Source organism: Camellia sinensis, chromosome 12 (genome assembly GCF_055761805.1).
Source record: "Camellia sinensis isolate YWXY chromosome 12, ASM5576180v1, whole genome shotgun sequence".
In the NCBI taxonomy this organism is placed as follows: Eukaryota; Viridiplantae; Streptophyta; class Magnoliopsida; order Ericales; family Theaceae; genus Camellia; species Camellia sinensis.
This window is the reverse complement of record NC_138972.1, coordinates 137138451-137426808: the sequence shown is the minus strand read 5'-3', so window position 1 is coordinate 137426808 and position 288358 is coordinate 137138451. Positions and strand designations below refer to the sequence as shown.

At 39.9% G+C, this 288358-nt stretch overlaps 3 protein-coding genes, 3 long non-coding RNA genes and 3 pseudogenes across 18 annotated transcripts; 7 read left to right on the top strand and 2 right to left on the bottom strand.

The window, feature by feature from the left end:
* Nucleotides 1-53365: 53365 nt before the first annotated feature.
* LOC145788856 (dnaJ protein ERDJ3A pseudogene) lies at nucleotides 53366-55338 on the top strand (annotated as a pseudogene). Its single transcript, XR_014345581.1, has 3 exons — nucleotides 53366-53865; nucleotides 53951-54291; nucleotides 55264-55338. The product of XR_014345581.1 is annotated as a dnaJ protein ERDJ3A pseudogene (transcript).
* Nucleotides 55339-64134: 8796 nt separating this feature from the next.
* Nucleotides 64135-148899, top strand: LOC145789094 (uncharacterized). 9 transcript variants are annotated; one of them, XR_014347294.1, is made up of 5 exons: nucleotides 64260-64500; nucleotides 68615-68685; nucleotides 68816-68992; nucleotides 73257-73365; nucleotides 148190-148899. It is a non-coding gene; the product is annotated as an uncharacterized LOC145789094 (long non-coding RNA). The 9 variants fall into 9 exon arrangements; XR_014347288.1 differs by having other exon boundaries at nucleotides 64261-64500; nucleotides 148563-148899; XR_014347289.1 differs by lacking the exon at nucleotides 64260-64500 and adding an exon at nucleotides 68143-68366 and having other exon boundaries at nucleotides 148563-148899.
* Nucleotides 148900-168270: 19371 nt separating this feature from the next.
* Nucleotides 168271-170461, bottom strand: LOC145804813 (uncharacterized). The gene is made up of 3 exons (XR_014347287.1): nucleotides 169840-170461; nucleotides 168898-169050; nucleotides 168271-168747 (listed from the first exon to the last, which is right to left on the bottom strand). It is a non-coding gene; the product is annotated as an uncharacterized LOC145804813 (long non-coding RNA).
* An 877-nt stretch (nucleotides 170462-171338) lies between these two features.
* Nucleotides 171339-178009, top strand: LOC114322493 (pyruvate decarboxylase 2-like; annotated as a pseudogene). The gene is made up of 7 exons (XR_014347286.1): nucleotides 171339-172275; nucleotides 172788-173438; nucleotides 173524-173641; nucleotides 173884-174071; nucleotides 174163-174389; nucleotides 177187-177260; nucleotides 177873-178009. The product of XR_014347286.1 is annotated as a pyruvate decarboxylase 2-like (transcript).
* Nucleotides 177524-180288, top strand: LOC145788940 (dnaJ protein ERDJ3A-like; annotated as a pseudogene). The gene is made up of 4 exons (XR_014345580.1): nucleotides 177524-178058; nucleotides 178145-178485; nucleotides 178884-179237; nucleotides 179814-180288. The product of XR_014345580.1 is annotated as a dnaJ protein ERDJ3A-like (transcript).
* A 4186-nt stretch (nucleotides 180289-184474) lies between these two features.
* Nucleotides 184475-198278, top strand: LOC114322489 (uncharacterized). 2 transcript variants are annotated; one of them, XR_014347285.1, is made up of 6 exons: nucleotides 184475-185204; nucleotides 185453-188887; nucleotides 189135-189205; nucleotides 189332-189508; nucleotides 194473-194581; nucleotides 197567-198278. It is a non-coding gene; the product is annotated as an uncharacterized LOC114322489 (long non-coding RNA). The 2 variants fall into 2 exon arrangements; XR_003650746.2 differs by lacking the exon at nucleotides 185453-188887.
* Nucleotides 198279-266487: 68209 nt separating this feature from the next.
* On the top strand, nucleotides 266488-270855 carry LOC114310156 (heat shock 70 kDa protein, mitochondrial). Its single transcript, XM_028256065.2, has 6 exons — nucleotides 266488-266748; nucleotides 267584-267660; nucleotides 267743-267821; nucleotides 267905-268471; nucleotides 268554-269174; nucleotides 269931-270855. The coding sequence occupies exons 1-6, from the start codon at nucleotides 266674-266676 to the stop codon at nucleotides 270549-270551; spliced, it is 2040 nt and encodes a 679-aa protein (XP_028111866.1). The 5' UTR covers nucleotides 266488-266673; the 3' UTR covers nucleotides 270552-270855.
* A 2968-nt stretch (nucleotides 270856-273823) lies between these two features.
* Nucleotides 273824-284119, top strand: LOC114310157 (uncharacterized). The gene is made up of 9 exons (XM_028256066.2): nucleotides 273824-274011; nucleotides 274494-275230; nucleotides 276170-276295; nucleotides 276389-276586; nucleotides 278078-278305; nucleotides 278388-279512; nucleotides 280028-280315; nucleotides 280488-280926; nucleotides 282841-284119. Exons 2-9 carry the CDS (start codon nucleotides 274529-274531, stop codon nucleotides 283698-283700), a joined length of 3966 nt encoding a protein of 1321 aa, XP_028111867.2. The 5' UTR covers nucleotides 273824-274011; nucleotides 274494-274528; the 3' UTR covers nucleotides 283701-284119.
* A 915-nt stretch (nucleotides 284120-285034) lies between these two features.
* LOC114310158 (transcription factor GTE7) lies at nucleotides 285035-288076 on the bottom strand. The gene is made up of 3 exons (XM_028256068.2): nucleotides 286197-288076; nucleotides 285912-286119; nucleotides 285035-285823 (listed from the first exon to the last, which is right to left on the bottom strand). Exons 1-3 carry the CDS (start codon nucleotides 287670-287672, stop codon nucleotides 285732-285734), a joined length of 1776 nt encoding a protein of 591 aa, XP_028111869.2. The 5' UTR covers nucleotides 287673-288076; the 3' UTR covers nucleotides 285035-285731.
* Nucleotides 288077-288358: the final 282 nt, after the last annotated feature.

Sequence of the window (288358 nt, the reverse complement as noted above, 5' to 3'; positions counted from 1 at the left end):
ATGACCTATGTCTTGCCCACACAGATGAAGATTGGGGGGGTAACCAACCAGATGATACCTGGTATATCGGCGAAGTCGATCAGATGACTAGGAGTGGATGGTATTTCAAGCCTCCACAGCTAGATCAACCAGAGGCGTCTGGAAAAGATAGGGAGGCAGAGAAGCAAAAAGAAAAGCAACTCGAAGATGAGGCCGTATTGAGATAATTGAAAAAGATACAAGCAGACATCTCCATCTGGGGGCTACTTATGGCTTCTCGAGTACATAGACAGGCTGTCCTTTCAGCCATGGACAAAGCCAAGCATTCTATAGACACCACGCCCGAACAGCTGGTGGGCCTAGTCTTTTCGGGAGGAGCTGCCCCGATGTTGACCTTTTCTAACAAAGAACTGCCACCTGAGGGTGCGAACCATAACAAGCCACTCTACATCTCCGTGGAGTGCAGAGATAAATGGATACCCGTGGTGCTTGTCGACACAGGGTTCGCCATCAACGTCTATCCGGCAAGAACAGCCTACGCGATCGGTTTGAAAATCGCGTACTTTGTGCCGACGGCCCAGGTGATTCGGGCGTATGACAACACAAGCCGGGAAGTAATGGGAACAGTTAAGATTCAAACAAAGGTTGGGCCGGGACAGCATGAGATAGATTTCCATGCCTTGGAGGTTCCTGCAACATTCAACCTGCTTTTGGGGCGGCCGTGGCTGCATCAGGTGAAGGCGGTCTCCTCCACCCTACATCAAGTGGTGAAATACTCCTATGGAAAGGGAGTAGCCATTGTTTTTGAAAACTCATCAATTCACCCGCCGCCGGAGGTATCTACGCCTGTTCTAGAAATCGAGCATGGTATGGAAGATGTGTTCATATCGGGTTTTACCTTGGCTGAGGCTCGGGTTGTACAGGACATCATGGCAGCTAATGAAGGGGTATATGTCAGTGCTCAAGTAGTCTATCTCATGAACAAGCTCCAACACATCCCCGGGACGGGATTGGGAAAGAGCGGCCGGAAGGGCGTCGCAGCATTGGCCGAAGTGCCACACAACCCTCATACCTTTGGATTGGGTTATCTCCCCACCAAAGAGGACTGGGTAAGGAAAGGAAAGGAAAGGAAATGGCCGGAAGAGCTAGAGTGAAACAGATGGGGAAGCCCTTTGACTTAATGCACCGACCTATTCAGGGTACCCTAAACGGACGCTTCGTCCGAGAGGGGGAGGACTTTCCGTTCTGTGGCTTCCCAGAGCCGTGGCTGAACACGGAGAAGAAGCGCGTACTAGGGTTTGAGATTTTCTTTGACCTGCAGCTACCTGAGAATGACATCGCCGAAGGGCAGGCAGATCTATCGGTTGAAGCTGAACAAAGTAAGGAAGTGCAATCTGAGGACGCTAAAAACGAAATGGGGGTAGCACTGGCATGTCTACTTTCAGATCCTCCGATCGAACAAAAGTGCTTGGGGGATAACTCCTCGGTATGCATGATTGGGAATGAAACGGCTGCGGGCCTACCATCGACTATTTTGGATGCATCCATCGCACCCTCTCTCGTCTGGCAATATGAAGAGGGATTTTTATCAAGCCGCACCGGGTCAGGTAGTGAGCCGGAATCTGATTCCACCGAATCTTGTGAGTCGAAATCAGGTTCCAGCTCAACTGAGTCTGAGTCCGGTATTCCTGGGGGTGATAACCCGGATGCCACAGTCCTGTCTAGGTCGTCATTTTCTTTCTCTTTTGAGTCTTTTGTAACAGAAGAATCGGACGGCTTGGAAGTATTTAATGAGAATGATGTGGATGTGGTTTCTGAGTATTTTTCTGTGCCTTTGATTTATTGCTTAAATCAGGATTTTCAAAATTTTGATGAAAACGACGAGGAAGAAATTCCTCCGGTTTTGCAACGATTAATTGATCAAGAGCAGGAAAGATTTGTTAAACCCTTAATGGATGAAATCACTACTGTGAATGTTGGTACTGAGAAGGACCCGTGGCTGGTCCAGATTGGGTCCACGTTGTCTTCGGAGGAACGCGAGCGCTTAGTCGCTTTATTAAAAGATTTCAATGACGTTTTCGCATGGTCCTACGAAGACATGCCTGAAATCGATCCTGAGATTGTACAGCACCGGATCCCTCTTGACCCCGAGGCCCGACCGATCAAACAGAAGCTCAGAAGAATGCGCTCGGACTGGGCCATCAAAATTAAAGAAGAGGTCACCAAGCAAATCGATGCAGGCTTCCTGTTGGTATCTGAATACCCGACTTGGTTGGCCAACATTGTTCCAGTGCCAAAGAAGGACGGCAAGATCCGAGTGTGCGTGGATTTCAGGGATTTGAATAGAGCTAGTCCGAAGGACGACTTTCCCTTGCCACGTATTGATGAGTCGGTGGATTTCACAGCGGGGCATGCTTTGCTCTCATTTATGGATGGTTTCTCAAGCTACAATCAGATAGTGATGGCACCCGAAGACCGGGAGAAGACTGCTTTCACCAGCCCGTGAGGGACATACTGTTACAGAGTAATGCCGTTTGGGTTGAAGAATGCTGGGGCCACATATCAACGGGCTGCAACCACAATATTGCACGACATGATCCACAAAGAGGTTGAGGTGTATGTGGACGACATGATTGTCAAGTCCAAAGAAAGAGAGGGCCACTACACCGCCTTGCAAAAGTTCTTCCAAAGGATCAGGGAATTCTGGTTACGACTGAATCCTCAGAAGTGTACGTTCGGTGTTACAGCAGGAAAAATGCTGGGATTTCTAATTACACAAAGGGGCATCGAGGTCGACCCTTCAAAAATCAAGGCCATCTTAGAAATGCCACCACCAAGGACTAAAAAGGAGGTGCGAGGCTTTCTAGGTAAAGTGCAATTCATAAGACGGTTTATCTCAAAACTAACCTTGACTTGTGAACCACTCTTTGGTCTCCTGAAGAAAGGAAAGAAATTCCAATGGGACGGCCGATGTCAAGCAGCCTTCGAACAGATCAAAGAATATTTGCAGAACCCGCCCGTGTTGTCACCACCAGAGCAGGGGAGACTGTTGATATTGTACCTTTCAGTAACTGAGACTACCATGGGCTGCATGCTCGCACAAGAGTCAGAGGACAAAGTGGAAAGGGCCATCTACTATCTGAGCAAGAAGATGCTGGATTACGAGACCCGCTACACTCCGCTGGAGAAGGCTTGTTTGGCCTTGGTATGGGCTACCAGGAAACTGCGGCACTACCTGTTAGCTCACTCTGTAATGTTGGTTTCACGCTTGGATCCCATCAAATATCTTTTCGAGAAATCGGCACTTACAGGTAGGCTAGCTCGATGGCTGCTGTTGCTTTCTGAATTTGATCTGAAGTATGTGACATGCAAGTCAGTAAAAGGAAGAGCGGTAGCGGAGTTCCTTGCCGACCACTCGGTTGAAGGGGATGAGGCGGTTGAGTACCTATTCCCAGATGAAGCCATTCTGCATGTCGAAGATGAAACTTGGACGATGTACTTTGACGGAGCGTCAAACCAGTACGGGTACGGGATAGGAGTGTTGTTGATAGCGCCTGACGATTCCCGTATCCCTTTAGTGTTCAAGCTCCGATTCAAAGTCTCGAACAATGAAGCGGAATATGAGGCATGTATTGCCGGCCTAGAAGCAGCCCTAGAACTAGGGGCAAGGCGGTTGGACGTCATTGGGGACTCGAACCTTGTTGTGTCTCAAGCAAAAGGAGACTGGAAAGTCAAAGAAGAAAAAATGATAATTTACCACCAGACCTTGGATTTGTTAATTCCTCGGTTTGAGAAGCTAACTTTCACTCATCTAGTAAGAGAGAACAACAGGTTCGCAGATTCACTAGCAACTCTATCTTCCATGATAGACATCCCGTCCGGAGTCCGGATGCGTCCAGTCATCATTGATTAGAAGTTTGTGCCGGCGTATGAATCAATCGCTGCCATAGATGAAGTTCAGGACAAAAACCCCTGGTATTACGACATTTGGAACTTCCTGGAGAAGGAAGCATATCCACCAGGGGTAAATGCCAAGGATAAAAGGGCAATCAGAAGAATGGTCATTCAGTTCATCATCTGTGGGGGTAAGCTGTATAAGAGGGGCCATTTGGGAATGCATAAGCTATGTGTCGAAGCCGAAGAATCGAAGCGCCTGATAGAGGCCATCCATGGAGGGGAGTACGGTGCGCACATGAACGGAGTAATGCTAGCACGGAAGATCCTCCGACAGGGTTACTACTGGTTCACCATGGAGGAGGATTGTATCAGTTTTGTTCGGCGATGCCACAAGTGTCAGATCCATGCGAACCGCATGAACATGCCGCCGTCAAAACTGTATAACATGACTTCACCATGGCCATTTTCAGTTTGGGGAATTGATGTGATCGGGGCTGTCACTCCGAAGGGATCGAATGGGCATGAGTTCATCCTAGTCGCGATAGATTACTTTACAAAGTGGGTCGAGGCCCAATCATATGCCGTGTTGAAGGCGTCGCACGTTGCAAAATTCATTAGAAAAAACATCATCTGCCGTTATGGGGTCCCAAACGAGGTCATTTCGGATAATGGTTCCCACTTTAAGAAGGAAGTAATTGACTTGTTGGAGAAATATAACGTGGCTTTTCATAAGTCATCCACATACCGGCCGCAAACCAACAGAGCAGTTGAGGCCGCCAACAAGAACATCAAGCATATACTGCGGAAGATGGAGAAACCTACCGGGATTGGCCAGATAAGTTTCCGTTTGCTCTATGGGGCTACAGGACTTCAATTAGAACTTATACCGGAGCGACTCCGTATTCATTGGTTTATGGGATGGAGGCCGTTCTACCTATCGAAATTGAGGTTCCGTCATTACGAGTATTGGCTGAGTGTCAAATAGCCGAAGCAGATTGGCAGCAGAGCAGGTTTGAGGAACTCATGCTCTTTGATGAGAGAAGACTGAAAGCACTGTACCATGTTCAAGGTTATCAGCGCAAAATTGCCCGGGCTTTCGACAAGAAAGTTAAATCCAGGAATCTAAAGGAAGGAGATTTGGTGCTTAAGGACAACCGAGCTCCCATCCACGACCCAAGGGGCAAGTTCAGACCTAATTGGACTGGTCCCTACATCATCAAAGCTATCTGGTCAGGTGGAGCTATGGTTCTGATGGACCTAGATGGCCTGGAATTTTCCCAACCGATCAACATGGACAAGTTGAAGAAATATTACCCTTGAGAGTCTCGCTAGGCCGAAAACCCGAAAGGGGCGACCTAGGCAAAAGTTAGAGCATAGAAAATTGGAAAATATAAAAACTGAGCTCGCTAGGCCGAAAACTCGAAAGGGCGACCTTGGCAAAAGTTAGAGCGTAAAAGGAGCGTGAAAATACTCGAGTGAACCTAAACCCTGAACTACATAAGGCTTGATTCCCATCTTTGGAATACGTAGGCAACTTCATCCTGGAGTTCAGCCATAACCCTTTTCCCCGATCAACTTTGTCCATTTGATCATCTCGGTCATCTTTGTCTATTCAGCATTCAAGGGTTCGATTATGATCTCCGGTGCAATGCTCTTCAGACTAGGGGAAACTTTCCGTTGCTGCGCAGTGCCGTGGTACTCTTCAGACTAGGGGCAACTTTCCAGTTGCAGAAATTCGGGGTTGTGCATCCCAGTGACAGATCTCAGACATGTCCAGTTCTGATCCACGTCGAAAATGTTTTTGAAAAGTTTTAATAAAAGCTGACTTTGTTCAAATTAATCTTTTTACGACTAAGACCATTTTTGGACCAAAGCGGAAAATTTTCAGTGCCACAACCTTCAATTTCATTGATTTCAAAACAGAGTCCTCATGCTCTTGCATACAATCGAAGTCGCTTTTTATTACATTCATAAAGAAAACTTGAAAGTACTAATAAAGCAATAAATCCGGGGCATAGTCAAGTCAGGTGCTCCTGCGCCCCCTCCCAGAGCTGGTTGAAGCCTCTGATGCCAAAATGGGCCCGACCTGTGCCTCCTCATTAAGCCAATCCAAGCACTCGTCAGACAAAGTGCAACTGAAAGTAGGAGCGGGGGCCAGGAGTTCTCTCGTCCTCCACGCGGTGGCCTGCCAAGCAAGTTGTGCGCCTCGGGCTGGGAATGCAGCAGGATACTCTATCCCTTCTGGCAGGCAAGTCTGATCATGGCCGAATTGGCGTCGAATCCGAAATGGGAAGTAGAATACGCAGTGAGTGAGACCAATCAATTGAATCCCAGTCTGCCGGGGCATATTGTAACTCATTGCCGGAAGGCTCAGCCAAGGGCACCGCCAAGCGATACGGTCTGCAGACAAGTGGCACATCCAATTGAACCACCATCCCTCATCCAGGGCGTTGACTAGACGGTGCCGGAAGAAGTAGCCGCGAATACGCTGGGCAAGAGTCCACAACCTGCAGTTTGTCCATCAACCATACCTGGGAAGGGATAAAAAATGAGAGAATAAAGGATAGAGAGATGTTCGAGGAGAGAAAAGTGAGAATAGGGTTTTGTGAGAAAAGACCGAGCTTGAGGGCCGAGCGATGTGAGCAATGCAAATGTGAGATTGAGTGGGAAACATTACCTGTAGTAATAGTGGACTCCCTGCTAATCTGGTCGTCTCATGACGATAAAAGGCGTCTAAGCCCATCAACGTCTCAGCCAGAGTCATAGCAATACAGCTCTTGCCCTCCTTCAAGCCTTGGGCAACCTCGGTCAGCCGGACACTAGACCCTCCGGAGCCTGAGACAAATAGAAAATGAGATAACATGCACAAACAGAGGGCGTGTCGCCGGAAGCCTTGCCAGTGATGGTTGTTGCGATCACCAGCATCAGAAAACCGATCGGCCAAACTCGGAATGTCCAACATCCCGTCACAAATCAGAGACCGAGCGTCACGCATACTGAGTCCACACATTCGCCCTAGGGATTGGGCGTGGCTAAAATTAAGTTGGGGCAGGAGCTCCTCGTCGCGCTCGGACTCCATTAAGGCTCGGAAATCCTCAAAGGTAGGACATATCTCTTGCCCAGCAAAGCTAAAGACATGCGTCACCGGATTCCAAAACCTTACCGCGGCATGAAGAAACGGGAGGTGCAATGGGGTACGACCCAGAGTGAATAGTGCATTTATGCCGAAACCCCAGAAATTCAACTTTTCCGAGCCGTCCAAGCTAGCAACCCAAGCTGTGAGATTTTGAGCAAGAAACTCTTCCATTAGAGCAAATCAGTGTGGAATTGAGAAAAGCTACGAAGCTGGGGTCTTTTGTAGGAGATAAGGTTGGGTAGAGGACAGGTGTCAACATTCTGGTGATTCTCTCATTCATAGCCGGCCGACCAAATATTCTGCCGACCGGCCATCATCTTTTGCCGACCGAACAAATTTATGGCCGATGGCAATTCCTTGCGGCCGATGGCCTCTACCCCTGGCCGATGGGCTTCCTCCTGGTTCCCTGAGCTGTTTATGCTAGGCATTGGGGAACTCCACCACCTCCGATCCCTCCCCCGGTGATCGATTCTTGCGGAGTCGCACCTGTCTGCTTATCAAGTTATTGTACATTTGCTTATCGAGTTGTATTTCACTCGCTTTGAGCTTTTGATTTGTTTATCGAGTTGTACTCACCCTTGTTTGGTTATATCATGCCTTTGTTTTGCTTATCGAGTTGTAAGTCGGTTCACTACCTGATTATTACGATACAAATATTCAGTGTTCAAAATAGGTTCAATTTCATTCACATTGTGGTGTGATACCTTGCAATGCGATGCATAGAAAGTCTACAAATGCAACATCTTTTGAACAAAATGGTTGTTTCATTCCCGTCACATGTTTTGCAAAACTTGTAATTTTGAAAAAAAAAAAAATTTGAGCCTGCCCGAGGCAGTGCAATGATGCTTAAACTACCAGTAAAAAGGAAAGTAAAGCATAGAATGGCAGGGTAGCAAAGTGTCGGAATTGATACCAGTAAAACTCCCCTTGCGGTCAACGCACCTTCCGCACCTTTGTTCGGGTTAACTACATGGTTTGGCGACTTCATCACTCGAGACAATGCGGGAAAGCACACTTTTGAAACGTGAACCTTCGAGTTGACCTCAGGCCACAACTTCTGCGAGCGATGCTCGATACGTACGAAGAACGTCCCGTCCAGTATCCTTTTCATGTCTTGTGAATTCCACAAATCGTTTCAATTACGCTGTGTTACAGTACTTTACATTCCAGTATCGTGAATGACATGTTTTTACTTACATGTGTACATTCAAATTCTTCTCATACACACTACTCGCGTAGACCGCATGTTTGTAATCAATTTCATTACTTGCGTAGACCGCATGTTTTGCTTGCGTAGACCGCATGATTATTCAATTTCATTACTTGCGTAGACCGCATGATTATTCAATTTCATTACTTGCGTAGACCGCATGTTTTGATTGCGTAGACCGCATGTTTATTCAAATTCATTACCTGCGCGGACCGCATGTTTTGAGTGCGTAGACCGCATGTTTTGATTGCGTAGACCGCATGTTTGTTCAATTTCATTACTTGCATAGACCGCATGTTGTTACTTGCATAGACCGCATGTTTGTTCAATTTCATTACCTGCGTAGACCGCATGTTGTGATTGCGTAGACCGCATGTTTGTTCAAATTCATTACCTGCGTAGACCGCATGTTGTGATTGCGTAGACCGCATGTTTGTTCAATTTCATTACCTACGTAGACCGCATGTTGTGATTGCGTAGACCGCATGTTTGTTCAATTGCATTACTTGCGTAGACCGCATGTTTTGCTTGCGTAGACCGCATGTTTGCATTCAATTTCATTACTTGCGTAGACCGCATGTTTATGATCAATTTCGTTGCCTGCGTAGACCGCGCGCTCCACTTACATATCTATGCTTTCACAGCATTGTTATGGCTTCCCACTTGCTTTGCGTTGTTACGCATTTTCAAATACATTAATATGCATTGTACCTGTTAAGTTTGTTTTCTTTTCAGGCACGATATTGTATGTACGGTTCATTTGAGGTTGGTGCAACCAGACGAACCGTACAGGTATTGTATCCTCCGAGTGAGACGTATTAAGAATTGCATAATTCTCTTACACCCTCTCCGCATTGTAGTATAGTTTGGCCTATGCTAGCTTAAAACTGTCGCATGTTATGCTTCATTACAGTTTTCTTTGCATGATCATAAGTTCTGTCCGGCTCTGTGCATTGTCTTGCATTTTTGCCCCTGCCTTCGGGCACATATCTTGTTTGTCATGCATGTTTGTCTGAGTCTTCAGCCTTGTCAAAAATGGGTCGTCTCTGGGCTTTGACATTCACTCCCGTCATTGTTATGACTTTCGAGTTCTGTCAAAGAGGGGCAACTGTAGACACCCCATTTTTTACCGTCCTCAAGACTTGGACGTCACCGTTTGAACACCCGGTGATCATCCATGTTTGTGTTCGTTTGGAGTTCCCGGAGGTCTCGGCTACGCGCCTTGCCTCAGGAGCTCCGAACTTGACTGTTTAGTGTCTGGTTTTGCACCAAACACTTGTGTTTTGCATTGGAGGGGCAGGGAATGCCTTGTGAGGCATCCCCACACATCACCGGCCATGGCCGTAGGCCACCGGCTGGTGTTTTGTTTCCATCGGCAATATTTATTGTCGGTCGGCATTCTTGGTTGCCGGTCGGCACTCCATTTTGCCAAAATGGCAATTTTGAGCAGCCGACTACTATGCATCTACTTTTTGTAGACAGCTGTGATAGCTGGCACCCACTCGGTTTCCCTCCATACACGTGTATGGAGGGATTTCCCTCTAAGCAAGCTTGTTTGATAAGCTTTGCAAAGGGGACTTCTATAAGAGGAGAGGTCTTCTCCTTGTTCTAGGTTGGCAAGTTTGAAGGAAAAACCAGAGCTTACACATATAGATACACCATCTCTCTATATTTCCCTCTCTCTCCTTCCTTAATGTGTGTTTGGTAGCCCAAAAGTGTATTTTTACCTTACTTTTGCACTAATACACACACCATTACACCTTACTCCGAGATTGAGTCACTTTGAGGGTTGATTCTTGAGTTTTTGGACTGGTTTTGATCAAAAGAAGAGGGCTGGACCAACTGTTCTTCAAAGGTTCTTCAAGGGTAATCACTTTGCTTTAGTTTCCCCAAACTTGCACTAGTTTTTTACCTATCTTGCTTGCTGATTTAAGTTTTGTGCATAACATAAAAAAAGCTTATATTTTCATGCTTAAGAACTTTCATTGAGGGTGTTTTGTGGTTTGAGTACAAACTCACCCTCTTAGGCCTTATTTGGCCTTTTTTGGTGCTTCCTTTATAAGGCTTTGTTTGCTTGTGTGTTTTGGTCTTCTCACCACTGAAAAACAGTGGATTTTCAGTGGTGAGGAAGGTAGTTTGAAGTCTTGTATAGGGGAGGGACACCCCTCTTCCTTCATTGCCTCATTTCCTTGCCTTTTGGCTTAAAGGGTAACATGCATGCTTGATTGATTTTGGCCCTATTTCGGAGTTTTTTTGGTGTCTCTGGGTCACATGTTATCTCTGTTTTTGGTCGGATTTGTGCCCTTTCACATGCTTAACATACTTGCTTTACATTCCTCTATTTGGCCTAGAAATGCATCTTGTGTTTAGGTCATGATTCTTGCAGGTGTTAGCCTAATTTCATGAAGGTATTGGCATTACTTTACCATGTTTAAGGTCTGTTGGCCATTTGTTTTAGTCATGCTTGCCATGTTTGGTGTCCTCTCTTTGTGTTTTGGCTTGTAAGCCTTGAGCATATTGACCTCTAGGATGCGTAGCTTAAGACCATCCTCATGATTTGGCATCATTTAGGATCATATTTCAGTGCTTGCATATGTGACCTCTTTCATGCTTTGAGGGTGTGCCCTTTTATGCCTAGAAATGAGTTTTGGTGCATGCATCTCATTGGGGCCACTTAAGCTGCCATATTAGTGGGTTTTGGAGTCCATTTTTGCATGCTAAAATTCTGTTTTTACTTGTCTAATTCATGCCATGAATGGTCATATTGGTGGAAGTAAAGTGCCCCTTTTTGTGCCTTAGCCTTAGGTCCATTGGCTTGCGTGTTGGCATGAGTGTTAGTCCATCATTTTGGGCACTTTTGGCCACTGTTTTGGGGTGGATTGAGGTCTGCCCCTTTATGGTTTAAGTCCACCATTGCATGCTTATCATATGCTTGTTGTTTATTTGGTTCATTAATGTGTTGTCCCATGCTAGCCTTATGGCATATTGGTCCATATTTGCATTGCATTTGCATCTTGCATGCCTAGCATTGCATACTTGCCATGGTAGTTGCATAGGCATTTGGCATGCCTTGCATATTAATCTCATGTTGTATCTTTGAGTTCATGTTCGCATAACAAGCATTGCATTACTTGGTTTGGGGTGTCAACCTAAGTGTGAGGGTTAAGGAGCATTCATACTATAAGTGATGTAATGCGTCTTAACTCTCGGTCACCGAGGCCCTTGACTCCGACATGATAGGGTCTTGGTCCTCATTTGTGTGTTGCATGCATTTCTACATCAAATGGCAAGCTTGATCTCTTAGGCTATCATGCACAATTGATGGCTCGAGGATCGAGGGCCATGCTTCCCTGAGTTCAATACATGATGGGAAACATGACCATGCTCACATGTGCCTGAAATCCCATGCCATATACTGTCTGCCCTCTGTTGCTGTCAAAACTGTCTTCTGCAGGAAGTTTCTGCCGACCGGCAGCATTCAGTGCCGACCAGCCATTGGTGAATGGCCGATAACTCCATCAGCAGCCGATGGAACTTACATATTGCCGGTGAGAATTTCCTCCTTCCGATGGTATTCTACAGTGTGCAAGGAACCTGTCCCAAAACTTTGGCATTTTTCAGAGAAGCCAGGCAGTGAAAACAGAGGGAGCAATGGTATGGTACGGACTTTCGGGGCGAGACGGGTTCGAGCATGCATCATTCGCGCATCCCAAGGCGGGGGCTGTGGCCACCTTTCCTTTTGCTTTCATTCTGTTAAGTAAATTAGAAATTCTGTAATAATTTATTTGTTTATTATCCAGACTGTAATATTTATTCGGACCCTCCCAGTGAGGGCAATTGTGTAATAAGTGTGCGTGAGTGTGTGTATGTCTTCCAACCCCACGTCTTTCTTCCCTTTTATTTACCTGCTTATGATGGTAGACTAGGGCATATTTAAATCAGCATACCTTATGCTATGCATGCGTGCATCCATACATTTGTCTTGCATGCACCGGGCTCGGCGCATCATTCTAACTGCATCTGTATTTCAATTCCAAATTGAATACGTGTTAATTGCAGCATTTCACATGCCATGTTTAGGATAGCCGAGCCTGCTTGGATTGCATCTTTGCATGTGTTGCATTAGCCATTTCAAATATGAACTAGGATCATGCATGTGATTACTAACTAGTTCCTGTCTTGGCTTGGAGTACTCTGTAAGTTCTTTTGCTTTAGCATCCTTGCATGCATGTGAGTGTTGCCATGACAGCATGCTTACCATGTGGCTAGATGCTTATGTGATAAACCGTTTGAATGCCTGTGGGTGAAGGTTGGATTGTCTGAGTTGGAAAAATTCGTTGAAATCTGTATTTTAGCCTACTTGCGAGTAGCAAATTCCAAAATGTTTTTTTAAGACAAACGGATATGCAATGCTTATTTCCAAATTAGGCAATCTAGTCTATACTTGTGTGCTGTGCGCATAACATAGTAATTCTAGGCTAATAAATGGAATAAGAACACATAATGTTTTCAAAACAAGATATCACGGTTAGTAGAGGCCGATCTTCGGATCGGGGGAGAGGGGGTGCTCATAGCTGACCTTCCCCAATCGTACCCAAGCTCCCGAGCCGAGGCAACTTTGGTGATGACGGACACGTGGCCTTTGGCACCGAGTCAGGGTTTCCTAAATTTCCCAAAATAAAATATTTAGGTGGCGACTCTGTATCTAGCAAAGCAGTCCATGTTTGGCACTTCTTTTCTAAAAATTTGTTTTCTTAAAACGATTTGCCGGATTTGGACTCTTTGGTTCAGATTTAGAACTGTGACAATTTGAGAGTCCTGAACCGTAGCGAGCCTAATAACGAACAGAACGGGACTCGTCCTCCCGGGGCGTTCGGGGACGTCTACAAGGCCGTTCACGATCTAGTTGACCAGGCAGGGTTCAGACCCTTCTGTACAGGGATATCACGTTATCCAACGAGCAAGACCTTGATGGGCGCCCTCGTAGAGAGATGGTGGGACACCACCAACTCCTTCCATTTCTTAGCTACCGGGGACATGACGATGACCCCGTTCGACTTTGCCGTGCTGACAGGCCTTGACGTAGGAGGCTGGCCGATCCCCTATGACGAGGATATGGGTGAGTGGGAGGCTGCTTGGATTTATCTGTTGGGAGCTCGCCCACCGGTTGACAAATCTTCGGGCCGCGTCTGGTACACTTGGTTTTCCGCACAGTTCAGGGAGACTGTGCCCGAGTCTCCTGAGGAGATAGCACAGTACACTCGGGGATTTTTGATGTTCCTTTTCGAGACCACTCTGTTCTCCGATAGGGGGAACACCGTTGGACTCTATCTGCTGAGTGCTCTGGTAGACCTATCACAGGTCAGCCGATATGACTGGGGTGGCACCGGCCTGGCTACCCTCTACTGCTACATGAGTGCGACCTCCCGTGGACGGGGGAACATAGTTCGCGGCTATTGGAGAGCCTGGGAGGTACTTTCTGCCCTCTTGATTTACATTTTTGCTTTTCATTACCTGTACACTACACACGCGGTACATTTTACATTCTGTACTTTGCATTCTACTGTCAGCATTCTGCGTTCTCTGTACATTCTGCATTCACATTCTGCACTTGGCATTCTGTATTCTGATGGATATTGCCCTGTTTTCCACAGTCATGGGTTTTCGCGTACTTTCCGAAGCTAGCCCCGGAGCTTGAGGTGGAGGTGCCTCTCACGATTCCTTGCTCGCTCGTATTCGAGGGCCAGTACCAGCCGAGGGCCCGGGAGACTTTGCTCTACCTGCGGTAGTTTTTTGACACAGTGCGGACGACCGAGATAATTCAGAACTCTCAGTTCCCCATGTTTTCATCTTTGATTCATCTTGCACATTTATGATTTCTAATCAGCTCATGCATTGCTTATCCGCAGATCACATGGCAGCCCTAGGCGCCCTTGGGTGGAGATACCCGACTTCAGTTTGCTGGGAGATAGGCCGCTTCTCGGTATAGGATCCTATTTGAGGGGCCCGTTGGTAGGGCCTGGTTTCTGGGGGACCGCTTCATGCGCCAGACTATGGGCTACCCCGAGCAGAGTGTCCCCGCAGCACCTCCGAACGACATGCGGTCTACTGAGGGGCTTACTCCCCAGGATGTCGATAGGGCCATGTTGGGTACCAACGTACTTCTACATTTGGAGGAGGGGGAGTATGCGACTTACCGTCATACATACTTGATGCCTTCATTGACAGGTGTCCGTACTCCCACGAGAAGGTCTGCTGGCATGCTATCATCGAGTCGGGCCCAGGCTGTAGATATTCCTTCGACTAGCAGGGCCGGCACATCGAGAGGTGGGGCAGGACTGGACCCCCCGATTCCCCCGACTTATCATCACGCCGGATGGCCAGATATCCCGGCTGAGTTGACAAGATGGCGATACGAGACTTCCTACCCGATTCCGATAGAGTCCTCTATGCCCGATCACTGATACATCAGTGATCCTGACTCACCACCGGAATGTTCCACTGCTTTTCATTTACCACTCAGATACTTAGGCATTCATTTACTCATTGGTGACTTGAGCTTGTATCTGCAGCCATCCAGGGAGTATACAGAAGGGTTACTCGAGTTAGTAGCCTTACTCGAGGGCATGGTCCTGCGGAGAGAGACGCAGTTGTCCATCGTCGGTGTCCCGGTACACTTTAGTTTTCTTGCATTTATCATTCTTCTGATGACATGCTGAACTTGAACATTTCACTGCATTGATTGACTGTATGTGTAGAGCACATTTGACACACACCACATTCATGTACTGTATCTGCATACACCCACTCTATGTAGTTTTCTTGCATCTGCATTTGATATACATACTTTTGCTAATGTATTCAAATTGCGCTCTTTCTTTTTAGATACCTCCGCTACATACTGAGCCACAGGCCGGGTCATCCAGGCCTTCTCGGAGAGCTGGGAGAGGGGGTTCGACTCACGGCCGAGGTGGACGCAGAGCACCTGTCATAGAGGAGGAGTCTAGCGAGGAGGAGGAGCCTGCACATCCCCAGTCAGAGACATCTGCTAGCAGAGAGGATGACTCTGGTTCCGGTTCCGGTTCCGGTAGTGGAGATGATGCTGAGGAGGATTCCGAGGGTGGCGACTCTGATTCTGATGATAATGATGGTGCAGAGGTTGTTCCGCAGAAGAGGACGAAGAGGGCCTTTTATTCTTGTGCTTGATAGCACTGATGCAGCTGTTCCTGCTTTATTTCCTTTTTTTACTAGTAGTTGTAGCACATTGTACATTATTAGGCAGTTTTATTTTCTGTAAAGCTTGTACCCTTGTTGTAAAATGTTGTAACAAATGAAGCATGATAGAATGAAACAGCTTTTTGAAAAAGTGTTGCATTTTATGTTCTTACATCGCATCACATCATTTCGCACAAAAATGAGATCGAATGAAAATTGAATAATAAATATTGCCAAGTCAGGTAGTGAACCGACACAACAAACTAAACAACTCAACTCACTAAGAAACAACAAAATCTTAGCAACTTTACAACTCGATAAGCAAGACACAACAACATTGGGTAAACAAAGAGTAACAACTCGATATACAAAACATCGACAACTCGACAAAACCTAACGAATCGATAAGCAAAACAACTCGGTAAGCAAAACAACAACTCAATAAGCAAAAAAAAACAACTCGATAAGCAGGACTTAACAACAACTCGATAAACAAATGCATTTCGGACGATCTGGGTGACGGAACGTATCCGAAACTGAGGTAAACTTGAACCTTCAACACTCCCGACGCATGGAAATACTAGGAACTCTCTTCTAGAAGCTAGGACAAGACCAAAGCTCTGTTTCTCTCTATGGCCGACCACCTAAGGAAGCTGGCCGACCAGCTTTTTTTCATTGGAGACCAAGGGGTGGTCGGCCTACCAGAAAAGGTGGTCGGCCGACCACCTGGTTTGGTAACCACCAGTTTTTCGACACGTGTCCCCCGCACAGTGCCTTATCCTCTTTAAAAGTTCTAGCTTCGTGGTTCATTCATTTCATCTCAGTTTTGCGTCAAAATGGAGGCGTTCCTCATCCAAAATCTCACAGCTTCGATTGCCTCTCTGGATGGCTCGGAAAAGTTGAACTTCCGGGGCTTCGGCTTGAATGCACTATTCACGCTGGGCTGTACTCCACTGCATCTTCCTTTCCTCCATGCTGCGGCAAGGTTTTGGAATCCGGTAACACACGTTTTTAGCTTTAGCGGGCAAGAGATGTGTCCTACTTTCGAAGATTTCCAAGCTTTGATGGAATCTGAGCGCAATGAGGAAATCGTGCCTCAACTTCGATTTGGCCACGTCCAAGCCCTAGGATGAATGTGCGGCCTCACTTTGCATGACGCTCGATCATTGATTCACGACGGGAGCTGGACATCCCAAGCTTGGTGCGCTGGTTTTCTGATGCCGATGACCACGGCGACCATCATTGGCAGGGCTATCGGCGACACGCGCTTTGCCTATGCTTGCTATCTCATTTCTTGCTTGCCTCGGGCTCCGGTGGATTCAATGTCCGGTTGATCGAGGTTGCCCAAGGTTTGAAGGAGGGCAAGAGCTGCATCGCCATGACATTGGCTGAGACATTGATGGGCTTAGACACTTTTCATCGCCGGGAGACGACTACGCTTTTGTGGGGAGCCCACTACTATTGCAGGTAATATTTCCCACCCAATCTCACATATGTATAGCTCACATCACTTGGCCCTCAGGCTCTGTTTTTCTCACAAAACCTTTTTCTTTCTTTTCTCTCATCGTACATCTCTCTATTCTTTATTCTCTCATTTTTCATCCCTCCCCAGGTGTGGTTGATGGACAAGTTACAGATTGTGGAGTCTTACCCAGCATACTCAGCTCGCGGCTACTTTTTTCGACAACGCCTGGTCGATGCCCTGGATGAGGGGTGGTGGTACAATTGGATGTGCAGTTTGTCTGCAAACCGCATCGCTCGGCGCTGCCTTTGGCTCAATCTACCGGCAATGAGTTACAACATGACCCGTCAACCTGGGATTCAATTGATTGGCATGACACACTGTGTCTTTTATTTTCCGCTCCAGTTCCGACGCCAGTTCGGGCATGATCAGACTTGCCCGCCATAGGGGATAGAGTACCCTGCTACATTCCCAGCCCGAGGCACACAGCTTGCCCTGTATGCTACAGTATGGAGGACTAGAGAGCTCCTGGCCCCTACTCCCACTTTCAATTGCACTTTGTCTGATGAGTGCTTGGATTGGCTCAATGAAGAGACACAGGAAGGGCCCACTTTGGCATCTGAGGCTTCGACCAGCTCTGGGAGGGGGCGCAGGAACACCTGACTTATCTATGCCCCGGATTTATTGCTTTATTAGTACTTTCGAGTTTTCTTTATGAATGTAATAAAAAGCAACTTCAATTTGTATGCAAGAGCAGGAGAACTCTGTATTCAAATCAATGAAATTGAAGGTTGTGGGTACTGAAAATTTTCCGCTTTGGTCCAAAAATGGTCTAAGTTGTAAAAAGATTAATTTTGAACAAAGTCAACTTTTATTAAAACTTTTCAAAACCATTTTCGATATGGATCAGAACTGGACACACCTGAAATCTGTCACTGAGATGCACAACCTCGGATCCTAGTAACTGGAAAGTTGCCCCTAGTCTAAATAGTACTGCGGTACTGCACAGCAACGGAAAGTTGCCCCTAGTCTGAAAAGCACTGCACCGGAGATCATAACCGAACTTTTGAATGCTGAATAGACAAAGATGGCCGAGATGATCAAATGTACAAAGTTGATCGGGGAAAAGTTTATGGCTGAACTTCAGGATGAAGTTGCCTACGTATCCCAAAGATGGGAATCAAGCCTTACGTAGTTCAGGCTCGGGTTCACTCGAGTATTTTCACTCTCCTTTTACGCTCTAACTTTTTCCAAAGCCACCCTTTGCGGGTTTTCAACCTTGCGAGCTCAGTTTTTATAATTTCAAATTTTTTGTGCTCTGACTTTTGCCTAGGTCGCCCTCACGGGTTTTCGGCCTAGCGAGCCTCTCAGGGGTAATATTTCTTCAACTTGTCCATGTTGATCGGCTGTGAGAACTCTAGGCCATCTAGGTCCATCAGAACCATAGCTCCACCTGACCAGATAGACTTGATGATGTAAGGGCCAGTCCAATTGGGTCTGAACTTACCCCTAGGGTCGTGGATGGGAGCTCGGTTGTCCTTGAGCACCAAATCTCCTTCTTTCAAATTCCTAGACTTAACTTTCTTGTTGAAAGCCCTGGCAATTCTACGCTGATAACCTTGAACATGGTACAGTGCTTTCAGTCTTCTCTCATCAAAAAGCATGAGTTCTTCAAATCTGCTCTACTGCCAATCTGCTTCGGCTATTTGATACTCAGCCAACACTTGTAAAGACGGAACCTCAATCTCGATAGGTAGAACGGCCTCCATTCCATAAACTAATAAATACGGAGTTGCCCCAGTAGAAGTTCAAATTGACGTTCGGTAACCCCACAGAGCAAACGGCAGCTTATCTGGCTAATCCCGGTAGGTTTCCACCATCTTCTGCAGTATGCGTTTGATGTTCTTGTTGGCGGCCTCAACTGCTCCATTGGTTTGCGGCCGGTTTGTGGATGACTTATGAAAAGCCATGTTGTATTTCTCCAACAAGTCAATCACTTCCTTCTTGAAGTGGGAACCATTATCTGAAATGACCTCGTTTGGGACCCCATAACAACAGATGATGTTGTTTCTGATAATCTTTACAACATGCGATGCCTTCAACACCGCATAAGATTGGGCCTCAACCCACTTCGTGAAATAATCTATCGCGACTAGGATGAACTCATGCCCATTCGACCCCTTTGGACCCGATCACATCGATTCCCCAAACTGAAAATGGCCATGGCGAAGTCATACTGTACAGCTTCGACGGCGGAATGTTTATGCGGTTTGCATGGATCTGACACTTGTGGCATCGCCGAACAAAGCCGATACAATCCTCCTCCATGGTGGACCAATAATAACCTTGTCTGAGGATCTTTCGCGCTAGCATTACCCCGTTCGTATGCACACCGCATTCCTCTCCATGGATGGCCTCCATCAGGCGTTTTGATTCTTCAACTTCAACTCACAGCTTATGCATTTCCAGATGACCTCTCTTATACAATTTACCTCCGCAGATGATGAACTGAACGGCCATTCTTCTGATTGCCCTTTTATCCTTGGCATTTACCCCTGGTGGATATGCTTCCTTCTCCAAGAAATTCCAAATATCGTAATACTAGGGGTTCTCATATTAAACCTCATCTATAGCAGCAATCGACTCGTAAGCCGGCACAAATTTCTAGTCAATAATGACTGGACGCATCCGGACTCCAAACGGGATGTCTATCATGGAAGATAGAGTTGCTAGTGAATCTGTGAACCTGTTGTTTTCTCTTAGTAGATGAGTGAAGTTTAGCTTCTCAAACCGAGGAATCAGCAGGTCCAAGGTCTGGTGGTACATTATCATCTTTTCTTCTTTGACCTTCCAATCCCCCTTAGCTTGGGATACAACAAGATTCAAGTCCCCAATGACGTCCAACCGTCTTGCCCCTAGTTCCAGGGCCGCTTCTAGACCGGTAATGCATGCCTCATATTCTACTTCGTTGTTCGAGACTTTGAATTAGAGTTTGAATGCTAGAGGGATACGGGAATTGTCAGGTGCTCTCAATAACACCCCTATTCCATACCCGTACTGGTTTGACGCTCCGTCAAAGTACATCGTCCAAGTTTCATCGTCGATATGCAAAATGGCCTCATCTAGGAATAAGTACTCAACTGCTTCGCCCCCTTCAAATGGATGGTTGGCTAAGAATTCTGCTACTGCTCTTTCTTTGACTGACTTGCGCGTCATATATTTTAGATCGAATTCGGAAAGCAACAGCAACCAACGAGCTAGCCTACCCGTAAGTGCTGGTTTCTCGAAAAGATATTTGATGGGATCGAGTCGTGAAACCAACATTATGGAGTGAGCTAATAGGTAGTGCCGCAGCTTTCTGGTAGCCCATACCAAAGCTAAGCAAGCCTTTTCCAACGGTGTGTAGCGAGTCTCATACTCTAGAATCTTCTTGCTCAGATAGTAGATGGCTCTCTCCACTTTGTCCTCTGATTCTTGCGCGAGCATGCAACCCATTGTAGTCTCAGTTACTGAAAGATACAAAATCAACGCCTTTCCTGGCTCAGGTGGTGACAGCACAGGTGGGTTCTGTAAGTATTCCTTGATTTTCTCGAAAGCAGCTTGGCATCGGCCGTCCCATTAGAACTTCTTTCCTTTCTTCAGGAGGCCAAAAAGTGGTTCACAAGTCAAGGTTAATTTTGATATAAACCATCTTATGAATTGTACTTTACCCAGAAAGCCTCGCACCTCCTTTTTAGTCCTTGGTGGTGGCATTTCTAGGATGGCCTTGATTTTGGAAGGGTCGACTTCGATACCTCTCTGTGTAATCAGAAACCCCAGCATTTTTCCTGTTGTAACACCAAACGTACATTGCTGAGAATTCATCCACAACCGAAATTCTCTAATCATTTGAAAGAACTTTTGCAAGGCGGTGTAGTGGCCCTCTCTTTCTTTGGACTTGACAACAATGTCGTCCACATACACCTCAACCTCTTTGTGGATCATGCCGTGCAATATTGTGGTCGTGGCCCATTGATATGTAGCTCCAGCGTTCTTCAGCCCAAATGGCATTACCCTGTAGCAATAGGTCCCCCACGGGGTGGTGAATGCAGTCTTTTCTCAGTCTTTAGGTGCCATCACTATCTGGTTGTAGCCCGAAAAACCATCCATGAACGAAAGCAAAGCATGCTCCGCTGTGAAGTCCACTAACTCATCGATATACGGCAAGGGGAAGTCGTCCTTCGGACTAGCTCTATTCAAATCCCTGAAATCCACGCATACCCAGATCCTACCATCCTTCTTCGGCACCGGAATGATGTTGGCCAACCATGTTGGCCAACCAAATTTGCTTGGTGACCTCTTCCTTAATCTTGAGAGCCCAGTCCGGGCGGATCCTTTTGAGTTTTTGTTTAACGGGTCGGGCCTCGGGGTCAAGAGGGATCCGGTGCTATACAATCTCAGGATCGATTCCAGGCATGTCTTCGTAGGACCACGCAAAAACATCTTTGAAATCTTTTAATAAAGAGACTAAGCGCTCGCGTTCCTCTGAAGACAACGCAGACCCGATCTGGACCAGCCACGGGTCCTCCTCAGTACCAATATTCACAGTAGTGATTTCATCCATTAAGGGTTTAACAAATCTTTCCTACTCTTGTTCAATTAAGCGTTGCAAAACTGGAGGAATTTCTTCCTCATCGTTTTCATTAAAATTTTGAAAGTCTGAGTTAATGCAATAAATCAAGGGCGCAGAAAAGTACTCAGAAACCACAGCCACATCATTCTCATTAAGCACATCCAAATCGTCCGATTCTTCGGTTACAACAGACTCAAAAGAGAAAGAAAAAGATGACATGGGCAGGACTGTGGTATTCGGGTTATCACCCCCTGGAATACCGGACTTAGACTCAGTCGAGCTGGAACCTGATTCCGACTCAACAGGCTTGGTGGAATCAGATTCCGGCTCACTACCTGACCCGGCGCTGCTTGACAAAAATCCCTCTTCATACTGCCAAATGAGAGAAGGTGCGATAGATACATCCCAAATGTTTGCTGGTACGCCCGCAGCCGTTTCATTCCCGATCACGCATACCGAGAAGTTATCCCCCAAGCACTTCTATTCGATCGGAGGATCTGAAAGTAGACACGCCAGCGCTACTCCCATTTCACTTTCGGCGTCCTTAGACTCCACTTTCTTGCTCTGCTCAGCCTCAGCTAATGGGTCCATCTGCTTTTCGGCAACGTCATCCCTGGATAACTGTAGGTCAAAGAAAATCTCAAACCCTGGCACACGGCGCTTCTCTTTGTTTATCCACGGCTCTGGGAAGCCACAAAATGGAAAGTCCTCCCCCTCCTGGACAAAGCGTCCGTTTAGGGTACCCTGGATGGGTCGGTGCATTAGCTCAAAAGGCTTCCCCGCCTGCTTCGCTTTGGCTCTCCCAGCCATCTCCTTACCTTTCCTTATCCAATCCTCTTTGGTGGGCAGATAACCCAAGCCAAAGGTGTGTGGGTTGTGTGGCACTTCGGCCAACGCTGCAACGCCCTTCCGGCCGCTCTTTCCCAATCCCATCCCGGGGATGTGTTGAAGCTTGTTCATGAGGTATACTGATTATGCGTTAACATACACCCCCTCATTAACAGCTAAGATGTTCTGCACGACCCGAGCCTCAGCCAGGGTAAAACCCGACATGAACATATCCTCCATACCGTGCTCAATTTTCAAAACTGGCGTAGATACTTCTGGCGGTGGATAGATCGACGAATTTCCAAAAACGATGGCTACTCCCTTCCCATGGGGGTATTTCACCATCTAATGCAAGGTGGATGAAACAGCCTTTACTTGGTGCAACCATGGCCGCCCCAAAAGTAGATTGAAGGCCGCAGGAACTTCTAAGACGTGAAAGTCTACCTCATGATGCCCCGGCCCAACCTTGGTCTGAATTTTCACTGTCCCCATTACTTCTCTGCTTGTGTTATCATATGCCCGAATCACCTGGGCTGTCGGCACAAAGTCCGTGGTCTTTAAACCGATTGCATATGCAGTCCTTGTTGGGCACACATTGATGGCGGACCCTGTGTTGACAAGGACCACAGGTATCCATTTGTTTCTACACTCCACAGAGATGTAGAGTGGCTTGTTATGGTTCGTACCCTCAGGTGGCAATTCTTTGTCGGAGAAAGTCAACATCGGGGTAGCCCCTCCCGAAAAAACTAAGCCCACCAGCTGTTCGGGCGTGGTGTCTATTGAGAGCTTGGCCTTGTCCATGGCCGACAAGACAGCTTGTCGATGCACTCACGATGCCATAAGCAGTCCCCAGATGGAGATGTCTACCTGTATCTTTTTCAACTGCTTCAGTACAGCCTCTTCTTCGAGTTGCTTCTCTTTCTGTTTCTCCGCCTCCTTATCTTTCCCAGACACCTCTAGCTGATCTAGATGTGGGGGCTTGAAATACCGCCCGCTCCTAGTCATATGATCGACTTCGCCGATGTACCAGGTATCGTCTGGCTAGTTGCTCCCCCAATCCTCATCCGTGTGGGCAAGACATAGATCATCGTCCTCCCACCACATTCCATCGGCAGCCAACAGACACCTGTCCGGCTATGATTCCACTGTCCTTGTACTCGCAGTACCTTCTGTCCACATGCTCGCAGCATTCTCTATTCTCGTGCACACAGCACTTTCAGTCCCCTCAGAGGCCTTAGCTTTCCTGATTCTCTCAGAATCCCCGAACCTTTCTTGTTCCAACTCCGTTAGTACAGTTGGTTGTTCAACACTTCCCGCATTCACAATGCCCAAGTCCTGAGCGAAATTCTTAGCGCCAGCGCTCTCCGGCGATGCATTCTGATTTTTGGCCCTTCCAGCCACAACTGATGTTCTTGCCCCTGCCGTGCCCCGTTCCAATTGAGTTTCGTCGACAACATCTGGTAGGTCATCAAGCCACCCGGTGACCTCCGTTGACTCCTCAAAATCTGACCAGTTGCCTACCATGCCCTCTGGATCTTGTTCATTGAAAAATTGGAGGTTAGCAAAGTCCCCTTCCACAGCTGCCAAGTCATCTATCCTCTGACCAGATCCATCCCCCTGTATCACACAAAGCTCTGCCCCTGCCGGCAATTCCACATTTGGCCCAACCTGGCCTACTGATAGAATGTAGTCACTCGGATTGTATACCTCCTCAGCAAAACTCCCAAATTCCTCAGATTCTGACTCAACAATCCCATTCTCCCCTGAAATCTCCCCTGTTCCGTCTTTGACAGTCACCACCATTGGTTCGGGTTGGGTTCTAGAGATGTCCAACATGCACAAGTCAGTGCAGTCAGGAAGGAGCACCTCCGGCTTGGGTAGGTGGGACAGGGTAATATATATGCTAGGATCGTAAGACACGACCCCAGTCTGGATAAAGTTGATGCATTTGGGAGGTGGAGCTTGGTTGTACGGTGGGAGAGGTTTGGTTGTGACGTTGGGTTTCTCTAGAGGCACAATCACCCTGTTGTCAACGAGATCCTGAATCTCGTGACGCAATCTAAAACATTGGTCGGTGTCATGACCGTGTTGTTGGTGATATGCACAGTATTTTGCCAGGTTATGAGAGGGTGGGAGTGGATTTGGCAATGGCCTCAGCTCCAGGGGCTTTAAGTGCCCTTTCCTGATTAATACCCCCAGAGCCTTGGACAGGGGCATATATAATAAGGTGAAGGTTCTCTGGCCTCGAGGTTGGTATTTGGTGGTTTGTGTGTTGCTTCTGAACGCGTCGGAAAAAGGTGTAGCTGCCATGGGTCTTAGAGGGGGAATGGTGGTGACCATGCTTACTTCTGAAGCTCTAGCATTTGCGGCATTGCTGGTGCTTGTATTGTTGTTGCGGTTGAAGGTTCTTCTAGGTTGCTCTCTGTCAATATCAATCAAACCCTGCTTCAAGGCATCCTCAATCTATACTCCCATCTAATGCAAATCTAAAAAGGTAAGGAAAGGGAGCATGATCATTTTCTGCATCAGCTTAGGCTGGAGATTGCGCACAATCGTCCGAATTTGATCTTTATCAGTAGGCCTTAGGGTCATCATTGAGGCCTTCGCCCTCCACCTGGCCACGAACTCCAAAAAGCTCTCCTTAGGCTCCTGGCTTGTTGTCTCAAGATCACAGGTTATAATCTCGATTTGCGTGTTATAGGAGTACTGTGCAATGAAAGCCTCAGTCATCTCATCCCAATTTCGCTTAACATCGTCTTCTAATTTTGCGTACCAGATAGCGGCCACACCTGACAAGGTCCGGCCGAATAACGAAAGCTTCTGCGGTCTGGTGAGGCCCATCGACCGTAGTATATCTGAGAACAACCGAAGATGCACCATGGGATCCCCAGATCCGTCAAAGCGATCGATTTGTGGCATTTTGAACCTATCTGGCAGCGTCACAGCCACGTCAGTGTACCCGTCCTCAATGTCTGGGATAGACTTTACCCCTTGGGATTTCTTGAACAACTTCTCAAGCTTGCTCAATTTCAATGTTGTAGGGTCGATCTCGAATTCGAAGGGAGAGTCCGGTAGGTTGGTAGGTGTTTTGGACAGCTGGGGTAAGATTGGGGGTGGAGCTGGCCCTATCAGAATGTCCGTACCCTCCTGGACATTTGGTGTTTCCCCGGGTGTCTGAACCCCTGGTGGTGAAGGAGCTTGATACGAAGTAGATGCTTCGTTTTGCTATTGAAACTTGGTGATTAGCTCGGCCTGCTGGGCCATGATCGCAGCCTGCTGCTTGGCAAATTCCGCTTGGCGGACGGCGTCCTGCTGCATAAGTTTCATACTTTCTTGGAGTTAACGCATCATTGCCTCCATCCCTGATGTGTTCTGCTGATCCATTTGACCGACTGGTATATCTATCTCTATGGCAACAATTGAGACCTCAGCCCGACTGTCCACTGATGGGGTAGACCACTGCTCTGGCAACCTCTGCTCAGATACACTGCGTTTTCTCGGCCTCCGTCTGATAACCGGGGGTAGAGAGTGGAACACTGGTTGTCCGCCGACCAGATCCTCAAATCGATTGAGTTGGCGACCTCTTGTCCAGAGTGCTTGGGGAATATCTGCGTGGTCTGAAGCAATTGTGATAAACTACCTAGCAAAAAGATAAATAAAGCAATAATAAGGAAATAAACAACCAGACAAACGGACAGCATAACGGCTTTAAATAAATACACAACACACAGTCGATAAGCTAAAAATACTGTTCTCAAACACTGATCATTATCCCCAAATCACTGCCCCAAAAAATTGAATCTGATACCCGCAGATAACTGATTCCCAAAATACTAAACAGGTGCCCGCAGGCCTGATGCCCAAACTTGCAAACTGATACATGCATTCCTGTAGAGACGCACTCTAAAAGCACATAACAAGCAAGTGAGAGCCAAAACACCCCTATGTTGGGGTAGGGTTTCCCTGTCCTATTTTGTCAGGAGCTAAGGTTTCACTATGCACGCAGCGGTTTCAAACAACCTATAATCGGGTAAGTAACCTGTCCTAGCTTGGAATGGTCACTATGGATTCCGAATATGCACTAGGTCGAATGGTCAAAGAGGGTGCCCCGGTAAAACTGGGGTTTGTGTTCCCGTCGTGGCAGAGCCCGCAACCGGTCAGCCTTATGGCACACTTCTCAAAGCAAGCCTCCGGCAAACCATTCAAGAATAGCATACGGCAAATACGGTGTCCTAGGCGCACCAATGCAAATGCAATGCAAAGAAACACACAAGTGTAGTCAAAACCAGATATCACGAGTTCGAGTCAAGTTCTCTAAGTCCCCAGCGGAGTCGCCAGAAACTGTAGACATCCTTGAATGTCCCGGGAGAAATCCCCCCGTTTTGTTCGTTGGGCTCACTACAGTTCGGACTCAAAAGTCACGGTCTTGTATCTAATCTCGCAGAGTGCAATGCAAGACCGATGAATCATCAAAGAGTCCAAATCCGGCAAATCATTTTTGAAAACAGATTTTTTTTAAAGAAGTGCCAAACATGGACTGCTTTGCCAGATACAAAGTAGCCACCTAAATATTTTATTTCGGGAGAATTTAGGAAACCCTGACTCGTGCCTAGGGCCACGTATCCGTCATCACCAAAGTTACCTCGGCTCGGGAACTTGGGTACGATTGGGGAAGGTCACTTCGTGAGCACCCCCGCTCGCCCGATCAAAGATTGACCTCTACTAACCATGATATCGGGTTTTGAAAACATTATGCATTCTTATTCCGGTTATTAGCCTAGATTTACTATGTGATGCGCACAACATACAAGTATTGACTGGATTGCCTAAGTTGGAACAAAGCATCGCACATCCGATTGTTTTGAAAATGGATCGAAGTTTGGTACTCGCATGTAGGCTAAAACGCGGGTTTCGACGAATTATCCCAACTCAAGCAACCCAACCTTCACCCATAGGCATTCAGGCAAGTATATCACATAAGCACATAGCCTCATGGTAAGCATACTATCATGGCAGTCACTCACACACATGCAAGGATGCTAAAGCATAAACACTTACCGAGTACTTCGAGCCAAAGAAAGAAGCTAACTAGAAATCATGCATGAGTCCTAACGATGTGTGGACGCGCCCCGCGTGAGGGCCTCACCCCACAGTTCATACTCGATTTGTCACGGTTCTTAATCTGAACCAAAGAGTCCAAATCCGGCAAATCATTTTTTTTTAAAAAATAGATTTTTAGAAAAGAAGCGCCAAACATGGACTGCTTTGCCAGATAAAAAGTCGCCACCTAAATATTTTTTATGGGAGAATTTAGGAAACCCTGACTCAGTGCCAAAGGCCACGTATCCGTCATCACCAAAGTTGCCTCGGCTCGGGAGCTTGGGTACAATTGGGGAAGGTCAGCTATGAGCACCCCCTCTCGCCCGATCCGAAGATCGGCCTCTACTAACCGTGATATCCGTTTTTGAAAACGTTATGTGTTCTTATTCCGATTATTAGCCTAGAATTACTATGTTATGCGCACAGCAAACAAGTATAGACCAAATCGCCTAAATTGGAACAAAACATTTCATGCTTGTTTTGAAAATGGTTTGCTACTCGCAAGTAGGCTAAAAAATGTAGATTTCGCCACCCTCAAGTGGGCTTTAGAAAATATGGTTTTGCCACTATCTAGTGGGCTTAAAACTCACAGTTTTAATGCATTATTCCAATTTAGGTAATTCGACCTCCACCCACAGGCACTCAAGCAGTTATATCACATAAGCAGCTAGCCTCATGGTAATCATGCTATTATGGCAACACTCACACGCATGCGGTATGCTAAAGCATAAATGCTTACCTAGTACTCCGAGCCAAAACAAAAGCTAGTTAGTAATCAATGCATGACCCTAGCACATGTTAAGATGGCTAATGCAACACATACAAGATGCAACTACAATAGGCTCGGCTATTCTAAGATGGCATGTGATGATGCTACAACTAACATGTATTCAACTTTGGAATTGAAATACAAATGCAGTTAGTATGATGCGCCGAGCCCGGTGCATGTAAGACAAATGTATGGATGCACGCATGCTATTATACTATATGTTAATCGAAACATGCCCTAGGCTAACCATCGAAAGCTAGTAAATAAAAAGGAAGAAAGACGTGGGGTTGGGAGATATACACACACTCACGCACGCTTATTATACAATTGCCCTCGCTCGGAGGGTCCGAATAAATATTACAGTCCGAATAAATAATATCAAATTAACTATTACAAAACTTCTAATTAATTAACAAATTAAATGCAGAAAGAAGGTGGCCACAGCCCCGCCTCAGGATGCGTGAATGATGCATGCTTGACTCGTCTCACCCAAAAACTCGCTGCCATAGCACTACTGCCTCTGTTAACACTGCCTTGCTCCTCTGAGGACTGCCAAAGTCCAAGGGTATGCTCTTTGGATACTGGAGGATACCACCGACCAAGTAAAAACACCACCGGCCGAAGGGGATGATCACCGGCCACTGAATAAGCTATCGGCCACAAATTCCTGGCCGGTCGGCACTGTATTTAGCCGACCGGCCAAAACTTCCTGCAGAACCTGCAGTTGACAGCAGCAGAGGGCAAGCAGTGTATGACATGGAATTTTTAGGCAAAGGTATGCATGGACACATTCCCTGTCATGTAATGGACTCAAGGGAGCATGGCCCTCGACCCTCGGGCCATCAATTATGCATTTTGATGCATGATGGCCTAAGAGGCCAAGTTAACAACTTAATGCAAATGCATGCAAACAAAACACATGAATGCCAACACCCTATCATGTTGAGGTCAAGGGGGGTCGGCGACCGAGGATCGAGGCGCGTTACGTCACTTTGAGTACGAACGCATCTCAATTCTCATGTTTGGTTTGACACGCCAAACCAAACAATGCAATATATGTATGCAAATGTGGCTCAACTATGCAACATGAGGCTAAGTTACTAGGTATGCCAAATGCAAATGTAATGTACTAAGCATGCGAGATGCAATGAAATACAACCTAAAATGTAATGTAAACATGGCACAATGCAAGCATGCAACTAAAGGTAACAAGTCAAGCATGCAACCATATACAAGAGTGGACTTAGGCTGAAATGGGAGGCCCCAGCCACACCCCAAAACAGTGGCCAAAGATGCCAAAATGATGGACAACAAGCATACCAAACAAGCAAATCAAAGGGGCCTAAAGCTAAGGCATGGAGGGCTATTCTCAAGAGCACCCAAAGGTGAGGTACATGGATACCAAACACTCATGTTAGACTCTAAAATGCATGCAAAAGATGGCACCAAAACATGCTAGGAAATGGACACAAAAGAGGAAGCATCCAAGACCACTAAAGAGAGTATCCTACTACAACCACCCCAACCACTCATGGCATGCACTTTTCAATACAAATCAGAGTTTCAATATGTAAAATGAGCCCCCAAAATCCACTGGTATGGCAGCCTAAGTGACTTAAACAAAATGCATGCACCAAAGCTCATTTCTAGGCATAAAAGGACACATCCTCAAAACATGAAAGAGGTGATGAATGCAAGCATACAACCATGGTTTGAGGACTGAAATGACATATAAAATGACTCCAAATTACTGAAATAGACTCAACAAAACATGCTCATGCCTCACACACTTAAAGCTCATAATGTCAAGATGCAAGGAGGTCATACCAAACATGGCAAACATGATTAAATCAGTACCCCACAGACCTTAAACATGGCAAAATATGACCAAGGACTTCACAAAGCAAGGCCAAAATATGAGAGCATGGTGGTCTAATGGTATGATGCACTTTTAGACAACATGGAGGAATGTAAAGCAAGTATAATATGCATGCAATGGGTCATTAATCCGACCAAGACAGAGGCAACATATGACCTAAACAACACCCAAAACATCTTATATGGAATCAAAAACAAACCAAACATGCACGTTACCCTTATGAGCCAAAACATGAACAAAATGAGAGACCAAGGGAGAGGGGTGTCCCTCCCCTATGCAAGACCTCAAACCCCCTTCTTCACCACTGAAAATCCACTGGATTTCAGTGGTGAGAAGGCTAATACACCAAAGAAATCAAAACTTAATAAAGGAAGCACAAAAAGGGGCCAAACAAGGCCTAAGAGGGGGAGGTCGACCCCCAATGCCAAAACAACCTTAATGAGATATCTTAAGCATGCAAATACAAGACTTTTTTCAGTTATACACAAAGTTTAAAACAATGAGCAAGATAGGCAAAAGTCTAGTGCAAGATTGGGGAATCTAAAGTAAAAGAGTTACCCTTGAAGAACCCTTGATGAACAGCAAGTGCAGCCTTCTTCTTTTGATCAAAACCTCAAGAACAAACCCTCAAAGCCTCTCAACTTCGAAGTATGGTTTAGTAGTGTGTGTTTGTGTGCAAAACTAAGGATAAAATACACCTTAAGGCCCTCAAACACACACAAATGATGAGAGAGAGGGAGATATAGAGAGAGAAGGTATATCTCAGATGTATATATGTATATCCCTCTAGTTTTGCTCCACCCACCAACAATGGAGAAGGGGGGCTCTATATATAGACAAAACAAAGGTTTGAAGCTTCTCAAAGAAGCTAAAAAAAAGAGGGGTCAAAGGGGGCAAGGCTTCCTGAGGAAGCTAGGACAGCTGGCAAGCTTCTTGAGGAAGCTTTGACAAAGGGTCAAGCTTCCTCAAGAAGCTTTGACCAAATGGGTGCAAAAAGGGCAAAACAGCCACATGTATGCCCCGAGGCAGGTTTGGTGCATTCCAGCTGGCACAACTGGCATGCACCATGCCTGAAAAAGATAAAAAGGTGCTACCGGCCAGAAAAGGAGGTCACCGGCCATATTGAGTGCCGTCCGGCCAATGGTATAATTCACCAATGGCCGGTGGATTCAAACCAAGGCCGGTGGGTGTTAAAGGTAGCTAACAAGCTACTTTCTACCCTCAGAAGCAAAAACACAAGTGTTTGGTGCAAAACCAAACACAGAACAGTCAAGTTGAGAAATCCTGAGGCAAGGCGCGTAGCCAAGACCTCCGGGAACTCAAAACGAAACACAAACATGAGTAATCACCGAGTGTTCGAGCGGTGACGTCCAAGTCTTGAGGACGGTCAAAAATGGGGTGTCTACAGTTGCCCCTCTTTGACAGAACTCGAAAGTCATAACAATGACGGGAGTGATTGTCAAAGCCCAGAGACGACCCATTTTTGATCAGGCCGAAGACTTAGACAAGGCATACAAGCTGCAGATGAAGATATGTGCCCGAGGGCAGGGGCAGAATGCAAGACAATGCACCAAGCCGAGCATAACTTATGATCATGCAAAGAAAGCTGTAACAAAGCATAACATGCGACAGTTTTAAGCTAGCATACACCAAACTACACTACAATGCAGAAAGGATGCAATTCTCGAGACGTCTTACTCGGAGAATGCAGTACATGTCCGGTTCGTCTGGTTGCACCAGCCTCAAATGAACCGTAGATACAATATCGTGCCTGCAAAGAAAGCAAACTTAACAGCTACAATATTGTTAGCAACATGCCTAATAATGCAATCGAAAGTGCGTGACAACGCAAGTCGAGTGGGGCGCATAACAATGCTGTGAAGGCACAAACACATGTAAGTAAAGAACACGTGACAACGTGCACAATGTGTATAAAGAAATTTGAACACATGTAAGTAAAGTATGCGTGTTTACGCAAGCAATGTGTATAGAAAGGGACTTGAAATTGGACACATGTAAGTAAAGCGTGCGGTCTACGCAAGCAAGTGTATAGAAAGGAACTTGAACACATGTAAGTAAAGCATGCGGTCTACGCAAGCAATGTATATAAAAAGGAACTTGAACACATGTAAGTAAAGCATGTGGTCTACGCAAGCAATGTGTATAAAAAGGAACTTGAAATTGGACACATGTAAGTAAAGCGTGCGGTCTACGCAAGCAATGTGTATAAAAAGGAACTTGAAATTGGACACATGTAAGTAAAGCGTGCGGTCTACGCAAGCAATGTGTATAAAAAGGAACTTGAAATTGAACACATGTAAGTAAAGCAATGCACGTATGCACGCAATGTGTATAGGAACTTGAAATTGAACACATGTAAGTAAAGCAATGCACGTATGCACGCAATGTGTATAGGAACTTGAAATTGAACACATGTAAGTAAAGCAATGCACGTATGCACGCAATGTGTATAGGAACTTGAAATTGAACACATGTAAGTAAAGCAATGCACGTATGCACGCAATGTGTATAGAAACTTGAAATTGAACACATGTAAGTAAAGCAATGCACGTACGCACGCAATGTGTATAGAAACTTGAAATTGAACAAAGACAAGCTATTCATGATGCTGAAATGCAAAGTACTACAACACAGTATGATTGAAAGGATTCGTGAAGTTCACAAGATACATAAAGGATACGGGAAGGGATGTTTCTCGTATGTACAGAGCATCGTTCATAGAAAACACAACTTGAGGTCAACTCGGAGATCTATGAATGTTTCAAAGGCGTACTTCCTTGCACTGCCTCGAGAAATGAAGGTGCCGAACCATACAATTGATCCAAACAAGGGCACGAGAGATGTATTGACCACAAGCGAGGGGTTACCGGCATCAATCCTGAAACTTTGCTGCCTTGCTCCTTCTTTTTGCTTTACTTTCCTTTTTACTAGTAGTCTAAGCACATTGCACTGCCTCAGGCAGGTTTTACTTTTTCTCAAAACTGCATATTTTTGCAAAGCATGTGATGGGAATGAAACTGCTATTTTGTTAAAAAAGGTGTTGCATTTGTACATTCTATGCATTGCATCGCATGGCATCACATAACAATGTGAATGAGATTCGTTTTGAAAATAGAGCATTTGGGTCGTAATAATCAGGTAGTGAGCCCATTTACAACTCGATAAGCAAAACAGAGAGACTTGATATAACCAACCAAGCGTGAGTACAACTCGATAAGCAAATTAAAGACTTGAAGAGGGTGACATACAACTCAATAAGCAAATGTATAACAACTCGATAAGCAAATAGGCGTGACTCCGTAAGAATCGATCACCGGAGGGCATTGGAGGTGGTGGAGTTCCCCAATCCTCAGCATAAACAGCTCAGAGAACAAGGAGGAAGACCACCGGCCAGAGATAAAGGCCATCGGCCGTGAGAAATGGCCATCGGCTAGAAACTTTGATCAATCGGCCAAAAGTGGTGGCCGGTCGGCACTATATTAGGCCAGCCGGCCATGAATTGTCAGAATCAGCAAAATGCTGACATCTGTCCTTCACTCAACCTTATCTTTTACAAAAAGGCCTCAACTTCGTGGTTCTTCCCAATTCAACACTAATTTGCCCCAAATGGAAGCGCTTCTTGCCCAAAATCTCACAACTTGGATTAACAACTTGGATGGCTCGGAAAAGCTGAATTTCCGGGGTTTCGGCATAAACGCACTATTCACTCTGGGTCGTACCCTGTTACACCTCCCGTTTCCCCATACGGCGGCAAGGTTTTGGAATCCGGTGACACATGTCTTTAGCTTTAGCGGGCAAGAAGTGTGTCCTACCTTTGAAGATTTTCGAGTTTTACTGGAATCTGAGCGTGACGAGGAGATCCTGCCCCATCTTAATTTTGGCCATGCCCAAACCTTAGGGCGAATGTGTGGACTCACTATGCGTGACGCTCGGTCTCTGATTTATAACGGAATGCTGGACATTCCCAGTTTGATCTATCGGTTTTTCAATGCCGGCGATCGCAACAACCATCATTGGCAAGGCTTCTGGCGACATGCCCTCTGTTTGTGCATGCTATCTCATTTTCTGTTTGCCTCAGGCTCCGTTCGATTGATCAAGGTTACCCAGGGCTTGAAAGAGGGCAAGAGTTGCGTTGTCATGACTCTGGCTGAGACGTTGATGGGGTTAGACGCGTTTTATCGTCGAGAGACGAGTAGATTTGCAGGGAGTCCATTATTGCTGCAGGTAAAGTTTCCCACCCAATCTCACATGTGTACTACTCACGCCGCTCGGCCCTCAAGCTCGTTTTCTCACAAAACCCTTTTCTCACTTTTTTTTTTCTCATCGTACGTCTCTCTATTCTTTATTCTCTCATTTTTCATCCCTTCCCAGGTATGGTTGATGGACAAGTTGCAGGTATTGGACTCTTGCCCAGCATACTTAGCTCGCGGCTATTTCTTAAGGCAACGTCTGGTTAATGCCCTTGATGAGGGTTGGTGGTTCGACTGGATGTGCAATTTATCTGCCAATGTCATTGCTTGGCGGTGCTCTTGGCTCAATCTACCGGCAATGGGCTACAGCATGTCCCGACAGATTGGGATTCAGTTGATTGGCTTTACTCACTGTGTGTTCTATTTCCCATTCCGGTTCCGACGCTAGTTCGGCCATGACCAGATTTGCCCCACAGAGGGGATAGAATATCCTGCTGCCTTTCCGTTTCGAGGTGCGCAGCTTGTTCGGCAGGCCATAGCATGGAGGACAAGAGAACTCCTGGCCCCCGCTCCTACTTTCAGTTGTACTTTGTCTGATGAGTGCATATATTGGCTTAATGAGAAGGCATAGATCGGGCCCAGCTTGGCACCGGGGGCTTCGACCAGCTCTGGGAGGGGGCGCAGGAACACCTGACTTGACTATGCCCCGGATTTATTGCTTTATTAGTACTTTAAGGTTTTCCTTATGAATGTAATAAAAAGCAACTTCAATTTGTATGCAAGAGCAGGAGGACTCTGTACTGAAATCAATGAACTTGAAGGTTCTGGTACTAAAAATTTCCCATTTTGGTCCAGAGATGGTCTTAGTTGTAAAAAGATTAATTTGAACAAAGTCAACTTTTATGAAAACTTTTCAAAACTATTTTTGATATGGATCAGAACTGGACACGCCTGAGATCCGTCACTAAGATGCACAAACCCCGGATCCCAGCAACTGGAAAGTTGCCCCTAGTCTGCCAAGCACTGCACCGGAGATCATAACTGAGCTCTTGGATGCTGAATAGACAAAGATGGCTCAAGACGATCAAATGGACAAAGTTGATCGGGGAAGTGTTTATGGCTGAACTTCAGGATGAAGCTGCCTACGTATCCCAAAGATGGGAATCAAGCCTTACGTAGTTCAGGCTTGGGTTCACTCGAGTATTTTCACTCTCCTTTTGCGCTCTAACTTTTGCCAAAGCCGCCCTTTGTGGGTTTTCAACCTTGCGAGCTTAGTTTTTATACTTTCTAATCTTTCCTGCTCTAACTTTTGCCTAGGTCGCCCTTTTGGGTTTTTGGCCTAGCAAGCCTCTCAGGGGTAATATTTCTTCAATTTGACCATGTTGATCGGTTGGTAGAACTCTAGGCCATCTAGGTCCATCAGAACGACAGCTCTACCCGACCAAATAGACTTAATGATGTAGGGACCAGTCCAATTGGGTCTGAACTTGCCCCTTGGGTCATGGATGGGAGCTCAGTTATCCTTGAGTACCAAATCTCCTTCTTTCAAATTCCTAGACTTAACCTTCTTGTTGAAAACCCGGGCAATTCTGCGCTGATAACCTTGAACATGGTACAATGCTTTCAGTCTTCTTTCATCAAAGAGCATGAGTTCCTCAAATCTGCTCTACTGCCAATCTGCTTCGGCTATTTGACACTCAGCCAATACTCGCAATGACGGAACCTCAATTTCGATAGGTAGAACGGCCTCCATCCCATAGACTAATGAATACGGAGTCGCCCCAGTAGAAGTTCTAATTGAAGTCCGATAGCCCCACAAAGCAAACGGCAACTTATCTGGCCAATCCCGATAGGTTTCCACCATCTTTTGCAATATGTACTTGATGTTCTTGTTGGCGGCCTCAACTGCTCCGTTGGTCTGCGGCCGGTATATGGACAACTTATGAAACGCCACATTGTATTTCTTTAACAAATCAATCTCCTCCTTCTTGAAATGGGAACCATTGTCTGAAACAATCTCGTTTGGGACCCGATAGCGGCAGATGATGTTGTTTCTGATGAATTTCGCAACATGTGCAGCCTTCAACACCGCATAAGATTGGGCCTCGACCCACTTCGTAAAGTAATCTCTCGCGACCAGGATGAACTCATGCCCATTCGACCCCTTCGGAGTGACAGCCCCGATCACATCCATTCCCCAAACTGAAAATGGCCATGGCGATGTCATATTGTACAGCTTCGACAGCGGAATGTTCATGCGATTTGCATGGATCTGACATTTGTGGCATCGCCAAACAAAGCCGATGCAGTCTTCCTCCATGGTGGACCAGTAGTAACCCTGTCTGAGGATTTTCCGTGTCAGCATTACCCCGTTCATATGTGCTCCACATTCTCCTCCATGGATGGCCTCCATCAGGCGTTTTGATTCTTCAGCATCAATGCATAGCTTATGCATTCCCAGATGACCTCTCTTGTATAATTTACATCCACAGATGATGAATTGAACGGCCATTCTTCTGATTGCCCTTTTATCCTTGGCATTCGCCCCTGGTGGATACGCCTCTTTCTCCAAGAAGTTCCAAATTTCGTGATACCAGGGGTTTTCGTCCTGAACCTCATCTATGGCGGCGATCGACTCGTAGGCTGGCGCAAATTTCTGGTCAATGATGACTGGACGCATCCGGACTCTAAACGGGATGTCTATCATGGAAGATAGAGTTGCTAGTGAATCTACGAACCTGTTGTTCTCTCTTAGCAGATGAGCGAAATTTAACTTCTCAAACCGAGGAATCAATATATCCAAGGCTTGATGATACATCATCATCTTTTCTTCTTTGACTTTCCAGTCTCCTTTTGCTTGAGACACAACAAGGTTCGAGTCCCCGATGACGTCCAACCGTCTTGCCCCTAATTCCAGGGCTGCAATACATGCCTCATATTCTGCTTCGTTGTTCGAGACTTTGAATCAGAGTTTGAATGCTAGAGGGATACGGGAATTGTCGGGTGCTATCAGTAACACCCCTATTCAATACCCGTACTGGTTTGACGCTCCGTCAAAGTACATCGTCCAAGTTTCATTGTCGATATGCAAAATGGCCTCATCTGGGAATAAGTACTCAACTGCTTCGCCCCCTTCAACTGGATGGTCGGCTAAGAATTCTGCTACTGCTCTTCCTTTGATTGACTTGCGCGTCACATATTTCAGATCGAATTCAGAAAGCAACAGCAACCAACGAGCTAGCCTACCTGTAAGTGCCGATTTCTCGAAAAGATATTTGATGGGATCGAGTCGTGAAACCAACATTACGGAGTGAGCTAACAGGTAGTGCCACAGCTTCCTGGTAGCCCATACCAAAGCTAAGCAAGCCTTCTCCAACGGTGTGTAGCGAGTCTCATACTCTAGCATCTTCTTGCTCAGATAGTAGATGGCTCTCTCCACTTTGTCCTCTGATTCTTGCGCGAGCATGCAGCCTATTGTGGTCTCGGTTACCGAAAGATACAATATCAACGGTCTCCCCGGCTCTGGCAGTGACAACACGGGTGGGTTCTGTAAGTATTCCTTGATCTATTCAAAAGCAGCTTGGTATCGGCCGTCCCATTGGAATTTCTTTCCTTTCTTCAGGAGACCAAAAAGTGGTTCACAAGTCAAGGTTAATTTTGAGATAAACCGTCTTATGAATTGCACTTTACCCAGAAAGCCTCGCACCTCCTTTTCAGTCCTTGGTGGTCGCATTTCTAGGATGGACTTGATTTTGGAAGGGTCGACTTCGATACCTCTCTGTGTAATAAGAAACCCCAGCATTTTCCCTGTTGTAACACCAAATGTACACTTCTGAGGATTCAAACGCAATCGGAATTCTCTGATCCTTTGAAAGAACTTTTGCAATGCAGTGTAGTGGCCCTCTCTTTCTTTGGACTTGACAATCTTGTCGTCCACGTACACCTCAACCCCTTTGTGGATCATGTCATGCAATATTGTGGTCGCGGCCCGTTGATATGTAGCTCCAGCATTCTTCAACCCAAACGGCATCACTCTGTAGCAGTATGTCCCCCACGGGGTGGTGAAAGCAGTCTTTTCCCGATCTTCAGGTGCCATCACTATCTGATTGTAACCTGAGAAGCCATCCATAAACGAAAGCAAAGCATGCCCTGCTGTGAAATCCACCAACTCATCAATATGTAGCAAAGGGAAGTCGTCCTTTGGACTAGCTCTGTTCAAATCCCTGAAATCCACGCATACTGGGATTCTGCCATCTTTCTTCGGAACTGGAACAATGTTGGCCAACCAAGTCGGGTATTTGGATACCAGTAGGAAACCTGCATCGATTTGCTTGGTGACGTCTTCCTTAATCTTGATGGCCCAGTCAGGGCGGATTCTTCTAAGTTTTTGCTTGACGGGTCGGGCCTCGGGGTCAAGAGGGATCCGGTGCTGTATAATCTCAAGATCGATTCCAGGCATGTCTTCGTAGGACCATGTGAAAACATCTTTGAAATCTTTTAATAAAGCGACTAAGCGCTCGCGTTCCTCCGAAGACAACGTGGACCCGATCTGGACCAGCCGCGGGTCCTTCTCAGAACCAATATTCACAGTAGTGATTTCATCAACCAAAGGTTTAACAAATCTTTCCTGCTCTTGATCAATTAATTGTTGCAAAATCGGAGGAATTTCTCCCTCGTTGTTTTCGTCAAAATTTTGAAAGTCCTGATTTAAGCAATATATCAAAGGCACAGAAAAGTACTCGGAAACCACATCCACCTTATTCTCATTAAGTACTTCCAAACCGTCCGATTCTTCTGTTACAACAGACTCAAAGGAGAAAGAAAAAGACGACCTGAACAAGACTGTGGCATCCGGGTTATCACCCCCAGGAATACTGGACTTAGACTCAATTGAGCTGGAACCTGATTCCGACTCACAAGACTCGGTGGAATCAGATTCCGGCTCACTACCTGACCCGGCGCTGTTCGACAAAAATCCCTCTTCGTATTGCCAAACGAGAGAGGGTGCGATGGATGCATCCAAAATGGTTGATGGTAGGCCCGCAGCCGTTTCATTCCCGATCATAGACACCGAGAAGTTATCCCCCAAGCACTTCCGTTCGATCGAAGGATCTGAAAGTAGACATGCTAGTGCTACCCCCATTTCAAGTTCGGTGTCCTCAGACTCCATTTCCCCACTATGCTCAGCCTCGACTGTCGGGTCTGTCTGCTCTTCGGCAACATCGTCCCCAGATAATTTTAGGTCAAAGAAAATCTCAAACCCCGGTACACGCTTCCTCTCCGTGTTCAGCCACGGCTCCGGAAAACCACAGAATGGAAAATCTTCCCCCTCCCAGAAGAAGCGTCCGTTTAGGGTACCCTGGATGGGCCGGTGCATCAACTCAAAAGGCTTCCCCATCCGTTTCGCTCTGGCTCTTCCTGCCATTTCCTTTCCTTTCCTTACCCAATCCTCCTTGGTGGGCAGGTAACCCAAGCCAAAGGTATGAGGGTTATGTGGCACTTCGGCTAACACTGCGATGCACTTCTGGCCGCTCCTTCCTAACCCCATCCCGGGGATGTGTTGGAGTTTGTTCATGAGGTATACCGCTTGAGCACTGACATATATCCCCTCGTTAGCAGCCGTGATGTTTTGTACAACCCGAGCCTTAGCAAGGGTGAAACCTGATATAAATACGTCCTCCATGCCGTGCTCAATTTCTAAGACTGGTGTAGATACCTCTGGAGGTGGGTAGATCGATGAATTTCTGAAAACAATGGCTACTCCCTTTCCATAGGGGTATTTCACCATTTGATGCAAGGTAGAAGAAACTGCCTTCACTTGATGCAGCCACGGCCGCCCCAAAAGCAGGTTGAAAGTTGCCGGAACTTTTAAGACATGGAAATCTATCTCATGCTGTCCTGGCCCAACTTTAGTCTGAATTTTCACCGTCCCCATGACCTCTCTACTTGTGTTATCGTATGCCCGAATTACTTGGGCTGTTGGTAAAAAGTCCGCAGTTTTCAAGCCGATCGCATACGCTGTCCTTGCCGGGCAGACGTTGATGGCGGATCCGGTATCAACAAGAACCACCGGTATCCATTTATTCTTACACTCCACAGAGATGTAGAGTGGTTTGTTATGGTTTGCCCCCTCAGGCAGCAGTTCCTTGTCGGAGAAAGTCAGCGTCGGGGTAGCCCCTCTCGGAAAAACTAATCCTACTAGCTGTTCTGGCGTGGTTTCTATCGAAAGCTTTGCCTTGTCCATGGCTGATAAGACAGCCTGTCAGTGCACTCGTGATGCCATAAGCAGTCCCCAGATGGAGATGTCTGCTTGTATCTTTTTTAACTGTTTGAGCACAGCCTCCTCTTCAAGTTGTTTTTCTTTCTGCTTCTCTGCCTCCTTATCTTTCCCAGATGCCTCTGGCTGATCTAGATGTGGGGGCTTGAAATACCACCCACTCCTAGTCATATGATCGACTTCGCCGATGTACCAGGTATCATATGGTTGGTTATTCCCCCAATCTTCGTCCGTATGGGCAAGACATAAATCCTCATCTTCCCACCACATTCCATCAGCAGCCGACAGACACCTGTCCGGCTCTGGTACGACTGTTCTCGTACTCGCGGTACCTTCCATCCCTATGCTCGCAGCATTCTCTGTTCCTATGCACACAGCAGTTTCAGTCCCCACATGGGCCTTTGCCTTTCTGATTCTCACGGGAACTTCAAATCTTTCCTGTTCCGACCGTATCAACATAGCTTGCTGCTCAATAATTCCTGTATTCAGAATACTCCAATCCCGAGTGAAATTCTTAACACCGGCGCTCCCCGGTGATGCGTTCTGATTTCTGACTCTCTCGACTGTCACCGACATTCGTGCCCCTGCCGGACCCTGTCCTGGTTGGAACTCTTCCACCACATCCGGTTGATCATCCAACCACCCAGTAGCCTCTGCAGATTTCTCATAATCAAACCTGTTGACTGTTGCGCCCCCTGGATCTTGGTCACTGTAAAACTGGAGATTGGCAAGGTCCTCTTCCACAGCCCTTAAATCATCTGTTCCCTGTCCCAGACTATCCTTTGGATCACACACAGTTCTCCCCCTGTTGGCAATTTCACATCTGGCCCATCCTGGCCTATTGATGAAATGTAGTCACCCGGACCATATGTCTTCTCAACACGACTCCCAGATTCTGCAGACTCTGACTCAACAACCTTCTTCTTCTTTGGGATCTCCTCTCTCCTATCCTCGATAGTCACCACCGTTGGCTTAGGTCGGGTCATGGAGATGTCCATCATGCACAAGTCGGTGCAGTCGGGAAGGAATACCTCCGGCTTAGGCAGGTGGGAAGGAGTTATATAGATGCTAGGATCGTAAGGCACGACCCCAGTTTGGATGAAGTTGATCCTTTTAGGCGGTGGAGCTTGGTTATGTGTGGGAAGAGGGTTTGTTGTAACATTGGGTTTCTCGGGAGGCAGAATCACCCCGTTATCGATGAGATCTTGAATCTCATGACGTAATCGGAAGCACAAATCGGTGTCATGACCGTGCTATTGGTGAAATGCGCAATATTTGGCTGGGTTGTGGGTAGGGGGATGTCTTTCTGGTAAGGGCTGCGATTCTAGGGGCTTTAGATGCCCTTTTTCTGATTAAAACCCCCAGAGCTTTGGATAGGGGCATATATAGTGGAGCGAAGGTTCTTGTGTTTTTGGGTGGGTATTTGGCTGTTTGGGTATGGCTCCCGGACACGCCGGAGAATGGCGTAGCTGCCATGGTTCTTGGTGGGGGGTTGGTGGTGACCATGCTCACTTCGGAGGCTCTTGTAGTTATAGTACCGCTCGGTCCTGCATTAGTGTTGCGGTTGAAAGTTCTTCGGGGTTGCTCCCGGTCATTATCAATTAAGCCTTGCTTTAAGGCATCCTTAATCTGCACCCGCATTTCATGTAGATTAGAAAAGGTAGGGAAGGGGAGTACAATCATCTTTTGCATCAACTTCGGCTGAAGATTGCGCACAATCATCCGAATCTGGTCTTTGTCTGTAGGCCTTAAGGTCATCATCGAAGCCTTGGCCCTCTATCTGGTCACGAATTCTGAGAAACTCTCTTTAGGCTCTTGCCTTGTTGTCTCCAGATCACGGGTTGTAATCTCGATTTGTGTATTGTATGAGTATTGCGTAATGAAGGCCTCGGCCATCTCGTCCCAGTTTCTCTTGACACCATCTTCTAATTTGGCATACCATATGGTCGCCACACCCGACAGGGTTCGGCCGAACAGAGACAGCTTCTGAAGTCTGCTGAGGCCCATTGGCCTTAAGATGTCTGAAAACAGTCTCAGGTGCACCATGGGGTCCCCGGACCCATCAAATCGATCAATGTGCGGCATTTTGAATCTGTCAGGCGGCATCACAGCTACATCGATATATCCATCTTCGATGTCAGGGATGGTCTTGACTCCTTGGGATCTCTTGAACAGCTTTTCGAGCTTGCTCAGCTTCAATGCTGTGGGGTCTGTCTCGAACTCAAAGGGAGAGTCCGATAGGTTGGGTGTTTTGGATAATTGGGGTTGGATTTGGGGTAGGATCGGGGGTAGAGGTGGTCCCGTGGGAATGTCCGTATCATTCTGAACATTAGCTGTCTCCCCGGGGGTTGGAATTCCTGGCGGGGGAGGAGCTTGCTGCGAAGCAGATGCTCCGGTTTGCTGCTGTAACATCACGATTAACTTTGCTTGTTCATTCATAACCATGGCCTGCTGCTTGGCGAACTCTGCCTGTCGGACAGCATCCTGCTACATCATTTTCATACTCTCTTGGAGCTGGCGCACCATCTTCTCTAAATTGGCCATATTGTTCTGCTCTGACTGAATTATCGGTATATGTTCCCTTTCTGTAGGAGAAGCAGAATCTTGATCCCTACTGTACACAGGTGGGGTAGACAAAGCCCTCTGTACTGACTGTTGAACTGATGCCCTCTGCCTAGCTGTCCTCCGTCTAGTAACGGGGGGTAGAGAGTGGTACACTGGTTGTCCGTCTACCAGATCCTCAGATCAATGGAGTCGACGACCTCTAGTCCAGAGTGCTTGGGGAATATCTACTGGGTCAGAAGCAATTATGTTCGACTACCTAGTAAAAAGATAAATAAAGCGTATAAATAAACAGACAATTGGACAGTGTAACAACGTAAAATAAGCACAACACACAGCTGGGTATCACAACAAATTGCCAACAAGCTGAATGCACTGTTCCTTAATCACTGATCACTGTTTCCAAATCGTTGCCCCTAAGTCTGAATCTGATACCCGTAGATGACTGATTCCCAAAAACACCGATGCCCGCAGGCCTGACACTCAGACTTGCGAACTGATATGTGTGTTCCCTGCATAGATACACTCTAAAAACACATAGCAAGTAAAAAGAGCCAAAACACCCCTATGCTGGGGTAGGGTTTCCCTATCCTATTTTGTCGGGAGCTAGGGTTTCACTACGCATGTGGCGGTTTCAAACAACCTAACATCGGGTAAGCAACCTGTCCTAGTTTGGAATAGTCATTATGGATTTCGATATGCACTAGGTCGAATAGTCGAAAAGGGTGCCCCGGTAAAACCGGGGTTTGTGTTCCCATACTGTCAGAGCCCACAACCGGTCAGCCTTATGGCATGCTTTGACAAAGTCAAGCCTCCGACAAACTGTTTAGGAATGGCAGATGGCAAACACGGTTCTTAATCTGAACCAAAGAGTCCAAATCCGACAAATCATTTTTTTAAAAAAAACAGATTTTTAGAAAAGAAGTGCCAAACTTGGACTGCTTTGCCAGATACAGAGTCGCCACCTAAATATTTTTTATGGGGGAATTTAGGAAACCCTGACTCGGTGCCAAAGGCCACGTATCCGTCATCACCAAAGTTGCCTCGGCTCGAGAGCTTGGGTACGATTGGGGAAGGTCAGCTATGAGCACCCCCTCTCGCCCGATCCGAAGATCGGCCTCTACTAACCGTGATATCCGTTTTTGAAAACGTTATGTGTTCATATTCCGGTTATTAGCCTAGAATTACTATGTTATGCGCACAGCAAACAAGTATAGACCAAATCGCCTAAATTGGAACAAAACATTTCATGCTTGTTTTGAAAATGGTTTGCTACTCGTAAGTAGGCTAAAAAATGTAGATTTCGCCACCCTCAAGTGGGCTTTAGAAATGATGGTTTTGCCACTATCTAGTGGGCTTAAAACTCACAGTTTTAATGCATTATTCCAATTTAGGTAATTTGACCTCCACCCACAGGCACTCAAGCAGTTATATCACATAAGCAGCTAGCCTCATGGTAATCATGCTATTATGGCAACACTCACACGCATGCGGTATGCTAAAGCATAAATGCTTACCTAGTACTCCGAGCCAAAACAAAAGCTAGTTAATAATCAATGCATGATCCTAGCTCATGTTAAGATGGCTAATGCAACACATACAAGATGCAACTACAATAGGCTCGGCTATTCTAAGATGGCATATGATGATGCTACAACTAACATGTATTCAACTTTGGAATTGAAACACAAATGCAGTTAGTATGATGCGCCGAGCCCGGTGCATGTTAGACAAATGTATGGATGCATACATGCTATCATACTATATGCTAATTGAAACATGCCCTAGGCTAACCATCGAAAGCTAGTAAATAAAAGGGAAGAAAGACGTGGGGTTGGGAGATATACACACACTCACGCACGCTTATTATACAATTGCCTTCGCTCGGAGGGTCCGAATAAATATTACAGTCCGAATAAATAATATCAAATTAACTATTACAAAACTTCTAATTAATTAACAAATTAAATGCAGAAAGAAGGTGGCCACAACCCCGCCTCAGGATGTGTGAATGATGCATGCTTGACTCGTCTCGCCCGAAAACTCGCTACCATAGCACTACTGCCTCTGTTAACACTGCCTTGCTCCTCTAAGGACTGCCAAAGTCCAAGGGTATGCTCTTTGGATGCTGGGGGATACCACCGACCAAGTAGAAACACCACCGGCCGAAGGGGATGATCACCGGCCACTGAATAAGATATCGGCCACAAATTCCTGGCCGGTCGGCACTGTATTTAGCCAACTGGCCAAAACTTCCTACAGAACCTGCAGTTGATAACAACAGAGGGCAAGCAGTGTATGGCATGGAATTTTTAGGCAAATGTATGCATGGACACACTCCCTATCATGTAACGGACTCAAGGGAGCATGGCCCCCGACCCTCAGGCCATCAATTATGCATTTTGATGCATGATAGCCTAAGAGGCCAAGTTAGCAAGTTAATGCAAATGCATGCAAACAAAACACATGAATGCCAACACCCTATCATGTTGAGGTCAAGGGGGGTCGGCGACCGAGGATCGAGGCGCGTTACGTCACTTTGAGTACGAACGCATCTCAATTCTCATGTTTGGTTTGACACCCCAAACCAAACAATGCAATATATGTATGCAAATGTGGCTCAACTATGCAACATGAGGCTAAGTTACAAGGTATGCCAAATGCAAGGTAACCTAAACATGCAAATGTAATGTACTAAGCATGCGAGGTGCAATGCAATGCAACCTAAAATGTAATGTAAACATGGCACAATGCAAGCATGCAACTAAAGTAACAAGTCAAGCATGCAGCCATATACAAGAGTGGACTTAGGCTGAAATGGGAGGCCCCAGCCACACCCCAAAATAGTGGCCAAAGATGCCAAAATGATGGACAACAAGCATACCAAACAAGCAAATCAAAGGGGCCTAAAGCTAAGGCATGGAGGGCTATTCTCAAGAGCACCCAAAGGTGAGGTACATGGATACCAAACACTCATGTTAGACTCTAAAATGCATGCAAAAGATGGCACCAAAACATGCTAGGAAATGGATACAAAAGAGGAAGCATTCAAGGCCACTAAAGAGAGTATCCTACTATAACCACCCCAACCACTCATGGCATGCACTTTTCAATACAAATCAAAGTTTCAATATGTAAAATGAGCCCCCAAAATCCACTGGTATGGTAGCCTAAGTGACTTAAACAAAATGCATGCACCAAAGCTCATTTCTAGGCATAAAAGGACACATCCTCAAAACACGAAAGAGGTGATGAATGCAAGCATACAAGCATGGTTTGAGGACTGAAATGACATATAAAATGACTCCAAATTACTAAAATAGACTCAACAAAACATGCTCATGCCTCACACACTTAAAGCTCATAATGTCAAGATGCAAGGAGGTCATACCAAACATGGAAAACATGATTAAATCAGTACCCCACAGACCTTAAACATGGCAAAATATGACCAAGGACTTCACAAAACAAGGCCAAAATATGAGAGCATGGTGGTCTAATGGTATGATGCACTTTTAGACAACATGGAGGAATGTAAAGCAAGTATAATATGCATGCAATGGGTCATTAATCCGACCAAGACAGAGGCAACATATGACCTAAACAACACCCAAAACATCTGATATGGAACCAAAAACAAACCAAACATGCATGTTACCCTTATGAGCCAAAACATGAACAAAATGAGAGACCAAGGGAGAGGGGTGTCCCTCCCCTATGCAAGACCTCAAACCCCTTTCTTCACCACTGAAAATCCATTGGATTTCAGTGGTGAGAAGACTAATACACCAAAGAAATCAAAACTTAATAAATGAAGCACAAAAAGGGGCCAAACAAGGCCTAAGAGGGGGAGGTCGACCCCCAATGCCAAAACAACCTTAATGAGATATCTTAAGCATGCAAATACAAGACTTTTTTCAATTATACACAAAGTTTAAAACAATGAGCAAGATAGGCAAAAGTCTAGTGCAAGATTGGGGAATCTAAAGTAAAAGAGTTACCCTTGAAGAACCCTTGATGAACAGCAAGTGCAGCCTTCTTCTTTTGATCAAAACCAGTCCAAAACCTCAAGAACAAACCCTCAAAGCCTCTCAACTTCGAAGTATGGTGTAGTAGTGTGTGTTTGTGTGCAAAAATAAGGATAAAATACACCTTAAGGCCCTCAAACACACACAAATGATGAGAGAGAGGGAGATATAGAGAGAGAAGGTATATCTCAGATGTATATATGTATATCCCTCTGGTTTTTTTGCTCCACCCACCAACAATGGAGGAGGGGGGCTCTATATATAGACAAAACAAAGGTTTGAAGCTTCTCAAAGAAGCTAAAAAAAAGAGGGGTCAAAGGGGGCAAGGCTTCCTGAGGAAGCTAGGACAGCTGGCAAGCTTCTTGAGGAAGCTTTGACAAAGGGTCAAGCTTCCTCAAGAAGCTTTGACCAAAAGGGTGCAAAAAGGGTAAAACAGCCACATGTATGCCCCGGGGCAGGTTTGGTGCATTCCAGCTGGCACAGCTGGCATGCACCATGCCTGAAAAAGATAAAAAGGTGCTACCGGCCAGAAAAGGAGGTCACCAGCCAAGCAGATGGCCGGCCAGCCATACTGAGTGCCAACCAACCAATGGTATAATTCACCAATGGCCGGTAGTCTCAAAACATGGCCGGTGGCCTCAAACCAAGGCCGGTGGGTGTTAGGGGTAGCTAACAAGCTACTTTCTACCCTCAGAAGCAAAAACACAAGTGTTTGGTGCAAAACAAAACACAGAACAGTCGAGTTGAGAGATCATGAGGCAAGGCTCGTAGCCGAGACCTCCGGGAACTCAAAACGAAACACAAACATGAGTAATCACCGAGTGTTCGAGCGGTGACGTCCAAGTCTTGAGGACGGTCAAAAATGGGGTGTCTACACTATGTTAAGAATACCTAATGCAACACATGCAAAAAATGCAACTATAATAGGCTCGGGTATTCTAAGATGGCATATGAGATGTAACAATCGATACATGTATTCAACTTGGAATTGAAATACAATGCAGTTAGCATGATGCGCCGAGCCCGGTGCATGCAATACAGATGAATGAATGCAAACATGCGAACATATAGATGCTAATTGAAACATGCCCTAATCTAACCATCATAAGTTCGTAAATAAAAGGGATAAAGACGTGGAGTTGGAAGACATACATCACACACACACACACTTATTACAATTGTGCCCTCACTCGGGGGGTCCGAATGAATAGTACAAACCATCTAGCTAATCTAAGCTAAATAACAAATTATAGCTAATTATTACACAACATTAATTAATCAACAAATTAACTAACTAAGCAATAAACTAGCATGCAAACGAAATACAATGGACTGCCTCAGCTCTGTTTCGGATGGCGAAGGGTGTATGCATGCTCGAGTCACCTTGTCGGTAAATTCCATCGCGATGCCTCACCTCGCCCTTGTTTGCAATTGATCTCAGAAACTTGCACAAAGCTCCAGAAGGGTGAAACTCCACCTTGGGAAGGCCACTAACCAGTTATTAGCATGGGAGACCACCTGCCGACCACCCTTTGTGGTGGAGACCAAAGAGGGTGGTCGACCTGCCAGAAAATCTGGTCGACCGACCAGTTTCCACCTCTGGTTTCTGGTTTTTCTACAACAAAGGCAAGAGAGAGAAAAGGCAATGTGTTTTCAACAAATGTGTGCATGACCACTCTCTCCGTCCTTGCACAAGCTCAAAGGAGTGTAGTCCTTGATCCTCGTGCCACCAATCACACATCTCGATGCATGATGGCCGAGAAGTCGAATTGCACAACTCGATGTGAAATGAATGTACATATAAGCAAGTAAAGCCAACAACTCTATCATGGACAGTCAAGAGTGTCGGCGACCGAGAATAGAGGCACGTTTCGTCACTTGGAGTACGAAACATCCCTCATTTCCCGTGTTCGGACTAAACTCTACTCCAAACACAAAGCTATGAGATGGCATACACAATGCGACTAACATGCAACCTAGCATATGCAATGCTATGGGCTAAAATGGCATATACAATGCACGTGACATAACATGGCATACACAATGCACTTACAAAGACTATCATGCGCACATGAACTCAATGGCATATACAAATGCAAGATGGACTTACACCAATATGAGTGGACCTCAGCCACACTCACATCAGTGGCCATACGATGAAAATGAGACAACCGAAATACATGCAAACATGCACGAATGCAATGGACCGATCCTAAGGCACAACATGCAACTCTAACTAAGCATAGCAAAGGATGAAATATGGCATATAATGACACAAATTCCAGCTCTAAAATAGCATATAAGATGGTCCCGAAACATGCAAACGACTCACACAATGCATGCTAGATGGCCCGGATACCGAAACTAGTGATGTGCTTGATACTAGAGGTACACAAAGCAATGCACAAATGGAAAAACCACCTACAAATAGACCTTAGGCAGGTCTGAACCAGTGGGAAAATGACCCAAAATGATGGTTCAAAGTGCATGGAAATGAAGCTCATTCAATGGTCCGAAAACAAGGCATTCATGCACTACTCTCAAGCACACTTAAAGAGGAGAAAATATGAGGATATGGGATTCACATAGGCTCTGAAATATGATGCAAAATGACCCCAAAGCATGAAAACACCTCAGTATATGCATGCAATAGACCTCAAATCTCAAAGCTAGGCAAGTGTATTGAACTACAAGCATGCAAAACAAGTATCATTCGACCATGAGACCCAAAAAAAGAGCTAGGGTAGTCCAAAATATGCACAAAATCAGTTTAAGGCAAGGCCAAAAAGTGCTAAAATCAAGGGTCAACAAAGCATGCAAAAATAAGCTAGTGAACCATGATTTGCACTACAACTATATGAAGCAAATGAGAGCTCACCAAACCAGCCAAAAATAGAAGTATTGCATGCCAAATAATTCCCAAAAACCCACTGAAACTCAGTCAATGCATGCAAGAATGATGTGTCCCTTTGAAAGGCCAATAAGAGGGTTGTTCTACACATGCAAGATAGACATACAAAATGGCAAAACCACCTCTAGACAGAGGTTATGATGGCCCTAAAACTCACTAAAAAGGGCCTGAAATTAGTCTAGGAAGCATGCAAGTGAAGGCCCCTTTGAAAGGCCTTGAAGAAGATTACTCTACACATGCATAATGGACACTTAATATGGAAAAACCACCTCTATACAGAGGTCATGCAGGTCACAAAACTCATCAAAAATGGCCTGGAGCATGGCTTTGAAACATGCAAATAGGGGCTCCTTTGTAAGGCCAACAAAGCTAGTAAAGAGAACAAGGGGTGAGAGGGTCACCCCTCTTTGATTTTGAAGCTCAAAGACACATGTTAGCCACTGAAAATCCACTAGATTTCAGTGGCTAAAAGTCCAAACCATGGCCAACACAAATGCTCTAATGCATAGCTTAAAACATGAAGAAATGAAGCATGCAAGGTAGATGACCCCCAACAGAAAAAAGGTCTTAAACAAACATGTTTAGAAGGTCAAAATAAGACTTTTTTCAGTTTATGACAAAGCCCAAAAATGCTTGAAAATAGAGCTAAGATATGAAGCAAAATAATGTCAAAAAGAGGGAAATGGAGTGTTACCCTTGTAGAGAAGAGGGCCAGCAGACTCTGGACCAATGTAGCAAGCTTTCAACCTCTGAAAATCAGCTCCAAGGTTTTTAGAGTGGTAGTGGAGGTGTTGTGCTTGGTGATGTAGGGCAATGGGGCCAAGAACTTCAACCTTTGAAGCTAAATGAGAGAGATACAAAGAGATGTGTATGCATAAGCCTTAAACAAAATTCTAAACCCTAGCAATGGAAGAGGGCCCTTCCCTTTATAGAGGAGAAGGTCTAAAGCTTCTCAAAGAAGCTTAAAAGCTAGGCCAAACATCCTTCATACATGTGTATGGAGGATGCACCAAATGCCTCCCAGCTGGCACAGCTGGAACGCACTCAGAGAGAGGAAAAAACAGATGGCTGGCCGACCAGTTCAGGTGGTCGGCCGACCATGTCTCCTAGTCGGCCGACCAGGGGTCAAAAGGGTCAAGCTCAAAAGGTGGGCGGCCAGCCCATATTGGTGGTCTCCCAGGTGAATGCAACTCAATGGTGGTATGGGAGACCAGAAAATGTGGCTCAAAAGTGAGGGAGACCACCTACCTGTCAAGAAAACTGGCCGATTGGGGAAAGGTGATCTCCCACCCTACTACCACCTTCCTAACCATGAAACTAGGGTCCATGACAAAAATGAACCCACACCGATGCAAAACGAAGGTTCGAGGGCCAAAACGCGCAGCCGGATACCCCGGAAACTGACTATTAAGCACTGAAAGTGGCGTGCGACCACGAAGATGGTCTCCCGGGCCACAGTGTCCCTCTGGGGAGAGGAAACAAGGTGTGTACCAAAAACCGGAGCAAACGGAGGTAGTTAAGCGATCCCAAACCGAGGCGCGCGCGGCCGACGGCTGTGAAAATCGAAAACTGGTCTCCAAGCGGGAAAAGTGGCCTATGACCACGAAACGTAGCCTACGGCCACTGAGAGATGGTCTACGAGACCTCTCCCTCCCTTCGGGAAGAGAAAACGGAGAAAACAGGACTTGGTTCGCAAACTGAGGCGAAGCACAAAAGAGCCCCAAAGTCCGGAGGCAAGGCTCTCAGCCGAGACTCCGAAACCTGAAAACGAGCACAACATGCGTCATCACCGAGCGCTTAATCGATGACATCTGAGTCTTAAGGTCGGTCAAAAATGGGGTGTCTACAGTTCACTCTCTCTCTCTCTCTCTTCGTCTCTATGTTTTGATTGATAATATATAATATCTATAATAAATATAATTTATCATATTTAATATATATAATAAAATTTATAAATTATAATTTTTATCATATATAATAAAATGTCTAATTATTATTTTTTAAAATATCATATATAATAATAATTTTTGTAAATTATTATTTCTTAACTTTTTAAAATATAATAAATAAATAAATCATCTAATTATTTAAAAGAAATCTAATTAAATCATATATAATAAAAAATTATAAAATAGAATATCTAACATAATTTATTATTCCTTATTTATTATAATTTTTTATTTATAATATATATATATATATATATATCAATTAAAAATAAAAATAAATAAATTAACAATAACATATTATTTAAAAAATATAATAAATAAATAAAATAATTAATATGTATTTATATATATATATATTACCGCTTCCCGAGGCCCTCCCAACCTAAGAAACTTCTATCAGCTCACGCTTCCTCACTCCCGTTCCCGCCCCCGCTTCCGCTTCGTGCAACTAAGGTCTATCCTTAGTCTTAATCTCAAAGAAGGCCTAGCTTTGAGCACAATGGTCAGTGTGATGGCTAGGTTCAGCTTTGAAAATATGCTCTAGCCAAGTTGTAACAAACTCAACACTGGTCAAATAGATCATATTTAAACCCATAAATGTATGTTACTATCTCGACATATATTGTAAATGGATAAATGATTTAGAATTGATTTTACACTAATAGTAGGAAGCATTGTGAGGAAGTATTTTAATTTTCAGTATTCGCATTGGTTTGATATTTAGATAAGAAAAAAGTTCAGGCCCAATCCTATTATCAGTCAGCAAGATTGCCCAATCCTATCATTTTAATCCTATTTCTGATGTGAGATGATATGTTTGCCATTTTTATTTTTTTTTCTCTTTCTTTCTTTTTCCACTTTTTAATACTGGGAACTTTGCTCCCCAGATGCTATTTTGAATAGCTCTTGGTTTCTTTGCATTTACAATATCTCATAAATTCATGCTTTGTGCCATTTTCTTTTGTAGGCTCTCTCTCCAATATCATCCCGACAAGAACAAAAATAAGGGTGCTCAGGAGAAGTTTGCTGAGATTAATAATGGTATGGTGCATTATTTGTATTTTCTTGAACGCTATGTATATTAATACTATCATGGCTGCATTTAAAATTGTTGGATGTGGAAAAGACTTTTGGTTTTATATTGTCAGCTTTCTCCCCTAGGTTTTGTTTTAAGAGTAGTTAAAATGTTTAATTGACTTGATTTTTGAAAGTTTGAGAATGGATGATTAGGACCTCAGTGCATACTTCTCTTCCTGAGGACATTTTGTGTTTGCTCTTTTATTTCTTGCTTTAAGTGATGAATTGTATCCCTTTGTTTGCCTTTTTCAACATGTGATATTTTATCTGATGAAGAAAAGAGAAAAAATTATGATCTATACAGGGATGAGAAAGGTAGTCCTGGGTTTGATGCTGGCAATGCTGGCGACCAAGGAGGATATACATACTTCACAAGTGGACCAAGACAAAATGGGTTTAACTTCAGGCCAAATGAATGGCAAAATATGGGTGGGGGACATGGAAGTTCAAAATCATTCTCATTTTCTTTTGGTGGCCCTGGTGGCCATAGCTCATTTGGCTTCGGTTTAGAAGATATTTTTTCCAACTTCTTTGGGGGTGGTGGGGGTTAGTCTGAAAGTTTCAGTGGTTTGACCAGGTCCGAATCCAAGTCTAGCAGTGCCCCTAAGAGCATCCGTGCTGTAAATGTCCAGACTTATAAGAAGGAAATAATTGATAAAGTAATGACTTGGCTTCTGTTATCTTGTACTTCCACATTGAAGGGGCCTCAGTCTTATGAATCTGTTATACAGAGGTAGCTAACTCATTGGAAGGAGCATTAAAGGTATGTTGCATCCTGTATATGTTCTTTTCATTAGGTATCTACTGAATATCGTATATTCATTCATTGTTATGCCTTTCTCTTTTAGGTTGGAAGCATAAATTGTGAACCGAGTCGTCCTTTTGTAAGGATCTAGGTGTATATCCTCGCAGAACACCCAGGGTGTTTGTTTATTCATACAGAGTAAGTGACAGTGGTTCCTTGGTAGAGTATAATGGTGATCTGGCGGTGAAACGTTTGAAAACATTTTGTCAAGAACATCTCCCAAGGTTTTCAAAACGTGTTGGACTTGAATCATTTGGAGTTCTCTTCTATGACTGGAGAGACATTACCTAAAGTGTTGCTTCTCTCGGCAAAGAAAGATACCCTGTTATTTGGCATGTTCTTAGTGGCTTGTATCGCAAACGTTTTGTTTTCTATGATGCAGAGGTAAGCTATATCTGCTCATTGGCCAATTTTATTTTTTCATACATATGTTAATCAAATGCTTCTGGTGGTCTGGCATGCCCGTGAAATTATTTGGCGAAATTGCATTTCAGTGCATGTTTCCAAAAAAATTTCAAATAAGTGGTAAAGTTTACCGATTTTAATAATTGAAGTGATAAACTTTTCCATGACTTTGTAGTTTGTATTTGGTCTTATAACTGATTTGCAATTTCCCCAAATTATTTTATCATTAAGGCCTCGTTTGGGAACAGTCTTTTTTAGTAACTTTTTGGCATTTTGGGTAAAATGTGATGTAAAAAAAACTAATATATTTGGGATGACTTTTTAACTTTTTACGAAAAGATGTGCAAAAAGTAGAGAGAAAAGGGAATCTTTGACTTTTTGGTATGGGGTGTTGGCTTTTTGGTTTTTTTAGTGACTTTTTGGCTAAAAAAGCCACTTACCAAACGAGGCCTAAGCTCTATAATGAGGATTAATCGAACTTCATTGGAATAATTTTTTTTTTTTTTTTTTTTTTTTGATCGGCAAAGATAAATCTTTATTGATGAAACATACAAAGAGCAATATTACATCAATAAAGAGGAGCTTGGTGCTAAAAAGCACCAAGCGCCAGCTGGTGAGGAACCAACAAGAGAGAACAAGAAAAGAAGCAAGATAACAGAAAGACTAAACTAGAAGGAACAAAGAACACCAAAGCAGAATACCAAAAAAACAAAACAACACAGAGCTGCAGCCTTCCATCTGCAACCTACCCAGTCCAACCCAAACCAGATTCAAGGTGAATTAGCCCCCAGGAACACACTCTACTGCACAGACCAAGAACATGCTCCACTGCACAGACCACCCTCCTCTATACAGATCAAGAAATCAGTCCTCTGTACATACTGCTGAATGTCCTCTGGATCATCCTCCCCTGTTAATTCTGAGAGCATACCATGACCTGTTTGAATGAAGGCAGAGTTCAGACCAAATGCCCAGCAGATAAAATCAGACTACACCTCTTGCCATCAGCAGACTATGCTAAACTGAGCAGAAACCAGACCATCCAATGGATCACCCACCTCTTACCATGACCTGTTACAGCAGTCCCATTTAGCTCATACTATACCAGCTTAAATCCAACAGGTCAGAGGCCTCCTGAACACATAGCCATCTCCTCAACAGATCCAGGACTCATACACAGCACTTATTCAAAACCTTCTACAGCAGAGCAGACAAAACTATCAACACTTAACAACTCAAACACAGCACTTATGCAACACCATCACTTAACTACACACCATACAGACTTGACTCAGATTGTATATAATGTCATGCATCGAATAATTAACCCCCTTTAAAGCTGAGGAAGTCCACAACGCTACTCTCACCTTTATTAGCTCTGCCAAAGCAGTCCAATCCGGTTGCACCTTGTTAAATACACAGTCGTTTCTGCTTCTCCACACTGACCACATTACTGCTACCGGCAGTGTTTTCCAAACTATTAGCATCTTCTTCTTCATTTTTATCTCTGGCCATGACAGCAATAAACCCTCCACTGATCCAGGGCTAACCCATTTGTAGTTCCACCAGTTCACCAAGTTGGCCCACAATTTCCAAGTGAAATGGCAGTGAATAAACACATGATTAACAGTCTCCACCTCAGATTTACAAAACACACAGAGAGAAGAAGCGTTTGGGCTCAACACTCCAACTTTTTGCAACAATTCATAACACTTTACCCTTCCTCTCCACGCTAGCCAACTCAAGAATTGAGCTTTAGGAGGGGCTAAATTGATCCAAATACACCTAGTTACTGCAATATCTACCCCTTGACTTGCTTCCATCCACTTCCACACTGATGCCACGGTGAACTCTTCAGACGGGTGAGCTACCCAGGAACAAGAATCTACCATCTCTTCATTGATCCTAGGCGCATTTTGCAGGAAATCATTTAGTTTCTGCACTTCCTCCTCTTCCCATGCTAGGAGGGGACGTCTGAAGACCAGGTTCCAATCTGAGTCTGACACTCTTCTATGAACAAAATCTACCAGCTTTCCATCTTTCTCAACTGATAATGCGAATAATCTGGGAAAAGACACACTCAGATTTTGATTGAGGCACCACTTATCAAACCAAAAATGTATCCTTCTGCCGTTTCCAACAACTAGCCTAAAATTTTGCCAAAAAAATTCCCGCAGAGCAATGTTAACTTCAGCCACTGATATTATGCCTCTCCACGTATACGACAATCCCACTGGACTAATAAAAAAGGGGCACCACCTGCCACCCACACCGCCATACTTACTACAAATCACTTTTTTCCACAAGGCTGCCTCCTCCTTTCCATACCTCCACCACCATTTAACTAACAGACACTCATTAACCTGGCCTAGGTTTCTTACCCCTAGCCCACCCTTATTTTTGTTTACGCATATCTCTTTCCAGCTGATTAGGTGTAGTTTCCTCCTAGTTTCCGACCCTCCCCAAAGAAAGTTAGCTTGAATTTTGTGGAGTACTTTTGCAATGCCCACCGGCAACTTGAAGATGGATAAGAAATAAACTGGCAAGCTTGACAAAACGGACTTGATCAACGTTAATCTCCCAGCGAACGATAGATACCTCCTCTTCCAAGCAGCTAACTTGCTCTTAAACTTGTCTATTACAGGTTTCCAAGCAGCCTTTCTCCTTGGGTTTGTTCCTAATGGCAACCCCAGATAACTCATTGGCAACTTTTGACTTAGGCAATTTAGTTTCTTTGCGAAGACCTGGACAATGTCATCCTGAACGCCTACCCCACACACCTTGCTTTTGTGGAAATTTATTTTGAGCCCAGACATCACCTCAAAGCACCTTAGAATTCTTTTCACGACTACAACTTCCTCCCACTCAGCTTCACAAAAAATGATGGTGTCATCGGCAAACTGCAGATGCGTAATTTTCAACTCAGTTGGGCCTGCAGACACTCCTCTTATCAATCCCACTTCCTTAGCTCTTTCTAAAAGAATGTTCAAACCCTCCGCTACAATATTGAAAAGGAACGGAGAAAGCGGATCTCCTTGCCTAAGGCCTTTCATGGGGGAGAACTCAGAAGTAGGTGACCCATTAACTAGCACTGAAATTCGAGCTGTGGATATGCAGGTCTTTATCCACCCCACCCATTTCTCTCCAAACCCGAAATTTTTCATCATCGAGTACAAGAACTCCCAATTTACAGAGTCATATGCTTTTTCAAAATCCAACTTTAGGATTAGCCCTTTCTTCTTCGACCTTTTCCACCAATCCACCACTTCATTGGCAATCAGAACCCCATCTATAATATGTCTACCTCTCAAAAAGGCAGTTTGCACTTCACTAATAATGTTGGGCATCACTCTCCTAAGCCTTTTTGACAAGATTTTAGCGACAATTTTGTATATGGAGCTAATCAAACTTATGGGCCTATAGTCTCCCAACCCCACAGGGTTTTCCTTCTTAGGAATCAAAGTAATGAACGAGCTATTTATTCCTTTGGCTAGCTTCCCGTTAGCATGAAACTCCTTCATCAATTGCACAAACTCACCTTTCATGATGTTCCAACACTTTTGAATACATTGTAGATTAAAGCCATCTGGCCCCGGCGCTTTATTCCCATCACAACCTTTTATTGCTTCCCAGATTTCATCTTCCAAAAATTCTGCCTCTAATAGCTCAGCTGAGTCAGTTGAATTGATTGAGGCAAAAAAACCTGACAGCTTTGGTCTATTCTTCCATTCCTCATTGAAAAGGAGCTTGAAATGCCTTACCACTGCCCGTTTAATCATCCCAGGCTCATCCTGAATGACCCCATTCACATTAACTGAGTCTAGCAAGTTTTTCCTCTGCCTTTTGGTTGCCATTAAGTGGAAAAATCTGGTATTTCTATCCCCGTTTTCAGCCCATACCCTTCTAGATTTTTGAAGCCACAGCCAATCTTTCTTCTTGCCAAGATCCCAAACTAATTTCCTAACCTCTACCCTTCTTCTTAACTCAGCATCCAGTAAATTCCTTTCTTCAGCTATCAGATCCCACTCGTGCAGTTCCTCCTCAGCTTTTTTCAGATTCTCCTCAATGTTGCCAAAGACTTCACTATTCCACCTCTTCAGATGGACTTTCAGATGACCCAGCTTTTTCAAAAATCTGAAACTAGCCCAACCACTTACCTGGTGTCCTTCCCAACAGTTCTTCACTTCTACTTTGAATTTGGGATGCAAACACCATGCATTTATAAATCGAAACGGTTTTGGGCCCCAATCCCTCTCATCCTCCATAAGAAGTATGGGGCAGTGATCAGAGATGCACCTAGGCAGTCCCCATTGTTTAAACTTGAACTCTTCCAGCCACCTGGGGTCGATTAAGAATCTATCTATTCTACTCCATCTATTCCCATCCATCGCATTACACCAAGTATACTGCCTACCTAGCATTTGCATATCTACCAGCTCCAATTTATCAATAAAATCATTAAAATCCTTCATCCCTCTTTCCCTTCTAGAGCACCCTTTTCTTTCACTCCTAAATCTGATTTCATTGAAGTCACCTCCTATGCACCAAGGGCTTAGGTAGGACTGATGCAGTGTTGTTAGAGCCTCCCAAAGTTTCCTTCTTTTGATTACATCATTAGGTGCATACACATTAATAATAGTACAATTAAAAGTATGATGGGCCATACCTGCTAAGATCACAAAGCTCCTAGCACTACAGCACTCCTTGAGTTCAAAAATCTGTGGATTCCACAAGCATAGCAACCCACCTGCACTTCCATCTGCACCCACCTCCATGTACTCCAGCTCCTCCCACGGCCATAAGGACTTCGCAAAATTTTCATCTACTGAGCTTCTCTTAGTTTCCTGAATCAGCAGGACGTCTACCTTCCTCACCCGAACTATACTATTGGAATAATTGATTTGTCTTGCTAAGTTCATTTTCATATCTGTAGTGAATTCGATCGTCCCTTCTTTTATTGTTTGTGTCAAATGGTTTATTGACTTCCATTTCCACGTCTATCTAGGTTCGTGATGTTTCATATCCAGCAGTGAGAAAGTTGGGAGTTGATGCACTTCCAGCTGTGTTGGTTGGCTTTCTAATGGGGAGAAGCATACTTTGAAAACACGAATTTCTGTGAAAGATAAAATCTGCAGTTGAAGATCTTACTGCTTTACTTGATGGTTTTGAGAAAAGAAATAAGAAAGAAGCTTCAAGTCAGGCTAAAAAACCACACTGTGAAGTAGGGGATAAATAGATACCTCTACTTTTACAATTTAATTTTGATGCTGCTTGTGGAGACACCACTCCCGTTTGCATTATTGGTGCTTTCAGGTCATCCAAAGCTAGAGGCAAACTGGAAGCCATTCTATCGTCGATTAGTAACATTTCACAAATTTAGATAACTTATTTTGTTTTTATAGAATGTCTGAAAGTACGCTGTGCTGAATCTTTGCATTTAGCAAATATTCCTTGAAATTGGATATTGCAACTATGTATTGTATGCTTATTACAAATGCAAGAAAATATCTAATGAAAAAACATAGGGTAGTTGCGAGAGCAATACAACTCATCCAAGTTGAAAATTTGTAGAGAAAAATGCATCAGCACTAGTTTCCCAATCATATGAAAGTGTAATTGTCGTGATATTATGCTTTCATAAACCAGTAATAAAAATATTAAATCAATTAGTTCCCATTAACCTCAATCTGGAAAAGGAGCCAATTTGATCTCCAAAAATCAGTCAGACAACATTTAAATTATGAAGGCAGTTATTTGAAGGATTATAATTTTAGGTAGTCTTAGAAATGATATCGTGCTATGAATGCAAATAGTCTCTCAAAGTAATTACAACAATATTATATATGTTTTCACCTTTCAAAAAACAAAATATCTTCATCAACTTGGAAGAAAACTGTATATTACATTTGATTTCTTCATTGCTGCATGATTTGTGCTTCTAGGTCTCAAAACTTGCTAGTGTAATTTAACAGTAATTATCGGCATTTATGTAGCCTGTTTAATTTCATCATTGCTTTTCCTTTTTTTGCTTGTATCTTATTGTCCATATTATTTTCCCTAGTAAAAAATTACTAAAATAAAAATGTACAAATCTATTCTGCCACTAAAAATGTATATATTTCTTTAACAATTATGAAGCACACCAGTTTTTTATATAAGCATTTTTGTGTGTTGTGATTTACTGGTAGGCAACACAAATGAAAATGCTTATATAAATTAACAAATTTTATAAAAAAATTTACTAGTAAATGTGTGTTGCATAAGAATAATACCTGTCGTATATCAGGAAAATTTTTTTAAAATTTTGTTAGTTTATACAACATTATTCTAACATAAAAGGTTTGAACTTTGAGCTCCTTTGGGGAGGGAGCGCTTGTAAGAGCAACTTCATAAGTTTTGTGTTTTGCTTGAACACTCTACTTTCTTTGTATTTCAACAATATATTTTACTTTTAAAATTGATTTGCTTGTATTTCAATAATATTTTCTACTTTCAAAATTTGCTTAGTTTGTGATACTCTCAAAATGTCGTTAGTTAATGAAGGATGAAACAAAATGCTTACCATATTATCCATTCCGTTCAAACTCTATTTTATGATGAGATTAGACAAAATATCTAAAATACTTTAAATATCTCCAATATTGAAAATGCTCTAAATCAAATTATTATTTTTTTAATTAAATAAGTCAAAAAGGCCATTTTATCAAAAAGTTTAACTTATTTCCTATAAACAATAATAATAATAAACCTTGTCGTCAAAAGTTTAAAAAGAAAAATTAACAAAATGAGTTAGTTAGCAAACACAAAAAATCAAAACAAAATAACATCGCTTTATTTGTTAACTTATAAGCTCCCACCACTATTTTGTATTATATTTGATTCTCACTTGTGGTCCAAGTACTCCTTCACCAAATTGGTACTAGTAAAAGATGCTCTGATTATTATTATTATTATTTGGTTTATATAAAACTTAAATAATATAATGGTACATTGTCTATACTGCCCTTAAAATATTTATTAATAATGTTAGGAGGATCAATGATTCTCATGAAAGAAAAGTACAATATTGTAATTTCATATATTATGTGCATAAAAGATATGAGATAGAGCAATTATAGCATTAGCCTCAGTTGTCTTTTTGTCTAATCTTAGGTCAAACAATGAAAGTCTTAAGTGTCTTTTGTCACTCACATGGTTTACAACAAATCCAACCTATCCTCCGGTTGGAACTTGGTATCCTTTTTGAAGTTTTATTATATTATATTTTTTGTTTAAAAATAAAATAATAAAATGTTCAAATATGCTATTCACTTTGTTTGGTTTAATTTCCTTTTTTTAAAATTAATTTTTTTTATTTTTTGTTTTTATTGAATTTTTAAAATATTTTACATAATTTTTAATTTTTTAGACACACCTAACTTAGATATATTTAAAAAGTATAATAATTGTAATTTTTTAAAAAAAAATTATCAAATACAAAAAATAAAAATAAAAACAAATAAAATTTAGTACATTTTTGTATTTTGATGTATTAAATGAATTTTTTTTTTAAATTTGTATAAATTTTATACTTTTTAAGTATATTTAGATTAAATGGATCTAAAAAGTTAAAAAAAATGATTAAAATATTTTAAAAAATCACTAAAAATATAAAAATATGAATTCATAATTCAAAAAAAAAAAATTTAAAAATTTCAAACTAAACAAAGTGATTTTTTTTTTGTATTATTTTAATTTTCTTGTAAAAAGCAATTTTTATGAGTCCCAAAACAATTTAAAATAATTTTCTAAAAATAAAATGTGCTCAAATTTTTTTAAGTAAATAATTTTCCAAAAAGCAATCATATAAAATTTATTTTTTATTTTTTAAAAAATAATGATTTTAGAAAAACAAAATACCTAAGCACATCAATGGGATCAATAAAAGACAAACCTCAAATCTCAACACAAAACAAAAAATGCATATCATCAATATTGGTTCTAGATCTATTATATTCATAAATTTTACAATACATTAATTTAATTTCAACTATATATATTCACATTCTCGAAACATATTCTAATTAGATGAGCAATCGTATTATGTGTAATTGTTTTTTAGGCGTCTAGCATTTACAAATCGAAGGAGTTTGGTTGAGTAAAAAGATAGTTAAATATTATAGTTTTTATTCACACAATTAGCAAAATATTATTGAAAAATTAGTTAAATTGTATTTAAATTAAAATTTAATGAAAATTCAATATAATTATGTCAAATTTAATAAAATTTAATAATTTTTAAATCTTAAAAAAATTTATTCTAACTTTTTTTATAAATAATTTAATATGAAATATTACATCCACCCAACATCAGTTAGTTTTACCCACCTAAAAAAATCTGTTAATTCAAAAAAAAAAACGAAAAAAGTCACACCATATCACTGATTTTACCTTGACTCTGGTTTGGATTAGAATACCACTTTGAGGTATGGTAATACACGGCTCCCCCCCCCCCCCCCCCCCCCCCCCCCCCCCCTCTTTCGTTTTCTCTAATACACTCCTCCTTCCCCCTCCCCTCGTTTTCTCTCACAGATAACCCCCCACCGCACAAACAAATGAACTCCCCTTCTTGATTACTTTGATAGCATTTGGTACCATTTACCTTTTTTTTATTTATATTTATAAAAAATTTATAAATTAGTTTTTGTTTATTTTTAAGAAAAACATAAACTACATACGTGTTTGGTTTAAATAAAATGTTTGAAAAATTTTAAAAATATAAACTAAAAAATATGTTTATTCATGCCTAAAATATTTATATTTATTTTTTATTTTTTATGATAATGGGATCATACACATTATAATTGAAAAAAAATAATTAAAAAAATAATTGAAAAAAAAATTAATTAAAAAAAAATTGTTAGTCAAATTTTTAAATTTTTGTTTAAAAACTTTTTTAAGTTACATTTTTTTTTTCAAATTTACAAATTGAGACTATCATTTATAAACTAAAAAAATTATCAAATAAATTTTTATGATAATTTTTAAAAATTTTATAAATATAAACTAAAAATAAAATGATTACTAAACAGGCCTTTCCATTTTTGTATGCATTCATTAACTCCCGTTGCTTGATTACTTTTTGTTTTTGTATGCATTTATTTTCTCTACCATATAATCTCTCCCTCCATGGTCTCTCTTCTTGCCTCTTTATTTGTTGGGTTATTGAGCTTATTTTTTGGCTCAATTTCGATGATTCGAATCGTTTATATTTTAAGATTTGTTAAGTATATCATACCTGTAAAAAATTAAGTTGATTGAATATCAGAAATTATGTGTTTAGATCATCGAACTAAAAATCATTTTTAAAAAAAAAATTAATAAACAGTTTTTTGAACATATAATTTATGATATCCGATAACTTGATTTATTACAAATATAATATACTTAATAAATTTTAAAATATGAACAATTCGAATTATCAAAATTGAACTTAAAAATAGGCTCAATAACCTAGCAAATAAAGAGGCAAGAAGAGACCATGGAGGGAGAGATTATATGGGAGAGAAAATGAATACATACAAAAACGGAAAAGTAATCAAGGAACTGGGAGTTAATGAATATAACTTTTATGATAGTTTTATGAGGGCTTAATCTTGGGCAGTTTTTTACTTCAATTCAAGTTTAGGGGTGTTTGGGAAGTTAGTTTTTAGGTTTTTTTTTTTTTTTCACTAAAAGATAAATTAGTTACAAAATAAAAAAAAAAATTCAAACAAAATATCATATTAAATCCTACAATCATTTCATTTTTTCTCTCACAAACATCATATTCAATCACAAAAAAATCCAACTATCTTCTCAAATATCAAAAAAAAATTCTCAAATAATATCCTACAACGAAAAAGACCTATATAAAAAAAAAATTATTTCCCAAACACCCACTGCTAGAATGCTCTACCTCTCTCCACTTGCTTATGAGCTGTTTCTTTTTAAACATTTTTTCTTATCTCTTCTAATGAAACCCTTTCTTGTTATCCTATATATGTTGTAACCCTCTTATGTTGTTGTCCTCTTTAGTTTGTCCCTTTCTTTAACGGAAAAGTAATCAATGAACGGGATGCATACCAAAACGGAAAGGCCTGAGAACTGAGTTGAATCTGGCTTCTCTCTCACTAATCTCACCAAAACATCTCAGATCTACCGATGATGGTTTCTTTCTCGCTCTTTCTCTCTCCATATTCTTTTCTTTTTCTCTTCTTTCCCCCCGTTTATTTAAAGAGTTTAGTAGTATCAGTATCAGAGACCAACCCAATCAGTATAAGAGACCAACCCCCCACCCCCATCAGTATAAGAGACCAACCCTGCAGTTTGATAAAATATGAACCCTTATTATCCTTTGAATATCGCTCTTTCTCGCTCTTTCTCTCTCCATATTAAATCTGTTATATACCACCTGCAGGCTTTTACTTGATGATATATGCTAGGGAATTTGCAAGGACTCTCAAGTATGCCAAAATATGATTAAATCTGCAATTTTTGTGTCTTGTACTGAATGATATGTTATTGAATTTGCAGGGACTCCCAAGTTTGATAAAATATGAACCCTTATTACCTTTGAATATCGTTTGATAAAATAAGTCATAATCAACATTACGATAAATCATACCAAGGGTAATAACCAAATATCATATTTGAGGCATATAACTAAAGAACTCTTCAATCATAATCAAAATTAAAATTACAAGAGGTTATAATTAGGTTTTGATTTCTCTCAAATGGTCATCCCAACTTGAGAAAGTGTTTAGACTTGGTAGGCCCATTTTGGAATTGATTTTCATAATTTAAACAATTTATTTTTTTGAATTCATTGAGTAGAATATTAATGCAAAAAATCAATATAATTGGACATCAGTAACTATATATTTGAATCATATTTGTTTTAAAAAAAATGGACGACAAATATAATTTCAAGAATAATTATCAATTTTTTGTAATATAAATTTAATTCTAACATATAACTACCTATGTTCGATTATTTTAATTTTTTATAGGAATATTTTACTCAACGAGTTTTAAAAAGTGAATGGTTCGGATCATCGAAACGGAACCCATGGTTGAGATGCAAATATAAGAGAAGCTCAACCCTTACAACTAAAGTACAACTAGTATAACAATGTGTCATAATCAAATCTTAATAAATAACACAAATGAGTTATAATCAAAGACTACAAAGATCATAATTGGACATATGATACATATTTAAAACAGAAAGTGTATTATAGAATTTTCATGCAAACACAAAAATAAAGATGAATATATTATATATATATTTCAATATTAAATAATTAACATTATTCTTTATTTATACAATTGGCAAAATATTATTGTAAAATTAGTTAAACTGTATTTAAATTAAAATTTAATGAAAATTCAATATAATTTAATAATTTTTAAATCTTAAAAAAATTATTCTAACTTTTTTATAAATAATTTAATGTGAAATATTACATCCACCCAACATAGTTTTACCCACCTAAAAAAATCTGTTAATTCAAAAAAAAAAAAAAAAAAAAAAATCGCACCATATCACCGATTTTACCTTGACTCCGGTTTGGATTAGAATACCACTTTGAGGTATGGTAATACACGACTCACCCCCTTTCGTTTTCTCTAAGAATAATACTTGGGACCCCCTTTTGGGGGTCACCCCCTCACCCCTTTGCCACGTGGCGGGTGGTGATTGGGGGAGCAGGAAAAAAAAGAAAAAGAAAAAGAAAAGGTAACCAATGAGAGAGAGAGGGGGTCAAAGGGGGTGGGAGGAAAAGGGGGATGAATCATTGTTGTTTCTCTAATACATGACTCCCCCGACTTTTCGTTTTCTCTCCTAGATAACCCCCCATCCCACAAATGAACTCCCTTTCTTGATTACTTTGATAGCGTTCGGTAACATTTATGTTTTTTAATTTATATTTATAAAAATTTTATAAATTAGTTTTTGTTTATTTTCAAGAAAAACATAAACTATATACGTGTTTGGTTGAAATAAAATGTTTGAAAATTTTTTAAAATATGAACTAAAAAATATGTTTGTTCATGCCTAAAATATTTATATTTATTTTTTATTATTTATGACAATGGGATCATGCACATTATAATTGGAAAAAAAAATTTTGTTAGTCAAAATTTTAAATTTCTATTTAAAAACTTTTTTAAGTTACGTTTTGCGAAAATTATTTATAAGTTCTATAAGGAAGACTTATACTGCATATGGTCCTACTAAAAAACTGATGTTCCTATAAGTCCTGTGAGAAGTTTGTTGACACATTTACGCTCAATATTAGTTATTAATATCATAAATAATAGTAAAACCATATATAGGAAATTGAATGTTACAATAGATCATATCTATATAAACGTAACGTAATGTAACGTGACACCTATACATAAACGTAACGTGACACCTATAGGAAATTGCATGTTACCATAGATTATATCTGCATAAACGTAACGTAACGTGACACCTACATAAACGTAATTGAATGTTGTTATAAATCATATCTACATAAACGTAACGTAACGTGACACCTACATAAACGTAACGTGACACCTATGATCGATGGAAACATTCAATTTCCTATATCATACATCATATTTATATGAAACGTAACGTGACACCAACATAAACCAGCAACATTTTCACATTCAATTTAAAAAAATAAAAACTCATTAAGTTTGCAAAACGTAACGTGACATGTTACGTTACGTTACGTTTATGTAGGTGTCACGTTACATTACGTATATATAGGTGTCACGTTACGCTACGTTTATGTAAGTATCACGTCACGTTACGTTTATGTAGGATCTTGTAGAATACATTCTTATCTAAATAGGACTTGAGACTCTATAAGAAATTATACAGGACTTAGCCTACCATAAGTGTTTAAAAAATGACTTATAAATAAATCTCCCATACGTTTTTTCCTCAAATTTACAAATTGAAACAATCATTTATAAACCAAAAAAATTATAAAATAAGTTTTTATGATAATTTTTAAAATTTTTGTAAATATAAACTAAAAATGAAATGATTACCAACAGGCGCTTTCCGTTTTTGTATGCATTCATTAACTTCCGTTCATTGATTACTTTTCGTTTTTGTATGCATTCATTTTCTGCACCATATAATCTCTCCCTCCATGGTCTCTCTTCTTGCCTCTTTATTTGCTAGGTTATTGAGCCTATTTTTGGGATCAATATCGATGACTTGAATCGTTCACATTTTAAGATTTGTTAAGTATATCGTACTTGTAAAAAATCAAATTAATCAAATATCAGAAATTATGTGTTTAGATCATCGAACAAAAAACCATTTTTAAAAAAAAATTAATGAACAGTTTTTTGAGCATATGATTTCTGATATTCAATCAATTTGATGTTTTACAAATATAATATACTTAGTAAATTTTAAAATATGAACAGTTCGAATTATCGAATTTGAGCCCAAAAATAGGCCCAATAACCTAGCAAATAAAGAGGCAAGAAGAGAGACCATGGAGGGAGAGATTATATGGGAGAGAAAATGAATGCATACAACAATGGAAAAGTAATCAAGGAACAGGAGTTAATGAATGCATACAAAAACGGAAAGGCCTAAGAACTGTGTTGAATCTGTCTTCTCCCTCACAAATCTCACCAAAACATCTCAGATCTACCAATGATGGTTTCTTTCTTGCTCTTTCCCTCTCCATATTCTTTCTTTTTCTCTTCTTTTCCCCATTTCTTTAAATAGTTTAGTAGTATCAGTACAAGAGACCAAGCCAATCAGTATAAGAGACCAACCCCCCCAATCAGTATAAGAGACCAGCCCCCCCCCCCCCACCCTCGTATTAATTATGATGGTTAATGGTTAAAATACCACCGCCGGAGGCAAGCTCACCACCGTTGGATTCCGATGGCCCTCATCAGGAACACCACCGATCTGGTACCTCTTCCGCCGAGGCTGAAACTGAGAACTGTGTTGAATCTGGCTTCTCTCTCACTAATCTCACTGAAACGTCTCAGAGCTACCGATGATGGTTTCTTTCTCGCTCTTTCCCTCTCTATGTTCTTTCTTTTTCTCTTCTTTCTCTCTAATCTCTCAAAAGCATTTCCAGATCTGAGTTAAATCTGCTCTCTGATCTCCATAATCAGGTTTTTATTTGATAGAAATTGTATGATTAAATCTTTTATATATCCCCTGCAGTTTTTGTGGCTTTTACTTGATGATATATGCTAGGGAATGATAGAAATGTGTATGATTAAATCTGTTATATACCACCTGCAGTTTTTGTGGCTTTTACTTGATGATATAAGCTAGGGAATTTGCAAGGACTCTCAAGTTTGCCTCTCACTCCGGTAAACAAACATGGCCTTTGTTTCCTCTATCCTATTCCTCACAACCTTTTCATCCTTTGCATATATATATATATATATATATCATGGTCATGAACCTCCGTCTGACCCTTTTCCATGTACATATATCCAGGTCATCCACCACTGCCGTATTCCTTTGTATGTATATATATCCTAGTCATCAACCATTGTCGGATTCCAATGGTCTTTGTCAGGAACACCGCCAATCCGAGGCTGAAACCGACGATTGTATTGAATCGGGCTTCTCCTTCACTATTCTCACCCAAACATCGCAGATCTACCGATGATGGTGATGTTTCTCGCTCTTTCGCTCTCCGTATTCTTTCTTTTTCTCTTCTTTCTCTCTAATCTTTCAAAAGAATATCAAGTTCGAGTTGAATCTGCTCTCTGACCTCCAAAATTTGGTTTTTATTTGATAGAAACTTGTATGATTGAATCTGTTATATACAACCTGCAGTTTTTGTGGCTTTTAGTTGATGATGTATGTTAGGGAATTTGCAAGGACTCAAGTTTGCCAAAATATGATTAAATCTGCAACTTTTGTGTCTTGTACAGGATGATGTGTTATTGAATTTCCAGGGACTCCCAAGTTTGATAGAATATGAACCCTTATTATCCTTTGAATATATTTTTTTTCTTTTTCTTTTTTTGTGCAAATGCTAACATGCAAACACTTTTTTTTTTCTTCTTCTTTTTGTTTTTAATGATATATATTTTATTTTTAGTGAAGATTTTTGGGTCTTTGCTAGCTAGCGTGTGCCGGGTAGGCTTAGGTATTGAAAATGCTTCTGGGCCAGGTTTTGGAATGGTCAAATTGGGCCTGAATATGAGTTGTGCTGGGCCCATATCACATTTGGCGCTGAGTGGGCCAACTGGGTTTTGAATATCCTTTTAGGGGCTCTGTTTGGAATCGTCAAATTGATTCTAACGATGAACTAGGCTAGGCCCATCTCAGTTCTAATACCACATCTTAACCCAAGGCTTGTAGCGCACTTGGTAAAGGCCTGGGGGTTAAGACCCCAAGTCTCAAGTTCGAAACTCTTTGGGCCAACCTCTTGGGCGTAGCACAGTTGGTTAGAAGGTTAGTCTCAAATTGTTACTACCACAACACTTGCTCCCCCACAGTTAGTTACACTATATTTTCATCATTTTGTTTCGTTTATTTTTATTCTTCATCTACCTCATTAACAATAGATGGGCAAAAGGTGACATTGCAGCCTATGTTACATGGACTCGGCACTTTGGGGCGAAGTACCCTTGTCGACGCGACACGACATGGATGCAGGTGTGGGATCTGTGTCGGATTCGCCTCTCCTCTCTCGGACATGACTAATCAAAAAGGCAGAAGAAGGTTGAGATACGTACATTGATGTATGGATTCAAGATCTTGATCGTGTCTTTTAATCTTCCTCTCTTTCTCGATCTCCTTCTCTCTCTCTAGCATGATCTCCTTCTCTCCCTCGGTATCTCTCTCAATCGTGCTGTGCGTGTGTGAGAGAAGAGAAGAGAAGAGATAGACCCATCGTGTTGCTGTGCGTGTGAGAGAGAAGCGAAGAGAAGACAGACGTGTTGTTGTTGTGCATGTGAGACAGACATGTCAAAGTTGCTGCTGTTGTTTGTATCAAACCCTAATGGCTGGACCTAATAAATAAATAAAAGGCTTGTGGGCTGGACCTAATAAATAAATAAAAGGCTTGGGATATTGGCTTGTTAATATTATAAATCTTAATGGGCTGGACCCAAATAAATAAATAAAAAGTTTGGGCACTGGTTTGTATCATAATAATTAATATTATAAACTATAATGGGTTGGACCCAAAAAAATTTACACCTATTGGCTTGTTTGCATCATAATAAATCTTAATGGGTTGGATCCAAATAAAAAAATAAAATATTTGGGCCTGTTAATAAACTTTTCAACAATAACATGGGTTATTATATGACTTATCCATATGTTTGATTCTATTTATAAAAAAAAAATTATTGGGTCAACTTTTTTTAACTCATCTTCATATAATAAATATATTTAAAAAATAACTATTTAACTCATTTTTATATAATAAATATATTTTTAAAATAACTATTTAACGTATCACTGTACCCGTATCCACATTTGGATCCGTATCCACGTATCCTTAATTTTTAATTTTGAAGTGTCCGACCCCCAAATATGCACCCGTACCCGCACCCGCACCCGAGTCCGTGTAACATAGATTACAGCTTGAGTTAAAACGGTTAGGGGTTAACTAACTTAATGAATTGAAAGTAAAGGGAGCAAAGTGAGATTATGACGAAAATGCAAGGGTGCTAAGTGTAATTAACCCAATATCTCAACTTGCAGAGATACTTTTAGGTTTTAGGTTTTAGTGAATCTTGTGATTAGATCTCTTCTTCTCTTGGACGAACGTGGGAGTTTGGAAGGCCAGTTGATTAAACTCATCTTGACTTGCCGAGGTGAGTTTAAACAACTCTTCTTTCTAATCTCACCAAAACATCTCAGATCTACCGATGATGGTTTCTTTCTTCCTCTTTCCCTCTCCATATTCTTTCTTTTTCTCTTCTTTCTCTGTAATGTCTCAAAAGCATTTCCAGATCTAAGTTGAATCTGCTCTCTGATCTCCAAAATCAGGTTTTTATTTGATAGAAATTTGTATGATTAAATCTGTCATATAACCACCTGCAGTTTTTGTGGCTTTTACTTGAAGATATATGCTAGGGAATGATAGAAATTTGTATGATTAAATATGTTATATACCGCCTACAATTTTTGTGGCTTTTACTTTGAAGATATATGCTAGGGAATTTGCAAGGACTCTCAAGTTTGCCAAAATATGATTAAATCTGCAATTTTTGTGTCTTGTACAGGATGATGTGTTATTGAATTTGCAGGGACTCCCAAGTTTGATAAAATATGAACCCTTATTATCCTTTGAATATTTTTTTTTCTTTTTTTTTTCGTGCAAATGCTAACATCCAAACACTTTTTTTTTTCTTCTTCTTTTTGTTTTTAATAGTATATATTTTATTTTTAGTGAAGATGTTTGGGTCTTTGCTAGCTAGCGTGTGCCGGGTAGGCTTAGGTGTTGAAAATGCTTCTAGGCCAGGGTTTGGAATGGTCAAATTGGGCCTGAATATGAGCTGTGTTGGGCCCAGATCACATTTGACGCTGAGTGGGTCAACTGGGTTTTGAATATCCTTTTAGGACCGTGTTTGGAATTATCAAATTGATTATAATGATGAGCCAGGCTAGGCCCATCTCAGCTCTAATACCACATCTTAACCCAAGGCTTGTATCGCACTTGGTAAAGGCCTAGGGGTTAAGACCCCAAGTCTAAAGTTTGAAACTCTTTGGGCCAACCTCTTGGGCGTAGCACAGTTGGTTAGAAGGTTAGCCTCAAGTTGTTGCTACCATAGCACTTGGTGTGGGTTCAATACCCCCGCAGTTAGTTACACTATATTTTCATCTAAATCTCACATTAGTTGTTGTACTTTTATCAAAATCTCACTTTGTTTTTCATCTAAATCTCACATTAGATGTTGTACTTTTATCAAAATTTCCTTTTGTTTCGTTTATTTTTATTCTTCGTCAACCTCATTAACAATAGATGGGTGAAAGGTGACATTGTTAAAGCGTTTAGGGGTTAACTGTCTCAATGAATTGAAAGTAAAGGGATCAAAGTCAAGTTATGGCGAAAATGCAAGGGTGCTAAGTGTAATTAACCCAATCTCTCAACATGCTATGTTATGTTATATCTAGGTTTTAGGGTTTAGTCAATCTATTTAGCAGATCTCCTCTCCCCTGGACAAACGTGCGACTTTGGAGGCTGTGGGAGCCGTGTTCAAGCAACCCAATACCATTAGGCCCAATTGCAGGTTGGCCCATTTGGCCTCATCCATCAGGCCCATTTAGAGCTCAATAAAATGGGCTACAGAGAAGGGCCAAGTAACAGGTCTTGGTTCTGGTAGCAGAAGCCAAATAGTCCATGCAAGCATCTTGGCCAGTTTCTGATTCCTCTCCATAGAGTGGTGGGGGAGTGAGTCATCAAGGTGTGTAGTAGGCTATGAAGCACGGGTACTCAAAAAATAGTGCCGTACACGTACCGATATGGCTGCATGAGTACCAGGTACGGCAAAAAGGACTCTGGTACGTTTGGTTTAATCGGGTACGGATTGGGTACGGCATGGGTACATCTTTAGTGCGTTTCGGGAACGTCAGGGGCAGAAATCAAATTTCTAGGAGAATTGAGGGGTACCGGAGCAATATTAAGAAAATTTTCAGAAAAAAAAAAAAAGAAATAAGAAATATACACGAATGATGTTTGTTTTGCCCTAATCTCATCACTTCAGCAACACAGCAGCAAAAGGCGACCCAGCAACAAAGAGGCGACCCATCCATTCCCTTCGAAGGCCTCCCGCGACGGCGACGCAAGGAGAGTTCCGGTGAGTGCACTTCATCTTCTTCTTCTTCTTCTCCTTCTTCTTCTTTGTCTACATCTTCCACCCACGTCTTCTTCGTTTCTTCTTCTTCGTCTCATATATTTTTTGTTTTGCAGATCAGCAAGCATCTGGTTTTGTCCCTTCTTGCATCTCTTCGTCTTCCCTCCGATGAGAAACTGGTCAGAATTTTTGGGTGCGGGCATATCAGCAAACAGCAAGCAACTGGTCAGATTTTGTTTCATCTCCTTGTTTCTTCTTCTCTTTGTCTTCATCTTTATTTTTTTTGTTTTTTTTTTCTTGTTTCTTCTTTCTTCTTAAGAGAGGTAGAACCGGGTCAAAGAGGTAGAACCAGAAAAAAATTAGAGAGGTAGAACCAAGTTATTCAATCATATTTAGAACAAAAAAAAATTAGAACAAAAAAATTAATAAATTAGAACAAAAAAATGAACCTGGTTAGAGAGGTAGAACCAAAAAAAAATTAGAGAGGTAGAACCAAGTTATTCAATCATATTTAGAACAAAAAAATTAATAAATTAGAACAAAAAAATTAACCTGGTCAGAGAAGTAGAACCAAAAAAAAATTAGAGAAGTAGAACCAAGTTATTCAATCATATTTAGAACAAAAAAATTAATAAATTAGAACAAAAAAATTAATAATCAATCATAATGTTAATAATCAAAAAATTTAATTAGAACAAAGTTATTCCTCAACAAAATATTAATAATCACAAATATTATTTTTAATAATCACAAATATTATTTTTTATGCTTATAGAAGGTTGGATCCTTTAACCATAATTATAAAAAATAAAAAAATTATCGGCGTACTGCAGCCGTACCCGTATCATACTTTTTTGGGGTTTTGTCGTATCGGCGTACCCGCACTCATACCCGTACCCGTCCCGTACTCATACCCGCACCCGTGTTTCCTAGGTAGTAGGGGATAAAAACCCAAAGGAAAGGAGAAGCTTTAAAGAGCTGTGTAGCAGGGGATAAAAACCCAAATGAAAGGAGAAGCTTTAAAGGTGTGTAGCATGGGATAAAATTCCAAAGGAAAGGAGAAGGGTTTAGTGCGAAGGAGGATGACTGGAGCTCTAATTCTGATTTAGCATTAGGTTATCAAAGATTTGTTATTCCAAAGATTTGTTATTCGGCCAATTGAAAATGAACGCCAATTCGGAGCATTCGAGGTTAGTGAATCAACTTTCTTTCTGTCGTTTTTGGTCATCTCTTTCCGACTATCAATCAATACCCTGAATGGCACTAGATAACACCATTGTTCATTCCTCCTGTATGTGATTACCCCTTCACTACATTACCACCTCCATTGCTCTATAGCAATCCCATACTACCATATATGGCCACCACACTGCTATACCAGCAGCACATCACCACCAGGCCACCATCATATGGCTACTCTAATAGTGGGTTGCTTGGGCACTAGGCCAAAGGTTTCATTATAATCAATCTCTTCTTGTTGCAAAAAATCTTTGGCAACCAACCTAGCTTTATGCCTGGCAATAATGCCATCAGAATTTCTTTTGACTTTGAAAACCCATTTACATCCAATTGGTGTTTTAGAGGGAGGAGGAGGGACAAGAGACCGAGTCCCTTGTTTCATAAGGGCTTGATATTTTTCTTGCATAGTAGCAGTCCAAACAGGACTTTGAAGAGCCAGCTTATAACTGGCAGGTTCTGAATCAGAAGAAACATCAGTGTGTGAAGAAGAAATAAGGCAATGAGACTTAGATCTTGTTGTCATGGGATGTGTGTTAAGAGAAGTAGGAATAGGAGGAGGAAGAGGCAACTCAATAGAAATAGATTCAATAGGAGTGGGAACAGTAGATACAGGTGTAACAAGAGGGCTAGAAGCAACAGGCGAAAAAGGGGTCTAGAAGGAGAAGAAATAGAGGAATCTAGAGAAGAAAATGTTGGAGTTGAACTAGAAGGAGAAACAGAAGAAGACCAGAAAAATGAAGTGAATATGAGATAGAGAAAAAGCAAATTGAGCGTGTTGAGAGTGAAAGGGAAAACATCTTCATGAAATATAACATGTCTAGAGAGATAGACTTTCCCCAAGAGAGGATCCAAACATTGATAGCCTTTAACGGATGGATGATATCCTAAAAAGACGCAAGCAATTGATTTGGGCTGAAGTTTATGAGTGACGTAGGGCTTGAGCCAAGGATAACAAAGACAACCAAAAACTTTCATGGAGTCATAAGGAGGTTGATGAAACAATAACTCATAAGGAGACTTGTGATGAAGTTTGGGAACTAGGCATTCTATTAATGAGATATGTAGAGACAGAAATAGCATCAAACAAGTGTTGGAGAGGAACAGAAGAATGATGAAGGGCTATAGCTGTTTCGGTGATGTGTCTATGTTTTCTCTCTGAAACACCATTTTGAGGAGCTGTAGGATGGGGTTTGATGAAGAATACCATGTTCTAGTGGCCTTGTTAACAAATTCGGTGCCTCCATCTGTTCTCAGCACTTGTAAAGTTGTAGAAAATTGATTCTCAACAAATGCTTTAAACTCTAGGAATTTAGAAAAAACCTCACTTTTATAGCACAAAGGATAAAGCCATGTAAACTTAATAAATTCATCAACAAACAACACATAGTATTTAAAAGTAGACGCAGAAGAGGTAAATGGCCCCCACACATCACTATGTATAAGAGAAAATGGTCTTTGTACAATTGAATTAGAAAGTGAAAATGGAAGCCTATGACTTTTTGAAACACAACAATCATGACAAGGCTGAGATATACCCTTGGTTTTATTAATAAAAGAAAGAAAATGCTTCTTCATACGAGCAAACTTAGAAGAAGAAGGGTGACCTAGTCGTTTATGCCAAATGGACTCTGAAGTAGACACATTAGTAGGACTGAAAAATGCAGTAGCAGCATGTGACAATGAATAAGAATGATAGGATTGAACAGGAGAAAAATGGTAGAGGCCATGAGAATTAAGGCCCTTGTGTAAAATGGCCTTGGGGTTGTTGTCCTGAATAACAAAAGAGGAATCAGTAAATGTAATATTGCAATTATTCTCTTTAGTGAGCTTATGCACAGATACCAAATTAGATGAGATAGGAGCGTGCAACACCTTATTGAGTTGGAATGAATGATGAGGAGTGGGAAGAATACCCTTACCAGTATGCATGATAGGTAATGTTTGGCCATTTCCAACAGTAATTTGCTCAGATCCTTGATAAGGTCATAAACTTGAAGATGACTCAAATCATTAGTCATGTGATCTGTTGCAATTGAGTCCAGATACCATGGAGTGGAGTCAAATGAGGCAGATGGTGTAGAAGCAATATAAGCTCTTTTAAGGAAAACTAGATGAGTGTGGTTGTGTAATGGAAGAATGAGAGATCTGATGTTGTGGCTGATAAGCTTGATCAAGCCTTTGCCAACAATTAAGGGCAGAGTGATTGTTTTTTCCACAAATTTGACAGATTAAATTTGTGCTTCTATGAGAAAACCTTCCACCTCTGGAACCACCTCTGAAATTACCTCTATTCACTCGAGCAGAGAAATGACCTCTACTATAATTGGAACTTGAATTTTTAGAAGCAACATAGGCAACAGTAGGCTCTTGTGTTTGTAATTTCCTTTTCTTGGACTCTATGTGAATTGAGCTCTTCCATGGAGATAGATTTGGATCTGGCCCTAATGGTGGTTTTTAAAGCATCAAACTCATCAGGTTGACCATTTAAAGTGAGCAACACCAAATCTTCTTCATCAATAGCAGCTGAGGCTAATGCTAATTGATCCAAGTACTGAAAAGGCTAAGCTAGCAACAGCTGCAGCAACAGAGGCTAAGCTACAGCTACAGCCACAGCTCAGGTTGTAGTCATTCCAAATAAAACAGAGGAAGTTTAGTGTGCATAAATTGTATAGGTGTGTATGTACTAAGCATGTGTGAGTTGGTTACATTGTAACAATATTTTAGTTAGTTAATAGTTAGTGATATATGGTTAGGCTGTTAGGTGGATTGGTGGACAGATGGCGGGTTGGAAGTTCCCCAGTTGCAACTGAACCGCGAACACCCCTATTAGTTAGTGATATATGGTTAGGTTGTTAGGTGAGGTTAGTAAAGTTAGTTAGGAATCAAGATTGTATCGTGTATATAAACTCAAGAGTGTAATAGCTTTTGATCAATGGAAAAAATATCAGTTCTAGAAATTCATTAGTTAGGGAAATGAATTTCATAATGAATCAAATTGCTCTAATTTTGTTAAAGATAATTATATATCAACAAATATTGCTTAAATGATTATGAAGGTTGAATTATACTTGAACTAACCTACTTTTTGAGGGGGAAATTATTTTCAGTAGAACTTATTTGGAATTTCAATTTGTGCTATGTTTTTCCAATATGAAATGTTCACCAATCAAATGTTTACCGTTCAAGGATATCATATGTTTATTATGCTTGATGTATAAAGATGCCACATATGGTTTTGATACCAAGCCCAACAACCTAAGAAGCTGATGTGAACATGTCGGACACTTTTAAATTGTTACAATGATCAAACCTTAGGTTTTTTTTGTTTGGTGTGTAATTTCTTCTAAAACTTAGGACACATCTGTAATGATGTTGACAAGACAATTTTAGGTTACAATTTACTCTTTTTAGATCAATATTTAAAACATTTTCCTCCCTATGTACTACAGCCTGCCTTCCATTTATCCTCTCTTTTTCTCAACCATTTTTGCCTTCTCTCTGTAGCTATCAATGCGTGGAATGGCACCAAATACCACCATTATTCGTTTCTCCTAGCCCACAAGTTACCTCCACTACATTTCCACCTCCATTACACCCTAGCAATGCCATACTACTACATATGACCACTGCATGTCCATACCAAGCACATCACCACCGGTCCACCATCTCATGGTTGCCGGCTACCACACCACTCTAGTGCACAAGGTACTTTGGGTACGACGGGTATGCAAAAGTACTATGCCCAGTGTGGGTACGACATGTTTATCGAAGTATCCATGCTTTTATAATAGCTTTAATTAAGAAATCTTACTTTTTTAATTTTAAGAATTATACATGTTTGTTTTTTTAGATTGTTTAGATGATGTTATTGGTTAGGATTTGGTAACTTTCCTTTTGGGGTTTTGTATTCTTTGCATAATCTTGATACTCTTTTATTAAAGTCCGATTATTTATTTATCCCAAAAAACATATATATGTTTTGTTCACTCAAAATCTTTGTTTTTTTTGCTACTATTGTATTTTTTTGTCTATATTCAAAGATGTTAAAAATAGTGGGTAGTCCCTATACTATGAATAGTGCGCATTATTGGTATTCTTATTAATAGTACGAGATGCACTAGTCTTTTTCTTTATTAGAGTCGGGGATTACAACTACTACTTTGACTAGTTCCTTGCCTTGTACGGGAATGGAGGCAAGGCCTTTCATTAAGAAGTGTTAGTCCGGGATCTTTAAGTTAAGGCAAGGCAAGGCCCTCAGGGGCCAGTCAAGTATCCTTCAATCTAGGCAGGGATCATTTGAGGATAAGTTTGGTAGTAGCTATTCTCTACACTGACCTAATAAGTCAAGGCGAGGGGTAACTCTAGACCCTGCACCCTCCAAGCGAGAGCCTTACTATCTCTTCCTTAGGCTAGAGACCCCCCTGAAACCGTAAGCCTGGACCTTAAACCAGCACCTTAAACAAGAGAGGAGTAGAATTCATTAATAAGTCAATAAGGGTTCATAGGAGATTTTTGAGATTAGTATTATCTTTATTTATTTCTTTAGCAATTGATTCATTATAGGAGGTACTTCCCCTTTATAGATAGAGCTTTCCCCACCTGGAGAGAGAATTTCTTTCTAGCAAGGAAAGAGAACGTGGAATGGCCTCCCCGATATGAGACACCTGGAGTTGCCTTTTTATGCGATTATGGGCATTGGTGATGCGATTATGCTAGCCAGCCAGGTATGTACTTGACCTTATAGAAAGAAAGACAGCAACCAACAAACTTGTTAAACTCACTCTGCTATGTAACACGTCCACGGGGGACCTCATGCTACAGTTCGGACTCGATTTGGTTTCACGATTCTTAATCTGAACCAAAGAGTCCAAATCCGGCAAATCGTTTTGAGAAACAGATTTTTGAAAGAAGTGCCAAACATGGACTGCTTTGCCAGATACAGAGTCGCCACCTAAATATTTTAATGGGGAAATTTAGGAAACCCTGACTCGGTGCCGAAGGCCACATGTCCGTCATCACCGGAGTTGTCTCGGCTCGGGAGCTTGGGTACGATTGGGGAAGGTCAGCTATGAGCACCCCCTCTCGCCTGGTCTGAAGACCGGCCTCTACTAACCGTGATATCTAGTTTTGAAAACTTTATGCGCTCTTATTCCGGTTATTAGCCTAGAATTACTATGTTATGCACACAGCAAACAAGTATAGACTAGATTGCCTAATTTGGAAATAAGCATTGCATATCCGTTTGTTTTGAAAAGTGCTTTGGAATTTGCTACTCGCGAGTAGGCTAAAACACGGATTTCAACAAATTTTTCCAATTCAAACAATCCAACCTTCACCCACAGGCATTCAAACAGTTTATCTCACGTAAGCATTTAGCCATATGGTAAGCATGCCGTCATGATAGCATTCACACTCATGCGAGATGCTAAAGCGAAAATACTTACATTGTACTCCGTGCCAAAACAATAAACTAGTTAGCAAACATGCATGTCCTAGCTCATGTTAAATTGCCTAATGCAACACACACAGGGTGCAATCAAAGTAGGCTCGGCTAACCTGAACATGGCATATGAAATGCGATCAATTTGATACACGTATTCAATTTTGAATTGAAGTACAAATGCAGTTAGCGTGATGTACCGAGCCTAATGCATGCAATACAAATGCATGAATGCACACATGCATAGCAGAAGGTATGCTAATTTTAAAAAAATGCCTTAGTCTACCACCATAAGCAGGTAAATAAAAGGGAAGAAAGACGTGAGGTTGGAAGACATACACACACTCACGCACACTTATTACATAATTGCCCTCGCTCGGAGGGACCAAATAAATATTACAATCCGAATAATAAACAAATAAATTATTACAGAATTTCTAATTAATTAATAGAAAGAATGCAAAAAAAGAAGAGGGTGGCCGCAGCCTCTGCCTCGGGATGCGCGAATGATGCATGCTCGGAACCCGGCCCGCCTGGAAAACCCGTACCATATCACTGCCACCTCTGTTTATACTGCCCTGTCTCTCTGAAAATTGCCAAAGCCCTAGGACAGGTTCCTTGTATACTGCAGAGTACCACCGGCTAGGGGAAATTCCCACCGGCAGTGTGTAATTTCCACCGGCTGTCCCTGGATTTATCGGCCATTCAAAAAGTGTCGGTCGGCACTAAATTCTGCCGGTCGGCAGAAGCTCCCTACAGAAGACAGTTTCGACAGCAACAGAGAATAGACAGTATATGGCATGGGATTTCAGGCACATGTGAGCATGGTCATGCTTCCCATCATGCTTTGAACTCAGGGAAGCATGGCCCTCGATCCTCGAGCCATCAATGGTGCATGATAGCCCAAGGGATCAAGTTTGCCACTTGATGTAAAGATGCATGCAACCACACAAATGAGGATCAAGACCCTATCATGCCGAAGTCAAGGGTCCCGGTGACCGAGAATTAAGGCACGTTACATCACTTATGGTATGAACGCCCCCTTAACCCTCACACTTGGTTTGACACCCCAAACCAAGTAATGCAATGCATGTTATGCAAACATTGTTCAAAATGCAACATGACAACAAGATGCAAGGCATGCCAAGGGTCATGCAACTAGTATGACAAGCATGCAATGTTAGGCATACAAGATGCAAATGCAATGTAAATATAGACACTTTAAGCAATAGGATCAACGCAATACCACATTCGATGAGACAATCATGCAATGGACATAAGGCAAGCATGCAAGAGAGCCTTATACCACAAAGGGGCAGGCCTTGGTCCACCCCAAAACAGTGGCTAAATAGTGTCTAAAAGGTGGACCAATACTCATGCTAACAAGCAAACTAATGGTCCTAAGTTTAAGGCACAAAAGGGAGGCACTTCACTCCTACCAACAAGACCACTCATGGCATGATTAAGACAAGTGAAAACAGAATTTTTACAGGCAAAATAGGACTTCAAACCCTCCTAATATGGCAGCTTAAATGGCTCCAAAGGGATGCATGCACCAAAGCTCATATCTAGGCATAAAAGAACACACCCTCAAGGCATGAAAGAGGTCACACATGCACACATATAAACATGATTCATGGGCTGGAATAGGGTCCTAAATGATGCCAAATCATGAGGATGGCCATAGCTACACATGTTAGAGGTCAAAATGCTCAAAGCTTACAAGCCAAAACACAAAGAGATGACACCAACCAAGACAAGTATGACTGAAATGAATGGCCAACAGACCTTAAACATGGTAAAATAGTGCCAACACCTTCATGGAACTAAACCAACCCATGCAAGAATCATGGCCTAAACATGAGATACATTTCTAGGCCAAATAGGGGGATATAAAGCAAGTATATTAAGCATGCAAATGGGTACAAATCCGGCCAAAAAAGAGAGATCACATATGAACTAAAAACACCCAAAAACCTCTGAAAAAGGGCTAAAACCAATCAAGCATGCATGTTACCCTTTTAGGCCAAAATGCAAGGAAACAAGACAATGAAGGGAGAGGGGTGTCCCTCTCCTATGCAAGACTTCAAACCACCTTCCTCACCACTGAAAATCCACTGGTTTTCAGTGGTGAGAAGACCAAAACACTTAAGCAAACAAAGCCTTACCAAAGAGGCAACAAGAAGGCCAAATAAGGCCTAAGAGGGTGAGTTTAAACTCAAACCACCAAGGACCCTTAATGAAAGTTCTTAAGCATGAAAATACAAGCCTTTTTTATGTTATGCACAAAAAATAAATCAGCAAGTAAGATAGGTAAAAGACTAGTGTAAGTTTGGGGAAACTAAAGTAAAATGCTCACCCTTGAAGCACACTTCAAGAACAGCCAAGGCAGCCCCCTTCTTTTGATCAAAAACAGTCCAAAAACTCAAGAATCAACCCTCAAAGTTCTCAATCTCGGAGCAAGGTGTAATAGTGTGTGTATTGGTGCAAAAGTAAGGTAAAATCACACTTTTAGGCCAAGAAACACACACAAGGGAGGAGAGAGAGAGAAATATAGAGAGAGAGTGTATCTATATATGTGAGCTCTGGTTTTTGCCTTCAAAGTCTCTAACCTAGAACAAGGAGAAGGTTCCTCCTCTTATAGGAGTCCCTCTTGCAAAGCTTATTCAACAAGCTTGCTGAGAGGGAGATTTATGGAGGGAAGCAGAGTTGGTGCTAGCTATCACAGCTGGCACAAAATATCTCCATAAAGTAGATGAACAGTGGTCGGCTGCCCAAAAATGCCATTTTGGCAAAAAAGAGTGCCGACCGGCAGAAAGTAGTGTCGACCGGCAATATTTAGTGCCGGTGGAGACAAAAACCAGCCGGTGACCTCTAGCTGCTGCCGGTGGTGTGTGGGGATGCCTCACAAGGCATTCCCTGCCCCTTCAAGGCAAGATGCAAGTGTTTGGTGCAAAACCAGACACTTAACGGTCGAGTTCGGAGATCCTGAGGCAAGGCGCGTAGCCGAGACCTCCGAGAACTCCAAACGAACACAAACAAGGATGATCACCGGGTGTTCAAACGGTGACGTCCAAGTCTTAAGAACTGTCAAAAATGGGGTGTCTACAGTTGCCCCTCTTTGACAGAACTCGAAAGTCATAATAATGACGGAAGTGAATGTCATAGCCTAGAGACGACCCATTTTTGACAAGGCCGAAGACTTAGACAAACATGCTAGACAAATAAGGTATGCGCCTGAAGGCAAGGGCAAAATGCAAGACAATGCACGAAGCCGATCATAACTTATGATCATGCAAAGAAAGCTGTAATGAAGCATACATGCGACAGTTTTATGCTAGCATACACCAAACTACACTACAATGCAGAAAGGATGTAAGAGAATTATGTAATTCTCGATACTTCTCACTCGGAGGACATAATACCTGTGCGGTTCGTCTGGTTGCACCAACCTAAAATGAACCGTACCTACAATATCGTGCCTGAAAAGAAAACAAACTTAACAGGTACAATATTGTTAACAACATGCATAAAAGTGTACTCGAAATGCGTGACAGCGCAAAGCAAGTGGGGAGCATAACAATGCTGTGAAAATACAGACATGAAAGTGGAGCATGCGGTCTACGCAGGCAACAAAATTGATCATAAGCATGCGGTCTACGCAAGCAATACATGCGGTCTACGCAGGTAAGGAAATTGAACAATAATGCGGTCTACGCAAACAAAACATGCGGTCTATGCAGGTAATAAAATTGAACAATTATGCGGTCTACGCAAGCAATACATGCGGTCTACGCAGGTAAGGAAATTGAACAATAATGCGGTCTACGCAAACAAAACATGCGGTTTACGCAAGTAATGAAATTGAACAATTATGCGGTCTACGCAAACAAAACATGCGGTCTACGCAGGTAAGGAAATTGAACAATAATGCGGTCTACGCAAACAAAACATGCGGTCTACGCAAGTAATGAAATTGAACAATTATGCAGTCTACGCAAAGAAAACATGCGGTCTACGCAGGTAATGAAATTGAACAATTATGCGGTCTACGCAAGCAAAACATGCGGTCTACGCAAGTAATGAAATTGAACAATTATGCGGTCTACGCAAACAAAACATGCGGTCTACGCAGGTAATGAAATTGAACAATTATGCGGTCTACGCAAGCAAAACATGCGGTCTACGCAGGTAATGAAATTGAACAATTATGCGGTCTACGCAAGCAAAACATGCGGTCTACGCAAGTAATGAAATTGAACAATTATGCGGTCTACGCAAACAAAACATGCGGTCTACGCAGGTAATGAAATTGAACAATTATGCGGTCTACGCAAGCAATACATGCGGTCTACGCAAGTAATGAAATTGATTACAAACATGCGGTCTACGCAAGTAATGTAATTAACATGCGGTCTACGCAAGTAATTAAATTGATTACAAACATGCGGTCTACGCAGGTAATGTAATTAACATGCGGTCTACGCAAGTAATTAAATTGATTACAAACATGCGGTCTATGCAAGTAATAAAATTAATTACAAACATGCGGTCTACGCAAGTAATAAAATTAATTACAAACATGCGGTCTACTCAGGTAATGTAATTAGCATGCGGTCTACGCAAGTAATAAAATTAATTACAAACATGCGGTCTACGTAGGTAATGTAATTAGCATGCGGTCTACGCAAGTAATAAAATTAATTACAAACATGCGGTCTACGCAGGTAATGTAATTAGCATGCAGTCTACGCAAGTAATAAAATTAATTACAAACATGCGGTCTACGCAGGTAATGTAATTAACATGCGGTCTACGCAAGTAATGGAATTAATTGCAAACATGCGGTCTACGCAGGTAATGTAATTAGCATGCGGTCTACGCAAGTAATGAAATGGATTACAAACATGCGGTCTACGCAGGTAATGTAATTAACAAGAGTTGAATGTACACATGCAAGCAAAACATGTTATTCATGATGCTGGAATGTAAAGTGTTGTAACACCACATAATCGAAACGGTTTTGTGGGATTCACAAGATATGAAAAGGATACGGGACGGGACGTCCTCCGTATGAATCGAGCATCACCCGCAGAGGTTGTGGCCTGAGGTCAACTCGAAGGTCGATGTTTCAAAAGTGTGCGTTCCCGTATTGTGAAGGCGTCAAACCATGTGGTCGACCCGAACAAAGGTACGGAAGGTGTGTTGACCGCAAGGGGGAGTTTTATCGGTATCAATTCTGATACTTTGCTACCCTGCCATCCTATGCTTTACTTTCCTTTTTTACTGGTAGTTTAAGCACACTGCACTGCCTCGGGCAGGTTTTATTTTTTTCAAAATTACACATTTTGCAAGCGCGTGATGGGAATGAAACAACCATTTTGTTCAAAAGATGTTGCATTTGTAAACTTTCGGTGCATCGCATCAGAAGGTATCACACCACAATGTGAACGAAATTGAACTCATTTTGAACACTGAAAATTTGCATCGTAATAATCAGGTAGTGAACCGACTTACAACTCGATAAGCAAGATAAAAACGTGATATAACCAAACAAGTGTGAGTACAACTCGATAAACAAATCAAGAGCCCAAAGAGAGTGAAATACAACTCGATAAGCAAATGTACAATAACTTGGCAAGCAGACAGGTGTGACTCCGCAAGAATCAATCGCCGGGGGAAGAATCAGAGGTGGTGAAGTTCCCCAATCCTTAGCATAAACAGCTCAGGGAACCAGGAGGAGGCTCACCGGCCAGGGGTGGAGGCCACCGGCTGCTAGGAATGGCCATCGGCCATAGGTTTGTTCGGTCGGCAAAATATGATGGCCGGTCGGCAGAATGTTTGGCCGGCCGGCTATTAATGAGGGAATCACCAGAATGTTGACACCTGTCCTCCACCCAACCTTATCTCCTACAAAAGACCACAGCTTCGTGGTTTTTCTCAATTCCACACTGATTTGCTCCAATGAAAGAGTTTCTTGCTCAAAATCTCACAGCTTGGATTGCTAGCTTGGATGGCTCAGAAAAATTGAATTTCCGGGGTTTCGGCCTAAACGCACTATTCACTTTGGGTCGTACCTCATTGCACCTCCCGTTTCTTCATGCCGCGGCAAGGTTTTGGAATCCGGTGACGCATGTCTTTAGCTTCGCTGGGCAGGAGGTATGTCCTACCTTTGAAGATTTCCAAGCCTTAATGGAGTCCGAGCGCGACGAGGAGCTCCTACCCCAACTCAATTTTGGCCATGCCCAATCCTTAGGGCGAATGTGTGGACTCAGTATGCGTGATGCTCGGTCTCTGATTTGTGACGGGATGCTGGATATTCCGAGTTTGATCGATCGGTTTTCTGATGCCGGCGATCGCAACAACCATCACTGGCAAGGCTTCCGGCGACACGCCCTCTGTTTGTGCATGCTATCTCACTTTCTATTTGTCTCAGGCTCCGGAGGGTCTAGTGTCCGGCTGACCGAGGTTGCCCAAGGCTTGAAGGAGGGCAAGAGCTGTATTGCCATGATTCTGGCTGAGATGTTGATGGGCTTAGACACCTTTTATCGTCATGAGACGACCAGATTAGCAGGGAGTCCACTACTACTATAGGTAATGTTTCCCACCCAACCTCACATATATGCATTGCTCACATCACTCGGCCCTCAAGCTCGGTCTTTTCTCACAAAACCCTATTCTCACTTTTCTCTCCTCGTACATCTCTCCATTCTTTATTCTCTCATGTTTCATCCCTCCCCAGGTATGGTTGATGGACAAACTGCAGGTTGTGGACTCTTGCCCAGCATATTCGGCTCGCGGCTACTTCTTCCGGCACCATCTAGTCAATGCCCTGGATGAAGGATGGTGGTTCGCTTGGATGTGCCGCCTGTCCGCAGACCGTATTGCTTGGCGGTGCCCTTGGCTGAGCCTTCCAGCAATGAGTTACAATATGCCCCGGCAGACTGGGATTCAATTGATTGGCCTCACTCGCTGTGTATTCTACTTCCCATTTCGGTTTCGACATCAATTTGGCCATGATCAGACCTGCCCGCCAGAGGGGATAGAATATCCTGCTGCATTCCCAGCCCGAGGCGCACAGCTTGCTTGGCAGGCCACCGCGTGGAGGATGAGAGAACTCCTGGCCCCCGCTCCCGCTTTCGGTTGCACTTTGTCTGATGAGTGCTTGGATTGGCTTAATGAAGAGGCACAGGTCGGGCCCACCTTGGCATCAGAGGCTTCGACCAGCTCTGGGAGGGGGCGCAGGAACACCTGACTTGACTATGCCCCAGATTTATTGCTTTATTAGTACTTTCAAGTTTTCTTCATGAATGTAATAAAAAGCAACTTTGATTGTATGCAAGAGCAGGAGAACTCTGTTTTGAAATCAATGAAATTGAAAGTTGTGGCACTGAAATTTTTCCGCTTTGGTCCAAAAAATGGTCTTTGTCGTAAAAAGATTAATTTGAACAAAGTCAGCTTTTATTAAAACTTTTCAAAGACATTTTCGATGTGGATCAGAACTGGACACGCTCGAGATCTGTCACTAAGATGCACAACCCCGGATCCCTGCAACTGGAAAGTTGCCCCTAGTCTGAATAGTACCGTGGCACTGCATGGCAACAGAAAGTTGCCCCTAGTCTGAAGAGCACTGCACCGGAGATCAGAACCGAACCCTTGGATACTGAATAGACAAAGATGGCCGAGACGATCAAATGGACAAAGTTGATCGAGGAAAAGAGTCATAGCTGAACTTCAAGATGAAGTTGCCTACGTATCCCATAGATGGGAATCAAGCCTTACGTAGTTCAGGCTTAGGTTCACTCGAGTATTTTCACTCTCCTTTTACGCTCTAACTTTTGCCAAGGTCGCCCTTTGCGGGTTTTCAACCTTGCGAGCTCAGTTTTTATATTTTCCAATTTTTTATGCTCTAACTTTTGCCTAGGTCGCCCTTTCGGGTTTTCGGCCTAGCGAGCCTCTCAAGGGTAATATTTCTTCAACTTGTCCATGTTGATCGGTTGGGAAAATTCCAGGCCATCTAGGTCCATCAGAACCACAGCTCCACCTGACCAGATAGCTTTGATGATGTAGGGACCAGTCCAATTGGGTCTGAACTTGCCCCTTGGGTCGTGGATGGGAGCTCGGTTGTCCTTGAGCACCAAATCTTCTTCCTTTAAATTTCTGGACTTAACCTTCTTGTTGAAAGCCCGGGCAATTCTGCGCTGATAACTTTGAACGTGGTACAGTGCTTTCAATCTTCTTTCATCAAAGAGCATGAGTTCCTCGAACCTGCACTGCTGCCAATCTGCTTCGGCTATTTGACACTCAGCCAATACTCGTAATGACGGAACCTCAATTTCGATAGGTAGAACGGCCTCCATCCCATAAACCAATGAATACGGAGTCGCTCCGGTAGAAGTTCTAATTGAAGTTCTGTAGCCCCACAGAGCAAACGGCAACTTATCTGGCCAGTCCCGGTAGGTTTCCACCATCTTCCGCAGTATATGCTTGATGTTCTTGTTGGCAGCCTCAACTGCTCCGTTGGTTTGCGGCCGGTACGTGGATGACTTATGAAAAGCCACATTATATTTCCCCAACAAGTCAATTACTTCCTTCTTAAAGTGGGAACCATTATCCGAAATAATCTCGTTTGGGACTCCGTAGCGGCAGATGATGTTGTTTCTGATAAACTTTGCAACGTGCGACGCCTTCAACACGGCATATGATTGGGCCTCAACCCACTTTGTAAATTAGTCTATCGCGACTAAAATAAACTCATGCCCATTCGATCCCTTCGGAGTAACAGCCCCGATCACATCAATTCCCCACACCGAAAATGGCCATGGCGAAGTCATGTTATATAATTTTGATGGTGGGATGTTCATGCGGTTTGCATGGATCTGGCATTTGTGGCATCGCCGAACAAAATTGATACAGTCCTCTTCCATTGTAGACCAGTAGTAGTCCTGTCTGAGGATCTTCCTGGCCAGCATTACTCCATTCATGTGTGCACCGCACTCTCCTCCATGGATGGCCTCCATCAGGCGCTTCGATTCTTCAGCTTCTACATAGAGCTTATGCATTCCCAGATGACCTCTCTTGTACAGCTTACCCCCGCAGATGACGAACTGAACAGCCATCCTTCTGATTACCCTTTTATCCTTGGCATTTGCCCCTGGTGGATACGTCTCCTTTTCCAAGAAGTTCCAAATGTCGTAATACCAGGGGTTGTCGTCCTGAGCCTCATCTATGGCGGAAATCGACTCATATGCTGGCCCAAACTTCTGGTCAATAATAACCGGACGCATCCGGACTCCGGACGGGATGTCTATCATGGAAGATAGAGTTGCTAGTGAATCGGCAAACTTGTTGTTTTCTCTTACTAGGTGGGTGAAATTTAGTTTCTCAAATCGAGGAATTAACAAATCCAAGGTTTGGTGGTAAATTATCATCCTTTCCTCTTTGACCTTCCAGTCTCCTTTTGCTTGAGATACAACAAGGTTTGAGTCCCCAATAATGTCCAACCGCCTTGCCCCTAGTTCTACGGCTGCTTCTAGGCCAGCGATACATGCCTCATATTCTGCTTCATTGTTCGAGACTTTGAACCGGAGCTTGAATGCTAAAGGGATACGGGAATCGTTAGGCGCTATCAGCAACACTCCTATCCCATACCCGTATTGGTTTGACGCTCCGTCAAAGTACATCGTCCAAGTTTCATCTTCGATATGCAGAATGGCTTCATCTGGGAATAGGTACTCAACCGCTTCATCCCCTTCAACCGGGTGGTCGGCAAGGAACTCCGCTACTGCTCTTCCTTTTACTGACTTGCATGTTACATACTTCAAATCAAACTCAGAAAGCAACAACAGCCAGCGAGCTAGCCTACCCGTAAGTGCCGATTTCTCGAAAAGATATTTGATGGGATCCAAGCGTGAAACCAACATTACAGAGTGAGCTAACAGGTAGTGCCGCAGCTTCCTGGTAGCCCATACCAAGGCCAAGCAAGCCTTCTCAAGCGGAGTGCAGCGGGTTTCGTAATCCAGCATCTTCTTGCTTAGATAGTAGATGGCCCTCTCCACCTTATCCTCTGACTCTTGTGCGAGCATGCAGCCCATGGTAGTCTCAGTTACTGAGAGGTACAATATCAGCGGTCTCCCCGGTTCTGGTGGTGACAACACGGGCGAGGTCTGTAAATATTCTTTGATCTGCTCAAAAGCTGCTTGACAGTGGCCGTCCCACTGGAATTTCTTTCCTTTCTTCAGGAGACCAAAGAGTGGTTCACAAGTCAAGGTTAATTTTGAGATAAACCGTCTTATGAATTGCACTTTACCTAGAAAGCCTCGCACCTCCTTTTCAGTCCTTGGTGGTCGCATTTCTAAGATGGCCCTGATTTTGGAAGGGTCGACTTCGATGCCCCTCTGTGTAATCAGAAACCCCAGCATTTTCCCTGCTGTAACACCGAATGTACACTTCTGGGGATTCAACCGCAGCCGAAACTCTCTAGTCCTTTGAAAAAACTTTTGTAAGGCGGTGTAGTGGCCCTCTCTTTCTTAGGACTTGACAATCATGTCATCCACGTACACCTCAACCTCCTTGTGGATCATATCGTGCAATATTGTGGTTGCAGCCCGTTGATATGTGGCTCCAGCATTCTTCAGCCCAAACGGCATCACTCTGTAGCAATATGTCCCCCACGGGGTGGTGAAAGCAGTCTTCTCCCGGTCTTCGGGTGCCACCACTATCTGGTTGTATCCTGAGAAGCCATCCATGAACGAAAGCAAAGCATGCCCCGCTGTGAAATCTACAAACTCATCAATGTGCGGCAGGGGAAAGTCGTCCTTCGGACTAGCTCTATTCAAATCCCTGAAATCCACACATACTCGGATCTTACCATCCTTCTTCGGCACTGGAACAATGTTAGCCAACCAAGTCGGGTATTCGGATACCAGTAGGAAGCCTGCATCAATTTGCTTGGTGACTTCTTCCTTGATTTTAATGGCCCAATCGGGACAGATCCTTCTGAGTTTCTGCTTGACAGGTTGGGCCTCGGGATCAAGAGGGATCCGGTGCTGTACAATCTCAGGATCGATTCCAGGCATGTCTTCGTAGGACCACGTGAAAACATCTTTGAAATCTTTCAATAAAGCGACTACGCGCTCGCGTTCCTCCGAAGACAACGTGGACCCAATCTGGACCAGCCGCGGGTCCTTCTCAGTACCAACATTCACAGTAGTGATTTCATCCATTAAGGGTTTAACGAATCTTTCCTGCTCTTGATCAATTAATCGTTGCAAAACCAGAGGAATTTCTTCCTCGTCGTTTTCATCAAAATTTTGAAAATCCTGATTTAAGCAATAAATCAAAGGCACAGAAAAATACTCAGAAACCACATCCACATCATTCTCATTAAATACTTCCAAGCCGTCCGATTCTTCTGTTACAACAGACTCATAAGAGAAAGAAAACGACGACCTAGACAGGACTGTGGCTCTGGGTTATCACCCCCAGGAATACCGGACTCAGACTCAGTTAAGTTGGAACCTGATTCCGACTCACAAGACTCGGTGGAATCAGATTCCGGCTCACTACCTGACCCGGTGTTGCTGGACAAAAATCCTTCTTCATATTGCCAGATAAGAGAAGGTGCGATGGATGCATCCAAAATAGTTGCTGGTAGGCTCGTAGCCGTTTCATTCCCGATCATGCATACCGAGGAGTTATCCCCCAAGCACTTATGTTCGATCGGAGGATCTGAAAGTAGACATGCCAGTGCTACCCCCATTTCATTTTCAGCGTCCTCAGACTGCACTTCCTTACTTTGCTCAGCCTCGGCCGATAGATCTGCCTGCCCTTCGGCGATGTCATTCTCAGGTGTGGACACCCCATTTTTGACCGACCTTGAGACTTAGACGTCACCAGTTGAGCACTTGGTGATATTGCGTAATGTGCTTGTTCAGAAGTTTCAGAGTCACGGCCGTGAGCCCTACCTCCGGACTTCCGAACCCTCTTATGTGCCTTGTCTCGGTTTGCGAACCAGACTCGGTTTTCTCTATTTCTTTTCCTGAGGGAAGGGAGAGGTTCCGTAGACCATCTCTCAATGTCCGTAGGCTACATTTGGTGGCCGTAGGCCATTTTTCCCATTTCAGAGTCCGGTTTCCGGTTTTCGGGGCCGTCAGGCCGTGTGCCTCGGTTCGGGACCGCTTAACCATCTCCTTTTGCTCCGATTTTTGGCATACTTCTTATTTGCTCCCTTTTGAGGGACACTGGGGTCTGAGAAACCCACTTCGTGGTCGATTGCCATTTTCGGTGCTTAACAGCCCATTTTCGGGACTCCGAACTGCGTGTTTTGGCCCCCGAGCATTCGTTTTGCATCGGTTTTTGCTCATTTTTGGCAGGTACCTCTGTTTTATCACCAGGAAGGTCACTGAAGGGTGGGAGGCTAGTAATTGTTGCAGCAACTAGTTATCTCTCCTCCGGAGCCTCCTGGCGCCCGTTTTTCCAACTTCCGGGCCAATGTTGAACACCTTGGAGTTAGTGTTGCCAACTTTCGACCACATACCTGTGATCTACACACCTTGGAGAACCCAAAAAAGTCATGGCCGGCCACTAATTTTTCTTTCCATTTTTGCCCCTCCTCTTCCGGGCCAATGTTGAACACCTTGGAGTTAGTGTTGCCAACTTTCGACCACATATCTGTGATCTACACACCTGGGAGGACCCTAAAAACCCATGGCCGGCCAGTAATTGTAAAATTACTTTTTTACCCCTCTCTTCACATGCAATGTTGAACACCCTGGAGCCTGTATTGCCAACTTTCAACCACATATCTGTGATCTACACACATGAGAGGACACCAAAAGTTGGTGGGAGGCTAGTAATTTTGCCGAAAATCCAACTTCTTTTTGGTCAAAAGTGGTTCAGCATGAATCCGGGAAGGAGAAAAAGCTGCGCGGCTTCACCGAAACGGGCGTAACTCTTTGCACAAGAGGAATTAAGATATGAGGTCACCACCATTGGAAAGCTTACTTCCGGGGCTTCATTTTGCACTCAAGAATCTCCCAAGTCCAAGTCCGGGGGGGAGAGATGTGGTTGGTTGAACTCCGCTTGGACTGAATCTGCGCGGCTTCACGGAAAAGGGCATAACTTTTTCTACAGGAGGAATTTTAATGCAAGGTTTGCGCCATTAGAAAGCTAACTTCTGGGGCTTCATCCTAGGGGGTGGCCGGCCACTTTTTCTGGCCGGCCGGCCGTTTTTTTCTTTGACCTAGCCGGCCGGCTATGTTAAGTGGCCGGCCGGCCACCTACAGCAAAAGTACCTGGCCGGCCTGCTTTGTCAGGTTGAGTGCATTCCAGCTGTGCCTTGGTTTTCCCCCAAAAAATATCTACATCCGGGGACCCTTTTGAAAGAAGAAAAAGGCTCATTTTTCTCTCCACTTTTGGAAGAGGCTCTTCTCTCTCTCTCTTAAATTTTGCTGGCCTCCCAACTCAAGAAAGGGGTTACAAGGCTTTCTTGGAGGAGATACATACATAGCACCCCATTTCCTTCAAGTTTTGGGTTCCATTTCTTCATCATCTTCAAGCTCTACCACCACCCTTCCATTCCAGCAGCAAGGGGAAGAATTCCAGCAGCTTAGAGTCACCAAATCTGGTCCAAGAAGCAACAAAAGTGTTGGTCTTCAAAGGTAAGTCCAATTTCCCTCTTTTCTAGCTCATTCTTGCACCATCTCTAAGCCATACATGCTTATTAATTCAAGCTCCGACCCTAACTGAAAAGGGCCCTCTTTTGAGCTCATCTTCACTTTTAATTAAGGGCTCAACCCTGTTTGAGCCCTCCATAATACACTTGTTTCATTGATCCTCTTATATGTCATGATTTTGCATGCTATTTTTGGCCCATGAGAAATCTGTTTTCGAGCATGTTGTAAACTGATATTAGGCTTATTTTGAGCCCCTCTTCAACATTGAAGAAGGGCTCAACACCATTTGGGACTTCCATGTTATACCTACCCTTATACTCCTCTTTTCTTCCCCATTCTTGCATGCAATGGCAGCCTACCATGCTTTTGTTTTTGGCCATTTTACAGTTCTGAAAAAGTGTTTATTTTAGTTCATTATTCATGTTTTGTTTAGGGTCTTTCATGGTTTGAGACCTCTATAAGTCACTTCATGTTATATCTCACTTTCGGTTCGTTTTCTTGCATGTTTAGTTAACCTACCATGCTTTTGTTTTTGGCCATTTTACAGGCCTAGAGATAGTCTTTTTTTGACCTATACTTCATGTTTTATTAAGAGTCTTTGGCTGTTTGGTGATTATTTTGCATACTTCATGTTGTAGCCACTTTTGAGCCCCTTTTGCATCACATTTCTATCATATTTGTATACTGTTTTGGCCATTTTACAGTTCTTAAAATATTCTTATTTTTGGCCCCTCTTCAATGTTGTTGAAGGGCCCGAACCTGTTTGGGGTTTGTAGCTATGAGTTGCCTCTTAATCTCATGATTATTCCCCATTCTTGCATGCCATTTTTGCCATATCTATACTTGCTGTTTGGCCATGCTATAAACTGGAAAAGTGCTTATTTTGGGATTGTCTAGCTTCTGTCTTTGCATTGCATGTCCATGTTGTGCATGTTTAGCATAGCTATAGGCCATTTCGGGTGCCTAAATTCGCATTTCGGGACTATTCCATGCATTTCATGTCATTTCGCTTCATTTCGGGACTGTTTTCCCTCATATTTTAGCGCTGAAATTCCATTAGAATGATTTCTATCCATTTCATGTCATTTGCATTGCGTATGCTATCGCCTCGGTTTGCGTGCCCGTGTGCACGCATTTCGAGGCACTTCATTCTCATCCGTCGGCATCCGATGTGAGTGTGGCTGAGGCTCACTCATGTTGGTGTAAGCCCATATCATGTTTCCATGCCATTTCATCGCATTTTATCGTTACCTCAGTTTGCGTGCCCGTGTGCACGCATTTCGAGGCACTTCATTCTCATCCGTCGGCATCCGATGTGAGTGTGGCTGAGGCTCACTCATGTTGGTGTAAGCCCATATCATGTTTCCATGCCATTTCATCGCATTTTATCATTACCTCGGTTTGCGTGCCCGTGTGCACGCATTTCGAGGCACTTCATTCTCATCCGTCGGCATCCGATGTGAGTGTGGCTGAGGCTCACTCATGTTGGTGTAAGCCCATATCATGTTTCCATGCCATTTCATCGCATTTTATCATTACCTCGGCTTGCGTGCCCGTGTGCACGTATTTCGAGGCACTTCATTTTTCATCAATCGACATCCTGTGTAAGTGTGGCTGAGGCTCACTCATGTTGGTATAAGCCCATATCATGTTTTCCTGTCATTGCATCATATTCTATCATCGCCTCGGTTTGCGTGCCCGTGTGCACGCATTTCGAGGCACTTCATTTTCATTCATCGGCCTCTTATGTGAGTGTGGCTGAGGCTCACTCATGTTGGTATAAGTCCATATCATGTTTCCATGTCATTGCATTGCGTATGCCATTGCCTCGGTTTGCGTGCCTGTGTGCACGCATTTCGAGGCACTTCATTTTCATCAACCGGCTTCTTATGTGAGTGTGGCTGAGGCTCTCTCATGTTAGTATAAGTCCATGTTACCTTTTTCATGCCATTTTAGACACTTGCATTGCATATACCGTCGCCTCGATTTGCGTGCCCGTGTGCACGCATTTCGAGGCATATCATTTTCATGGCATAGTGCATACTAGGTTGTATCTTAGATCACATTCTGCCATTTTTTCGGTTTGCGTGCCTATGTGCACGCATTTTGAGGCATGTCATTCCATAGCATTGTGCATGCTAGGCTGTATCTTAGTTGCATTTCATGCATGTCATGCATATTGCATCGCGTCCGGAATAGGAGTTAGCCCGAGCACGGGAAACGAGATACATTCCGTACTCCGAGTGACGGGATGTGTCTCAATTCCCCAGTCACCGACACTTCGGATTATCCATGATGGAGTTAGGTTTTAGCTATAGTTTCATGTGCATTCATTCTATATTGAATTGTGCATTTCGACTCCTCGGCCATCATGCCTCGGTATGCGTGATTGGTGGCACGAGGATCGAAGCATGCATATATCTGTGCAAATACATTGCTATGCCCCTTTCCTGCTCTCTGTTGCAGCAAAACGAAGAATCAGCAACCTTTTGGGGCTTGGCACACATTTCAAGAACAGGTGTAAACAGAGGCTAATTGGGGCATTCCGGTGGATTTCCGTGCAAGACAACCCGGACATGCATCATCCATCAGAAGCGAGGCAGTCCCTGGCTTGCATGCTAGTGTTACTTGCTTTCTTAGTTAATTCATTAATTAATTAGGAATTTGTATATTATTCGGACTGTAATATTCGGACTGTAATATTCTTTTATTCGGGACTGTATATTTATTCGGACCCTCTGCGCGAGGGCACAACTGTAATAAGTGTGCGTGTGTGTGTTGTATGTCTTCCAACCCCACGTCTTTCTCCCTTTTATTTACCTGCTTATGATGGTTAGATTAGGGCATGTTTCAATAGGCATACAGTATGACAGCATGTTTGCATCATTCATCTGTATTGCATGCACCGGGCTCGGCGCACCATACTAACTGCATCGTAATTTCGATTCCAAATTGAATACATGTTAGTTGTAGCATTTCACATACCAATCTACCGGACTCTCCCTCCGAGTTCGAGGTCGACCCCACAGCGTTGAAGTTGAGCAAACTGGAAAAGTTGTTCAAGAAATCCCAGGGGGTAAAGTCCATCCCGGGCATTGAGGACGGGTACACCGACGCAACTGTAACTCTGCCGGACAGGTTCAAGATGCCTCACATCGACCGTTTTGATGGGTCAGGAGATCCCATGGTCCACCTGAGCTTATTTTCAGATGTTTTGCGCCCGATGGGCTTGACAAGATTACAAAAGCTCTCCCTTTTTGGCAGGACCCTGTCGGGTATTGCAGTCACCTGGTATGCCAAATTGGAAGATTCAGTGAAACAAAGCTGGGAGGAGATGGCCGAGGCCTTCGTCGCACAATATTCATATAATACCCAAATCGAGATCACGACCCGTGATCTTGAGACGATGAGGCAGGAGCCGAAGGAGAGCTTCTCAGAATTCGTGACCCGGTGGAGGGCGAAGGCCTCGATGATGACTCTAAGGCCTACTGATAAGGATCAAATCCGGATGATTGTGCGCAATCTCCAGCCTAAGCTAATGCAGAGAATGATTGTAATCCCCTTTCCCACTTTCTCAGATTTACACGATATGGGGGTACAAATCGAAGATGCAATGAGGCAAGGTCTGTTTGACCAGGAGAAGGAGCAGCCTAGGAGGGCGTTTTCCCGCAGTTCGAATGCGACCACCAGTGGTGATGCAGCTGCAAGATCTTCTGATGTGGGCATGGTGGCTACCACCGTATCAAAAACAGCTACCCCATTCACCGGTGCGTCCGGAAGTAGCTCACAAGGAACCAAATATCCACCCCGAGTCAAGAGGGTTTTCACCCCGCTTTATATGCCTTTGTCAAAAGCTCTAGAGGCCTTAATCCGAAAAGGACATCTGAAGCCATTGGAACAACGGCCTTTACCTGATCCTATCCCTGCAAAGCATGATCAGACTAAATACTGCGCCTACCATCAACAAACCAGTCATGACACCGACAGTTGCTTTCGTCTGCGCCATGATGTACAAGATCTGTTTGACAACGGGGTCATCCCTGCACCAGGTCCCGCAAAGTCTGTCGGCACTTGATTAGTGAATTTGTGGGGGGATAATGTGATCTGATCAAATATTGAACCACTTGCGGGCGGCGCTCGATTAACTTCAGACGTGGGAATGGCACGCACTGTTCTGAGCAATGTGTAAATACCAGTTTTTGTGCTCTCTGACTTGGGTATTGGGTCAGTTTTGTTGTTTTGTTTTGAGTCTGTCTTTTTGTTTTAAGTCAGTCTCTTTTTGTTTTGGGTCTGTCTTGTTGTATCGAGTCAGTCCTGTTGTATAGGAGGTCGGGTGATCCCGGGGGTGTTACCTCGGGCATCACCATTTTGTTTTGCGTCTGTCTTTTCGCTTCCTTGTGAGTCTGTTTCTGCCTTGGAGCCAGTTGTACCAACAGATTTGAATGAAACAGCAGTGGTTTTTCATGCTTTGTGCTTGCTTCTGCTTTGTACCAATTGTGCCAGAAAGTTTGAATGAAACAGCAGTACTTTTCGCCTACTCTTCTGCACCCCGAAATCATTGCATTGACCTAAGTTTTTCAAAACTTTTTGAACACCGCGGTGAAAACAAAGAGGAAGGAATTTCTCGGGATTTGCAAAACTTTGATCAATTGAGAGAAAGAGAGGTGTGTCAAACCCTTAATGAATGAAATCATGCTTGTTAGCGTGAGTACTGAGAAGGATCCTGGCTTGATCCAGATTGGTTCTACACTATCTTCAGCGCGAGCGATTTGTCGCTTTCTTAAAAATTTTCAAAAACAAAATATTTTGCGCGATCCTGCGAAGACTTGTGTGGAATCGCTCTTAAGATTGTGCAGCTTAGGATTGCTCTCAGCCTCGAGACTTGAGCCCTTGCTTTCAAACCTTGGGCCCATTCAGGACGTTCAACGGTCAACTACAATGTAAGGCCTGTGTGGCCAGATTCAAAGCAGCCCTCGAACAAGAGGCAAGGAAGTCTGGGCAAGGAGATCAGATCTCATCAGAAAAAGCTTACAAAGCAAAACAGCAGTCATTCTCCTGGATTCAGATGACTTCAGGATCTCAAAACCATTTGACATGGACAAAGCTACACTTTTACCCTTGAGAGGCTCGCTGGGCCGAAAACCCGGAAGGGCGACCCAGGAAAAAGTTAGAGCAAGAGAAAAATACAAAAAAGAAGCAAAAAAAAAAAATGCAAAAGAAAAGAAAAAAATAGAACAAAAAGAAATATGCAAAGAAAAGAACAAAAAAGAAAATCAAAAAAAAAGAAATGAAAAGAGTTGAAAAGAGAAAAAAAGAAAAACAAAGCTCGCAAGGTCGAAAACCCGCAACGGACGCCTTGGCAAAAGTTAGAGCCTAAAAATGAGAGGTTAATACCCGAGTGTACCTTAACCCCGAACTACGTGAGGCTTGATTCCCATCTTTGAGATACGTAGGCAACTTCATTCTAAAGTCCAGCCGTAAAACAAATTCGATTGTGTTCATGCAATGGTTCTGATCATCTTCGCTTTCTCTGTATCCGAGAGTTTTGGTTGGGTTCGTCACCCTGAGGACTGCCATTCAATGCGCTGCGGTGCCATCCAAACAAGGGGCAACTTTCCGTTGCCATTCAAATGCGCCGCAAGGCCGTTCAAACAAAGGACAACTTTCCGTTGCCATTCAACGCGCCGTGGCGCCATTCAAACAAGGGGTAACTTTCCGTTGCCACTCAATGCGCCGCGGTGCTGTTCAAACAAGGGGCAACTTTCCGTTGCCAAGCAGTTCCCCTCAAGCAAGGGGCAATATTCCTTCGAATCCGAGGTTGTGCATCTCGAGAGTGGGTTTCGTGCTCGCTGAACAGTGATCGTTTGCAAAAATAGTTTTTGAGAATTTTTACTGAGGTTGACTAATCTTCTCGAAAAGTACTCCATTTTTCAAAACTGGACCATTTCTCGGACCCAAAAGAGGAAAATTTTCAGTGCTCACAGCCTAACTTGCATGATTTTAAATCATAAAATCAAACAAGCGCGTTAATCTAACTCTCATTTTGGTCAAAATTTTTTTAGGAGAAAACTAAAACAAAAAATAGTCAAAATGATGAAATAGGGGTACAGTTGAGTCAGGCTTCCTGTCTTTTCCCCATTGTCAACATACTTGCCAAGAAGGGCACTCTACCTGCCAGAATAGGGCACAACCGAAGCTAACAGCAAAATGGCTGTAAGCTCTCTCATCCTCCAAGCAACGAGGTATCAAGCCAAGTGCGAAGCACGAACCGGAATGGATCAAGATATTCCACTCCCTTGTCTGGACACATCTGATCACGTCCAAACTCCCCAACAGAACACCATCGATCGATGTTAGCTGCAGATTTGCTACACACCCAATTGTAGCGCAACCCCTCTGAGAGAGGAGCTCACTAACTGCGCGCAGGAAAAGAAGAATCTAGCAGAATGCTAGGGGCACGAGCCCACAATTTGCTGTTCATCCATCAACCAACCAGGGGAGGGATTGAAAAATGAGAGATTGAAGAATAGAGAGATGTGCGATGAGAGAAAAAGTGAGAAGAGGGCTTTTTCAGAAAAACAGAGCCTGAGGGCCGAGTGATGTGAGGATCACAAATGAGAAAGGGTGGGAAACACTATCCGGTGAAACAGGCTCCCTGTACACGTTTGTGTGTCGTGTCCTTTGTTTTGTTTGTCTCGATTCTTGCTTTGAGTCGTTCTCAGTATGTCTCGATGTGTTTAGGTTGTTTTACTTTGTTGAGTGGTGTTTAGGTTGTGTGCCTTTTATTTCCGTGTTGAGTTGTCTTGCTGTGTTCAGTCGTAGGCTCGATACCCGGTCAAGAGCTCATTTATCAATTTCAAAATAAAATAGTTTTGCGCTCTGAGTGCCGTGCCGTTCTCCACATCTGTGCAAAACAAGATTCATTCTTTCATAAAACCGCAGGGTTCAGCCTGGGTTATGTCAGAACGGCAAAACAAGGACCTATCTGAAGCTATGTAAGTTCCGGACTGCAAAGCAAAAGAAAAGAGGGAAAATGTTGAGCGTCTGTGTGTGTTTCACCTTCAGAAAATTTTGAGATTGCATTCCACATGTACCTCTTCAGGCCTTGCCAGTGCCCCGAAGAATGAGTGTGCCTCTACTCCAAGCTTAAGCATGCTTCAAGTCAGAACGGCAATTAAAGCAGCAGCAGCAGATTTTATCTCTTGCCAATTTGAACAGGGTGTGCCCTTTTTGAGCTGAGTGTGTTGCAAAGTCCTCTAAGAGGTAAATCAGAGGCACCAGAGTATATATTTGATACTCCTCTACTACATAGAATGTGAATTTTCATATACACATGTTGTTGCATACGTGTTGCACATCGTTATGATTCTTGCATAGAATATGCTCGTATATTTTGCATAGAAAATGCACTCTTCCATACTTGCATAGAATATGCTCGTATCTTTTGCATAGAAAATGCACTCTTCCATACTTGCATAGAATATGCTCGTATATTTTGCATAGAAAATGCACTCTTCCATACTTGCATAGAATATGCTCGTATCTTTTGCATAGAAAATGCACTCTTCCATACTTGCATAGAATATGCTCGTATCTTTTGCATAGAAAATGCACTCTTCCATACTTGCATAGAATATGCTCGTATCTTTTGCATAGAAAATGCACTCTTCCATACTTGCATAGAATATGCTCGTATATTTTGCATAGAAAATGCACTCTTCCATACTTGCATAGAATATGCTCGTATCTTTTGCATAGAAAATGCACTCTTCCATACTTGCATAGAATATGCTCGTATCTTTTGCATAGAAAATGCACTCTTCCATACTTGCATAGAATATGCTCGTATCTTTTGCATAGAAAATGCACTCTTCCATACTTGCATAGAATATGCTCGTATCTTTTGCATAGAAAATGCACTCTTCCATACTTGCATAGAATATGTTCGTATCTTTTGCGTAGAAAATGCACCTCATTTACATAGAACATGCATCACTCGCACTGTTCAGTGCATTTCATTTCAATCGCGCTGTTTAGCGCATCGCACTGTCTAGTGCATTTCATTTCAATCGCGCTGTTTAGCGTATCACACTGTCCTGTGCATTTCAAATCACTCGCGCTTTCTTGCGCATTGCACTGTTTTGTGCACCTTACTTGCATTTTGCATGCATTCCATCGCGCTATCTTGCGCATCTCACCTGTACTTGTTAGTGCATTGTATCGCGCTATCTTGCGCACCTTATTTGTATCGCACTGTTTTGTGCATTCACCTTACTCGTACTGTTTTGTACACCTTTAGCATCGCACTATTTTGTGCATCTGTACCGCACTGTTTTGTGCATTCACTCTACATCGCACTGTCTTGTGCACTCCCTGGTCTAAGGAGACCTTAAATCCTGCATCATCATTCGCACTATTTTTGCGCATCGTACCTGCATCGCACTGTCTTGTGCACTCCCTGGTCTAGGAGACCTTAAATCCTCTAAAGGTGCAATTCCTTTGGTGTTTGTCGTGCCCGAACGACTTCTGGTGGTCTGGTATAGCCACCTGCCTGTGTTTGCGGTGAGTTCCTAGGAGACCAACTGAGACGGTGGAAACTAGAGTTCGAATGGCTTATGCCTAGAACGCAAAGGTTCGGGATTTCCGAGACTAAAGTCTGGTTTAAATACCCAGGGCTATATCCTCGACTTGAAATCTGTATGGTAGCCCCACAGATTGAGATAGCATCTGTATGCGCCTCAATTCTGGATACTGATCCAACCTAGTCTGTCACCCTGTTGGAGAATAGGGAAAGCTGCGACCATAGTCAGGGAGAAAAGTAGTACCAGCAGTTCAACCAAGAAGAAGCGGAAGATCCCCAGCAGCATGAGGTAAGTCATTGCCAATTGCCCCTTTAAGGTACCTTTACCTCTTAGCTATTACATTGCGTTTTAGCCACTACGTTACAGTGCATTGCATGAATCCCCAACTTTCAAAACCGGCTTCGCGTCGCGTATAAGTCCAATCTTCAAAATCTTCTTGCATATCATTTTGCATTTTCCCGTGCCTGCGGGCACACCTTTTTTTTTTTTTTTTTTTTCTCTTGTATGTTTGTCTAAGTCTTCGGCCTTGTCAAAAATGGGTCGTCTCTGGGCTTTGACATTCACTCCCGTCACTTGTGACTTCCGAGTTCTGTCAAAGAGGGGCAACTGTAGACACCTCATTTTTGACCGACCTTGAGACTTAGACGTCACCAATTGAGCACTTGGTGATATTGCGTAATGTGCTTGTTCAGAAGTTTCAGAGTCACGGCCGTGAGCCCTACCTCCGGACTTCCGAACCCTCTTCTGTGCCTTGTCTCGGTTTGCGAACCAGACTCGGTTTTCTCTATTTCTTTTCCTGAGGGAAGGGAGAGGTTCCGTAGACCATCTCTCAATGTCCGTAGGCTACATTTGGTGGCCGTAGGCCATTTTTCCCATTTCAGAGTCCGGTTTCCGGTTTTCGGGGCCGTCAGGCCGTGTGCCTCGGTTCGGGACCGCTTAACCATCTCCTTTTGCTCCGATTTTTGGCATACTTCTTATTTGCTCCCTTTTGAGGGACACTGGGGTCTGAGAAACCCACTTCGTGGTCGATTGCCATTTTCGGTGCTTAACAGCCCATTTTCGGGACTCCGAACTGCGTGTTTTGGCCCCCGAGCATTCGTTTTGCATCGGTTTTTGCTCATTTTTGGCAGGTACCTCTGTTTTATCACCAGGAAGGTCACTGAAGGGTGGGGGGCTAGTAATTGTTGCAGCAACTAGTTATCTCTCCTCCGGAGCCTCCTGGCGCCCGTTTTTCCAACTTCCGGGCCAATGTTGAACACCTTGGAGTTAGTGTTGCCAACTTTCGACCACATACCTGTGATCTACACACCTTGGAGAACCCAAAAAAGTCATGGCCGGCCACTAATTTTTCTTTCCATTTTTGCCCCTCCTCTTCCGGGCCAATGTTGAACACCTTGGAGTTAGTGTTGCCAACTTTCGACCACATATCTGTGATCTACACACCTGGGAGGACCCTAAAAACCCATGGCCGGCCAGTAATTGTAAAATTACTTTTTTACCCCTCTCTTCACATGCAATGTTGAACACCTTGGAGCCTGTATTGCCAACTTTCAACCACATATCTGTGATCTACACACATGAGAGGACACCAAAAGTTGGTGGGAGGCTAGTAATTTTGCCGAAAATCCAACTTCTTTTTGGTCAAAAGTGGTTCAGCATGAATCCGGGAAGGAGAAAAAGCTGCGCGGCTTCACCGAAACGGGCGTAACTCTTTGCACAAGAGGAATTAAGATATGAGGCCACCACCATTGGAAAGCTTACTTCCGGGGCTTCATTTTGCACTCAAGAATCTCCCAAGTCCAAGTCCGGGGGGGAGAGATGTGGTTGGTTGAAGTCCGCTTGGACTGAATCTGCGCGGCTTCACGGAAAAGGGCATAACTTTTTCTACAGGAGGAATTTTAATGCAAGGTTTACGCCATTAGAAAGCTAACTTCTGGGGCTTCATCCTAGGGGGTGGCCGGCCACTTTTTCTGGCCGGCCGGCCATTTTTTTCTTTGACCTAGCCGGCCGGCTATGTTAAGTGGCCGGCCGGCCACCTGCAGCAAAAGTACCTGGCCGGCCTGCTTTGTCAGGTTGAGTGCATTCCAGCTGTGCCTTGGTTTTCCCCCAAAAAATATCTACATCCGGGGACCCTTTTGAAAGAAAAAAAAGGCTCATTTTTCTCTCCACTTTTGGAAGAGGCTCTTCTCTCTCTCTCTCTTAAATTTTGCTGGCCTCCCAACTCAAGAAAGGGGTTACAAGGCTTTCTTGGAGGAGATACATACATAGCACCCCATTTCCTTCAAGTTTTGGGTTCCATTTCTTCATCATCTTCAAGCTCTACCACCACCCTTCCATTCCAGCAGCAAGGGGAAGAATTCCAGCAGCTTAGAGTCACCAAATCTGGTCCAAGAAGCAACAAAAGTGTTGGTCTTCAAAGGTAAGTCCAATTTCCCTCTTTTCTAGCTCATTCTTGCACCATCTCTAAGCCATACATGCTTATTAATTCAAGCTCCGGCCCTAACTGAAAAGGGCCCTCTTTTGAGCTCATCTTCACTTTTCTTTAAGGGCTCAACCCTCTTTGAGCCCTCCATAATACACTTGCTTCATTGATCCTCTTATATGTCATGCTTTTGCATGCTATTTTTGGCCCATGAGCAATCTGTTTTCGAGCATGTTGTAAACTGATATTAGGCTTATTTTGAGCCCCTCTTCAACATTGAAGAAGGGCTCAACACCATTTGGGACTTCCATGTTATACCTACCCTTATACTCCTCTTTTCTTCCCCATTCTTGCATGCAATGGCAGCCTACCATGCTTTTGTTTTTGGCCATTTTAAAGTTCTGAAAAAGTGTTTATTTTAGTTCATTCTTCATGTTTTGTTTAGGGTCTTTCATGGTTTGAGACCTCTATAAGTCACTTCATGTTATATCTCACTTTCGGTTCGTTTTCTTGCATGTTTAGTTAACCTACCATGCTTTTGTTTTTGGCCATTTTACAGGCCTAGAGATAGTCTTTTTTTGACCTATACTTCATGTTTTATTAAGGGTCTTTGGCTTTTTGGTGATTATTTTGCATATGTTGTAGCCACTTTTGAGCCCCTTTTTGCATCACATTTCTATCATATTTGTATACTGTTTTGGCCATTTTACAGTTCTTAAAATATTCTTATTTTTGGCCCCTCTTCAATGTTGTTGAAGGGCCCGAACCTGTTTGGGGTTTGTAGCTATGAGTTGCCTCTTAATCTCATGATTATTCCCCATTCTTGCATGCCATTTTTTCCATATCTATACTTGCTGTTTGGCCATGCTATAAACTGGAAAAGTGCTTATTTTGTGATTGTCTAGCTTCTGTCTTTGCATTGCATGTCCATGTTGTGCATGTTTAGCATAGCTATAGGCCATTTCGGGTGCCTAAATTCGCATTTCCTATTCCATGCATTTCATGTCATTTCGCTTCATTTCGGGACTGTTTTCCCTCATATTTTAGCGCTGAAATTCCATTAGAATGATTGCTATCCATTTCATGTCATTTGCATTGCGTATGCCATCGCCTCGGTTTGCGTGCCCGTGTGCACGCATTTCGAGGCACTTCATTCTCATCCGTCGGCATCCGATGTGAGTGTGGCTGAGGCTCACTCATGTTGGTGTAAGCCCATATCATGTTTCCATGCCATTTCATCGCATTTTATCATTACCTCGGTTTGCGTGCCCGTGTGCACGCATTTCGAGGCACTTCATTCTCATCCGTCGGCATCCGATGTGAGTGTGGCTGAGGCTCACTCATGTTGGTGTAAGCCCATATCATGTTTCCATGCCATTTCATCGCATTTTATCATTACCTCGGTTTGCGTGCCCGTGTGCACGCATTTCGAGGCACTTCATTCTCATCCGTCGGCATCCTGTGTGAGTGTGGCTGAGGCTCACTCATGTTGGTATAAGCCCATATCATGTTTTCCTGTCATTGCATCATATTCTGTCATCGCCTCGGTTTGCGTGCCTGTGTGCACGCATTTCGAGGCACTTCATTTTCATTCATCGGCCTCTTATGTGAGTGTGGCTGAGGCTCACTCATGTTGGTATAAGTCCATATCATGTTTCCATGTCTTTGCATTGCGTATGCCATTGCCTCGGTTTGCGTGCCTGTGTGCACGCATTTCGAGGCACTTCATTTTCATCAACCGGCTTCTTATGTGAGTGTGGCTGAGGCTCTCTCATGTTTGTATAAGTCCATGTTACCTTTTTCATGCCATTTTAGACACTTGCATTGCATATACCGTCGCCTCGATTTGCGTGCCCGTGTGCACGCATTTCGAGGCATATCATTTTCATGGCATAGTGCATACTAGGTTGTATCTTAGATCACATTCTGCCATTTTCTCGGTTTGCGTGCCTATGTGCACGCATTTCGAGGCATGTCATTCCATAGCATTGTGCATGCTAGGCTGTATCTTAGTTGCATTTCATGCATGTCATGCATATTGCATCGCGTCCGGAATAGGAGTTAGCCCGAGCACGGGAAATGAGATACATTCCGTACTCCGAGTGACGGGATGTGTCTCAATTCCCCAGTCACCGACACTCCGGATTATCCATGATGGAGTTAGGTTTTAGCTATAGTTTCATGTGCATTCATTCTATATTGAATTGTGCATTTCGACTCCTCGGCCATCATGCCTCGGTATGCGTGATTGGTGGCACGAGGATCGAGGCATGCATATATCTGTGCAAATACATTGCTATGCCCCTTTCCTGCTCTCTGTTGCAGCAAAACGAAGAATCAGCAACCTTTTGGGGCTTGGCACGCATTTCAAGAACAGGTGTAAACAGAGGCTAATTGGGGCATTCCGGTGGATTTCCGCGCAAGACAACCCGGACATGCATCATCCATCAGAAGCGAGGCAGTCCCTGGCTTGCATGCCAGTTTTACTTGCTTTCTTAGTTAATTCATTAATTAATTAGGAATTTGTATATTATTCGGACTGTAATATTCGAACTGTAATATTCTTTTATTCGGGACTGTATATTTATTCGGACCCTCTGCGCGAGGGCACAACTGTAATAAGTGTGCGTGTGTGTGTTGTATGTCTTCCAACCCCACGTCTTTCTCCCTTTTATTTACCTGCTTATGATGGTTAGATTAGGGCATGTTTCAATTAGCATACAGTATGACAGCATGTTTGTATCATTCATCTGTATTGCATGCACCGGGCTCGGCGCACCATACTAACTGCATCGTAATTTCGATTCCAAATTGAATACATGTTAGTTGTAGCATTTCACATACCATGTTTAGAATAGCCGAGCCTGCTATAGTTGCATTTTGCATGTGTTGCATTAGGCATTTTTGTATACTTAGGATCATGCATAATTTCTAATGTAGTTTCTATTTTTGGCTTGGAGTACCCGGTGAGCTTTATGATTTAGCATCCTTGCATGCGTGTGAGTGAATGCCATGAATAGCATTCTTACCATGAGGCTATTTGCTTATGTGATATAACTGCCTGATTGCCTGTGGGTGAAGGTTGGGTTGTTTAAATTGGAACAAATCACTGACTGTAAGTTTTAAGCCCACTAGATAGTGACAAAATCATCTTCTTCTAAGCCCACCCGAGGGTGGCAAAATCTGCATTTTAAGCCTACTTGCGAGTAGCGAACCACCCTTCAAAAAAACAAACATGAAATGTTTCGTTCCAATTCAAGCGACTCGGTCTATACTTATATGCTGTGCGCATCACATAGTAACCTAGGCTAATAACCGGAATAAGAACTCACAATGTTTTCAAAAATAGATATCATGGTTAGTAGAGGCCGGTCTTTGACCGGGCGAGCGGGGGTGCTCACGAAGTGACCTTCCCCAATCGTACCTAAGTTCCCGAGCCGAGGCAACTTTGGTGATGACGGACACGTGGCCTTAGGCAACGAGTCAGGGTTTCCTAAATTCCCCCATAAAAAATATTTAGGTGGCGACTCTGTATCTGGCAAAGCAGTCCATGTTTGGCACTTCTTTTCAAAAATCTGTTTTTTCTCAAAACGATTTGCCGGATTTGGACTCTTTGGTTCAGACTTAGAACCGTGACAAATTTGAGAGTCCTGAGCTGTAGTGACCCCAAAAATGAATGGAACGGGAGCTCGTTCCTCCCGGGATGCGGTCGGGGACGTCTACATCAGGTAACTGCAGGTCAAAGAAAATCTCAAACCCCGGTACGCGCTTCCCCTCTGCGTTCAGCCACGGCTCTGTGAAGCCACAGAACGGAAAGTCCTCCCCCTCCCGGACGAAGCGTCCGTTTAGGGTACCCTGGATGGGCCGGTGCATTAAGTCAAAGGGCTTCCCCATCTGTTTTGCTCTGGCTCTTCCGGCCATCTCCTTTCCTTTCCTTATCCAGTCCTCTTTGGTGGGTAGGTAACCCAATCCAAAGGTGTGAGGGTTGTGTGGCACTTCGGCCAATGCCGCGACGCCTTTCCGGCCGCTCTTCCCCAATCCCATCCCGGGGATGTGCTGGATTTTGTTCATGAGATAGACTGCTTGGGCACTGACGTATACCCCTTCATTAGCTGCCATGATGTCCTGTACGACCCGAGCCTCAGCCAAGGTAAAACTCGATATGAACACATCTTTCATACCGTGCTCGATTTCCAGAACAGGCGTAGATACCTCCGGCGACGGATGAATTGACGAGTTTCCAAAAACAATGGCTACTCCCTTCCCATAGGGGTATTTCACCACTTGGTGTAGGGTAGAGGAGACCGCCTTTACCTGATGCAGCCACGGCCGCCCCAAAAGTAGGTTGAACATTGCAGGAACCTCCAAGACATGGAAATCTATCTCGTGCTGTCCCGGCCCAACCTTTGTTTGAATCTTAACTGTCCCCATTACTTCCCAGCTTGTGTTGTCGTATGCCCGAATCACCTGGCCCGTCGGTACAAAATCCGCGACTTTTAAACCGATCGTGTAGGCTGTCCTTGCCGGGCAGACATTGATGGCGGACCCTGTGTCGACAAGCACCACGGGTATCCATTTATCTCTGCACTCCACAGAGATGTAGAGCAGCTTGTTATGGTTCGCACCCTCAGGTGGCAGTTCTTTATCAGAAAAAGTCAACATCGGAGCAGCCCCTCCCGAAAAAACTAGGCCCACCAGCTGTTCGGGCGTAGTGTCTATGGAAAGCTTGGTTTTGTCCATAGCTGAAAGGACAGCCTGCCTATGTACTCGAGAAGCCATAAGCAGCCCCCAAATGGAGATGTCTGCTTGTATCTTCTTCAATTGTCTCAATACAGCCTCATCCTCGAGTTGCTTTTCCTTTTGCTTTTCTGCCTCCCTATCTTTTCCAGACACCTCTGGTTGATCCAGGTGTGGGGGCTTAAAATACCGTCCACTCCTGGTCATGTGATCGACCTCGCCGATATACCAGGTATCATCTGGTTGGTTATTCCCCCAATCTTCATCGGTGTGGGCAAGACACAGATCGTCATCCTCCCACCACATTCCATCTGCGGCCGACAGGCACCTGTCTGGTTCCGGCATGACTGTTCCGATACTTGCAGTACCTTCCATTCCTATGCCCGCGGCATTCTCCCTTTCTGTACTCGCAGCAGTCTCAATTTCCACATGGGCCTTTGTCTTCCTGATTCTCTCGGAATCTTCAAATTTTCCCTGTTCCGACTGTGTCAATGCAGCCAACTGTCCAATAATCCCCGTACTCGAAATGCTCCAATCCCGAGCGAAATTCTCGACACCGGCGCTCTCCGGCGATGCATTCTGTTCTTCAACCCTCCCAGCTGTTACTAACATTCCTGCCCCTGCCGGGCCTTGTTCTGACTGAAACTCTCCTACCACATCTGGCTGATCGTCCAACCATCCCATGGCCTCTGTTGATTCTTCATAATCGAACCAGTTGACGGCCGAGTCTTCTAGATCTTGGTTACTGTAAAACTAGAACTTGGCAAGATCCTCTTCCACAGCTGTCAAATCATCCGTTCCCTGTCCTGGGCTGTCCCCTTGGATTGCACACAGCTCTCCCCCTGCTGGAAACTTCACATCTGGTCTATTCTGACCCATCGGCAAAATGTAGTCACTCGAACTATAAGCATTCTCCACATCACTTCCAGACTCCGCAGACTTTGGCTTGACAACCCCCTTCTCCTTTGGAGTGTTCTCTCTCCTGCTCTCGATGGTCACCACCGTTGGCTTGGATTGGGTTATGGAGACGTCCATCATGCACAAATCAGTGCAATCAGGAAGGAAAACTTCCGGCTTAGGTAGGTAGGAAGGTGTGATATAGATACTAGGATCGTAGGACACGACCCCAGTATGGATGAAATTGATTCTTTTGGGTGGTGGAGCTTGGTTATGTGTGGGGAGAGGATTTGTAGTAACATTAGGTTTCTCAGGGGGTAAAATCACCCCGTTATCAATGAGATCTTGAATCTCATGGCGCAATCGAAAGCACAGGTCGGTGTCGTGACCGTGTTGCTGGTGGAATGCACAATACTTGGCCGGATTATGGGCAGCGGGGAGTCTTTCTGGTAAGGGCCACGGCTCTAGGGGCTTCAGATGCCCTTTTCTGATCAAAACCCCCAAAGCTTTGGACAGGGGCATATAAAGCGGAGCGAAGGTTCTGGTATTCTTGGGAAGGTAGTTGGCTATTTGTGGGCTGCTTCCGGACGCACCGGAGAATGCTGCGGCTGCCATATTTCTTGGGAGAGGGTTGGTGGTGACCATACTCACTTCGGAGGTCCTGGTAGTTGTAGTGCCACTCGGGCCTGCATTAGTGTTACGATTGAAAGTTCTGTGGGGCTGCTCCCGGTCATTATCAATCAATCCTTGCTTTAAGGCATCCTCAATTTGCACCCCCATTTCATGTAGATCAGAAAAGGTAGGGAAGGGGAGTACAATCATCTTTTGCATTAGCTTCGGCTGAAGATTGCGCACAATCATCCGAATCTGGTCCTTGTCCGTGGGCCTTAAGGTCATCATCGAAGCCTTAGCTCGCCATCTGGCTACGAATTCTGAGAAGCTCTCCTTGGGTTCTTGCCTCGTTGTCTCGAGATCCCGGGTCGTGATCTCGATTTGTGTATTGTATGAGTACTGCAGGATGAAGGCCTCAGCCATCTCATCCCAACTTCTCTTGACGTCATCCTCCAATTTGACATACCATGTGGCCGTTACACCCGACAGGGTCCGGCCAAATAAAGACAGCTTCTGCAGTATAGTGAGGCCCATTGGCCTTAGGATGTCTGAAAATAGTCGCAGATGCACCATGGGATCGCCGGATCCGTCAAAATGATCAATTTGTGGCATCTTAAACCGATCTGGCAGCGTCACGGCTGCGTCGGTGTATCCGTCTCCAATGTCTGGAATGGACTTCACACCTTGAGATTTCTGGAACAGCTTTTCGAGCTTGCGCATTTTTAATGCCATGGAGTCCACCTCGGACTCGAAGGGAGAATCCGATTAATTGATAGGAGTTGGTGCTTTGGATAGTTGAGGTGGGATCGGGGGCGGAGCTGGCCCCGTTGGAAGGTCGGTATCCTCTTGGACATTCCCGGCATTCGGCGTTTCTTCGGGTATCAGAACCCTTGGTGGGGGAGGAACTTGTTGCGAAGCAAATGCTCCGTTTTGCTGTTGTAACCTCACGATCAACTCTGCTTGTTCGCTCACAACCGTGGCTTGCTGTTTGGCGAACTCTGCCTGCCGAACAGCATCCTGCTGCATCATTTTCATGCTCTCTTGGAGTTGGCGCACCATCTCCTCTAAGCTAGCCATACTATTCTGCTCTGTTTGAATTACTGGTATATGTTCCCTTTCTGTAGGTGAAACAGGACCCTGATCCCTACTGAACTCAGGTGGGGTAGATAAGGCCCTCTGAACTGACTGTTGAACTGATGCCCTCTGCCTAGCTGTCCTCCGTCTAGTAACCGGGGGTAGGGAGCGGTACACTGGTTGTCCGTCTACCAGATCCTCAGATCGATGGAGCCGACGACCTCTAACCCAGAGTGTTTGGGGAATATCTGCCAGGTTGGAAGCAATGGTGCTAAACTGCCTAGCAAAAAGATAAATAAAGCAGTAAATAAACAAACAATCGAACGGCACAACGGCATAAAATAAACATACACAACGTGTAGTTGGGCATTCATAATTCACAGTTGGTAAGCCGAACACACTGTTCCCTGATACCGATCACTGTTCCCCAGAACCACTGTTCCCAAAACTGAACCTGGTATCCGCGGATAACTGATTCTCATAAACTGATACTGATGCCCTCAGGTCTAATACTCAATCTCGCAAACTGATATGTACGTTCCCTGTAGAGATACACCTCTAAAGCACATAGCAGATAAGTGAGAACCAAAACACCCCTATGTTGGGGTAGGGTTTCCCTGTCCTATTTTGTCAGGAGCTAGGGTTTCACTATGCACGCAGTAGTTTTCAAACAACCTAACATCGGGTAAGCAGCCTGTCCTATCTTGGAATGGTCACTATGGATCCGAATATGCACTAGGTCGAATGGTCGAAAAGGGTGCCTCCGTAAAACCGGGGTTTGTGTTCCCATACTGTCAGAGCCCATAACCGGTCAGCCTTATGGTCATGCCTTGACAAGACAAGCCTCCGGCAAACCGTTCAGGAATGCCAGATGGCAAACACTGTGTTCCTAGGCGCACCAATGCACATGCAATGCAAAGAAACACATAAGTGTAATCAAAACGGGATATCACGAGTTCGAGTTAAGCTCTCTAAATATCCCCAGCAGAGTCGCCAGAAACTGTAACACGTCCGCGGGGGACCTCATGCTACAGTTCGGACTCGATTTGGTTTCACGGTTCTTAATCTGAACCAAAGAGTCCAAATCCGGCAAATCCCTTTGAGAAACAGATTTTTGAAAGAAGTGCCAAACATGGACTACTTTGCCAGATACAGAGTCGCCACCTAAATATTTTAATGGGGAAATTTAGGAAACCCTGACTCGGTGCCGAAGGCCACATGTCCGTCATCACTGGAGTTGTCTCGGCTCGGGAGCTTGGGTACGATTGGGGAAGGTCAGCTATGAGCACCCCCTCTCGCCCGGTCTGAAGACCGGCCTCTACTAACCGTGATATCTAGTTTTGAAAACTTTATGCGCTCTTATTCCGATTATTAGCCTAGAATTACTATGTTATGCGCACAGCAAACAAGTATAGACTAGATTGCCTAATTTGGAAATAAGCATTGCATATCCGTTTGTTTTGAAAAGTGCTTTGGAATTTGCTACTCGTGAGTATGCTAAAACACGGATTTCAACGAGTTTTTCCAATTCAAACAATCCAACCTTCACCCACAGGCATTCAAACAGTTTATCTGACGTAAGCCTTTAGCCACATGGTAAGCATGCCGTCATGATAGCATTCACACTCATGCGAGATGCTAAAGCGAAAATACTTACATCGTACTCCGTGCCAAAACAATAAACTAGTTAGCAAACATGCATGTCCTAGCTCATGTTAAATTGCCTAATGCAACACACACAGGGTGCAATCAAAGTAGGCTCGGCTAACCTGAACATGGCATATGAAATGCGATCAATTTGATGCACGTATTCAATTTTGAATTGAAGTACAAATGCAGTTAGCATGATGTACCGAGCCTAATGCATGCAATACAAATGCATGAATGCACACATGCATAGCATAAGGTATGCTAATTTTAAAAAAATGCCTTAGTCTACCACCATAAGCAGGTAAATAAAAGGGAAGAAAGACATGAGGTTGGAAGACATACATACACTCACGCACACTTATTACATAATTGCCCTCGCTCAGAAGGACCAAATAAATATTACAGTCCGAATAATAAACAAATAAATTATTACGGAATTTCTAATTAATTAATAGAAAGAATGCAAAAAAAGAAGAGGGTGGCCGCAGCCTCTGCCTCGGGATGCGCGAATGATGCATGCTCGGAACCCGGCCCGCCTAGAAAACCCGTACCATATCACTGCCACCTCTGTTTATACTGCCCTGTCTCTCTGAAAATTGCCAAAGCCCTAGGACAGGTTCCTTGTATGCTGCAGAGTACCACCAGCTAGGGGAAATTCCCACCGGCAGTGTGTAATTTCCACCGGCTGTCCCTGGATTTATCGGCCATTCAAAAAGTGCCGGTCGGCACTAAATTCTGCCGGTCGGCAGAAGCTCCCTGCAGAAGACAGTTTTGACAGCAACAGAGAATAGACAGTATATGGCATGGGATTTCAGGCACATGTGAGCATGGTCATGCTTCCCATCATGCTTTGAACTCAGGGAAGCATGGCCCTCGATCCTCGAGCCATCAATGGTGCATGATAGCCCAAGGGATCAAGTTTGCCACTTGATGTAAAGATCATGCAACCACACAAATGAGGATCAAGACCCTATCATGCCGAAGTCAAGGGTCCCGGTGACCGAGAATTAAGGCACGTTACATCACTTATGGTATGAACGCCCCCTTAACCCTCACACTTGGTTTGACACCTCAAACCAAGTAATGCAATGCATGTTATGCAAACATTGTTCAAAATGCAACATGACAACAAGATGCAAGGCATGCCAAGGGTCATGCAACTAGTATGACAAGCATGCAATGTTAGGCATACAAGATGCAAATGCAATGTAAATATAGACACTTTAAGCAATAGGATCAACGCAATACCACATTCGATGAGACAATCATGCAATGGACATAAGGCAAGCTTGCAAGAGAGCCTTATACCACAAAGGGGCAGGCCTTGGTCCACCCCAAAACAGTGGCTAAATAGTGTCTAAAAGGTGGACCAATACTCATGCTAACAAGCAAACTAATGGTCCTAAGTTTAAGGCACAAAAGGGAGGCACTTCACTCCTACCAACAAGACCACTCATGGCATGATTAAGACAAGTGAAAACAGAATTTTTACAGGCAAAATAGGACTCCAAACCCTCCTAATATGGCAGCTTAAATGGCTCCAAAGGGATGCATGCACCAAAGCTCATATCTAGGCATAAAAGAACACACCCTCAAGGCATGAAAGAGGTCACACATGCACACATATAAACATGATTCATGGGCTGGAATAGGGTCCTAAATGATGCCAAATCATGAGGATGGTCATAGCTACACATGTTAGAGGTCAAAATGCTCAAAGCTTACAAGCCAAAACACAAAGAGATGACACCAACCAAGACAAGTATGCCTGAAATGAATGGCCAACAGACCTTAAACATGGTAAAATAGTGCCAACACCTTCATGGAACTAAACCAACCCATGCAAGAATCATGGCCTAAACATGAGATACATTTCTAGGCCAAATAAGGGGATATAAAGCAAGTATATTAAGCATGCAAATGGGTACAAATCCGGCCAAAAACAGAGATCACATATGACCTAAAAACACCCAAAAACCTCTGAAAAAGGGCTAAAACCAATCAAGCATGCATGTTACCCTTTTAGGCCAAAATGCAAAGAAACAAGACAATGAAGGGAGAAGGGTGTCCCTCCCCTATGCAAGACTTCAAACCACCTTCCTCACCACTGAATATCCACTGGTTTTCAGTGGTGAGAAGACCAAAACACTTAAGCAAACAAAGCCTTACCAAAGAGGCAACAAGAAGGCCAAATAAGGCCTAAGAGGGTGAGTTTAAACTCAAACCACCAAGGACCCTTAATGAAAGTTCTTAAGCATGAAAATACAAGCCTTTTTTATGTTATGCACAAAAACTAAATCAGCAAGTAAGATAGGTAAAAGACTAATGTAAGTTTGGGGAAACTAAAGTAAAATGCTCACCCTTGAAGCACACTTCAAGAACAGCCAAGGCAGCCCCCTTCTTTTGATCAAAAACAGTCCAAAAACTCAAGAATCAACCCTCAAAGTCCTCAATCTCGGAGCAAGGTGTAATAGTGTGTGTATTGGTGCAAAAGTAAGGTAAAATCACACTTTTAGGCCAAGAAACACACACAACGGAGGAGAGAGAGAGAAATATAGAGAGAGAGTGTATCTATATATGTGAGCTCTGGTTTTTGCCTTCAAAGTCTCTAACCTAGAACAAGGAGAAGGTTCCTCCTCTTATAGGAGTCCCTCTTGCAAAGCTTATTCAACAAGCTTGCTTAGAGGGAGATCCCTCCATACACGTGTATGGAGGGAAGCAGAGTTGGTGCCAGCTATCACAGCTGGCACAAAATATCTCCATAAAGTAGATGAACAGTGGTCGGCTGCCCAAAAATGCCATTTTGGCAAAAAAGAGTGCCGACCAGCAGAAAATAGTGTCGACCGGCAATATTTAGTGCCGGTGGCCTCTAGCTGCTGCCGGTGGTGTGTGGGGATGCCTCACAAGGCATTCCCTGCCCCTTCAAGGCAAGATGCAAGTGTTTGGTGCAAAACCAGACACTTAACGGTCGAGTTCGGAGATCCTAAGGCAAGGCGCGTAGCCGAGACCTCCGGGAACTCCAAACGAACACAAACAAGGATGATCACCGGCTGTTCAAACGGTGACGTCCAAGTCTTGAGGACGGTAAAAAATGGGGTGTCTAGATGCTGCAGCTGAAGAAATGAGGCACCTGTTGCCTGTTACACTATTTTTTCCCGCCAGCTACAACGTAGAAAAGTCAACCAGCTATGATGGTAAACCCTCCCGCAAACCCCCTTTAGATATCTATAGATTAAGTGGCACACCTCGCTATACTATATTAATGAAGTGGGCAGAACCCTAGCCACACTCAGGCTTTGAGGGGAATAAATATGATGCATTGAACCGATGGAGAAATAGCGAAGGCATGTATTGCTTGCATATAGAAGGCAGGGCCAACCAATTATGCTTAGTAATGAATGATATGGGTTTTCAAGATGCTTAGGCCTTCTTCGGTTCATCAAGGAAAACCCTTCCCCTCCATTTCTGTTCTTGAGGCTGGGTTAATTGAACTAATCAAAGTGTCTAAAGAAATTGATTGCTCAGAAAGCCTGCAATAGACAAAGAAAAAAAGCAATTATTCTAGCAAAGGACACTCGGGGTGGGAGTCACTTGCGATACTCCTGCTCTTTTTCGATCAGGCACCTGAACCGTTTATGCTTCAGTCGTTGCTTTCACTGGTTTAGGGTAAAATAAATACCACTCAGGCAACTGACCGATCAGGGTCTGTATCTCTGGTTTCGCTCCTGTATTTCCCACTGCTACCCCAGCTATTTGTGCTTGGACTCGAGAAACTCAATCAACTGGGTGGTATATTGTAACTCCCATTTGCAATTACAGCCCAGCAAAGTGCCTCCGATTGATTGCCTAGTACACGTCGCACCTTATGAAAGTCTGCTTAGGGAGCATAAGCCTTGATAGCGGAACAAAATGTTGAGGTTTCAAAGGCCAGTTTGAGATTTATAGCCAGTTCCAGTTGTAAAACCTGTCGATCTAGTTGGTTTCAAAAGCAAGGGATAGCCTCCCAGACAGGGTCAAGCTCAGAAAGGGATATTTACTTGTGCACAGGGTGCCACGCATTGAAGCTTTCTTTTCTTTGTTTCATCTTTCATTTCTTTCTTTGTTTTCTTCTTTTTCTACTTCATAGCTCCCGGTACAATTAGTGAGGGAGGCATTTTCTTTGTTGTTGTGGAATTTGCCTCGCTCGGAATGTAATTGAGGTTTTTGGTTGACTTTGCTTTTGTTTACCCGCAAGGCGAGAATCCTCGACTGTTCAGCAAACCTCTCTCACATTCGAGTCAGTCTCATAAGTGCATTCGTCTTACAAAAAAAAGGTCATGAACAGGAATCGTATTGACCCCCCCTCCCCAGCTTGATCACTTTAATCAAAGTAAAAGCATTGGAATCTAGTTGAAGAAGGTGCTTTCACAGTGCATTTGCGGTTCATTCGATTGTGATCGTTATAGAAAGATAAAATATTGAACAAGAATGAGACTGCCAGTCAAACAGTCCATCAATTTGGGCGCCCTCTATCGAATCTGATCCCCAATCACTCTTAAACCTTCGTCTAGGCCTCACCGACGTTCTTTTTCTTCTATGGGATCCTAGTCCAAACTAAGCTCCTAACGTTAGGGCATTCCTTATAGCCTCAACATCATTCGTTGGCCATTACCGTTTAGAAAAAGACGGATTTTGAACCTGCTAACGTAAAATCCTAACTGAAGGATTAGGTTCTGGTTTGAATATCCTATGTTACTTTTTCTCATATGAGCTAAGCCGTATTCTCATAACAAACTACGAAACAGGAAGCGTAAGGTTTCAAATCTTGTTCTCTTGGCGGAAGAAGGGCCCAACTGTATGGAGTAAGCGCCTGGGTGCTAATAAAGTAAGAAATTCCTTAGTCTCCCTTTGTTTATGTCTCAAAGGCAGCCTTCCCTCCGGCCGGTTGCCTACCTTATGGATCCTGTTGATGCCCCAAAGCTTCTTCCCTTCCCTTTGCGCTTGTAGCTACCTAAGTGAGTTTGCTTGTCCGGCCTGACTAGTCAAATTCTCTTCTATCGAGAGATGTCCTTACGCTCATATAAATAAAGAAAATAGAGGGTCAAGGGGAATTGTCTCGTAGGTCCCAGCTCTTCTGCATCTCGATGAGTTCGATCTCGGAGACCTCTTATCCACGTATGTGTAGACGCGCCCGCGTGGGGGACCTCGCTACAGTTCAGACTCGATTTGTGTCACGGTTCTTAATCTGAACCAAAGAGTCCAAATCTGGCAAATCGTTTTGAGAAACAGATTTTTGAAAAAGTAGTGCCAAACATGGACTGCTTTGCCAGATACAGAGTCGCCACCTAAATATTTTTTAAAATGGGAAATTTAGGAAACCCTGACTCGATGCCGAAGGCCACATGTCCGTCGTCACCGGAGTTGTCTCAGCTCGGGAGCTTGGGTACGATCGGGGAAGGTCAGCTATGAGCACCCCCTTTCGCCCGGTCCGAAGACCGGCCTCTACTAACTGTGATATCCGTTTTTGAAAACTTTATGTGTTCTTATCCCGTTTATTAGCCTAGTTATTATGTTATGCGCGCAGCAAACAAGTATGGACTAGATTGCCTAATTTGGAAATAAACATTGCATATCCGTTCGGTTTGAAAATGCTTTGGAATTTGCTACTCGCAAGTAGGCTAAAATACGGATTTCAACGAGTTTTTCCAACTCAAACAATCCGACCTTCACCCACAGGCATTCAAAACAGTTTTAACACATAAGCATCTAGCCACATGTTAAGCATGCTGTCATGGCAACATTCACACTCATGCGATATTCTAAAGCGGAAATACTTACATCGTACTCCGTGCCAAAACAGTAAACTAGTTAGCAAACATGCATGCCCTAGTTCATGTCAATTTGACTAATGCAACACATACAGGATGCAATTAGATAGGTTCGGCTAACCTAAGCATGGCATGTGAAAATGCATAATTATCACATATTCAGTTTGGAATTTGAAGTGCGAATGCAATTAGCGTGATGTACCGAGCCTAATGCATGTAATACAAATGCATGAATGCACACATGCATAGCATAAGGTATGTTAATTTAAACGTGTCCTAATACTAACCATTAAAGCAGGTAAGTAAAAGGGAAGAAAGAAGTGAGGTTGGACGACATACACACCACCCACACACGCTTATTACAGATTTACCCTCACTCGGAGGGACCGAATAAATATTACAAATTAATTAACTACGCAAGCTAATTAATATTACAATTTAACTAATTTAATTAACAAATTAAATAAATTAATTAAAACAGGAAAACATCTCGGGAAGCGCGCCACCATGCATGGGCTGCCTCTGTTTTCCTTCCTTTCCTCCTCTGGAGGCTGTCAAAGCCTCAGGACTGATCCTTTGGACAGAGAGGATCACCACCGGCTGATTGAAATTGCCACCGGCAGTGTGGTATGGCCATCGGCACAAAATTGGATCTGTCGGCAGAGAAAATGGTGCCGGCCGACACATTACACTGACGGTCGGCAGATTATTCCTGCAGAACCTGCAACTCACAGCAACAGAGGGCAAAACAAAGCATGGCAACACAATTCAAGGCATGTATGCACCAACCATGTCTCTTATCATTGTGATGACTCAAAGGGACATGTGCCTCGGTTCTCGGACCACCAATCACGCATTTCCATGCATGATGGCCCAAAGAACCAAGTATACAACTTAGGTTTCAAATGCATGCAAACCAATCAAACAAATTAGGCCCAATTCCTATCACCAATTCAAGGAACAAGGCATGCATGCAAAATGCAATGCAACCTAGGCATACAAGCTAGGAATGCAACATGGCATGGCAAAGCACTTATGCAAGCATACAAGCATACATATGGAAATGCAAACTAATGCTAAGATGGTCTTATACATGAATTAGGCAGCTCTAATAAGGCCTAAAACAGTGGCCATAGTGCTATAAAATGAAGGCTAAATGGCATGCACACACATATGCACATAAGGACCAACACTTAAGCACAAATCAAACAACATTCAAGCACACTTGAAAGGAGGAAACATGGACAATTAGCATGCAACATGAGCCCTAAAATCATGCTATAAAATGATGCCAAATCAAGTTATAAATCAAGTCAAGCATGCAACAAATGGCCTAAGTGTTCAAAGTAAACCAAAGTGGCATTGAGCTACACTTAACAAGACCAAACAAGGCATGCATTAAGCGACCAAAAACAGGTTTATAGCACGTTAAAACAAGGCTAAAGGACTCTTTAGATGGCATCTAAATGGCCCAAATACAAAGGCATACATCATGGCCAAAACATGGAGCATTGCAACACATGCTTTCAAAGCATTAAAGAGGCATGCAAGGCAATCCAACAAGCATGGAAATGGGACTGAAATAGCATGCAAGATGATTCCAAATCATCAAAACAATGTAAAGATGGCATGCTACACATGCACATACTCAAGGCCAACAAGCCCAAATACAAAGGAGCTACATAATGCATGCTAAAATCAACCCAAATACTTATGGACAGATCTAAAACATGACAAAATAAGCACATAGTCTTCACAAATACAAGCCTAAAACATGCTCCAACAAAGGCTAACAACCTAGAACATGTTAAGGCACAAATAAGGCATTACATGGCAACTATGCTAAGCATGCATGAAGTTCCAAAACCAACTTGAAATCATGTTATATCATGGATATATAAGCATGAAAAACAAACCAAACATGCTCAATACACACTCAAGCATAGGCTTCCTTAGGAGGCCAAAATATGCCCTTTTCAAGGACAACAAGGAGAGGGGGTGGCCCTCTCCTTCTTGGGACTTCAAAGCATCATCTTCACCACTGAAATCCCTCAAGATTTCAGTGGTGAAGAGACCTCAACACCAAAATCCCGGAGCTAACACAAAATGGCTCAAAATGAGGCCTTTTGAGGCCTAAGGGTGGTCAACAACCCTCAAACGACAAAACACTCTTAATAAACAATAAAGAGGGCCTAAAAAAAGAACTTTTTATGTTATACAATAATCACAAAAACAGCTCTAAGACTAGTAGAAAATCAATGCAAAAATGGGAGAAAAAGGGACTAGAATCTCACCCTTGAAGACCCCTTCACAAAAGGTGCTCCAATGGCCTCCTTGAGCTTGAATCCAACACCAAAACTTCAAAACACACCCTTTAGAACCTCAGCTCCAAGAGGAAGGTGAAACACTAGGTGTTTGTGTGCAATAGTGAGACACAAAACACCTAGTGTACAAATAAGAGGGAAAGAGAGATAGGTAGTGTATATCTAACCCTAACCCTAGAAAAACCAGAGCTTGGTCTGTATTTTTCTCTCCCAAAAATGTCTAAAAGCTCTCCTCTCTTTTTTGCCTTAGAGAGGGCTCCTCCCTATATGCCTCTTGTAAAGCTTACAAGACAAGCTTTGCAAGAGGGAGATCCCTCCATACACGTGTATGGAGGGGAGCAAAAGCAATACAGCTGTCTAAAAATATCTGCAAAACCAGATGAACAGCAATCGGCCGGCCAAAAATGCCATCTTGGCCAAAAAGGGTGCCGACCGGCACAAAAAAGTGCTGACCGGCAACAAAGAGTGCCGGCCGGCAAACTATATTGCCGGTGGCAGAGAAAACCAGCCGGTGGCCTCTAGCCACTGCCGGTGGTGGGTAGGGATGGTCTACAAGCCCCACCCTGCCTCTCAAAGGCAAGATGCAAGTGTTTGGTGCAAAACCAGACACCAAACGGTCGAGTTCGGGGATCCTGAGGCAAGGCGCGTGAGCCGAGACCTCCGGGAACTCCAGACGAACACAAACATGGATAATCACCGAGTGTTCAAACGGTGACGTCCAAGTCTTGAGGACGGTCAAAAATGGGGTGTCTACAGTTGCCCCTCTTTGACAGAGCTCGAAAGTCATAACAATGACGGGAGTGAATGTCAAAGCCTAGAGACGACCCATTTTTGACAAGGCCGAAGACTCAAACAAACATGCAAGACAAATAAGATTATGTGCCCGGAGGCCGGGGCAAAATGCAAGACAATGCACAAAGCCAGACATAACTTATGATCATGCAAAGAAAGCTGTAATGAAGCAAACATGCGACAGTTTTAAGCTAGCATGTCAAACTACACTACAATGCAGAAAGGATGTAAGAGAATTATGGAATTCTCAATACGTCTCACTCGGGAGATACAATACCTGTGCGGCTCGTCTGGTTGCACCAGCCTCAAATGAACCGTACTTACAATATCATGCCTGAAAAGAAAACAAACTTAACAGGTACAACATTGTTAGCAACATGCATGACAATGCAAAAATGGATGCAAAACGATATGCAATATATACAAAACAATGTATAAACAATGCAAATGAAGATGCAATGTAATTGAAACAATGCAAGCTACATGCAAAGCATTTGAATCGTGATCCAATCACGAGCGGTTTGAAACCACACCTATGTCAAATAGATTGATGGAGATAACAAGTCTGTCTACCATAGAACGGTCAACTGAACTATGAGTATTGTAGACAGACGCAAGAACAAGTATTGGGTGGAATTGACATAAGTGGGGAAACAACCCGCTGGAGAAAGGACTACGATCCTAATGTCGGATGCAAAAATTACACTACAATGTAATACATGAATGAATATGGCACGCGGGCCAAACCAAATCTTGCCTAAGAAAGACATGTACTGCATACAGGCCATGTGTAACACAGAAAAGGTGCCGCAACCCTCAACCAACATATCAGCGTGGAATCGACGCGATACACATGCAGAACTGTGTTTTAACACGAAAAGTAAGGGCACATACCAGACCAAGCTCAACCTGGAAAGGCGCAAGCCATAGGCGGAAGGTGATGCAATGAATGCATGCAATCTACAATGTAATATATACAAATATGCAATGGAATGGATACAATGGATATGGCATACAAGCCAAACCAAATCTTGCCTAGGAAAGGCATGTACACGTACGAGCCATGTGTAACACAGAAAAGGTGCCGCAACCCTCAACCAACATACCAGCGTGGAATCGGCGCGATACACATGCAGAACTGTGTTTTACGTGAAAAGTAAGGGCACATACCAGACCAAGCTCAACATGGAAAGGCTCAAGCCATAGGCGGAAGGTGATGCAACGAATGCATGCAATCTACAATGCGATATTTACAAATATGCAATGGAATGGATATTCACAATGCATGACAATGCAGTACGATGCGATCTACTGGGGAAAATGCAATGGATGCAAGCTACAATGGAAATGCATGACAATGCACTATGATGCAACGACTATGTTTGCAACTTTCCCTATCTTACCAATAGGGTGATGTACTAGGTTGGTTCAGTATCCAGAACTGAGGCGTAGACATGCCGCCTCAACCTATGGGGCTGCCATACAGATTTCAAGCCGAGGGTAAACCCCTGGGTATTTAAACCAGACTTTAGTCTCGGAACTCCCGAACCTTTGCGTTCTAGGCATAAGCCATTCGAACTCTAGTTTCCACCGTCCCTGTTGGTCTTCTAGGAACTCATCGCAAACACAGACGGATGGCTTTACCAGACCATCAAAAGTCGTTCGGGCACGACAAACACCAAAGGAGTTACACCTTCAAAGGATTTAAGGTCTCCTAGACCGGGCGTGTTTAAGGTCTCGTCAGACCGCCGCGTGTGTTTAAGGTCTCGCCAGACCGCCGCGCGTGTTTAAGGTCTCGCCAGACTGGGATGCAAAATGTATGCATGACAATGCATGTTTGTTTTGTTTTTTTTTGAGATGCACATGATGCAAGTGATGCATGTTGTATGGAATGCGCGACAACACGCGGCTTAAGATATGTACAAAGCAATAGTGTGCACACCAATGCACTAAAGGTCTTGCACCTTCCAAGGATTTAAGGTCTCCTAGACCGTACGTGTTTAAGGTCTCGCCAGACCATGCGCACGTGTTTAAGGTCTCGCCAGACCGTCGAGCGTGTTTAAGGTCTCGCCAGACCGAGATGCAAAATGTATGCATATGTGTCACGTATGCCACACGGAATGTAAATGGGCTTAAATGCGCAACAACGCACGTATTCCAGAATGCATGACAATGCAGGGAATGGAAATGCAATGATGATGCATGAGAAATGTGCACGACAATGCAAAGGGATGCGTGTTGCAACGCATGTAACACGTGCATAACAATGCAAATGTGTGGCACATGACAGCGCGATGCAATGCACCGAAGTAGTGTGATGAACTCATGCAACACACATGGGGCAACTTTCGAATTTAAAAGGATACAAAAAGGATACACCTTGCACGAATTCGAGTGCCACGCACTGGAGACACGGCCCGCGGTCAGAACGGAGGTCGGTTGAACGTCGGAGATGCACTTTCTTGCACTTTCTTGAGCTATGAAGACCAAAAGCAACTCAAATGGCCCAATCAAGGCTGTGGGAACCCCACCGGCCGAAAGGGGAGGCCACCGGCTGGCCATTGGCACAAAAACAATTCCATCGGCACAAAAAAGTGCCGGCCGGCACAAAACATTGCCGACCGGCAAACAGTTGCTGGTGCGGGGCAGTTTTGTCTTTTCATCTCGGGTGTTATAAAATAGGGCTTCAAGCCCTATTTTCTCATTTCTCCACCGCCGAAAACCCTTGCCCTCTCTCTCTAGAGTGCTTCTCTCTCATTTTTCGCCCATTTCTTCGCGTTCTACGCCCGTTTCGTCGTCGGATTCGCGTTTCTCTTCGCGTTTCGGACGTTTTCCACCGATCACATTTTCGTTTCGGTGCCTCGTTTGGCGTTCTCGCCTTTTCAGGGTTTGTTCCCCTCACTTTGCTCTTCGTTTCCGTGCCTTTTCACATTCCGGCCTTCCCGGCCATTTCCGACCCTCTCAGGAGTTGACTTTTCAGTTGACTCTTCATATTCCGGCTCGGTTTTCCTTTTCCGGCCATTTTCACACCATTCTCTACATGGCGGACGACATTCCACGTGGCGGGACTCCCCCGGACCACGAGATGGATCCCGGGGCCGAGCTCCTACCACTGAGCGAGCGCCCGTTCGACTCGGCGACCTACCGGCCGGCGATCCACGTTCTGCCCCCAGACGGCCTGCGTCAGTTCCGGAGCTTTGAGAGGTACGCGGCGCCTGAGCTACTGCTGCGTGAGCCTACCTCCCACCTTTCATTCGGCACTTCCGAGGTAACTCTTCATCTTCTGCTTTACTTTCTGCAATGTAGGATACAAAACTGCCATAGTTAGTTGTACTCTTTAACTGCTTAGATTTGATATGTCGTAGACCGTAGTTGACTGTAAACATACATACAACTGATATCTGCTTGAGACTGACACATGCACACACACTGCACTAACCCCGAATCACTCAAACACACGGCACACACTGTATTTCACTGCATACACACTGGCACCCAGTATTTGTCTGAATCCGTCAAACTTGCACACACGCCACATCTGTTCTGAAACACTCAAACACGCTGACACAGCACACGTATTTCACTGTAAGCACACCGGCACCCGGTATTTGCCTGAATCTGACAAACTTGCATACATGCCATATCTGTCCTTTCAAAACTACATTTTGAATGTTGTCTTGCAATTGTCATTTTCTGTTTGCAGGAGGGTCCCCATACCAATCGCGGGTATGGGAATACTGGTGCACGGGAGTGGTATGATGAGCTCCCTGATGCGGTCCAGCGCATTGTGGACCGGGCGGGCTTCGGCACCTTCTGCCGAGGGCTCTCTAGGTTGTCCACATGCAGACCTCTTCTTGCCGCTTTGGCGGAGAGGTGGTGGGACACCACCGATTCTTTCCATTTTTCTGCTGCAGGGGACATGACGATGACCCCTTATGACTTCTCGATGCTCACAGGCATCGGGGTAGGGGGGATCCGATCCCTTTCAACACAGACATGGATGAGTGGACCGCCGCTCAGGTCCATTTACTGGGGGAGGCCCCACCGCTAGCTCGTCTAGGCTTCGTGCGGTACTCCTGGTTCGAGACATAGTTTCGGGTCCAGCCCGCATTGGGGGAGGAGCAGATAACCCCAGAGGACGAGGAGAGGTATGCTCGCGGCTTCCTCATGTTCCTGTTCGGGACTACTATCTTCGCCGACTGGGCGAACACCGTGCCTCTCTGCCTTCTCAGCGCACTGGTGGACGTCCGGGACATTCTGCACTACGATTGGGGCGGCGCCGCTCTGGCCACCCTGTACGGATATATGAGCTCGGCTTCTCGTGGCAGCGGCAAGCTGCTTGGAGGTTACTGGCGGGCTTGGGAGGTACATTTCTTCTCCACTTTTTCATTCCTGTCTCGTACTTTCTGTACTCTGTACACTGCACACACTGTAGTCTGCTTTACACTTGCTGTATACTGTACACACGGCACACACATACATTCTGCTTTACACTGATTGTACACTGCTCACACTGTACACTGCACACAATACACTGCACAACACACGGCTCTGCCATTTCTGCTTTATTCTGTATATTCTGCTTTTTCTGATAGTCATACTGACATCTGTTTTGCAGTTGTGGGTTTACGCCTACTTCCCTAGGCTTGCACCCGTACCAGTCGCGGAGCCTCCTCCGGCTGTCCCGTTCTCGAGTCGCTTTGACGGGAGATGCACCCGGCGACCGCGGGAGACGTTCGGTTTCTTCCGCCGATATTTCGACACCATCACCCCCGCGGAGGTATGCTTTACTTTTGGTTCATTTAAGCTTCGCTTTCCGACTGCATATTTCAATAACAGTAGATAACAAACTGTCTGTCATTTTTCCGATCACATGGCGGCTGTGGGCTCCTATGCCGGCGGCGATGCGGGGTCGGTTCCCTGGTGCAGAGGAGACCTCGCGTTTCCAGATTTTGCTTAAGGGCCCGGTCTGTCGGGCTTGGTACCTGGGGGAGCGTTTTCTACGCCAGACCCTAGGGTTACCTGAGCAGATAGTCCCGGTTCCCCCTCCTGCAGACATGAGGGAGACCGAGGGGCTCACTACTGAGCAGCTGGATGATTACTCCATCGGCTGGGAGGAGGCCGGCTTCCGAGGCACTGGAGACTATCAGGAGTACGTGCGGACGTACCTGATGCGCCCCCTGAGCGGCCGTCTAGCAGAGGGGGCCAGGCTTGTGGCATCGGCGGCTGGGACCGGAGCGGTAGCAGGGGCTGGATCTTCGAGGAGGCCCGGGTCCATGGTAGGGGTAGAGTGCAGGGAGGACGAGGAGCTGGCTGGCCTGCCCTGCCTGCTGTACTGACTTTCCAGGGGCGGGGTGGGTCGACCTATCAGATCCCCTTCGCCCCTCCACCGGCTGGTCATGAGTTCATTGACGTCCCCGACTTACCTCCGGTATATACTACTGCATTTTGTACAGTCATTTCATTTCAGTTTACTTGATATTCCACAGAATACTAATGCATATGATATTTTGCAGGCCTCTTCTGAGTACACCCGTCAGTCGTTGGCGATGAATGCCTCGATGATGGGGATGCTTCAGCGGACTTTTGACCTCCTAGCCGTCTACAGCATACGGGTATGTTCGTCTGACATTGGCCTCAAACCATTCATACACCGCTTTACATAATCTGACACGCGGCACAACACCTGATACACTGATCTCATAGCATCTGACACACTGCATACACTGCATTCTGCACTGTACTCTACACTGATAAACTGCTCACGGCATTCTTACACTGTACTCGCACACTGCATTCTGCACTGTTAAACTGCTCACGGCATTTTCACACTGTACTCATACACTGTATTCTGCACCGGTAAACTGCTCACGGCATACACACACTATACTCACACACTGCATTCTGCACCGTTAAACTATCCACAGTATACTGATGCATTTTCCTTTTGTGTACCTTTTCAGCCTTCTTTCCAGATTCCTATGGCAGGAGGTGCCCCAGCTGGACCTTCCGTCCCTGCCCGGGGGAGAGATGAGGAGGGCCGGATATTTCCCCGTACCAGGGGAGGGCGTACTCACGTCGGGAGCAGCTTGCGAGCTCCAGTCCCGGACGACGACGAGGAGTCAGAGGCAGAGGCAGAGGCGGAGTCCGAGTCATCGGAGGAGGAGACCAGAGACGGTTCTAGCTCGGGCTCTGACGACGACGCTGATGATGCTCCTGGACCCTCGTCCAGGAAGAGGACTAGGACGGACTGACGGCCCCCCGAAGTGCTCGACATGGATGCAGATTTTTGCTATCTTCTTCTTTCTTGTACTTTTCCTTTTGTTGGTAGATAGATTACCTTGTACTGCCGCAGGCAGATTTTTGTTTCCAAAACTTGTACATTTGAAAAGATAATGAAATGAAATGGACTTTTTATCTGAAAAAGTGTTTACATTTACACATTTCATGCATTGCATCGCATCTCATCACGTTACACCTCAATGTAAATGAAATTGATTGGTTATCTGAAAATCAAACACTTGCACTGTAATAATCAGATAACTAAACAGCCAACAGCAAAACAACCCAAGCAACCCACTGCCTGATTCTGGACACACAGCCCTTGCTCTACTGGGGATTAATCTGCATTCAGCCCATAACACAGCATTCGGTTCATTCTGCACACGGCAATTCTCAAACAAACAGCCCAATCCGACAGGACGGACCTCAAAGATGGAACCGGTTGGAGTCGAAACACGCTCAAATGTAGAGAATGGCACAGCATTCTGAGCATAAATGATTTTTGAAATTGAATGAGGGTTTTTCAAACCGGGATATCGAGCCTACAACTGAACACAACAGGGAGGACTCAAATATAAAGGTACACGACCTAACACAAAGAGACACGCTCGGAAAAGACCTAAAACAAAGGTTGAGGTAAACAAAACCAAAGGCACGACATACAGACGCGTTAGCGAAGATGGGGGACCTCGGACCACGAGGAGCCAGTTTCTCTAGGCATTGTTTCCCACCCTTTCTGATTTGTGATTCTCACATCACTCGGCTCTCTAGCTCGGATTTTTTTTTTTTTTTTTTTCAAAACCCTTTTCCTCACTTTTCTCTCAACTTACACCTCTCTATTCTTCAATCTCTCATTTTCCATCCCTCCCCAGGGTGACTGATGAATGAACAGGAAGTTGCGGGTTCACGCCCGATGCCGTTAGCTCACAGCTATTTCTTCTGGCGGGCAGAGTGCTCTTCTAGCAAGTACGTCGGTGACGGGGGAAAGACAGAACGCCTAGCTCAACTGTGCCCCTAGTTCATCATTTTAACCATTCTTTGTTTTTGCTTTCTACTAAAACAATTTTGATCAAAATGAGAGTCAGATAAACGTACTTGTTCGATTTTTGATTTGAAAACCGTGCAAGTCAGGCTGTAAACACTGAAAATTTTCCTTTTTGGGTCCAAGACAATGGTCCGATTTTGGAAAATGGAATAGTTTTCGAGAAAATAGTCAACCTCAGTAAAAATTTTCAAAAACTATTTTTCAAACAGTTGATGCTCAACGGGCATAGAACTTACTCTTTGAGATGCGCAACCTCGGATCGGAGGCAATGGGAAATTGCCCCTGGTTTGAAGGAGGTGGGAGGCAACGGAAAGTTGCCCCTAGTTTGAATGGCGTCTCATGACGGCTTGTGGCAACGGAAAGTTGCCCCTTGTTTGGATGGTGCCGCAGCAATCCGCAGACAGTCTTCATTGGCGGTGGTCGAGTTCTTGGACACAGAGATGACGAAGACGGTTACAACACATATATGGACACAATCACCTTGAAGGGTGTCGGCCACTGGACTTTGAGATGAAATCGAAACCATTGCATGGACTGAGACGCTTATGAAAGCGTTGGGGGCTGGACTTCATGATGAAGTTGCCTACGTATCCCAAACATGGGAATCAAGCCTTACGTAGTTCCGGTTAAGGTACACTCGGGTATTTTAACCTTCACTTTGTTTGGCTCTTACTTTTGCCAAGGCGCCCAACGCGGGTTTTCGACCTTGCGAGCTCCTTTTCATTTTCTATTTTCTATTTCTTTTTCACTTTTTTTTTTGCATTTTTTTTTTCTTTTCATTGTTGTATTTTTCTTTATTTTTTTTTTTTTATTCTTTTCTTGCTCTAACTTTTGCCTGGGCCACCCTTCTGGGTTTTCGGCCCAGCGAGCCTCTCAAAGGGTAAAAGTGTAACAAGTCCATGCCAAATGGTTTTTTTGAAATTGAAGCCTCTCTGTGTCTAGGAGAACGGCTGTTGCGCTGATTTGCGGAGAATCCATCAGGGTTACTCTACGAGCTTCTTCCGGCGAGATCTACTCCTTCTGATTTGGCTTTGGGTGCCTCTTGCTCGAGGGCCACTTCAAAACTGGCCACACGGGCCTTTCATGGCGTTTGTCCGTTGAACTTTCTGAACATTCTGAACGGGTTCAAACTCGGAAAACAAATAGGTTGAGTCTTGAGGCTGAGAGTGATCCTAGGCTGCGCAATCTCAAGAGCGATTCCACACAGGTCTTCGCAGGGCCGCGTAAAACATTTGTTTTTGAAAGTTTTTAAGAAAGCGACGAATCGCTCGCGCCGAAGATAATGTGGAACCAATCTGGATCAGGCCAGGGTCCTTCTCAGTACTCACGCCGACAAGCATGGCTTTATTCATAAAAAGGCTTAGCACGCCTCTCTTTCTCTCAAAATGATCAAAATTTTGCAAAACCCGAGGAATTCCTTCCTCTTCGTTTTTATCGCCGCAGTGTTCAAAAGGGTTTGTTTTTTGAAAAACTTAGGTTAATGCAATGAGTTTGGCGCGCAGGAGAGCAGGCGAGATGTACTGTCAGCCCATTCAAATTCTCTGGCACTTATGCTGAAAGCAAGCATGAAGTTGAGATAGCGACAGCTGTTTCATTCGGCTCCGTTGGTGCAACTGGCCCCTCGGTAGAGACAAACTCAAAACAAAAACAGATAATAATAAAACAAAACGGTGTTCGAGACAACAACCCCAGAATCACCTAGAATTATATACAACGGGGACTGACTCGATACAACAAGACAGACCCTTAAGCAAAAAAGACTGACTCGAGACAAAGAGACAGATTCAAAACAAAAGACTGACTCGATATCCAAGCCAGGATTTACAAAACTCGGTTTCACCGATGCTCAAAAATACGTGCCAGACGCTTCATCCAAAACAAACCAAATGTCTCCCGCAGGCGGTTCACTTTACATACTCGCAGTATCTGAGCCCTCGAAATCTAGCAACTGGGTGGTAACGGGCTTGCCTGAGGTGGGTGGTAGGATAATCTTGTTATCAATCAAATCCTGCACTTCATGACGAAGGCGGGAACATCCATCGGTACTGTGACCGGACTGTTGGTGGTACGCGTAGTACAAGGTAGCATCATGAGTGGCGGGGAGATTCTTCGGGAGTGGCCGGGGCTCCAAAGGCTTAAGATGCCCATTCTTCGCCAATATTAGCAATGCCCTAGACAAAGGCATGTGGAGGTCGTGAAAGACCCTGCGCCCTCGGGGCAGGTACTTTGCAGTTTGAGGATTCTTGCCAGATGCGCTGGCGAAAGGATCGGTTGGCGCTGCCTTGGCCTTTTGAACCTTTCCCGGTGCAGGGTTGGGAACGACAGGAATTGTCTGGGCATGACGGGGCCCGTCCCGGTTTTCTGTCTGGCTTGAACTGCCTTTGATCGGAGCGGGGAAAGCATCATCTACAGCTTTGGTCACTATTGCAGATGTTTGTTGCTTGTTCATCCCTCTGGTCTTCAGAGCCTCGACTGCCCACAGCAGTTGCTCAATGGGGTCGGCATCTATCTTTGCCTTGTCTCTTCCTTTGGCCTTAGCCTGATCAAGGGTCTGGGTTGGTGCTGGCATGTCGTGGCTATAGCCGGAAACCACCTCTGGCTGGCTGAGCTCTATCATAATCCGCCCCAGTAGCGGGGGCTCCTGTGGTACGAAATTCCCGGCATACGGCGCCACTGGCGGTGAAGCCGACATTCCATAGGCGAGGTCCGCCACAGACCTTTGGAGATCGCCTATCATCCCTATCAATTCGAAGGTGGTGGGCTCACGAGCCTGGTATAACTGGGGAGCCCAGACCGGGTGCACAACGGGCATCCTGGGCGGGTGTGACATACTGATGTTGGCCTCACTCTGCGGAGCGGTCCCCTGTTCCGATGCAGCTGCCATAACCACAATTTCTTCTGTATTTTGTGCCGCCATAAATCCTGCCTCGGCAAAGGGGAGACACTGGCTATTTCTGTATCAACTCTGCGACTCTCTGAACTGAAAGGAGAAACAAACAGCATTTCAGCCTCAATCGGATCAAATACGGGTGTAGCCAAACAACTGTACCCTACTGCCGATCACTGTTCCCAGAAATCACTGTTCCCAAAAACTGAACCCGATACCCGCGGATAACTGATTCCTACAACTGATACTGCTACTCAACAATACTGATTCTGGCGCCTTCGGGCCTGACACTCAAACTCGCAAACTGGTATATGCGTTCCTGTAGAGATACACTCTAAAAGCACATAGCAAGTAAAGAGAACAAAACACCCCTATGTTGGGGTAAGGTTTCCCTGTCCTATTTTGTCAGGAGCTAGGGTTTCACTACGCACACAGCGGTTTCAAACAACCTATAAACGGGCAAGCAACCTGTCCTAGCTTGGAATGGTCACTATGGTTCCGAATATGCACTAGGTCGAATGGTCAAAAAGGGTGCCCCGGTAAAACCGGGGTTTGTGTTCCCATACTGTCAGAGCCCATAGCCGGTCAGCCTTATGGACATGCCTTGACAAGACAAGCCTCCGGCGAACCGTTCAGGAATGGCAGATGGCAAACACTGTGTTCCTAGGCGCACCAATGCACATGCAATGCAAAGAAACACATAAATGAAGTCAAAACAGGATATCACGAGTTCGAGTCAAACTCTCTAAAAATTCCCCAGCAGAGTCGCCAGAAACTGTAGACGCGCCCGCGTGGGGGACCTCGCTACAGTTCGGACTCGATTTGTGTCACGGTTCTTAATCTGAACCAAAGAGTCCAAATCTGGCAAATCGTTTTGAGAAACAGATTTTTGAAAAAGTAGTGCCAAACATGGACTACTTTGCCAGATACAGAGTCGCCACCTAAATATTTTTTAAAATGGGAAATTTAGGAAACCCTGACTCGGTGCCGAAGGCCACATGTCCGTCATCACCGGAGTTGTCTCGGCTCGGTAGCTTGGGTACGATCGGGGAAGGTCAGCTATGAGCACCCTCTTTCGCCCGGTCCGAAGACCGGCCTCTACTAACCGTGATATCCGTTTTTGAAAACTTTATGTGTTCTTATCCCGTTTATTAGCCTAGTTATTATGTTATGCGCGCAGCAAACAAGTATGGACTAGATTGCCTAATTTGGAAATAAACATTGCATATCCGTTCGGTTTGAAAATGCTTTGGAATTTGCTACTCGCAAGTAGGCTAAAATACGGATTTCAACGAGTTTTTCCAACTCAAACAATCCGACCTTCACCCACAGGCATTCAAAACAGTTTTAACACATAAGCATCTAGCCACATGTTAAACATGCTGTCATGGCAACATTCACACTCATGCGATATGCTAAAGCGGAAATACTTACATCGTACTCCGTGCCAAAACAGTAAACTAGTTAGCAAACATGCATGCCCTAGTTCATGTCAATTTGACTAATGCAACACATACAGGATGCAATTAGATAGGTTCGGCTAACCTAAGCATGGCATGTGAAAATGCATAATTATCACATATTCAGTTTGGAATTTGAAGTGCGAATGTAATTAGCGTGATGTACCGAGCCTAATGCATGTAATACAAATGCATGAATGCACACATGCATAGCATAAGGTATGCTAATTTAAACGTGTCCTAATACTAACCATTAAAGCAGGTAAGTAAAAGGGAAGAAAGAAGTGAGGTTGGACGACATACACACCACCCACACACGCTTATTACAAATTTGCCCTCACTCGGAGGGACCGAATAAATATTACAAATTAATTAACTACGCAAGCTAATTAATATTACAATTTAACTAATTTAATTAACAAATTAAATAAATTAATTAAAACAGGAAAACGCCTCAGGAAGTGCGCCACCATGCATGGGCTGCCTCTGTTTTCCTTCCTTTCCTCCTCTGGAGGCTGTCAAAGCCTCAGGACTGATCCCTTGGACAGAGAGGATCACCACCGGCTGATTGAAATTGCCACCGGCAGTGTGGTATGGCCATCGGCACAAAATTGGATCTGTCGGCAGAGAAAATGGTGCCGGCCGGCACATTACACTGCCGGTCGACAGATTATTCCTGCAGAACCTGCAACTCACAGCAACAGAGGGCAAAACAAAGCATGGCAACACAATTCAAGGCATGTATGCACCAACCTTGTCTCTTATCATTGTGATGACTCAAAGGGACATGTGCCTCGGTTCTCGGACCACCAATCACGCATTTCCATGCATGATGGCCCAAAGAACCAAGTATGCAACTTTGGTTTCAAATGCATGCAAACCAATCAAACAAATTAGGCCCAATTCCTATCACCAATTCAAGGAACAAGGCATGCATGCAAAATGCAATGCAACCTAGGCATACAAGCTAGGAATGCAACATGGCATGGCAAAGCACTTATGCAAGCATACAAGCATACATATGGCAATGCAAACTAATGCTAAGATGGTCTTATACATGAATTAGGCAGCTCTAATAAGGCCTAAAACAGTGGCCATAGTGCTATAAAATGAAGGCTAAATGGCATGCACACACATATGCACATAAGGACCAACACTTAAGCACAAATCAAACAACATTCAAGCACACTTGAAAGGAGGAAACATGGACAATTAGCATGCAACATGAGCCCTAAAATCATGCTATAAAATGATGCCAAATCAAGTTATAAATCAAGTCAAGCATGCAACAAATGGCCTAAGTGTTCAAAGTAAACCAAAGTGGCATTGAGCTACACTTAACAAGACCAAACAAGGCATGCATTAAGCGACCAAAAACAGGTTTATAGCACGTTAAAACAAGGCTAAAGGACTCTTTAGATGGCATCTAAATGGCCCAAATACAAAGGCATACATCATGGCCAAAACATGGAGCATTGCAACACATGCTTTCAAAGCATTAAAGAGGCATGCAAGGCAATCCAACAAGCATGGAAATGGGACTGAAATAGCATGCAAGATGATTCCAAATCATCAAAACAATGTAAAGATGGCATGCTACACATGCACATACTCAAGGCCAACAAGCCCAAATACAAAGGAGCTACATAATGCATGCTAAAATCAACCCAAATACTTATGGACAGATCTAAAACATGACAAAATAAGCACATAGTCTTCACAAATACAAGCCTAAAACATGCTCCAACAAAGGCTAACAACCTAGAACATGTTAAGGCACAAATAAGGCATTACATGGCAACTATGCTAAGCATGCATGAAGTTCCAAAACCAACTTGAAATCATGTTATATCATGGATATATAAGCATGAAAAACAAACCAAACATGCTCAATACACACTCAAGCATAGGCTTCCTTAGGAGGCCAAAATATGCCCTTTTCAAGGACAACAAGGAGAGGGGGTGGCCCTCTCCTTCTTGGGACTTCAAAGCATCATCTTCACCACTGAAATCCCTCAAGATTTCAGTGGTGAAAAGACCTCAACACCAAAATCCCGGAGCTAACACAAAATGGCTCAAAATGAGGCCTTTTGAGGCCTAAGGGTGGTCAACAACCCTCAAACGACAAAACACTCTTAATAAACAATAAAGAGGGCCTAAAAAAGAACTTTTTTATGTTATACAATAATCACAAAAACAGCTCTAAGACTAGTAGAAAATCAATGCAAAAATGGGGGAAAAGGGGACTAGAATCTCACCCTTGAAGACCCCTTCACAAAATTGCTCCAATGGCCTCCTTGAGCTTGAATCCAACACCAAAACTTCAAAACACACCCTTTAGAACCTCAGCTCCAAGAGGAAGGTGAAACACTAGGTGTTTGTGTGCAATAGTGAGACACAAAACACCTAGTGTACAAATAAGAGGGAAAGAGAGATAGGTAGTGTATATCTAACCCTAACCCTAGAAAAACCAGAGCTTGGTCTGTATTTTTCTCTCCCAAAAATGTCTAAAAGCTCTCCTCTCTTTTTTGCCTTAGAGAGGGCTCTTCCCTATATGCCTCTTGTAAAGCTTACAAGACAAGCTTTGCAAGAGGGAGATCCCTCTATACACGTGTATGGAGGGGAGCAAAAGCAATACAGCTGTCTAAAAATATCTGCAAAAGCAGATGAACAGCAATCGGCCGGCCAAAAATGCCATCTTGGCCAAAAAGAGTGCCGACCGGCACAAAAAAGTGCTGACCGGCAACAAAGAGTGCCGGCCGGCAAACTATATTGCCAATGGCAGAGAAAACCAGCCGGTGGCCTCTAGCCACTGCCGGTGGGGGGTAGGGATGGTCTACAAGCCCCACCCTGCCTCTCAAAGGCAAGATGCAAGTGTTTGGTGCAAAACCAGACACTAAACGGTCGAGTTCGGGGATCCTGAGGCAAGGCGCGTGAGCCGAGACCTCCGAGAACTCCAGACGAACACAAACATGGATAATCACCGAGTGTTCAAACGGTGACGTCCAAGTCTTAAGGACGGTCAAAAATGGGGTGTCTACAGTATTGAAGTAACAGCTATGGAAGAGTACCTGCTTTAAACAAAGACCCCTATTATATTGGAATTAGGCATCCTTCTTTTTACTATTGCTAACTAATCTCTTCAATGTTCGATTATACTCTATGTTAGAACATTTCTGTGAATGCTATTTCGATTTAAGTGGTCTTATTCTGTGTACCATGCTAGGAAGCATTACTCCTCTTTTCATTCCAAATTCAAGAATACGACCGATACGATTGATTGGTCTGTGCGCCTCTCATTACTTTTTTGTATCCCCTGTTCTTCGGATACAATTCGATCCTTGTACAACCAAATCTCAATTTGTGGAAAGCCTTCGATGGCTTCCTTATTAAAACATCCATTTTTATCTGGGTATAGACGGTATCTCTTTATTCTTTGTGATATTGACCACATTTCTAATCCCTATTTGCATTTTAGTGGGTTGGTCTGGTATGAGAAGTTATGGGAAAGAGTATATTATTGCATCTCTAATTCATGAATTTCTAATGATTGCCGTGTTCTGCATGTTGGATCCTCAACTATTTTATGTTCTTCCCGAAAGCGTGTCAATCCCTATGTTGTGTGGAGCTGATCATCTTCTATTCGCTGGGAGAAAGCTTTTCCTTTGAAGGGGCCTTGTGCAATAAACCCCCTATGGGTGGTCATCCATCGTCGTAAAGTTGTCCCAACAAAGCTTTCAGGAAGAGGGGTAGTCTTGTGTGAGCATAGCATTTCTGGTTGAACCCCGCCCAACCTAACTAAGAAGAACCGAACTTGACAGACACATCTTCTTCCTTTTGGGAGGGTACTCCAAGTAGTGGGTACCTCAGACCTTGACCCGTCTACTCAGGTCTTGTATAGATATGCAGGAAGGGGTGCTCCTAGGTGTGTGTAGGGGTTGTGTTTGTTCACGAGAATGGATTCCTCGTCAAGTTAGTATGGGGAGTGTGGACACACTTGTGCGAATTCGGGTAACGGCTACAAGGGAGAAATCGAAAGAAATTGTACCCGACTAAGGATGGACATAAACTCGTAAGTTACCGAGGGTAGGGATAATTGTCCAGGTCTTATTGTGAAACAAGAAAGCTGCCCTGTCACAACAGGAGGGTTGCTTCCTCTGTCGTTGCTGGGGAGCTCTTGGCGAGGAGACCTTAGGGTAAGTTGCTAAAACAAACAGGATGAGAGGATTGGTCCGTTCAATATAATTATGAAGAAAGACTGTTGGTAGTAAGTGGAGACGTTTCTTTAGCCCGCTTCAAAAGGAAATGTGGGCAGGGTAGAGCTCGGTAGAGGGTTCAAGAATAGGGTAGGGTCCTGTCCTTAAGATTCATATAAGAAAAGAGTTCCAAACCTTTATGCATGCACCTCTATACAACTGTTGCATATAAGTTCTGACTGGGATGATTGGGAAAGATCAAAGCAATTTGAACCGCTTACATCACAGTAGCAATAGTGTAAAGGCTGTAAGTCGGGGGGCAATCATAGCGTAAGGCTATTACTTTCACACCTCTCTCTCTCTCTCTCTCTCTCTCTCTCTCTCTCTCTCTCTCCATCTATAGATATCTAGAGAGAGATTCGCTGCGTGAGCAACCTGACTGTGCGTTACATGTGCTCTACAGGCTGCACTCTTCTTCCCAACGAGCCCTTTTTTTTTTTTGATTTAGAATACGGGCGTTGCGTTCGGTTCAAAAGGCATGCTTTTCAGTATGTCTCCAGATAGGGCCCCCCACTAGTCCGGTTAGCTAGTGAGCGATTATTTCGGGCGGGAAGTAGGTCGGGCCCTACGGGCTTGCATCTCTCGCACCACAAGCAGCATTGTTCGCCACCACCCGAGAAGCAAAAGATTCGAGAGTCCATGTTGAAAATACATGCATAAATAGTGGTCTAATGACAAGGGCCGACGAGGGAAGCTCGAGACAAAGCCATATGATGTGGAAGTCTCACGTACAGTTCCCTGAGAAGGGAGTGGCTACCTACTGGAGCTTCAACCAACCACCATTGGTCAATTCCGCTTTGGGGCCACCCCTTACTATACCATTATTATTGGGGTATGGGGTTCGAGACAGAGAAAGATTTTAAGGCAGCATATTAGTTTTTCCTTTATACTTCACTTGGATTTGTTTTTATGCTATTAGCCATTTTGTTGATTCTTCTCCAAACAGGAACCACCGATTTACAAATCTTATTAACCACAAAATTTAGTGAGCGGGCGCCAAATTTTTCTATGGATTGCTTTTTTCGCCTCTTTCGCCGTCAAAGTGCCTATGGTACCAGTTCATATTTGGTTACTTTAAGCTCATGTAGCCTACCTACGGCAGGATTCGTCATCTTTGGCGAGAATTCTTTTAAAATTGGGAACCGATTTTCATTTACACTTTAAGCGCGCGATTGCTATAATATATACTTCCTTAACTACTTTAAGATAGATCAATCTTAAGAAGATCATTGCTTACTCCTCAGTAGCTCATATGAACCTGGTGACTATTGGTATGTTTAGTCTGAACATATAGGGAATTGAAGGTTTACTGATGTTAAGTTGTGGATTGGTTTCTTCAGCCCTTTTTCTATGTGTTGGTGTTCTATATGACCGACATAAGACTTGACATAAGCACCGTGTCGAGTTTCTCTACCATTTTTTTCTTTTTTACTTTAGCCAATATGAGTTTACCTGGTACTAGCAGTTTTATTGGGAATTTCTTATCTTAGTAGGAGCTTTCCAAAGAAATAGCTTAGTAACCACATTAGCAGCGCTGGGGATGATTTTAGGCGCGACCTATTCCTTTTGGCTATATAATTGTGCGGTTTTTGGGAATTTAAAACCCGATTTCCTTTATAAATTCTCCGATCCAAATGGCAGAGAAGTTTTCATATTTATACCTTTTCTTGTTGGAGGGGTGACTATCCATTAAACTACCAAAGAAAAAAGGGTAAACATGAGATGTGGTATAAGGTGCTTGATGATAAGTGGAAGATCGTCCTATGGCTAACAAAAGAATCTCAAATACACATGCTCGCCTCTGACAGCTTTAGAGATAGGGGTAGTCGGTAGTCGTTGATTTGTATAAGCATAAGCTGGATCTCGCTATGTATAACGAAGGTCATCATTTCGAACAACAAAATCTGGATCTCGTTCATCAGAACCAACTATTGAAACCACTGATGTTGGTCAAGTTGGTAGTCATGGCGGATAAGCTAGATAATCATAAATGATTGAATCGACTGAATTAACGCTGGGGAATAGTGCACTAGCAGAGGAGGAAGAAGTTTAGACTACCACCACTGAATGAGCCCTAGGAGGGGCAATAGCGCTAGGTATCGTGGTTGGTAGCTTGTTGATTGGCTTGATAGCAAGAGGTTGTACAGCGTATAATATTTCCCTTAGGGTGCCGTAAGCTCCGACTATCTTCTTTCGTCAATATCTTCCCATTTGCATTATATGTATTCATCCTTTCCTCCTAAAGTTGAATTGCTTATGCGCATATAGCTGCAATTATCACAGTAAGGTGCCAAGCAATTACCCCGATTTGTAAAGTACCCCTTTTCCTATTTAGGGAGTTAAGGTGAAAAATGGATTGATGAATCGTTTCATTCACCACACACCGGCCCCATTCACTTGCTTATCATAGAGGCTGTAAGTACACAGTGCCCTACAACTATGAATGGTATGGTGGGGTTGAAACACAAGAGTGCCCGTCCCTTCTTTCAAGCAGACCCCCTTTTTTGGAACACAGTCCGGGATAACCGTAACTGTGTATATATAGAAATATATCTTCGAAGCTGTCATTTCAAAATGTCCGCTTTAATCGCTGTTTCGCCTCCTACAAAGCAAAGTTGGCTTGATGAGCAGAGATGAGGAAGCGAGAGCAAGAAAACCAATAATATCTTTCTTGTCCTTCTACTTAAGGGGCAAAGAGAAGCGCTTTTGCTACTGAGAAAACGAACGGTCAATGCGAAGGTTCAAGACTTAGCCGAGCGTTAGCGAAGCGGAATGAAGTGTCGGTAGCAAAGCTGACAACGCAAGGCATTAGCAAAGCGTCATTCTCATAGCGAGGTGCTTCGAGTTAGCAAAGCGTTGTAGTAGCGCCGAAGCCCTATATGTTATAATACTGAGCCAAGGATGCTCTGCCTTATATATAGAAGTAGTCAACTGAGTTCTGAATGAATTAGCTCCTTGGTAATGGCTCAATCTATAGATAGAAGGCCCTATGATAGAAAACTACCACGTTAGGTTTGGAGAGAGACGGGACCGGTTATATAATATGGGGAGCAAATGCAAGCTTTTTCTTTCAATAGCCGGCCAAATGACTACAGGATCATCGATTTACTCTACCTCAATTCACCATTTTTCTCCTCTATGTACGACCTTCCTTCTATTTATCCTCTCTTTTTCTCAATCATTTTTTTTTCCATCTCTCTAACTATCAATGCCTTGAATGGCACCAAGTACCACCATTATTCGTTCCTCCTATGCCACACATTACCCCCTCCACCACATTTCCACCTCCATTGCACCATAGCAATGTCATACTACCATATATGACCATTACACTGCCATACTACCACTGCACTACCATACCAAGCACGTCACAACCAATCCACCAGCTCATGGCTACTGGCTACCACACCACTCTAGTGCACTAGGTACTTCTAGGGTATGACGCGTATGCAAAGGTACTATGCTCAGTACGGGTATGACATGTTTGCCGAAACATCCATGCTTCATAATAGCTTTAATTTAAGAAACCTTACTTTTGTAATTTTAAGAATTATACATTTTTTAATGTATTGTTCACTCAAAATATTTGTATTTTCTATTACTATTTTCTTTCGTCTATATTTAAAGATGTTAAAAAATCATGTGATACACTATACGATACGCTATGTGATTTAGAAAGATAAAAAAATGATACACAATTCGTATCCCGATTTGACAACAATGGTCGTAGTGGCTATTAGGGATGCAAAATATACTAATTTGTTATGATGGGATCTACAACCACTAGTTTGTGGTTCTAACAAAATCTTAGTCGACAGGGTCATGTTCTGATATGTTATGATACGCACTCTCCAGATGGGCCTTATCACTATGTTTGGCAATGGAAATGCATTAAATATGTTATGCTTAAAATGCAAATTAAGCTTCTAAGATTTTGGTAGACTTGTGATTATTCAAATCGGAGATATCCTAGTCCTAAAATAGCTTTGCTATATCATTGTTTATTGGGCTTTGGCTCACCTCTCTTCCCTATAAATTTTGGTGATAGTGATATAAAACATGATGATTTTGTGTTTAAAGCTATGTGCGTATCTATATATAGATGCTTGTATGCCTAGATGTTGAATGAAAGGGCTAGATGTTTGAGATCTTTGTACACATTCAGCTTTGGAAAGAACAAGTTTGTTCTTCTCTTCTCTTTATAAAATCTTGTACTCTTTGTGTTTGAGGCTGGGAAGGTATAATAAATGGTAATGAATGTTTCATTTCATTTATTTATGCAATTGTTCTAAATGGATGTTTTTGGGATAATCCAGCTAAGGAAATTAAAATGTTTCCACCGCCTAATCAATTATACCTCAAAATATATAGGGGTGTTACATGTTTGTATGACTATTGGTCGTTCACTACTTCTTAGTTGGAATTGGATAGGGCCTGTAGACACCCCATTTTTGACCGTCCTCAAGACTTGGACGTCATCGTTTGAATACTCGGTGATCATCCTTGTTCGTGTTCGTCTTGAGTTCCCGGAGGTCTCGGCTACGCGCCCTGCCTCAGTATCTCTCGACTCGACTGTGTTGTGTCTGGTCTCGCACCAAATACTTGTGTTTTGCCTTGGAGGGGCAGGGAATGCCTTGTGAGGCATCCCCACACATCACCGGCCACGGCTTGAGGCCACCGGCCAGTGATTTTATGCCATCGGCAATGTATTTTGCCGGTCGGCACTATTTGTTGCCGGTCGGCATTGTGTTTGGTCGGCCGGCCACTGTTTCTGATCAATCGGCCACTTGTCCTGACCGAGACCTTTTCTTGAGGGAGCTTGACCCTTTTGAACCTTTTTTTAGCTTCTCCAAGAAGCTTGACCCTTTTTAGCTTCTCCAAGAAGCTTGACCTTTTTTAGCTTCTCCAAGAAGCTTGACCCTTTTTAGCTTCTCCAAGAAGCTTGAACCTTTTTTTAGCTTCTCCAAGAAGCTTGACCCTTTTTAGCTTCTCCAAGAAGCTTGAACCTTTTGACCCTTTGTCTAGCTTCTCCAAGAAGCTTGGCCCTTTTGTCTAGCTTCTCCAAGAAGCTTGACCTTTTTTTAGCTTCTCCAAGAAGCTTGAACCTCTTGACCCCTTTGCCTAGCTTCTCCAAGAAGCTTGGCCCTTTTGTCTAGCTTCTCCAAGAAGCTTGGCCTTCTTGGCCCTTTTGCTCCAAGCTTCTAAGAGAAGCTTGGCCTTTTTGGTCAAAGCTTCTAAGAGAAGCTTTGCCCCCTTGGTTTCTCTATAAAAAGAGAGCCTCTCCTCCCCTTTAGAGGGTTAGAAAAATCTGATATATATCATATATATATCACTCCCTCTCTATATCTCCCTCTCTCTCTACATTTGTGTTGGTTAGAGGGTCCAAAAGGGTCTAGTTCTTGGCCATTTGAACTACACCTCCTAGCACAACACTTCCATCATCACTTGGAGGTTCTTGGGTCTTATTTTCAGAGGTTGAGGGTTGCATTTTTGGGTCTAGAGGCTGCTGTCCCCTTTTGGCTACAAAGGTAACCCATTTTCCCTCTTGATTCCCCGTTTTTGCACAAGTTTTTAGCTTGTCTTGCTTGCTGTTTTGAGCTTTGTGTATAACATAAAAAAGTTCTTTTTTTTTGTGTTTAAGATACTTCATTAAGGACACTTTTGTGTTTGGGGTCGTTTACCCCCTCTTAGGCCTTGTTTGGCCCCATTTTGTGCTATTTTTGGTGAGTTTCGGGACCACCTTGTTTGGGCCTCCTCACCACTGAAATCTTGAGGGATTTCAGTGGTGAGGATGGTGGTTTAAGGTCCTAGGAAGGAGAGGGTCATCCCCTCTCCTTGTTGTCTTCAAAAAGTGCCATTTTAGCCTCATATGTGAGCACCATTTTTAAGTTCATGTTGGCCATGTCTTAAGTGTTATTTGTGCCTATTTTTCCATGATATAGCACTGTTTTTAGTTGGTTTAGACACACCATGCTTGCCTTGCATACTTGTCTTGTAATGCCATGAAATTGCCTTAACATGTGTCTAGCATTTAGACCACTATGCTTACTTGTTTTGGCTTAGCTTTGTGAAGCTTTTATGCATGTTTTAGTGTGCTTGAGGTCTGTTTTGGGTCATTCGGGTCATCCATGCTTTGCTTTGTATAGCTACCATGTAACCCCCCTTGGCTTGCCTTGAGTTTTAGACCATTGTTGCATGCTTGGCTTGTCTTGTTTACTTGGTTTTGCACCTTCTATAACATGATTTCAGAGCTTTATATGCATGCCATGTATCCATGTTTATCATCTTTTAAGTGTGCTTAAAAGTTGCTCTTTGGTGCCTAAGTGTTGGACCTTGTGTGCATGCATGCTTGTATGTGTTTTGGCCCTCATTTCCATGGCATTTGGCCACTGTTTTGGGCCTAGAATAGGGCTGCCCAAATTAGTTTAAGTCCACTCTTTACATGTTGTTACATGTCTTACACTTTGCATGCTTTGATTGCATCATGTCTTGCATGTCCACTAGCTTGCATACTTGTTCATTGCTTGCTTGTTTGCATTGCCATGTTACATGCTAGCTCACATGCCTAGGTTGCATTGCATTAGCATGCATCTCTTACCTCTTGAATTGATTATGATGGAGGTTGGGACCCATTGTTTGTTTTGTGCATTTCATTCCATATTGAAGTTGCACACTTGGCTTTTGGGCCATCACGCATTGAAATGCGCGATTGGTGGTCCGAGAATCGAGCACCATACCCCTTTGAGTCACAAGCATGATAAGAGATGTGGTGGTGCACACATTGCTTTGAAAATGCATTGCCATGCCTTGTCTGCCCTCTGCTGCTGTCAAACAGGTTTCTGGAGGAACTTTCTGCCGACCGGCAGTGTTTAGTGCCGACCGGCAATCTTTCCCGGGCCGATATCTTCACCAACAGCCGGTGATCACATTCCACTGCCGGTGGACATCCTATTCAGCCGATGGCATTCCCCAGTATCCAGAGAAGCAACTCTGAGACTTGGACAGTCTTCAGAGGAGCAGAGCAGGGAAAACAGAGGCAGATTGCGCATGGCAGTGCACTTCCGAGCAGGACCGAGCACGCGCGCATCGAATCCTCTTCCCGAGGCCCCTGTTATTGCTTTTCTTATGCTTAGTTAATTTGTTAATTAATTAGGTGATTTGTAATAATTAATTAGCTTGTAGGTTAATTATCTGTAATATTTATTTGGTCCCTCTGAGCGAGGGCAAATCTGTAATAAGTGTGGGTGCGTGTGTGTGCATGTCTTCCAATCTCCACTTCTTTCTTCCTTTTTACTTACCTGCTTTGATAGTTAGTAATAGGACATGTTTATTTTAGCATACTTTATGCTATGCATGCGTGCATCCATACATTTGTCTTACATGCATCGGGCTCGGCACATCATGCTAACTGCACTTGTATTTCAAATCCAAGTTGAGTACTTGTTAGTTGCAGCATTTCACATGCCATTCTTTAGGATAGCTGAGCCTATTATAGTTGCATTTTGCATGTGCTGCATTAGCCATCTTAACATGAACTAGGATCATGCATATGATTACTAACTAGTTTCTGTTTTGGCTTGGAGTACTCTGTAATTTCTTTTGCTTTAGCATCCTTGCATGCATGTGAGTGTTGCCATGACAGCATGATTACCATGAGGCTAGCTGCTTATGTGATATAACTGCTTGAATGCCTGTGGATGGAGGTTGAATTACCTAAATTGGAATAATGCATTAAAACTGTGAGTTTTAAGCCCACTAGATAGTGGCAAAACCATCCTTTCTAAAGCCCACTTGAGGGTGGCAAAAACCTGCATTTTAAGCCTACTTACGAGTAGCAAACCATTTTCAAAACGAACATGCAATGTTTTGTTCCAATTTAGGCGATTTGGTCTATACTTGTTTGTCGTGCGCATAACATAGTAATTCTAGGCTAATAATTGGTTTAAGAACACATAACATTTTCAAAAACGGATATCATGGTTAGTAGAGGCCGATCTTCGGATTGGGCGAGAGGGGGTGCTCATAGCTGACCTTCCCCAATCATACCCTAGCTCCCGAGCCGAGACAACTCCGGTGATGACGGACAGGTGGCCTTCGGCACCGAGTCAGGGTTTCCTAAATTCCCCCATAAAAAATATTTAGGTGGCGACTCTGTATCTGGCAAAGCAGTCCATGTTTGGCACTTCTTTTCAAAAATCTGTTTCCCAAAACGATTTGCCGGATTTGGACTCTTTGGTTCAGATTAAGAACCGTGACACAAATCGAGTCCGAACTGTAGTGAGGCCCACGCGGGCGCGTCTACAGGGCCATGATGCACGATCTGCAATGGATACATATATGTGTGTGTGTGTGTGTGTGTGTGTGTATTTCTTGACATACACAAGCACAAATAAATCAGTGAGTATATGTAAGTTGTAACCTCGATTTTTTGGAAGCATTCAATTTGTGTTATATATGTGAATATGTAGATATATGCATGCATTCCTCTATCAAATACAAAAATATTTAGAAAACAAATGGTATATTTAGAAGAGGAAGAGAGATGGATGGGTAAGATTATCAATTCAATTTATAAATTTGCATGCGACTTGCATATGTTCAATTTTGCGGTAGACTATCAAAGGGGCACAGGATCTGAGTTTAAGGGGTGTACCCATCAGGTAATATAATTTGTGTGAGTAGGGTTGCCTATATAAATATTCAAAGAAAAGAAATAAAAAGGAAAGAAAGTAAGAAAAGAGGTGAAAACTAAAAGAAAAAACTCGACTTAGCTAGAAGGAATGTAAGTGTACCTCCATGAATGTGTGTATGTAAAATTGTGTTATAACTCTTTCATAACCTTTTCGTTAGATTTGCTTTTCTCAAAAATTGACTGTTGGATTTTATACTCTTTTCATAGCCATAATATATATCATATTTTAAATTTCCAGCCCGTCAAAGATTAAGAATTTAAGAGCTATCTTATAGCCATGTCCGCATTTCTTCACGTAATACAACTCTGATAGGAGGGCTTTGTACATGAGAGCTCTATCTATTTTTGTTCAACTTGAAATTTTCATGTGCAATTTGTATGGAAGAAATACTTGAATCGTAGTTTGCAGAGTTTAGATCTAATAAGAAGTTATGAATGGATGTAAGACTAAAAACTCTATATCAAGTATAGTTGATTATGTACCATATATTATGTTTATACATGATATGTATGTAAGCTTATATATTTAATAATATATAGATGGTATATTTATATATGTGAAATAAATGTGTATTTGTTTAAATTTACATGATATAAAATAAACTCATATGCAAGGAAAAAAAGCACTCAAATGCAAACCCACTAACCTGAAGGAGGAGAAATATCATGTATGTTTAGATTAACATCATGTGCTAATTGGTCAAGTGGTTTTAAGTATCTTTTTTGATGTGTAATTTATTTAGACTCAAAGTTGAGTGTTTTATTGGGGAAATGTGGCCTAAGCTGTTGGGGTGCCCCCTTAGGAGAATCAAGTGGTAAAGTATCATCTTAATTTGCCCAAGTGTTAATTAATTTATTTATTTATTTCTTTTTAATCTATTTGTTGCCCCATGCTGCTAGGACTGCATACAGACCTCCTTTTAAGCATCAAGTTTCCCAAATACGACTTGTATGTAAAACTAAGTAAACCTAAACCACTAACTGGTAGCAGATTTGGCTGGGTCCCTGTGTCTGAATTGGCATTGCATTTGCCAGCTCTTTACCATACCTACTACCTTGTTTGCCCTTTTCTTTGTGTGTATATTGGGTGCCACCCCTGTGAATTCAATTGTATTGCACTTAACCCTTTATTTTGTATTCTAATGCTCATTTCATTATCTTGTGATGGTTTGTAGGGTGCTGGCAGCTAATTCTTACGATGATTTCCATAAATTTTTTTGGGTTTTCATTACCTTGTTGGGTAGCCTCCTCCAAACAACGTATAAACCATTTGAAACACAATATCCGAAGGCGGTAGCATTCGTAGAAACTATTGCGATCTATTTATATCATTGGTGATTGAATTAGTACTCCGAACCAACGGCATAGATCATATTATAGTGAACAAATTAAGCTTGTTCTCGGGCTCACTTGCTGTTATTTTGCCCATATTGATCATTGTCCCAGCCATTGGGTGGTTGGCTTTGGGCATATGGGTCTGTGTTTTTGGCATTGTTGTATATCATTTCTATGATAAGATCAGAGATGATTTTGTCAAAATTGTTGCAGAATTTAGAAGCATAATGAATCAATTGAGAAATGGCAATGCCAATGGAAGTCAGGGTGAGCCGAATGCCAGTGCAAATGAAAGTATGGGCAGTTCTGCAGTCACAATGCCTGTGAATGTGGTTTGAAAGCGGGTTGTCCACACCCGCAAGAACTTACCCCCAAAGACTTTCTTTCTTTTTTTTTTAATAAAAACCTCGACCGTTGTTTTTTGATTATTGCATTTTGGATGAATGTAAATATTAATAAAGAATTACTTTTAGGTAAGTTTAAGATCTTGAATTATTTTACTTTAATTGTATTGTTGAATGAGATTGATGATCTAGTTTTGGATTTTGAAACATGTGCTTGTGTTAGTTTATAATTTGATTTAAAAGTTTAGGATTTTGAATGATTTGTTTGTGTTAGGAATTGATTTTGTTGTATTTTTAATTTTATAAGTTTTAATTAATTAATTATTAATGTTGGAGTATTTTAGAAAACAGGGGAAAAAGGGTCCAAAATAAATATTTACAAAATGGGGGGAAAAAAAGGTTTCAAAATAAATTTTTAAAGAAAAAAGTTCAATTCACAAACCGTCTGCACATTTACGAACCCTATCTGGATAAACCGCAATCTGTACTACAAGCAGTTGTGAGTTGAATTTTGTCCAAACTGTGTACATGCGGGCTGGTTCAAATCGATTTGCAAACCGTCTAAAATCGAATCATGGCTGCCCATCAATATTTTTGCGAAATTTAGAAGCGTAATGGATAAATTGAGAAATGGCAATGTCAGATGAAGGTCATCATGAGCATCACTGATCGCGTGTGTAATTTTTGTTCATGCTGAACTGAGGTTGGGTGTTTGCTGGACCAAGGTTGGGGTTCAACGTTATTAAGTTCCACTGTGTTTGTAAAAAATAGCTCCCTGGGGTACTTTGTCATGCATGTCGTACTTTTTTAGAGATAATGTTATTAAGTTCCACTGTGTTTGTAAGAAATAGCTCCCTGGGGTAGTTTTTTATATATGTTGTACTGTACTTGTTTTTCTGCTAAACCAAGGTTGGGTGTTTGGGGTTCAATTTCTTAGAGATACTGTTATTAAGTTCCACTATGTTTATAAGAAATAGCTCCCTGGGGTACTTTGTTATGTATGTTGTACTCGTTTTGTTATGTATGTTGTACTCGTTCTTCTGCTGAACCAAGGTTGGGTGTTTGAGGTTCAATTTGATACAGATACTCTTCCACTGTGTTAGTACGAAATAGTGAATCCCATCCCATACCTGGGTTAGTTTGTTATATATGTTGTACTCCACTTGTTTTTCTGGTATTTAAAGAGGTCCCAAGATTCTGCTAGAGGTGGAAGGATGCCACCGGAATTAAAATGTGGATATAATTCGGAGTATGTATCTCTTTGCTTACCTATTTGAAATCTTATTCTAAAACGGAAGAGAACAAGAAAACCAAAACCAAAACCAAAATAGTTTGTGATACATGAGAGGATTTGAATCCCCAATACCCAACAACCTTTGGTTCATTTTAAGAGGAATTCTATCAATTGCGCAAATGAACATTGGTTAAGGGTAGTATTTGTATAAAGTCTATTGAAATTTAATATGTGAAATTGAATTGTATGATAATATTGTTAGGATCAAACACACCCAGAGAATTATCTCACACACACAGAGAACACAATATTTACGTGGTTCGGCCCAATGCCTACATCCACGGACAGAAATGAGAATTATCACTAAAATGGAGCAAAAATACAAATACAGAGGAGGAGATAAAACTCACTCAACTCACAGCTCTCACACTCAATTTCTGATCTCTCTTGGTTCTGCCTATCTTTCAACTCTCCCCTCAACCTCTATTTATACACCAATGAGGGAGAGCCTCATTGGTCACCACCTACCCTCTTCCACTCTCTAGTGGGGTTGGTAGAGTGGGAGAGCCACTTCCATTGGGTGGAGAAAGTGGGTTCTCCAATGGGAGCTCACATGGGATGATCCAACAAATCACCCCCTCAACTCATGTGAGGTGATCCAGTCCACACACTGCTGCTAATCTTGTCACGCCCAAAAGACCAACAGAATCTTCATCTCCTTACTGAGACATTGCATCCCCTGAAAGCTAGAGATAATACACCAGAGATACAAGAGGAGGAGGGAATCCTACATCCTCAACTCAACTCACACCACTCTCTGATTTGGAGAGAGCCTCTGCTCCTATCTCCCACAAATCTCTTCCACGCTTCCTATCTCGGATATCTTCACTTGCTATGCTTGAACTTGCGCAACCAAGATATCTTGACACCCCCTGATTGGATGTCCTGCACCCCCTGCTCGGGATACCCTTGCATTACCGTGCAACTCCTTGCATGATGAACACGGGAGCAACTAGAAAACTTCAGAGTTTGACACATCAACATCCTCAATTTTCCTTGCTCGGAGCTTATTTCTGAACAACCAGCCTTTGTTTTCTGCACTTCAGAACAACTTCCCAGCGATCTCATACGCCCGTTGTCTGTGCTGCAATCCCTGATGTTCGGTTCTGTCTCACTTGTACGTCCGTACTGATGTTTGACAGTTAGCCCTTCTGCCAAGACAACTTCCACCGGTCTGTACAAGTTACCACTATGCAACTCCGTGCATAGTGCTTGCACCCCCTTATTGGAGTGCATTGCAAAGCTCACTTTGCGACTTGAGATTGCATCCCTCCCTTCCATGCATCTTTTGAGAGGTTGCAAAATGTCTCTAACACGGAAGCAAAAGAAACTCTCTTCTTCACTGGCATAGTCTCTACAGACTTGGTTTCTTTGCTCTGAACTTTCTTCAAGATTGGCTTCACTGGCTCAGATCTGTGCACCTTTGAACTGCCTCTTTGCGTTCCCGTGCACCGTTTTCGCCATTCCTGATGAAAGCCTTGCTCAATCATACGCTTTGGTTGCGTATGTTCTCTCTTTGTACCCTTCGACTGGCATTTGACAACACTCATCTTTGTCAAAACTTCTCCTTCCAGTCTGTACAGTTTGTTGCACAATTTGCCTTGCAACATTTCTCTATCACCTCTGCGTACATGAAGAACCCCGCCACTAGATGAGAAACAATTTCCTTTTAGATCTAGCATACTCAGGGAGATTAGATTCCTCCGTACTCCTGGCACATGTCGGACCTCAGATAAAATTACTTTTCTTCCATCCTTAGTAAGGAATCGCACTGTCCCTATGCCGACAACTCTGTTCACTGTGTTGTTGGCCATCCGGATAATGCTACCGCTGACTCTTCGGTAAGTGGAGAAAAGCTTCCTATCCGCACATATGTGGAACGTACACCCTGAATCCAAAATCCAGCCGGGTGTTTTCAACTCTGACGAGACTGTAAGCATCACCTCTTCATCGTCAGAGGAATGCACTGCAACTGCTGTAGTTGAGGGACCTCCGTGTCCCTTAGCCTTCTCTTTGGCTTGTCTGTCCGCCTTCTTCTCCGGGCAATCTCTTATTACGTGATCCTCTTGATCACAGTAAAAACACCTCCTCGTGTTGTCCTGTCTGGACTGTGAACGCCCTCTGCTTTTACTTCTTCCTCTACCTCTGCCCCTTTCTCTATCTCTGCCTCTACTTTCTGTGACAAGGGCATGAGACTGCTCTCCGTCCATCTCTTTCTTCCTTGCCTCCTCGTTGAATAAGGCGTCTGTGACCATCCCCATGGTCAGCTTCCCTTCGGGTGCAGAATTACTGAGAGAAACCACCAACGTCTCCCAGCTGTCTGGTAAGGAACTGAGTAATAATAATGCTTGCATCTCATCCTCCAACTCCATTTTGATAGATGCAAGCTGGTTCACAAGGCTGTGGAATTCACTGGTGTGTTCAGCAACAGACACACCATTCTTCAGCTTCAGGTTTATAAGCCTTCTCATTATCAAGGCTTTGTTCCGTGCGGTCTTGGACTGGTACATGCCCTCCAATTTCATCCATAGGGCATAGGCGTCTGTCTCTTGGGCAACATGGTGGAACACACTGTGGTCAATCCACTGTCTGATTTGACCGACAGTCTTCCGGTTATTTTTTATCCAGTCCACATCCTTGTCTCCATCTGGTTTGACCCCCTTTAGCGCTATAGGATCAAACAAATCTCTACAATAAAGGATGTCCTCCATCCGCGGCTTCCATATCGCATAATTAGAAGCGTTCAACCGAATCATCGGCCCTGAAACTGATGTGGATTCCCCCATCATCCAGAAATTAATCTCTGTTTGAAAAAACAGGCTTTGCTGTGAAGTCCGGACTGCTCAAATTAGCCGGAAAATCACTTCGGATTGCCAAAATAAAAACTGCAAATTTTTGAAAACCTTCTTTGCAAAATCTGACCGTACGGATGTGTCCGAAATATTCCAAATAGTTTGAAAACACTATTGGCTCACCCAAATCGGACCTCAAATGGCCTAGATCAAGCCAAAACAATTTTAACGGTTCAGATCGGCAGAATCTGGTGCGCCTGAGAAGCACCAGATTTTTTCTCTGTTCGGCTGGCGTCTGGCTGACGTCAGCGGCTCAGTCAGCGGCTCGGTCAGCGGCTCGGGCTCGGTCAACGCGGCTCCGGCTCGAGCGGCTTGGTGCGCGCGCGTGCGGCGCGTGTCGCGCGTGAGCTCAGGCGTCGTCTACCTCTGAAAGCGCGTGAGGCGCGTGCATGTGCGTGAACTCACGCGTCTTCTACCTCTGAAGGCGCGTGTGGCGCGTGACGCGACTGGAATTCACGCGCCAACTTCTAGGGGCGCGTGAGAGCGCGTCTGGCCTCTGTTGGGTGTCTGTTTTATGTTTCTGGACTCCTCTCGTCGAGCCCTTACTCCTGGTATGCTCAAAATGTGATTTCGAGCAATACGATTTCTGGGCAGTTTCGAAACAACGCTCTGTTTTTCCGAAAAACGTACAACTTGGCTCTGATACCACTTTGTTAGGATCAAACACACCCAGAGAATTATCTCACACACACAGAGAACACAATATTTACGTGGTTCGGCCCAATGCCTACATCCACGGACAGAAATGAGAATTATCACTAAAATGGAGCAAAAATACAAATACAGAGGAGGAGATAAAACTCACTCAACTCACAGCTCTCACACTCAATTTCTGATCTCTCTTGGTTCTGCCTATCTTTCAACTCTCCCCTCAACCTCTATTTATACACCAATGAGGGAGAGCCTCATTGGTCACCACCTACCCTCTTCCACTCTCTAGTGGGGTTGGTAGAGTGGGAGAGCCACTTCCATTGGGTGGAGAAAGTGGGTTCTCCAATGGGAGCTCACATGGGATGATCCAACAAATATTAGCAGTTGAGTTGGCTTCGTTTGGGAAGCCTTGGTTGTGGTTTTTTTGGCTATTTTAGTCACAAAAAACAAAATAGGTTTTTTAGTCCAATAAGACAAAACATCACATCTAATCCATAATCGTTACATTATTTCTCTCACAAAAAAGTCAAAAAGCTAACCCACTTCCCAAACGAAGGCTTTGTGTAATGTATGAAATAAATGTAAATTATTTTTAACTTTTAAGCTTTGTAATATATATTTTACAAGAAAAATATTTTTTTTGTAAAATAATTCATTGACCTTAATTTTTAATACTTGTCAAAAAATCCTTACAAAAATTCCAGCAAAGGTGAAAGCAAAAAAAGTAAATCATTGCAAGGCCGTCTTTAAATGATGGTGAATTGGTCTCATTGCAATTTGCAAGTCCAATAAGGCAGTTTGAAACAAAATTAATAGTTTTTAATGTGTTTAAGTTTAATTTACTTATATAATCATTTGAATTTGAACAAATTATTTTTTTTAACACAATTTTGGGAGGAAAATGGAGTATAGAAAGCTCTGAATTATGCAATGATAATACTTGAATATGGACATTACATTTAATAGTGGGATACTTGGTGCTCTGGGATGTAGGTTAAAAATTATTTTTTTTTTTTTTGTTGACTTTTTTTGAAAAAAAAATATAAAAAAAGTAGAGAAATGATGTGATTTAAAAAAGCCAAAAAATCAAAAAGCTGACTTTTAACTAGCTTGTCAAAATAAGCCAAAGTTAATCTTTTATCTCAACCTTATCAATCATGTTGGATTAATTATTAAAAACAAATAAAAAAAATTCTTGGTACTCATTAATTTAATAAAAAATATAACTAACACTCTTTTTTCTTTTTTTTTTCAAATTTTATACATTATCTTTTGGGCGAATTACACTAACAGTCTCTATAGTTTGGGGTTCGTGCACTTTAAAACTTTTCAATTGTGACACATTTAATCATGAATTTGGAATCTTGTTCCAAATAAGGACAATTGAAGATATCATTGCTTAATTTCAAGGGTCAAATGGTCAATTTGATAAAAATATAAACTAATTTGACAAATATAAATGTCAAAAAAATATTTTTGAATTTTTAAAATTATTTTTACCCATCAAAGATAAAATTATGTAAAATTGATAAATCTTTTAGGCATTTATTTTTTTTTTGTACCAAATTAATTTTTATTATATGTTTGGATGATGATTATGTAATGGTTGGTTGTTAGAACTTTAATATGTAATCGATATATTTAATATATGAAATGCTTTTAGTTTTGAATTTTTTGATTTAATGGATTGGTTTAATCATGATATCAAAGTTGTCGCCGCCATATTTGACTTTGAAAAAATAGAAACTAATTTAATGAAAATAAAAACAATCGCCCATTACATAATCATCATCCAAACACATAATAAAAATTAATTTGGTAAAAGAAATAAATAAATAAATGTCTAAAAGATTTATCAGTTTTACATAATTTTATTTTTAGTGGGTGGAAATAATTTTTTAAAATTCAAAAATATTTTTTTGACATTTATTTTTGTCAAATTAGTTTATATTTTATCAAATTGACGATTGTGCCTTTGAAATTAAGCAATGGTATCTTCGATTGTCCTTATTTGGAACAAGATTCAAAATTCATAGTCAAATGTGTCACAATTGCAAAGTCAGAGACTAAAGTGACACAAGTTCCAAACTATAGGGACCATTAGTGTTATTCGCCCTTCTCTTTTCCTTCTAAATTTTATACATTACAACACAGACTTCAAATTCGATCAGAAAGAGCAAACATAAAAGTAAAATTTTAATCTTATAATCATCGGCATTTTAGGATTTGTAATGGAAGAAGAAGAGAAATTACCTATTACTCTGATACATATTTTCAAGACACACAATAAGTAAATGGTTAACGTTTTTCTAATGGTTCTGTTCTAATGTTCCTCAACCTCATGCAGTTTCTTTGTTTCTCTTCATCACAGCGGATGGTAGGAAGCATCCATTGCCCAATCACAAAATCAACCGCCTCCGATCCCTCATAAGTGGATCATCCGGGTTTTCATCTAGTTCATGTGAGTGTCGATTGCAAATATCGATTTAGATCAGACTGGTGGAAAATGGACCAGCTATAATTGGACGAGACCAATATAAACATCATTTGTATTGTGTGCCTCTCTTCATATAAGAGAATTAACGATGACAGTGACAGAATATCATTTTCCTTGAAGAAAAATTGAATCATGGATTGTGGAGAAAGGAGGGAAAAAGAAATCATAGAAAAACTAAGAAGAAAATGAGGGAAAAGTGTGAAATTATTTTGTAAATTTCACTTCATTTTGTTTGCCTTGATACAGTGTTCTGAGCATTGGTATCTTTCGGGAAAAACATATCCATATTATTTAGTTGTGTCACACCCCAAATCCGGGCATGACCGGCCGTGGCCCACAGGGACTTAGCCCAAGGCACACGTAAGCCTAAATACGAATCCAATCACATTGAACAACTGAACAATAGTCCAATAATAAATAACCAAAACTCAATCCAGACATGTCACAATTATAAACGGCAAAATCAATTGTAATAAAAAACCATCCAAACTTATGGGATATAAACAACACACATATCAAAAATAATCCTAAATGAACTTCGATAAGAATAAATATAAATATGCACAAACTTGACATAACACTCTAAACTAAAGGAATGCCCTAGAGGTCCATGTAATTGAGTCCCCGCTACGCCATGAGTCCACTCTAAGTCCTTCTAACACCTGGAAATGGTAAACAACTAAGTTAGCTGATAGCTCAGTGAGTAACAACATGGATAGTAAATACAGTTTTGAAAACAGGGTTCAATTCCAAAATAAGATATATATCACAGAAACTAGATTGGCATACAGTTTGGTAAATACAATCTGTTTCAAAAAGAAGGCTCCACAATTCAACACTTAAAATACTCATGTCTCGCAAGAACATGATAAACGACATTTTCCACTTAAAACAGATTATAACATGAACACCAAAATTTTCTGGGTACCAATGAAAACAAATAATCTGCCACACATTTCTCAGGCTATAAGCCCCGTTGGATCCAATACCGAACTAAGAGTCATCCTCAGGGTGGCACCTAGGCCTTTTCTCAAAAACGATCCGATTGAAGGTCACCTAGTTATTTTTAAAAGTCTTTTCCTTACAATCGTTGAGCACTAGAGTCATCACGGCCCAACCCGGATCTGTTCCCTAGTGGCCAGAGTCACCACACACAGTGGAATAATTTTCCTGGACTAAATACACACATGGTCCCAATAATCAATACACATCAGTTTTGCAAAACATGGTAGTTCATCATTATAAACATGAGACCAAAACAAATAGTTTACAGTATGCCAAGTTCACACATGTTTTAGAAATAATTTGATTCAATTGATAACATAATAATTTATCAAAACAGTTTAATCATGAAACAACAATTTAATTTTCCAACAGTTCAGGTAGGGGAACATTTATAAAAATATGTAGCATGAAACTACTCACCTGAAACCGAAATAATATAATCCTCGAATAGAGTGTAAAAGTCCAACTAATGCCCTGAACCAAGTATAAAAACTACACGTCACTACTAATTTAAAAATACTAAAGAATACGAACTAAGTAACCCCAAACTAAAGCACACTAACACGGCTCAACCCAACTCACTGTTACTCTTAAATATTATCTAAGTTCATGTTCTTCAAGGTCTAAAATCACCCAAGACATAGGTTCCGATCGAAACTTAACTAAAAATAACTTTAAGATAAAACAGTGTTTTAAACAAGTTTTCCCAATCTATTCGCTAACTTTGAAAATTACAAAACCCACTCCACGCTATTCGAAAAAATCTAAAACCCTCCAGATATGATCTAATATATCCTAAGTTTCAAACCCAATTGGTTTCACTTGATTTGCTTATCAAAATAATTATCTACAATTTATTATATCCAAACAGGTTGTTTTCTGCAGCACTTTAAAGAAATTGACGGTTCTCTTAATATACACGAGCAATCAATGCAAGGCCAAAAACGTACGAAACTAGACTCATAACCGGTTCTAATGACACTAATTTGATAATTTTTGGATTTGTACCCAAAGAGAACAACACTCCCGAATTTACTGTTTCGGACTGGTTTCCTGGACAGATTTGAATACCTCAATTTATATGGATTTTGACTCCCAAAAATTATGAAAAAATTCAGATATGCAATTCAATATGTAATTGATCTACTGTAAAAATTTCAGATTAAAATTCATCCGTTTGATATGGTTTCTTGATTTTTAAAGTTTGTGATTGTGTGCAGAATTTTTGAACTAAGAATTACACCCATTCTTTACACATAAATTTAGCTCCTCAGATATCTTAACAGTGTATACATATATATACAAAATACATAAACCTACAACCTCTCCATGAATGAATAAAATAATTATAGAATAAGGATAAAGAACAAAGAAAGAAGAGAAGAAAACCTAGGAGGCCACACAGCACAACACACCCAAAGCTCTCCTTCTTGGCTACAACAATAATCTTGATGATTGAAAAACCCCTCTCTTTCCTTCATAAACCCACGGCTGCTAGGGCTGCTAGTGTTGTGGAAAACAATTATAACAAGAGTTAGGGTTTGTGTTTATTTTATTTTATACTAGTGGTGGGCACACTTAGGTCAAATAGATAGATAAATATACAAAATACATATATAAGTTACATGCAACTCAAATGGTAAGAGCCTAGCTTATTAATTTTATGGTCTAGAGTTCAAGTCACACCCTCTTCTCTAATTTTTTTTTTAATAATAAATCTTGCTTCTAAATCAATGACTTTCACCATAAATTTATTTTAGGTTTAAAAATTAATTAAAGGATCCTCCAATAATATTTAATTTGTACCTTAGAATTCACCACCAAAATATTTGAGATTGTAATATTATTATTTAATTATTTACTTAATTTTTATATTCGGGTTCTCACAAGTTGCACCACCCTTTCTAGTTGCGAACAGAAGAACAATAGGTGTAGTTAATTAACATTTTCCTCCTAAATCAATTCCTCATGAGAGTGTAAGAATGATTTAATACTGAAATCAAGAAGCCAATTAGTGTGAGACTTTTATTTATTTATTTTTGGCTAAGTGGGAAAAATTTTAAAAATCAAAAAACCAAAAACAAACCAAGTCTCAAGTCTCATCAAATGGGGTCGGTTCCATGAATATATGATACTTCCCAAGGCTCAACACGGCTACAAAAAACACACATTTACAAAAGCGAAAAAGAAAATCTCTTACAAGTGGAGGGACTAGGCACTAAGAAAATACAAAACGCATATCCTCGCGTCTTTCCCAGTCAAAAAAGGTTTCATTCAAGTGTCGTGTATTGAAATCCCCTCTTTCAAATAAGTTCATCACATACTTGGCCTGTGCTCTGTCACAATTCTACTTCAGATTATACTCTTTTGGGAGTTTGTCTCCATTAATTGGCTGCAAAGGCCAAACATTTAGATTGTTGTGACTTGATGCCAATGCTAGAGTGTGATAAAAAAAAAATTGACATGTAACATCTATCTAGTAAAACTAGTTGTCAAATGAGATGCAATTCGGGTACTTATGGGGAAGCCGTCTGATAAGGTAGAGATCAAAGATTAACTTAAGCCTTGTTTGTTAATACATTAAAATAGTCAAAAAGCTAGAAAGACATTATAAGTTGACGCATCACCCTCTTTAGCATATCTTTTATAAAAAGCCAAAAAGCTAATTAAAATAATCAATGGAGACTTACGTGTAGGTCCTAATAAGTGGACTTATTGTCCAATAAGTCCTATGATAATTAATAACATTTTTCATCAAACACTATTAAAAACCGTCACTAATTGTTAATTTTCAGCGATAGTTTGAAAATTGTCACCAAAAAATGTCACTAATTATAAGTTTTAACAACAGTTCAAAAAAATCGTCACGAAAAAAGTCACTAATTTTCAACTTTCAGCTACAATTTAAAAAATTCGTCACAGAAAAACGTCACTAATTGTAAGTTTTAGCAACAATTTATAAAAACCGTGACAAAAAAAGTTACTAATTGTCAATAGGACTCGGTGGGAATTAAATTCAACTATTAAGACTTATTAATAATTTACTGAATAAGGAATTCTCAAACGAGTAGTATCCCGTTATTAAATGTAATGTCCATATTCAAGTATTATCGTTGCATAATTCAGTGTTCCGTAGCAATGATTATGGGAGAAGCTAATTGATAAATGGTGCCATTTGCCAAATAATATGATCAATAAACTCAACTCAAGAGCCTTAATCTCAAAGAAAACATGACAATTGTTCAAATTGTTTTCCATCAATCTACGTATGGGTTTCTAAAGAAAATAAAAATATCATGAGAAAATTGTAATTCAGTACAAACAATTCAAAATAATCGTATTTTTATAGAAATGTAAATGGATCCGTGCCACATGAATCATAACTATCACTTGCATCCATTTGCTCGCAATTATTTTGATTTGTTTTCACCTTTTTGCAATTCCCCCAAATATCATATAAATGGGAAATGACTAACAAGTTGTAAATCAGAAAAAACTTTGCAATCAATTAGACCATCTCTAATTCAGATTCAAATTTTTTTTATCAAATTCAAATTTGATAAAAATTTAGTAAAAATGGTGTTCCAACCGGTTGACCAAATTGGTATCAAATAAAATGAGCCCTACTTTTTTCAACAAATTAAGGAAGTGTTTAACCTTTCATCAAATCTCGCAGGCGATCGGAAGACCACATTGGGTAAAATTTGAAGAAAATTTACGTTTGGCCGAACAACCACTCAGACATCCTCCCGGTCAACCGGTTGTTTGATGAAAATTGAAAATTTAGCATTGGAACGCTTGGTATCAAATAAAACTTTTAACCCAAATATTTACTAAATTCGATGGGGAAAAAAAAAGAGAGTAAGCATTGGAGATACTCTTACACAAGACACAATTCTCATTTTCACATCTGATTTGTTATTAAAATTTTCATTTCCATTTATGCAATACTAGCATATGAACCCGTGCAATGCACGGGTTAAATAAATAATTAAAAATAATTTTAAAATTAAATAATAACATGAAATTTATTTAAAAAGTATAGAAAAACAATTTAGAATGAATTAAATTTTAACTATTTTATTAGAATATATATATATATATTTTTTTTGTAGTTGTTATGTCATTAATTATATATTTGAAGTTTACAATAAGATATAGATGTCATAAAATAAAAATGATCAGTAAAGATGAAAAAAATAGAATAAATTACAAAATATATATATGTATATTATGATAAAATAAAAATAAATTTCATTTTATAAATTTTTTAGTTTTAGTTTATTATGTACTAAAGTTTGTCATAAAACTTAAACATACATTTTAGAAATAAAACAATATATATATATATATATATGTGTGTGTGTGTGTATGAATATTGATAAAATTGTTAAAATCGGTCAAAAGACCAACTAACTTATACAAAAATAATTAATTAAAACTTTGAAATTTTATTTTATTTTAAAATTTAAATTATTTTCAACTGAAACTTGCACAACACTACTATATTAAATGGGAGCATATGTTTACTTTATATAACTGAAACAACTCACTTTTTCCTTCTTTTCCCAATGTGAGATTGTGTAAAATAAAATTTAACAATTGTTCGGGAGGAAGTTTATTTCGAATCAAACAATATCAGTCATTTAATATTTAATTAGGTCAAGCTTTAGTTTATTTCAAATCAAAAGAATCTAAGCAATATATTTTGATAAAACCACCAAGATCGCGGTTAAACCAGCGAATCAGTCAAACCAAAAACGGTTTAGCCTAATCAGCTAGGACAAAAGACCAACCAGCTTATGCAAAAATTAATTAATTAAAACTTTTAAATGTTATTTTAATTTAAAATTTTAAACTGTCTTGAACTGAAGTATGCATAGTACTACAATATTAAATATGAGCATAAGATTCATTTTATATAAGTGAAATAACTCACTTTTTCTTTCTTTTCTCGACGTGTGATTGTAAAATAAAAGTTAACAATTGTTTGAATAGAAAGATTATTTTCTAATCAAGCAATCAGTCTTTTAATCTTTAATCATGTCAATCTTTAGCTTATTTCGAATCAAACAAATTTAACCAATATATTTTGATAAAACCTCTAAAATTGCAATTAAACTAGAGAATCAGTCAAACCTTAAATGATTCAGCCTAATCGGCTAAGTCAAAAGACTAACCAACTAGGTCAAAAGACCAACCAACTTACACGAAAATTAATTAATTAAAACTTTAAAATTTTATTTTCAAATTTAACCTACCTTGAATTGAAACATGCACAAGAGTATACCTTCCTTGGATCTTGCAAATTCCATTCCGAGGAAATACTTGAGGGATCCCAGATCCTTAATGTGAAATTCTTTCGCGAGTTTCTCTTTGAGGGTTGCTAACTCTGCTTCATCATTACCTGTTAAAATGATGTCATCAACATAAACAATCAAAATTGCAATTTTACTGTTTTTTGAATGTTTATAAAATATTGTGTGATCTGCTTGACTCTGCGAGAAGCCACAACTGATAACTGCCTTCCCAAAGCGTTCAAACCACGCTCTTGGTGATTGTTTGAGTCCGTATAATGACTTGTTCAATCTGCATACTCTGCCGCTTCCAAGTCTCTGCTCAAATCCCGACGGTAGGCTCATGAACACCTCATCTTCAAGATCACCATTGAGAAATGCATTTTTAATGTCAAGTTGATGTAGAGGCCAATCTGAATTTACTGCAAGAGATAACAGTACTCTGATGGAATTTATTTTAGCAACAGGAGCAAACGTCTCCTGATAGTCGAGCCCATAAGTTTGAGTGAAGCCTTTAGCCACCAGTCTCGCCTTGTATCTCTCAACGCTTCCATCTGCGTTACATTTTATCGTAAACACCCATTTACACCCAACTATTTTCTTGTCTTTGGGTAGATCAACTATCTCCCAAGTACCACTTCTCCTTAAAGCATTCATCTCCTCCATGACTGCTAATTTCCAATTCGGATCATCCAATGCTTCCTGTATATTCCTTGGAACAAACAAGTGTGAAATCCTAGATGTGAAAGCTCTATGGTTTTTAGACAGTCTTTGATAGGAGAGGTAATTTGCAATAGGATGTTTAATGCAATTTTGGACACCTTTCCTAATTGCTATAGGAACATCAAGGTTGGAAATAGAAGGAATAGGATTACCTAAAATTTCGATGCCAGAACTCGGGTGGACATTCGGGTCATTAGGATGGACATTCGGGTCATTATTCCTCAGATGAAATCGCTTCCTAGTATAAACCTGAAGCTCAGGACTTAGATCATTTTGTAGTACTTCTCCCCCTAAACAAGAATCTTCTTGACTAGGCACCATAGAACTTGGTTCTCCTAAGTGATCATTATCAGACAGATGTGGTTTTTGTGTAGGATAAATGACATTGGGGAGCGGGATAGAAATATCCCAAAAACGGTCTTCTACTCCACTTGTCTCCCCCTGAAGAGAAGTGTTGGGGAAATAGGATTTTGTTTCCACAAATGACACATCCATACTCACATGAAATTTCTTGGTTTGAGGATCGAAACACTTATACCCCTTTTTGTTTGAGGAATAACCCAAAAAAACACATTTTATAGCACGGGGGTCAAGTTTTGAACGAAATTGACTGGGAATATGAACATAGGCAGTACATCCAAAAACTTTGGCGGGTAAATCAGAAAACAACCTCGTGTCAGGAAAAAAAGTTTTGAGACAATCGAAAGGTGTTTTGTATGTTAACACCTTTGTAGGCATCCTGTTTATCAAATAAGAGGCTGTTAAAATTGCTTCACCCCATAAATATTTAGGAACATGCATGTAAAACATTATAGCACGTGCTACTTCAAGTAGATGTTTATTTTTTCGTTCTGCAATGCCATTTTGTTGAGGGGTATCCCGACATGTAGATTGATGAAAAATCCCTTTTTTTTTCCAAAAACTCACCCAACTGCTCATTGAAATATTCTGTTCCATTATCAGAATGTAAAATACCAATTTTTGTTTGAAATTGGTTTTCAATCATATTGTAAAAATTTGTGAATAAATTTTTCACGTCAGATTTTTTATTCATCAAATAAATCCAACATAAGCGGGTATGGTCATCAATAAATGTAACAAACCATCTTTTACCAGAAAGAGTAGTGATTTTAGAAGGGCCCCAAACATCACTATGAATCAAATAAAAAGGTTTGGAATCCTGGTAAGGTTTTGGCAAATAAGTAGAGCGACGAAATTTTGCAAAAATGCAACTTTCACAATGAAAAGAAGAACAATCAATCCCTTTAAATAATTCTGGAAATAAATGTTTCAGATAAAGAAAACTAGGATGTCCTAGCCTATAGTGCCATAGCATTATTCTTTCTCGAATAGAGATTGAACTAGTACTATTAAAGCTCTGAGCTTTTTTATTACTAACAGGTACTTCATCAAAGTAGTAAAGACCTTCAAGCATCCTAGCACGCCCAATCATCATCCCCGAGTTCTGGTCCTGAAATTCACAATGGGATTCAAAAAATGTAACACGACAATTAGAATCCTTAGATAGTTTACTGACAGACAAAAGGTTACAGGCTAAGTTGGGGACGTGAAGAACAGCATTGAGATTAATTTTCTCAGTTAGTTTAATAAATCCTTTTCCTGCAATAGGTGAAAAACTACCATCGGCTATTCTGATTTTGTCATGACCAGAACAAGGGAAATAGGTACTAAATAAATGGGAAAAACTAGTCATGTGATCGGAAGCACCGGAATCTATGATCCACGGAGAGAAGTTTAGGCAAGAGAAGGCTTTAGGATTTCTACCTATTTGTGCCAACAAAACACTAGGAGTACCGGATGAGGAGTTGGATTTTATCAGCTTTAAGAGTTGATCAATCTGCTCTTTGTTGAAGGGACCTGAATCGGCTTCATTAGCGGTAGGAAAGCCACGATTCTTCTCTCCTTGTTTGCTACTTTTCCAGTTGACAGGTTTGCCATGGATCTTCCAACACGTTTCGCGTGTATGGCGAGGCTTGTTGCAAAAATCACACCAGACCTGTGGCTTATCATCAAACCTGCGCTGGTAATTTGCAGCCTTGTTGGCCGTAGCATCGCTAATTAAAGCAGAAATTTCAATTGATTCACCAGTACCTTTTTTCTTAAGCATGACGCTCCTTCGGCGCTCTTCCCTTCTGACTTCGGCAAATACTTCGCCAATGGATGGGAGAGGAGGTCTGCCAATAATTCTTCCTCGCACTTCATCGAACTCAATGTTGAGGCCGGCAAGAAACTTGTAAATACGGCTGTCTTCCACAGTTTTCTTGTGATGGTTGCAGTCGTCAACCGATTTCCATTTGTATGTGTTGAAGATGTCAAGATCCTGCCACAACCTTTTCAACGAATTGAAATATTTGGTGACGGAATCATCTCCTTGACGAATCTCTCCCAACTTCAAAGTTAATTCGAAAACTTGAGATTGATTTCCTAGGTCAGAATACATCTGACTAACATTATCCCACAATTCTTGTGCAGTAAGATAGCACATGTAATTAGAGCTTATATCCTCCTCCATGGAATTGACCAACCATGTCATAACCATGGAGTTTTCAGCGTCCCAACTGTCGAACAGCGGATCATTAACAGCAGGAGCCTTCTTGTCACCAGTGATGTAACCGATCTTTCCTTACCCACGGATATACATCCGGACAAATTGTGACCAGCGGAGAAAATTATCACCATTTAGGCGGATGGTGGTGATTTGGACAGAGTGAGAGTTGGATGTTTTCACCGGAATGGCAGCGGCAGGGGTTGAAGTGGTTTCGGACGTGACTTCCGACATGGCCATGACGGTTTTAGGACTGCTGTGTTTTTTGTTGCTCTGATACCAACTTAGAAAATATGAGGAAGAAGAACTCCAAAAAATATGAGGAAGAATGAATATATTTCTGTTATATTCAAAACTTCTTATTTTACAAGACCAAATGACACTCCTTATATAGGAGATATTACAAACATCATTATAACCCATTATATGCCACTTACATATTATATATTACCACTATCTACCACTATCATATTATATACATGCCACTATCTACCACCAACACCACTATCATATTCTATACATGCCACTATCTACCACCAACACCACTATCATATTATATACATGCCACTATCTTATTATATGCATTAACACAAATTTCCAACAAATACATACGCAATCATATAATTTGTAATGGCATATAATTGTGTACCATGTAATAGCAAGCATTTTTTTTAAAAAGAGGGAAAGATAATTAAGTAACATTCAAAAGTAGAACGAAATGTTAGTAAAAAATATATATATATAATTTCTTTCTATAAAGGTTGGTAGAGGAATATGTATGAGATTGTAAGTAATAGTAACGAGAACTTAATTTCGCAATATAAATTAACGGTATTACATAAATGTATTAGGAGATAGAATATAAATTAAAAATAGAAGGGGAACTAGGTATGGAGCTTGAAAAATGAAAATTTAGTACGCTTTGAAAATAGGACGATCAAGGAAAGACAATGGATTTCAAATGAGGAAACTAACATTATGTGGTGTGAGATGTCTAGTTGAGTTAAAAAAGTAGCAAAATGAGTTTTTGGAGAATTGAAGGGAGTAGGCTTTCATCTAGAGACGCTTGGTGGTGCAAAAAAGAGTTCAAAGGGCAATAAAAAAGAAAATACATGAGAAGGGAAAAGTTATAAACATTAAATTATGTCTATATATATTTCTTTACTTGCTTAATGTCCATGAGTGTGTTGGTACATAGATCCACACTACATAATAGGTTACTTGCTTGTTTGTTTGTTTATGTGTGTGACAGCTGAAGATTGGATGTTCAGGTTATCCTATTATATCTATTTGCAGCAAGGAGAAATTCACTAACAAAATTTGAATGTCAAAGCCTAGGTCAGTTTATAATAATTGGTTTAACATACGTTTGAATTTATTGTTATTTAAGTGGACTAAAATTTAAGGAAAAAAGTGCTTGGTTTATTGGCTGAATTGCATTGAAGAAATCTCTAATTGACTTGAGGGTTAGGAGCATCTTGAAGGAATTAAGCAATGAAGTTTAGTATTCTCCTTTATAGTCTGTCTTGACAGTGATTTTCTGCTGTGAGCTGCCTGTTTCACCAATATTTAGGTCAATAATGCTTAATTAGAAGATCAAGAAGGCGCAGCAGTATTGTGCATTGTAGCAGTGTCTGGGGTGTTTTTGATGTCTGGGTTAGAAGGAGCAGCAGCAGCACCTCTTTATTTTTTCTTTTTTCTTATTTTCTCTCCTTGGCTTGTGTTGGTTCCTCTCCAACCTTTGTAGTTGTGCTAGCTCATGATTGAGCTTCATGCACTTACCTCCTTTATTGATGTAATCTCATATGAAATGCATGTTGTCGTTATCAATAAAGTTTCCTTTTTGCTGATAAAAAAAAAAAAAAAAAATCAAGAAGGCTTTTTTTTCCCCTAATGTAGGCTTGAGCTTGACTCTTTGTTCTTTTTCTTTTTCTTCATGAAATATCATTATAATTTCTGAATATTTTCTCCTTTTTATGCATGAATTTTTATTGTTGAAGTTATTGGATAATGATAGTGAAAGAAGAGATCTAATGCCTACTGATTCTAATAGTTTAACAAAATTTCATTTTCCTCCTATGCTTGTTATTGGAGTGTAAAATACATAAAATAGCATATTATCTATATGCCATATTATTAAGTGAATACCTTTATTGGTGTTGACGCAAAAATGAAGCTATGTAATGTTAAATGTTATACCAAAATTATCCAAAAAGATAGTTCCACAATTGTTTAAACTGTACCCATTAGTAACTATTTGGGAAAAGAATATTAGAAGACTTACATCTCAAAATAGTCTAGTTTTCCAGTGTCCCTTAGCCACCTCACCCTCTACTTTGTTTTGCACACACATGATGCGAGAGGGTCGCTAGTCATCCAAATAAGGGTACTAATGATAGTAAGAAAACTCTCAACTGTTTACAGCATCTATTGCATTGCCATTGCATTCCTTTTCACGATTCAATGGAAATTCTCATCACCTAGAAGCATAACTCATCAAATTTCTACAGACCCTAAGCCTATTTTATACAATTTTAAACTTATCATAAAATATGCATCACTAATCTGCTAAACCCTAAGCAATGTTTTCATGGTCAACTTTTATTGTTTGATAAAATTTTCATTTAGCGTAACCTTAAACTATATAGTTTTCTATTTCTATTGGCATTCAGGTGCATGTTTGACTATGATCTTTCAAAAAGTTTACAGAAGCGATTAGACTTTCACTAGATCATCACAATTCACAACTTACAGTAGATATTATTCCATTGTAAGGCAAACAGTAGATTTAAATCCTAAATCTGTGAAGTATTGAATTTCCTGTTAAACCAGAAAACAATCAAAACAAAAACAATGAACAAATAGATACAAGCATTTAGGAACAACATAAATAATGGGATATCAGTCTCCAAGATGCATAATTTAGAGAGAGAGAGAGAGAGACCTAGGGCTTGCAAATTCATAGAGCCTCCCAGTACTGGAGATGACAATCACTCCAACTTCGGCATCACAAAGAATTGATAGTTCCTTGGCCTTCTTAAGCAATCCATTTCTGCGCTTTGAGAAAGTAACTTGCCTGCTCGTCGAATTATCAATTCTTGTGATGACAATTTTTCCTCTTCCCATCTCTTCTTATTGAATTATCCTAGGGTTTTGTCTCTGGTTTACTCTGCCAGATCCAAACATACATCTTATAAAGTGATCAAAACTTATTATTGATGAAACTTAGATGAAATATTGTATAACAATCAGCTACAACTATGGACCATGTTGAACTTAATAATGTATAGAGAGAGAAAGAGAGAGAGAGAGAGAGTACTGGTTATCAGTTTTTGATGGATGGCGGCAGCGGATGCATTTCTTGCTTTATAAGGAATGCCAAAAGCTGATTAGAAGTAAGAAGACCTGTTCTTTGGGAAACATGGAGCAGTTCTTTAGTTTGCACGGAAAAAACACTTGACGGTTTTCAGATCTGGAGATGTGATGTAGAAAGTTAGGCATGCCTTCGCGAGTACATGAACATCAGGTAATCGCCTCACAAAGAATACAAAAAACAAATATCAATAATTCTACACTGATCACAAATTTCTTTTCACATTTTATTTTCCATCTCAAGTTTCACAACTGCATTGGAAACATACTTCCACCACTCATGTATGTTTGCAATGCAGCTGTAATAGATGAGATGTTTGTTTGCAATGAAGTTGTAACACACGAGATGGTAAAACTTAATATAGTAAAAAATTGTGGTCATTATAGTATTATTAAACAAATAAAGTCATGAGGAGAGGGATGCTACATTTTAGCAGTATTTCACCGAACCTTTTCACCTCTTATGTGGCCTGTCATGTGGTATAATAGATTCTATTATTTTTTTGAATATAGTGAGTCTTGCATATGGATGCATATTGCTGAATCAATAATGCTAGGATGACCATGTATTGTTACTATGTTGTGTTTATCACTTTATGTGTCAATAATATATTGCTTTAATGAGTCCCACCTCTCATGACCCATTAAATCAACACTCAATTGGTGTTCGATCAAGCAAAACTTGTTTTGATTTTGAAACTCAAAAACAAAATATTTTTGAAAAACTCTATAAAAAAAATAATTAAAAAAAATTACTAAAAACAAATCAGTACATTTTCGTTTTTTTTTTTTTTTAAAAAAGAAAATTTACGTAGATTTAAAATTAAAAAAAAAAATTCAAAACACAAAAAAATTCAAAAATAGTTTTCAAAAACTAAACTCTACAAACCTGGCAGCAAGTAACGGTTTGAAAGTAGCGAAGCTCTTGACTGAAATCAGGTAGTCCGATGGTGTGATGAAGAATTCTATTAGTTCCATAATCATTCGAATTAGGGCCGCCGGACGATACAGATAACAGGGAGATTCTCACTGTAAGCTCCAGCGATGGCGTTGATGACGCTGAGGCCTCCGACGGTGAAAGTGACGACGCAGGCGCCGACGCCGCGGGACCGAGGGAAGCCGTCGGCGACGTAGCTGACGTTGAGCTCGTTGCAGCAGCCGATGAGGTTGAGGCCAGGCTCGGTGAGGAGGTGGCCGAGGAGAGTGAGGTTGAAGTCGCCGGGAACGGAGAAGACGTCGGAGACGCCGATCTGAACGAGGCGGCGGGCGAGGTGGCGGCCGAGGGTGGAGACGAAGCCATTGTGAGGTAGAGTTCCGATGACGTCAGTGGAAGAGATGGTCAAGGGTTCGATTGGTCCGATCGTAGTGTCCATTGATGATGATGATGATGATGATGATGATGAAAAAGCACACTAATATATATAGAGAGTTTGTGCTTGAGGAAACCAGGAGGTTTTGTCGTTTGTGGTGTTCTGGTTTGGAGAAGACCTTTTGGGAAAGCGGTGGGTGGTGTGTGATCTTATTGCAAATATTATTATTAATAGGACAAATTATTGATAATTTTACCCTTAAAACTAAGTAATGATATTTTCAATTATCTTTATTTGAAACAAGATTTAAAATTTAAAATTAAATGTGTCACAATTAAAAAATTAAGAACCAAACTAATATAAGCCACAAACAAACTATAGAGACTGTTAGTATAATTTGTCCTATTAATAATAATATTTGCAATAAGATCACACACCACCACCGCTTTCCCAAAAGAATTCGGATCCTCGGCCGCCCTACCCGGCGGCCCTACCCGGCAGCCCCCCAAAACGACGTCGTTTTGGGGGTTTTTTTTTTTTTTTTTTTTTCTTTCTTTTCTTCTTCTTCGTTCTTTCCTTCTTCTCCATTTTTTCCGACGAGCTGCCATAACCAGAGGGGAGGGGAGGGAGGAGGCTGCGCGTCGCAGCCCGTCGCCTCGCCGCCAGCCGTCGCAGCCGTCTCCGCCTCCGCCTCGTCGCCTCGCCGCCGGCGCGTCGCAGTCCGTCACCTCGTCGCAGCAGCTACACCGCCGTCGCCTCCGCCTCCTCCTCCTCTCCCACTGGTTATGGCCCCCTCCAGTCCGGCCCTTCCCTTCCTCCTCCTCCTCCTCCTCCCTCCCTCCCTCCCTCCCTCTTCCTCTCCTTCCTCCCTCTCTTCCTCTGCGTTTTTTTTTTTTTTTGAAAATTTACCCCCAACGTTTTGGGGGCTGCCGGAAACGGCCGCCACCGGCGGCCGAGAATCCGGACTCTTCCCAAAAGGTATTCTCCAAACCAGAACACCACAAACGACAAAACCTCCTAGTTTCCTCAAGCACAAACTCTCTATATATATTTGGTGTGCTTTTTCATCATCATCATCATCATCATCATCAATGGACACTACGATCGGGACCAGTCGAACCCTTGACCATCCCTTTCACTGACGTCATCGAAACTCTACCTGGCTTAGTCTCCACCCTCGGCCGCCACCTCGCCCGCCGCCTCGTCCAGATCGGCGTCTCCGACGTCTTCTCCGTTCGCGGCGACTTCAACCTCACTCTCCTCGGCCACCTCCTCGCCGAGCCCGGCCTCAACCTCATCGGCTGCTGCAACGAGCTCAACGCCAGCTACGCCGCCGAAGGCTTCCCTCGTTCCCGCGGCGTCGGCGCCTACGTCGTCACTTTCACCGTCGGAGGCCTCAGCGTCATCAATGTCGTTGCCAGAGCTTACAGTGAGAATCTCCCTGTTATTTGTATCGTCCGGCGGCCCTAATTTGAATGATTATGGAACTAATAGAATTCTTCATCGCACAATCAGACTACCTGATTTCAATCAAGAGCTTCATTGCTTTCAAACCGTTACTTGCTAGTTTAGTTTTTGAAAACTGTTTTTGAATTTTTTTTTTCTTTTTTAAATCTACGTAAATTTTCTTTAAAAAAAAAAAACGAAAATGTACTGATTTGTTTTTAATTATTTTTTTTATAGAGTTTTTCAAAAATATTTTGTTTTTGAGTTTCAAAATCAAAACAAGTTTTGCTTGATCGAACACCAATTGAGTGAGATCTGTTTGTATAAATGTGTGTGTGGATGTGTATGTATGGTGTGAGTTGAAGTGAGTGTTTTTGAGTGAATCGTGGATTGTGATGCAATTAGGCAGTTGTGAATAACTTGGAGGATGCACATGAACTTATCGATAATGTAATATCAACCGCATTGAAAGAAAGCAAACCTGTCTATATCAGTGTTAGCTGTAACTTGCCGGCGATTCCACGTCCTACTTTTAGCCGCGAGCTAGTTCCATTTTCAATCTCTACCAGGTACAACTTAGATAATTTGATTTTGTCATATATATATATATATATATATAATAGTGATGTGTGTGTGAAGATCTTTAGCTTATGAATGAAGACGATGCATAGAAATCTATCGAGAGAATTAAATATTTGAATTAGTTTGATTTTTTCACATGCCAGTGTCCAAACGAATCAATTTTTTAGAGCATTTTTTGAAGAATCAAACAAGCGTGACAAAGAAAGTGTTCCCACCAACTGACTTATGCAAATGAGAAAGTTTTGAGCGGTTTAATGAAATGATGATTGAATTTGAAAATAATTTAACAGTTATTGGACATGGAGTTTTAGCATTTACTAATTTTATGGGTATCTTCGTAGGAGGATCCCCTCTAGTCCAAAATCTAGACAAAGTTATGGGTTGTGCGATTTATATAATAGAATAGATATGTGTGTATGTATTGCTGTAGTGAGTGTGTTCATGTATGAATGATATATTTGGTTCAATTTATATTGATTTTGATTTTAATGGTGTATAGATTGAGTAATCTGATGCCTTTGGAGGCTGCAATGGAAGCAGCAGCAGAGTTCTTGAACAAGGCAGTGAAGCCAGTGTTGGTGGTTGGGCCAAAACTGCGCGTGGCAAAGGCTTCTGATGCATTTGTCGAATTAGCAGATGCGTGTGGTTATCCAGTCGTGGTGATGCCATCGGCCAAAGGACTTGTGTCAGAGAACCATCCCCATTTCATTGGGACTTACTTGGGTGCCGTGAGCACCGCCTTCTGTGCAGAAATCATGGAATCTGCAGATGCATACTCGTTCGCAGGACCCATTTTCAATGACTACAGCTCTGTTGGTTACTCTCTACTTTTAAAGAGAGAGAAGGCAATCATTGTGCAGCCTGAACGTGTGGTGATTGCAAATGGGCCTGCGTTTGCATGTGTTACGATGAAGGATTTCGTAAGAGCTCTGGCAAAGCGGCTTAAGCGTAACACTACTGCCTATGATAATTACTGTAGGATCTATGTTCCCGAGGGACATCCCCTCGAGTGTGAGCCTAACGAGCCCTTAAGGGTCAATGTTTTGTACCAGCACATTCAGAAGATGCTTTCAAGTGATAGCGCTGTGATTGCTGAGACTGGGGACTCTTGGTTTAATTGCCAGAAACTAAAGTTGCCTGAGGGATGCGAGTAAGTTGTGGAGAGAATGTTGCATCTTTTTTTGGTTTTATTACCCTTTATGATACAAAAAATATTATGAAATTGGGGTTTGCAGGTATAAGTTCCAGATGCAATATGGATCAATTGGCTGGGCTGTAGGTGCGACTCTTGGATATGCACAGGCTGCACGGAATAAGTGAGTGATTGCTTCCATTGGTGATGGTAGCTTCCAGGTAATTATGCATACATTTCAATCTTCATTGTATATAATATAGTTTGATTTTTGTAAATTCTCCTAATCTTATGAATACTGTATTGGATATACTTCCTACGTTGATGTTTGTATATCTTCATCTTATGTCACCTAGCATGCATAATATGAAGGATTAGAAACTTAAGGGATTGCACTGCAGTAATGGGATTCACTGCTCTGAATTTGTCCTTGTTTACACCTATTTTGGTGAATGCTTGGCAGGTGACAGCACAAAATGTGTCAACAATGCTGAGATGTGAACAGAGAACATCATCTTCCTTATAAACAATGGCGGATACACCATAGAAGTTGAGATCCATGACAGGCCTTACAATGTGATCAAGAACTGGAACTACACTGGTTTGGTCGATGCAATCAACAACGGTGAAGGCAAGTGCTGGACAGCAAAGGTGAGTCGGGAAGCTTAACTGCATTCGCTTTGATGCATTAAATGGGACGATGGCTGATCACAAAAACCATTTCTTTCACTCACTGTTGCAGGTGCGCTATGCGGAAAAGCTCATTGAGGCAATTGATACAGCAATGGGTGCTAAGAGTGATTGTTTGTGCTTCATAGAAGTGATTGTTCACAAGGATGACACGAGCAAAGAGCTGCTTGAATGGGGGCTCCAGAGTCTCTGCTGCAAATAGCTGCCCACCGAACCCTCAGTAAATTCTTCTCACTGCTGCTATGAAGTGGATAGAACAGCATTTTTTTGTTTCCTCAGGTATATTAAAAGTTGGAGGTTTGTCTTGAGCCACCGGTTTGCATATTCTGCATAGCTCTGCTGACTTTTGTGTGTATATTCCCTTTGATTTTTAATATCTACTGATCTTTTTGCCTCATTTCTATCTTCCATTTCATATTGAAACTTTCTAGTTTGACTGGTAGATGTTTGGAATAATTGGATGGATAAATGCTGAGAGAGAGAGAGAGAGAGAGAGAGAGAGAGAGAGAGAGGGAGTTGCATGGTAGATCTGAAAAGAGAGATAAATGGCTTGAAAAAGAGAGGCATGAAAATAACATGGAGCAAATGGATTTGGATATCTTCGTCAATGGAAATGACGCATAAATAATGTCTCTCAAACTATATAATGATGCAGTATTAATTTTGAAAATGTGTCAAAATATTTAAGAGACATATTTTGTATTAATGGCTAAGATTAATTTTCAAATTCATTCTAAGGTCAATATTTTTTAAATTTTCATTCACCCACTTTCTTTTCCCTCTTTTCTGTTCACTCATGCATTCGCTCTCTCTCTTGCCCACTCATCCACCTTCTTTTCTCTTTTTTTTTTGTTCACTCATGCATTCTCTCTCCTGCCCACCTTCCTCCCCCTTTCCTTTTTATTTTATTTTTATTTTTTTATTTTTTATTTTCTCCTTTTTGTTCGCTTATTTTATTTATACCGTACTAAAGGCACAGGTAGGACTGTGCAAAATATCGTCTAATCCGCTAAAACGCACTGATTTGCATCAATCCGCACAGCTCTAACTGCCAACTGCGGTTTAAATTTTAAATTTTATAATCTGCCAACCGAACCCGCTATAGTTAATACACATATATTTTTTAACTTACAATGAAATATCAATGTAAAAATGAGTTTGAGAGAGATTTAAGACATGAAATTTATTATAAATTAATGGGTATATATATGAGACATTATGTAAAATTACTTTGTGTTATATATCTAAAAAATATTATACAAATTAGTGTTGTATATTATGCAAATGTATGATAATTAGTTAAAATATTTTTTCATTTTATGCAAATGTATGATCATTAGTGTTATATATATCTAAAAAATATTATGCAAATTAAGGTCATATTATGGTTTTGTAACATTGTTTCTCATTTTCTTCTTCACATTGATTGACATTCTTTTTAAGCAAAATCATCAATTTATTGTCTTATGTTTTGGAACTGATTTTTTTAAAACATATAAGTGAAAATGTTGGCTTGGATGGCTGTGTTGTGGTCAACTTGACATTTTATTGTTCAACCTCATGCTGGTCTATCCCTTAGTTGCAAGAATCGTACAACTAGGTGGCGATTCTGAGTAAGAATCGCGATTCCGCGTTTCTTCGAAAGAAATGTGTAAGAATCGCGTTTTTGTGCAAAGAGAAACGCGATTCAGTCCAAGATGGGATCGTAAAGGAGAGAGAGAGAGAGAGAGAGAGAGACCCTAGCCTTTGATGTCGACATGAGAGGAGGAAGAAGGGTTGTTGAGAGAAACTTACAGTGAACCAATGGTAGCATCTTTGTAGTTGGATTGGTTTAGGGCTCGGATTAAGGCTTTGATTGTCTTTGTCACTCTCTTCTCTCACTATCGATCACGATCGTCTTTGTCTCTGAGGGCTTTGATCATCTTCGTCACTCTCTCGATCCTCTTCGTCTCGGTGCTTCTCTCTCTCTTCGTCTCTGCGCTTCTCTCTCCCTTTGTCTCTCAATCTATTCGTTGTTCTCTCTCTCTCTTCGTCTCTATGTTTTAATTCATCATATATAATATATATAATAAATATAATTTATCATATTTAATATATATAATAAAATTTATAAATTATAATTTTTATCATATATAATAAAATATCTAATTATTATTTTTTAAAATATCATATATAATAATAATTTTTGTAAATTATTATTTCTTAACTTTTTAAAATATAATAAATAAATAAATAATCTAATTATTTGAAAGAAATCTAATTAAATCATATACAATAAAAAAGTTATAAAACAAAATATCTAATCTTTATTTTTATTTATTTTAACATAATTTATTATTCCTTATTTATTATAATTTTTTATTTATAATATATATATATCAATTAAAAATATAAAAATAAATTAACAATAACATATTATTTAAAAAATATAATAAATAAATAAAATAATTAATATGTATTAAAATATATATATATATTACCGCTCCCTGAGGCGTTCCCAACCTAAGAAATTTCTATCAGCTCACGCTTCCTCGCTCCCGCTCCTGCTTCGTGCAACTAAGGTCTATCCTTAGTCTTAATCTCGAAGAAGGCCTAGCTTTGAGCACAATGGTCAGTGTGATGGCTGGGTTCAGCTTTGAAAATATGCTCTACCCAAGTTGTAACAAACTCGACATTGGTCAAATAGATCATATTTAAACCCATAAATGTATGTTACTATCTGGACATATATTGCAAATGGATAAATGATTTAGAATTGATTTTACACTAATAGTAGGAAGCATTGTGAGGAAGTATTTTAATTTTCAGTATTAGCATTGGTTTGAAATTTAGATAAGAAAAAAGTTCAGGCCCAATCCTATTATCAGTCAGCAAGATTGCACAATCCTATCATTTTAATCCTATTTCTGATGTGAGATGATTTGCTTGCCATTTTTTTTTTTTTTTCTTTTCTCTTTCTTTTTCCACTTTTTAATACTGGGAACTTTGCTCCCCAGATGCTGTTTTGAATAGCTCTCGGTTTCTTTGCATTTACAATATCTCATAAATTCATGCTTTGTGCCATTTTCTTTTGTAGGCTCTCTCTCCAATATCATCCCGACAAGAACAAAAATAAGGGTGCTCAGGAGAAGTTTGCTGAGATTAATAATGGTATGGTGCATTATTTGTATTTTCTTGAACGCTATGTATATTAATACTATCATGGCTGCATTTAAAATTGTTGGATGTGGAAAAGACTTTCGGTTTTGTATTGTCACCTTTCTCCCCTAGGTTTTGTTTTAAGAGTAGTTAAAATGTTTAATTGACTTGATTTTTGAAAATTTGAGAATGGATGATTAGGACCTCAGTGCATACTTCTCTTCCTGAGGATATTTTCTGTTTGCTCTTTTATTTCTTGCTTTAAGTGATGAATTGTATCCCTTTGTTTGCCTTTTTCAACATATGATATTTTATCTGATGAAGAAAAGAGAAAAAATTATGATCTATACAGGGATGAGAAAGGTAATCCTGGGTTTGATACTGGCAATGCTGGCGACCAGGGAGGATATACATACTTCACAAGTGGACCAGGACAAAATGGGTTTAACTTCAGGCCAAATGAATGGCAAAATATGGGTGGGGGACATGGAAGTTCAAAATCATTCTCATTTTCTTTTGGTGGCCCTGGTGGCCATAGGTCATTTGGTTTTGGTTTAGAAGATATTTTTTCCAACTTCTTTGGGGGTGTGGGGGTCATTCTGAAAGTTTCAGTGGTTTGACCAGGTCTGAATCCAAGTCTAGGAGTGCCCCTAAGAGCATCCGTGCTGTAAATGTCCAGACTTGTAAGAAAGAAATAACTGATAAAGGAATGACTTGGCTTCTGTTATCTTGTACTTCCACATTGAAGGGGGCTCAGTCTTATGAATCTGTTATACAGAGGTAGCTAACTCAATGGAAGGAGCATTAAAGGTATGTTGCATCCTGCATATGTTCTTTTCATTAGGTATCTACTGAATATCGTATATTCATTCATTGTTATGCCTTTTCTCTTTTAGGTTGGAAGCATAAATTGTGAAACCGAGTCGTCCTTTTGTAAGGATCTGGGTGTATATCCTCACAGAACACCCAGGGTGTTTGTTTATTCATAGAGTAAGTGACAGTGGTTCCTTGGTAGAGTATAATGGTGATCTGGCAGTGAAAAGTTTGAAAACATTTTGCCAAGAACATCTCCCAAGGTTTTCAAAACGTGTTGGACTTGAATCATTTTGAGTTCTCTTCTGGGACTGGAGAGACATTACCTAAAGTGTTGCTTCTCTCGACAAAGAAAGATACCCCTGTTATTTGGCGTGTTCTTAGTGGCTTGTATCGCAAACGTTTTGTTTTCTATGATGCAGAGGTAAGCTATATCTGCTCATTGGCCAATTTTATTTTTTCATACACATGTTAATCAAATGCTTCTGGTGGTCTGGCATGCCCATGAAATTATTTGGCGAAATTGCATTTCAGTGCATGTTTCCAAAAAAATTTCAAATCAGTGGTAAAGTTTACCGATTTTAATAATTGAAGTGATAAACTTTTCCATGACTGTGCAGTTTGTATTTGGTCTTACAACTGATTTGCAATTTCCCCAAATTATTTTATCATTAAGCTCTATAATGAGGATTAATCGAACTTCATTGGAATAATTGATTTGTCTTGCTAAGTTCATTTTCGTATCTGTAGTGAATTCGATCGTTCCTTCTTTTATTGTTTGTGTCAAATGGTTTATTGACTTCCATTTCCACGTCTATCTAGGTTCATGATGTTTCAGATCCAGCAGCGAGAAAGTTGGGAGTTGATGCACTTCCAGCTGTTGTTGGTTGGCTTTCTAATGGGGAGAAGCATACCTTGAAAACACGAATTTCTGTGAAAGATATAAAATCTGCAGTTGAAGATCTTCGTGCTTTACTCGATGGTTTTGAGAAAAGAAATAAGAAAGCAGCTTCAAGTCAGGCTAAAAAACCACACTGTGAAGCAGGGGATAAACAGATACCTCTACTTTTACCATTTAATTTTGATGCTGCTTGTGGAGACACCACTCCTGGTTGCATTATTGGTGCTTTCAGGTCATCCAAAGCTAGGGGCAAACTGGAAACCATTCTATCGTCGGTTAGCAACATTTCACAAATTTAGATAACTTATTTTGTTTTGATAGAACGTCTAAAAGTACGCTGTGCTGAATCTTTGCATTTAGCAAATATTCCTTGAAATTGGATATTGCAACTCTGTATTGTATGTTTATTACAAATGCAAGAAAATATCTAATGAAAAAACGTAGGGTAGTTGCGAGAGCAATACAACTCATCGAAGTTGAAAATTTGTAGAGAAAAATGCATCAGCACTAGTTTCCCAATCATATGAAAGTGTAATTGTCGTGATATTATCCAGTAATAAAAATACTAAATCAATTAGTTCCCATTAACCTTGGTCTGGAAAAAGGAGCCAATTTGATCTCTAAAAATCTGTCAGTCAGCATTTAAATTATGAAGGCAGTTATTTGAAGGATTATAATTTTAGGTAGTCTTAGAAATGATATCGTGCTATGAATGCAAATAGTCTCTCAAAGTAATTACAACAATATTATATATGTTTTCACCTTTCAAAAAACAAAATATCTTCATCAACTTGGAAGAAAACTGTATATTACATTTGATTTCTTCATTGCTGCATGATTTGTGCTTCTAGGTCTCACAGAAATCATTATTAAGACGACGGAGTTTGGCCTCCAGTTCTGGGGATGCCATCGGCTTTGCTCTTTTAGATGCTTCCAAGCATCAATCATTTTTGAATTCATTAAACAAATCTGGATTCAAATCACTAGACAAGCTCGTGGTGGCCTACAAACCTTGAAAGGGGAAGTTTGCAGCCTTTGTTGGTGAGATCTCAACAGAGGAAGTGGAGCGGTTTATTGATTTTCAGTCCTTAATGGGGATGTCAAGTTTTCCAAGACAAGGCAAAAACCCACACTGAAGTGAGAAAGAGAGCCTAATTGTATTGAAATCAGACTGTTCAGGTTCTGAATTTGCTGTAAATAATGAAAACGAGTCGATGATTGTTTAATTTGGTTATCGCTTATTGGTGTCCAGTGAGAGACGATCCAACATGTTTCATCAGTTAATTTGCACAGAATGGATGGGAGTGCTTTCTATCTTCAAGAAAAGCATTTTGATGAAATTTTTGTAACAAGAGGGGGTGGGTTAAAGATGCTTGACCCTGTTGGAAGAGCTTTTTGTTGCAGTGTTCTTGCTAATATATCCTAACTCATAATCAGTTAATTGACTCTGTAATTCAAATGGATTAAGAACTTGTTAGTGTAATTTAACAGTAATTATCGGCATTTATGTAGTCTGTTTAATTTCGTCATTGCTTTTCCTTTTTTTACTTGTATCTTATTGTCCATATTATTTTCCCTAGTAAAAAATTACTGAGATAAAAATGTACAAGTCTATTCTGTCACTAAAAAATGTATATGTTTCTTTAACAATTATGAAGCAACAAGTTTTTTATATAAGCATTTTTTATATAAGCATTTTTGTGTGGTGTGATTTACTGGTAGACAGCACAAATGAAAATGCTTATATAAATTAACAAATTTTATAAAAAAATTTACTAGTAAATGTGTGTTGCATAAGAATAATACCTGTCATATATCAGGGAATTTTTTTAAAAAAATTTTGTTAGTTTATACAACATTATTCTAACATAAAAGGTTTGAACTATGAGCTCCTTTGGGGAGGGAGCGCTTGTAAGAGCAACTTCATAAGTTTTGTGTTTTGCTTAAACACTTTACTTTTTTCGTATTTCAACAATATATTTTACTTTTAAAATTGATTTACTTGTATTTCAATAATATTTTCTACTTTCAAAATTTGCTTAGTCTGTGATACTCTCAAAATGTCGTTAATTAATGAAGGATGAAATAAAATACTTACCATATTATCTATTCTGTTCAAACTCTATTTTATGATGAGATTAAACAAAATATCTAAAATACTTTAAACATCTCTAATATTGAAAATGCTCTAAATCAAATTATTATTTTTTTAATTAAATAAGTCAAAAAGGCTATTTTATCAAACACTTTAACTTATTTCCTATAAACAATAATAATAATAAACCTTGTCATCAAAAAGTTTAAAAAGAAAAATTAATAAAATGAGTTAGTTAGCAAACACAAAAAATCAAAACAAAATAACATCGTTTTATTTGTCAACTTATAAGCTCCCACCACTATTTTGTATTATATTTGATTCTCACTTGTGGTCGAAGCACTCCTTCACCAAATTGCTACTAGTAAAAGATGCTCTTATTATTATTATTATTATTTTATTTTTATTTTTTTTATTATTTGGTTTATATAAAATTTAAATAATATAATGGCACATTGTCTATACTACCCTTAAAATATTTATTAATAATGTTAGGAGGATCAATGATTCTCATGAAAGAAAAGTACAATATTGTAATTTCATATATTATGTGCATAAAAGATATGAGATAGAGCAATTATAGCATTAGCCTCAGTTGTCTTTTTGTCTAATCTTAGGTCAAACAATGAAAGTCTTAAGTGTCTTTTGTCACTCACATGGTTTACAACAAATCCAACCTATCCTCCGGTTGGAACTTGGTATCCTTTTTGAAGTTTTATTATATTATATTTTTTTGTTTAAAAATAAAATAATAAAATGTTCAAATATGCTATTCACTTTGTTTGGTTTAATTCCTTTTTTTTTAAATTAATATTTTTATTTTTTGTTTTTATTGAATTTTTAAAATATTTTACATAATTTTTTATTTTTTAGATACACCTAACTTAGATATATTTAAAAAGTATAATATTGTAATTTTTTTAAAAAAAATTATCAAATACAAAAAATAAAAATAAAAACAAATAAAATTTAGTACATTTTTGTATTTTGATGTATTAAATGAATTTTTTAAAAAAAAATTGTATAAATTTTATACTTTTTAAGTATATTTAGATTAAGTGGATCTAAAGAGTTAAAAAATTGATTAAAATATTTTAAAAAATCACTAAAAATATAAAAATATGAATTCATAATTCAAAAAAATATTTTTAAAAATTTCAAACTAAACAAAGTGATTTTTTTTTTGTATTATTTTAATTTTCTTGTAAAAAGCAATTTTTATGAGTCCCAAAACAATTTAAAATAATTTTCTAAAAATAAAATGTGCTCAAATTTTTTTAAGTAAATAATTTGCCAAAAAGCAATCATATAAAATTTATTTTTTATTTTTTAAAAAATAATGATTTTAGAAAAACAAAATACCTAAGCACATCAATGGGATCAATAAAAGACAAACCTCAAATCTCAACACAAAACAAAAAATGCATATCATCAATATTGGTTCTAGATCTATTATATTCATGAATTTTACAATACATTAATTTAATTTCAACTACACATATTCACATTCTCGAAACATATTCTAATTAGATGAGCAATCGTATTATGTAATTGTTTTTTAGGCGTCTAGCATTTACAAATCAAAGGAGTTTGGTTGAGTAAAAAGATAGTTAAATATTATAGTTTTTATTCACACAACTGGCAAAATATTATTGAAAAATTAGTTAAATTGTATTTAAATTAAAATTTAATGAAAATTCAATATAATTATGTCAAATTTAATAAAATTTAATAATTTTTAAATCTTAAAAAAATTTATTCTAACTTTTTTTTATAAATAATTTAATGTGAAATATTACATCCACCCAACATCAGTTAGTTTTACCCACCTAAAAAAAATCTGTTAATTCAAAAAAAAAAAAAAAAGTCACACCATATCACTGATTTTACCTTGACTCCGGTTTGGATTAGAATACCACTTTGAGGTATGGTAATACACAGCTCCCCACGGCTCCCCCCCTTTCGTTTTCTCTAATACACTCCTCCTTCCCCCTCCCATCGTTTTCTCTCACAGATAACCCCCCACTGCACAAACAAATGAACTCTCCTTCTTGATTACTTTGATAGCATTTGGTACCATTTACGTTTTTTTATTTATGTTTATAAAAATTTTATAAATTAGATTTTATTTATTTTTAAGAAAAACATAAACTACATACGTGTTTGGTTTAAATAAAATGTTTGAAAAACTTTAAAAATATAAACTAAAAAATATGTCTATTCATGCCTAAAATATTTATATTTATTTTTTATTATTTATGATAATGGGATCATACACATTATAATTGAAAAAAAAATAATTAAAAAAATAATTGGAAAAAAAATTAATTGAAAAAAAAAATTTGTTGGTCAAATTTTTAAATTTTTGTTTAAAAACTTTTTTAAGTTACATTTTTTTTTCAAATTTATAAATTGAGACAATCATTTATAAACTAAAAAAATTATCAAATAAGTTTTTATGATAATTTTTTAAATTTTTATAAATATAAACTAAAAATGAAATGATTACTAAACAGGCCTTTCCATTTTTGTATGCATTCATTAACTCCCGTTCCTTGATTACTTTTTGTTTTTTTATACATTTATTTTCTCTACCATATAATCTCTCCCTTCATGGTTTCTCTTCTTGCCTCTTTATTTGCTGGGTTATTGAGCCTATTTTTGGGATCAATATCGATGATTCGAACCGTTCATATTTTAAGATTTGTTAAGTATATTATACTTATAAAAAATTAAATTGATTGAATATCAGAAATTATGTGTTTAGATCATCGAACTAAAAATTATTTTTTAAAAAAATTTAATAAACAGTTTTTTGAACATATAATTTATGATATCCGATTAACTTGATTTATTACAAATATAATATACTTAATAAATTTTAAAATATGAATAATTTAAATTATCAAAATTAAGCTTAAAAATAGACTCAATAACCTAGCAAATAAAGAGGCAAGAAGAGACCATGGAGGGAGAGATTATATGGGAGAGAAAATGAATACATACAAAAACAGAAAAGTAATCAAGGAACTGGGAGTTAATGAATATAACTTTTATGATTGTTTTATGAGGGCTTAATCTTGGGCAGTTTTTTACTTCAATTCAAGTTTAGGGGTGTTTGGGAAGTTAGTTTTTAAGTTTTTTTTTTTTGTTTTTTTGTTTTTTTTTCACTAAAAGATAAATTAGTTACAAAATATAAAAAAAATAAATTCAAATAAAATATCATATTAAATCATACAATCATTTCATTTTTTCTCTCACAAATATCACATTCAATCACAAAAAAATCCAACTATCTTTTCAAATATTAAAAAAAAATTCTCAAATAATATTCTACAACAAAAGAAAAAAAAAAAAAAAAATTTCCCAAACACCGACTACTAGAATGCTCTACCTCTCTCCACTTGCTTATGAGCTGTTTCTTTTTAAACATTTTTTCTAATCTCTTCTAATGAAACCCTTTCTTGTTATCCTATATATGTCGTAACCCTCTTATGTTGTTGTCCTCCTTCGTTTGTCCCTTTCTTTAACGGAAAAGTAATCAATGAACGGGATGCATACCAAAACGGAAAGGCCTGAGAACTGAGTTGAATCTTCTAATGAAACCCTTTCTTGTTATCCTATATATGCTGTAACCCTCTTATGTTGTTGTCCTCTTTAGTTTGTCCCTTTCTTTAACGGAAAAGTAATCAAGGAACGGGATGCATACCAAAACGGAAAGGCCTGAGAACTGAGTTGAATCTGGCTTCTCTCTCACTAATCTCACCAAAACATCTCAGATCTACCGATGATGGTTTCTTTCTCGCTCTTTCTCTCTCCATATTCTTTTCTTTTTCTCTTCTTTCCCCCGGTTTCTTTAAAGAGTTTAGTAGTATCAGTATCAGAGACCAACCCAATCAGTATAAGAGACCAACCCCCCACCCCCATCAGTATAAGAGACCAACCCTCCACCCTCGTATTAATTATGATGGTTAATGGTTAAAATACCACTGCCGGAGGCAAGCTCACCACTGCTGGATTCCGACTGCCCTCATCAGGAACACCGCCGATCTGATCCCTCTTGCGCCGAGGCTGAAACTGAGAACTGTGTTGAATCTGGCTTCTCTCTCACTAATCTCACCGAAACATCTCAGATCTACCGATGATGGTTTCTTTCTCTCTCTTTCCCTCTCCATATTATTTCTTTTTCTCTTCTCTCTCTAATCTCTCAAAAGCATTTCCAGATCTGAGTTGAATTTGCTCTCTGATCTCCATAATCAGGTTTTTATTTGATAGAAATTTGTATGATTAAATCTTTTATATAACCACCTGCAGTTTTTGTGGCTTTTACTTGATGATACATGCTAGGGAATGATAGAAATGTGTATGATTAAATCTGTTATATACCACCTGCAGTTTTTGTGGCTTTTACTTGATGATATATGCTAGGGAATTTGCAAGGACTCTCAAGTTTGCCAAAATATGATTAAATCTGCAATTTTTGTGTCTTGTACTGGATGATATGTTATTGAATTTGCAGGGACTCTCCCAAGTTTGATAAAATATGAACCCTTATTATCCTTTGAATATCGTTTGATAAAATAAGTCATAATCAACATTACGATGAATCATACCCAGGGTAATAACCAAACATCATATTTGAGGCATATAACTAAAGAACTCTTCAATCATAATCAAAATTAAAATTACAAGAGGTTATAATTAGGTTTTGATTTCTCTCAAGTGGTCATCCCAACTTGAGAAAGTGTTTAGACTTGGTAGGCCCATTTTGGAATTGATTTTCATAATTTGAACAATTTATTTTTTTGGATTCATTGAGTAGAATATTAATGCAAAAAATCAATATAATTGGACATCAGTAACTATATATTTGAATCATATTTGTTTTAAAAAAAATGGACGACAAATATAATTTCAAGAATAATTATCAATTTTTTGTAATATAAATTTAATTCTAACATATAACTACCTATGTTCGATTATTTTAATTTTTTATAGGAATATTTTACTCAACGAGTTTTAAAAAGTGAATGGTTCGGATCATCAAAATGGAACCTATGGTTGAGATGCAAATATGAGAGAAGCCCAACCCTTATAGCTAAAGTACAACTAGTATAACAATGAGTCATAATCAAATCATAATAAATAACACAAATGAGTTATAATCAAAGACTACAAAGGTCATAATTGGACATATGATACATATTTAAAAGCAGAAAGTGTATTATAGAATTTTCATGCAAACACAAAAATAAAGATGAATATTATATATATATATATATATATTTCAATATTAAATAATTAACATTATTCTTTATTTATACAATTGGCAAAATATTCTTGAAAATTAGTTAAATTGTATTTAAATTAAAATTTAATGAAAATTCAATATAATTTAATAATTTTTAAATCTTAAAAAAATTATTCTAACTTTTTTATAAATAATTTAATGTGAAATATTACATCCACCCAACATAGTTTTACCGACCTAAAAAAATCTGTTAATTCAAAAAAAAAAAAAAGTCGCAAAATAGCACCGATTTTACCTTGACTCCGATTTGGATTAGAATACCACTTTGAGGTATGGTAATACACGACTCACCCCCTTTTGTTTTCTCTAATACATGACTCCCCCCGCCTTTTCGTTTTCTCTCCTAGATAACCCCCCACCCCACAAATGAACTCCCTTTCTTGATTACTTTGATAGCGTTTGGTAACATTTACGTTTTTTAATTTACATTTATAAAAATTTTATAAATTAGTTTTTGTTTATTTTTAAGAAAAACATAAACTATATACGTGTTTGGTTTAAATAAAATGTTTGAAATTTTTTTAAAATATAAGCTAAAAAATATGTTTGTTCATGCCTAAAATATTTATATTTATTTTTTATTATTTATGACAATGGGATCATGCACATTATAATTGAAAAAAAAAAATTGTTAGTCAAAATTTTAAATTTCTATTTAAAAACTTTTTAAAGTTACGTTTTGGGAAAATTATTTATAAGTTTTATAAGGGAGACTTATGCTACATATGGTCCTACTAAAAAACTTATGTTCCTATAAGTCCTGTAGGAAGTTTGTTGACACATTTACCCTCAATATTAGTTGTTAATATCATAAATAATAGTAAAACCATATATAGGAAATTGAATGTTACAATAGATCATATATATATAAACGTAACGTAACGTAACGTGACACCTACATAAACGTAACGTAAAACCTATAGGAATTGCATGTTACCATAGATCATATCTGCATAACGTAACGTAACGTGACACCTACATAAACGTAATTAAATGTTGCTATAGATTATATCTACATAAACGTAACGTAACGTGACACCTATATAAACGTAACGGGACACCTATGATTTATGGAAACATTCAATTTCCTATATAGGAAATTGAATGTTATCATAGATCATATTTATATGAAACGTAACGTGACACCAACATAAACCAGCAACATTTTTACATTCAATTTAAAAAAATAAAAACTCATTAAGTTTGCGAAACGTAACGTGACACGTTACGTTACGTTTATGTAGGTGTCACGTTACGTTACGTTTATATAGGTGTCACGTTACGTTACGTTTATGTAGGATCTTGTGGAATACATTCTTGTCTAAATAAGGCTTGAGACTTTATAAGAAATTATGCAGGACTTAGCCTACTATAAGTGTCTGAAAAATGACTTATAAATAAGTCTCCCATATGTTTTTTCCTCAAATTTACAAATTGAGACAATCATTTATAAACCAAAAAAATTATAAAATAAGTTTTTATGATAATTTTTAAAATTTTTGTAAATATAAACTAAAAATGAAATGATTACCAAACAGGCCTTTCCGTTTTTGTATGCATTCATTAACTCCCGTTCCTTGATTACTTTTCGTTTTTGTATGCATTCATTTTCTGTACCATATAATCTCTCCCTCCATGGTCTCTCTTCTTGCCTCTTTATTTGCTAGGTTATTGAGCCTATTTTTGGGATCAATATCGATGATTTGAAGCGTTCACATTTTAAGATTTGTTAAGTATATCGTACCTGTAAAAAATCAAGTTAATCAAATATCAAAAATTATGTGTTTAGATCATCGAACTAAAAACCATTTTTTTAAAAAATTTAATGAACAGTTTTTTGAACATATGATTTCTGATATTCGATCAATTTGATTTTTTACAAATATAATATATTTAATAAATTTTAAAATATGAACGGTTCGAATTATCGAATTTGAGCCCAAAAATAGGCCCAATAACCTAGCAAATAAAGAGGCAAGAAGAGAGACCATGGAGGGAGAGATTATATGGGAGAGAAAATGAATGCATACAACAATTGAAAAGTAATCAAGGAACAGGAGTTAATGAATGCATACAAAAACGGAAAGGCCTGAGAACTGTGTTGAATCTGTCTTCTCCTTCACTAATCTCACCAAAACATCTCAGATCTACCAATGATGGTTTCTTTCTTGCTCTTTCCCTCTCCATATTCTTTCTTTTTCTCTTCTTTCCCCCATTTCTTTAAATAGTTTAGTAGTATCAGTACAAGAGACCAAGCCAATCAGTATAAGAGACCAACCCCCCCCCCCCCCCCCAAATCAGTATAAGAGACCAGCCCCCCCACCCTCGTATTAATTATGATGGTTAATGGTTAAAATACCACCACCGGAGGCAAGCTCACCACTGTTGGATTCCGATGGCCCTCGTCAGGAACACCACCGATCTGGTACCTCTTCCGCCGAGGCTGAAACTGAGAACTGTGTTGAATCTGGCTTCTCTCTCACTAATCTCACTGAAACATCTCAGAGCTACCGATGATGGTTTCTTTCTCGCTCTTTCCCTCTCTATGTTCTTTCTTTTTCTCTTCTCTCTCTAATCTCTCAAAAGCATTTCCAGATCTGAGTTGAATCTGCTCTCTGATCTCCATAATCAGGTTTTTATTTGATAGAAATTGCATGATTAAATCTTTTATATATCCACCTGCAGTTTTTGTGGCTTTTACTTGATGATATATGCTAGGGAATGATAGAAATGTGTATGATTAAATCTGTTATATACAACCTGCAGTTTTTGTGGCTTTTACTTGATGATATAAGCTAGGGAATTTGCAAGGACTCTCAAGTTTGCCTCTCACTCCGGTAAACAAACATGGCCTTTGTTTCCTCTATCATATTCCTCACAACCCTTTCATCCTTTGCATATATATATATATATATCATGGTCATGAACCTCCGTCTGACCCCTTTCCATGTACATATATCCAGGTCATCCACCACTGCCGTATTCCTTTGTACGTATATATATCCTAGTCATCAACCACTGTCGGATTCCAATGGTCTTTGTCAGGAACACCGCCAATCCGAGGCTGAAACCGACGATTGTATTGAATCTGGCTTCGCCTTCACTATTCTCACCCAAACATCGCAGATCTACCGATGATGGTGATGTTTCTCGCTCTTTCGCTCTCCGTATTCTTTCTTTTTCTCTTCTTTCTCTCTAATCTTTCAAAAGAATATCAGGTCCTAGTTGAATCTACTCTCTGACCTCCAAAATTTGGTTTTTATTTGATAGAAACTTGTATGATTGAATCTGTTATATACAACCTGCAGTTTTTGTGGCTTTTAGTTGATGATATATGTTAGAGAATTTGCAAGGACTCAAGTTTGCCAAAATATGATTAAATCTGCAATTTTTGTCTTGTACAGGATGATGTGTTATTGAATTTGTAGGGACTCCCAAGTTTGATAGAATATGAACCCTTATTATCCTTTGAATATATATTTTTTCTTTTTTTCTTTTTTGTGCAAATGCTAACATGCAAACACTTTTTTTTTTTCTTCTTCTTTTTGTTTTTAATAATATATATTTTATTTTTAGTGAAGATTTTTGGGTCTTTGCTAGCTAGCGTGTGCCGGGTAGGCTTAGGTATTGAAAATTCTTCTGGGCCAGGGTTTGGAATGGTCAAATTGGGCCTGAATATGAGCTGTGCTGGGCCCAGATCACATTTGGCGCTGAGTGGGCCAACTGGGTTTTGAATATCCTTTTAGGGGCCGTGTTTGGAATCGTCAAATTGATTCTAACGATGAACTAGGCTAGGCCCATCTCAGTTCTAATACCACATCTTAACCCAAGGCTTGTAGCGCACTTGGTAAAGGCCTGGGGGTTAAGACCCCAAGTCTCAAGTTCGAAACTCTTTGGGCCAACCTCTTGGGCATAGCACAGTTGGTTAGAAGGTTAGTCTCAAATTGTTGCTACCACAACACTTGCTCCCCCGCAGTTAGTTACACTATATTTTCATCGTTTTGTTTCGTTTATTTTTATTCTTCATCAACCTCATTAACAATAGATGGGCAAAAGGTGACATCGCAGCCTATGTTACATGGACTCGGCACTTTGGGGCGAAGTACCCTTGGCGACACGACACGACACGACATGGATGCGGGTGTGGGATCTGTGTCGGATTCGCCTCTCCTCTCTCGGACACGACTAATCAAAAAGGAAGAAGAAGGTTGAGATACTTACATTGATGTATGGATTCAAGATCTTGATCGTGTCTTTTGATCTCCTTCTCTCTCTCTATCATGATCTCCTTCTCTCCCTCGGTATCTCTCTCGATCGTGCTGTGCGTGTGTGAGAGAAGTGAAGAGAAGAGACAGACCCATCGTGTTGCTGTGCGTGTGAGAGAGAAGCGAAGAGAAGACAGACGTGTTGTTGCTGTGCATGTGAGACAGACATGTCAAAGCTGCTGCTGCTGTTTGTATCAAACCCTAATGGCTGGACCTAATAAATAAATAAATAAAAGGCTTGGGATATTGGCTTGTTAATATTATAAATCTTAATGGGCTGGACCCAAATAAATAAATAAAAAGTTTGGGCATTGATTTGTATCATAATAATTAATATTATAAACTATAATGGGCTGGACCCAAAAAAATTTACACCTATTGGCTTGTTTGTATCATAATAAATCTTAATGGGTTGGATCCAAATAAAAAAATAAAATATTTGGGCCTGTTAATAAACTTTTCAACAATAACATGGGTTATTATATGACTTATCCATATGTTTGATTCTATTTATAAAAAAAAATTATTGGGTCAACTTTTTTTAACTCATCTTCATATAATAAATATATTTTTAAAATAACTATTTAACGTATCACTGTACCCGTATCCACATTTGGATCCACATCCAAGTATCCTTAATTTTTAATTTTGAAGTGTCCGACCCCAGATATGCATCCGCACGCGCACCCGATACCCGCACCCGAGTCCGTGTAACATAGATTGCAGCTTGAGTTAAAGCGGTTAGGGGTTAACTGACTCTTAGTTGCAGGAATCGCGGGTGGCGATTCTGAGTAAGAATCGCGATTCCGCGATTCCGCGAAAGAAACGTGTAAGAATCGCGTTTCTGTGGAGAGAGAAACGCGATTCAGTCCAAGATGGGATCGTAAAGGAGAGAGAGAGAGAGAGAGAAACCCTAACCTGATCGATCGTCTTCGTCTCTGAGGGCTTCGATCTTCGTCACTCTCTCGATCGTCTTCGTCTCTGCTTCTCTCCCTCTTCATCTCTATTCGTCATTCTCTGCTTCTCTCCCTATTCGCGTCTGCTTCGTCTCCCTCTTCGCGTCTGCTTCGTCTCTGTTCTCTTCACTCTCTCTCTTCGTCGTTCTCTTCACTCTCTCTCTTCGTCTCCATGTTTACTATGTTTGATCATATATATTATATATATAACATATAATATATATAATTTATCATATATTATATATGTAATAAAATTTATAAATTATAATTTTTACCATATATAATAAAATATTCAATTATTATTTCTTAACTTTTTAACATATAATAAATAAAATAAATCATCCAATTATTTAAAAGAAATCTAATTAAACCATATATAATAAAAAAATTATAAAATAAATTATCTAATTTTTCTTTTTATTTATTTTAACATAATTTATTATTTCTTATTTATTATAATTTTTTATTTATAATATGTAAGCGCTCCTAATTTACGACTCCTCTAAGTGGTCACGTTCCCCCGCTCCCACTTTGTGCAACTAAGAACTGACTTAATGAATTGAAAGCAAAGGGAGCAAAGTGAGATTATGACGAAAATGCAAGGGTGCTAAGTGTAATTAACTCAATCTCTCAACTTGCAGAGATACTTTTAGGTTTTAGGTTTTAGTGAATCTTGTGATTAGATCTCTTCTTCTCTTGGATGAACGTGGGAGTTTGGAAGGCCAGTTGATTAAACTCATCTTGACTTGCCGAGGTGAGTTTAATCAACTCTTCTTTCTAATCTCACCGAAACATCTCAGATCTACCGATGATGGTTTCTTTCTTGCTCTTTCCCTCTCCATATTCTTTCTTTTTCTCTTCTTTCTCTGTAATGTCTCAAAAGCATTTCCAGATCTGAGTTGAATCTGCTCTCTGATCTCCAAAATCAGGTTTTTATTTGATAGAAATTTGTATGATTAAATCTGTCATATAACCACCTGCAGTTTTTGTGGCTTTTACTTGAAGATATATGCTAGGGAATGATAGAAATTTGTATGATTAAATCTGTTATATACCGCCTACAATTTTTGTAGCTTTTACTTTGAAGATATATGCTAGGGAATTTGCAAGGACTCTCAAGTTTGCCAAAATATGATTAAATCTACAATTTTTGTGTCTTGTACAGGATGATGTATTATTGAATTTGCAGGGACTCCCAAGTTTGATAAAATATGAACCCTTATTATCCTTTGAATATTTTTTTGTTCTTTTTTTTTTTTTCGTGCAAATGCTAACATGCAAATACTTTTTTTTTTCTTCTTCTTTTTGTTTTTAATAGTATATATTTTATTTTTAGTGAAGATTTTTGGGTCTTTGCTAGCTAGCGTGTGCCGGGTAGGCTTAGGTATTGAAAATGCTTCTGGGCCAGGGTTTGGAATGGTCAAATTGGGCCTGAATATGAGCTGTGCTGGGCCCAGATCACATTTGGCGCTGAGTGGGCCAACTGGGTTTTGAATATCCTTTTAGGCCCGTGTTTGGAATTATCAAATTGATTATAATGATGAGCCAGGCTAGGCCCATCTCAGCTCTAATACCACATCTTAACCCAAGGATTGTATCGCACTTGGTAAAGGCCTGGGGTTAAGACCCCAAGTCTCAAGTTCGAAACTCTTTGAGCCAACCTCTTGGGCGTAGCACAGTTGGTTAGAAGGTTAGCCTCAAGTTGTTGCTACCACAGCACTTGGTGTGGGTTCAATACCCCCGCAGTTAGTTACACTATATTTTCATCTAAATCTCACATTAGTTGTTGTACTTTTATCAAAATCTCACTTTGTTTTTCATCTAAATCTCACATTAGATGTTGTACTTTTATCAAAATCTCCTTTTGTTTCGTTTATTTTTATTCTTCGTCAACCTCATTAACAATAGATGGGTGAAAGGTGACATTGCAGCTTTTGTTAAAGCGTTTAGGGGTTTAACTGTCTCAATGAATTGAAAGTAAAGGGATCAAAGTCAAGTTATGACGAAAATGCAAGGGTGCTAAGTGTAATTAACCCAATCTCTCAACGTGCTATGTTATGTTATATCTAGGTTTTAGGGTTTAGTCAATCTATTTAGCAGATCTCCTCTCCCCTGGACAAACGTGCGACTTTGGAGGCTGTGGGAGCCGTGTTCAAGCAGCCCAATACCATTAGGCCCAATTGCAGGTTGGCCCATTTGGCCTCATCCATCAGGCCCATTTAGAGCTCAATAAAATGGGCTACATAGAAGGGCCAAGTAACAAGTCTTGGGTCTAGTAGCAGAAGCCAAATCGTCCATGCAAGCATCTTGGCTAGTTGCTGATTCCTCTCCATAGAGTGGTGGGGGAGTGAGTCATCAAGATGTGTGTAGTAGGCTATGAAGCACGGGTACTCAAAAAATAGTGCCGTACACGTACCGGTACGGCTGCATGCGTACCGGGTACAGCAAAAAGGACTCCGGTACGTTTGATTCAATCGAGTACAGCTTGGGTACGGATTGGGTACGGCATGGGTACATCTTTAGTGCGTTTCAGGAACGTCAGGGGCAGAAATCAAATTTCTAGGAGAATTGAGGGGTACCGGAGCAATATTAAGAAAAATTTCAGAAAAAAAAAAAGAAAGAAGGAATATACACGAATGATGTTTGTTTTGCCCTAATCTCATCACTTCAGCAACATAGCAGCAAGAGGCGACCCAGCAGCAAAGAGGCGACCCATCCATTCCCTTCGAAGGCCTCCCGCGACGACGACGCAAGGAGAGTTCCGATGAGTGCACTTCATCTTCATCTTCTTCTTCTTCTTCGCTTTCTTCTTCTTTGTCTACATCTTCCACCCTCGTGTTCTTCGTTTCTTCTTCTTCGTCTCATATATTTTTTGTTTTGCAGATCAGCAAGCATCTGGTTTTGTCCCTTCTTGCATCTCTTTGTCTTCCCTCCTGTGAGAAACTGGTCAGAATTTTTGGGTGCGGGCATATCAGCAAACAGCAAGCAACTGGTCAGATTTTGTTTCATCTCCTTGTTTCTTCTTCTCTTTGTCTTCATCTTTATTTTTTTTGTTTTTTTTCTTGTTTCTTCTTTCTTCTTAAGAGAGGTAGAACCTGGTCGGAGAGGTAGAACCAAGTTATTCAATCATATTTAGAACAAAAAAAAATTAGAACAAAAAAATTAATAAATTAGAACAAAAAAATGAACCTGTTCAGAGAGGTAGAACCAAAAAAAAAATTAGAGACGTAGAACCAAGTTATTTAATCATATTTAGAACAAAAAAATTGATAAATTAGAACAAAAAAATGAACAGGTTCCTTTGTACAAAAATTGATAAATTAGAACAGGTTTTCTAATTTTTGTACAGGTTCCTTTGTACAAAAATTGATAAATTAGAACAGGTTCCTTTGTACAAAAATTGATAAATTAGAACAGGTTTATCAAAAAAATTGATAAATTAGAACAAAAAAATGAACAGGTTCTACGTTTCTAATAACTTGATAAATTAGAACAAAAATTGGAATAACAAATCTTTGATAACCTAATGCTAAATCAGAATTAGAACTCAGCCGTCTTCCTTTGTACAAAACCCTTCTCCTTTCCTTTGGATTTTGATCCCGTACCCGTACCCGTACCGTACTCATACCCGCACCCGTGTTTCCTAGGTAGTAGGGGATAAAAACCCAAATTAAAGGAGAAGCTTTAAAGATGTGTGTATGGAGCAGGGGATAAAAACCCAAATGAGAGAAGCTTTAAAGGTGTGTAGCATGGGATCAAAATCCAAAGGAAAGGAGAAGGGTTTTGTACAAAGGAAGACGGCTGAGTTCTAATTCTGATTTAGCATTAGGTTATCAAAGATTTGTTATTCCATAGATTTGTTATTCAGCCAATTGAAAATGAACGCCAATTCGGAGCATTCAAGGTTAGTGAATCAACTTTCTTTGATATCTTTGTATCTATATATATTATGCGGAAGTCTGTTGTGTTTAAAGCTATGTGCGTATCTATATATAGATGCTTGTATGCCTAGATGTTGAATGGAAGGGCTAGATGTTTGAGATCTTTGTACACATTCAGCTTTGGAAAGAACAAGTTTGTTCTTCTCTTTTCTTTGTAAAATCTTGTACTCTTTGTGTTTGAGGCTGGGAGGGTATAATAAATGGTAATGAATGTTTCATTTCATTTATTTATGCAATTGTTCTAAATGGATGTTTTTGGGATAATCCAGCTAAGGAAATTAAAGAGAAGAACAAACTTGTTCTTTCCAAAGCTGAATGTGTACAAAGATCTCAAACATCTAGCCCTGCCTAGATGAATGTTTCATTTCATTTCATTTATTTATGCAATTGTTCTAATTGGATGTTTTTGGGATAATCCAGCTAAGGAAATTAAAATGTTTCCACCGCCTAATCAATTATACCTCAAAATATATAGGGGTGTTACATGTTTGTATGACTATTGGTCGTTCACTACTCTCTTAGTTTGGAATTGGATAGGGCCATGATGCACAAATTGCAATGGATACATATGTGTGTGTGTGTGTATTTCTTGACATACACAAGCACAAATAAATCAGTAAGTATATGTAAGTTGTAACCTCGATTTTTTGGAAGCATTCAATTTGTGTTATATATGTGAATATGTAGATATATGCATGCATTCCTCTGTCAAATACAAAAAATATTTAGAAAACAAATGGTATATTTAGAAGAGGAAGAGAGATGGATGGGTAAGATTGTCAATTCACTTTATAAATTTGCATGTGACTTGCATATGTTCGATTTTGCGGTAGACTATCAAAGGGGCACAGGATCTGAGTTTAAGGGGTGTACCCATCAGGTAATATAATTTGTGTGAGTAGGGTTGCCTATATAAATATTCAAAGAAAAGAAATAAAAAGGAAAGAAAGTAAGAAAAAAGGAGGAAACTAAAAGAAAAAACTCGACTTAGCTAGAAGGAATGTAAGTGTACCTCCATGAATGTGTGTATGTAAAATTGTGTTATAACTCTTTCATAACCTTTTCGTTAGATTTGCTTTTCTCAAAAATTGACTGTTGGATTTTATACTCTTTTCATAGCCATAATATATACCATATTTTAAATTTCCAGCCCGTCAAAGATTAAGAATTTAAGAGCTATCTTATAACTATGTCCGCATTTCTTCACGTAATACAACTCTGATAGGAGGGCTTTGTAGATGAGAGCTCTATCTATTTCTGTTCAACTTGAAATTTTCATGTGCAGTTTGTATGGAAGAAATACTTAAATCGTAGTTTGCAGAGTTTAGATCTAATAAGAAGTTATGAATGGATGTAAGACTAAAAACTCTATATCAAGTATAGTTGATTATGTACCATACATTATGTTTATACGTGTAATGTATGTAAGTTTATATATTTAATAATATATGGATGGTATATTTATATATATGAAATAAATGTGTATTTGCTTAAATTTACATGATATAAAATAAACTCATATGCAAGGAAAAAAAGCACTCAAATGCAAACCCACTAACCTGAAGGAGGAGAAATATCATGTATGTTTAGATTAACATCATGTGCTAATTGGTCAAGTGGTTTAAGTATCTTTTTTGATGTGTACTTTATTTAGACTCAAATTTGAGTGTTTTATTGGGGAAATGTGGCCTAAGCTGTTGGGGTGCCCCCTTAGGAGACTCAAGTGGTAAAGTATCATCTTAATTTGCCCAAGTGTTAATTAATTTATTTTTATTTATTTCTTTTTAATCTACTTGTTGCCCCATGCTGCTAGGACTGCATACAGACCTCCTTTTAAGCATCAAGTTTCCCAAATGCGACTTGCATGTGAAACTAAGTAAACCTAAACCACTAACTGGTAGCAGATTTGGCTGGGTCCCTGTGTCTGAATTGGCATTGCATTTGCCAGCTCTTTACCATACCTACTACCTTGTATTGCACTTAACCCTTTATTTTGTATTCTAATGCTCATTTCATTATCTTGTGATGGTTTGTAGGGTGCCGGCAGCTAATTCTTACGATGATTTCCATAAAATTTTTTGGGTTTTTATTGCCTTGTTGGGTAGCCTCCTCGGAACTACGTATAAACCATTTGAAACACAATATCCGAAGGCGGTAGCATTTGTAGCAACTATTGCAATCTATTTTATATCGTTGGTGATTGAATTAGCACTCCGAACCAAAGGCATAGATCATATTATAGTTAACATATTAAGCTTGTTCTTGGGCTCACTTGCTGTTATTTTGCCCATATTTATCATTTTCCCAGCCATTGGGTGCTGGCTTTGGGCATATGGGTCTGTGTTTTTGGCATTGTTGTATATCGTTTCTATGATAAGATCAGAGATGATTTTGTCAAAATTGTTGCAGAAATTAGAAGCATAATGAATCAATTGAGAAATGGCAATGCCAATGGAAGTCAGGGTGAGCCGAATGCCAGTGCAAATGAAAGTATGGGCAGTTCTGCAGTTACAATGCCTGTGAATGTGGTTTGAAAGCGGGTTGTCCACACCCGCAAGAACTTACCCGCAAAGACTTTCTTTCTTTTTTTTTTTGATAAAAACCTCGACTGTTGGTTTTTGATTATTGAATTTTGGATGAATGTAAAAATTAATGAAGAATTATTTTAGGTAAGTTTAAGATCTTGAATTATTTTACTTTAATTGTATTGTTGAATGAGATTGATGATCTAGTTTTGGATTTTGAATATGTGTTTGTGTTAGTTTATGATTTGATTTAAAAGTTTAGGATTTTGAATGATTTGTTTGTGTTAGGAATTGATTTTGTTGTATTTTTAATTTTATAAGTTTTAATTAATTAATTATTAATGTTTGAGTATTTTAGAAAATAGGGGAAAGAGGGTCCAAAATGAATATTTACAAAATGTGGGGAAAAAAAGGTTCCAAAATAAATTTTTAAAGAAAAAAGTTCAATTCACAAATCGTCTGCACATTTACGAACCCTATCTGTACTACAAGCAGTTGTGAGTTGAATTTTGTCCAAACTGTGATCGATTTGCAAACCGTCTAAAATCGAATCATGATTTGCAAACCGTCTAAAATCGAATCATGGCTGCCCATCAATATTTTTGCGGAATTTAGAAGCATAATGGATAAATTGGGAAATGGCAATGTCAGATGAAGGTCATCATGAGCATCACTGATCGTGTGTGTAATTTTTGTTCATGCTGAACCGAGGTTGGGTTTTTGTTGAACCAAGGTTGGGGTTCAACGTTATTAAGTTCCACTGTGTTTGTAAAAAATAGCTCCCTGGGGTACTTTGTCATGTATGTCGTACTTTTTTAGAGATAATGTTATTAAGTTCCACTGTGTTCGTAAGAAATAGCTCATGTACTCTACTTGTTTTTTGGCTGAACCAAGGTTGGGTGTTTGGGGTTCAATTTCTTAGAGATACTGTTATTAAGTTCCACTGTGTTTATAACAAATAGCTCCCTGGGGTACTTTGTTATGTATGTTGTACTAGTTCTTCTGCTGAACCAAGGTTGGGTGTTTAAGGTTCAATTTGATAGAGATACTCTTCCACTGTGTTAGTAAGAAATAGCGCATCCCATCCCATACTTGGGTTAGTTTGTTATGTACGTTGTACTCTACTTGTTTTTCTGGTATTTAAAGAGGTCCCAAGATTCTGCTAGAGGTAGAAGGATGCCACCAGAATTAAAATGTGGATATAATTCGGAGTATGTATCTCTTTGCTTACCTATTTGAAATCTTATTCTAAAACGGAAGAGAACAAGAAAACCAAAACCAAAACCAAAATAGTTTGTGGTAGATGAGAGGATTTGAATCCCCAATACCCAACAACCTTTGGTTCATTTTAAGAGGAAGCCTATCAATTGCGCAAATGAACATTGGTTAAGGGTAGTATTTGTATAAAGTCTATTGAAATTTAATATGTGAAATTGAATTGTATGATAATATTAGCAGTTGAGTTGGCTTCATTTGGGAAGCCTTGGTTGGGGTTTTTTTTTTGCTATTTTAGTCACAAAAAACAAAATAGATTTTTTAACCTAATAAGATAAAACATCACATTTAATTCATAATCGTTACATTCTTTCTCTCACAAAAATTTCAAAAAAGCCAAAATTCATTCTCAAATGAAACTTTTTAGTTCCAGGCTAAAATAACTAAAAAAGTCAAAAAGTTAACTCACTTTCCAAACGAAGGCTTTGTGTAATGTATGAAATAAATGTAAATTATTTTTAACTTTTAAGCTTTGTAATATATATTTTACAAGAAAAATATTTTTTTTTGTTAAATAATTCATTGATCTTAATTTTTAATATTTGACAAAAAATCCTTACAAAAATTCCAGCAAAGGTGAAAGCAAAAAAAGTAATCATTGCGAGGCCGTCTTTAATGATGGTGAATTGGTCTCATTGCAATTTGCAAGTCCAAACAAAATTAATAGTTTTTAATGTGTTTAGGTTTAATTTATTTATATAATCATTTGAATTTGAACAAATTATTTTTTTTAACACAACTTTGGGAGGAAAAATGGAGTATAGAAAGCTCTGAATTATGCAATGATAATACTTGAATATGGACATTATATTTAATAGTGGAATACTTGGTGCTCTGGGAAGTAGGTTAAAAATTATTTTTTTTATTTATTTATTTTTGTTGACTGTTTTGGAAAAAACGTATAAAAAAAGTAGAGAAATAATGTGATTTTAAAAACTAAAAAATCAAAAAGCTAATTTTTAACTAGCTTGTCAAAATAAGCAAAAGTTAATCTTTGATCTCAACCTTATCAATCATGTTGGATTACTTATTAAAAACAAAAAAAAAAAAAAACAAAAAAAGTCTTGGTACTCATTAATTTAATAAAAAATATAACTAACACTTTTTTTTTTTTTCAAATTTTATACATTATCTTTTGGGCGAATTACACTAACAGTCTCTATAGTTTGGGGTTCGTGCCACTTTATGACTTTTTAATTGTGACACATTTAATCATGAATTTTTAATCTTGTTCCAAATAAGGACAATTGAAGATACCATTGCTTAATTTCAAGAGTAAAATCGTCAATTTCATAAAAATATAAACTAATTTGACAAATATAAATGTCAAAAAAATATTTTTGAATTTTTAAAAATTATTTTTACCTATCAAAGATAAAATTATGTAAAATTAATAATTTTTTTAGGCATTTATTTATTTATTTATTTTTTGTAACAAATTAATTTTTATTATGTATTTGGATGATGATCATGTAATGGTTGATTGTTAGAACTTTAATATGTAATCGATATATTTAATATATGAAATGCTTTTAGTTTTGAATTTTTTGATTTAATGGATTGGTTTAATAATGATATCAAAGTTGTCACCGCCATATTTGACTTTGAAAAAATAGAAATTAATTTAATGAAAATAAAAATAATCGCCCATTACATGATCATCATCCAAACACATAATAAAAATTAGTTTGGTAAAAGAAATAAATAAATAAACGTCTAAAAGATTTATCAGTTTTATATAATTTTATTTTTAGTGGGTGGAAATAATTTTTTAAAATTCAAAAATATTTTTTTGACATTTATTTTTGTCAAATTAGTTTATATTTTATCAAATTGATGATTGTGCCCTTGAAATTAAGCAATGGTATTTCCAATTGTTCTTATTTGAAACAAGATTCAAAATTCATGGTCAAATGTGTCACAATTGAAAAATCAAGTTCCCAACTATAGAGACCGTTAGTGTTATTCGCCCTTCTCTTGTCCTTCTAAATTTTATACATTACAACACAGACTTCAAATTCGATCAGAAAGGGCAAACATAAAAGTAAAATTTTAATCTTATAATCGTCGGCATTTTAGGATTTGTAATGGAAGAAGAGGAGAAATTACCTATTACTTTGATACATATTTTCAAGACATACAATAAGTAAATGGTTAACGTTTTTCTAATGGTTCTGTTCTGATGTTCCTCAACCTCATGCAGTTTCTTTGTTTCTCTTCATCACAGCGGATGATAGGAAGTATCCATTGCCCAATCACAAAATCAACCGCCTCCAATCCCTCATAAGTGGATCATCCGGGTTTTCATCTAGTTAATGTGAGTGTCTATTGCAAATATCGATTTAGATCAGACTGGTGGTGTGAAAGAAATTGATGTATATTATTGATTGATGTATTACAAGATTGTTGTGTATATTGATATTTTTATCTGTATATTACAAGTCCTATATATAGAGAGGTTTTGGGAGTAGTAGGTGTAGAGTGAGTGGTGATAGTAGGTAAAGTGGAGGTGGTAGGTGGAGTGGGTGAGGAGTAGTGGAGGTGTGTAGTGGTAGTGGTAGGTTTTAGTGGTGTAGGAGGTGTACATTAACAGCCCCCCTCAAACTCAAGGAGGTTAGACACAAACCAACTTGAGTTTGGAGAGAGTTACAAAACAGAAAAAATAAACTGATAAATAAAATAAAACAGGATAGGAGACACGGTATGGTCGTGCCAGACCGTTGTAGCAGACAGTTTACGGGGTCATGTCGGACCGTTGAAGCAGACACTGTGTGGTCGTGTCAGATGTAGAAGACAGTTTACGGGGTCATGTCGGACCGTTGTAGCAGGACAGTTTATGGGGTCATGTCGGACCGTTGTAGCAGGACAGTTTACGGGGTCATGTCGGACCGTTGTAGAAGACAGTTTACGGGGTCATGTCGGACCGATGTAGCAGGACAGTTTACGGGGTCATGTCGGACCGTTGTAGAAGACAGTTTACGGGGTCATGTCGGACCGATGTAGCATATTGTGGTGGTGCACCAAGGGGGTGACTTAGGGAGTGCGCCATGGGCGACTTATGATGACTTATACATGATACTGTGTATAACCCCCCCTCAAACTCAAATAGGTGTGAAGATAGAAACCTATTTGAGGTTGAAACAAAGGGATGGATAAAGCTGACTGGTGTAGAAGACACTGTAGGAGTGTGGAGATGGACTACCCAAAAGATATACATAGATGTAGATATCGAGCCCTTAAAAGTTGTGCCCTCAAAAGGTGTGCCCAATCTGTCAAAAGGCGTGCCATCAAAAGGCGTGCCCGATGCATCAAAAGGCGTGCCAAAATGATGGCGAGGCACGTGAGTGCCTTGGCTGGCGTGCCTGTTTGTCTGGCGTCAAGAGGCGCGCGATGCGCGTGGCTGCCTCGGCTATAAGACGGAGGCTGAGGCTGAGGCAAAAAACCTGCGAGAGATATTCTGAGAGAGATTTCTGAGAGAGATTCTGTAACACTCTGTTTTCTGAGAGAGATTGCTGAGAGAGATACTGTGTAACACTCTGTTGCCTAGAAAATGGCTGCATCGTCTTCCCGCGGGCTGCTCACCCTCTTTCCCGAGCTCAACGAGTCCACAGGAGAGAGAACTGGTGCGGTGTCCCGTGAACCTCAACCAAACACCACTGGGTTTGCTCCGTTGAACTTTCCGATGCAGTCGGTAGAGCAAAAAATGGCAGTGCAAACGGATGTGGAGGCTAATCAGTATACTTTGAAGGCATGTGTGGAAAGCATGACGGCGGTCACAAATTTGTCGAACCGGCTGCAGAGTAGAACAAATGAGGTGCAGCATTTAAACTCCCAGCTGGCGCTGCTCCAACGCATGTATAAGGATGCGCGAGCAGAGATAAGCGTGCTAAGGGCAGAAAACAAGGAGCTGAAGCGGAAGGCCACCGTGATGTTCCGATTTGGAGGGCCGCCATATGCTGCAGTGGAGGAGCAGGGAGTAGTGATCGTGCCCAGTGGAGTGGGAAGCACGGAGGCAACACCGGCAAGGGCCGTCCAGGACGGAGGCAAGAAGAAGAGACCTGCAGCAGAGTAGAGAAGAAAAATCCCACTGTGGATGTGGTTGTGGTGGTTTTTTTTTTTTGTTTTTTTTTTTTTGTTTTGTTTTTTTGTGTAAAAAATGTGATCGGGGTTGATCCCGGAGATGAATAAAATGAGGTTGGTGTGCACTTCGTCTTCGTCTTCCGCTTTTGTTTTTTTTTTTTTTTTTTTTTTTTTTTTTTTTTTTTGGCAAAGAAATAGAATAACAAAAAAAGGTTTCGTGGGCCACGGTGTTGTGAAAACCTGCAATGAGTTTGGGAAAGAAAAAAAAAAAAAGAAAAGAAAAGTCGGAATGTGATCATGGGTTCTGAATGTGGTCTTAAAAATAATAATAATAATAATAATAATAATAAAAAAGTCGGATTTTAACGAGAGCAAAACATATTATAAGAAAAGTTGGGGAATATGGTGTGGGCAAAAGGTGCTTTAAAAAAAAAAATAAATAAGTAAACAAAGTGGAAGGAGATAAGAATATCATGATTTCTTTGAGGGTCTGGCGACATCACATTATGGGAGGTGTGGAGTCTGACAAAATAAAGAGTGGGAAACATGATGATGTTTTTTTTTTTTTTTTTTTTTCTGAAAAGAAGAGATAAAAAAAAAAAAAATAAATAAGAAAGAAATAAATAAATAAAGAAAAAAGTAGTAAAAGAAAAAAGGGTTGCTCTCTCTCTCTCAGCACGGAGAGAGATTAAAGTGCATTGGTTAGGGGATCACGTGGGTAGCTGTTCTTGTAACAGATTGTGGCTTTGATGCTTTCAGGCGTGCAGCACGCTCAACAGGTGATGGCTTCTTACGTTTTAGCAAACCAATGCGTTTAAGCTGTTTTTCACGCTTTGAAGTAGAAGTTGAGAGAGAGAGAGGCTGATGCCATCGAATGGACCAAGATTGAGCCCGTTTAGAGCACCTTGGCAGTCTGACAGGACTCCATCACCGGCGTCCCTCTCTACTAATCCTCAGTCATGGGTTCACCATGGTTCAGCTGCTGGTGCAACTAGCCTGTAAGCTACGTGCATAGATGTAGTGCATGGATGAAGATGAAGTGGTGGTCGCACCCTGATGCGGTTGGACGTAGGCAGTACGTCCTGGTTCCTCGGGAAGCACCGTTGAGGCCGGTGTCTCATGATTCCGGGGTGAGTCGTCACCACCGGTGTGGTTGTAGCCGGTTTCACTGGGCTGCGTTGGTGCGTTAGAGAATGGAAGCATAGCAGTATATACATTGAGAAGGCAAAGTGGGTGCCGCATCCTGATCGTTGTGTATCTTCTTCCTTGAAGTGTACATCGTAACAGATCTTGAGAGGTGAAGCGAAGATCGTATCTGATCTATCTGTACCGATGAAGGAGGCCCTCGGTTCGGCTTCAACTCCAGGAGAGTGTAAAAGAAATTGAGAGAGAGAATAGATGTGAAATTTATGGCAGCGGAGTGAAGGTATGTATAGAGGTCCGGCGGGCGGCCAAGGCGAGGCTGCCGCCCGCCGGTGAAGCGGAGTTACTAAGTTGTTAACCTTGCTCTGATACCATGTGAAAGAAATTGATGTATATTATTGATTGATGTATTACAAGATTGTTGTGTATATTGATATTTTTATCTGTATATTACAAGTCCTATATATAGAGAGGTTTTGGGAGTAGTAGGTGTAGAGTGAGTGGTGATAGTAGGTAAAGTGGAGGTGGTAGGTGGAGTGGGTGAGGAGTAGTGGAGGTGTGTAGTGGTAGTGGTAGGTTTTAGTGGTGTAGGAGGTGTACATTAACAGGTGGAAAGTAGACCAGCTGTAATTGGACGAGACCAATATAAACATCATTTGTATTGTGTGCCTCTCTTCATATAGGAGAATTAACGATGACAGTGACAGAATATCATTTTCCTTGAAGAAAAATTGAATCATGGATTGTGGAGAAAGGAGGGAAAAAGAAATCATAGAAAAAATAAGAAGAAAATGAGGGAAAAGTGTGAAATTATTTTATAAATTTCACTTCATTTTGTTTGCCTTGATACAGTGTTCTGAGCATTGGTATCTTTTGGGAAAAACATATCCATATTATTTGGTTGCACCATCCTTTCTAGTTGCAAACAGAAGAACAATAGGTGTAGTTAATTAACATTTTCCTCCTAAATCAATTCCTCATGAGAGGGTAAGAATGATTTAATATTGAAATCAAGAAGCCAACTAGTGTGAGACTTTTATTTATTTATTTTTGGCTAAGTGGGAAAAATTTTAAAAATCAAAACCAAACCAAGTCTCAAGTCTCATCAAATGGAGTCGGTTCCATGAATATATGATACTTCCCAAGGCTCAACACGGCTACAAAAAACACACATTTACAAAAGCGAAAAAGAAAATCTCTTACAAGTGGAGGGACTAGGCACTAAGAAAATACAAAACGCATATCCTCTCGGTTTTCCCAGTCAAAAAAGGTTTCATTCAAGTGTCATGCATTGAAATCCCCTCTTTCAAATAAGTTCATCACATACTTGGCCTATGCTCTGTCACAATTCTTCTTCAGCTTATATTGTTATGGGAGTTTGTCTCCATTAATTGGTTGAAAAGGCCAGACATTTAGATTGTTGTGACTTGATGCCAATGCTAGAGTGTGATAAAAAAAATTGATGTGTAACATCTATCTAGTAAAACTAGTTGTCGAATGAGACGCAATTCGGGTACTTATGGGGAAGCCGTCTGATAAGGTAGAGATCAAAGATTAACTTAAGCCTCGTTTGTTAATACGTTAAAATAGTCAAAAAGCTCGAAAGACATTATAAGTTGACGCATCGCTCTCTTTAGCATATCTTTTATAAAAAGTCAAAAAGCTAATTAAAATAATCAAGGGAGACTTACGTGTAGGTCCTAATAGGTGGACTTGTTGTCCAATAAGTCCTATAATAATTAATAGCGTTTTTCATCAAACACTATTAAAAAACGTCACTAATTGTTAATTTTCAGCGATAGTTTGAAAATTGTCACAAAAAATGTCACTAATTATAAGTTTTAGCAACAGTTTAAAAAAATCATCACAACAAAAGTCACTAATTTTTAATTTTCAGCTACAATTTAAAAAATTCGTCACAGAAAAACGTCACTAATTGTAAGTTTTAGCAATAATTTATAAAAATCGTGACAAAGAAAGTTACTAATTGTCAATAAGATTTGGTGGGAATTAAATCCAACTATTAAGACTTATTAATAATTTACTGAATAAGGAATTCTCAAACGAGTAGTATCCCGTTATTAAATGTAATGTCCATATTCAAGTATTATTGTTGCATAATTCAGCGTTCCATAGCAATGATTATGGGAGAAGCTAATTGATAAATGGTGCCATTTGCCAAATCATATGATCAATAAACTCAACTCAAGAGCCTTAATCTCAAAGAAAACATGACAATTGTTCAAATTGTTTTCCATCAATCTACTTATGGTTTTCTAAAGAAAATAAAAATATCATGAGAAAATTGTAATTCAGTAAAAACAATTCAAAATAATCGTATTTTTATAGAAATGTAAATGGATCCGTGCCACATGAATCATAACTGTCACTTGCATCTATTTGCTAGCAATTATTTTGATTTGTTTTCACCTTTTTGCAATTCCCCCAAATATCATATAAATGGGAAATGAGTAACAAGTTGTAAGTCAGTAAAAACTTTGCAATCAGTTAGACCATCTATAATTCAGATTCAAATTTTTTTATCAAATTCAAATTTGATAAAAATTTAGTTAAAATGGTGTTCCCACCGTTTGACCAAATTGGTATCAAATAAATGAGCCCTACTTTTTTCAACAAATTAAGTAAGTGTTTAACCTTTCATCAAATCTCGCAGGCGACCGGAAGACCACATTGGGTAAAATTTGAAGAAAATTTACGTTTGGCCGAACGACGGCTCAGACATCCTCTCGGTCAACCAATTGTTTGATGAAAATTGAAAATTTAGCATTGGAATGCTTGGTATCAAAAATAAAACTTTTAATCCAAATATTTACTAAATTTGATGGGGAAAAAAAGAGAGTAAGCGTTGGAGATACTCTTACACAAGACACAATTCTCATTTTCACATCTGATCTGTTATTAAAATTTTCATTTCCATTTATGCAATACTAGCATATGAACCCGTGCAATGCACGGGTTAAATAAATAATTAAAAATAATTTTAAAATTAAATAATAACGTGAAATTTATTTAAAAAGTATAGAAAAATAATTTAGAATGAATTAAATTTTAACTATTTTATTAGAATATATATATATATATATATATTGTAGTTGTTATGTCATTAATTATATATTTGAAGTTTACAATACGATATAGATGTCATAAAAATAAAAATGAACAGTAAAGATGAAAAAAATAAAATAAATTACAATATACATATATATATATATGAGAGGGTAATTTATATGGAAATTGGGCCGAGCTAGGTAAATGGGCTGTTTTGGGCCGCAGTACGAAGGGCCGAGTAGAATGGCCGTATAAGTTACTCCGGTCTTGTGGATGTTTTGGAGTTAGTCCGGTCCGAAAGAAGATTGAAGTTACTGGCTTGGAAATGCTTCGGAGTTATACCGGTCTTGGTGTTGAACCGGTCTTGACATGTTAGTTCGGTTTAACTATACCATGAGTTGTACATGAGAAGCCGAAGTAAGAATAGTATGGAGAAGAGCTGAATTAAGGTTAGTTCGGCTCACTCTGCGGCTAAGCAGAGTCATGTTTACTTCGGTCATGTGGAAGTTCGGCCATGGTAAAACCATCTCACTTGGTTTAAGCAGTGAGGGAGGTGTTGAGGGATAAACATTATCCTTCAGGAGTATGAATCCTAGAAGGACTCTGCATGGAGGAATAGAAGTCCCACTAGGATTATGCCACACGAAACCTATAAAAGCTCACAAACATCACCTTGGGAAAGGTAACACACAACTTTGCTTTCTGAATACACAGAGCTTTGTCTATTTGTCAAGTTTGCTGACTTAGGCATCGGAGGGGTTTCCGGCACACACCCGCCGGCTAGCTCACGTTTGTGTTTTCAAGTGGTAGAACGACGACGTATGGAGGAGCAGACTTGGTCAACAGGATTATACGAGAAGGTATATTTCTTTCCCGTACAATTGGCGCCGTCTGTGGGAAAAACAAACAGGACAAAACCTCTTGATTAAGCTCCTCCTCTTCAGAGACAATGGCGCACATTGAAGAATTGCCACAGTCCTCCGTCGACGGGCTAACTCCAGATGGGGGCGCAAGGCGTGAAGGATTACCCTCTGTCCCTCCCATGGCGGACTTGGAGCCCCAACGACATAACACCAGGAGGGATACTAGGGGGAGGTGAACTAACAGCCCCCGTCACTCTCGTTCGCAAAGTCCTGACAGGCAAAGGCGGAGGATTGATCCTCAAGCTCTGGAAGATCGCGTGAAGGAGCAAGATGAATTAATAAGGAAGATGGCGGCGGACATGGAGGCCTTGAACCGCCAGATGAAGAAAAAAGAAGTGGCGACAGGAGAGGGGCGCAAAAACAAGACGCCCCCTCGCCATTCAGAAAATTGTAGTAGGAATACCACACCCTCGCAGGGAGAGAGCAGAAGCCTCAGGACAGGCGATACTCAATCATGGTCTTCCAGAACTCGTCACTCCAGGTCCGAGAGGACGAGATCTGAAAGATCATACACTGAAGGAAGCACATATTGGCCCTCGCATTCACACCAAACCAGATCTAGACAGACAGAGTTGCCCAGATCATCCGACTTACGAACCGTGCTCGAAGAAAAGGCACGATGCAAGGAGGATGCCAGGGCACGGGATCCACATAGAGTTTCTGCCTTACAGCGGTTGGCTCCTCGGACGCATGGAAGCATCGAGGTTGGAATGCCAATACCGCGTCCTGCCTATGAACCAACGGACAAAGCATTGGCAAGGCTGCAGACTTCGCCATTTGTTCCGGCGATTGAAAACGCGCCCCTACCAACAGGCTTCCTTCAGCCCAAATTCACTACATATGAAGGGAAGACGGATCCCTACTCACACTTGAGCCACTTTCGCCAGGTCATGGCTGTGTACAGGCGAAACGAGGCCTTAATGTGTATACTCTTCCCATCAAGCCTTGGCGACCTAGGCTTGACTTGGTTCGAGAAACTTCCAGAGGGCAGCATAGCCTCCTGGGCACAATTGGCAGAAGCGTTCGTAACAAGGTTCCGAACAAACACTAAAACCCCGGTGGAGATCGACCAGCTACTCTTCATCGACATGGGCGATAAAGAGACCCTAAGATCCTACAATAGTCGCTACTGGGAGACATTCAATCAGATTGGGGACTGCCCCACCAATCTCGCCATTGCACAATATAAAAGAGGCCTTCCAGTCGGGAACAGACTAAGGGACTCGATCACCATGACTCCACCCCTCACCATGGAAGCCCTGATGGAAAGAGTGCATCAGCACATCAGGGTAGAAGATGATGGCGCACGTGCCAAAGCAAAATCGGGTGCGACCACAGTACCAGAAAAGAAAACCTCAGCAAAGGTCAATGCAATAGATCGTCAGAACAAAAATGGTCGTGGCAGACGAGATAACGGAGAAGACCCAGATAAAAGATGGTTGAGAATCCGCACTGCCATAACAACGGTGTTCAAAAAACCGATATATCGGATTCTAAGCGAAATAAGAGATGAGCCTTTCGTCAAGTGGCCAGCCAAGCTAGGAGAAGCTTAGAAGGACTATGACGAAAGATCACGGTGCACCTTCCACAAAGAAAAGGGGCACCGCACTGAAAATTGCACGCCACTGAGACAGCACTTGGAGGAATTGGTGGCAGCAGGACACCTGGATAAGTACATTGAAGGAGGGACACAGCCAGCCCCCCAAGACCATAATAACCCCAATGGGATGCCAATCGACGCCCCGCCTCAAGGTATTATCAATGTGATACATGGAGTTTTTGAACCTGAGCGTGTATGTGAGCTCAGGGGATCAATCAAAAAGGTTGAGCACTTTAGAGAAGTGCTAAGTGCCCAACCTGCCATCAAGAAGGGGAAGACAGAGGCAACAAACGTCATGTCTTTTTCGAATAAAGACTTGGATCGAATATACTGTCCTCACAATGATGCCCTAGTCGTCACTCTCCGAGTCAAGGATTTTGACGTCAAGTGGATTCTGATTGACCAGGGTAGTTCATGCGAAATCATGTACTACGAAACATTTAAACAATTAAAACTGCAAGACAAAGACTTGGCGCCTGCCGTATCCCCCCTAATTGGGTTCAACTCCATGCCAGAATGGCCCGTCGGCAAAATAATTCTTCCAGTCAGAGCAGGAAGCGTGACGAAACAAGTGGAGTTCTGGGTATTGAAGGTCTCCTCCACTTACAACATCATCTTAGGCAGAACATGGCTGCATGCCATGCGATCGGTGGCGTCATCTTACCACCAAGTAATGCGGTTCCCCAATGACACCGGTATAATTGAAGAAGTCTATGGAGATCAGATCATGTCAAAATAATGCTTCGCCACGGTGAATGGAAGCCGCGCTGCCAAAGGATACGTTCATTTGGTGGAAGAACCAGAAAGTAATGAGCTATTCGCAGACGTCGGCAAAGCGGTGGATCAGAAAGCAGTGGAGGACTTGGTAAAGGTAAAAATAGATGAAAAGAACCCGGATAAGTTCTTTTTGCTCGGTTCGTCGTTGTCCAGCACTGAGAGATTAGAGGTCTTGGGATTCTTGACCTCTAACATCGAAGTGTTCGCCTGGACACCCTACGACATGCCAGGCATTGATCCAAACTTCATCTGTCACCAACTCAATGTCCACCCATTAGCCAGACCAGTCATTCAGCGCCCTCGCAGATCGGCACTTCACCATGTCGAAATAGTGGCAGAAGAAGTAGGTAACCTGCTGGAGGCAGGAGCAATTAGAGAAGTACACTACCCAAAATGGATCTCCAACACGGTCGTAGTACCAAAGAAGAATGGCAAATGGCGTGTCTACGTCGACTACAAAACAGTCAACAAGGCATGCCCAAAAGACAGCTTTCCTCTACCAAGAATAGATCAACTGGTAGACCTAACGGCGGGGCACAATCGACTTAGCTTTCTGGATGCATACAGAGGCTACCACTAGATCGCCATGCATGAACCGGACCAGGAGGTCACATCCTTTACAACTCCAAGAGGACTATACTGTTACAAGGTCATGCCCTTTGGTCTAAAGAACGCAGGGGCAACATTCCAACGGATGGTCACCAAGATGTTTGAACCATTGTTAGGCAGAACAATGGAGGCTTACATCGACGACATGGTGGTCAAGACCAAGGATGAGAATGACCATCTCAAGGACTTAGGAGAGATGTTTGAAATCCTGAAGAAGCACAAGTTGCGCCTTAATGCGTCCAAGTGTGCATTCGGAGTAGGATCTGGCAAATTCCTGGGCTTCCTTGTGACCAACCGAGGTATAGAAGTAGACCCCTCTCAGATCAAAGCAATCCAAGATCTGGAGAGACCAAACTCAGTCAAAGAAGTGCAGCATCTCACCGGCATGGCGGCTGCGCTCAATCGGTTCATAAGCCGGTCATCAGATAGACTACGACCATTCTTTTAAGCTTTAAAAACCAAGTTTGAGTGGGATGAAGAATGCGACCAAGCTCTGGAAAGCTTGAAGGAATATATGTTTTCCCCACCACTGCTTGTTACCCCAGCACCTGGTGAAGAACTCTTCTTGTACCTGGCAGTCTCTCAACACGCAGTTAGCGCAGTGTTGGTTCGTGCAGAAGGAATCCAACACATGCCCATCTATTATGTCAGTAAGACATTGCTGGGAGCCGAAACAAGGTATTTGCCATTGGAAAAACTGGCATTAGCCTTAATGATGGCCTTCAGGAAATTGGTACACTACTTTCACGCCCACACCATAGTTGTCCTCACAGCTTTTCCACTTAAAGCTTTGTTTGAGAGGGCGAACTTTTCTGGGCGAATCTTGAAGTGGGCAGTAGAGTTGGGACAATTCGACATCCAGTTCCAACCCAGAACCGCAGTAAAGGCCCAATCTTTGGCAGACTTCGTCGCAGAATTTACTCCTGGAAGTCATCATATCTGCCCAGTCGACCTAACTGACACCACCGAATTAGGGATGGAAGTTGACGCTGGAATAGCGCAACCCCTAGTAAAAGGTACTCAGTCAGACTCCAAGGCAGACCAAACTAAAGACAGCAAGGTAGAAGCTACACCAAACCAAGGCTCTCCAACAAATAAAGACTTGGTACAATCAGATAGCGAGGGGCAGACAGGAAGCATGGACCTTGAAGAAAACACCAGCAATATTCTTGACCCCACGACATCGTCTGACCCCTCCACTTGCTGGAAGTTGTTCGTTGGTGAGAGGTGGAAGTTCTTTGTGGATGGAGCATCCAACCGGCATGGTGCAGGACTCGGCATAGTCCTCATCTCACTAGACGGCCTGGTTGTAGAGCAAGCAATCAACCTAGGCTTTCCAGAATCAAACAACGAAGCGGAGTATGAAGCGTTTCTCGCAGGACTCAAATCAACATACTACATGAAGGCCACTGAATTAATGGTCTACAACGACTGACAGCTAGTGGTAAACCAAATTTCTAGCGACTATGAAGCAAAGGATGATAGGATGGCCAAGTACCAAGAGTTGGTCAGAACAGAGATAAAGAAATTTGAAGTAGTAAGGATAGAACAAATTGGCAGGGAGGAAAACAGCAAAGCAGACGAACTAGCAGGCTTCGCCTCAATGGCAGACTCCTCCATACCTCATCCACTACTGATCGACTACCTACCTAGACCAAGCATAGAAGACCCCGAAGCAGAAGAGGTATGTTGCGCAGAACTAGGCCCCTCTTGGATGGATCCCATCATCCTATTCTTAAAAGACGGCATCCTACCAGAAGAGAAAAAAGAAGCCAACAGAATAAGAGCGAAGTCGAAGTGATTTTGGCTATTCCCATCCTTGGCATTATACAAGAAGTCATTCTCGGGACCTTACCTGAAGTGTGTCCATCCCAGCAAAGTGGAAGCATTCTTGTTCGAAATACACGAAGGGGTGTGCGGAAGCTATCAAGGTGGAAGATCGCTAGCTTACAGGGCCATTTCACAAGGATACTGGTGGCCATACATGCAGGCAGACTCAGAGAAATATGTGAAGAGGTGTGAGAAATGCCAAAAATTCGCACACCAAATACATCAACCAGCAAGAGAACTCCTACCATTAACTAGCCCATGGCCTTTCGCAATGTGGGGCTTGGACATAGTAGGACCACTTCCAACAGCACTTGGCAACAGAAAATTCTTTCTCGCAGCAACAGACTACTTCACAAAATGGGTGGAAGCAAAAGCATTGGCATCGATCAAGGAAAGAGATGTGAAGAAATTCGTCTGGCAAAACATCATCACTCGGTTTGGCGTACCAAAAGCCCTAATTTCAGACAATGGCACTCAGTTCGACAGCAGAATCTTCAGAAGCTTTTGTGAAGAGTACAAGATAGAATTCTACAATTCTACACCGGCATATCCTCAAGCAAATGGCCAAGCAGAAGCATAAAAAAAAGTCGTCTTGGATGGACTGAAAAAAAGGTTAGAGAAGGCAAAAGGCAAATGGGCGGATGAACTTCCTCACGTTTTATGGGCTTACCGCACCACACCTCGACGATCAACAGGAGAGACACCATTCTCCTTAGCCTACGGAATGGAAGCAGTAATCCCACTGGAAGTTGGCCTCCCCACAATTCGAAGCGAAAATTTTGATCCAGACTTGAATAGAGAAGCCATAGTATTGGAACTCGACCTTGCGGAAGAAAGAAGAGAAAAAGCACTGGTTCACATTGCCTCAGACCAACAAGAGTTATCCAGAAAATACAACAAGACAGTGCATCCGAGACAATTCAAGATCGGCGATTGGGTACTGCGCAAAGTAATGGGAAACACCTTGATACCAGGAGATGTCAAGTTAGGGCCAAACTGGGAAGGTCCTTACAAAGTGGTTGGGTTAGCAGGCAAAGGGGCATACCACCTAGAAGACAAGGACGGCAAAGTAATCCCTAGGCCATGGAACACGGCCAATCTCAAGTTATTTTACTTTTAGCTTTTCTCTTTCAAACATATGTAATTTTTTCTTTCCTCAATAAAACAAGCAATTCTTTTCAGCATGAGTTGTTCTCTGTAAAAGTTAGCTTTAGTTAAGTTTAGGTACATTGCAAACATATTATTCTAAGTTAGCGGGAAAAAACTAACTTAGAGGTTGGCTGGATTAAACCAACACCCCTCCTAAGTCCAGGATAAGAATCCAGGCTGCAGGACGTTTGGTCGGAATAACCAAATATTTTATTCTAAGTTAGCTAGAAAAACTAACTTAGAGGTTGGCTAGAATAAACCAACACCCCTCCTAAGCCCAGGATAAAGATCCAGGCTGCAGGACGTTTGGTCGGAATAACCAAACATTTTATTCTAAGTTAGCTGGAAAAACTAACTTAGAGGTTGGCTAGAATAAACCAGCACCCCTCCTAAGCCCAGGATAAGGATCTAGGCTGCAGGACATTTGGTCGGAATTACCAACTCTTTGTACTCTTTAGCCGAAGTAAGGGTATGGCTGAAGAATGGTTGGCTGGATTAAACCAACTCTTTGTACTCTTCAGCTGAAGTAAGGGTATGGCTGAAAAGTAGTTGGCTGGATTACACCAACTCTTTGTACTCTTCAGCCGAAGTAAGGGCATGGCTGAAGAGTGGTTGGCTGGATTAAACCAACTCTTTGTACTCTTTAGCCGAAGTAAGGGCATGGCTAAAGAGTGGTTGGCTGGATTAAACCAACTCTTTGTACTCTTCAGCCGAAGTAAGGGCATGGCTGAAGAGTGGTTGGCTGGATTAAACCAACTCTTTGTACTCTTCAGCCGAAGTAAAGGTATGGCTGAAGAGTGGTTGGCTGGATTAAACCAACTCTGTGTACTCCTCAGCCGAAGTAATTATGTTGGCTAAGGAGTGGTTGGCTGGTAAGCATGGTTAGTTTGACTAGCAAAAACCGAGATAAAAGTTGGAAATGAAAAGATTATGGAAAAATCATTACAAGTACAAACATACACATCAACCGAAGTAAGAGTTCAAGAACATTTTCATTCATCAAAAGGCAATTACAAAGGAGGGGCATAGCCCGGTTATAAAAGCAAAAAGTAACAAAAAAGAAAAGCAAAAAGACAATCAGTTGAAAAGATCATCAATTTCGGCATCAAACGTAGCATCAGCATCAACACGAAGACCGGTTTCAGGAGGGAGCTCGCTCTCAAGGGTGGTTTCGGTCGGAACCACGGTTTCACCTGGTAGTTCAATAGTCAGGTCTTCCACCGTGGGCTCCAACCGAACTGACTGGTCCGCACTGACAACCGGAGTATCCTCAGAGGCAGCGTCTTCATCAGAGTCTGAGCCTTCAAGAAATTGCTGCTGCATGGCATTAGCATACTCCACTAGGAAGTTCGGTATGAAGTAGGCTGGAGGGTTGAAAACCTCGGTCTATGGATCGTGACCGAGCTTCTCAACAGCTGCCCTCCAGCCGCACTTGAAGAAGAGTTCCTTGGCAGCTTCGCACTGCTTGATATAAGCATCCTCTGCCTTCTTGAAGCCTTGCTTTTCGGCTCCTTTTGCGCTCTCCTTCAGCTGGGTTATCTCGGTATCTTTCTTATTTTCAAGCTTCACCAGCTCGCGTAGATACTTATCTTTTAGAGCAATGGCAGCCTTCTGCTTTTCTGCTTCGGCCGAACTAACCAGTCCGGCCAGTCGGCCGTTCTCAGCTTGTAGCTCGGCCATTTGCTTCCTGGCCTCCTCTAGCTCGGCCGTCTTCGCTTCGGCTTCTGCCACGGCTTGTCTTGTTATTTTCCTGAGCTCTAACACTTTCCTGTGAGTGATGTTGTTTTTCTGAATGGCCTGACAAAACAAAGACTTTCCTTGAGCCGAAGTAAAAGTTGAAAAAACTAGACAGAAAAACGGACGGAGCTGCTTACCAGGATCATCGATTTTGTTGAAGACCGGATGGCCTTCAGTTCGGTGTTTAGTTGCTTTTGGTGGTGCTCCATATCTTTGGGGAGGCACACACTCTTGGCCAGGTTGAAAGCCAACTGGTGGTCCTTATCAGCAACAACCAAGTCAGAGTCTTGGATATCTCGGTTGTTGAAGGTAAGTTTTGGTGCCCAGCTACTGGTAGTTCGGTCAGAAGGCTCCGGTTGGGGGCTCGGTGGCGGGCTCAGTGGAAGAACAGTTTCGTCTTCATTAACCAAACGTTTTTCAGTTTCGGTAGTCCGGGCGCGCTTGGTTCGGTGGGATGAGGACGGTTGTTGCGTAGGAAGCGCCACCACCGCTTCTTGGGTTTGACTTGATGGTGGTACTTCGGCCCTGTTGGTTTCAGTTAGAAGCGCCCTCACTCTGTTCTTTTTGGCCATCTCTTCTTCAGCAGTTAGTGGAATTAGTCTGATTTGTGGTAAGGTTGGGTCCGGCTCTGGTGCGTCTTCAAGAAGAAAATCAGTCACTCTGGCTTTTCGGCGACCACTGTATCTGTAGGTCGGCTCGAACTTTAGCAATTTGGCCCAACTACGTTCTGGACACCGTAGTGCGGCGCGCAAAGTAGCTAGGTTTGGGTAGCTGTATAAAGAGTGAAGGCGGGCAGAATCTGCGAAAGAAGACAACTGTTAGTCCGGTTGAAAGATTAAAAAACCGAAATATGAAAAAGCAAGCAAGAAAACCGAAGTAAGTATACCGGGCTCTCTTTTTTTCCAATTTATACGTCGGCCAGAAATCTGGGCTTGATGATCCTCAAAGTTCCCAGACACCCAGAAAAAATTGTCGGCGTTTAAGTCTTTATCCGGTGTGTGTTTTATTATCTTCTCTTAGCGACGTCGTATTCTTAAATAGTAGACCCACCCATCTTCTTTTGAACCAATGGAGTATTGGTGGAAGATTTCGGCCAGGCCAAGATTTAGTCCGGCTTGACGGTTCAGTTTGGCTATTCCCATTATGATGCGGTAGGAATTGGTGGACAGTTGGGTTGGGCATAGTCTGGTTTGCCTAAGAAACTCACACATCAAGGGTTGGACTAGAAATTGTAGTGTGGTTTCAATAATGGATAAGAGGGTGAAGGGGACAAAGCCTTTATTGTCCCAAGGAATGACATCTTTTTCGGCTAAAATCAGGTGTACGTCATCGGGTATATTGTAGTCTTTTCTGAATTCAGCTAGGCCGCCTGGAGTGTCTACTAGATACCTATACTTCCCCATTTATTGTATAAATTATGAATAATTTAGATCGGTGCAAAAGTTGTGCTCAGTAGCTCGGTTGAGCGCACGGAGGAGTGCCTGGGCAACCTAAGTCTGCAAAGTAGAAAACAAAGGGGTTAAGCACAGATCATTAGACCGTGCTAAAAAATTAAAAGCAAGGTAAAAGAGCCCTACTTCGGCTTTGTGGACATGTTCTATCTCGGTTCAGCAAAATGCTTGGTAGCTCGGTTTGAGCAGGGTTTTTATTAGCTAGACCTTGGCAAGCGTCTCGGCATACTGGCTTTGGAAACAATTTTGCTAGACCGGTTCATCGTCTAGGGGCAGCTTTCTAAGTTCGGTCTAAAAAACTAAGAAAGCTGGTTTAGCCCCAAAGGCCTAAATTGGTTGAACTATGAGTTTTGTTACTTCGGTTGAGCCTCTAGGGGCAGCTTTCTGAGTTTGGTTCAGAAACTAAGAAAGCTGGCTTAGCCCCAAAGGCTTAGCTCGGTTGAACGCCAAGGTTCCTAGTTTAATGAGTTCAAACTGCGTTCGGTGAGCTTATCTCGGCTAAAGTGAATCAAGAGTTGGTAACTTGCTGAAACTACTGTTATTGCTACGAGTTCTAGCTCGGTTATTGTCTGAATTGATCTACATATATAGCACAAACAGTCTCCTAGTTCGGTTGGGACAAGATTCTAGATCGAAAGCTAGTTTTCTACAAGATGTATCATATACTCATGCGTTCTACTGTTAAAGTTTTTTTTTTCATAGAAGCACAGAGCTAAGTAAAATGGAAGAAAATGTTTTGCAAAAATACAGAAAACAAAACTACATTGAAGTAAATAAAAGCACAGAAAGATAGACAGATTCCAGTTGCTTACCAAACGAAGATGTAGAAACACTGAAGATGGAAAAATGGCAGCAAAGTCACAGTCTCTTCAAGTGGAACGGAAGAACAGCAAGAACACAGGATGGAGAGAGAAGAGATGTAATAATGGAGTGGTTAATCCAAAATATAGAAGGTGTTTTGTGTAAAAGAAGGGACGAAAGAGAAAAAGCGGGAACTGCTCAAATTTTTCGTAGTACGAGGGCGGCGTGACAGCTGCCCCCAGCCTATCAGAGCTTGCCACGTGTCATTGGAAAGGGAAGCGTTTCAGTTGCTGTGATTGAAGGGACGTTCTGACCAGATAAGGATAGTTCGGCTTAGTGCTAGCTCGGCTCTACAAGTATTAGCTCGGATGGAAAGGCTAAAACTTTACCCCGGTTTATAGACCGGTAATCCCTATCAAGCTACGCAGATGGAATTAAGGGGCAATTGAGAGGGTAATTTATATGGAAATTGGGCCGAGCTAGGTAAATGGGCTGCTTTGGGCCGCAGTACGAAGGGCCGAGTAGAATGGCCGTATAAGTTACTCCGGTCTTGTGGATGTTTTGGAGTTAGTCCGATCCGAAAGAAGATTGAAGTTACTGGCCTGGAAATGCTTCAGAGTTATACCGGTCTTGGTGTTGAACCGGTCTTGACATGTTAGTTCGGTTTAACTATACCATGAGTTGTACATGAGAAGCCGAAGTAAGAATAGTATGGGGAAGAGCTGAATTAAGGTTAGTTCGGCTCACTCTGCGGCTAAGCAGAGTCATGTTTACTTCGGTCATGTAGAAGTTCGGCCATGGTAAAACCATCTCACTTGGTTTAAGCAGTGAGGGGGGTGTTGAGGGATAAGCATTATCCTTCAGGAGTATGAATCCTAGAAGGACTCTGCATGGAGGAATAGAAGTCCCACTAGGATTGTGCCACACGAAACCTATAAAAGCTCACAAACATCACCTTGGGAAAGGTAACACACAACTTTGCTTTCTGAATACACAGAGCTTTGTCTATTTGTCAAGTTTGCTGACTTAGGCATCGGAGGGGTTTCCGGCACACACCCGCCGGCTAGCTCACGTTTGTGTTTTCAGGTGGTAGAACGACGACGTACGGAGGAGCAGACTTGGTCAACAGGATTATACGAGAAGGTATATTTCTTTCCCATACAATATATATATTTTATGATAAAATAAAAATAAATTTTATTTTATAAATTTTTTAGTTTTAGTTTTAGTTTATTCTGTACTAAAATTTGTCATAAAACTTAAACATACATTTTAGAAATAAAACAATATACATACATATATATATATATACATACAATATAGTATATTGATAAAATTGTTAAAATCGGTTAAAAGACCAACCAACTTATACAAAAATAATTAATTAAAACTTTGAAATTTTATTTTATTTTAAAGTTTAAATTATTTTCAACTGAAACTTGCACAACACTACTATATTAAATGGGAGCATATGTTTACTTTATATAACTGAAACAACTCACTTTTTCCTTCTTTTCCCAATGTGAGATTGTGTAAAATAAAATTTAACAATTGTTTGGGAGTAAGTTTATTTCGAATCAAACAATATCAGTCATTTAATATTTAATTAGGTCAAGCTTTAGTTTATTTCAAATCAAAAGAATCTAAGCAATATGTTTTGATAAAACCACTAAGATTGCAGTTAAACTAGCGAATCAGTTAAACTAAAAACGGTTTAGCCTAATCAGCTAGGTCAAAAGACCAACCAACTTATACAGAAATTAATTAATTAAAACTTTTAAATGTTATTTTAATTTAAAATTTTAAGCTGTCCTGAACTGAAGTATGCACAGTACTACAATATTAAATATGAGCATAAGGTTCATTTTATATAAGTGAAATAACTCACTTTTTTATTTCTTTTCTCGATGTGGGATTGTAAAATAAAAGTTAACAATTGTTTGGACAAAAAAATTATTTTCTAATCAAGCAATTAGTCTTTTAATCTTTAATCATGTCAATCTTTTGTTTATTTCGAATCAAACAAATTTAACCAATATATTTTGATAAAACCTCTAAAATCGCAATCAAACTAGAGAATCAGTCAAACCATAAATGATTCAGCCTAATCAGCTAGGTCAAAAGACTAACCAACTAGGTCAAATGTGTAACGCCCTCAAAATAAACCCATAATATCATACAAACACGATAAAGAAAAGGGATCTCATATTATAATCATCAGAGTATTCTTACAAAAAGTATTACATGTTGACGACAAAAGTAAATGCCCTATAGGCTTACAACTTTCCAAGTCAACACTTGGTTACAAAAGAAGAGAGTACTAACTCTACACAAAAGAAGCCCTTGGCTTGATATACATGTAATACAACAAAAATCAACAAAAAAAGAGTCTTTAACTCCCACAACAATCCATGCTAAGATCTCGGGGGCGGCACAATACCTGAACCTGAAAATGATGTCCCATATAGGGTGAGCCACAGCCCAGTAGAAATATACTAAACCAACTATAAACAATGACTAAAATAATAGCATTCGATAGATGGTCCACACTTATATTCCAACTTATATCATATTACAGTTTCATGACAGTCATGTCCATGTTACAATTCATTTTCCATTTCTTATTCAACACTAAGTTTGAAAACAAGGCTCAGAACTTGGCCAAACAATTTAATGAGATTATAACTCATCACTAAAATACTTTCGAAATTCATGATGGATACACATTTTGGTGCTGTATCAATAACACATAAAATCACTTCCATACTTCACAAATGATACACATTTTGGTGCTGTATCAATATATCATAGAAACACTTCTATACTTCACAAATGATACACATTGTAGTGCTGTATCAATGTGTAACAAGTCCGCGGGGGACCGCTACAGTTCGGACTCGATTTGTGTCACGGTTCTTAATCTGAACCAAAGAGTCCAAATCTAGCAAATCGTTTTGAGAAACAGATTTTTGAAAAAGTAGTGCCAAACATGGACTGCTTTGCCAGATACAGAGTCGCCACCTAAATATTTTTAAAATGGGAAAATTTAGGAAACCCTGACTCGGTGCCGAAGGCCACATGTCCGTCATCACCGGAGTTGTCTCGGCTCGGGAGCTTAGGTACGATCGGGGAAGGTCAGCTATGAGCACCCCCTTTCGCCCGGTCCGAAGACCGGCCTCTACTAACTGTGATATTCTGTTTTGAAAACGTTTATGTGTTCTTATTCCATTTATTAGCCTAGAATTACTATGTTATGCGCACAGCAAACAAGTATAGACTAGATTGCCTAATTTGGAAAGAAACATTGCATATCCGTTCGTTTTGAAAAATGTTTTGGATTTGCTACTCGCAAGTAGGCTAAAACACGGATTTCAATGAGTTCTTCCAACTCAAACAATCCAACCTTCACCCACAGGCATTCAAGCAATTTATCACATAAGCATTTAGCCGCATGGCAAGTATACTGTCATGGCAACACTCACACGCATGCGGGATGCTAAAACGTAAATACTTACATCATACTCCGTGCCAAAACAAAGAACTCGTTAGCAAACATGCATGATCCAAGTCCATGTTAAGTGCCTGATGCATCGTATACAAAATGTTGCTAGAATAGGCTCGGCTATCCTAAACATGGCATGTGAGAATGCACAACTATCACATATTCAGTTTAGAATTTGAAGTACAAATGCAGTTAGCGTGATGTACCGAGCCTAATGTATGTAATACAAATGCATGGATGCACACATGCATAGTATAAGGTGTGCTAAATTAAACGTGCCCTAATCTACCATCATAAGCAGGTAAATAAAAGGGAAGAAAGACGTGAGGTTGGAAGACATACACACACTCACGCACACTTATTACAGATTTGCCCTCACTCGGAGGGACCAAACAAATATTACAAATTAATTAACTACGCAAGATAATTAATATTACAAATTGCCTAATTAATTAACAAATTAATTAGAACTAGGAAAACAGGAAACCGCCCCGGGAAACGCGCCGCCATGCACGAGCTGCCTCTGTTTTCCTTCCTCTACTCTTCTGGAGGCTGCCAAAACCTCAGGGCTGCATCCTTGGACAATGGGGAGTGCCACTGGCTGAGTGGAATTACCACCGGCAGTGGTATGTGGCCATCGGCACAAAATGAAGCCATCGGCAGATAATTTATTGCCGGCCGGCACCTTACACTGCCGATCGGCAGAATGTTCCTGCAGAATCTGCAAATGACAGCAACAGAGGGCAAGGCAAAGCATGGCAGCACAATTCAAGGCATGTGTGCAACAATCATGTCCCTTATCATGGCAATGACTCAAAGGGGCATGTGCCTCGATTCTCGGACCACCAATCACGCATTTCCATGCATGATGGCCCAAAGAACCAAGTATGAAACTTTCATGTCAAATGAAATGCAAACCAATCAAACAAATTAAGGCCCAATTCCTATCACTAAGTCAAGGAATAAGGCATGCATGCAAGATGTTGTGCAACCTAGGCATACAAGCTAAGGATGCAACATGGCATGGCAACCAACTTATGCAAGCATACAAGCATACATATGGCAATGCAAATAGATGGAAAGATGGACTTAAACATGAATTAGGCAACTCTAAATAGGCCTAAAACAGTGGCCAAAATGCCATAGTGAAGGACCAAATACACATGGAAACACACACATGTTGAAAGACCAACACTTAGGCACAAGTTGAATATCCCTCAAACACATTTGAAAGGGGGAATCATGGACTAATTAGCATGCAACATAAGCATTGAAATCATGCTAAAACATGGTGCCAAACCAAGCAATAAATCAAGCCAAGCATGCAACAAATGGCCCAAAAGCTCAAAGCAAACCAATGGGGCATTGAACTACACTTAGTAAGACCAAACATGGCATGGACTAAATGACTAAAAACAGAGTTTTAGGACATTAATACAAGGCCTAAGGACCACTTAGATGGCATCTAAATGATTCAAAAACAAAGGCATGCACAAATGGTCAAAACATGGAGCATGCAACACATGCTTCCAAAGCATTAAAGAGGCATGCAAGGCAATCAAACAAGCATGGAAATGGGACTGAAACAACATGTGGGAGGACCCCAAATCACCAAATCGATGCAAAGATGTCATGCTACACATGCACATACTCAAGGCCAACAAGCCCAAATACAAAGGAGCTATATCAAGCATGCCAAAATCAACCCAAACAACCTAGGACAGACCTAGAACATGGCAAAACATGCACAAAATCTTCACAAGACTAAGCCTAAAACATGCTCCAACAAAGGCCAACAACCTAAGACATGTTAAGGCATAACAAGGCATTACAAGGCAACTATACTAAGCATGCATGGAGTACCAAAACCAACTTAAAATCATGTTATATTATGGATATATAAGCATGAAAAACAACCTAAATATGCTCAACACACACTCAAGCATAATGCTCTCTCAAGAGGCCAAAACATGCCCTTTTCAAGGACAACAAGGAGAGGGGGTGGCCCTCTCCTTCTTGGGACATCAAGGCATCATCTTCACCACTGAAATCCCTCAAGATTTCAGTGGTAAAGAGACCCCAACACCAAAATCCCGGAGCTAGCACAAAATGGCTCAAAATGAGGCCTTTTAAGGCCTAAGGGTGGTCAACTACCCTCAAACAACAAAACACTCTTAATAAACAATAAAGAGGGCCTAAAAACAGAACTTTTTTATGTTATACAATAAGCACAAAAACAGCTCTAAGACAGGTAGAAAATCAATGCAAAAATGGGAAATAAAGGTGTAAGTTTCTTACCCTTGATGATCCCTTCACAAATGGTGCTCCAATGGCCTTCCTTGGCTCCAAACCAGTCAAGAACCTCAAGAACAAGCCCTTAGAACCCTAGTTCCAAGAGGAAGGTGGAACACTAGGTGCTTGTGTGCAATAGTATGGACTAAAACACACACAAGAGCACAAAAGAGGAAGAAAGAGAGATAGAATGTGTATCTAACCCTAACCCTAGAACTCAAGCCTTAACAATGGCTGTCTAAGCTCTCCAAAAATCCTAAGTCTCTCCTTTTTTTCAAGCCAAGAGACCCCTCTCTCTCTATATGGCATTCCTTGTCTTGTAAAGCTTACAAGACAAGCTTCATAAGAGGGAGATCCCTCCATACACGTGTATGGAGAGGAGCAAAAGCAAGACAGCTGTCTTAAAATATCTGCAAAAGCAGATGCACAGTAATCGGCCGGCCAAAAATGCCATCTTGGCCAAAAACAGTGCCGACCGGCACTAAAAAGTGCTGACCGGCAACAAATAGTGCCGGCCGGCAATATACATTGCCGGTGGCAGCAAAAACCAGCCGGTGGCCTCTAGCCACTGCCGATGGTGGGTGGGGATGGTCTACAAGCCCTACCCTGCCTCTCAAAGGCAAGACACAAGTGTTTGGTGTACAACCAGACACTAAACGGTCGAGTTCGGGGATCCCGAGGCAAGACGCGTAGCCAGGACCCCCGGGAACTCCAAACGAACACAAACATGGATGATCACCGAGTGTTCAAACGGTGACGTCCAAGTCTTGAGGACGGTCAAAAATGGGGTGTCTACACAATGTCAAACAATTTCCGGTTTAGAGGTCCATCCCCCATCTTCTCCCACACAAAACAATGTATATAAGCAATTATCATATACAAGTTCAATCAATCAATACAAAATTTGATGTATTATACCAACCGCTATATTCGATAGCATACTCGATTGATTAGTTCTAGTTTGCCTAATCATCATGCATTGTCTACAACAATCACGACTATCCTCTACAGATAGCCCAAAGCAGTTATTTCTAAACAGAAAATAAATACACCAAATGGATAAAATATCAACATTTTGTCTAGGTGAGCGATAAATTAATCTAACTACACCCTTTAATCCCATAATTCCCCAATTCCAATATTCTCAATTCAATTTCTCATACCTCAAAATTAATTATACAAATTAATTTTACCAAACTAATTAGGGCATTATCCCATAATTCACAAAACAACCCTAAGGTTCCATTTTCATCAATATTCCAACATTGGCTCCTTTTCTCAATGTATTACATACATATGGGTTTATATATATGAAAACCCCCTCTTTTGTAAATTACACAAAGACCCCAAACTTTTTCAAAATTACCCAACAATCCCCAACATATCAAAATGCCAAAATTTAAAGACAAAGCTCATAAGATAGAGTAGGATATCACTACCTCGAAGTTAGAGCTCAAACGGAGAAGAAGACCAAACTCAAAGTGCTCCAAACTCCAAACTCCAAACTTTTCGGATCAAAATGTAGCCCTCAACGATCAACACACTTTTTACAAAGACACCAAGGGAGTGAATCACTCTAGCTAGATCAAACCCTAGAGAGAGGGGAGATTCTAGAGAGAGGAGCTCTCAAAATCGGTTTTTGGGAAAGTAAGAGAGAGAATGAAAGTTGAAAAGTGATTCAAAAATGCCCAGCTGCCAACTGATATACGCATGATTTACTCGAGTGGAGAATAGGACGCTCGAGCATCAAGCACAAAAACTGGACCCGCTCGAGCTCAAGAAGATCCGCTCGAGCGCCAAGACACAGGAATAAAATATATCCGCTCGAGCGCGAAAACCAGTCCGCTCGAGCGTATATTCTTCTCTCTCAGTATTTTCACAGAAAATGAACACTCCGCTCGAGCTCAAAAAGCCTGCTCGAGCGCGACCCGCTCGAGCGTAAGGAAACCCGCTCGAGCGTGAAAAACACGTCTGCAGACGTTTTGCAGAGGCACAGATACTGGAAATGTGTAAATTCCACTCGAGCGCAAAGGGACCCGCTCGAGCGGACCAACAACAAAAACAAACTACACTCGAGCGCAAAAGGACCCGCTCGAGCGGACCACCAAAAGTCTGGGCAACAAGGAATGAGACCAAGGCTTAACCAACCTGTTCGAAATGTGCCCAACACATCCTAAAACTCAAACATAGGGAATTAAAGGATGACAACAAGATATACAACTACCAACTCCACGGAACCTAAGTCCGGGATGTAATAAACAATGAAAGGGAAAACTTGGATCGCTATAAAATGACTAACCAACTTACACAAAAATTAATTAATTAAAACTTTAATATTTTATTTTAAAATTTAAACTATCTTGAATTGAAACATACACAAGAGTACAATATTAAATCGGATTACAATATTCACTTTATATAAATGAAACAACTCACTTTTTCTTTTTAAATAAATCATATCACAGACTAATTAAAGTTTTTATTTTAAAATTTAAACTATTTTTAACTGAACTATACACAACACTACAATATTAAATGGGAGTATAAGATTTACTTTATATAAGTGAAACAACTCACTTTTTTTCTTCTTTTCCGGATGTAGGATTATAAAATATGGGAATGGAAACCAGTCAATGGTATAACACATTGCTAGGTTCGCAGCCCAATGTGGTGAATTTACCAATAATGATTACATGAAGTTAAGTCTTTTTCCAAATTCTAAATCATAAACTAATTAGAATTTTATTTTTACATGGTTAAATGAAAGCTAGTCAATGGAAAAAATTTAATTGTTTAAAATTAAGAAAATCAGTATGAGAAATCGCGGTTAAACCGGCTACTCAGTCAAACTAAAAATGGTTTAGCCTAATTGGTTAGGTCAAATGACCAACCAACTTATACAAAAATTAATTAATTAAAACTTTTAATGTTATTTTAATTTTAAAATTTAAACTAACTTCAATTGAAACATGCACAAAACTACAATATTAAGGTTCAAGTTATATAAGTAAAACAATTCACTTTTTCCTTCTTTTTCCTATGTGGGATTATAAAATAAAAGTTAACAATTATTTGGACAGGAAGTTTATTTCTAATCAGGCAATCTCAGTTGTTTAATCTTTAGTTTATTTCGAATGAAACAAATCTAATCGATATATTTTGATAAAACTGCTAAAATCAAGGTTAAACCAACAAATCTCAGTCAAATCAAAAATGATTTAACCTAATTGGCTAGGTCAAAAGACCAACCAACTTACACAAAAATTAATTAATTAAAATTTAATTTTTTTTAAAATTTAAATTATATTAAATTGAAACATGCATAATATTACAATATTAAATGAGAGTATAAGATTCACTTTATATAAATAAAACAATTCACTTTTTCTTTCTTCTCCCGACGTGGGATTATCAAATAAATCATAGACTAATTAGCTAGCTAATGGAGATTTTCTTAATTGTTTGAAATTAAGAAAGTCAAGAAAATTAGTATGAGGTATTAAAACTCTCACAATGCTCCTTACTAAAAAACCCACTTTTCCTTATATAATATATAGATTCCAAAATTAAAAATTAAAAAAATAAAGACCCCAAAAAAAAAAAAAAGAAATTTTTGGTATGCTTGAATTGTCATCAAGACCAACGACAATTTAATTTTAACGCTATCAAATCTGCCAAATGAACAATAAAAAATCATCAGGAAACAACAAAATCCATGTGCTTCATTAGGACCAATGAAAAGTAAAACACGAAATGAAAAGTAACAGTGTAATAGAACCCTAAAAAGGACATAAATGGCGGTGATAGAAACCACCAACATCTGTAAAGAAAAGATTACTTGGATCTCTGCCTCATCTTTCTACGCTTCCTCTTCAATCTCCTCATGCACTTCTTCTTCCACTATAAAAGACATACAAATAAAAAGTGTAATTAGAACAAGCAAATAGATTCTGAAAGATTGGAATGGAAGGGACGAAGAGATCTTACCTTGGCTCTCATCGTGACAGTTTACCTTTTTGAAACCCTAGAAAGATCAGATATATGAAGGAAACCATAAACCCTAGGTAGGGTTTGTATTATATATTTATATTGAGAATAAAAAAAATAAAAAGATAAAAAGCTCACCAATATTACATATTTATAAAAATTACCTAGAAAACAATGCATTTATAGATCACAATTATTCTAAGTATGACTCATTTCTCACAAATTATAAATCTACACCATCTATCTGATTTTCAAAATAGGATTTGAAACACAACTCATGGTACATAACAATTTTCCACAAAAAGTATGGTAAGAGCATCCATCTTAGCTTCACTACATAAAAAAATAATTGTTGAATAAATGAGATTAGTAAAAGATTATATTTTTACTTCAGTGATTGATAACCTTCTTAAAAATTATAAATAGAGCTTGTTAACATTTTAATTTTTTAAAATATATCTAGATTAAATGCATTTAAAAATTTTAAAAATTTAAATAAAGATATGAAAAGAAAAAATGTATATGTAAGTTAAAAAACCAAACAGTTTGTCTTTGCACTACTTGAGAAAATATTGTAATGACAAACTCTGGAGAATGGAATTGGAGGGTTATAAAACTGAGTTTTACTAAACCAAACTACACTACTTTGGATTGCTTGGATGCAGTTTGATTTTGTTCATATGAACATGACACACCTTCTAATTGGTTTTTCCACTAGGATCCACCTTCCGGTTCCAAATAGATTTCACATTCCAAATGGCGCTTATTTTATTTGGCCAACTTTGTTTCGAGACTCGTTTAAATTTTCAAAATTTTATGGTCCCAGAATATAAAATCATAAAATAAATCAGAATATTTGATGTATGGTTCATATTTGATGTTGTTGTGGTGGGTCCATATCTTCTATAAATCTAGACCATTGATTTTGAATTTTGAGTATCTTATGGGTATTTACTTATGGGATTGTAGTATTGTTCTTAAATTCTCCCATTGGGTGTAAGTAAACACCGTACGAGCAAGTTGTGAGCACTTAAGTTTAATTGTGTAGTTGTTGCTCTTTGTAAAGTATGTAGAATTTATTCGATAAATCTTACAAAATTAATAGTTTAGATCATAAAAATAAGGTTGAGTTTCATCAACATATCAGAACTTGAGGGGCCGATAGGGTCTACCACGAGTTCCGTTTTGATAATTTAAACTCTTCATTTCGTAGGGCCGTCAATATTTATCATTCATGAAAAAATTAGGCTATTTTGATAATTGTAAGATTTTTATTTCATTGTATTTATCTTTAAGAAAATGAATGATCTATTTTTTAAAATGAATTTACCGTTCATTTTTTCAGCGACATACGATAAAATGAAAATGTTATGATTATCGGATTGAACTGATTTTTTTCATGAATGATATACAATGAGAGTCTTACAAAATGAACGATTTAAATTATTGAAACAGGATCTGTGATAGGTCCCACAAGCCCTTCAAATTTTCTAAAATGTAAATTCAAGAGAAATCTAATCTTAAAGATAAGCCCGGTGGATCCTACATTGAGTACAATAGGCCCATGCTCGAATGTAATACCTAATCCATGCGTTACGCTGATTAATCTATGGTCCTATTATTTTAAAAAAAATTATCAATTAAGTGCATAACGTCTTTAATGGTCTCGCATAAATTATGTGTGTTTGTTTGTTTTTTTTTTTCCCCTTTAAAAGTAATGTTTTTTTAGGGAAAGTCTACAATGTGCCCCTTCTAAAAAGGCATTGTAACGCCCTCAAAATAGTACATAATCCCAACATCCAACCGTTCTATATACATGATAGATAAAGCACATTTCCATACATACATCAGAGTTAATACTACAAAAGAATATTTCATATAAGTTACAAATGTTTACAAAAATAATAGAATGCCCTGCGGGCTTACATATTTCCAAGTTGTTACTTGGTTACACAAAAGAAGATTTCTAACTCTCTTACAAGAAAAGCTCTCGGCTTGCATTTATATGTAATCAACAACACAAATAACAAAGCAGAGTCTTCAACTCTTAAAACCCCCAAGCAAGGATCTTGAACTTGGCACGTCTCCTGTACTTGAAAATGGTGTCCTAAGTAGGGTGAGCCAAAGCCCAGTAGAGATATACTAAACCCAATATGAGAAATAACTAAAACAATATCATTCGGTGAACGATTAACACAAGTAAACAGACTCACACCCTTCTCATAGCCCAACAACAATTACATCCATGTTTCAATCCACTTCCCTTATTTATCCAATTCAATTCCTAAATGTGGTTCATTATCTAATCAAACAATTTAAGTGAGACTGCAACTCGACTTATTAACACTTCCGTTATCCACAATTCGTAATGTGACCACAACTCATGTAATTAATACTTCAATTGTCAACTTCATTCATGCACCTCAATTTAAAAGGTTTCGGGACCTTCACCCCGGACACTCCGGCCAACTAAATTATCTATGGAGTCCACTTTCCATCTCCTTCCAAACAATGGAGTACATCCCCTATCTCCTCCCAAACAAAGATACATATACAATGTAATGAAGCATATAATCACACGTATAGAGTACATGCCCTATCTCCTCCCAAACAAGATATATATACAGTGTAATAAAGCATATGATTACACGTATGGAGTACATCCCCTATCTCCTCCCAAACAAGATACATATACAGTCTAATAAAGCATATGATTACACGTATGGAATACATCCCCTATCTCCTCCCAAACAAGATACATATACAATGTATTAAAGCAATTAAGCACATATGGAGTACATCCCCTATCTCCTCCCAAACAAAATACATATACAATGTATTAAAGCACATATTCAATGTGTTTTTCCCACTATCATAGTCAATGACATATTTCAATTGATTAGTTTCAATTTACCTAATCATCATGCGATTTTACAACAATCAAGACTATCCTCCACCGATAGCCCAAGGCAGTTATTTCTAGACAAATAATAAATTTATTAAACAGATAAAATCTCAACATTTTCATAGGTGAGTGATTAATTAATCCAACTACACCATTCAATCCCATAATTTCCCAATTGCACAATTCCCAACTCAATTTCATATTTCTCCAAATTAATTATACCAATTGATTTATCACAATAATTAGGACATTTTCTCCCTTTTCTCAAACATTGATCGTAAGACCAAATCTTATTTATCAAACCCACAAAACCTCATTTTCAAGATCTCATATACATATGGAACTTAAAAACACAAAACCCCTCTCTTATATAACACAAATATCAAACCCTAACTTCCAAAATCACCAAATCTCAACATTTATACTAAATGACTAATATTTATGTTAAAACTCATAAGAAGGAGTAGCTCATCCCTACCTCAAAGTTAAGAGCTCAAAGGAGATGATGAGGAAAACCCAAGATGCTCCAAATGCGAGATTTTTCGGATCAAAAGATAGCCCAAGCCAAGCTCCAACTTTCTTACAAAGGGACTAGGATAGAAGAGCTATAGATCAAGAGTATTTGTAGAGAGAAGGGGTATCTTAGAGAGAGAGATAGCCGATCTAGGGTTTGGAATAAAAAGAAGATCAAAAAAGTGAAGAAGAAGATCGCTGCTGCGATCTGATACATGCAAGGCTCGCTTGAGCGAAGGATCGATCACTCGAGCGACTAGAAACAACGAACACCTCGCTTGAGTGCAAGAAGCGTCGCTCGAGCAAACAATGAGAAGCTTCAGGTCTGAAACCTAGACGCACGCTCGAGCGAAGGACTGCTTGCTCAAGCGAAGAAACTCAAAGCATATAGCTCGCTCGCTCGAGCGAAGAAAAGCTCGCTCGAGCCAAGAATGACAACCATCAGGTCCAAACTGGACGCAGACGCACACTCGAGCGCAAGATATCAAGCTCGAGCGAAGAGGCACAAAACCAAGGCTCGCTCAAGCGACAAAAGTTTCGCTCAAGGGAAGGAATAAAAATCTGGACAGCAACCATATGTTCCAACACCCAACCAACCTGTTCCAAACCTGGCCAACACACCCTAAGACTCAATTACAAAGAATCAAAGGATGAAAACAAGAATAAGACAACAACATACATCCACAGAACCAAGTCCGGAATACAATAAACAATAGAGGAAAAATCGGGATCGCTATAGGCATATAATATGCACTTATTGTATGGTCGATATCATGCCACATTATAAAGAGTGACTTGCTACTAAATCGGTCATTCAATAGGTTACATGAAAGAATCATAATTTTTTTCAAATATCATAACAATATTGCAATAAATCATAACGATGTTGTAATATACACCACAGTGTCAATTAAAACAATATGACAACGACTCATAACAAATGTAGTTATTTTCAACAAATTATCATAACATTTGAATCGTAACATTTTTTTATTATGATTCACATGACAAATCATAAATTTTAAAAATGAATCATAACAATAACACTTTTTCTTTTCTTGTTTTATTAAAAAAAAATAGAAAAACAAGAGAGGCAAACAGGACTATGCTGAGATATTGATCAAACCCGATAAAGCAGATAGAGGATTTGTCACCCGGTCATAATCCTCCATTTGGGTGCTGCGGAATAGATTCAGGGCCATGGAATCAAGTGGTGTGGTATGGGACATCTTGGCTTTATTCAAGGTTAGAGATGGTCCATGATGCTCTCTTTGTTCTTGCCAAGATGAAAGACTTGAAAATCCAAGCTTCAATCTTGACCTACAACAATTTGTTGTACAACTTAAGGCACACTGGTATCATGTGGGATGTATATGATCAAATCAAAGCTAGTGGGACTCTTTAGAGTGAACACACCAATTCAATTCTAATAGATGGTCTATGTAGACAGTCATTGCTACAAGAAGCAGTAGCCTTCCTGTGAGAGAATGAAGGGAAGCATTTTGGGCTCTGTGTTGCTTCATTCAATACCCTCATGTCAAGGTTCTATAAAATGGGCTATGTAAATGTCGCAAAATATTTCTTTTGTATGATATTGAAGCATGGAATACTTCTTGATGCATACAGTTGCAATATTTTTATTCATGGGTTTTGTGTAAGTTTTCAGATGCAGAAAATATAGATAGAACAATCAGTAAAACAAGGGTAGAGAAGATCGCCGGAATTGCACTTCACAGGATGGTCTTCTAGGGCAAAGAAGATCACCTGAGTTGCACATCACGGGATGGTCTTCTAGGGCGGTGAAGATCGTCAAAGTTTTGTTTGAAAAAGGAAGGGTTTCGGACCAAAACAACGTGAGGCTTTGTAGGATGAGAACAAGCAGTAAAGAAAAAAAAAACGTTTTAAAAGATATTTAATTTTTCTAATAAAATTATTTAATGATTCAGATTAATTTATATATATCTAATGATTTAAAAGTAAGGTGTATATGATGTGTACAATTTAATTGCGTGTACATCCTAACATCCCCCGTTTTTTTATTTTCACATTTAATTCATTTTTTTAATGGTGCATTTAATTTATCTCTTTACTTCTTAAAAAAATAGTAGGGAGAGAGAGAAGAGTTTGGTTTGGTTTGACTGTTTCACTATCCGTATGTCATAATATAATGTAGTTTAGCCGTGTTTTAAAGTGTGAATCTTTGGGTAACGAAAATTCAAAATTGAATTTTTTGACTGAATGCCCTTTTTTTAAATGGTGCATTTAATTTATCTCTTTACTTCTTAAAAAAAATGGTAGAACTTATCATACCATATAAGAATTCATATAAAATATAAAAAAACTTTAATAAAAAATTTAGATGATGTATAGCATCACTCTATTTTCTTAGCAATTTTTGTTGGGTTCATTCCACCATCTGTGCCTTGTGCTCATTATATCACTATTAACATGTAATATCACTATTTAATAATAAACTATTATGTAATCATAGTGAGCCTCATTATCCAAATGTATTCATTGAGTTGTGTTGAATTGTACTAGCATTTTTTTTTTTTTTTTTGAGAACAATTAAAACTACATATATAAAGATAGAAGAACATAGATAGTCCTCGTACAGAGAATTGAACAAACATAGAAAAACATCGAAAACTAATTCTAAAAATATAAGAGCTAGTATCATCAGCATGTCCAAATGAAGATCAAGAATTCTTTACCAGCAACCTCATACCGCAAACCTCAGCAACAAATCCCTATAAAGATATCAAAACACATCCAACAAACACATAAGTATAAGAACAAGAACAAATTACTAGATTAGATAGTTCTACGCCAAGGATGTCAAAAAAGACTGGGGTTGTTGACGCTGTCTTCAATGTATGGCTCTCTCTTACGTTTGCCAAGATCAAGATCATAGGGCTAAAGTCTTGGTGCTCGAATTCTCTTTGGGCTTTCTACATGGAAATTCCCGACGTACTCAAGAACTGGTGCTAGCAACTGAAGTCTTGGTGCTCGAGTTTTTTTAGGGCCTCCTACATGAAAAATCTCAACTTGCTCCGAGATCGGATCTAGCAGTTGCGCTTTATGTACCATTGAGACGGGGCTTGTTGTTCCGACAAAGAAATATCGTTAACCTGTTGTGATTGTGGCTCAAGGACACTCAGGTGATGTTCATTAGGTTGCACTTCAACATTAGGATCTTCAACCATGTCAACTGGTACATCGGATAGAGGCGACTCTTTTGTTTGCACTTGGACAACCGATAAGCTCTGACAATGAAGGAATCCGAATGTACCACCATCATTAAGCTTGTGACGCAGACTACGATCAATAAAAAGAACATTTCTGCCCAAGATCACCTTTTTCTTCGCTTGAGAGGCTTTTTTAGAGTGGCTCCACTTGTGCCCCCTCCTACCCTGCTACCATTTTATTCATACGGACGTGTGTTTCCTAATGGACCCTCCTTACTAGAATCAACTCCTATGCCACACTTAATTGCAAAATCTGATGGGAACCTTGGAGGGAATTTAGAAAAAGCATTGCCATTCATACAAATATCTTCATCTATAGCTGCAAAAATGAAACTATATAATCTTGCAGCGAATATTGTGAATTGTCATGATTTGAGTCACTTTCTATCACAATACCTTTACCTTTTTCTGTCCTTGATAGCCTCTTAATGATTGGAATAGACTTGAGCAAAAATCTTTTTTTCACCATAGTGACAAACCTTCCAAGAGCACCAAGAAAGACACAAAAACCAACCAACCAAAGAGACCTCAAATAGTAAAGAAACTACACCACAAAAACTTAAAAAACACCAAACAAATAGAACCCTAAGTGCAGGGAAGAACCACAACCTACAAACTTCCTAAATATTGCAAGTTAACAGAGATTTCAAGAAAACCAAAGCATAAACCAGGACTAAATCTAGATTGAGAACAGGGAAGGAGAAGACTAGTTCTCTGCCGGAAAATGAGGTCAAATACGGCTCATGGCACAGCCGATAGATAGATCATACCTTTACAACTCCCCCTTCCCGGAGAGAGACACGATCGGATGAAAATGAGCGAGAAGTGGTTCTAGAACTCCCTAGAAGTTGCCGAATATCGCATCAGAAATCACCTAGACTTCACATGTTTTCTTTTTCTTTTTCTTTTTTTTAATTTTTTTTAATTTTTTTTTATAATCAGTTAGTTGAATTGCACTTACATTTAACTGGAGAGAGTTACTTATTTTAGGAGATAGCTTCTCTCTGGTCTACATAGTGGATATATTGGAATATATTGTTGGTTTTGTAGGGTCCACCACGGGTCTCGTTTCGATAATCCGAGTTGTTCAATGTATAGATATAGCGATTCCGATTTTGACCCGTCTCTTGTTGTGTTCCGGATTCGGGTTGTATGAGTTTGAGAGGTTATTCATATCTTTTTCCCTTGTTCCCCCTCTATTTTTGGTTTTCGGGTTGTATTTGTGCATTTGGGACAGCTTGGTTGCTTACTTTTCAAAACTTGTGTTGCCTAGATTTTGGCCTCTCCACTTGAGCAGGCATTCTTGCGCTCGAGCGGGCTTCACAATTTGCTTCTCCGCTCGAGCAGCCATTCTTGAGCTCTAGCGGGATTCGTTAACTCTTAGTATTTCTTTTTACAGGTCTGAAATACTGGAAGTATGCATCGGACGCTTGAGCGGGGACCTTCATTTGCAAAACTTCTGGGTGTGTGCATTCCACGCTCGAGCGGCGTTTTTCACGCTCGAACGGAACTTTGTGTCTGATGCTCAAGCGGACTGCGTGTTTAATAGTTCAAGAAGATGACATTTTGAATCACTTTTTCTTCTCTCTCTTTCTCTCTAAAACTTTCCAAAACGTTTATTCTTGAGCCTCTCTCTCTAGAATTCATCTTCTATCTTAGATTTCATCTAGATCCATTGATCTTTTCACCCTTATGCCTTTGACAAAAAGGTAGAGCTTGTCAAGATTTACATTTTGATTCGAAATGAAGTGGGTTTCGACACTCTTGGAGTTTGTCTCTTGTGTGGTTCATCTTCTTCCTTTGAGGTATCTTTCTACACTTTTATATGATGTTTAGCTTAGTTATAGTCTCTTGTGCAACAATGGAGTGACTTGAGGATGTTTTAAACAAACCTAGGGTTTAGGCATGAGGTAGAAAGAGGGGTTTTGGGCAAAGGTGAAATAAATGCTTGAGGGGTTTGAAATTGATGTTGTGCTATGTCTAATTTGATGATTTTGGCCCTTGGCTAATATTTGGGAAAATGGGGGAAATTGCCTTAATTGGATCAAACTATTATTTTGTACAAATAATTAGATTTGGCATTGAAAATGTGAAATTAAGAGGGTAATGATATGAATGGTAGAATTTGTTATGTATTAACTCATTCTTTTGGAAGTTTTGAATAAACTATCTGTTATGAGATTTTACATCTGTTTAGAAATAACTGTATTGGGCTATCGGTGGAGGATAGCTATGATTGTTGTAGAAATTGTTTGCGGATTCGGTAAATTGAAACTAATCACCTGTGCTTGTCATTGAATGTGACTATATTTATATACATTGAATATGTATGGTTATTTGGCCGTGGAAAGAGGATGTACTCCATTGTTTGAGTTTATGTTTAAATACATTGCTTATGTATGAATGATTGTTTGGGAGGAGAAAGGGGATGGACTCTATTATAATTAAGTTGGCCAGAGTGTCTTAGGTGAAAGTCCTGAAATTATACATGGGTGCCTAGCCCGCGGACGAAATATTCGTAAAATGGCAATTGTAGTGCTTGTATAGCCTATGTCTACATGGGTCCCATTTGACAGCTACCTGCAGACGAAATATCCATGAAAGAATACATGGGTTCCATTTGACGGCTGCCCGTGCACGAAATATTTGTAAAAGAAAAGTTTGAAGTGCTTACATGTTGATAATGTGATTTTAGAATTAATGAGTTGTAATCTCATTTCGGTTATTGAGAAATAACGAAATTGACTTGAATTGGGACAGATAAATGAATGGAACATGAATTGAAAGTAAATGGATGAAGACTCGAAATTAATATCTTTCGAGTATATAGCGTTGTGAAGAGTTTTATTACAAGCATTGTTTGAGCACTTGTACTTATACCTTTGCTAAGTTTCATATACTGTGTTAGATGATTTCTACTGGGTTGTGGCTCACCCTATTTGGGAATAACATTTTCAGGTAATGATGGCATGCCTCCACCAAGGCAATAGCATTGAAGGGACCTTTGGGAAGCAAGAGCTTCATGTTTTTTTTTATTTTGTATAGCTTAGGGCTAATTTTGTATAGCCTATCCATTTTGTTGAACTCTTTCGTATCATCAACTTTTATGTAATGAAAGGACTATTTACTTTGATTTATACTATTGTTTATACGTGTTGTGGATGTATTTATGCTATTATTTTAGGGGCGTAACAACTTGGTATCAGAGCGTACCGGGTTTGAATACTTTGGGTACGTGGGAAGTGGTTAGTACAACAATGGGTTTGTCTCGCTTGTTAGAGACTTAAGTATAGTCAGTATGTGCTTATATAACAACATGTTTATGTGGTTATTTGGGTATGTGATTGAATTTCTTGGTTGTTGATTGGGCCTACGGGTTTCTAGGAGTCTTGTTAGAAAGGCACTTGATCACTGCTGTTTCTAATTGGAACTCTAGCAATGCTGCGGGATGGTCATTATCCGGAGATGAAATTCGTTTGTGTTTACGTGATTATGTGCTTATGTGGAGTGAATTACTGTTGTCCAATGTATTAGGATGCAAGTGAGTTAGCTTCGACACATTTGTGAATGTACTAACGTCTTTTGTTCCCTTTATTAGGATATCAGGATGTAGACGTGGTGGTGGTAGGCATTTTAGGTGTGATAGGCGCGAGATGTCTATATCGGATGACATTCCGACGTAGGAGGAGAGAATTGGTTAGGCCAAAGTGGCCAAGCCAGTGGGTCAGCAGGCCATGGGCACCTTAGCCCGCAAAATGGCTAGAGCATTGAGGGAATCGATGGACATTCTCAGAGCTGAGAATCAAGTCCAGGCCCAGGTAGCTGAGGTAGGGCCTTCTTTTCTGAAGAGAGAGTTTTTCAGGTCAAATCCGGATGAGTTTTTAGGTGACCCGAAGGAACCATTGAAATCTGTTGAATGGTTGGAACAGATGGTGAAGACGTTTGAGATACTTGGCATCGAAGACGAGGGTTCAAGAGTGACCTTGGTGTCCTTCTAGTTGAAGGGAGACGCGGGTCAATGGTGGAAGTATGCGCCGGGACGTATTGGAGGGACTAGGGAGGCTTTCGTTGACGCTTTCTAGGACAAGTACTTGCCTCCCACTATTAGGGAGAAGTTGAGGGATCCGTTTTCTCACCTCAAGCAGTTGAACATGCCTGTGGCCGAGTTTGAGGCCACCTTCACTAGCTTTTCTAGGTTTGCACCTGAGTTGGTGGCGACTGAGGAGCACTGTTGTCTGGAATTCGAGAAAAGGTTGAGGACCGGGCCCATGTTTTGAGTAGCCGGGTCCATGATTAGGGATATGGGTGCCTTGTGGAGGCGGTGGTCCATCTTGAGGCCATCATGCAAGATGAGGAGGAGAGGATGAGGGGCTCCAAGAGGAGCCAAGACAATCAGGGAGACGGTAAGAGGCAGAGAGTTTCTAACCCTCAACAGTCCCAGGGGGTTCAGTCGAGGTCTACCTTTCCAATGCCTAGCTCAGGTTCTGGGAGAGGTGGTCAGGGAGATGTGACTTGCTTCAAGTGTGGCTAGTTGGGTCACAAGTCTCCAGCTTCTCCGCAGAGAGGAGGAGGGTAGCGAGCAGCTTTGTCTTCGGCTCGTTCTCAAGGCCAGAGTCAGGGTAGAGGACAGCCACCCACTTGTTATCAGTGTGGTCAGGCGGGACACCTAAAGAGGTCTTGCCCACAGTTGGATGACATGTCTGGTGTGTCTGGTTCGAGACAGACACAGAGTCACCAACCTACACAGTCAGCACAGGCCTCGACGGCCAATTAGAGAGCTTCTTCGGCTCAGTCAGTGCAGCTGGCCTATGCTCCGAGGGATGAACAGATAGATCAAAGGCCAACAGGGCGTGTGTATGCCGTTACCGTGCCAGATCTTGTACCGACTCCGTCTGTTGTAAGAGGTACCTTCTTGTTTTGCAATTCAGCTGCTAGTGTATTGATTGATACGGGTGCATCCCATTCTTTTATCTCGTCTGTATTTGCATCAGTTTTGGGGTTGGGGTTGGCACAGTTAGCATCTCCTATTTGTGTAGAGTCCCCTATTGGTGGTAAGGTCATTCTAAAACAGGGGTGTAGGGGTTGTGATATAGAAGTTGCCGGTCGTCGACTTCCATTTGCATTTGTCTTGCTTGATATGACTAGTTTTGATGTTATTCTGGGTATGGACTGATTATCGTCATACCGGACTATTATAAATTGTTATCATCAGAGGGTTACTGTATGTACCTCGAGTGGCGACTGCTTTTATTTCTTGGGGGACCGAGTGGATAGAGTTTTATCACCGGTGCATGATCCACATGAGCGGAGTGAACTTAGTTGTCTCATTGCTAGCTTTCTGAGTAGTGAGTGTAATGAAGTCCAGGTTGAGTTGCCGAGGGTGGTTTGTGAGTATCTAGATGTCTTTCTCGAGGATCTTACTAGTTTGCCACCTCATCGAGAGATTGAATTCTCTATTAATTTAGTGCCTGGCACGACACCGATTTCCATGGCACCATATCAATTTGCACCTGCTGAGTTGAGTGAGTTGAAGGTTCAACTCCAAGAACTGTTAGATAAGGGTTTTATCCGCCCTAGTACTTTGCCTTAGGGAGCGCCAGCCCTCTTTGCCAAAAAAAAAAGATGGAGCCTTGCGGCTTTGTATCGATTATCGAAAGTTGAACCGGGTCACTATTAAGAATAAGTACCCAATGCCTCATATAAATGATCTGTTCGACCAATTAAAAGGGTCTTGTTGTTTCTCTAAGATAGACCTGAGGTCAGGTTACCATCAGTTGAGGGCAAGAGAGGAGGATATCCCAAAGACGGCATTCCATATGCAGTATAGCCATTACAAATTCCTTGTGATGCCTTTTGGACTAACTAATGCTCCAGTGGTGTTTATGGATTTGATGAACCGGATCTTCCGTAAGTTCCTAGATCGTTTCGTGGTTGTCTTTATGGACGACATTTTGATTTAATCACCTTCTGAGGAGGAACACAAGGAACATTTACGAGTAGCGCTTGAATTTCTTAGAGCCCATAAGTTGTATGCTAAATTCGGGAAGCGTGAGTTTTGGCTGAAAGAGGTTAAGTTCTTAGGCCATGTGGTATCTGGGGAAGGGGTGACTGTAGACTCATCCAAGATAGAGGCAATGCAGGATTGGGCACAACCTAAGAACGCCTTCGAGATCCATAGTTTCTTGGGGTTGGCCGGGTATTGCAGTCAGTTTGTGAGGGATTTCTTTAGACTAACTTCACTTTTAATTAGGCTGACGAGGAAGGGAGTCAAGTTTGTGTGGGATGAGACTTGTGAGAAATCGTTCCAAGAGCTTAAGGTTAGACTTACCACAGCTCCGGTATTGATTATTCCAGAAAGGGGTTTGGGTTACTCAGTTTATTGTGATGCTTCATGAGAAGGTCTGGGTTGTGTATTGATGAAAGAAAGAAAAGTAGTGGCTTATGGCTCACGTCAATTGAAAACACACGAGAGGAACTATTCCACTCATGACCTAGAGTTAGCAGCGGTGATATTTGCCTTGAAGATTTGGAGACATTATCTGTATGGTGAAAATTTTGAAGTGTTCTCTAATCATAAGAGTCTGAAGTACTTGTTTACCTAGAAGGAATTGAATTTGAGGCAGAGAAGGTGGATAGAGTTCATAGAGGACTATGACTTCGAGTTGCATTATCACCCCGGGAAGGCCAATGTAGTGGCCGATGCCTTGAGCAGAAAGTCTATTAGTAGTGTAGCTTGTATCGCCATCCGAGAATGAGAGATGTTGGGTGCTCTTGGGGGGGTTTGACTTGCATCTTGGCAAGTCCGTCGAGTCTGCGGCTTTGTTTTATGTGGTTGCACAACCTACACTTATGAACTGAGTGTTAGAAGCGCAGAGGGGTGATCTTGAGGTAAAAGCCCTCAAGGGGAAGATTTCTAGTGGGAAGGTAGAGAAGGGCTTGAATGTGTATCCTGACCAGAGTGTGAGATACTGGGACCGTTTGTTCGTGCCGGAGTCTTGCCGAGAGGAAGTACTCCGAGAGTTTCACCATTCACGCCTTGCGGTGCATCCGGGAGGCACAAAGATGTATCATGATCTGAGTCGCCAGTTTTGGTGGAAAGGTATGAAGAAGGATGTAGCCGTGTTTGTATCGAAATGCCTTACTTGTTAGCAAATGAAGGCCGAGCATCAGAGGCCAGCGGGTTTGTTATAACCCTTGCCTATAGTCGAATAAAAGTGGGAACATGTCACGATGGAATTTGTTGTGGGCCTTCCACGGACTCAACGGGGTAGTGATGCCATTTAGGTGGTAATTGACCGGTTGACCAAGTCTACGCACTTTATACCTATGCGCGTGACTGATTCAGTAGACTATCTTGCTGACTTGTATATCAGGGATATAGTAAGGTTGCACGGGGATCCCTGTAACGATTATTTCGGATAAAGATCCGCGTTTCACAGCCCAATTGTGGCAGAGTTTACAGAGTGCCTTGGGCACTAGATTGACCTTTAGTACTGCGTATCACCCTTAGACTGACAGGCAGTTTGAGTGTACTATTCAAATCCTTGAGGATATGCTTCGAGCTTGTGTTCTTGATTTTAAGGGGTTATGGGAGAGGCATCTGCCCTTAGTGGAGTTTGCCTACAATAACAGTTTCCAATCGAGTATTGGCATAGCACCATTTGAGGCCTTGTATGGCCGACCATGTAGATCTTTGGTATGTTGGGCCGAGGTGGGTGATGCACCTTTGTTGGATCCAGAGTTGGTTCGGGAAATGACAGAGAAGGTAACGCTTATTCGTAAAAGGTTGGTTACGGCCCAGAGTCGCCAAAAGAGCTACGCAGACCGTAGGAGGAGACCCTTGTCTTTTGAGGTGGGAGATCATGTGTTCCTAAAAATATCACCTAGGCGGGGTTTGATGAGATTTGGAAAGAGTGGGAAGTTGTCCCCTCGGTTTATTGGCCTTTTTGAGATTCTTGAGTGAATAGGAGAGGTTGCTTATCGGTTGGCATTGCCGCCATAACTTTCTAGAGTACACGACGTGTTTCTTATTAGTATGCTTCGGAAGTATGAGCCGGATCCATCGCACGTGTTGGATTGGGCCGACCTAGAGGTAGATGAGAATGCCTCATATGAGGAGAGACCGGTGAGGGTCTTGGATAGGCGGGACTAAGTTTTGCGAGGCAAGACAATTCCCTTGGTCAAGGTATTATGGAAACATCACGGGATTGAGGAAGCAACTTGGGAACGTGAATTAGAAGTCTAAGAAAATATCCGGACTTATTTGTTGATGTTTAATTTTGTATTGAGATTTCAATCATAATGATGAAAAGTACAAGCATTGTATATGTTTTAAATTTTGAGGACATTGTATATGTTGTGGGCATTTTGGAAACATGAATTTCATATAAGCATTGTATATGTCTTGAGAATGTGGAATATCATGATTGTTATATCACTTTTAGAAGCATTGTACATGCTATGTAATTTCAGATTTTGGCCAAACATTGTAAATATTCTGGAAATTGTAAATTTCATGTTAATATGTGGGACTTGTGTATCGAGCTGATGAGGATGGATGGCCGGAGAATGGGTCATAGTGATGAGTTTGTAAGAATAACATTGTTGGGAATGGTTTAACTATGTTTGTGAACTTGATTTGTACTTTCAGAGACGAAATTCTTTAAAGGGGGGGTGGTTATAGCGATTCCGATTCTGACCCGTCTCTTGTTGTGTTCTGGATTCGGGTTGTATGAGTTTGAGAGGTTATTCATATCTTTTTCCCTTGTTCCCCCTTTATTTTTGGTTATATAGTTGTATTTGTGCATTTGGGACACGTTGGTTGCTTACTTTTCAAAACCTGTGTTGCCTAGATTTTGACCTCTCCGCTCAAGCGGGGATTCTTGCGTTCGAATGGGCTTCACAATTTTGCTCCTCCGCTCAAGCAGCCATTCTTGCGCTCAAGCGGGATTCGTCAACTCTCAATATTTCTTTTTGCTAGTTTGAATAACTGGAAGTATGCATCGGACGCTCGAGCGTCCACTTTTACACTTGAGCAGGGACCTTCGTCTGCAGAACTTCTGGGTGTGTCCATTCCACGCTTGAGCGACGCTTTTCACGCTCGAGCGGAACTTTGTATCTGACGCTCGAGCGGGGACTTCTACGCTCGAGCGAACTATATGTTTAATAGTCTGAGAAGATGACATTTTGAATCACTTTTTCTTCTCTCTCTCTCTCTAAAACTTTCCAAAAAGTTTGTTCTTGAGCCTTTCTCTCTAGAATTCAGCTTCTCTCTTAGATTTCATCTAGATCCATTGATCCTTTCACCTTTATGCCTTTAACAAAAAGGTAGAGCTTGTCAAGATCTACATTTTGATCCGAAAAAAAATGGGTTTCGGCACTTTTGGAGTTTGTCTCTTGTGTGGTTCATCTTCTTCCTTTGAGGTAGGGATCTTTCTACACTTTTATATGATGTTTAGCTTAGTTATTGTCTCTTGTGCAACAATGGAGTGACTTGGAGGTGTTTTAAACAAACCTAGGGTTTGGGCATGAGATAGAAAGAGGGGTTTTGGGTGAAGGTGACATAAATGCTTGAGGGGTTTGAAAATGATGTTGTGCTATGTCTAGTCTGATGATTTTAGCCCTTGGCTAATATTTGGAAAAAATAGAGAAATTGCCCTAATTGGATCAAACTATTATTTTGTACAAATAATTACATTTGGCATTGAAAATGTGAAATTGAGAGGGTAATGATATGAATGGTGGAATTTGTTATGTATTAACTCATTCTTTTGGAAGTTTTGAATAAACTATCTGTTGTGAGATTTTACATCTATTTAGAAATAACTGTATTGGGCTGTCGGTGGAGGATAACTATGATTGTTGTAGAAATTGCATGCAGATTAGGTAAATTGAAACTAATCACCTGTGCTTGTCATTGAATATGACTATATTTATATACATTAAATAAGTATGGTTACTTGGGAGTGGAAAGAGAATGTACTCCATTTTTTGAGTTTGTGTTTAAATACATTGCTTATGTATGAATGATTGTTTGGGAGGAGAAAGTGGATGGAGTCTATTATAATTAAGTTGGCTGGAGTGTCCTAGGTGAAAGTCTCGAAATTATACATGGGTGCCTAGCCCACAGACGAAATATCCGTAAATGGCAATTGTAGTGCTTGTATAGCCTACGTCTACATGGGTCCCGTTTGACGGTTGCCCGCGGACAAAATATCCGTGAAACAAAAGTTTGAAGTGGTTACATGTTGATAATGTGATTTTAGAATTAATGAGTTGTAATCTCATTTCGGTTGTTGAGAAATAACGAAATTGACTCATGAATTTGGACAGATATGTGAATGGAACATGAATTGAAAGTAAATGGATTAAGACTCGAAATTAATATCTTTCGAGTATATAAAGTTGTGAAGAGTTTTATTACAAACATTGTTTGAGCACTTGTACTTATACCTTTACTAAGTTTCATATACCGTGTTAGATGATTTCTACTGGGCTGTGGCTCACCCTATTTGGGAATAACATTTTCAGGTAATGATGACATGCCTCTACCAAGGCAATAGCATTGGAGGGACCTTTGGGAAGCAAAAGCTTCATATTTTATTTATTTTGTATAGCCTAGGGCTAATTTTGTACTGAGCGAAGCTCATTTTGCTGTAACCAAGTCAAGGCTTGAAAAGGTGTAAGCCAATAAGGCATCCACTTTGTTGAACTCTTTCGTATCATCAACTTTTATGTAATGAAATGGCTATTTACTCTGATTTATACTATTGTTTATACATGTTGTAGATGTATTTATGCTATTATTTTGGGGGCGTAACAATAGAACTCCTCGAGTACTTTATGCCTGCAAAAAGTCACATTGATTAGATATCGGTAACCCCTTGATCGGAACACATTTTTATTAATAATTTATTTTTGAAATTATATTTACCATTGACAAAAATGTGTTATGATCAAGAAGCTACCGATATTTGATCAATGTAATTTTTTGTAGGCATAAAATACTTGGCGAGCTCTACACATTAAACGATTCGAATTATTGAAATAAGACCCGTGATGGACCCCACAGACCCAACAGTGGACTGGAAAGAAATCTCTCCCCTTATTTTATTTGACAATTTATTATTAAACTATAATACTATATATCAATGATAAAATAATATCATTGTTATATTAAATTTTTAGTTGTAGCAAGTCTTCAACGTCTTCCATGATTTTGGTCTTTACTTATTTTCCTAGCAATTTCCTGTCGAGTCCATTCAACCAAGTCTTGCGCCAATTAATAACATCATAAATAAAATAAAATAAAATAAAATTGACTTCTGTTTATAGTCAACAAGCCATCAAATAAGTGATACATCAAAGTTTTTCAAAAATATTTCCGAACACAACCAAAAACTAAAAAAAGCTAACCTCATTAGCAAACCTTTTCAAGCCATCAGTGTCTTCAATGACTTGTGTTTTACTTGTTTTCTTAACATCTTCCTACTTATTTTCCTAGCATTTTCCTACTTATTTTCCTGCTTTCTATAGCAGTCACGTGGTAGTTAATCATTGCTTTTTTAAAGACCACAGTTGGAACTATCTTGTGATAATTGATAGCAAATAATATGTAACTTGTTGCTTGTTTTTGTAATAAATATTATGCAATTTTAGTGAAGTTATGATAATTTATAGTTCATAATTGAAGTTACATATTTTTTTATCATAAAAAGTGTAACGTTATCATAAATATATGTAATATTACTATAAAAATGTGTAATTTTATTTCTAAATTATAAATCGTCATAATTTTACTAAAAAAATTACGTAGTATTTATTATGAAATATACAATATATTACAAAAATACATGAATAAATTATACTTTGCCCCTTTTATATTCGATCACTTTCCTACTTTAGCCATTAAAGTTTATTTTTTCTCACTTTGACCCTTTATGTTTCAAATTTTTGCCAATTTACTCCTAAATCTAATTTCTGTTAAAATTAAACAGAAAATGACACATTGACAGTCACGTGACATAAAAATATTTTGTTATATATAACTCATACCTTTGACACAAACTCAAATATCAATATAATAATATATTTTTTATGTTATGTAATCGTTATCGTAACATTTTCTATTTAATTTTGAATAGAAGTTAGTTTTAGGAGTAAAATAAGAAAAACTTAAAACATAAATGGCCAAATTGAGAAAAAATAAACTTTAGGGGGCAATGTGGGAAAGTGATCAAACATAATGTAAAAGTTTTAGGTTCAAATTCTCCAGAATCCATTGAAGAAAAAAAAAATTAATGTTAAAAAAAAAAAAAACAAACAAACAAAATCAACCATTGATGTTTGACACTCTGTACTTCATTGATCAATCAATTACCTTCTATACATGAAGAAAACTCATATAAAAACACCTTTCAATGTAGAACACTTTGTATTTTTCTCCTCTATGAATCTGGACGGGTTAAACCCTAAAATGAGCAAAAGGCGCATTTTATAACAAATAGAGTTGTGTTGACCGCTCGAGCCATCACTTGACCTCTCGAGCAATGTGAGTAAAGGCAGTGCAAATTATATAGGCCAACCGCTCGAGCGCACACTTCACCTCTCGAGCGCTAAAACAAGTTTTCCAGAAGTTATAAATGCAGGCTGAAATACTGGATGCTCCACTTCACCGCTCGAGTGCACAAATGACCATACATAGTCAGCGAAGTAGCAAACAAGTAAGGCTAAAGATATAGAATGTTAGCACAAGCTCCTCTACACAAGCACAATTCGGGTTGAATTTACATCTAAACACTTACAGCCACACTGAAACAAAAAAGCGAATAAAGTTACAGTTAAAAGGAGTTTTGTCAAACGGAATTGCCAACTATAAAAACCTAATAATCTTGTTGAACTCAATGAGAAGATTATTTATGTAAAAATTAAGTTAATCGAAAATCGATAATTATATGATCACCACAAAATCATGTAAAAAAATAGATAGTTTAGATCATTGTTTATTATTTACATTGAAGAGTAGTTAACGATATGACTTACTTGATCGGTTATCTTTTTCAATTTTTTAGAAAAGTAGTTGCCAGAAAAATAAATAAATAAATAAAAATTTGAGTAGGTGTGAATGCACCAAGACATGAATTCCAGACTAAGATATCTAACCTATTTCTTGGGCTGATCCAGATCAAATCAATTACACCAATCTTGACTTCTAGGCAAAATAGAAGAAACAAATAGTAAAAACAAAGTATGTGGAAACTATATGTCAAATTCTCGTGGCTTTTACTGAAGCGGCCATAGAGTAGGTTGCCATATTTCAAAAGAAAAATGTTTTGAAAGTCTAATTCTTGAGCTCTGAAGTCAGCTCTAATGAGTTGGTTGTGGGCCTCATGTGATGTTTTGGTCTTGGTGGGGGTTTTTTTTTTTTCCTACCATGTCATTAATACTCCATTAAAGCACCAAAATTAGTGCTCTAAATTATTGTTGATTTCAAAAATAGTTAAGGTAGTAGATTTTAAATTCATATTGACCTAGTAATCATTGATTTAAAATTTAATAATATATTACAATCTTATAAATTGAAATGGAGATCTCTACTTTCCTTAGGCCACATTTGTTTGGCAAATTAGATTGGATGAAATTGTTAGTGAGAGGATGGCTAGTGAAGAGATTGTTAATGTGAGAATTATTAGTGAGAGGATTAAGTAAAAGTGTGTCTATTTTGATGATAGTGTTGGAAATGGTTAGTAATAGGATTGTTAAATTATTTTTATATAAAATAAATAAAAAAATTTATTTCTATATCAAAAAAATCAAAAAAAAAATATGTAAAATATTAAAAAAATATGTAAAATATTAAAAAAATATTACTAATCCATCTGGAGTCTTAATCCTCTAGTGTATGCCCAAACCAAACATGTCATTGGTGAACCCCACCTCATGCCCAATCCATTCCCATGGCCAAACAAATGAACCCTTATTGTGTATTACCCATTATTATTTGCTAGTCTTTCCAAGACTTTTAGCACCTCTGCTAAGGGGTAGTATACCTGAATCAACTCAAGAACAGTAGTGGATTAGATTTTTTGAATTTTGTCTAAATATTAAAACGTGACCTTATGATATCACAATTTTAAAAAATTAGAACTTTTGATTATAAGAATTTTTAAAATTTCTCGTATTAAACCCAATGAATTAAATGACCAAATGATATACCTAGTCATCGGGAATGGGGCCAGAGAGAAATCTCAAGACCAAACTATCCAAAAAGAGTACCTCGTAGATTATCATCCCATGGGAATGGGGCTAGAGAGAAATCTCAAGACCAAAATATCCAAAAAGAGTACCTTTTAGATTATCATCCCATGACAAAGGAAAGGTGATGCTATTTTGCCAAACGGTCAAAGGAACTGCTGTTAGATAATGTCTCAATGGGACCACATAATTAAATGTGGTGTTATCATTTATAAGAAGCCTACAATTTAAGTGATTCAATTTAGATAATAGGCTTAAGGGTATATGTGTTATGGACCTAATGTGTAGATACTAGTTGTATAATTTCTATTTCTATGAGGGGCAGAAATAGAAATTAAAACATATTGGTTAAAGTTGGTTTTCATTCCTTTTGAACTTCCACAACCTTTCAGTTTTGAAAACCAATAAATAGAAATTAAAACCAATAATGGTTAAAGTTGGTTTTCATTCCTTTTGAACTTCCACAACCTTTCAGTTTTGAAAACCAATTACAACCTTTAAAAGGTTTTCATTCCTTTTGAACTTCCACAACCTTTCAGTTTTGAAAACCAATTACAACCTTTAACCATTATTGGTTTTAATTTCTATTTATTGGTTTTCAAAACTGAAAGGAAATAATGTTCTCTATGAAAAAAAGAAATAGTGTTCTTATTTTTTTTTTCTCTAAATCCTCTCAAGGAGAAACATAAGGCACCAAAGGGGAAAGGATTAGAAGGCAATAACATAGTCAATATCAAAGGTTTTATTGACAATCAGACGCTTCCGTTTAACCGTTCATCGATGGATTCGGGTAAGTTTTAGTCTTGTTTTCTTGATGATATACATGGTAGATGATCCGAAACATGAAGTTTCATGTTCTGAAATTTATGTTTACAAGTGCATCAACTGAAGGAGAAAATATTGGAACACTAGCCTTTAGATTTTGCAAGTGGCTTTTTACTTGAAGAATAGACTCAATAAAGAAGCCACCACTCCCAACTTGAGCAATTCATTTCATTTCCATTGTTGTGCTTGGACTCAAACAAACGATTGTTGTGGTTGGAAGGGCGTGACTTGCGACAAAGCAGGTCATGTCACTGGTCTATATCTGAATTTGTCAAATGCAAATGTTGCTGGGCAAATTCCAAATGAATTGTCATACATGACAAAGTTGGAAGGGCGCTGCTTGCTGCTGTGTTTATTTCTTCCTCTCTTTTTTTTTTTTTTCATCAACAAAATGACATCATTTTGAATAATTGAAAGAAACTCTAGAGAATTAAACTCTAGAGGATCTGAATGCCTTCAATCCAATGGCTTCCAATTGCTTTTTTATCGAAGGAAAAATCTGCAGTATTATAAATTTAATATATATATATATATATTCAGAAAATTAAAAGAAAAACACATGTACAGGTTATAATTATTTTAGATAAAATTTATATTACACCAATTTTAAAGCTCACCATACAACTCAATTTGAGATAAATTTCAAAATATATTTTTATGATTCATAATATTTGTATTAATTAATTCCCTCACATTTCTAACCACAGTACACTGAAATCAAATCATATGATTGACAAAACATATCATATAATATAATCCATAATTGCTCAAAGTATCAATGTCCCACAAAGTCATATATTAGTAGTCAAATAACAATTTGAGGTTATGTTTGGATATTACATTTGAGAGCAAATTTACAAAGAAAAAAAAAATTCTCAATTTTATTAACAAATCTATTTCCTTTTTCTCCCACTTAAAAAATTGTTACATAAATTTAAAATCCAAACTGAGAATTAAATTTTTATTTTTATTTTTATAATTGATATGAATGAACTAAGAGAAGAAAAATTACATTTGTAAAAGTAAGATTTAAATTCAAACATCACATCAAAATTTATGTCAAATGAAGAATACAAAGTTTGGAATGAAGACTTCACAACTCGAGCTGAATCGTTAGTCATAAGCATGTCGTGTGAATACAATTACTCTTTCAAAATTCCCCCAAGTAGTTTCAAAATTTATAGCACCACCACCACACATCAATGCCAAAATATTCAAAGCTCTTTGTTCAACCTTGCCAGAGCCTCTTACATCCACCTTCGATCAACATCTCACTCTCCACATGGCTTTTCTTGTTCATCACACTTTCAACAAATTTAGATCTCGTTCCCAGCCAATGCCTTGACCATGAGCTATTGACATTGCTCAAATTGAAGCAAAGCCTCACATTTGACACTTACCTTTCCTCCTCCAAGCTCAAGTCCAAACTCATGTCATGGAATTCAAGTACTGATTGTTGTTCTTGGGCTAGTGCAACATGCAATGATAGCCATGTTATCGGTCTTGACCTCAGCAGTGAATCAATATCAGGTGGGATTGGCAACACGAGCAATCTCTTTGATGTAACGCCCCAAAATAATACAATAAAGATAACTCATATGCGGAATAAACATGAGAAACAACATACTTTCATATATTAGAGTTTACTGTTTAACAAACAATTAAATGCCTTGTAGGCTTACATCTTTCCAAGTCATTGCTTGGTTACACTAATTGAGTCTCGCTCATCACATCTTAAGCCCTTGGGTTTACAAATACCAACAAACACACAATAATACATAATTAAGAAGCTCTTGCTTCCCGAAAGTCCATCCACACTATTGCCTTGGAGGAAACATCTCATCTGCACCTGAAAAATGGTATTCCCTTATAGGGTGAGCCAACAGCCCAGTAGAAATAATCTAACACAATTTATGAAGTTTAGCAAAGGTATAAATACCACGTATATAAACAATACCGATATGGAAGCATCCACAAGGCCTACATATCCAAATGCCACTGTAGACACCCCATTTTTGACCGTCCTCAAGACTTGGACGTCATCGTTTGAACACTCGATGATCATCCATACTCGTGTTCGTTTGGAGTTCCCGTAGGCCTCGGCCGCGCGCCTTGCCTCAGGATCTCTCAACTTGCTTGCTTTGTGCTTGGTTGTGGACCAAATACTTGTGTTTTTGCTTCTGAGGGAAGAGGGTGGCTTGTTTGCCATCCCCTCAACCCACCGGTCAAGGCTTGAGGCCATCGGCCCTTTTTTCCCTCCATCGGCCAAAAGTGTTGGCCGATCGGCACTATATTTGGTCGACCGGCCATTGCGTTGGCCGATCGGCCATTTTTGCTAGTCGAACTATGTTCATCTGCTTTATGCAGATATTTTGTGCCAGCTGGCACCCACTAGTGACCCCCTACATACACGTGTATGGAGGGATTTGCCCCTTGATTTAGCTTACTCAAGAAGCTTTGCTTTTGGTTCTCTATAAGAGAGAACCATCCCCTCACTCCTCAAGGGTTCAAAAAAATTAGGTTAGAGAGTTTAGATATAGTTTTGTATCTATCTCACATTGTTTGATCTTGTTTTGTGCCTTAAAATGTAGTATTGTCTTACTTTTGCATACAAACACACACTAGAACACCACCCCCTTGGAGCTGAGGTCTCTTGAGGTTGATTTTAGAGTTCTTGGACTGGTTTAAGCTTGAAAAATTTGCTGGAGTTGTGTTCTTGAAGGTGTTCTTCAAGGGTGAGCAAACTTGCTTTAGATACCCCTTTCTTGCTTAAGCTTTTAGCCTATCTTGCATATTGTTTTAAGCTTCAACTATAACTGATAAAAGTTCTAATTTTGTGTGCTTTAAAGCTTTGTCTAAGGTCATTTTGAGGTTTGGGATTGTTTCCCCCCTGTTAGGCCTTGTTAGGCCTTGTTTCAAGCCATCTCTTTTGGCCCTTGCTTTGTGCTTTGCATGACCTTTCTACCACTGAAATCCAGAGGATTTTTAGTGGTGGAAAGCTGATTTTGGTGTCCTAAATAGGAGAGGGTCATCCTCTCTCCTTGTTGGAGGGTTTTGGATGGACTCTTCTTAGACATTATTAAAGGAATTATATACATGTTTACTGTGCTCAATTAAAAAAATCAAGGCATTTCTTTTTAGTTATGTCAGTATCTGATAATCTTCATGTGTGTGTGTGTTTTTTTTTCCTCTTCAGATTTCTTCATAGGAAATGCAAAAGGCCATATCAATTGTCAAACAAGAGCAGGAATAGGTGATGTGGCGCATCGGAGTTACTGATGGCAAGCACTGAAAAGAGAGAGAGAGACCTTGCGAGGGGTGGTGGCGGAGGAGCTAGTCATCGCTGGGTGGGGGGTTGTAGAATCGAGAATAATGACAGAGGGAGATAGATCGGTAGGGTGGTGGGAAGGAGTGAGGTGTCATTTATTGACGATTTGACACGATCATGCACTCAACTTTACACAAAAATACTTCATGTCCCCACTCTCTTTATCTCTCGACCCCACCACACCCACTATCCATACCTACTCCTTTGGCCAGAGTGGCATTGGATTAATTATTTGTGAGAGTGGTGGAACTCATTTCTCATGTTGGTTATTTGGTAATTCGATAGTACAATCACGTAGTGTTTTCTGATAATATGATTACTGAAAAGATAAAGTATTGATTATTTGTGTTAGATAATTGAGAAATATTAAGAGACACAATAAATAGTAATTGGTGAGCGAGCATGATCACATGGTACTCTGGAACTATTCTATAATTTTTGCTTATTTCTGTTTTCTTTCAAGGTAAATCATACTAACCTCTCTCAAGTAGCGATGTAAGAAAAATCAATAAAGCTGAGCCGATCGATCGAAACTGACTGAAATTGTTGTTTGCAATCTATTTTTCATAACATACGGTCTGTTTCGCTTTTGAAAGTTTTTATACCAATACAAACTGAACCGACCAAATATTATATTTAAATATTTTTATATTATAATTTCTTGAACATTATATGAGAAATAGCTAATATAATACACTTTTGTGATTAAATATAGGGAGAAAAATATTTATAAAGCAATTTTCATATATATTTTTTTATAAAATTCAATAATCTACTATAAAACCTTTTAAAATTTCATATAAATTTTTCTTTTATATCAAACTGACAAAATCGATAAAACCGAACCGTAGCATACAGTCTGTATCGGTTTCTCAATCATAAAAATTGAAATGATCGGTTTGGTGCTAAATATACTCTTAATACCAACCAAACCGTATCAACATGGTCATTATTAGAATCACAAGCTCTCAAAGCCCAAAGCACAGCTAACTTATTGTTTCCCAATGAGACCAAAGATATGCGAGATTGGGGTATCCACTCGCAATCATCTTCTTCATCCTTGTTCACTTCACTATCTTGGGGAGGTTTTTAGGATTAGAAACATCGAGACCAAAAATGACCCCAGGATCTCTAAACTCTACATAATATAGAATCCCATCTACAAAGGCCGATGAGATCTTGTTCCCACCAAAATTGTCGCTATAAAACTTCCAAGAATTAGCCTCAACATCAGAGCAAAATAGGTAGGGCGATCCAAAACAATGCATCAAAATCCTCTTACCACCGTCCAAAACAGCATGCCCAATTATCGAATCAGGCATCATGTCTGAAAAGTGGTGGTCATGCAACTTACTCCAACCACCCTGGTGATCCACTGTATCCAAAACCTCAACAAAAGGAGATACTATAATCCCCCCCCTCTTCCACATCTTAAGTTGCAATCCCACAGCATAGATCTTTGTGTTTATGGTGATAAAGTGAGTGCCCACTCTTGGTACAATCATGGAAAGGCCTATCTTCCAGCTGTCGTTTGGATGAAGCGTGTCGATGTAACATACATCACTGAAGGCTGGAGGAATATAGTCATACGTATCTAGATTTGCACCGCCAAGAACATATACAATGGAGCCAATGACAGCGATTGAAGAAACAAACTGGCCCATTAGTGATTGGGGAAAAATTGGATAGAGAAGTTTGTTCTCAAGCATTGTCGAATCATTCTTGATTACATACTAGTTATAGCCATTTTTTATCCTTACGCAGAAGTATATGGATGCATCTTTAGACAAATCTCTCAATCGCAGAGTGGTTGAGTTTGACATTTCCACTCTAGAAGGGAGGTCTTCAATTGAAAAACAACAAATTCGTCTACTTAAGAGAGAAAAATGAAACCATTATGAGATTCAATAGTTACAAATAGTGGGAAAATGATATGCAAATAGAAAATTCATATAAAAAGTCCCACAAGAATGATGTGGTAGTGGCATTTTGGAAATTGTAAATCAAATTAGTGGACTTAAAAAATACTATAACTTTTTTCGAACTATACAAAATTTATAACTTTGCTCAAAAAATCTATAAATTGATCAAAAAAAAGTATAACTTTCAAAAATTAACATTTCTCTAAAGACCAAAAAATCGTAACTTCGCTCTATAACATTGATCAAAAAAATATAACTTTCAAAAATACCATAAACTTTTCTCTAATATCTAAAGAGACAAAAATCGTTACTTTGATTTTCTAGTATGCATTCATTTAAGATAAAGTTTCTGAAATAAAGTAATAATAGTTAGCTACTTTCATAAGGAAATAAACATTTCTATATTTCTTGCAAGAAATTGAAGGGCAACTTACCATGCTACAATGGGTTGTACAAAAAATGTAACATTCTTACATTTTTTTTTTCCATCATTATCATCCTAAACAAAAGTGGAATTTTTATTTTTATTTTTAAATTTTTTCCCTTTCTCACACTTTCCACTGCTTTCATCCTAACAATCTTTCCAACAAATAGGACAATGGGTTCAAACAACTTGGAAAATTGTTCTTCCAATAGGAAATAAATCAAAGATAAAAGGGTAAATTACACTGACACCCCCTAAATTTCTTTGAAATCACACTGACACCCCCTTTATGCTCCAAAATCACATTGACACCCCGTATCAAGTAACACCATCAATTACAATGGTAAAGTTACTGTAATGCCCTTTGTTTATTTACTTACATTTTATATAAAATAAATGAGATAATAAATAGGAAGAGGGCATCGTCAAAAACTACGCAACTCCCTCCACCTCCGCAACCATTGTCCATTGCCATTGGGGTTTGATTAAACTGCGTCGGTGGCCAGGAATGGGCAAGTGGTTATGGCTACGGTAGAGAGAAAGGGAATGGCTAGGCAAATCCAGAGGGAAGAACCTCCAATATGGGTAACGAGCAACCTAGCACATAGCTTGATCAATTTCCATTCCAATCCTCTCACTTCTCGTCTCTTTTATTTGATTTGTCTTCTTTCTCTCTCGTCCTAGCAATTTTTTTTCCCCCTAAACAAATGGTTGATTGATTCTGGGTTTGGTTTGGGGATATGAGGGATTGGATTGATTATTGGTTTTATATGGAAGGAATGAAATGGTGGTATCTAGGAGGATTGAGTTTGGATGGGTGTAATGGTGGGTAATGCAAGTTTGCAACTAGAGGAGGAAAATGACGTTGTGATTGTTATAGATGTATGCATATTATATGTACATATATTTTGTGTATATATATATATTTGTTAAAACTAGATTTTGTAGAATGAAACTATTGAAACTCTGTTATGGGCATATATTTAATTGTTTACATTTGAAGCTCTATAATTGTTGAATCTTTCTTTAATTGTTGAAATCATATATTGCTTGTTATCTGATGTGTGTAGTGGAATATTGGGATAGATGGCTACCCCTAATTACAATGGCATGGTGATAGTAGAGTTCTTTCGTTGTTGGGTTTGCATGTTTTTTTTATGTATATACAACTTTTGTACATGGTGATAGTTGAGTTCTTTCGTTGTGGGGTTTGCATGTTTTTTTTTTTTTTTTTTTTTTTTGTGTATATACAACTTTTGTGTCATACAAGTTTGACTAGGAATCATGGCCTCCATTTTTCAGTTTTCTCTCTAAAGCCTTCTCTATGAAATTGTAGTTGGTCTTTATATGATGATGGGTTTTTTAATGATGGTGATATATGTGTGTGTGTGTGTGTGTGCAGGTTATGTAATTGCGGAAAAGAGAAGGAATGGGAAAGGACAAAATAGAAGGGTAATTCATTTTAAATATTTCTTGTTTTGATGTCATCATTTTCCGTTAGGTTAATGGACGATTTATTGACAGATTGACTTAAATGTTACACATATTTTAAAAGTAAGGAAGGTCAGTGGTATTTCAAGAAATAAAGAGGGTGTTAGTGTGATTTCAAAATAATAGAGGGGGATTTTAGTGTAATTTACCCAACATAAAATATCATACTAACCTTTTCATGGTTCTAGAAAAGCCTCCAAGCTTAAGAGGGAAAACAATAATTCATGTATTCTCTTATCATCAATATACTTTGAAAAGAGAATGTTGAAATTTATTTTATCAAACATAAGCTTCATGTGGATTGAAAGTTCACTACAACAAAAACACATTTTAGTGACACCATACTAGTGGCATGTTCTTAAAAAATGTCACAAAAAGAATATTTGGTGGCATTTTTTAGAAAAATGTCATAGAGCGACAAACATAGGCTCTAGTGGCATTAAAATTAAAAAGAGTGTCACTTCACTATAACAAAAATGTCACCACAACAAATTTACACTTTAGTGACACTACACTAATGGCATGTTTCTAAAAAACGCCACAAAAATAAAAATTGGCATTAAATGTTTTAGAAAAATGCTACAGAACCACAAACATATAAGGCTCTAGTGGCATTTCAATAAAGAAATGTTACATCAATTTTATGGCATTTTATAAAATAATGATACAAAAAATTATGTTCGTGACATTTACCAACAGATGCCACTAAACTTTTGTAGCAATGGCATTTTTTAAAAAATTTCAGGACATTAGGTTGGTGCAAATTACTTTTTATGACACTTAGGTGAAAAGTGTCATAAACAAATATTTTATAGCATTTTGAGAAATGCTACTAAGCCAAAAACTTTCCAAGCTTATAATGGCATTTTTGAAAAAACAAAAAATGCCAATATATTTTCTAAATTTTTAAAATGCAGTAAATGATTAAAAATAAATAAATAAAACTCAATATACACTACAGGAAAAAGCACATTCGGCGACTAAATTTCCTGACCAAAAAAAATTTGGTCACTGAAAGTATAGCTTTCAGCGACCAAAACAGCATTAGTAGCCAAAAGTAAAGCTTTTTGGCAACTAAACAATTTTAGTAGCCAAAAGTTTACAATTGGCGACTAAAACTAAGTTTGGTCGCTGATTATATGGGTTTTAGTGACTAAAAAATTTTTAGTAGCCCAAAATAAAGTTTTTTGGCGGCTAAAAAAATTTAGTAGCCAAAAGTCTACAATTGGCGACTAAAAATAAGTTTGGTTGCTGATTATATGGGTTTTATCGACTAAAAAAATTTTAGTAGCCAAAAGTCTACGATTGGCAACTAAAAAATAAGTTTAGTCACCAAAAGTAGTCATTTTTAGCGCGGGAGAACTAAAATCCTAAGGCGGGAATTAAATTTTTTGGCGACCAAAATTTTGATAACTGAAAGTGCATCTTCGGCGACCAAATCCAATTTTAGTCGGCAAAAGTTAAGTTTTTTAGCAACTAAAAAACAATTAGTAGCCAAAAATATAGAATTGTCGACTAAAAAATATTTTTAGTCGCCAAAAGTGGTCTTTTTTTATTTTGCTAGTAAATAGTTTATTTTAAATAAATTATGTTCAATAAAATAATTATGTTTATACATATACTTTTATATTAATATGGATGTATGTACTATATAAATAATATATGTTGCATATATAATCATGCGGTGCTATAGAGGTGTAGTGGGAAGAGTGTGGTGTATAAGGTTTATGGTGCGGGAAGTTGGCGATTCGAGTCTCCGCAAGAGCGGATCAAATTGTTCTACAACGAATTATCGTCACGAATGGCACTTGATAGTGTCACAAATAGTGCCTACCATGACATTAAAGTGTCACTGAAAGGTTTTAGTCTTGATGGTGTAATGACACTTATAAATGTCACTAACTCTCTTTTTAATGGCGCTTGATAGTGTCACAAATAATATCTACCATGACATCAAAATGTCATTGAAAGTTTTTAGCCATGATGGTGTAGTGGCACTTGCAAGTATCTACCATGGCACAGATACAAATGGCACTTGTTCAAAATATCACAAGACTAAAAAATGTCATTAAACCAATAATTTTGTGGCACTTTCAAATGTCACTAAACTAAGAAAATGTTATAGTGGTTCAAATTAAAATCATATAACAGCTGATTTGAAGCAATTAAAACATTTCTTTTTAGTTGTTCACACTTGTTCTGTTGGTTGGAGATTATCTTGCTGACTACTCATGCTTAAAAAAAGATACAAACAAGTGCAGTTCAGGCACCATTTGACTAGCATTATTCAAACTACTATTTTTGTGTGTGAACCAATACCTAATTTCGCTTTTCCTAAGAAAGAAAATTAAAAATCAATCAAACAAAGGATTTACTTTCACACTTACAACAAAATAGCATTTGGCTTAACATGCTACTAGCTGAAATCTACTTAATTCAACCAGAACATTAAGCACTAAAGATTACCAAAAACACTTGAGATGGTTGTCTTCCCTAACTAACAAATTGAGAGAGGCCTACCACAAGTTGTAGCTGCTATATGTGAATTTCACTAAATATATTTTAGAAGAAATCCCTGAAGATTATCTTAAATCAATCATAAGTTTTCAAGACATAAACGCAATGAAAATATAGTTCCAAAATACTTTTATTTAAATTGCTAGCAAACTAATACATTTTTACAACCATCTAAAAATGCAATCAAAATTCAAAGAACATAATCAGCCACTATTACACAACCACTCCCACTTACCCTACAACACTTACAACTCACAAGATACTACAAATATTTATAAAATTAAAATTACACATCACATTAAAACAAGAGAGAGATACCAAGGGATGGTAAGATGGAAATTGGCAACAACACGAGGGCAACAGTCTATGATTTAAACACAGAGAGAAATCAAATTACCTGATTCTAGATAGAGGTCGTAACGCAAAAGGGTTGGGGCTGGGGTTGGGGTTGGCGGTGGCGTAATGGTCGTTGTTGGTAAATCGGTGGCGGTGACTTTGGATTCCCAACAGTATAGCGGTGGTCCGGCTGTAAGAGAAACGCGAGGGAAAAGAAGAGATCAGGTAAACAGGGATAGACCGTGAGAGAGGGATCAAAGGAAGGAGTCAGTGAGATAAAGGGTTTAGATACAACCACACCGGAGAGAAGGAGGAGGAAAACGAGAGGCCAGAGGTTCATGAACCACCTTATCATCTATCTATACTATATATATTATATATGTGTGTGAGCATTTAGATTGGTTTCTTGAAGCTTCGTCTCTTCTCATGCCAAGGGTCCAATGATTCATTATATATAAAAAAAAAAAGTTAGAGAAGAGAATTGGCCAAGACTTGAACTCAAGACCACAAATTTGATAAGAAAGATTCTTATCATCTGAGATTACAACAAAAATATGTTAAATATGTTACTTATTTTTATTTATTTAACTTGCACACGCATCGCTTGTGCCAACCACTAGTATATATATATATATATATGGGAGCTGTTTAAGTATGCAACCCCCTGAAAGTTGCACACCATGTGCAACCTAATTATTAGCCCTCATTTTCCCCACTTCCCTCACTCTCTCTGGGGTGTTTTGAAAAGATGGTAAAAAGTTGGCATTTGGCTTTTTACTAAGTTTTTTGGCTTTTTTGGAAAATGATTTGGGAAGTTGGTAAAAAGCTATTTTTGGCTTTTTTGGTTGATATTTATTTATGATGTCACATCACAATAAAATGACCAAACTACCCCACCCAATTTAAAAAATTTACATGTTCACCCATGTATAACCCTAAATAATATAAAAGGTATAATTATAATTTCTCATGTAGCTTTTTTTCACCTTGCCAAATGGCTTCTCGCTAAAAAAAGCCGACTGTAGCTTCTTTTTTTCCAACTACAAACACAGCTTTTTACCAATGTTGCCAAAAGACCACTCAGTGTATGTTTTAAGAAAAAAATTCAAATCAAATTTTATCAGTTTTAATAATTAAAGTAATAAAAAAAATTATGAATTTATAAATATTTTGTGAATGTACCATTGATTTACAATTTTCCCATGAGTTAATGAACCTATTTTCTTTAATTTATTGGTTTACTTTTTTACTCAATTATTTGATTTTATGTATTGAATCATATATTATAATTTTTAATTACAACTTATATGGTGAAAATAATTTAAATAAGTATAAAAAAATTAATTGCCTTGAAACTAAAGAAAAATTTGTTTTAAATACTTGCCTATAAATTATGGGTCTTGTTAACAAGTGCCCTTAAGGTACAATAAAAGACAAAAAAAATTAAAAATACAAGACACTTTTTACTAAATTCAACACATTTTTACTGAAATTAATACTTTTTAATAGTTTTATAGATTTTTAAGATACTTTATACACACTTCCTAACATTAAACAATGCATAAGAGGAAAAATTATCATGTAGGTCCGCCTCATATCTTATGTGATATGCCCTTACAATTCTATTGCTTACATACACATTATTTTTTATTTTTTCTCCTATGTATTACATAAAACAATCAATTAAATTGAAAGACACACAACCTAATTAGAATTCTTGAAAGACGAAATAATTCATCGCATTAGAAACACTTGTTAGTTTTTGCCATAAATTATTAATTTAAAATAAATCGCAGCAAACAAGTGCGTAACCTCAACCTACTAAATCAATGACACCTGGTGAAAAATTGCCTGCCCTAACCAAATTGATAATCTCCAAATTTGGTATAGTCAAATAAACTTGTGGTTGAGCATTTGAAGCTCCTAACTGCAATGACTCAAAAGATTGACTTCCAAAGATTGGTGTCAATATAAAATTTCAGGTTAATTATACTTAATATTTTTGTATTTTTATTAAAGTTTCACTTTAATTACTTAAATTTAAATCAAGATGCAATTTATCCTTCCGTCCATCCTACATCAATGAAGCTAATGAAAACTAAAAGTGGAGAAGCTAAAGTGAAATTTTGATACAAGTACAAACATTAAAGTGTGATTTTAAAATAAAACTGTAAGAATATTAATGAAGCGAGAAAAATGTCACATTTATTTAGATGATAAATTCTATCAACATTGTTAACGTCAAATCGATAAAATAATGATATTGCAATTTAACTTATAAGGAAGTAAATGAATTAAAATAAAATTTCAGTAGAAATATAGAGGTGTTAAGTGTAATTATTGGGAAAATTTTTAGGCTTCTACAAAGCTCCTAACATCTCCAATTATCTAACTGTTCAACAAAAGTTTTTAAATCAACTGTTTCTTTTTCCTTAATTTTATTTATTTTTCAAGTGATTATTTTTTATTATCCACAAATGAAGAAAATAAAATATTCTTCTTTATACCTCTAATTTGGAAAATTATTAGGGTGGATTTTTTGGTATGAGACACACGGTGAGAAGCTTTTAAACTCAAAAAGTAAAAAAATTGTAAAATAATTTTTAAAAAAAAGTTAACAAATTCAATTTCATATTAAAAAGTTAAATAATATATATCAATCAAACACCTTTTTTTTTTACAACTATTTATTCAATCAAAAAAAAATATTCTAGATTCATTAACTTTTTTCACTACATAAAAAATTAAAAAATTTATTGAAAAAACCAAAGTCCCAAATGGGCACTAAAAATTCGATCCTTGCGTAATACACAAAAGTCAATGTGCTAATCATACTTGTAATTACTTCCTCTAATTTGTGATAAGAAAATGTTACAAGTCCTAAATTTTCTACTAAATAAATCACTAAATGTCTTATATGAGTGTGGGATTCATAAAATTACAGACTTCACACTCATGTAAGATATTTGGTTATTTGTTTGGTGAAAAATCTGATATGTTTAGCATTACCCTTTGTGATAATAATAGTGTAAGCACATGCACGTCCTTGTTTGTGATGGCATTAATGGACTAAGTGAGGACAATTTCATTGGATTCTACAAAGTTGGTAAACATTTGGTATTAATTTAGGGCTTATTTGATTAGTAAGATCATAGTAGATAATTAAGATTATTAATGTTGAATTCACATTTTAGTGTGCGGTTGTAATTTTTATTATCCAGATTAAATTTTGATGTACATCCTATCTAACAAAATTAATAAATTTTTTAATCTTGTAACTAACAATGTAAAACAAACATATAATTGAGATTATATATTTCATATTCATTGCAAAACAAACTTGAATAAGAGGGGATTATTTATTCCACTAATCTAGTTGAATAACTAATCATGCACTAATTCTATAGATTGTTAAATCCTATCACTATTAATTTTGCTAATCAAACAAAGCCTAAGGATATGCCTCAATTATAGAAAGAGAAATGAGAATCTCATTATCACCAGTAATAAAATTTATCTGTCAATGTTCTCCAAACGTTTGACTTGGTTAAAATTCTTCAATAAAAAAAATAATAAATCAATAAATTTTGTGGATTCAATTAATATTTTTTTTACTCTTAAATTATTAATATTATAAATTCACATGCAACCCTATTTATAGCACACATATTATACTGCTATAATGAGTGTTTCATGTTTTGATATATTATTTTAGCACTGCTACGGTCTAAAAATACCCTTCCAACACATTTTAAAGGAAGTTCAAAAAAAACACATTTTAAAGGTGGCATTGGAAGTTGGAACTTCTAAATGGGGGCTTTTGGGGGCCATCCATGTTTTTGTTGGGTCATCTTGGCCTATCCATATTTAAGTGGCATCCGAATCCTCTGGAGTTTAAACTCTAAAGTGATATCCTAAAGTGATCTATTCAACGGTTGAAATTAAACCTCACCAAAACGACGTCGTTTTGGTGAGTAATTTGAAAAAAAAAATTCAGATCTATTTCTTCGTTCCTGTGACTGTAAAGCAGAGCATTAGAGAGACAGAAAGAAAAAATATTTTTTCGCCGGAAATCATCGTCGTTCTCTCTCTTTCTCGATCGAACCATCCGATTTTGCACCGGAATCGACTAATTCTATAGATACATATTCTAATAGATATACATATATATATATATATATATATTTGTATACACAAAAGCATTCCCTCAATGGAATCGAAAACGAAGTTTTTCCAGTAAGGTATTCAATCAATGCATACAAACCAATACCTGTTTGAATTTTTGTTAGGTTTGTCCATCGTTTATTTGTATTCAATCAATGCATACAAACCAATACCTGTTTGGATCCTCCTCTTCTCTCAACCCTTCTCTTTCCCTCTTTCTTTCTCTCTAATGCTCTGCTTCACAGTCACAGAAACGAAGAAATAGATCCTTTTTTTTTTTCAAATTACTCACCAAGACGACGTCGTTTTTGTGAGATTTAATTTCAGCCATTGGATGGATCACTTTAGGAGATCACTTCAGGGTTTAAACTCCAGAGGATCCTGACGCATTTAAGTGTAGGCCGAAGCTTGGAAGACGAGGTGGCGTTTACTGAGCTGTGCCAAACTCGAATTGTTGCTGAGCTAGGTAAAAGAAAATGTATGGGATGTTTTGGGAAGATGATAAAAAGTAATTTTTTTGACTTTTAACTAAGTTTTTGATTTTTTTAGACAAGTGATTTGGGAAGTTGATACAAATTTATTTTTGACTTTTTTGATTAATATTTGTTTATGATGTCAAATCACAATAAAATAACCAAACTACCCACATTCAATTTAAAATATTTACAATTTCATCCATGTAACACATTTTGACTATTGAGAGGTAGAATTGTAATTTTACTAGTGACTGGAAACTAATTTTTCAAATGTCATTAAATATAAAAAAGTCAACTTTTAACTTTTGCTATAAATGCACAACCGTAACTAAAAGCCAAATACGAAAGAGGCTTTTTTTAATGCCTTTTATCTTTTCAATTTAATTTGTTTTGTTTTGTTTTGTTTTTCAAAGATAATCCTATATTCCAATTATTAAAAAGAGGTAAATTACATTTACCTTTTAAAATTTGAAAAACATACAGCAAACTTTATAATTTTGATATATAAATGCATTGACATATTTTTAATAAAGTTAAAGAGGTAAAAATTAATACAAATGGTATGAATTGACAAATATATATAAAGTAAAATATATTTTTTAATATAAAAGAGATGTAAATGTTATTTTTATATGACTAATAAATTTCTGATATAAATAATTAAATATTATATGAATTAAAAACTTTAAGTCAATATATTATAATTTTTTTAAATTTATTATATTTTTTCTAAAGGATTGAGTAATTTCAAATTTTAAGGAACTTATGTCTCGTTTGTCAATTATATATTTTAGTTAAAAAATTAAAAAATAATTATAAATTATCACATCACTCTCTTTATTTTTTTACGTATTTTTTATAAAAAATTAAAAAATTACTAAAATAACATGTTACGAGTCTTAAGTATAACAACAATACTAGGAATACTTACAATTTTACTAACATACTTGTAAATTTTGATAAAATTAATCATTGTTAGTGTCTTAATAAGATTGTTAGAATTCCTAATATTTTTCTAAGTGTAATTCAGTGTGTTTGGTTTGAGTTTTCTGGATTAAGTTTTTTGAAAATTGAGTTTTTTGATTTTTGTTTTTAGTGAATATTTTTAAAATTTTAAACATTTTTTTTTACTTTTTTAAATGCACCTTATTTAGATGTATCTAAAAAGTGAAAATTTTATAAAAAAATATTTTAAAAAATTAATAAATATATAAAAATACAAAAAAATATACTGAATTTTTGTATTTTTTTTTATTTTTGATATTTAGTGAATTTTTAAAAGATTTTTTTTATAATTTTTTTACTTTTTAGGTATATTTATATTAGATGTGTCTAAAAAGTAAAAAAATTACTTAAAATATTAAAAAAATCAGTAAAAACAAAAAAAAATATAAAAAATATAAAAATAAAATTTTCTAAAAAATACTTTTTAAAAAATAGAACCAATCAATCAAGCTGAATTGTACTTCCTAATCAAACCGTGCTTGCACTTTCTAGTCAGTTGGTAAAGAAGTCAATAGACTCGTCTAGAAACTTCGCATATAGTTAAAAATTAGGGCAAATTACATATACATCCCTCCAGGTTTGGTTAAATTACAGATACTCCTGAGGTTTCGGAAATTACATCCCGCCCCCTGAGGTTTGTATTTTCATAACAATTTACCCCCTGAGGTTTATATTTCATAACAAATTACCCCCTAATTTCTTATGCAAATATAGCATTCAGGGGGAAATTCGTAATTTCTCAAACCTCAGGGGTATCTGTAATTTTGTCAAACCTGGAGGGGTGTATATGTAATTTGCCCTTAAAATTATGCCAGCCAAGTAGCCGGCTATTTCTTTCCACTTCGAGCCTCTTCTCTCATCTCATCATCTCTCTCCTCAAAACCCTAAACCCTACCAAAACCCCCAAACGAAACCCACAACCTCCCTTAAATCCCTCTCACGTTTCTTCGATTGTTTCGACCAATTGATTGGATTTCCACTCTCTAATGGCGACCGCCGTGTTGCTCAGATCTCTTCGTCGCCGCGATCTCCCCTCCGCTTCTCTCTCTGCCTACAAATCCGTAAGTACTCATTTTTCAACACCGCCTTGTTCTCCATTCATTTGATTTATTCATTGTTGATATCAACTACCTTTTCTCATCTGGGTTTTGATTTTTAACACTATTTTTGTTTCCTGATAGAATAAAATTCATTTTGCGTGTGTGTGTGTGTGATTCCTTTTTGGGGTTCAATTTCAGTTTTAATTCTGGGTTTCTGTTCTCGTAGATTTTTTCATTTTCTGGCCCTAGTAATATATGAGTTTTACCTAGCTGCACCTTTTACTCCATGGGTAGTATGCATAATGTTGGGATTGTTTGTTCCTTAAACTACAAATTGATTTTTCATGATTTAATGGGGTTGAATTGTTTTAACTCTTGAATTGTGGTGGCATGTGATTCTAATTTTCCAGTCTTCTTATGGTGGTGATTTTAGTAATTATATCAACACGATGCCTTCTCCAAGGTAATGGGGAGTGGTGGTGCATATTTAGTGAAATTTAGCGAGTCCTGTCTGTCACATGCGTGTCTTGTTTAATCACTAAGTTCTTCTGTGCTTCAACCAACTTTGATAGCTAGTGTTTCCAATAATGATGTGTTCCAGGCTTTCTATAATTTGATTCCTCTGTATAAAGAATTTTGTACAGCAGATTTAGATTCCACAAGCGTTCATTTTTTTATTGTAGTATTTAGTTGTCGATCATATACCTGTATATACGATACAAAAAAATTATATGGACTTTTTGATGCTCAGAGCATTTATAATGGATAATTGGTTAGTCTTTAAGATTTATAGTTGGTCCAATTTTAATGTACGGAGCCACATGACTGAATGTTATAATTTTTAATGTCTTTTCAGTTGACTGGAAATGCCAAGTCGTCATGGGCTTTCTCACCTATGGGTCACAAATGGGCAAGTTTGGCCAGACCATTTAGGTATTATCAGATAATACTTCTCTCTCTTCAAGTGTGCTCGTTATCTTCTTTTTGCTTCTGACAAATTTTCCTCCTGAAACAGTTCAAAGCCTGCTGGAAATGATGTTATTGGCATTGACTTGGGTACCACAAACTCATGTGTTTCTGTAATGGAGGGCAAGGTTAGATATATTTTGGTCTCCAATGTTCATATTTGTTTTGATGTTATGTTACAATGCTGATCAACCCTCGTCATTATTTGTAGACTCCCAAAGTGATTGAAAATGCTGAGGGATCTCGGACTACACCATCAGTGGTTGCCTTTAACCAAAAGGGAGAGCTTCTCGTCGGTACCCCTGCCAAACGTCAAGCTGTGACCAACCCAACAAATACGATTTTTGGGACTAAGCGTCTCATTGGTAGACGTTTTGATGACCCCCAGACACAGAAAGAAATGAAGATGGTTCCATACAAGATAGTCAGGGCTCCCAATGGAGATGCTTGGGTTGAAGCTAATGGGCAGCAATACTCTCCAAGCCAAATTGGAGCGTTCATTCTGACCAAGATGAAAGAAACTGCAGATTCATATCTTGGAAAGACTGTCACAAAAGCTGTGATCACTGTCCCAGCTTATTTCAATGATGCTCAGAGACAAGCAACAAAGGATGCTGGACGAATTGCTGGTCTCGATGTGCAGAGAATCATTAATGAGCCTACTGCTGCTGCACTTTCCTATGGTTTGAACAATAAGGAGGGTCTTGTAGCAGTTTTTGACCTTGGTGGTGGAACCTTTGATGTCTCCATTTTAGAGATATCTAATGGTGTTTTTGAGGTATGCAGATCACTTTTTTATTTAAGCCGCTGTTCTTCAATCTTCACTCAGATGTACCCTCAATTAACTTTCTCACATGCAGGTGAAAGCAACAAATGGGGACACATTCTTGGGAGGAGAGGACTTTGACAATGCTCTGCTGGAGTTTTTAGTGAGCGAATTCAAAAGAACTGAGGCTATTGATCTGTCAAAAGACAGGCTTGCTCTCCAGAGGCTTCGGGAAGCTGCTGAGAAGGCTAAGATCGAACTGTCATCAACATCTCAGACTGAGATCAATCTGCCATTCATAACAGCTGATGCCTCTGGTGCAAAGCACTTGAATATCACATTGACCAGATCAAAATTTGAGACTTTGGTGAACCACTTAATTGAGAGGACTAGAAGCCCATGCAAGAACTGTTTGAAGGATGCTGGCATAACAACCAAGGAGGTGGACGAGGTTCTTCTTGTAGGAGGAATGACTCGCGTTCCAAAAGTGCAAGAAGTGGTAGCGGAAATATTTGGCAAGAGCCCAAGCAAAGGGGTAAACCCCGATGAGGCAGTTGCAATGGGAGCAGCGATTCAAGGTGGTATTCTTCGTGGAGATGTTAAGGAGTTGCTTCTCCTTGATGTCACTCCTCTCTCCCTTGGTATCGAGACACTTGGTGGTATCTTCACTAGGTTGATCAATAGGAACACAACCATTCCAACAAAGAAAAGCCAGGTGACTCTTCATTCCTCAAACTTCAACTTTATTTCAAGATTGGTTTCTATTATTAGGAGTGGTATGTTGTTTGAAGACTTCATTCTTTATATATACAGTGATTGTTGCACGAGGCATTACAGCTGTGATTTTTTCATTATAATGGAAATGAACCAGGGTATTTTCTTATAAACAAAATTAGTTAATTGAATAAGAGTAATTATAGAAATAGAATACTAAGGCCCCGTTTGGGAACATGCTAATTTAGTAACTTTTTGGCTGTTTGGTTAAAATATGAGCTACAAAAAACTAGTATGTTTGGGATGATTTTTTGGCTTTTTACGAAAAGATGTGCAAAAAGTAGAGAGAAAAGAGAATCTTTGATTTTTTGGTATGAGTTGTTGGCTTTTTGGTTTTTTTAGTAACTTTTTGACTTTTTTGGCTAAACCGGCCCTTCCCAAACGAGGCCTAAGCCTTCGTTTGGCAATGAATTTTTTAGTTGACTTTTTGGTTTTTTTGATTTTTTTAGCTTGAGATTTTTTTGTTCGTTTGGTATTTTTGGTTGGCTTTTTTGGCTTTTTTGCTTTGGAATAGTGATATTTTTTTATTTTTTTTTTTGTCTTTTTTGATTTTTGGCTTTTTAATGATTTTTTTGACTTTTTTTTTTTGTCCTTTTGTGATTATTGAGCCCAAAAGGAAAACCAAACGCCACCAAGGAGTAAAATTAGCAATGTTTGTAGGTAGGTACTGTTTTTCTGATTGGACTTGTTGTATCAGGTGTTCTCAACAGCAGCGGACAACCAAACTCAGGTGGGTATTAAAGTATTGCAAGGAGAGCGTGAAATGGCATCTGACAATAAAATGCTGGGTGAGTTTGAGCTTGTAGGCATCCCACCGGCTCCTAGAGGTCTGCCTCAGATAGAAGTCACTTTTGATATTGATGCCAACGGAATTGTCACGGTTTCCGCAAAGGACAAGACCACTGGGAAAGAACAGCAGATCACCATTCGTTCTTCTGGAGGTCTCTCAGAAGATGAGATTGAGAAGATGGTCAAGGAAGCTGAGATGCATGCTCAGAGGGATCAAGAAAGAAAAACACTCATCGACCTCAAAAACAATGCAGACACCACTATTTACAGTATTGAAAAGAGTTTGAATGAGTATAGGGACAAAATTCCGAGTGAGGTTGTGTCGGAGATCGAGTCTGCTGTTGCAGATTTGAGGAATGCAATGGGGAAAGATAACATTGACGAGATTAAAGCCAAGCTTGATGCTGCAAACAAGGCTGTTTCGAAGATCGGACAACACATGTCAGGAGGTTCTGGCGGTGGTTCATCTGGAGGTTCACAGGGTGGTGACCAGGCTCCTGAGGCAGATTACGAGGAGGTAAAGAAGTAGGTGGAGAAGCTGACAATGAGAGATAAAACTTGTCTTTTGTTTTCATTGTGTAATGCTCTTTCTTCTTTAGCGGCTTTTTATCTAAAACTTGGAGCCTGGGTGTACTGCATGAAGTTCCAAATTTATGTGATAATGTTGATGCACATTTGAAACTCTTTTGCGGAAGAAATTTTCCTGCAGAAATCTGATGTAGTGACAGACTTTGGTGATCACCACCTTGTTGGTAAGTGTAGTTTAGTGAATATTTTTGTAGAAGAAATTTTCTTGCTGAAATCTGATGTATAGCTATTACTTTTGGGGATCATTGGTTTGTTATGGTGTCTTTTGAAATCTTCATTGTAAGGTATCTTTTGATGTAGCTATTGCTGCTCTATTGGGTCCTATGAGTTGAGAGCTTCTGTCTTGCCTGCTTTTACACATCCAGCTTCATAGTGAATATTTTCGGACGGTTCTCCATTTTGGAGAATTGGTCAGCATAATAGAGTATATTACATGTATCGGTGGGCAAAAATTTTTTTGAAAGTATAATCTATTAATAAATTTTGTAAAATTTTATTGGAAAATTAACATAACTGGATAATTTTTAAAAAAGAAAAAAGAAAAAAAAAAACAAATCAATGAAGTTTTTTACATATTAATAATTAAATTTGTAAATTTTTTTTTTATGAATGTGTATTTTTTTTCTTGACTTTATTGATATGTAATAACTCCAATTTTATTCATTCCTTTCTGTGTATAAATTTCTATAATCTTGACAAAACTACAATGGGACACATTGGGTATGAGAGCTCAACCTCTCAAGAGAAAGAGAGACACGAAATAATCTCCTTTGGTGATAGCTTTTGATGTGAAATATGAAATTTTTCTTTGGTACAAAGTAATTCTTGGATATTATATTCTGAAATTAATCTTAACCGTTAGATTTTGATGAATAAAAAGTATAAGCATGTACAAAATCGGATAAGAAAATGAAGTGATCTTGCAGTTTAACCGACCACAACGTGATCTTGTCTGCCTTTAAATTTGATTGTGTTTATTATACCGGCCTTTTTGGAGTTCCACTATTTTAATGGCTTTTAGATTTTATTTATGAGAGAGATGAAAAAATATATTTTTTTGGAATATTTTTTTTGTTCTATGAAAAAATGTTTTGTGAATTTATTTTTATTTTTATTTTTTTTTCAGCTGTATGATTTTTTAAGCCAAAATGTAAAGTTTCTAAATGGGACCACAATGTGTATATTTAGGAGTTGTTTGAAGTGTTTTAAATAAGTGTATTTTTTAATTTTTTGGACTAAAAAATTGAAGAAAAAAATATGGTTGTTTGGATTAACTTTTTGACTTTTTACGAAAAAATATGTATTAAAAAATTGTATAAATTAATGTGTAGGAGAAGATAAGAACAGTAGGCAGTAGGCTGTATCGTCTGATGATAAGAAATGGTTGCCTACTTTTTGGACATTGCATTGGACGGTGTTGTTCGGTCCGTAGAGGCCATCACGGGTCCCGTTTTGATAATCTGAACTGATCAATATGTAGAACTCGTCGAGTGCTATATGCCTGTAAAAAATCATGTTGATCAGATATCGATAGCTATCTGATCGGATTAGTTTTTTTCAACCGTTAACTATAACACCATCTATTTTTTTATACAAAACTGATTTAATCATGTAGTTAGCGATATCCAATCAACGTGATTTTTTATAAAAATATAGTGTCCGACGAGTTCTACATATTGAACGGTTCAGATTATCAAAACGGGACCCGTGATAGGCCCCCACGGGCAGAACAACACTGTGTGCACCCTACTTGTGCAATTTTTCCAAATCATTTCAGCCACTCAACAACAGTCTGTGAGACGGTTCAGACTGTGTTGTAATAATTTATGTATAATTTTATTTATTTTTTTTGTGAATAGTAATAATTTTTTAACTTTTTTTTTGGTTTTTTAGATTTTTTTAGGTATCTCAAACTAGCCCTTACTTGCAACTAAAAATTATCACAATTAGTGATGAGAGCTGTAGTTTGGTTTAGGATAAATTATAAATACACCCTCTGAGAGTTATTTAAAATACAGATTGTCCTCTGTAATTTAAAAAATTGTAAATATTCTCTTATTATAATTTTTTATTTAACAAAATTAACTAAAAAAATAAAATTCATAATTGTTCTCCTATACAATAATAAAATTACTTAAATTATTAATTGAAACATATTTTTAACATCATTAAAAGCTGTTAATTGACTTAATGATTTATTAATAAAAAATACAATTTGTTATAAAATTAGAAATCTCAAAGGGTGGAATGTAATTTTTAAAATTATAAGAGACAATTTATATTTTAATCAAATCTCAAAGAATGTATTTATAATTTATCCTTTAGTTTAACTGATGTAGCTTATAAGATAAAAGAGAAATTAAATTTTAGTGTAATTTTTAAAAGTCATTATAGATTTATGAGAAAGTTTTTAATTTTAATTATTAATATTTATAAAATTTATCATTGATTTGTAATTATGTTTTCAAAACACCTAATTTGATATTTTGCCTAGGATAAAAATTGAAGTAAGTTCAACATGCCTCTGTTTGGCAAGATGGTTTTCAGGCTTTTTTTGGCTATTTTAGCCACAAAAAACAAAATAGGCTATTTTAGCCATAACAAACAAAACATCACATCCAACATATAATCATTACATTCTTCTCTCACAAAAAAAGTCAAAAAAGCCAAAAAGCCAAAAAGCCCTTCCCAAACCAAGCTTTTTAGCCCAAGCTAAAATAGCCAAAAAAGCCAAAAAGCCAAAAAGCCAACCTACTTCCCAAACCAAGCCTTAATTATTGAAAAATTTGTGACATGATGTGTGTTTAGATTATCACTAAAACAAATAAATTAAAAATTGATAATCTAAACACAAAAATTAAAAACATTATTTTTCTAACTTTATTTTAATCTTATAAAATTATAAGTAAAAATTGTACTACACAAAAAAAAAAAAAAAAAAGAAAAGAAGAAGAAAAAAAAGAGAGGGAAATAACAAATTAGTTATACTTTTGAAAAATAGTTACAGATTTATGATAAATTTTATACATTTTAATAAGAAATTTTTATTAATAAATCTCATTTAGAAGTATTTTAAAACTCCCATTTAATAATTAAAGTCGCAAGTTTTTATTTATTTATTATAAATTTGTAATTATCTTGCAAAAGTAACTACTGATTTGTAAATTTTGCAAAAAAAAAATAATAATAATGAGCGATGGCCTGGAAGTAAATGTATTTACCTTGCAGGGGTTAAACTATGGCAATATATACAGAACTCAAAATTCTTTCTTCCTCCTGTGAAAGCCCGGCCCGAAACGAATAACATCAACCCTTCTCATAAACCCTAGACATTCGAACCACAGGAAACAATCTCAATCCTCATAAACCCTAATCTCTCTCTCTCTCTCTCTCTCTCCAAGGTTAGTTCTTTCTTCATCTTCTTCAGTTTTATTTTGACAAAACAGCTGTTTGGTTGCTGAGAAATTGCCTGGAAAGGAGAGAAAACAAAAATATTCCTTTTTTATTTGCCTGTATTTTGATTCGGAAACAATGAAACTACTTTAACAGGCTCATGTCAAGTAATCTATGTTGTTTCAGGCTCAGTTTAATTGACTTGGTCTGAAATATGGAGAATTTTTAGATTAGGATTATTTTTCTTCTTTTTCCTAGTTGTTCTCTGGTAAATTTCTCTGGAACCAAACAGAGCATAAATAGATTTATCTGTCTTGTTCCACATTTGAGGTCCATTTTATCATTTTGTTGGTTAGGCTTGATTATGTTACTTGTTTTGTTTCTTACACCTCAGTGCTTAATGTAGTATGATTTTGTTAGTTAGGCTTGAATATGCTTATCATTTTGTTAAATTTTCTTATTTATCATTGATTTTATTTGTTTTAAGCAGCAAGTTTCTTGTACAATTTTTTTTGGTTGGCATAAATGGGTAGTAAGAAAAGAGGGTCTGATGATGCTGTGGAGGAAGCAGAAAATCAGTTGGATATAATCAGTGATAAAGTTGTTTCTGAGCCATTGAAAAAGAAAATGAAAAAGGAGAAGAAGAAAAAAGTTGCAGACAGGTCCGCTTCCCCATCTTCGACTGATGTTGTAAAGGAAGCAAAAAATCAGGTAGATATAATCAATGATAAAGTTGTTTCAGAGCGTTTGAAAAAGAAAATGAAAAAGGATAAGAAGAAACAGGTTGCAGATGGGTCTGCCTCCCCATCTTCAACTATGCAATCTATCAAGCCAATGGAGAGAAAGAAGAAAAGGAAAGCATTAGACAAAGAGAAACGTCATGCTCCTTCTGATAATGTGGAACCAAAGCCCAAACAGTTGGATATGAAGTTTGACGAGACTCGGGTGCCTATGCTGACTCTGGCAAGTAGTGGTCTGCCTGAGTTCCATGTTAGTGTCTTTAAGGACCTTGCATCAGCTGATAGTACAGTAAGAGAAGCAGCAGTTGAGGCATTGGTAACAGAGTTGCAGGAAGTCCAAAGCATGTATGATAAGCTTGAGAGGAAGGACGTTGCTGAGGGTGGATTGCAGTTGGAAGCAGAAAAGGATGATGGATTGAATAACTGTGCGCCTTCTTTGAGATATGCTGTTCGGAGACTTATACGTGGTGTTTCTTCATCAAGAGAGGTATGTTCATTTGATTTGGTTTATAATCTTGCATACCATCCTTGCATTTAAGGAATGCATTTATCTTTTGCTGCTTTTTCCTTCCTTTCTTTATCTTTGCTGCATTTATTATTATTATTATTATTAGTTTATTTTTATTATTATTATTTTTTTTTTTTTGGGTCCTCTTTTTTGACTTTTCTGTTCAGCATACCCATATTTGTGCCATTTGCAAACTGGAACACTTATCTTTACAATTAGGTTCTTTCGCTCTGCTTAACATAAGCTTACTTATTAAGTTCATATGTGAAAATTTTGGTTGGATTTGGGTATATCTCAAATAAAAATGTCAATGGATTAGGGTACTGGAAGGTGCCAATTGTGACTTGATTTCAACTCATTAGTAGTTTGATATGTCTATGATTGTACTTTTGCAGCTTTGCTCCATGAGATGCAGTGAGACATTTTTCGATATCTTTCATCATTATAGGATTTGTAGATGGAATAAGTTAAATTCAGCACATGCAATTGAATGTTTCTTGTCAATGGATTTCAAAATGGTACAATTGCATACATTGATTTGTTTTATTTTGCTTCAATGGTTTAACTTGATTTTAACATATACACATGATTTCTTTGTCATAGATAACTTGAGTTAACATATTTAAGAGTGAGTAATTTCTTTTCTATTCTCATTACATATATCCTCTTTTAGTTGTAGAACCTGCTACTAGACTCATAAATGTGAAATGCTTTAGATGGGCCATGTTTTGCTAGTGTTTTTATCATATACGAGTATTTGGAGTTAATCATTGTTCGTTGAAGACAGTGGAGCTTTCAATTCTAGAGTGTTGCATGTCTTTGTGGATAATATTTTTGTTGTTGGAATATGCTCACCCATCTCTAATTGCAACTTTGTTCGCTGACTCCTGGCCTGTGTGGTTTACTATTACTTTACAGTGTGCAAGACAAGGCTTTGCATTGGGTTTGACTGTTTTAATTGGTGCAATTCCGAGCATCAAAGTTGATGCATTGCTGAAACTGATAGTTGATCTGTTGGAGGTCTCTTCTTCAATGAAGGGTCAGGTGGGAAAGAGTTCCTTTATGTTTAAAGTAGACTTTGGTGAGGTAGACATTTTTTAAAGGGAAAATTTTAATTTGCTCGTTATTGTGTTGTAGGAAGTGAGGGATTGTCTTTTGGGTCGCTTGTTTGCTTATGGATCCATTGCACGATCAGGAAGGCTAACTGAAGAGTGGGTCTCGGATGAAAGCTCTCCTTGCATCAAAGAATTTACTAGTTCTCTTATTTCCCTTGCAGCCAAGAAGCGGTACTTGCAAGAGCCTGCTGTCTCAATTATTTTGAACTTGTCTGAGAAGGTACTTTAGCCTAATAAATGGGTTAATCAACTCTTGTGGTTGTTACACGGTCTTGGGTAGAATTCAACCCTAAAAGCTATTTAGGGTGCCCTCGCACTTATTTATTGCACATTACTTTCATACCAATCTGATGTGGGCTTCACCCCTCTCTCACATGCAACCTCCTCACTAGCAGCACTTGCCGCAAACTTGTATAGTTAGCTCTCCAAATCAGCGTGGGTGAGGAGGACAATGTTAGACAGTTGTAGATGTTATTTTATAATTTTGACGGACCTGAGAAACTAGCTATAATATTATTACCACTTTTGGTTTCATATTATTTCGGTTTCTTGTTCCACTGTTGCTCATATACGGTGTTGCCTTGGACAAATTGCTTGCTCATGGGGAGGACATTTGCAATTGTCATCAACATCATATCCACTACCTCAAAACATACCCTTTTGCGATTGTCCGCCCCATTCTTTTGTGTTGCCCATAACTTGTACCATAGCATTCTATTGTTGTAGTCATGGGTCCTTTTGTTTTCGTTTTTTGTGTTTTTTTTTGTGTTTTTGTGTTTTTTTTTTTGCATTTTGTTCTTTTTTGTCTTGTTTTGTTGTGCTCCCCACCTTTTCTCCCCAAACCGAAGTGAACTTCTTTGTTGTCCTCAACTAGTGGTGCTTTCAGCTTGTCTTGAAGGTTTTGTAATGGGTACGCATGCGGTTTACTTGTCCCAAAATAAAAAATAAAAAATGATGTGTGCATATGTATTAACGGGACCGTAGTCCTTGATTTTTGGTTAAATTGGCAGTATGTGCTCTTTATGCTTATTAATATGGTGTTGCTTTCAGATTTATTTCTTGTCATTGTTCTACCTGTAGAGTTTTCATCAGCATTGTCAAGATAAAAATCTTAATTTCATTTTTCTGCCTCAAAATAAAATATATAAAATAATAAAAAAAAAAATTGGGTTGGTTCAGGCAGACTGTTTGCCTTTGCAGTCCATCTATGTGAGCTGTATATTAAAATCTATGAGTAGTAGCATCATGAAGGGTAGAGTGAATAGAAACAGTTGGCTGCTAGAGTGAATAGCAACAATTGTACGCCTATTTATTTACCTTTTATTTATTTTAACAATCAATTGGCTGGGTAGAGTGTGAATAGCCACAGTTGTATTCTTTTAGCTTCCATCAAGATGTAGATTTATTGGAGGTCTTTCTTTCTCTGAGGTGTGCATATTTGCTTTTGCTGTATATATTTCTCTTGAAGTGCACCTATTGATTCTTTATGCCCTAGTTATCTATACTTTCCTTTTCCTTGATTGTTGGAGGCACTATAGTCATTGGTTGGTTTTGAATTTTTCCTGCTTTAGTCTTTCTAATTTTTTGTTCATTTTTCTTTCCTTTCCTTGTTATAGCTTGTCTAATCTGATGCGGGTGCTGACAATGGTTTCCTTTAGATTCCATTTTGTATTGGATTATAGTAAACATAATGATGCTTATGGTATTGCAGTTGCCAGTTAAAGCCTTGCTGAATCATGTACTTGAAGCTCCAGGCCTTCAGGAGTGGTTTGAAGGAGCCATTGAAGTTGGAAATCCCGATGCATTGGTTCTAGCTCTTAAAATGCGAGAAAAAATTTCTCTTGGCAGCAAAGTGTTTAGCAAACTTCTGCCTGATCCATATAGCCCTAGTGGGTTGTTTTCGGCTGACCATTTGTCCTCCCTCTCTAATTGCTTAATGGTGATTTTCAGATTCATATTACTGCAATAAGTATTTATATAAGGAGGAAGAAATAGTTTTAATCTTTTTGGTAATCTTGCAGGAATCCACTTTCTGTCAGCCTCGAGTTCATACTGTCTGGCCTGTCTTGGTAAATATTCTTTTAGCTGATTTGGTTTTGCAAGATGTAGATTCAACATCAGGTTTAACTTCCATCAAGAAGCACAAAAAGAATCGCAAGTGTAGCTCATCGGAAGAAGAGATTGAGAAAAACCTTCGATGTTTTTGTGAAGTTATTGTTGAAGGATGCCTTCTTTTGTCCTCTCATGACCGTAAACACTTGGCCTTTGATGTCCTGCATCTTCTCCTACCAAGGCTGCCTGCGTCTTGCATCCCAGTTGTTCTGTCTTACAAACTTGTTCAGTGCCTGATGGATATACTTTCTACCAAGGACTCTTGGCTGTACAAAGTTGCACAATATTTTCTAAAAGAACTGTCAGACTGGGTGAAGAATGATGATATTAGAAGAGTGTCGGTTATTATGGCCCTGCAGAAGCACAGCAATGGGAAATTTGACTGCATAACTCGGACGAAAACAGTTAAAGATTTGATGGCAGAGTTTAAAACTGAATCTGGCTGCATGCTGTTTATTCAGAATTTAGTGACCCTGTTTCTGGATGAAGGCCATGTTTCAGAGGAACCTTCAGATCAGAGTCAGACAACAGATGACAATTCAGAGATAGGTTCAATAGAGGATAAGGATTCTGTTGGGACAATGGGAAGTTCTGATTTTTTGAAAAGTTGGGTTATAGATTCCCTCCCTAGTGTTTTAAAACATTTGCAGCTAGATACTGAAGCGAAGTTTCGGGTGCAAAAAGAAATTTTGAAGATTTTAGCTGTTCAGGGTATATTTTCTTCATCTCTTGGCACTGAAGTGACTTCTTTTGAATTAGAAGAGAAGTTTAGATGGCCAAAAGCAGCCACCTCAAGTGCTCTTTGCAGGATGTGCATTGAGCAGATTCAGTTGTTGCTGGCAAATGCTCAGAAAGGAGAGGGGTCTCATTTGGTGGCAAGTAGCCTTGAGACAAATGATCTTGGATCTTATTTCATGCGGTTCCTTACTACAATGTGCAACATTCCGTCAGTGTCACTCTTTCGAGCCTTGAGCAATGAGGATGAAAAAGCATTCAAAAAACTGCAGGAAATGGAAACTCAGCTGTCAAGAGAGGTACTTAATCCTTCTTTTTTTTTCTTTTTCTTCTTGTGATATGTGCCACTACCAGGCAATGCTGCTCATGGGCCCTTCTATATGGATTTTACTTTCATTTTCCCTCTCTTTTGTTGTATTTGCTTGACAAAGAAGTAAAGGAAGGAAGAAAAGAAAAGAAAAGGAGTGGTTTTGGGGGGTGGGGAGGGTGTCTAAAGCTTGGTACTCTTGACATAAAAAGTGCTGATTTTGCCTTATGATGAGTTGCAAGTAAAGTATGACGTTCAGTCTTTCATAAAATGTGTGGTAGCAAGTTTTTAAATTGTCTAGTATGAAGTTATTGGTCTGTAATTGTTGTTTACTGTTTAGTTTTATGATGTTCTAAGTAGGCCATCTTATGTTTGACCTGTTGCCAGGATTTAAGATGTGGTACATGGAAACCTGTTCTTCTGTGTCAAGTTTCAAGCAGCTATTTGTTAGTCCATATCTGTTTAAGTGAAAAGATATGCTGTATTAAGATTTAAAATCATGTGCAGGAAAGGAACTGTGGGCTCAGTGCAGATGCAAATAAGTTGCATGCCCTGAGGTACTTGCTCATCCAGTTGGTGCTGCAGGTTCTCCTTCGACCAGGGGAATTTTCAGAAGCTGCCTCTGAACTCATTATTTGTTGTAAAAAAGCCTTTTCCTGTCCTGATCTTCTAGACTCCTCTGGAGATGATGAAACAGACAGTGATGGAACTCCTGTGTTGATGGATGTCCTTGTGGATACACTTCTATCTTTGCTGCCACAATCATCTGCTCCTATGCGTTCTTCTACTGAGCAGGTGAATCCCAGAACAACAATTTTGATTCCCGACACTGTTTGTATGAGCTCAAGAATTTGGATGAGACTCATTCCTATCTAAAAATTATATAGGATTTTTAAGGGCATTGTGTGGTTTGTTGTGTTTCTTGTATATAGTTCATTATTTTTTTTCCCCCATCATTTTTTCACAGGTTTTTAAGTATTTTTGCAATGATGTTACGGATGATGGACTGCTTCGGATGTTGCGGGTCATAAAGAAAGATTTGAAACCGGCTAGACATCATGAAACAGACAGCGATGATGATGAGGATGATGAAGATCTTCTTGGTATTGAAGAAGATGAGGAATCTGATGAAGCTGAGACGGGTGAAACTGCTGAGAGTGATGAGCAGACAGATGATTCTGAAGTAGTAGGTGGACTTGAGGCAGTTGACAAAGCACATCCCGAAGCTTCTGATGATTCTGATGGGGGAATGGATGATGATGCAATGTTCCGCATGGATACTTATCTTGCAAAAATTTTGAAAGAGCGTAAGAACCAGGCTGGGGGTGAAACTGCTCAATCCCAGCTCGTGCTCTTCAAACTTCGCGTTCTCTCATTGTTGGAGATTTACCTACATGAGAATCCAGGCAAGTCTGTTTTCGACAAAGTTCAAGTTGTGTTTTAACTCTTTGGGAAATCAGTTTACTGGGCATAAATATATGTTGGCTAACACTGAGATGTTATGTGCTATATTTTCATTTATAACATCATACACATCTATTCTTTTATTAAAAGCACACAGCGCAGAAGAAGAGGCCTCTTCACACTTTCATCATTTTCTAAGAATGCCCCTCAAATTTAACTGTAAATTTCACATCTAGAAACTGCTCTAAACCATTTTTAAACTGCTGTAAATTGTTTTCAAATTCGACCCATCTTCATGCATTAAACCTCATCCAGAAACTCTAAACCATGTTTAAACTGCTGTAAATCGTTTTCAGATTCAACCCATCTTCTTCATGTATTAAACTGCTCAAAATCTTACCCCCCCCCCCCCCCCCCCCCCAACACTAGTGTATTAAAATAGAGGCCTTGACCTAGCGTGATGGCAAGTGCTATCCGTGCCCAATATTGTGGCTGGTTCGAGTCACGGAAATTAACCTAATCTTGTGGCTGGTTCAAGTCACAGAAAGCAACCTCTCCACAAAATGGTGGGTAAGGCTGCGTATCAACTACCTCTCGCTGACCCTGTTGTGAGCGAGAGAGTCTTGTGTACTGGGTATAACCTTTCATATACATTTATTAAAATCTTTGGAAACCACAGTAAGGCTGATCTGAATGAAATTGTATGGCGGCTGTTCATATAGTAGTGTAGAGATTGTGTATAGAACTTAGCAGTGCTGAAAACAACATTATTGCCAAAACATTGTTAGGATTACATATAAATATATTTACACACATAATAATAATAATGGTTTTGAAATTTGTTACTTTAGCCTGAATTCCCACTCTTCTCATTCTGTTGAACTTGAATCCAAGAATCAAAATTTTGTTTTGGTATGTTGTTTTAGTTAGTTTGGAAACGGAAATGTTTTTCAGAAACATTTCAAAAATGTTATGGAATAAATGACTTAATCATATACTTGTTTTATCATCTCTTTTCTAGTTTCTTAGATTCTCTAACAAATTTAAGATTTTCCTTTATTCACAAATCATTTATTTTGAAAAAAGGAATCAAATAGAAACGATCATGGTTGAATATTTCTGATGTGTCAAAACAACTCGATGTTTCATAATGTTCCGGTGGAACTATTGGAATTTCGATATTCCACTAATTTTTCATTTTTCCAAGAAACAAAAATGTTCCGACCATTTTGATGGAAACTAATTGAATTTTTGTTCCTGTGTTGAATCACAGTCAATTATTTTTTAGATTTATTTATCAAAATTAATTTTAAGATGCAGTTAATCTTCCTAGTCTCGTAACAAATTCAATCATGGGCTACCTACGCTCAACTATTGAATTTCTTTTTTTTTTGCAGCTTAATTGCTATTTTATAAATTATAACTATTTAGTTACTGAAGGACACTCTTATTGATATTTGTTTTTTCTCATGATTTTTTGGTTATCTAGAAAATAAGGATACTCAACTAAACAAGCTTTGTCCTAATTACTTGGGTTTGGCTACATGGATCTATTTTTCCCAGTTTGATCTATATCTATTAACAGGTCATATCCTCAGTTAAGTCTAAAAGCAAACATAATATGTTGCATATATATAGCAAACAGAATTAAATATCATTGTAGGGTTTTTATTTATTTATTAAAACAGACCAGCGGAAATTTACCTAGTTTTGTGCTTTCATTTTTTTTTTTTTTTTGTAATTTATTTTATTAGGTATTTAATATATTACAGCGTGGTTTGACTTTAATTGACCCAACGGCTGAACCCAACCTTGATCTGTCTATTTTCCTGTTTGTGAAAGGGTCTGGATTTTGAAGCACTTATCTTTGGCATTTCATGGATGAATAATTTTTCAACTTCTGTTTTGCTACACAGGAAAACCCCAGGTATTGAAGGTGTACTCTAACTTGGTCCAGGCATTTGTTAATCCACACACCACAGAAGGTAGTGAGCAACTCGGCCAGCGCATATGGAGCATTCTGCAAAAGAAAATTTTTAAAGCAAAGGACTATCCAAGAGGAGAAGCTGTGCAAATATCTACGCTTGAATCTCTTTTGGAAAAGAACCTAAAATTGGCTTCAAAACCATTCAAGAAAAAGAAGTCTGTTGTCAATCCATCCAAGAAGAAGCAGTCGGCCTCCTGGAATCGACACAAGATGATAACATCCCTCGCACAAAATTCAACATTTTGGATTCTGAAGATCATTGATGGAAGAAAGTTTCCTGAATCCGAACTTCAGCAGGCTTTTGATATCTTCCAAGGTGCTTTGCAGGCCTATTTTGATAGTAAAAAGTCTCAAATGAAGTCTGAGTTTTTGAAAGAAATATTCAGAAGACGACCATGGGTTGGGCATCACCTCTTTGAATTTCTTTTGGAGAAATGTTGCGGTTCGAAATCAGAGTTTCGGCGAGTTGAAGCACTCGACTTTGTGATTGAAATATTGAAGTCACTGGTCTCTGTAAGCACCGATGAAAGTGGACAGGCTGCATCAAGGAAAATTTTGGACAATCATCTTCCAAAACTGTGTCAACTGGTAAAGGAATTGGTAACAAATATGCCAGAAAAGCAGTCTAGACGGGCTGAAGTGCGCAAGTTTTGCAGCAGGGTCTTCCAGATTATAACAAGCCTTAATCTTTCTGTGTCATTTCTTAAAGCTTTGGGATCTGATGCTCAGACTGCCTGCGAATCTCAACTTGGTGAGTTGTTTCTTGCTTTGAAGAAGCATGAACAGTAGAGAACGAAGATTACATTAGATGGAAAGCTTTGCTGAAGAGTTTTGAGGTTATACTTATTTGAATGATTGGAAATACTATACAATTATGGGTGATAGTGCTGTAACAAAAAGGTCATCAAGATAACAATAAGGGTTTTTGATTTTCATTTCAAACAGAATTGTTACTTGCAGTATACTTCAGGGCATGCACTCCTGCGGCTGCTCAGATCCAGCACTTGTAACCTTCGAAGATTCAGTTTTGTCTGTAAGATTTTCCTCTCTGTGAAATTATTTAGTCTCCTTGCATTGGATGTTGAGGAAGAGTTTGATGATAGTTGGTGCATTATATATGTTTTGTTATGTTTATTTTTCTTGGGACATGAATTGTTAACAATTAACCATCATATAGCTTATTGACTTTTCCAATCCATAAAATTCAATCGATGAGTGTTGTATATTGCAGTTTTCTTATGAAAGGTAAACTGATTGTTGATGGTCAAAATTTTGTTCTCTCTGTACATTTTTGGTCTGGACATTAGGTTTAGGAATTGTTTGTATGAATAATATGATAAATATAAATTCTCTCACTAGATTGGGTCCTCACATGAAATTGAGCATAATGGCTAAGAATTTTCTGTCTTTAAATCTTAATGCCCTCTGCTTCAAAACAGAGAACTATTAGATCATGCAAGCATCTTGCCAGAATTTTGAAACATAATCTAAATGCTTTCCGGAATGACCCAGTCCAGTTGTGTTATTAAACTGATTTGGGAAAATATTTCAACCAAGGACAATGACAATTAAACAAGATAGCAACAAACCACAGAAAACTTGCTCTGCTTTTTTATGAGGGTAGATTTGTTTATGTAACTCCATATATGAAGAGTAGCTCTATTTACACAACTATTCGTCTCAGTACACACTATTTCTCAATACATCGAACATATTTTTGATTTTTTTTTCCTCAGTTCACACTAACCCATAAACTACTGCTGCCCATTCCCATGTTTAATTATCCGGGAAAATTAAAGAGGTCCAAGTTCCTGTTTGTTTTGCCAATAAGAAAAAGTAGTCAGGGAGAGTTCCACTGTCAATTCTGTTAGTCGTTTAGATTGGGTCAACGAATTAAGAAACCATCTCTATCAATTATAAACCTACCCAAAAAAGATACCCATTGATATAATAATGATCTATACGAAGAGTGATTTGACCATTGTCAACCCAATATCACTTGCAGGCCCATTGGTTCTCTATGTATTCAACACGCTTTTTTTTTTTTTTTTTTTTTTTTTTCTGCAATTAATGTTTTTGGTTAGTTTCATAAAATTTCCTCATAAACCTTACACTTGTGATGATTATGCAAAAGGATGAAGATCCTTTGGGTTATCTTGTATAGATTTGATGAGTATACATACATATACACAAACAAACAAAGAGGACAACATCAAAAACAAAAAAAAGTAAAGTAGAGAGATTCTGCTGATGGGTCTTGGTGGTCGCATCTCATCAGTTAACACCTCACTTCGAGCAAATCATTCAATGCAAAACTCAGATTGATTGGATTGGACAATAATAGAGAATATCCCAAATCCAAAAAGGAAATGTCAATAGAGAGAGTTGTGAAAGAGCCAGAGAGTCCACTGAAAAGCATGACACCATCTCATGAAAATAAAGAAAAAAAACAAAAGACAGATGAGAGCTGTTTCTGTAAAATGCCACCCAAAATCTTCAACATGCTCTGAAGAATCTTTCTTCTTTGTTTTCAATCTTATGCCAATGAATCCCAAAAACAGATCATCACGCAGAACGGGGAGAGAAGCCAGGTTGAGGGAATCAAATCAAGCATACTACTAGTCTGTGTTGTTGACGCTGATGGGGCTGCATCAGCCAGCAAGACAGCACATTTGTTCAGCTCAATCGCGCCATTAATATTCGATGCACAATCAGGAATGGCCAGTGCTTACAGAAATTTATATCTCATCAGTCACCACCAAACATTAAATACACCATCCTATGGAAAGAATTTTGGACAATTTACCATAACTCCCCTCCTCAAGTCTTTGACAATTCCTTGGATTTTAGGCCCCGTGACTGTGCGTCATCTGCATCAGAATCACTCCCTGAAGAGCTCCCCGAATCAGAATCTGCAAACAACCCACCGAGTAGTAAGCATTTTTACCAACAATTTCACTGTCACAGCCAAGGAACAAATTAAAGGAATGTAAAAAATACCACTTGACGAAGATGAATCACTGCCTGAGCTGCTGGAACTGCTAGAACTGCTGGAGGCATGGCCATTATCACGACCACCATCATCCTTCTCAATCTCCACAGGGGGGAAGCTGCTCATTGGCATCTCATCACCGATGTCCACTTCTTCCTCTCCACCCTCTCCTTTCTTCAGCTTCTTCACAGTGTCAGTTTTTTCACTCACAGAAAGCTGAAATTAACAAGAATTTATTAGCAAGACCGCATATAAAGAATAAATTTTTTTAAAGCAATTTGACTAGTTTTTACCGCGTTGTCCTCGCCTGAGGCTGTGGCTGCAGCTGAATTGTTGTTCCCTATGAGTGCTTGCCTCTTATTCTTGCTGACCATCTTCTTCCAATTAGTCACAAATCGATCAAGCTCCCAAAGGGTCTCCAGATCAATTGCCTCAATATCTAGCTCAATTTCATCCTCCTCTTGAGGCCAATGTGAATTCCTCTTCTTCATAATCTGCACTAACTGTGGCATCTTTTCCTGGGGCAAACTCTGCAACCCAACACTCAGTCTATGCTTCTCCTCCATGCTCATTTGCCTCTTGTTAGGATCCTTCGCCTTCGGCTTTGGTTGCTTCCCCGGGTTCGCTCTCACCACTGCCGGCTTCACAGGAGGTCCTTGCACCGGTGATGGAGTCGGCACAGTTGGCGATTGCAACGATTGCGGGTTTGATGATGATGTTGGGTTTGTGGCACTCACGGGCACTTGCATCTTCTCTTGTTTCTGTGCAGTTGGCATTGAATTTGATTTCGATTTTTTGGTGGCAATCTCAGGCCTTTGCACCTTGTCATGCTTCCGTGAAGTCTGCATTGAATTTGATTTCAATTTTTTTGTCCTCTCAGGGGTTGGAATGCGACTCCATGAGCTCCCCTGTAATTCATCACTTAGAACAACACGTTGCTTTTGATCACCCTCATACTTCTCCTGAATTGGCCTATACAACTCCTCGAAACGAACAAGAAGCTGCTCAGCCATCTTATGCACCTCATCGCCCTTCGGATTATACAACATCGCATTGTTAAAGGTTAATCTCACATCCGCTGCAAAATCTTCGGGTAAAGCGTACAGATTTTTTGCAAAATTCGATTTCACCGTCCCGAGATCCATAGGACGCTTGATTATCTGATGATAATCATGAAGCCCCATAGCAACAGCATCAACAGGCTTGTTAAAAATCCAACTGAGCTTGTGCTTCAACAACTTGGTCAACACCTGCCTGCACATCTTCATCGAATCACCAATTTCACTCGCATTTCCATTTCCAATTCCAATTCCATTATCCGACGTTGTTTCGCACAATCGCTTCGGATCTTTTCCGGAAACGAACGGAATCGGCCTCTTGTTTCCCGACAGCTTTTTGAATTTTCCCGGAAATTGGCGGCCGATTTTCCCAGAATCGATGCGATCGTTCAATTTCCAGATCTGTTCTCGTTCAGCGACCAACCGTTTCTTGAGCTCGATCAGCTCGCTTCTCGTGTACGAACCGATGTTGAAGGTAACGTATTCGCCTCGATTGAAATTCGAATCGCTGTTCCATTCCATCGATCTCTGGTTGAACGAGTACGCATCTTCAGGCGCCGTAACCTTGCCTCCTCCAAGTGCGTGTAATTTCTTCTTCTTGGGGATCGATTTAGGGTTAGGGTTAGGGTTAGGGTTAGGGTTTAGATTATTAGAGTAAAGGGATTGGCCCCAACTCGATTCATTACGGCCAGATAACACTGTGGACGCCATTGATGGGCGGAATTACACCGGCGGAGTCGAATTTCCGGCGAAACAACTCGAAAATCATGAATTAGATCGCCGATATATGAGAGCTCCGATCACCGCATATAAGAATATTTATGTATATATTGTATGTATATATATATATGTATATTAGCCCTAAAAGAGGAGATTTTAGGGTTTGGGATTGGAGTGAGGAAGGAAAGGGGGCAAGGATTGGTTCTTAAAGGCGAAGCTATCTGCCCGTGGAGAGTTCGGGCAGGACGAAAGGTCTTTCGACAGCTGATCGGACGGTAGGTGAAGGTTTGTGGGGCTGCCTCGTGTGCTGACCGGCTTACCTGGAAGCAACGGCGTGGATCTGCGGTTCCTCACACGTGGCGGTATGTGAGATGGGGTGTGCGAAGCTTCGTCCTCTGAAATCATTATAGGCGCGTGTGGTTGGAGAGTTAGAGGGGAGAATTGGGATTAGTAATGCGGCCGGACTTATTAATATTATGTTTATTTTAAGAGACGAGGAGGGAAAGATTGATAGTGAGTTTCAGATTATAAATTTCCTTAGAAATTAGATTCAAATGGGCCTCTAAGATTTGGTATTAGTAAAATAATCTATCGGATTAGAAATTTTTTATTTTTATTTTATTTTTTATATGTTGGGCATTTTTTTTTTTGAGCATTAATGTTTAATTTTTTATATT

Bases quoted from the DNA above. Each gene is read 5' to 3' on its own strand.
- LOC114310156 (XM_028256065.2), top strand. From the start codon at position 266,674: ATGGCGACCGCCGTGTTGCTCAGATCTCTTCGTCGCCGCGATCTCCCC. The intron at 267,661-267,742 runs GTATTATCAGAT...CTCCTGAAACAG, and splicing joins AGTTTGGCCAGACCATTTAG to TTCAAAGCCTGCTGGAAATG. The intron at 267,822-267,904 runs GTTAGATATATT...CATTATTTGTAG, and splicing joins TTTCTGTAATGGAGGGCAAG to ACTCCCAAAGTGATTGAAAA.
- LOC114310157 (XM_028256066.2), top strand. From the start codon at position 274,529: ATGGGTAGTAAGAAAAGAGGGTCTGATGATGCTGTGGAGGAAGCAGAA. The intron at 278,306-278,387 runs GTGATTTTCAGA...GTAATCTTGCAG, and splicing joins CCCTCTCTAATTGCTTAATG to GAATCCACTTTCTGTCAGCC. The intron at 279,513-280,027 runs GTACTTAATCCT...AATCATGTGCAG, and splicing joins AAACTCAGCTGTCAAGAGAG to GAAAGGAACTGTGGGCTCAG.
- LOC114310158 (XM_028256068.2), bottom strand. From the start codon at position 287,672: ATGGCGTCCACAGTGTTATCTGGCCGTAATGAATCGAGTTGGGGCCAA. The intron at 286,120-286,196 runs GTAAAAACTAGT...TGTTAATTTCAG, and splicing joins CCTCAGGCGAGGACAACGCG to CTTTCTGTGAGTGAAAAAAC. The intron at 285,824-285,911 runs GTATTTTTTACA...GGTTGTTTGCAG, and splicing joins TGATTCATCTTCGTCAAGTG to ATTCTGATTCGGGGAGCTCT.